This window comes from Dermacentor variabilis, chromosome 4, assembly GCF_050947875.1.
Source record: "Dermacentor variabilis isolate Ectoservices chromosome 4, ASM5094787v1, whole genome shotgun sequence".
NCBI classification, from domain to species: domain Eukaryota; kingdom Metazoa; phylum Arthropoda; class Arachnida; order Ixodida; family Ixodidae; genus Dermacentor; species Dermacentor variabilis.
The window spans coordinates 187,930,854-188,185,939 of NC_134571.1; the positions used below are offsets into that span (position 1 = coordinate 187,930,854).

General features: G+C 48.2%; 1 protein-coding gene across 1 annotated transcript; it reads right to left on the bottom strand.

Moving 5' to 3' along the window:
• Positions 1-1,282: 1,282 nt before the first annotated feature.
• LOC142578103 (uncharacterized) lies at positions 1,283-137,728 on the bottom strand. Its single transcript, XM_075687517.1, has 5 exons — positions 137,594-137,728; positions 124,437-124,548; positions 62,343-62,522; positions 48,545-48,691; positions 1,283-2,095 (listed from the first exon to the last, which is right to left on the bottom strand). Exons 1-5 carry the CDS (start codon positions 137,674-137,676, stop codon positions 1,943-1,945), a joined length of 675 nt encoding a protein of 224 aa, XP_075543632.1. The 5' UTR covers positions 137,677-137,728; the 3' UTR covers positions 1,283-1,942.
• Positions 137,729-255,086: the final 117,358 nt, after the last annotated feature.

Genomic DNA, 255,086 nt, shown 5'->3' on the forward strand with positions numbered 1-255,086 from the left:
CGAGGCCTGCAACGCCTCTAGTGGCGCTGATAACACGAGCGTTCTGAGACGCCTGGTTGCTGTCTCTTCTACCAAACAGGCGTGGTCTTGCGTGCTGCGCGGTGCCGACATGCCGCCCGCAGGTATGGTTAGAACCATGGTCAGAACACTGTCGGAGGGGCTAAGCGCAGCGGTACACGTTGCTATCACTATCAGTAGAAGTGTCAGTAAAGTTACCGCTCGGCGCAAGACGCGCCTTCGTGTATGGTTATCAAATTGTTTCGCTTGTTACGTATACAAGAACCTGTTATGGATCGTTCAGGCTGGGATATCTGGTGCCTAGAGCTGCGCAGAATCTCCTGCTTCCGAAATACCGCGTCGTCCACATTCCTCTCACGTCGCACCGCCGAAGCTGCTGCCAGCTATCGAAATACCGCGAAAACAAATACAGGGCGCCATATCTTACTGCTAGCGCGACCTGCCGAGTTGGCGCTTACTTACGCGGACCTGGCGGTGTTTCTTTCTCTCAAAATTTTGCTTCCAGTTTTCTATACTTGCGTCGAGTCCGTTCCTAATGTTCGCGCCAGCTCGTTATTCGTGAAATGAACTTGTACTCGGCGTCGTGCTTCTCGTACATGCTCATTTCACTGAACATTGCTGTCACGGCGCCGGCTGTACTCACAGCCTCTTGAGACGATTGCGGATGCCCAGTTCAAACGCAGTCGACGCCGTTTATAGGTTGCTGCAAGGTATGATTAAGTTGCTGCTTTTTTACAGTGAAGCTGTCTATCGCTAGGATCTGGGAAAACATGTTTGCGAGATGTTGACAAAAGCAAGTGCTCATGTTGGTCGATCCTGGTGATTGTGCAGAAAGGGTCCAAGCTTTCTGGCACATACCCTGTGGGCTCAGGGACCTGTAACGCGCCCTTGAACTACCCTTGTCATACGTAGGACCCAAAAAGGTCCCAGGAACAAGGGCAAGAACAGATGGTATTGAAATTTAAAAAGGAGTAATAAATAATTCTCGGCCCCAACCGTGCAAACGCGGTAGTGCCACTGCTCGCGCGTTCGCTCGTCGTCTGCTCCTTCCACAGCTGGCTTTGTTGCCGCTCATCATTCCAGCGTACAATTTCACTTCTGTCGTCGTAATGGAGAGGCCGCGTTTACGAGGGTATATGGGCCATTGATTAACGGGGTAGGAGCCATTCATCGTCTTACGTCACTGCCACATTTAATAACAGAGGTGACACGCGAATGTGCGCGCGTAGCTATATAGCCACGCTGGGGGGGGGGGGAGCACAGATTAAGAGAATAAATATGTTCGTACCTATATTCCACCAATATTGCATAACCGTGATGATGAACTAGTGGTAGAAATAGAACTAGTGATAATGAAATAGTGGAAGGGGTCTGAATCTTTACTGATTTGCTCGCGGTGAGGGATTCCGGTGCAATTGGGGTCATAAATTAGACTCTAACCGACTGGCGCAGAGGGTGCCATTTCGGTGGAATGCGCAACCGCTGAATTCGGCTCCGTGCCGCTATAGACGCTGAGTGTCCCAGTATGAACAAACCTTTACTCTTGCACGTCCGTTTAGAGTAAGCGTAGTTGTGTGTATAGTCCGCGCTGAGCTGCCGATTTGATGACGAGGCGGCTGGCGACAATGCTATAGCGAGCAAACAGTTGCGCAAAGGATGCAATAATAAACGATAGCACGTACACGGGCATGGTCGAGAACGGACATTGTTATACTGGACCAAAAAATAATTCTCAACTCATTCGTCACCAAATTCATTCTTGACGAGTTCGTGTGCAAAATGGCGATAAATAACATACTAAGGTTCATTGTCTCAAACGTGGGTGTAAAAATAGCTATACGCCCAGGAGACAAGTAGGCCAATTTGTCCCTCCAACGACGTGTCGGCTGAGCTCCTTCAAGTAATCAACGGTTACTTGCGGCCATCATGCAGCCAATTCCCGCATCTTGAGGAGCCGGTTTGCTTTGCCACCGCACTGTTCCCGAGCCAAGTTGAACGTGACGTCATGTGCCAGCCAGCCAACAATGTGTGTGCTGAGGATGCCTAGCTGCTGGAAAAACATCTTGCTCCTGGTCATCTGCGCATCAATCAACCGTATATTAAGGATTCGCTTTTGCAACAACATCACTGCAGCACTGAAACCACTAGAACTGTCAAGTTTGTTCTTTTCTCTTTTCATGAGCAAAATCGTGTAGCTTAATACAAGATGATGCGCTCAGCACGGAAGCATAATATATTTTACCCGAGCGGGCGTTGCTTCGATAACAAGTTGGAATTCAAGTTGAAACTTAATCCGGTGTCGAAGTGTTATCGTGCAATTTTCGCGCTACAATGCGACCGAATTAAATTGAGCTTCAATGTCTCGGAGGAATTTGTGAGTTCTAATTTTTCGGTGCTATACCACTTAACGCGAGAATTATTTATTTTGTCTGACGCGATTAGGCTCTATTTGAATAAGAACCGCATTCGCGGCAGACACAGAGCTGTTATAAACTAGTTCTGCATGCAGAAGGAACTACAAATATGTTCACCCTAGTCCATTGCTAAAAGAGGGAATGAAAATCTCGGTGCACAGCATTCAGGAGCTATCCTTCTCAAACGAAAAGCAGAGCTCAGAGGTATCAGCCTGTCAAAGGGTTAAGCAATTATATTTGACAAGTTTCTTCCTTGTCTAAACTAAATGAGGTGGCGATTTTCTTGTCATGCCTGTAAAAAAAATCCCATGATTTAACCCCATGTACATTTTGCAACGAACAAGACGGGAACTATACTTCTTTCGTCTAATGAAGGGAAAATTGCCAAATTAAACGCCTAAACTCGTATAAATTTCGGCGCGATGTTGAAAACACTTTTGAAGCAATTAATCATCACGTAACTGTCTAATATAAATAGTAGTAGTCGTTGAGAAATAATTTCTGAGATGAACTGACCACATAACCACTCTGATTCTCTTCAATTGAATAAGGCAGATCTAGACAAAAAAAAAAAGTCCGCAAGAAAGAAGAAGGCTTAACATTTCATAGATACGTGTGTAATTAGTTGACGTTGTCAGAGTTGTAAGATAAGGTGAGTGCGAATATTTGCTGTCGTTAAAGAGAGGGCTGAAGAGACAAGTTCCGATAAGCGAGAAGGATAGCAAAGAGAGGAAAGGCAGGTAGGTCAACCAAACGAGCGTCCGGTTTGCTCCGACAAGGTGTTCTTACCATTTCAATAGGCCTTTTTTTTTGCTGACACGTCAGTAACTGTAATAAGGTATTCTACAGCCCGAGCGCTAATTTTATAGACAGATCTTGCTCGGCTTGACTATATACTGTTTCATATTCCCCAAAAATGGAATAAAGCAAAATATATCAAAAGAAAAAGGAAAGGAACTCCACAAGTGAGAAGAACATTAGTGCGTAGCGGTAATGATTTCAGGTAGCGTAATTACCTCTTAAGGCACAATCATATCGGCGAATTGAGGAGGTCCGCGAACATTTGCAACTGGCGACCAAAACGCGGCTAAAGGCGACCGATGCTCACACCGGCGAGCCCGGCTGAGCGCATCCTTCAAGTTGCAATCCCGGAGATTATCGTTCTCAGCGATAGCTGTAGTCATCAACGCAGTTCGCGAGTTCGCGTGCATTTCCCTGTTTCGCGTTCCGGCAACAGCTATGGATTCTGATTCAAGCGAAGAGGAAGGCGTCGTCCCTGGTCTGTCATGCATGTAAGCTGTGGGAGCGCGGAAGCCCCCGAAAAAGAGCGACGACATCGGGTGCGCCCTCGCCTCCGTTCGCGATAAGTGGCACTCTACCCAAGCAGCTTCCTGCACGACCTCCGCGCGCATGAAAAACAGTATTATCGAGAGTAAGTTGTACTTTCTAGTTAGCGTTACATAGGAATCGGTGCATAATGTTAGCGCTCTCTTTTGCTGCTGTTTAGCTTCCTGAGAATAATACTGCGTACATTCGACACATTGCTGGAACTGCTGCGCCGCAGCATCACAAGGCAATACAACAATTACCGGCCTGGAGTCTGCTTTGGTGGCGTGGGGCGTGGACTTTGGCGCGAGCGAGGAGGATGCCAGATGGAAACACATAATTTACGGGATGCCGCTGAACTGTTCAGCAGTTTTGCAGCAACCGTCGCGCGACTGAAAAACCCAGCAGCCTGGTACAAAATAGTCGCTTTTCGAGGAAAGCGACCCTTTGCGATCAACTTCGTTGTCCGACCGCTGGCAGTCGGCGATATGAATGAGCCTTTACGCCATTATGCCGTTTGTCCCAGCTAACGTTAGATAAGCCATTCAAAATTAAAAAAAAATCACCGACGATTACGAATACTCCTTAATGGGGAACTTGAGCGCCGCTGTATACGTGCTTTTATTTCACGATATATTGGTGGGCGCGCACAATCTGTATCATGTGTTACGTTGCAAACGGAGCGAAGTGTGGGGCGACTGACTCGCAAATCGGGGGATGGCGAGAGACAGCGCGTTTGTTTCCGCATATGGTATCGGTAGCGTCACCAGAGAACAGACGACGCGCATTACTATGGCGCCGTCTCCTAGCTTTTGTTGCCGCAAAGCCCGTCTTGCGCGGCACTACGCTGTCACGCTTTCGCCATACCCTCCTCCTCCGCTTTCTGCCTCATCGTTCCGCTGTACGCTCCTCCTCCACGTCGCTCCTCGCGCTCTCTTCTCTATCGCCGCCTTTTATTCGCACTCCGTGGGCGCACTTTGAACCTTCGTTGTGCTCGCTCGCTCGGTTACGAGGGCACCAAGGGACGACGCAGGAACGGTCAACTAAAGCGCAGACAACACGCACGCTTGCGGACGCGCGCACACTCACGTCAGCGCGTCCACGCATGCGCAGACGGTACGGGACGGCTCGCATGCGCCGAAACGCGGCGCCATTCTGGATACACAGCTACGGCGCACTACATTCAACTCTCTGTGAAGCAGATTTCCATCATGAAAGAAAGTGCTTCTTCTTTCCTTTTCGCACTGATCTAACAGCTATAAAAATACGACAACTACGTTCATAGATACAGAAGCATTTTGAAATACTGCCAAAAACAGAGTACGAAGTGGCGTCAGCCAAGGCGTCTATGAGTGCGCCCAGTGAGTGCGCAATGTCGCGTGTCTTTGCGGATGCAAACCGCCATTTCTCGCGAGGCCTTTCAGGCGCAAGGCGCGTAGACGTGAGTTTGCGCGCGTCCACAAGCATACGTGTGGTTTGGGCTTAAGAGCTGCGCTCTATAAACACAATGCAATATACAATTAAAAAATCTATCTTTTGTTGTCAGAGGTCTGACCAGCGAACATCATAGGTCTTAAAACTGTATATTGCAACATGTTCTTGAAACCTTTTTTTTCGACGCTAATTCGGGCCCTACAAGCTCATCCGACGTATTACCCCACTAGATTATTAGGTCATGCCAGATGGCATTTCGCAATCACAGCACGTGCTGCTTACGACCTGGAGTCGTTCGCGTGGCGTGTTTTGAGCCTGTTGACGGCCGCTGACGAACTTCAGGACTTTGTTCCTTTGTTTTCTTTACTTCGCGTGCTTCGGGCACTACGGGTACGGTCTTGCGTTTGTTTGCAGCATCTAGAACATGTTTTTTAGGGGGGGGGATGCTGACACGCGTACTTATTTTTTCTCAGGGACTGCATTTGATCCGTTATATAACAACGTAATGCTATCATCACGAAAGAAGGTAAGGCGTGCGGACAGGGATACAATAAAACAGAACCAGAGAACACAAACGTGGACTATCAACTGAAGGGCGCACTATGGCGCACACGAAACTTATCCGCGCATGCTTCTATGGCTTGTGTATACCTGTACTGCTGGATGGCTTGTATCGCACGCGTCACCCTTCAGGCCCGCCTACCGAACTTGCCATGCACAAAGACCGCAGCGGTGAAAGGAGAAGACCGCTGAAATTAAGCGGTATTTAGACGAACTACAGACGTAGCAGCATGTCATCAGACAAATCAACTTATTCTGTCTTGAGCTTTTCCATTGGTTACAATGATCAGAGAACTCACATAATCTCGCATGGCTAAACGCATTCGACATGGGACATACGTCACGCACTGTCGGTTATTTGCAAGAAATTGGAAGGTGATAAAAACTAGTTATTCCTTCACGACACTGTAAGGCATGCTACAACTTCAAATGACTGCATTAAAATAGCGTGAAACGCCCAGAAAGCCCTCTACGAGAGATCTGAAGCATCGAAGAGCAGCAAGGGCAGGACTTCGAACGCGTTAACACCACAAGCCCTATCGTTAAGCGAGAGCCACCTATATGCTTGATTCACGAAATTCATAAGGTGTTAATTATGTCCATATAAAGCCAACAGACAATGAAGCCAACAAAGGCACCGACGAAATTAGCTGCAGTTGAAACTGAAATGCAGAAAATTATAAAGAAAGGCTAACGAAAGGGAACGAAAACATAACGTGTCGCTGGGGGGAGCCGAACCCATAACCTCCGCGTTAGGCGTGCGTTGCACTACCAATTGTGCCACGGCGATGGCCATTAGACCGTCCACCGTCTTATAGCCGTCTGGCAGCCTTGATGTAATTAGTTAGCATGCGAGGGTTTACTAGCCACGTGCGCCACGCTCTTACCCACGTACCCACAGTTGAAGTATCGAATATGACAGCATCACTACGCAGGAGGCAACATAGATAGATAGATAGATAGATAGATAGATAGATAGATAGATAGATAGATAGATAGATAGATAGATAGATAGATAGATAGATAGATAGATAGATAGATAGATAGATAGATAGATAGATAGATAGATAGAAAGAATTGAAACGCCTGAAGTTCGCAAGAATGCTTTGCAATAAAAACAGTCATGTTGATCGTCTTTTTTGACTGCCATGAAATTGTACCCCACGAATTTCTACCTTCAAGGGCCCCTCACCAGATTTGGCCACTTTAAACAAACAAGCGTAGTCTATACAGGACGCGCTGATGATCATGGATTCAAAGTCTTAGGGCACTACGCGAACCTCTGCATCCTTCCCCCCAAAATAAAAATAGAAACTGCTGAAATTTGAAATAAAACACCGCACGCCTTCCCTCTTGTGAAGCACGCCTGAACCAGAGCCACAGTCGGACTCACGTGTGTCGTCGGTGAGTGTATTTCGTGACTCACCATGACTCATCAAGAATTGCGTAGGGAGCAACGCGACCAAAAGGTAGGTGGGGGTCAAGACCACGGTACGTGCGATCGGCTTCGGTGGCATGGGGAAGGCAAAGAAGGAACCCTGATTCGGAAGGCGATAGAGGCACAGGGAAAAAAATGTCTTCGTTGGCAGTGACGCTCGTCACCTGGCGGAATGGTAACAATATAGTTATTTTTTAATCTACCCCGAGAGTATACAGGCTTCAAAAATTATTTCGGTGAAACGCTGCTTTGACGACCTTTATTGCTTTCAGTGCATAATGAAAGTTTGCACTGGGGCCCGGTGAGGGGCTATTTATGGTCAAACTGTCAATGCAGCAGGTCATGAAGCGTTTGAAACGCCTTGCTCACCGCGTTCGTCCAAGTTCGTAGAAGCAGGACTGTTCGATTGTGCTCGTTCATATTACTGCTGCACACTCTTCATTTACAGTGCGTTAGTTTCTGACACGCAAATTCAAAACTTTCCAAGGGCACCTTAAACTATCTGTTCGCCGGATTTAGCTACTTGCGTCGTTAATTTTTGCTCCCCAGATGTAAGCTGGTGCTCTTGAAGAAGGGGGGGGGGCAGGTGATGACATTGAAAAGGGAACCTACATCACTGCTGAAGCGCCAACAGAAGAGAACTTCCAAGGTTGCTTAGAGCTATGGACGGGTGGAACCAATGTCTGGTGTCGAATTTCAGGTACATTGATGTACCTAAAAGTTTATTATGTTTCACGTGTTGCGCGAACTTTTGGGATTCATCGCGCATGTCCCAGCGTAACGCTATCACTCGCGCAAGTTTCAAAATTCACACTACTATCCGCGTCGCGCACGCTACCTAATTATGTAAGTCTCTTTTGCGTTAAAATCTTCGACAAGGTTCTAAAATTCTGACAGGCAAAGAAAGGGCAGCTTTCTTTGCCTGTCACTCTGTGGTTTCGCCTGGATCGGTTTGTCGGTGGTCGGGTACTCGCCGAGTAGATTCCTCTTCAAGCACGCCTGGCGGTAGTATTTCAACCTCGGTCTCCTAGCACAGCAGTGCAATGCTCTAGTTGGGTCTGTTTCACACGTACACTTATATCGTGCCAAGGGAAACTATATCTATAGCTGTGTGAGATTATCGCCGCAAGTTATGATTTTACCAAGCTGTACAGCAAACTTTCCTAAAGAAAGTGTTGTGGGCGCCAGTGAACTCAGCGCCACAAGCTGCAAGCAAGCCATGCGGACCGCTGAAAAGACCACGATTTCCAGGAGAAGACGAGCAGGTACCAGACTTGTACACGTTAAGGAAAAATTCAGTGCGCTTGCGCTCTGTGAAGAAAGAAGACCAGCGAAGCTATGAACGTGGGCCCCCGTTAATGGCGAACTGCACCTCCACCCCGGGTCGGCCCCGGCATTGCACTATCTTCGGGATCGGCACACGTATGGGGAGTGCTTAACGCCCGCATCACCTCCGCCACGGGTCGGCCCAATATTGCACTGTCTTTGGGACCAGCCTACGTATGAAAAATTGTTGGTCTATGTCCACGGATATGAAATCTGCGAGAACGCAGCCATAAACTGCTTCGCTGTAAAAAACAAGTATCAGGTTAAGGCTCCTTCGCACCAGGCCGACCGGGCACCGATTTCAATCTGCAGACCCGTCCTGTCAGCGGCCCTGTCACACTGCACCGAGGCCAGGCTGATCGCGGACGCCCGTGTCGACGGTAACGGACTCGTCGAAAGAGAGTCGGGCGATTTTCTTTTCACACTGCGACGATCGGCCATACACGAAATAACATGGCGGCACCTTCGAGGTGGAAGCCGGCCGCTTCGGAGCTACGAAGTCTTCGTCCTGCGCTGTTTAGTATACTATCGCTCCTAACAAACGATTTGCGACAACTTGGCGCAGTTTCCAAGATACATTTTCGATTTCTGAGCCCATTAAGCCTAACAAAGGCATCTTTATGCTAGACATGGCCTCTGAGATTATAAGAGCTAGAATGTCGCAGCGACGATACATTATGAGTGCTTGCTTGTCTTTTGCTCGACAGAAGTCGCCGGAAGGCGCATTTGTTTACATTTTCCGCCGTTCGTGGTTTGCTCTCAAATACAGTGGAAACCAGCGTTCTCGTGGAAATCATTCCAAGCCATGGAACGCCGACGTGAAATACGGTCGAAATGCTTCAAAACCTACACATTTGACTTATAATCAGCGTCGCATCACCCAGAGACGAGCTGATATGTGGGGCCGCGCTTCGCAAATGGCTCTCTTTGATGGCATTAGTAGCAGGTTCTCCCTTCCCGTGCCATGTACGTCGCTTCCCGCTTCTTGTGTGCGGGTTGTACGAAGTCAAGAGCGGCCCATTTCATCTTGCTACGGGCATAAGTGAACTACACTGAACTCGAGAGCCAAAATAAACATCATATTGGCCTCCTGCAGACAGGTTTTTTGTTGACGGCGTCACAAACTACTGTCACACTGCGCCGACTCGCTGTCCTCAGTCGCGTCGGCGGTGTTGTCGGCTTAATGTGACGGAGTGCCTCTCAACGACACAGTCTGCTGACTAATTGGCCGATCAGCGGCGTCAGTCATGTCCTTCTTTTGCCAGGGTCGGGTAGGCCTAGTGTGAACGGGCTCAAAATTACTCAAAAGTAATCGGTTACTCTTACGCTACTTTACTGCGAACCTTTAATAAAATTGCAAGCACGCACTAAACATAATGACCCGGCCGAGTACTTTCAGTGCGTCTTCCGCAGTCCCTCACACATAGCTTATCTTCAATACAAATTGCTTTCCGTTAACGCTGTCAGCCTTCTTCCGTCGTTTTTTTATGAAGACCAGCAGCAACACTAAAAATTAGCTCGATGTGCCCGCTAGGAGTAGGGCGGTACTACAACGTACGGACATCTTGCGCACAAGGCTGTCGTTAGTGAGATCTGGGCCTTCATTAAGCACAGCACCTGATTGTTACTGGTGCATGGAGAAGACTCTGCCTGGAGGATCAATAAAAACCCTAAAAAGAATGTCCATTTAGAACTGAGGTGAAACAGCGCGAAAAAGACGAGTACACAAGGAAACAAATACCACAGACAAGCGCTGACTGCCAACTGGAAGTTTATTTGAAATTCACCGGACATTTATACCTTCTTCAGCATAGGCATGCGCACATTAGTCGCAAAAACATCTGCACATCAACATTTTAATCTTTCTTCCAAAAATGTGATTTCTTTTCCCGACAAGGCAAGAGAGGGAGTGCTTACACATTTTTCGCCTTCCTTTCTTATATGAAAGGCCTCTACTATTTCCCTTTCCTTCTTACTACTTCCTTTCCCTATTAATTTTGCCTTTTCAAATATCGGGGTGCATTGACACTTGTTACAGTGTCCAGGTAAATGACTCCCATAGCCATTCTTTAGGTTGGTGCTGTGCTGACGAGCTCTTTCATTGAAGCACTGTCCCGTTTGACCTATATAAGATTTCCCACAGCTAAGCGGTATTTGATAGATGACATTGCGCCTGCACTCAGTAAAACGAGTCTTATGATTAATGGTGCACAGGTGCCTTTCGCGCTTGTTCATGCGATTGCATATCGAGTACAACTTACACGGGGCACTGAGAACCAAATTAATATTATGTCTATTGGAAATTTTCTTCAGATTGTGAGACAACTTGTGTAGGTATGGCACCACGTGCGCTTGTCTTTTGTCTTTGTTTTCTTATTGGGAAGCATCGGAACTTCATTTTTCTTTCTGCAAAATGGCTTCGCATACTGAAGTACTCACAGAACTGGGAAAGCCTGCATTCTGTAGTCGCGATATCTGATTTAAAAAACCATGATCGCACTCATGCTCACATGACTTACTAAGTGCTCCCTTAATGCACGTTCTTGCTATGCCTCTCTTAATCAATTTAGAGTGTGCGCTGTCGTAACGCAACAAGGTTTTCTTAGATCTGGGATGATATCCCCAGCATACGTGCTTGTCCAAAGAAAAACAGAGGTTAATATCTAGAAACTGCATACGGTCGTTAATTGGCAATTCATACGTGAACTTAAGTCCTCCCGATAAGTTGATGAACAAGTTCAAAATTTCTTCGACCGCGTCATGAAAATGCGTACAGGAATCTTTCTTCATAACAATTAAGTAGTCGTCAACATATCTAAACACTCGCGTTACAGACATGTCAACCAACTTAGCAGAAATTACATTGTCAACTGAGGATAAAAAAATGTCACATAAAATAGGGGCGACGGCTGATCCTATACAGATGCCAGTGCGCTGGATGTAGAATTGGCCATCCTAATTAACAGCAGTTGAATGAAGATAAAAGTCTAAAAGCGCTAAAAAATTGTCGCTGTTGACACATACAGAATTCTGAAAATTAACTTCCCCGAAATCTTCTATCCTATCGCGCACAGCGCAGATCAAGCCATCTCGCGGCATAGAATAATATAAGTCCTCTACATCTACTGAAAATGCGGTTAGTGCGGTTCCCAGGTCTTCATTAATGGCCGAGATAACTTCTTCCGAGCTTCTTACCAGGAAAGGGTCATTTATCTGCAACATCTTGAGATGGCCTTGCAGAACTTTTCCTACATGACATTGCCATGACGTCTTCTCGGACACAATAACCCTGAAAGGGTATTCAGGCTAGTGTGTCTTGCAAGTGAAGAAAACATCAAGGAAATCCGTCTCCGCTTTGTTCACAAGCTGCCGTAACGAGTCTAGGTGCAAGTCTTTGAGTAGCTTCAGGGCGGCCTTCTTTTGCTTTTTCGGGTCGAAGGGAACAGCTTTGAAATTCTTAATAATAGCTTGAATGGATTTCTGATTCATAAGGTTTTTAGGCAGAACAACAAAACCGCCTCCTTTATCGGCCTGTAGTATTTCAAGCTCATCATTCAAGCTTCTTTACAATTTTCTCTATGGGAGGCGTACCTGATTTTCCACACGGTGCGTGTTTTAGGACGCAGTCTACGGCTTCACCGACAACTCGTTCACGGTCTTGATCCTCAGCCCTGTCTCCTATGCTTCTACCCATGGTTAGGAGCTGTGGAGCAGTAAGCTTTCGCTCAAAACTATATTTCGGGCCTTTTTCGAGGGTCCTCCTAACTTGGACTGGAATTGTAGCCTCCCCAAGCGTGGTGTCTACGTTGGCATTGGTGATCCTGGTGCGCGGCTTCGGTAAGGAAATCCTGGTGCGTTGCCACAGGAATACTGTAGACTGCCCGGCAAGTCTCTTGTAGTCGCGCAGCGTTCGGTCCTTTTTGCAGGGGTCTTTTCTTTCTTCAACGAGTACTTTCAGCCAATCATTGTATAATCGTATTTGGCGCCATTTTTCAGACTTCAGTAATTTGCACATCCTTTTTGCGTGTCCCCAAGAAGGTTCTACGAGACCAAAAAGGCCTGTGATTTCAGGTGGCGTGATGCGTCTTCTCAGGTAGTAACTAAAGGAACGTGACTGGCAAGTAGTTATGGCGATGAGGTTGACACATACGTATGCTGGATCCCGCAAGACCGGTGATGAGAGGAAGGAGCCCATTGTAGAAGAAATTTGCATTAATAAGATCTTAATGAAGGCTAGTTGGTTCATACTTAGAACTGAGGTGAAACAGCGCGAAAAAGACGAGTACACAAGGAAACAAATACCACAGAGAAGCGCTGACTGCCAACTGGAAGTTTACTTGAAATTCACCGGACATATATACCTTCTTCAGCATAGGCATGCGCACATCATTCGCAAAAACATCTGCACATCAACATTTTAATCTTTCTTCCGAAAATGTTATTTCTTTTCCCGACAAGGCAAGAGAGGGAGTGCTTACACATTTTTCGCCTTCCTTTCTTATATGAAAGGCCTCTACTATATCCTTTTCCTTCTTACTATTTCCTTTCCCTATTAATTTTGCCTTTTCAAATATGGGGGTGCATTGACACTTGTTACAGTGTCCAGCTAAATGACTCCCATAGCCATTCTTTAGGTTGGTGGTGTGCTGACGAGCTCTTTCATTGAAGGACTGTCCCGTTTGACCTATATAAGATTTCCCACAGCTGAGCGGTATTTGATAGATGACATTGCGCCTGCACTCAGTAAAACGAGTTTTATGATTAGTGGTGCACAGGTGCCTTTCGCGCTTGTTCATGCGATTGCATATCGAGGACAACTTACACGGGGCACTGAAAACCAAATTAATATTATGTCCATTGGAAACTTTCTTCAGATTGTGAGACAACTTGTGTAGGTATGGCACCACGTGCGCTTGTCTTTTGTCTTTGTTTTCTTCTTGGGAAGCATCGCCTGGTCCCAAATGCATCGCCAAATGTTCGCCAAATGCATCGCCAAATGATCGCCAAATGCATCGCCAAAAGCATCGCCAAATGTTCATAGGTGATTTTCTGGCAATACTTTCTAAGTGACCGCTGCTATCGAGGTATACCAGCGCCGGTTCGATTCGCTGGCCAACATCTGGTGCATCCGTTAAAGTGAGCAAACAAGTACTGAACTCGCAGATTTGCTGGTCTAAACATCCATATCCGCGAGGCTGCTGTGGGGCACGATCTCCAGCATGCTGCAACAGTTCCCGGCAAATTCAAGCTCTCAAAGCTGCGTCACCTGTTACAGCTTTTCCAGTCAGGAAAGTAACTGATAACGTGTAATCGATTACTGAAAAAAAGTAATTGAATTGCAGCAAGCGTTTCCGAGTAACCAGTGCAATTGTTCTATTACAAGATTATCAAAATAATGCAATCGATTGCATGTAAATTGTTACGTACAAGTCTGGCTGAGACGCACCGGCCCACGCCATTTCACCCGTAAACCAGCTCGCCAGTCTATAATATAACAATAAACAGTCTACGTTACTCGTGACTACTACATGGAAGCAGCCGTAGGATAACCAAGGCAGCAAGACGCCCACGAGGACAGCGACTTTGACCTAAGCAGCACAGCGAATCCGGCGCCATGCCGACTCTCGCGACGAACAAGAAGCACACACCAACGGCCCTCCCGCCACAATGGCGTTCAACCCGCTCAGCGCAGAATAGCCGAAAATGTTCGACTTCCGCAATCCTAAAAATTGGGCGTGATGGCATCGAAGGTCAGGACATTGCCACTTCGTCTCCGATCTCACTTGCCTGAGTGAGACGGCGCAAATGAACATCGAAATGGCAATCGAAATGGCACATCGAAATGGTATCGAAGGTCAGGACACTGCCACTTCGTCTCCGATCTCACTTGCCCGAGTGAGACGGTGCAAATGAACATTGCTCTACGTCATAAGTGTAGAAGCGGAGTACGTGCTGATCACCATGAAACTGACTAACACAAGGGTTGATTCGCATTGCGACGCGGGGAGAGCTCTTTAAAAGCATTTCCTGCCAGGCGGGGGGGGGGGGGGGGGAAGGAGGGGCTTATGGGGCTCTAGCACCGCCCCTCCCCCTCTCCCGAAATTTTTTCGTGCTGTCATGGGCCGCCGACCAAAGCTACCCCCGGCGCCGGAAATCATGTTCTATTTTGTCTAGAATGTTCTTTTCGTGCTCGAAAAGACACTTTAGCGCGAACATTGCGAAATTGGGCTGGATTTCGCGGCAACGCCCATGCACCGGGAGTCGGATATCGTAACGCTAAGAAGCTCTATCTGAGCACCAAGTTTCAAAGGCGTTTGGATGGCGAGCGGGCTCGTCGCGGCTTCTCACGGAGGCCGCGGAATCTAGGGAGCGCTTGGATTTCACTTCTGGAACGTTATGGGTATAAAGTTCTCAAACTTTTGATGCGAAATGTGCATTGACATTTCCAAAGTCGTGCTTTAGATTTTCAATTCCAGAACTACGTGGATTTAATGTTGTTATAAACATTTGATGCCAAAGGTGCATTGACTTTTCTCATGTCGTACATCGGAGCAAACAAAGAGACAAGCCAAATCAACACACTATGAGACAAGTTGACAAAGCATGCTGCGAGGTCCGATGAGACGAAGCGTTGTGGTAGTTTATTTGTGTGGTCACAGAAACCAATACCAACTTTTTTTTTCACCTGCGCCAAAGCATACATATCAAGACACTAAAGCCAGCAAAGGTAACTACGTTCTTATTTATTTTTCTACTTGGACTTTTATTCGCGAGGACACATCGTGCCTCTTCTTTTTCTTTTTTTTGTTCTCGCTATCCGCGGGCTACCGAACCAGCGAGAGCACATGCGTTTTTCTCGTGCTGCATCGACCACCGCGCGGCGCACTTCGATGCGCGTTGGTTTTTATCTGGCCGAGTGGATTTTCGCCTGACAGAGTTTTTGACGCTTTCTGGCTAGTAGACGAGAAAAAGAAACAATGCATGGTTGCTCGCCGCCATCACTACGGGGACTCGACGGATTGCTACGCGTTCACTTGAGCGCAACCTCTCCGGAAAATTTTGTCTCGCCGGTGTAAAATACCGAGCAGTATGCGTATGGTTGTATGTGGACGAAGCTTCTCACGTTTTCTTCGATGTCCCTTTGGTAGCCACACTAGGTGCCCAAAGTAGGCATTCGATTGTAGCCAACATGCTTTCCTTTGCGTTATTTCATTTTCGCTCCCCCCCCCCCCCCACCGCCCAACAGAAGAAAAAGAAAAGACATTGTTGCAGCGCAGCGAATTGTCTCATGGTGAAAGTTCGATTTCATTACTTCTTTGTAGCGGAAAGTAATGGGCCACAGGACACTTCAGTTGCGGGATACTCTTACTATATTATTGCAATAGCACTTATATGGACACTTCAGGTGCATTCCTGCCGCCGCCGGCGCCCTCATGTTCTGTATAAAGTCCAGGGGCGATAAGCTCGTGACAGCGCGCCGCATACTTTATGTGCTAGTGAAAGCGTTAGGGGGGGAGGGGGGTATGGGTGAGCCGACGATGGTGGCCCAGTCTTCTGTGCGCAAGGGAGAAAAGCGGGGAGGAAGCGCGCTACCTTCCGTCGCGCGCGATATATCGGGGGAGTGGTGGGAGTGGGGGCTGTGATCTGTGAATCTGTGGTTGCGCAACATGTTTATTTGCCTTGTTTGACGCATTATATATGTCGACTTTTCCTTAGATAAGTAGATTTATTCGAGGATTATACGCATATTCAAATAACTTGCTGCGAGGTTTTGTGTATATGTGCAGTGAAGTTTGTTTCCAGTGGAACTTTTTTGCCCTTTATCAAGCTGTATCTTCGAATTTGCACATTCTATTGTATCGTCGCATTTCTAATGTATGCGGACGAGTCAAATGAACGTGAGCCAACCCACTCTGCGCAATGATGGTTGGGTCCATTATTTGCGAGGCATGCGCGTGGCACACAGGCATCTCTCATTTACAAAAGTGACATGCAAGTATGAGAATAAACGTTCTTTAATGCTCTCGTACACTGGGTTGAACATGGCTGTGTGACATAATGGACACTCCAAAAGTTGAACAGCGTGATGCCGTGAGGGTTTTGACAAGTGGACATGTTTCCCAAAAAGAAATTAGTCGCCGCATGGCTGCCATGCATGGTGAACATTGCATTTCATTGGCTACTGTGAAGCGTTGGAGCAAAGGGTTCAAAGAAGGGCGTGAAAGTTACAAACACAATCCAAGACCGGGTCAAAGCCACCGTGCAATCACCCCCAAGACAATTCCAAAGGCTGGTTAGACAAGAAAAGAGTATAAGCATCGATGAATTGACAGGGCGTGTGAACATCAGTCACGGCTCGGGTGACACAATAATTCATCAACATATCGGTTATGGGCTCTTGTGTGTGTGCGCAATGGATGCCCAAGATTGTGAACCGCCGCCAGAAGATGGAGAGTTTCGGTGCTGCCTTGACTCGTCTAATCTGGTATCACGATGAGAGTGGACATTTTGTCTGCCATTGTGACCGGAGACGAATCATGGTGCCACTACTACTAGCCTGAAACACGATGGCAAAGCTTACAGTGGAAACATTTGAATTCACCACTCCTAAGAGAAGCAAAGGCCGTCATTTCTGCCGGATAGGTGTCATGGACTTTTTTTTCGATCGTCAGGGGCCATTATTAATCGAATTTGCTAAACCTGGAGAGACTTTCAATCGTTTCCAATATTGTGAAACATCGGATTGGCTGCGTGTCGCAATCAAGAACGAACGACGTGGAAAATTGAGGAATGGGTCATCTAGCTCCACGACAATGGCCGTCCCCACGTCGCTGATGTGGTTAATACAAAAATGACAAATTTCAAGTGGGAAGCGTTGCAACGTCGGCCATACAGCCCAGACATGTCGCCTTGCGACTTCCACATTTTGGCGCATCTGAAAAAACACCTCAACGAAACCAGATTCGTGTCGGACGATGACGTGGAAGAGTCAGTTACCGACTTTTGAAGCAGCAACCGAACGAGTTTTATGAGACAGGAATCACGCGACTCGTTAGTCTGTGGGACAAATTTCTAAATGCTCATGGAGACTACTTTTAAATAAAGTACCCCATTTGTCATATATTCGCATTGGCTCACTTTAATTGAACTCGCCCTTGTATACTTTGCAGAATACCTGCTTTTTATATGTGCTCACTAATTTCGGAGCAATTACTCACAATACACGACAGCTGCTCCTGCGCAATACATTCTAACAAAAAACAGTGTCATTGAGATTTTTCTTCGGTTGTTGTATATGCAGAAAATGTAAACAAGGTTGTTCAATGACATAGAGAGAGAGAGAAATATGCAAGTGAGAGAAAGGCCGGGAGGCTAACAAAGTTTCAACAAAATATTTGTCCTGAACTTGTTCATTTGATGGCCTTTACATTTTTCATATCAGTGGCATGCACTGCTTAGCTGGTTTCAAACTGATATAGTTCTAAAGTTCGTGTGATAATTGCTTTACTTATTAAATACACAGAAAACATGGAAGCATTGATATCAGTTATTTCGGGCACAATTTTTGAGACATACGAGTATATCCTTTTATGAAAAAATACATATTTTACTTGTCTTTACAGTGCGTAGCGTTCAAGAATTCGTTTGCAGCACCTTCCGCAATGGCAATGCAGTTATTATTAATGTTTAATGTCTTTGATCCCTCGCAATATTCCATGAGAAGGAGGCCGAGCTGCAAAGTGAACCCCTCCCCCCCGAACAATATTTCTGGCTACACCACAGTTTCCCGCCCACAAGAATGTCATGTAAAAGCGAGCGACATTTAACTCCCGGAAGCAAGAGCCGCATCAAAGAATCAATACGTTCGTTACAGTGCTTTTCAAGATAGGAAAAAGGCAATACGGAACTCTAAAGGACGAATTCATACGCGATATGACCGTGGTTGACTTGTGCGACGAAAGACTCAGTGAGAGGGTGCAGCTTGACACTGAATTCACTGTCGAGAAGTCGATTCCAAATGGCAGCAATTCAGGGGCCGTAATACTGCAACACAAAAAAATACGCTCCATCGAGCAGCCAGTTCTCGACGGACGAGAAACACGCGACCAGGAAAGTAGTACAACCAGCCGCAAAGAAATCAATGCCCCCTTCAGGTCCTCACACCCACAACGCATAACCAAGATGATAGACGAACGCTGCAAGTCGTGTGGTGGCGAGCGCGACGACGCGAAGACGCAGTGACCCGCGGCCAATAGGACACGCAAGCACTGTGGCAAGAAATGCCACTACGCTTCCGTGTGCCCGTCGACGCCAAAGGCTAAAACTTCTTGCTCCCGAGAGCGCTTTGATTGTCCTTGATGAACTACATTTAGGTAAAGTCACAGTAGGACTAACGCCACCGTGGTGGATAACTGTAGCTGCGAAATAGGTGCATTTCACTTTCAATGGCGACACTGCATAAATGTGCCAGTAATTGCACACAATGAGCACACTCAGTTTAAGGCCAACTTTGTGGGACCCATACAGGCAACAAAACAGCCGCTAATAGGCCCAGGCTAGATGGCAATCGCCATGGTAGGCTACATTACAGAAACACTCGCCTGACGCGGTAACCAAATTCATGAAGTAGTCTTTTTAATCAAAGAATTGAAAGAAGCTGTGCTTAGTCAACTAGCCATAACACCATTCGGGATCCTGCAACGTCCTCTAGAGTTGGCTTATATACGTACCAAAGTGACCGCAATTTCTGACTATGGTGGCTCATTACCCCAAGCTATCGTACGGGTTGGACTCATGAAGACAGAGTACATAATCAAAACAGAGAACGACGCCAAATCCTCCTTAGTCGACAATCTAAGCATGTGCTACTTTCATTTCTACAACATATGAAGAAGGAGCAAAAAAGATTCGTGACATGGTTGTCATCCGGAAGGTCCTCATACGGAAAGAAATGACGAGCTCCACCCCGGCATGGACGATGGTTAGCTTCATCAGCAGATCTTTTGGGAGAAAGCTTATGTCTATAGTCGACGAGTGCCTCGCAAAGCTAGCACATGGAACATCTTTCATCCGCTTGGATGCACGATCAGGCTTCTGGAACGTTCCCCTAGCCAAAGACTAACGGAGACACAACTTTTACCACACCAGTCGGAAGGCTCCAGTTCTTGAGTGTTCCGGCCTGAAACCCTACGGCACCAGAAGTCTACACAAGGGACATGCTCCGAGTGCTAAGAGGGCTAGTCATCGCGATCTTTCGGCAAGACATCATTGCCTCAGGAAAGACAACTGAAGAACACGATACCAATTTATGGCGTTTTACAGAAGCTGCAACATAGAGGTGTGAGCCTGAAAAGAGACAAGTGCTCATTTCGTCAAACAGCCCAAGAAAAGATACTCAGCCACCGTTTCAACAAGGATGGCAGCCTTCCTGCAGCCAGTCGTCTCCTCACAGTGACAGATCTATCGGGTATTCCTGTAGAAGCTCGAGTTTCATACTCCTACTCTGCCACGTACGGGAGGATACAGGACGTTCCTGTTGAGTACTCAGATGACGACCTCAAGGAGTATTTGAGCGAACAAGGAGTCATATCTGCTAAAAGGCAAGTTTTCTACGTCTCTAACGAAGATGGCGTAGTAACGGAAACCCGAAGACGCTCGGTCATGCTGGAATTCCCTCAGGACGACCCTTTAGCAAACCGAGTGTCGCTTGGATTCTGCAGTTATCCCGTGACTGAATACATGGGGTCTGCTACTCAATGTTTCAGATGTCAAAGACATGGACATATAGCGAAATATTGTAAAGGCCCCATCCGCTGCAAGATATGCGCTGGTCCACATACGCATAAGGAGTGTACGTCACGTTCCCAGCCTCGGTGTGCAAACTGTGGAGCTGAGCATGCTGCGTCATACGGAGGGTGTCCTAAAAAGAAATCAGCCACTCTTGCATGAACGATGGAGCAAATCGAAGGAAAAGTGCGGAAACGACGTGAACCACCGCGGAATCCGGATGTGATGTATACATCTACGAACCAAAAGCAACACGACACGGTGCAGCGCAGCGACACGGCTTTTAAAAAGTCCTACGCCTCAGTCGTGAAAGAAAACCAGCAAAGGCCTTCAACTGCAACGAATCCATCAAAGCCCTCAAGTGATATGACCTCAAGCCCACGACAGCAACAAGTGTCCTCAAGGTCGCAGCAGAAGAACAGGAAGAACCAAGAAAAGTTGTTAGATGGTAGCACTGCAAATGAGATATTAAGTATGCTGATTCCCATGATGTTCGCCGCAATCAAGGCTATTCTCCGTGCCAGCCCATTGTTTAGGAGCATCTCTGAAGTAGAGGCTGTCCTGGCTTTGGAACCGCTAGTGTCGTCTTCTTTCACGGCGCAAAGCCGTGATTCTTCGCAGTAGCAACAAAGGCTTCGCCAACAATCGGCTCACAAGCGGTGTCCACCAACAAACACTTCCGCACATGTACTATATTTCAGTGGAACGTTCGCGGCTTGCGCTGGAAGTTAGCAGACTTTAAGCATCTTACGCGAGTGCACCGATTCCCTCTTTTAGTCATTTCCGAGTCTCGCGTCAACGAGCACTTTAGGATAACGGGGTATTATTTTCATCGTTCAAGGCGACAAAATGGAATTAGCCGACAGCTCGTTGGATTTCGCAACGACATACCTGCCTCTGTGATTGACGTAGCACTACATGACAAGAACGAATATATTTGCGCAACCACCGTGATTGCATCCAAAGTGTTTACCCTGATCGGTGTCTACTTGGAACCAGGATCACCTTTCGACGTGAAAAGATTGGAAAACTTGTTGACAAACACTCAGTCTCCACATATTATTTGTGGTGATTTCAACGCACATAACGAGATCTGGGGCAGTTCACATACATGTGCTCGGGGTGCCAAGCTGGCGAAGCTTTTTGCAAAATACAATATAGAGCCCTTGAACGATGGCAGCATAACATACCTGAAAAATCCGACGACTGTTAGCTGCATTGACGTCACATTCGTATCAAGTCAAGTGGCCGCTACGTTCGGATGGTGTACAGACTTCGAGACTCGAGGTAGTGATCACTACCTGATCCTAATCTCTGCCCTTCATTTTCGGACGTCGCCCAGAAAAGTGAAACTGAAGTCGGTAGACTGGGAAGCTTACACAGCAGCCGTATACAAAGGAATCACAGCCTCAACTACGAATACAGAAATAATACCGACAATAGCTCATTACCTCAAACAAAGTACCCGCTCTGCCACTAAGCATTGTAATGTACCAACAAACGACGAGGAATTTGAAAGGTTATGTGCCATTCGAAGGCGTGCCAAAAGGAAGGCTCTACGTACTAAGAATATCGAAGACCTCAGAACTTGTCGACGGGCACAAAGACATATACGACGTTACCTCACCAAACTGGACCGAAAAAGGTGGAGGGACTTTTGTGGGACACTGGACATACGACAACCGCTGAGCAAAATCTGGCGAGTCGTCAGAGGCATTCGAAAAGAGCCGCAACAGCTTTACCCTTTTATCGCCCTCTCATTACATGAGCGCGCATCCCTGAAAGAAGTGGCAGAGCAGTACTGCAGGCTCCTTTCCAACGGGGCACAACCTTTGCGGCAAATTGCAAGTCGTCAGCCTAGTCCACCTCGAGCTACCCTTTCTGACTTCGAATTACCATTCACAATCGAAGAGCTCACGGCAGCAATCGGCGACGTAAACAAGCGATCATCACCTGGCCATGATGGCGTGAGTTATGAAGCGCTCGCAAATCTATGCCACACATCTCGCCTACGCCTTCTGGAGTACTACAACGCCTCATGGATAACTGGGGAGGTTCCTACGGAATGGAAGCTTGCGAAAGTCATTCCTATATCGAAACCAGCAAAGCAGCCAAAAAATTACGCCTCCTTCAGACCCATATCTCTGCTTAGCTGCGTAGGGAAGCTATTCGAAAAAATTATCTACAAACGACTCAATTGGTTCCTGCAAACTGCAAAAGTTTACCCGGAGGAAATGAATGGCTTCCGACAAAATAGATCCGCAATTGATAATGTAATTTCCTTGGTCTCATCAATTGAAGAGGAAGTGGTCTCTGGAAACATACCTACTGCATTATTTTTAGACATTAAAGCAGCATATGATTCGGTCTATCATAAAGCAATACTTGACGCTTTGGAAACCTTTGGTCTTGGAGGACGGCTCTACGCATGGATTGAAGACTATCTTCAAGGACGCCAACTTTTCATGTGTACCCCGGATGGCCCCACGGCGCTTTATGCCGTCGAGAAGGGAGTACCACAAGGAGCTGTGTTAAGCCCGGTATTATTTAATTTAGTCCTTATCCATCTGAAAAGAAACCTTCCCCCTGGCGTCAAAATCACACTGTATGCGGACGACATCTGCATTTGGAGTGCGGTGCGTTCCCGCAATACCACCCAACAATGTCTCCAGAGAGCGCTAGAAAATATATCGGCCTACCTAAATCCAAGGGGTCTGAAATTGTCCCCCGACAAAAGCGTTGCCATGGCTTTCACGCGGAGGTGTATGAAAAAATACCCACTAGTGTTGGGCGGTCGTGCCCTTCCATACGTCAAGACGCAAAGGTTTCTTGGAGTGACGATCGATAGGAACCTCACATGGTCGCCCCAAGAGAAAAAACTGAGTGAGAAGATTTCGTCGGCGTCGCACGTATTACGATTTTTAGCCGGATCACAGTGGGGCAGCAACTGTCGATCAATGATGCTCCTCCATAAGGCCTACGTCGACGGAACACTACGATATTACCTCCCGATCCTGCACAAAATATCTCCCACAAGCAAGAGAAAACTCGAGGCAGCACGAAACAACTGCCTTCGCGTATGTCTTGGCCTTCCGAAGGGGTCGTCCCGCTCAGGGACTGTAGCAGAAGCTGGATGCCTGCCTTTGGAAGTGCTATGTTCGCAGGAGACACTTCGGATACACCTCCGCCACGTCATTCATACGAAGCCTCACTTTTTAAAGGATATTTCCAGAACCCGTGCTACATCTAGCTTTGGGCAGGCCGTCGGAAGCATATCTATTTCGATTCCTGCTCAGGCATCACAAATTATGCCGCGAAACATTTCACCATGGACACGGCCCCCACTGGAAATCGTGCCATATATACCTGGAATCAGTGCGAAAAAGAAAATGCCTCAAGCAGCGACTTATCAGATAGCTTTAGAATATATGCACAAAGAATACGCAGCCGCAACGCACATTTTTACAGATGGCTCTACAACTCCACATCGTTCATCATGCGGACTTTTTGTTTCCTCTACAGGGCAACGATTCTCGTTTCGTCTTGAGCGAGTGACATTGTCTACTTCAGCGGAGCTATATGGCATTAAGGAGGCCCTTGTGCATGTACTTCGCCAGCAGCCGCCAAAGACATGGGTGGTTTTCACAGACTCAAAAGCAGCCCTACAAAGTATGTGGAACAGGCACAAGCGTTGCAATAATCAACCAGCAGCATTTGACATTGCTTATCTTCACCACAGGGCTAAGATTGCTGGGCATTGCATAAAGTTCCAGTGGATACCTGGCCGTGCCGGCATTTCGGGAAATGAAAGAGCGGACGAAGCTGCCAGAAATGGACTCCAATACTGCAAGTTCAAAAGAACATATTTTACAAAAGCCGATGCTTCAAAAATGGCAAAAAATTATGCCTATCAAGAAAAAGACCGCATCTTGAATCTGCCGCTTCACCAAGATAGCTTCCTACGTTACATTGACCCAGGAATGAGACCAAAAATTCCACGCCCACTTCCTCGACACTTAGAGACATTGTACCATCGTCTTCGACTGAACGTGGCATACACGAACAATTATCTGTACCCCATAGGACTTACCACTAACCCATACTGTGGTAACTGTTGGAACTTAGAGACAATTGAGCACATATTACTAGAGTGCCCCGCGTACCGCGACGAGAGACAATTTTTTGACCACCAAATGGACATGATTTGGCACGAACACTTAAAGTTACCGAGCATCTTAGGTCCAATGCCCGGCCCTTCAAAACAGTGACGGGTTTTGGATTTATTGTCCAAATACCTGACAGAAATAGGTCAAATAGGAAAGCTTTAAAAATTGCATCCTTCCTATACAAAAGCCTAAATATACCCGCCATGTCACCTGTAAATATTAATATTAGGTCCACTCGGACATTTCATATTTATTTTTATCCTCTTTTTCTCCCACTCTCTTCTGGAATCTTTTAATCCCATTCCCCATGCCTATACAGAGTAGCATGCCAGCGGTTATATACGCGCCGGCAAAATTCTCTGTTTTTCTAATAAAGAGCCCTCTCTCTCTCTCTCGTCGAACTGAACTCGCATTCCTGTGGCATATAGTATCCGCAGCAGGAGTTAGCCCCGACCAAGGCAAGATCAAGGCCATCGCACCCTGACCCAACACTAGATGCGTCGGAAGTGAGGTCCTTGCTGGGCTCTGCAAATCATCTGGCAAAGGTTTTCCCAGGCTCAACACACTTAACAAACCCTTTTCAAGACTTGCTGGGCCAAGTTGCTGAATGGCAACAGGCTGAAATTTTGGGGTGGGTCGACATGAAGTTTGAAGGTTGGCCAACTTGAACTTGCTGGTGGGCCAACTTGAAATTTTTGAGTGGCGCGATTTCAAATTTGGAGGTGGGAGAACTTGAACTTAGGGGTGAACTAACTTGAAATTTGGACATGTAGGTAGACCAACTGAAATTTGGGAGAAGATTGACTTAAAATGTGGTTGGGCCGTTGAAATTTGCAAGAGGGCCAAGTTAAAGTTCCAATTGTGTCAACCTGCACTTTGGGCGTGGCCGAACTTGCAATTTGACAGTGGACCAATTTAAACTGGGGATGCAGCAATCTGAAGTTTGGCGTTGGACGAACCTAAAATTTGGAGGTGGGCCCACTTCAACTTAGGGGTGGACCAAGTGAAATTTGTCCATGGACAAACTTGAATTTGGGGCTGGGCCAACTAAACTTTGGGGCGGGCTAACTTAATATTTGGGGGAGTGCCAAGTGAAATTTGTCGGTGGTCCAAGTTGAAATTTGGGAACGAGCCAACTTGAAATTTGGGGGCGGACTAACTAAAATGTAGAGGCTGGCTAACCTGACATATTGAGGTATGCTTAGGCCTACCTAGACAGCTCCAATGGAGTTACTGCATCCTTTCTTCTGTTAATGTCAACTAGAATATAGGCTATCTCCGTTTGCTCTCTGATCCCCAAGCCTCTCTTCCTGTTTTCTTACTTTACGCTTAATTTATTCATTCCATCGCCTTTTGCATGGTTCTTATCATGTTGTCAAGGTTCCTTGTCAACGTCCGAGTTTATATCCCCATATGTTAGCCTGAGTAGAATGCAATGATTGCACTTTTATTTTCAGCAACAGTGGTAAGCTCCAAGACAGGATTTGGTAACGCCGGCCACATTAAGTCAATTTTTATTCTACTGTAAGTTTTCTTGTATTGATAAGGGTCGCCTGTGAGTAATTGACCTCGACAGACGTACTCCTGTACATAGTCTAGAGGCTGACTGGCGATCATGAATTCTTGTTTCTTTGTCATGCTGTTAAAGATTGCTTTTGGCTTGTGCATAATAATTAAACTCTTTAATTACACTAATTACTCTAAGTTGCTCGGTTAAGGTCTCAATCATTATCCTTAATCATTATACTCAATCAGGAGAACGTCGTCTGCAAAATCTGCAAACTGAAGGTTGCTGAGATACTCGCCGTTGACCCTCACTTCAACGCCTGCTCAGCCTAATTGCTGAAATACTCCTAAGCGTGCAGTGAATAGCATTTAAAAGATTGCGTATCCTTGCCTGAACCCTGTCCTGATAGGTAATTTTCTGCTTTTCTTTTGGAGAACCAATGTAGCTGTGAAATCTTTGTAGATATTTCCCACGACATTCACGCATGTCTTCTGCACTCCTTCATTACACCATACCTCCATACTAATAGTATCTCAACTAAATCAAATGTTTTTTCATAATCTATCAATACCATATGGAGAGGTTGATTGTGTTCCGCAGATTTTGTAATTACCTGATTGATGAGATGGGTGCAAGTCATTGTAGCCTAAGTCCTGAAGCTAGCCTATTCTTTTTGTTGATTGAAGTCAAGCGTTGCCATAATTCTATTGGAAATTATCTTGGTGAATATTTTATACAATACTGAAAGCAAGGTAATAAGCCTCAAAGGAAGCATGACACCAAATTTTCGATCATATTCTGTACTGTGCGAAGTAATCCTTGTGCGTTCAGGAACACGCTGGGCATTTGAGCACGTAATTTGTAAATGAATTTTTTATATTACACTCGAACGGTACCCGCCGTGGTTGCTCAGTGGCTATGGTGTTGGGCTGCTGAGCACGAGGTCGCGGGATCGAATCCCGGCCATGGCGGCCGCATTTCAAAGGGGGCGAAATGCGAAAACACCCGTGTGCCTAGATTTAGGTGCACGTTAAACGTTAAAGAACCCCAGGTGGTCAAAATTTCCGGAGTCCTCCACTATGGCGTGCCTCATAATCAGAAAGTGGTTTTGGCACGTAAAACCCCAAATATTATTACACTCGAATGCCATAATCGTCTGACAACACAGACACGTTCGCAAGCCGTGACGTCTCATGCGGCATGCTAGCTGAGCGAGCATTCCACGAAGAACCCGCGTTTCAGCTGTGTGCGCATGCGGGTATCTTCTGCTTTGCTCAGCTTGCCATTGGAATTGTTCAACTTGCACCGGCTGAAAAAATTCCCCATCGGCGCCTATGTCGCTCTGTGGGGTACCAGAGCGAACGATGCAAGGAGTGTTCCGTATCGTTTTTGAATTTCTCTGAGAAACCCGTCAAGCGTAAGGCTTGGGAAATTAATTTGGCCAGGAAGGAGTAGCGCTCATCTAACGCTTTTGTTTTGTTTTCAGAACACTTCACACCAGACAGCTACAACGACGATTTGCGCCTGCTCGCCGAGATCGGGATACCGTGAAAAAGCTGAGGCTGCGGCCAGACACGATGCCAACCACGTTCGCGAACGGATCCAGCTGCCCAGCAGTACCCCGGCCAAACGCCAGCCTTAGGATTCTTTAGTGATATTGGGTGCAATAAAGCAAGTCCAATTAAAGGTTCTGCCAAAGCGCACGCGCGCAAAGTCCTTATGCCGTGGATGTATGTTCGCGGGCATTTGTTTACACATTCCGCGCGCAACTACATAGGGAAGAATACAGAAACTCCACTGGAGTTGTCTAAGAATGCGTGAGCCTTTGTCTAATTTTCAGTTAACCTGCTCACAAATTTCAAGCTGGCCACCCACTAAATTCAGTTGGCCCACCCTCAAATTTCAAATTGGCCCACCCCTAAATTTAAGTTGGTCCACGGACAAGCTTTAGTTGGCCTACCCCCAAATTACAAGTTGGGCCAGCCCGAAGTATCAAATTGGCTCACTTCCAAATGTCAAGTTAGCCTAAGCCGAAAATTGAAGTTGGCCTAAACCTAAATTTGAAGTTGGCCTACTCCCTAATTTCACTTGGGCCACCCCCAAATTTAATGTTGACCGTCCCCAAATGTTAAGTTCGCGCTTACCTAAATCGAAGTTGGCCCAACCTCAAACTTAATTTGGCCTACCCACGAATTTCAAGTTGACCCATCCCTAAACTACAGTTGGCCCAATCCCAAATTTAAAGTTTGCCTACGTCAAAATTTCAAGTTGGCCCGCTCCCGAATACAATGCTAACACATGTCTAAATTGAAGTTGGCTCATCCCCGAATTTAAATTTGCCACGCCCTCCAACTTAAGTTGTCCAGCTAGCAAATTTCAAGTTTCCCCACGTCCAAATTTCCAGTTGGCCTACCCCCTAAGTTCATATTGGCCCACCCGAAAATTTAGGTAGGCGCACCGCTTCTATAACCTTCTACATACATGTTCTAAGGCGCCCTACGCGTCCCTATGTTCATTCTTTTTATTTCATTTTTTGGTTTAAATTTGTAGCGCCTACTTCCTTTCCGTGCTATGGCTCGAAGGGAGAAGGCGACGATGAAGTCGCGCGCTTGGTTTGCCCTTGTTACCCTATCTCTATATGGTCACCAGTGCGAGTGTTACGATATGTTACTATGTAGCGTGACTGAATGCGTCACTCCATTACATAGAAATGTTGACCCGGACGCTTTCGAACTGCAGCCTTTCTTAAATCCGCAACGCGTACCTGGATTCCTCTACAACGCTCTTGATTCATAGAGGCAAGTTGTGCTGCATCCAGAAGATGCCACCGCTTCTTCCTCCGCTTATGAAGTTGCAACCGTCAAGCTTAGGAACATTTGGCCGGCAGACCCTGCCCTTTGGTTCGTCGCCATCGAGCGTCTTTTCCGCCGAAATCGTGTCACCTAACAGCAGTCAAAGTTTCACTGCGTTATCAGTGCTCTAGCAACTTCGAAAGCCTCCGTCGTTCGTGACATCCTTCTGACGCATACTGCCGAAAATCCATACGACGTATTGAAGGTTGGGCTTTTTCGCCGAACGACAGAACCTGAGCAACGTCGGATGCAACTTTTGTTCGCCACGGAAACGCTTGGCGAGCAAAAACATGTTTCATCACATGCGACACCTTCTTGACAACGGCTCAGCGTCACGGACACTATCATTTTCGGAGAGCTGCTGCTTCATCGACTGCCTCACCAGGTACGCATGATTCTAAGCGTATCGTCCACTGATTCGCTCGAAGCATTAGCTGGAAAAGCAGACAAAATTATGAAAATATGCATCCGAGGCACCGCTGTAGCATCCCATGGTGATGGAGTTGCCGCCGACGCACCAGCTCTGGATGACATGTTAAGCGCATCAATCAATACAATGGAGACCTCGCGCGACAGGTCGACAAGCTTACGACTTAGCTGGCCGGATTTCATCCACAAGCTCCTCGTTCATTACCCGAGCCACCATTTAATGGACGAACCACGGAGTTTCTCCTTCACCACCTCTGCTGTCTTCAATCTGTTGATATCACGCTCTTACAGTACCCGCTCCAGACACTGCCGCCCGCCTTGCAGTTTCGTGGGGAACTACCTGATCTTGCCCTGAGGACGGCCAGTGTTGTCGGCCCCAGCCGTCCCTTCCACGTGACTGATCGCTTGACCAAGGGTTCACTACCTCGTAGAGGCCGACGCCGAAATTTGCGTTATTCCGCCATGCGTTGTCAGACCGTCGTCGACGTGATCATTCTACGCCTTCACTCACCGCCTTCAAAAGCTGAACCATTAAAGCTTATGGTCTACAATGGATCATTCTGGACATTCAACTGAAGCATAAATTTCGCTTGTGTTTTCTTGTAGCTGACGTCCGTATTACCATCGTAAGCGCTGACTTTTTGTGGCATTTCAAGCTCCTCGTTGACGTTAGATAACACAGTCTCATCGACACAGAAACCCACTCGAGTGTCCAAGGCATCTTATCGCATGTTCAACCACTAAAGTTTCTCCACGCGCACTCCAGCACTCCATCTCCTTGGTCACCAATCCTTGCGGAATTTCCGGAAGTTTATCTTCTTCATTTCACTGACACACCTGTCGTACGTAATGTAACGGGCCACATCGTCAAGAAAGGCCCATCGGTATCCGCACGACCTCGTCGCCTAGCACCAGCCCTCCTCAGATCGTTCGCCTAGAATTTGAGCACATGCTGGAACTTGGTTTTGTGCGGCCTCATCCAGCCCGTGGTCATCAGCGCACCCCATTGTGCCCAAAAAGAGTGGTGATTGGAGACCTTGCGGTGATTATCGGGCTTTGGATAAAGTAACCATTCCCGACCGATACCCGATTCTGCATATACAAAATTTCGCTGCCAGACTCGACTGCTGTACAATGTTCAGTAAAATAGATTCAGTAAAAGCGTCTCCAGGTGACTGTCGAGCCATCCGATATACCCAAGGCTGCTATCATCACTCATTTTGGCATACTCGAGTACCTTCGTACGCCGTTCGGACTGCGCAGCGTGGCTCAGACGTTTCAGCGTTTTGTTCATGAAGTTTTTCGCGGCCTCCTGTTGTCCCGTCTATTGAGATGGTACCCTTGTCTTCAGCTGCAGTAGATCAGCTGCAAAAGTTTTCACGCGACTGTGACAGTACGGTCTCGTTGCCAACGCCACGAAAAGCGAATTCGGCATCTTAGAGTTAGATTTCCTTGGCCATCGTGTCGACCGTCGCTGTACACGACCACTTCCCAGTGGTATCATTGCCATTTTCAAATTTTCACGACCGACAACCGTGAGAAGCTTTGTGAGTATTTAGGACTCGTGAATGATAACCGCAGGTTCCTGCCAGGCTGCGCCATCATTATGAAGCCACTTCATGGCTTGTTAGGACCAAGTGTTCCGTTACCTTGGATAGAAGTGGCCACCACGAGTTTAGAAAACATAAAAGTGGAACTCACCAAGGTGACACTTCTTGCTCATCGCATACCTAACAGTCTCACCTCAATTTGTCGCTCGCACATGGCAGCCCCCCTCTCCTTTTTCTCTAAGATGACACTACAAGAGCGGCGCTGCATTACTCTTGACCGGAAGTTGCTGGCTTTATACGGTGCCGTCATACACTTCCGCCACTACATCGAAGGTCGTCAGTTCTTGATACTGACAGATTAAAAGCCTCTAACACACGTCCTGAATTCGAACAGCATCTCGTATATCCTCGTGAGCTTCGACATCTAGGCTACATATCTGAGTTTACCAGCGACATTCATCAAGTCAACAGCAAGGAAAACACAGTGGCCGATGCACTATGTGGGCTGCACGTCGACTCGACTTCCGTCAGCAGACACCACGTGGATTTCCCAGGCTTTTCAACAAGACAGGGCGATGACGGTGATCTCCGCGCCACTGGTACTGATAGTGACGTTCCTATTATCTGTGATACTTCAAGCAACTACTGTCGTCCATATGCACAACCAGCTTTTTGCCGAATCGTATTTGAAGCCCTACACTCGCAGTCACACCCGGGAACGAGAGCGACGCAACGCCTAGTAACCTCTAAATATGTGTGGTACGCGTATAAATGGAGATGGTCGGAGCTGAACGCGCGGCCGCTGGAAATGCAAGCAGGCCAACCTTTCTAGACATACAGTCGGCGCAATGGAGTTTTACACCTCCTTTTGCCCACTTCATTCATATACACATAGATATCGTTGGCCTTTTGCCTCCTGTGCAAGAGCACAGATACATGTTAACGTGCGTCGGCCGTTTTCCTCGTTGGCCCAAATCTGTGCCACTTACCAACATTACCGCAGAAACAGTCGCACAGGCTGTTGTCCCAGTGTGGATCAGCCGATATGGCGTACTCTCTACTATAACAGCTGATCGCGGTGGTCATTTTAGGTCCACACTTTTTCCGTAACATCTCGAAAACGCTTGGTGTCACACACATTAAGACAAGTGCCTACCATTCGGCGTCTAACGGAATGGGCGAACGTTTTCATCGCGAGATAAAGGATGCCAAAATGTGTTCCGACAATACCATGCCATGGAGGGAACGCCTCCCTTTTGTCCTCCTCCGCCTCCGGACTGCACTGATGAGCGACATGCAGTGCTCTACGGCAGAACTTGTTTTTGGCGCAACATTCCGCGTGCCCGGAGAGTTTTTGGTACACAGTCCTCACATGTACCCTTTGAAATAAGCAACTATGCTAGGCGACTCCGAGCAGTGATGAACACCATTGTTCAGCCAACGTTTCGCCCCACTCATCGGAACGCGTTGGTCAGCCCGTACCTGATCGACTACACACACAGAGTCTTACGCCGAGACGCAGCCCGTCCTCTGCTACAAACACTGTACGACGGCCCCTTCAAGGTACTCAATCGTACGCCCAAACAGTTTACAGTGATGATCAACAGGCACGAAGGCACCGTACCTATTTAACGTCTGAAACCAGCTTATTGAGATAAAGAATCGATAAGCAGACGGGCCACCGCAAACGCCTTCGAATCTACAAATCGCCGTCGAAATGTCCGATATGCTACAGATACGAACTTCATTTCTCACGCACCATTAGGAGCCTCGCCGCTTTGTCCCTAGGGGAGGGCCCTGTAGCGTCTACGTCGGCACGTCGGCTCGAAGAGAGAAGACGACGGTGAAGTCCTGGCACGCTTGGGGTGCCGCTTGTTCCCCGATCATCATATTGTCGCGTGGCAATGACGGTTGGGACACAGCAGCAAAACTGTGACTGGCAAAACTAACTTTTTTGGGTGAGCCTGTGCCCAGAAAGAACAGGCTACGACTCAATGCTCAATGCAAACAGGCTCAATGCTTAGCGAAAACGTCGATGATCGTCGAAAATCTGACAAGCGGGTCAAGCGCGTCGGCTTTTCATCATCAGTCGTCGAATGTTCCAGAGTAATCGCTGGGACTCGTGTACCTTCCACAGAGTTCTACATTATTTACGTGGCGCACACATGCAATCAGATTACACAAGGTTCGGTCATAGACAGTGGATGGAACCGTCGATAACATTACAGAAACTTCTGATACATGCAGGCGCGTCCTGCGCTGTGTAATAACATTTGTTAGGCGATGAAACGTGTCACCCGATAAAGACAAACAAGTATACGTGTCAATACCCCCCTCCTAAAGATCATCGACCAGATGCTGCAAACAAACGAAAGTAATAAAGAAAAACGCCCGTACTAAGGAAAACAACAAAATAAGGAAGTTCGTCAGCGTGCGTAAAAGGGTTTAAGATGCACCACGTGGACCACTTCAGATGGTGCTCGGCGCCGCTGTGAATGCGAAATGCCGTCTGACACAACCTCATAGTCCAGTGCGCCAACACATCGGATGACCTTGTAGGGTCCGAAACAGCGTCGCAGCAGTTTCTCACTCAATCCTCGTCGGCGTATCGGGGACCAAACATAAACACGGTCGCGGGGCTGGTAGTCGACACAGCGTCGTCGGAGGTTGCAGTGTCAGCTGTCCGTACGCTGCTGCTTCTTGATCCGAGACCGGGCGGGCTGTCGGGCTTCTTCAACGCGCTGGAGATAGGTAGCCACGTCAAGATTCTCTTCGTTAGTGACGTGCGGAAGCATGGCGTCGAGCGTCGTCGTCGGGTGCCTGCCGCAAAGCAGCTTAAACGGTGTGACCTGCGTTCTTACTGGCACGGCCGTGTTGTAAGCGAAGGTACATTGCTAGTATGTCGGCGAGCGTCTTATTCCGGCACTCCGTGAGACCATTCGTATGTGGGTGGTAGGCAGTTGTCCTCCTGTGCTTTGTATGACTGTGCTGCAGAATGGCTTGGGTGAGCTCCGCTGTAAAGGCCGTTCCTCTGTCGGTGATGAGGACTTCTGGGGCACCATGGTGGTGCAGGACGCGCCTGCATGTATCAGAAATTCCTGTAATGTTATCAACGGTTCCATCCACTGTCTATGACCGAACCTTGTGTAATCTGATTGCATGTGTGCGCCACGTGAATAATGTAGAACTCTGTGGAAGGTACACGGGTCCCAGTGATTAATCTGGAACATTCGATAACTGATGATGAAAAGCCGACGCGCTTGACCCGCTTGTCAGATTTTCGACGATCATCGACGTTTTCGCTCAGCATTGAGCCTGTTTACATTGAGCATTGAGTCGTAGCCTGTTCTTTCTGGGCACAGGCTCACCCAAAAAAGTTAGTTTTGCCAGTCACAGTTTTGCTCCTGTGCCCTCAACCATCATTACCACGTGACAATATGATGATCGAAGAACAAGCGGAACCCTAAGCGTGCCAGGACTTCATCGTCGTCTTCTCTCTTCAAGCCGAAGCGCCGAAATAGACGCTACAGGGCCCTCCCTTAGGGGAAAAGCGGCGAGGCTGCTAATGGTGAGTGAGAAATGAAGTTCGTATCTGTAGCATAACGGACATTACGACGGCGATTTGTAGATTTGTAGGAGGCTGCACCGTGCCAGCTATCCTGAAGGTTTCTTTAAGTTTGCTAGACAACACAAGGCGTGATGGTCGCTGACAATATTGAATGGCCGGCCATATAGAGAAGGGTGAAATGTTCTCGACAAAGAATTTCGCCACTTCGGCTGCGCTACCTTTCGGCAGAGCTTTTGTTTCAGCGAAGCGGGTGAGGTAGTCCTTCGCCACGATGGTCTACTTATTTCCGGTTGTTGACGCCGGAGAGGGTTCCAACAAGTCCATCCCGATCTGATGAAATGGTCGGCAAGGAGGCTCGATTGGCTGTAGTAATCCAGATGGCCTTGTCGGTGGTGTCTTGCATCGCTCACAGTCCCGGCATGTCCTGATATAACAAGCGACGTCGGCGGTCAGGCGCGGCCAGTAACACCTCTCCGGTATCCTCGATAGTGACCGGGAGAATCCGAGGTGTCCAGCGGTCGGATTTTCATGTAGGGCGTGGAATATTTCTGGACGCAGCCCTGAGAGAATAACAAAAAAGTAGTTGGAGCGGACTAGTGAGATGTTCTTTACTTGTAGGTTGTTTTAAAGCGAGAACGAAGGGAATCCTCGCTTAAATGCATTAGGGACAACGTCGGTGTGCCCTTCTAAATAATCTACGAGGCTTTTTAGTGCCGGGTATGCTCGTTGCTGTTCAGCGAAGTCTTCTGCGCCTTATATGCCAAGGAAGGGGTCGTCATTCTGGTCATCTTGCGGCGGCGAGTCAATGGGGGCGCGTGTTAGGCAATCGGCATCAGAGTGTTTTAGTCCGGACTTGTAGGTTACAGTAATATCATATGCTTGCAGTCTTAGGCTACACCGTGCCAGCCATGCTGAAGGATTCTTTAAGTTTGCTAGCGAACGTAAGGCGTGATGGTCGCTGACAATATTGAATGGCCGGCCATATAGGTAAGGGTGAAATTTCGCTGTAGCCCAAACGTGGGCGAGACATTCTTTTCCGGTTGTAGAATAATTGCCTTCCGTTTTGATAACGACCGCCTAGCGTAAGCTATAACGCGTCCAAGTCTGTGTTTTCTCTTGACTAGGACGGCATCGAGGTCTAGGCTACTGGCGTCAGTGTGGATTTCGGTATCGGCGTCCTCGTCGAAGTGCGCAAGTACTGGGGGCGACTGCATGTATCGTTTGAGGTCTTGAAATGCGTCGGCCTGCGGCGTTTCCAACTCGAACTCGACATCACATTTAGTTAGATATGTCAGTGACTCAGGGATGCGTGAAAAGTCCTTGACAAAGCGCCTGTAGTAGGCATAGTAGGCACACATGCCAAGGAATCGACACGCTGCCTTGTTGTCGATGGGTTGTGGGAACTTTGCTATGGCAGCAGTCTTCTGCGGCTCGGGGCGGGCTCCAGACTTCCTGATGACGTGGCCTAAGAACAGAAGCTCATCATAAGCGAAGCGGCACTTTTATGGCTTCAGAGTGAGCCCTGATGACTTGATGGCCTCTAATAATGTCGCAATCCGCCTAAGGTGATCGTCGAAGTTTCAGGCGACGACCACGACGTCATCCAAGTAAACAAGACAGGTCTGACACTTCAATCTCGCTAACACCATGTCCATGACGCGCGGGAACGTTGCAGGCGCAGAGCACAGTCCGAATGGCCTGAGCTTGAACCCGTAGAGGCCGTCTGGCATGATGGACGCGGTCTTTTCCCGATCTCTCTCGTAGAATTCTATTTGCCAGTAGCCAGACTTGAGATCCATCGACGATAAGTATTTTGCGTTGCAGAGCCGATCTAATGCGTCTTCTATTCGTGGTAGGGGATACACATCCTTCTTTGTGATCTTGTTCAGCCGACGATAATCGACGCAGAAACGTAAGGTTCCGTCCTTTTTCTTCATGAAGAGAACAGGGGATCTCCACGGCCTTTTCGAAGGCTGGATGACGTCGCGCAGCATTTTGTCGACTTGTTCTCTTATAGCTTCACTTTCTCACGTCGAAACTCGGTAAGGGCTCTCGCGGAGTGGTCGAGCGCAGCACTCTTCGGTGTTTATGCGATGCTTTGCGACTGGTCTTTGTCGAATCCTCAATGATGTCGCAAAGCAGTCTTTGTCTCATTGGAGCAGACTTCCGCGCTGTTGCTGCTTAATCATGGGAAGACTTGGATTTATGTCGAAGTCAGGTTCGAGAACTATGGTCGTCGAGTTAGATGCGGCCGAATCCGAGAGGACAAACGCATTACTGGTTTCCAGAATTTCCTCGATGTACGCGATCGTTATGCCCTTGTTGATGCGCTTGAACTCCTGGCTGAAATCTGTCAGCAACATTTTAGTTTTTCCTCCTTGCAGTCGAGCGATCTCTTGCGACGCGGATATCGCGGTCTAGCAGTAGACGTTGGTCACCCTCGATGGCGCCTTCTACGTCGGCAGGTGTTTAGGCGCCGGCGGAAATGACAATGCTGGAGCGGGGCGGGATGCTGACTTGACTTTCGAGCACGCCCAAGGCATGGTGACTATGAGAGCTCTCCAGCGGTATGGCTAGATCTTCCGACACCGTTATCGACTTAGACTTCAGGTCGATGATTGCGCCGTTTTGGTTCAGGAACTCCATGCCGAGAGTGACGTCTCGTGAACACTGTTGAAGGATAACGAAGATGGCAGGGTAAGTCCGGTCATGAACGGTAATTCTTGCCGTGCAGATTCCAGTCGGCGTGATGAGGTGTCCTTCAGCGGGCCGAATACGAGGGCCTTTCTATGCAGTCTTAACGTTCTTCAACTGGGCGGTGATGGGTCCACTCATGACGGAGTAATTGCCTCGTGTGTCTACTAAGGCGGTGAATGCGTGGAAGTCGAGAGCCATGTCAAGGTAGGTGGTTCTTTGTCTTGCGCTACAGTTAGGTCTTGGCGTCGGATCACGGCTGCGTAGCGTGGACCTGTGGCTGGTACGTGGCGCCGTGAGGCCGTCTTTCGTCGACGTATTCTTTGTTTCCAGACTTCGTCGGGACGGCGGCGTGTTCGACGAAAACCAACAGCCCCTCCACCAGTTGCTGCTTTTAGTTTTCCGTATACGGGCTCGCAGACCGGCCCCGGGCTTGGCTAGTGTATGGTCGGCGCAGCGGCCACAGGTCGTGACGGCGAACGCCTTGTGACGGCGAACGGCACGGTCGTCGAGGGCTCCACTGAGTGGCGGCAAGGTAGTCAGCGATAGCGCGAGGTCGTTCGCCAAGCTGTGGTCGCGGCACGTTAACAGCGAACCCTCGCAGCTCCCGGTATGGGCATCGGAAATGTCCGTCTTCCTCGCGTAGTTGCGCTGGGCGATGGGTGGGCCTGTTGGCGGCGGCGGCGGTGGACGACAGAATTGTTGCGTTAAAGGGCCCTGGCCCGGTGGCCCGGTCGCGCAGGGGGGCCTTGACGGTGGGCGACGGCGGCGTAGGTCATCGCTTCCGGCTGGGGTTGTGGTGATTCTGGTAGCACCTCAAGAACTCCAAGGGATCGTTGAAGCTCATCTTTGACGGTTTCGGCTACTGAGGCCACTTGAGGCTGCGACCTTCGGTACAACTTCTGAAGCTCTTTCCGTACGACGGCTCTGATAGTCTCGCGCAGATCGCCGGTGACGAGTGATTGAATTCCTGCGTAGTTTGTTTAGTTGATACGGCGGTCGAATTGCCGGTTCCGCATTTCGAGTGTCTTCTCGAGGCTGGCGATCTCGCGAAGGAACTCTTTTACGGTCTTCGGGAGGCTACGTATCATCATCATCATCATCCTGGTTACGTCCACTGCAGGGCCAAGGCCTCTCTCATACTTCTCCAACTACCCCGGTCATGTAGTAATTGTGGCCAAGTTGTCCCTGCAAGCTTCTTTATCTCGTCCGCCCACCAAACTTTCTGCCATCCCCTGCTACGCTTCCCCTCCCTTGCAATCCAGTCCGTAACCCTTAACGACCATTGGTTATCTTCCCTCCTCAGTACATGTCCTGCCCATGCTCATTTATTTTCTTGATTTCAGCTAAGATGTCATTAACTGCGTTTGTTTCCTCACCCAATCTGCTCTTATCCATTAACGTTACACCTATCATTCTTCTTTCCATAGGTTGTTGCATCGTCCTAAATTTAAGTAGAACCCTTTTCGTAAGCCTCTAGGTTTCTGCCCTGTACGTGAGTACTGGTAAGACAAAGCTGTTATACACTTTTCTCTTGAGGGATAATGACAACCTACTGTTCATGATCTGAGAACGTCTGCCAGACGCACCCCAGTCCATTCTTATTCTTCTGATTGCTTCATTCTCATGATCCGGATTCGTGGTCACTACCTGTCCTAAGTAGATGTATTCCCTTACCACTTCGAGTGCCTCGCTACCTATCCTAAACTGCTGTTCTCTTCCGAGGCTGTTAAACAGTACCGTAGTTTTCTGCACATTAATTTTTAGACCCACCCTTCTTCTCTTTCTCTCCAGGCCAGTGAGCATGCATTGCAATTGGTACCCTGAGTTACTAGCCAAGGCAATATCATCAGCGAATCGCAAGTTACTAAGGTATTCACGGTTACCTTTTATCCACAGTTGTTCCCAACGCAGGTCTCTGAATATCTCCTGTAAACAAGCTGTGAATAACATTGGAGAGATCGTATCTCCCTGCTTGACGCCTTTCCTTGTTGGTATTTTGGTGCTTTCTTTATGGAGGACTATGGTGGCTGTGGCGGCGTTATAGATATCTTTCAGTATATTTACATACGGCTCGTCTACATCCTGATTCCGTAATGCCTCCATGACTGCTAAGGTTTAGACTGAATCAAACGCTTTCTCGTAATCAATGAAAGCCGTATAAGAGGGTTGGTTATATTCCGCCCATTTTTCATTCACCTGATTGATAGTTTGAATATGGTCTATTGTTAAGTAGCGTTTATGAAATCCAGCCTGGTCCTTTGGCTGACAGAAGTCTAAGGTTTCCTGATTCTATTGGCGATTACCTTCGTAAATACTTTGTTGGCAACGGACAGTAAGCTGATCGGTCTGTAATTTTTCAAGTCCTTTGCGTCCCCTTTCTTATGCATTAGGATTATGTTAGCGTTCTTCCAAGATTCCGATAGGCTCGCAGTGATGAGGCATTGCATATAAAGGGTGGCCAGTTTTTCTAGAACAATCTGCCCACCATCCTTCAACAAATCTGGTGTTGCCGGATCCTCCCCAGCTGCCTTCCCCCTTTGTATAGCTCCCATGGCTTTCTTTGCTTCCGATGTAACTGTGGGATTTCAAATTCCTCTAGTCTATTCTCTCTTCCACTATCGTCGTGGGTGCCACTGTTACTGTACAAATCTTTATAGAACTCCTCAGTCACATCAACTATCGCATCCATATTAGTAATGATATTGCCGGCTTTGTCTCTTAACGCATACATCTCATTCTTGCCTATACCTATTTTCTTCTTCACTGCTTTTAGGCTTCCTCCGTTCCTGAGAGCATATTCAATTCTATGCATATTATACTTCCTTATGTCAGCTGTCTTACGCTTGTTGATTAACTTGAAAAGTTCTGCTAATTCTATTCTAGCTGTGGGTTTAGATGCTTTCATACATTGGCGTTTCTTGATCAGATCTTTCGTCTCTTGCGATAGCTTACTGGCATCCTGTCTAACGGAGTTACCACCGATTTCTACTGCACACTCCTTAATGATGCCCATAAGATTGTCGTTCATATCTTCAGCACTAAGGTCCTCTTCCTGAGTTAAGGCCGAATGCCTGTTCTGTAGCTTGATCCGGAATTCCTCTATTTTACCTGTTACCCTAATTCATTGATCGGGTACTTATGTGCCAGTTTTTCCGCTCCCTCCTCAAGTCTAGGCTATTTCGAAATCTTGACATCCTATGGTGACTGCAGCGCACTTTGCCGAGCACGTCCACATCTTGTATGATGCCAGGGTTAGCGCAGAGTATAAAGTCCATTTTATTTCTAGCCTCGCTATTCGGGCTCCTCCACGTCCACCTTCGGATATCCCGTTTGCGGAAGAAGGTATTCATTATCTGCTTACTGTTCTGTCCTGCAAACTCTACTAATAACTCTCCCCTGCTATTCCTAGAACCTATGCCATATTTCCCCACTGACTTGTCTCCAGCCCGCTTCTTGCCTATCCTGGCATTGAGGTCGCTCATCAGTAGAGTGTATTTTGCTTTGAATTTACCCATCGCCGATTTCACGTCTTCATAGAAGCTGTCGACTTCCTGGTCATAATGACTGGATGTAGGGGCGTAGACCTGTACGACTTTCAATTTGTACCTCTTATTAATTTTAACAAGACCTGCCACCCTCTCGTTAATGCTATAGTATTGCTGTATGTTACCAGCTATATTCTTATTAATCAGGAGTCCGTCTCCTAGTTCTCGTCTCTGCCGCTGAGTCCCGGTAGCACAGGATGTGCCCGCTTTTTAGCACTGCATATGCTTCTTTTGTCCTCCTAACTTCACTGAGCCCTATTATATCCCATTTACTGCCCTCTAATTCCTCCAATAGCAGTGCTAGACTCGCTTCACTAGATAACGTTCTAGCGTTAAATGTTGCCAGGTTCAGATATCAATGTAGGCCTGTCCGGAACCAGAGATTCTTAGCACCCTCTGCTGCGTCGCAGGTCTGATCGCCGCCGTGGTCAGTTGTTTCGCAGGTGCTGGGGCACCTAGGGTCGGGGTTTGATTGTTGTATTCATATAGGAGGTTGTGGCCAAGTACTGCACCAGGGTGCCCAAGCCTGCTCTGGTGAGGGAGTGCGCTACCGGGTCTGGTCACCGGTATCAGGCCGCACTCCAGGCCTGTTTATGCAATTTTATGAACACGTGCATTTATTTATCCGGTGGTAAATTGCGCGGCACCGGGATTCGAACCATGGTCCTCTTTGCACGCGAGGCGGATGCTCTACCTCTACGCCACCGCTGCGACCTATCTACGTATGTACGGCTACACATCATTGCGCCAAAAAGTTCTTCCTTCACACCACGCATGAGTAGGCGGACTTTCTTCTCCGGGTTGGCGTGGCGGAACATACGGCTCATTCCTTCCGTACAGATGACAACGTTCTCGTTAGGTGGCTGCACTCGGGCGTCTAGCATAGCTTCGGCCCTTTCCGTGCGCACGACGCTCGTAAAGGTGAGCAGGAAGCCGCTACGGAACAGGTCCCATGTTGACAAAGTCGACTCCCGGGTCTTAGACCACGTTCTGGTGGCGTCTTCCGAGGCGAAGTATACATGCCGCAGCTTGTCGTCGCAGTCCCAATTGTTGAAAGTCGCGATTCATTCGTAGGTCTCCAGCCAGGATTCCGGGTCTTAAGTCGCTGCTCCATGGAAGGTCGGTGGGTCCGGAGGTGGTTGCAGGATAACGGGGGACGCTGGGGCAACCATCGGGGTTGTCTTGGCCACGATGTTCTTTGTCGTCTCACGTAGAAGTCCGTGTTACGGGAGTAGCTGTTGCAGTCGGCGACTTGCTTGATGATCCGGGACGACGTAGGTTTTGTCTTTGCGGTCCGGGCTTGGATCACGGCTTTCTGGAAGCGTCCGGTACAGGATCGCCAAGCGGCTCCACCAGTTGTCGCGTTGTAGTGACGGTTGAGGACGCAGTAAAAAAACTGTAACTGGCAAAACTAACTTTATTCAGTGAACCTGTGCCCAGAAAAAACAGGTTACACTCAATGCTCAACGAAAACGGCGAACACAGTTGGCGATCGTAGAAAATCTGATCAGCGGGTCAAGCACGTCGGCTTTTATACATAAGTCGTCGAATGTTCCAGAGTAATCGCTGTGTCCCGAGTTCTTTCCTGAAAGTTCTACATTATTCGCGTCGCACACACATGCAATCAGATTACACAAGGTTCAATCACAGACAGCGGATGGAACCATCGATAACATTCGAGGAACTTAGATACATGCAGGCGCGTCCTGCGCTGTGCGATAACATTTGTTAGGCGGTGAAACGTGTCGCCCCATAAAGACAAACAAGTACACGTGTCATTATGTTCTCCAGTGGGAGTGTAAATACAGATATTACTATGTAGTGTGACTCAAAGAGTCACTCCATTACCTACAAATTGTTGCCTACCGCTTATGAAGCTACAAACGATTTACATTTGCTCTATTATAACTATTAGATGTCTTCGCAAGTTAAGCATTGTTGTGCAGATACAAGGCACTGCAGGTTTCGCATGACGGGGCTAGGGTGCTCGTCAGAGAACGCTGACACAGAAATAAGAAGACTGGTGGGAACGCGCAGCAGCTTAACAAAGCGGTAGGTTTGTTGAGTACCGATCCGGGAGACATGCATGCATGGAATTCATGCTACCAAACCATCTATCTATACGCGCATAACAATTTGCATGGTGCGAAGTAGCGCTAGACTTCATTTCCCCTGGACAGCTGGCTACAGAGCACTGCATGCATGAAATATGATGAAATAAAGGTATAGTGCTCAAATGTGCAGAGGCGCATCAGCAGCCTTTCGTACAACACTAATGTCGCTGTCTATGTAGACCAAGTTTACTACGATGTCGTCGTCGACATTTCGTAACTTAACCTGATGGCGATGGGGCCGAAGTCGAAATGCGCAACGTACACGAGGCCATCGCTTCTTCTGCTGCTCAAAGATTCGTCGCTTGCTTCACCACACGATGTTGGCGGTGTCGAAGACATAGCATGCGATATCTGGAGCAAAAAGGAAACAAACGGCAGCTGTGCTCCGACATAACGTGGTGAGGTGGCTGATTTTGTACCACACGATGGCTCGGTTCCATGCAGCACATGACATCACAGGTGACATCACAATATGGCGGCCGGCAGGGAGGGCGAGGCTTAGAGCCGGCGAGCTCTTCTTTACATTTTAGACAGAAATGTGCTCTCACTGCCCGGTTTGCGCACGCATATACCCTCAATAGAACCTCTACTACTATTAATTGCAGAAAACTGCAGATTGTTGGATGACCATGTCATGCCCCCTTTAAATTTTTCAATTCCTTATGGCGGTCCCTTGTTATGAATTACTATAATACTGGCATTCTTCCAGCGCTCTGGTACATTTGAAAGTGTCAGGAGTTGTCTAAAAAGAGCCGCGAGGTTTTCAAGCATATTATCTCCCCTATCTTTTATTAAATCCGCTGTTATTCCACAGTCTCGAACTGGTTTGCCCCCAGAGTTGTTTTGCAAGGTCATTCTAATTTTATCGTTATTTATATGAGTAATCACTATCCTGTTCACCACTACTTCGCATGACAGTAGCGTGGATTTTCTGGGTTCTGTACAGGTCAGTATAGCATTCTTCAGCTACTTTCACCATAGAAATGAAATTGCTCATGACAGTGCCTTTCTTATCTTTCACTGCATAAAGTTCGCATTGTCTTAAGCTAAGTTTTCTTCGCACTCATTTCATGCTGCGGCCATCTCCAACTCCTTCCTAAATTTTCCCCACTTTATAATTGCGAATATTCCTTACTTTCTTCTTGGTCATTAGTTTTGACAGTCCAGCGAATTCTACCGGATCTTCTGAGATAGACACTTTGATTCCCATGTTGTACAAACAGACAAAGGACCAACAAGTCGTTAGGCGAGACACTTGCGACTTGTCAACAGCGGGGGCAGCCCGACAACCTTCTGAAGCTGCTTCGTATATTTGCAGCTTGGACCACTGTTTCAACAGCTGTTTACGGCGCGCCGTGATATCAGCAAGTGCAAGGCTCACATGAAGTGACTACGTGTGACTTCCAGTGGCGTCACGCCCACCAGGTGGAACAACAAGCGACATAAAGGCCTGCATCTTCGATCTGGAACCACTTGGCAGCAGCGAGGGCAGCCCGACAACCTTCTGAAGCTGCTTTGTATATTTGCAGGTTAGAATTAGTTTCCACAATTAATACAGAAAACGCTCTTAGTTTTGCCCTAGTTGCTGCCGATACCAGTGCTTGTGCGTTCTCTTGTATTGGGCATGTTATGGCTGATTCCGCCAAATTGTGTGAGGAGCTCAGGAAGAAAATGTTCAATTTCAAGTATAAATTGGAAGGTGAAGTCAGAAAAGAACTTACAGACCTGAAGACAAGTCTTGACTTCTGTCATGCCGAACTCGAAAAGGTCAAGCATGAGAAAGATGAAATCGCGAAAGAAAACAAGGACCTCAAGGCAATTAACACAAAACTTGCAAGCCATTGCTCAACGATATCAAAACAAGTCGCTCAACTCGAGAACCATGTTACAGTGTCTCAGCATTACTCAAGAAACCGTAATCTCGTGATAAAAGGTGTACCCTTGACTGAAGGTGAAAGCCTTCCTGGTCTTGCACGAAATCGGTGTGATCTTGAGTGAACCTATCACGGAAACAGACATCGAAGTGTGCCATTGTGCGCCTACAAGGAAAGCAGGTGCAACCCCAAACATAATTGTGCAGTGTAAGAGCCGAACCAAACACGATTCTATCCTTCAAAAAGCAAAAAGTCATGCCTGTCAACTCAAGAACTGGGTTTTTCCCCTGGTTCACCATTGTATGTTAACGTGCACCTTTGTCCAACGCTGAAGCATCTTCTCGGTATAGCGCTTGCGCAAATAAGAAGAAAGAACTGGCAATTTGTTTGTTCAAGCAGCGGCAAGATTTTGAACAGAAAAGATGAAACGTCACCGATTGTGCATATTTGCAGTGAGCGTGATCAAGAAAGGATTAACTAGTTTGCGTTGACTGCACATATTATTTTTGTTACTCAGTGCTTTTGCCATGGCTGTGTCCCCAGAATACGTTAACAATGCATTTCACCTGTCTAAAAACCCTTTCACGTGTTTTCACTTGAATGTGCAGTCCCTGAGAAACAAGGAGGATGAACTGTCAGTTTTCTTAGATTAATTTGTTTTCAGCTTCGACGTGATAATGTTTAGAGACATGGTGTTCTGCGAATACTGAAATTTTCAACCGCGGATGTTATCATGGCTTCTTTTTTAATAGACAACATAATCAAGTTGGTGGTTTAGAAGTTCTCGTGAAACATGAGCTAGAATGTGAAATAGATACGAAGTATTAATTTATATCCGAGGACAATGAACGTTTGACATTATTATCCTGCGAATATATTTTCACTGTCATGTATCGGCCACCGAAGGCACAAATGCAACATTTCATTGAATACCTAGAAAAGCTTCTAAATTATGTGAATTCCAAAAACGCGAAACTAGTTATTGGCGGAGACCTAAATAATGGTATCTTAAAATCTTACCGCATTAAAGAAACACTCTTTTCAGCAGTACAGTCATCTGGTCACGCTATCATAACAGATACGGCAACGCGTGTTACCTCCCACACAGAGGCACTCATCGACCTCTCTATTACATATATACATACAGAAAGTTCGACAACTGGTGTTCTGGATTGTGATATCTGCGACCGCTTGCCGATTTATTCGTTTATCCGGGCTGAAGACAAACTTACATATGCTTAAATGAACGATGTAAAGATGGTACAAAATACCGTACCTACAACTTTAAACGCCTTCTACGCGTGCTTTGAAAGGGAAACTTGGACTGACATTTACCATTATTGCATACGCTGCATACGAGGCTTTCATTTCTGCTTTCAAACTTACTTATTTCGAACATCAGAGGACCTCGATAGTTATAAAAATATCGTAATAAGCTTAACACTTTCTAAAAAATGAAAAGCGCTCTTTTCTGCACGATCAGTTTTGTAAAGAGCAATGTAGGGACAGTGCTCAGATGTAGAATAAGCTCAACAGTTTGCTATATCATCAAGGACGTCGTATTGAGGGATTCGAGCTTGCTGAACAATTTAATACGCTTCTCAGAGATGTTGTGTCAGGTCCGCAAAGGTCAAGTAGGTCTAAACATGCCATAAGCAGCAACCCTTCTAGCATGTATCTGGAACCAACTAATGAGGCCGAAACATGTGTCATATTTAACTTATTTAAAAAACGGCAAAGCGCGTGATATCGATGGTATAGCGATAGCTCCAGTTAAACACGTGGTTGAAATAATAGCCCCAATATTGGCTTATGTATATAACTTACCAATATCTTCAGGTTGTTTTCCGAAACTGATGCAAGTAGCTGAAGTCAGTATGCTTTTTAAAAGTGGTGGCAGAAATGACATGGCTAACTATAGGACAATTTAGATTCTACCCATTTTTTCAAAGGGCTTGAAGAAGATAATTTATAAACGACTAATGAACTTTTGCGTGAAATTTAGCTTAATTACTTCGTCACAGTATGGCTTCCCACATGACAGGTCCACAGAACAGGTCTCCTGAAGCAAAAATAATTATTTCTTGAGTCCATTGAAAACAAAGAATTGTGCATCCGTGTATTCGTAGACTACTCGAAGGCGTTCGATCTGATCAACGATGAAATACTTTTGGAAAAACTGGAATTATATCGCATTCGTGCAATCGCAGCGCTGCTCCTAAAAATTTACCTACAATATCGATGCCAGCGCGTGGCGATAGGAAATCACGTGTCTACTTGCCAGAATATTACCACAGGAGTCCCTCAGGGAAGCATCCTGAGCCCATTATTGTTTTTGCTATATAATAACGAGATAACAACTATTAGCAACGATCCAAGTTATATTTTGTATGCAGATGACACAAGCCTTTTATTTAAAAGCAACGACGTGCAGCACGTGATCTTGGTTATTAACGAAACTATGAAAAAACTTAGTAAATAGGGTGCTGCAAATTGCCTGTTCATAAATTCTAAAAATAAAACTCCAATGTTGTTCCATGCGTGTCAAAGTTCGCTTATTGTAAAACCAGTGATAAAGTTCGACAACTGCAACACTGAAGCATTTGATACTGTAAGAACGCTAAGAATACTTTTCAGTAAAAACGTGAGCTGGGATCCTCACGTTAGCTCAATTAAGTCTAGCGTAAATAGGTGTGTTGGTGTTCTAGCAAAATTTCTCTCATACTTCCATGCATCCGTAAAGTTAATGTATAACACACTTTTCTTATCACATCTTATCTATTGTTTCCTGGTTTGGGGAAATACCACATCGTCTAAAATTAGCAAACTGCATGTGCTACAAAAGAAGGCGTTACGTCACATCGCTAATGCTGATTTCAATGCACACACTGCTGAACTGTTTCGTCAGTTTAAAATTGTTCCCATGCCCAAACTTTACGAGTATTTTCTATGCATAAGAGACAAAAAAATCTGTATATAGCTGCGAGTGTGCATTTCTTGGCATATCATTGCTGAAAACGAATACCATTGTATATCCATTCCGCAGTAAAGAGTATTGGCACGTGCCATTTTGTCGTACTGAGCATGGGCGGCAAATATTACGTCATGCACTTGCAGTTCTGTAGAACAGACAATTTTCCAAGACATTCATGAGGAAATTTGCAGCATACGCAACATGCGAGAGTTTTTCATGCAATGATGTCAGTACTCTTTTACCATTGCTGTTAGTATTTAGTATTTTTATGTATATATAATTACTGTCAAGCTGTTCGTATTATATTAAATTGTGTAACACTAAAGGTTCACCTGCAATGATAAACAGTTACAATGCCTTCTTAATGTATATTGCAGCCCTTTTTTGTATGCTTTGTATGTGGGGGCTCGGGCGCTTCACAAGTGAATTGAGTTTCACTTTTCGCCCGAGCATTCCCGCATTGTGGTGATGCAAATAAATTTCAACTTCAACTTCAATTTCTGCGGCACTTGAGCACCAAAAGGAGGTGACGCGTCTACAGGAGAATAGAACGCTGGGAACTGTTAAGTTCTAAGCTTGTAAGAAAGGGAGGTGTGGCGAGTGCCACCGAACACAGAACCCCAAGCGGCAAGCAAGCCAAGCGCACCGCCGAGAAGACACCGGCTTCCCTGAGGAGACGAAGAGAAACACATAATCTTGTGCGATTGCAATGACAAGCGAGAAAGTCAGCCTAGCAATGCACCAACCAATGCAATTCCTTACTCGTTACAGGACCCGGCTACTAAAGGTAACTACGTAGCTGTGATGAAACAATTAAAAAGGCTCAGCGAAACAAGTTTTTAAAATCTAAGCTTGTCAGTATGTGGCTGCCACTTCGGCTTCGACGAAATTATTGCTGATCATATACGCCAGATATAAACAGGCGATATAAATATATACGTGTGTTGCTGAGTGAGTCAATCACCTTGTCCTCAATTGAACGGGATGTCTCAAATGAAGCCACTCCTTCGAGTCTAGGACCAGAGTAGCTTGCAAAGTTGCAGTAGCCTTCTGAAAAGTACGTGAAGTAGTAGCCCGTTCGGTCGTGTTGGTACACACTTCGCCAGCATTCCTGCGAAATAAAGAAATAAATTATTTTAGGTATTTATTTATTTATTCAAAAGAACCTTACAGGCCCTTTGGCAGGGCACAAAGTAAGGGAGGGCATTATAATCAGTAAAGATATAAAAAGTACAAATTTCCAACAGGATCAGTGCTATAAAATGATTGCCCTGTTATACAATATTCAAGGCACAGGTAATACAAAGCAATATCAGAACACTTGTAACCATTAACAGAGCAAAAGGAATACTGTTTATGAAAATAAAGTGCAACATTGCAAATATGCACGACGAAATACACTAGACTTGGCATCCGAGAGCGGTATTAAATGGGTAAAGCATGAGTTAGTGCCAGCGGAACGTGTCGGAGTTAGATATGGACGCTATGTTATCAGGGAGGTCATTCCAGAGGCGAACGGGACGACGTAGTGCAGATGAATTAAATGCATTTGGGTTACCGTATTGGGCATGAAACTGAACTGATTATGTAATTTTCGTGGGCAAGAGTGGGGTATTTGCAGTTGTAACCGGGTTCGTTGATTAGTATATATATATATATATATATATATATATATATATTGGTGGAATAAGCACAGACGAGCGATGTTGCCGCCCATATCTAATGGCTGCAGTAGCAGTCTAGTTTAATTTGGGTAATGTTTGAGTTTATACTGTAGTTACGTGATATGAACCGGGCTTCGCTGTTTTGTATGCTTTCCGTCATATTGATTAGGTAATTTTGAAGAGGGGACCAAATTGAGAAGGCGCATTCCAACTGTGGCAAAATGAATGTTTGGAAAGCGAGTTTTCGAATGTTTGACGGGACATTTTGCAAGTTGCGTCCTAGATAGCCAAGAGAACGTGATGCTTTGGCACATGTAGAAGCAATGTGCGGGACCCATGAAAGATTCTCTTTAAGAAGAACACCAAGGTACTTGTATGCTGTAGTGTGGAAAAGCATACTGTTATTAAGGTGTTACGAAAATTTAAAATTGACACATTTTCGGCGGGAGCACATCACCTCGCTCTTTTAAAGTTTACTGTCTTGAGCCATTTGTTACACCGGTTACCGATAGGGTTAAAATCTTTTTGAAGTGCCAAGTGATCGTCAGTCGTGTGAATAGGACGGTACATTATGCAGTCATCGGAAAAAAGGTGCATGCTGGAAGTAATCTGGGTGGGTAACTCGTTAATGTAGATTAAGAAGAGTAAGGGGCCGAGGACGCTGCCTTGTGGCACTCAAGAGCTAACAGAAGAAGGCGGGGAATGACGACACTAGCTATGTTTCCGCTTCCTGATAAACACGCTTGCCGCCATTTTTGCTGTAAATCTATTGTTACGGTGAAGGGAAAGAAGAAGGTGACATGAAGTAGAGATGAAGACTGGCCGTTGCCTGAAGGCCAGATACACCAGTTGTAAATCTACATTATTTAACACTCGTGGGTCTGCTTTCTCCCTGCAACTGTTTTGTGGAAGCTGCGGGGTACGATTACGGAACTTCACAGCGGACATCATCTACCTGCCGCCACAATGGCAAATCGACCGACACAAGCGACAACGCCTCAGCACCGCGTGTCCATGGTCATCCTCCCTCATCCGCGGGACCCGGTGACATTATTTGGCACCGGCAACGCTAGCGTCGAGGACTGGCTTACGATGTACGAGCGAGTGTGCAACGACAACAGGTGGGATCCAACAATGATGCTAGCGAACCTGATATTTTATGTGAGAGGAACTCCGAAGCAATGGTACGATACACATGAAGCAAGCTTAACGAGCTGGGATGTCTGCAAAGAAAGAAATGCGAGACCTATTTGGCAGAGGTCTCGCGAAAGCTATGTTAAAGCGAAAGCTTTACTTGCCGCGAACTTGCGATTTCGCCGTGTCGGGGCTCCGAGGAGGCACATGATGTCACAACGCGCCTCGCCGTGGATAATAAAGCGAAAGCTTTACTGGCCGTGAACTTGCGATTTCGCCGCGGCTGTGCTCCGAGAAGGCACATGGTGTCACAACGCGTGCCTCGCCGCAGATATTACAGCGAAAGCTTTACTGGCCACAAACTTGCGATTTCGCTGTGGCGGGGCTCCGAGGAGGCACATGATGTCACAACGCGCGCCTCGCCGCGGATAATAAAGCGAAAGCTTTACTGGCCGCGAACTTGCGATTTAGCCGTGGGGGTGATCCGAGGAGGCACATGATGTCACAACGCGCACCTCGCCGCGGATATAAAGCGAAAGCTTTACTGGCCGCGAACTTGCAATTTCGACGTGGCGGTGTTCCGAGGAGGCACATGACGTCATAACGCGCACCTCGCCGCGGATATTAAAGCGAAAGGTTTACTGGCCGCGAACTTGCGATTTCGACGTGGCGGTGTTCCGAGGAGGCACATGACGTCAAAACGTGCGCCTCGCCGCGGATATTTCGCTCTCTCTCTCACTCTCTAGTCACCGCGCATGCGCGACAAGTAACACCGAACCACAGGTGTTGCACCGCTACCGCATAGAGAAAGAAATTCAACAGGAGGGGCACTGAGCGAAAACTGGCAACAGGAAAGACGTCACGCCTTGTTTCAACTCCATCCGTTATTTGACGCGAGCATCGGGAAAAAAAGGATGTGAAATGAGCTTACAAACGACGTCTTATTTTTTAAATCTTTCCCACTAAAACTAAAAAAGTTCTGCGTATAAATGAACTTATACTTTGCGACTTATTTTTCTTGCGTCACCTAGCAACAATCTAGCGGCACCACAACGGCATGCCAGACGCGCCATATGCATGCGTCATGCACCAGACATGCCACCGAAATGAGCGAAGCTGGCTGCGCATGTGAAGTTCGCCTGCTCCGCGACCTGTCTCTTTTCGATGTAGCCTGTTTTTTGAGCTCCCAGCGTTTTCTTGCGCTCTGTCTGCATTTCTAAATGGCACCGCTGCACTACTGGACTACAGCAAGGTGAGGAATGTTGTTTGACAGTCTGCTACGCACTTCAAGCACATTTAGGCTCACTGCACTAAACTTGACCTATAAAACAGCTCCGCCGTACAAGCCTAGTTAATTTGAGTTAATTGCTCGTACTGGGAGATGTTTGTGAGGCTTTATTTGAGCCCAAACATTATTATGACTTATTTCGGTAGTTTTTGGCCACGTTCGCCGCACTTGGCTTTGTGACGAAAAGCCTCGAGGCCGTGTGACGCAGTTTCGCGTGTACTGAATCTTACCGGGACAAGTCTTAGAGTTTTCTCTGACCCCAGACATTATTGTAACTAATTTCGCTACTTCTTGGGGTACTTTTCAAGCACAGTGTCCGCGCTCGACGTAGTAGCGCAGTTAGCGAAAAGCAGCTCGGCTGTGTGCCGCAGTTGGTTTCGCGTGCACTGAAACTTACTGGGAGAAGTTGGGGACGCATTCTCTGACCCCAAAAATTACTGTATTTCATAACTTTTGGGGACACTTTTGAGGCATGCTCGCCGCGCCTCGGGTTGTGACGCTGTTAGCAAAAAAGCAAGCCGGGTGCGGCGAGTTAGATTTGCTTGTCCTGAATTTTAGTTGGACAGGTTTGTGACGCATTTTATGGCCCTCTAACAACATATACCTTATTTCGGTACCCACGTTTGTCGAAGAAGCGACGATCGATTGCCGAGTGTGATAGCAGGGGAGTGTGTTGCTTGCGCCGGCAGGACGCGTAAAAGATAACGCCGAGGAGCTCAAGAACTTGACATTTCTGTCTCTGAGCTACTGAAAACAGGTTTTGTACCCACGAATCTATTTTGAGGGCGACTAGAAGGCATTCTGCGAACGTGTAGCGTGGTCTGGCTGAGAGCCTGTGTTGTAGCCACCTCTGTGTACTTGGCGTACCATCGCGTCGACTGAGGCCAAGTTTAGAAACGCGCAGTCCCCCGTGTGTTTGTGCTCTTAAAGTGCAGGAAATAATGCCCGGGAAGGGAGGGATGCTTGAAAATCTGACGTTTTCTTCAGATTTTATGGAATTGCTTGGGAGGATTCTATTTCCTTCGAAATATATCTAAAAGTGAATTTATCTGGAAGCCGCTCATTCACCACTTACGCACGGTTCGCCTCGATCTACACGCAATATTCCTGTTAGGTCAATATACCAAAATGATACATGCTTGTAATTTACTTTTTTTCAGCTGATGGCATCCGGTGGAGCTTCGTACGGCAAGGACTGCTGCTCACCTGGTGCCACAGCTTTAGATGAATGGGCAAGAAGCCCGGAACGAGCATTTATATACAGCAAAATTAACATTGCATCATTTCAGAATACGTCGTGCGTTTTTTTTTTATGAAATTGCACGTGACACAGATTCGGTGGATGCTTGTAAAGATCGTTCTCAATCATTTTTACTAAATCATAAAACGACTCCCGCCAAGGCCGCGCGTGGTTCAGCAGTAGAACCGAAAAGAAGAAATGCCGCGCCGAACAGCGGAGCCGGCGCGGCGTGTACCAACTGGCGTTGAAAACGCGCGCGCCTAAAACTGAAACCGGAAGATGTTAATACCATCCGCTTGCTGTGCTACAGTTAATTCGGCCGCTGGGCTCTATGGGCGTGTCCGCTCACGAGACGTTCATTTGAGGGATCGCCAGCAGTTTGTGCGCAGGCGTGAGAAAGAGCGAGGGTGAGAGAGAAAATCTGGGGGCTTTTGCTCCTTGCATATATGACTCTGCCTAGGCACTACAGAGGAGGTTTCTTAGCGCGTGTTGTAGCATTTGTCACGGATTGCAGACTCAAGGGTCCTTCCTTTCTTTAGATCCCTATCATCGTCATCATCCCCTAGACATGCCGGAATTATACGGTGTGCGGTCGAGTTTGTTTACGCTCCGCCGCCGTCTGCCCGCGCGTTGAGGCATTGGCCCCGGACGGACGCCCTATTTGGTGATCGCTGTGTGTGAAGGGGCAGGGTTGTAACAGGTGTTGTATACGTCTCAGGTCGCTTTTTCGTCGTGACGATAGATTGCATTGTTTACAAGCCCCGCTGCAGGAGGGCACATGTAACCGGCAAACGGAGGCCTCAGGATAGCGCCTGAGGTCATAACAAAGCAGGTAGCGCAGGATCTCCAGCGCATCCAAGGGTTAGCGGGGGGATCAAAGCTGGAAGCAAGGTGGTCCGTGTGTTGCGGCCGCGGAGGCCGAAAAGCGCAGGCTTCTGCGAGTCAACATCTACGGACCAATGCGGTTTCTAACTTTGGTATCCCCGTTGCCGCTTTGGTGTCCTCGAGGGGCCCCACTAATGCGAAATAATGACACGTTGTCACAATTCGTAAAAAAACTGGATTGAATAGATATAATTACGTCCACCCGCCAGCTTGCGACGCTAAGTTCAGCACTACCGCGCCCCGCGTCTTCTGCAACACCAGTCAAAACTTCGCCTCTGAAGGTACGTCGGACAGAATTTCTCGCGCCTGCGGCGCTGGTGCTGAGTCAGTCATCGTCACCGGCGGCCTTTCAGCCACTTGCATTCAACCGCAGTTGCTAAGGCGCTCTGCCTCGTGGATTTTCAATATATATATATATATATATATATATATATATATATATATATATATTTTCAAGATGTTTGTGCGGTCGCTACTGCTCCCACACAAACATCTGTGATGTTATTTACAAGGTACTTCGCCGTAAGGCGCGAGAAAGCTATGATCCGCCACGACTGACTTAGCACGAGCGCCACAGGTGCGAGACGTTCTGTCCGACACAGTGGTCGCCAATTCGGGCGTCAGTGCCAGCAGCTTCACCTTTATTACCGCGCCAGCAGCCAGCGTCCGAGCGTAAACAAACTCGACTCCCGACCCCAAACGCAATGCCGCAAACGCAATGCCTGCACGCCTAGGGACAAACGCCTACAACACGCACTAAGAAACCTATTCTGTAGTGCCTAGGCAGAGTCATTATTCAAGGAGCAAAAGCCCCCAGATTTTCTCTATCGCGCCCGCACTTCCCCGCGCCTGTGCACAAACGGCTGGCGATCCCTGAAATGAACGTCTCGTGTGTTAGCTCTTGTTGAAATTTTAACGCGATAGCGTTAAGGAGCTCGTCTCGCAGAAAAGCCGGTGTCGTCGGCGTCGGTGTCGGCGTCCGCGGCGTTGGCCGTGAGCGATAAATCACGGCAGGCACTTCATAAATAAAAAGCAACTTCCAAGATGTGCTGGGTGGGAATCGAACCAGGGTCTCCGGAGTGCGAGACGGAGACGTTACCACTGAGCCACAAGTTCGATGCTTCAAAGCGGTACAAAAGCGCCTCTAGTGAACGCGGTGTTGCTTAGAAACTAGCTGTTTCTAAGGCTCAGGCGTGCGTCGCTTGCTCAGGCGCACATTTCGTTGTCGCGCCGAACGCTGCGTTGCTCGACGCTCACCGCGTCCGATGCTGCGTTTTGTTGTTGTTGAAAAACTTTTATTGCTCTCAGACGAGAAGCACATGGAGGCACGCACATGGGCCGGTCCTTAGGGGCCCGGCCCTTAAAATACTGGGTGGAATCCCTAGTACGGGACCCCAGTGGCGTCGGCCGCTGCCCGGGCGCGCTCGACCAAGGCCCTTTGGGCCTGCAGGTCATAGCAGCCGAGCAGGGTCGCCTCCCAGTCCTCCCGGGTGGGGTTTGGGTGAGGGGCAATAGCTGGGTTAGATGGGCAGGCCCACACCATGTGGTAGATGTCCGAAGACGTCTCCGCACAGTGCGGACAACTGCCCGTGAAAGAACGATCAAAATGTTTGAGTGCTGCCGGGCACAGCAGAGTGTTCGTATAGAGACGGAGTAGAAGCCGCTCCTCCGTCTTAGATAGACCTTTACTCGGGCGAGGGTAAAGGCTATGGCCAGATTGATAATGCAGGACAATGTCTTTAAAAGAATACGCGGGATTGAATTCAAGATCCTGATCTAGGGGGTCGAGAAAGGAAGCCCGGAGAGAGAGCGCTCGGGCGGCGGCATCGGCTGCCTCATTCCCCTCGAGACCCATATGAGCAGGAGCCCATACTATGTTCCGGTGAGCGGGGTCCCCGGTGTAGGTGCAACTTTGAAGTAGTCGGTAGGCTAAGTATGGAGCCCAGCCTTGCTCGACGTTCCGACAGGCCCCTCGCGAGTCGGAGATAATTGTTTTGGAATCAGAGTGGGTAGCAGCCAGTGAAATGGCGACCTCCTCCGCATGAGTTATGTCGCGGGCGCGAAATGTAAGCCCGTTAACTGTTTTGGACTGGTGGACGACTGCGGCCGTGTACCATCCCCCATGGTGGGGGCCGGAGGCGTCCACGTAATAAGTGCCGGGTTTCGACCCATAGTGGCGGCCCAGGGCTTCCGCCCGCGCCAGGCGCCGACCATTATGGTCCTCACGTGTCATGTTGTTAGGAAGAGGGCGTACGTGGAGGGCGCATCTCCACTCGAAGGGGAGTCGTACTCGCTCTTCCATAAGAGTGGTGTGTTGGATGTGTAATCGGGCAAGGAGGCGGCGACCCGACAGTGTCTTAGAGAGGCGTGTGTATTGGTTAGTTAAGTGAGCCTCTCGGAGCTCCCGGAACGTGTTCACCATGCCTAGACCCAGGAGTCGCTGGTTGGAGGTGTTCACGGGGAGATCGAGGGCTCTCTTAATAATTTTGCGGAGGATGACTTCGAGTGCATCCTCGTCTTGTTTCCGAAGGTGGAGGTAAGGAGTCGAATATAAGATTCGACTGGTCACGAATGCATGCGCCAGCCGCAAGGCGTCTTTGCACCGCAACCCCCCGCGTTTGTTGGAAACCCGGCGGACCATGCGGCCCACCTGGTCCCCCACCTTACGGAGCTGGGCCAGGGTAGTGTTCGACCGTCTATGTTGATCAATGAAAAGCCCCAGTACCCGGACTTCTGTGCGTTCAGGAATTGGTCCTGTCTCCAGAAAGAGCTCAATTTTGGCTGTACACTTTGGTGAGGGGCGTATGTGTACAAATTCAGACTTTTGAGGGGAGCATTGCAAGCCACAGTGGCGAGCATAACGGTCCACTATGGTCGCCGCTTGTTGCAGGTTGGCCTCAATGTCTCCGAGTGAGCCCTGCGTGGCCCACAGGGTGATGTCGTCGGCATACAGCGCATGCTGCACACCAGCGACAGCACCCAATTGGGCCGGCAGGTGCATCATAGCCAGATTGAATAGGAGAGGAGACAGCACTGCACCCTGTGGTGTTCCTCTGGTTCCAAGTCGGAAGGGACCGTGTTCAGTGTCCTGGATTTTAATGTAGGAGTCACGATCTGTCAAAAATTGCCGAATGTATCTGAACGCGTTGCGTCCGCAGCCGGTTTGTGAAAGATGGGTGAGTATTACCTCGTGAGTAACGTTGTCGAAGGCCCCCTTCAAGTCTAAGGCGAGTACGACCTTATCGTTGTGGGGGCATTCGACCGGGTCAAGGATGTCCCGATTGAGTTGTAGCAGAACATCCTGTGCGGACCTGTGCGGGCGAAATCCGAACATGGTGTCTGCGAAGATGTGTTGATTTTCCATGAACTCGGACAACCTGTCACGCACCATCGTCTCCATTAGTTTGCCCACACACGAGGTGAGAGAGATGGGGCGAAGGTTGTCCGTGTTGATGGCCTTGCCAGGTTTGGGAATGAAAGTGACCAGAGCGGTTTTCCAATCGTTGGGGAGTGGCGCGTCCCCGAGCCAGATTGAATTGATGTAATCCAATAAGGACTGGTAGGCCGGGTCGGGTAAGTTAGCGAGTAATTTGACTGTAATTTTGTCCCGACCCGGGGCTGTGCCACGTTTCATTTTCGCCAGGGCTGCCCGCAAATCGTGGAGCTGGAACGGCTGATCCAGCTCAGCGTTCTCCGAACCTGCATAAGAGTACGCCGATCCGCAGGGGTCCTGGGTAGTGCACAAGTATTGGTCCCGTAACTTGTGCGCTAGCTGAGTTGTGTTGCCGTGAAAACTGTGTATGGCACGTTGTAGATGTTTATGAGTTTCTGTGCGTGTCTGCGTTGGGTCTATAAGGGCGCGGAAGAGCCGCCAGGTATTCCTGCTGGACATCTGCCGCGCCGCTGTGTTGCAACGATTCACCCAGTTGGCGTCTGCGAGCTGGGCCGCATACTCGGCCGCCCGCTGGGTGAGCTCGGCAATTCGAGCCTTAAGTTTGCGGTTACGCTTCTGTCGGCGCCACCGGCGGACGAGGCAATGCCGCGCTTCCCAGAGGTGGAGGAGGTGGTTATCCACGTCCGATACCGCCTCGGAAAGCTGAATTTTGGTTTCGGTGGAGCGAAGGCTAGAAACCAATTGTTGGGACCATGACTGGTAGCCTTGCTCGAGTATAGATGTCGCTGTGTTGTAATTTTGCCTAAACTTGGACCAATCTGGGAGTCGGGCCTGTGTTGTGGGTTTTGCTAATGGCTTGGTCCGAATTGTAGTGTTTAGGATGCAGTGGTCGCTACCGAGGGTTTCCTCTGTGTTGACCCAGTCTGCATACTGAATGTTGCGGGTAAAGGTCAAATCCGGACATGTATCCCGTGTCACGGAATTGCCTATACGGGTTGGGTGGACGGGGTCCGTGTGAAGAGTGAGGCCCAACGTTGACGCAAGCTCCGCCAACTTGCGTCCCCGTTTCTCTTCACGCTGGTACAACCAGACTCGACTGGGGGCGTTGAAATCGCCAACAATCAAGAGGGGGTCCCGACCCGCAACTCTTAGCGCACGGCTAAATAGGTCGGAGAATGATACATTCGGCAATTTGGGTGTGCAGTAGACATTTAGAATGTGCAATGGTGAGTCCTGTTTGCGGAGGGGGAGGAGAGTCACCATTACATGGGAAAACTCAAGGTGGAGGTCTAAGTCGACCATATTTGCAGTATAATTTTTATGAACGCATATAGAAGACGAGGGGTCCCGCTGAAACGTCGTATAGTTTGTTAAGGTGGCGCCCCTTCCTGGCTCTTGAAGGGCCACCACGGCGGGCATATGCTCAAAAGTTGAAAGGAAAAGCCGAAGGTTGGCCCGCTTAGTACGAGACCGTAGTCCTCGGCAGTTCCATTGAGTTACAGTGACAGGATATGCCAATTTAGATAAGGGGGAACGCCTACACCGAGGTTGTCCCGCCATGTTCGGATTTAGGGGTTAGAGGAGAGAAGGTAGGTGTCCCGGAGCCAGCAACCAGGGGCTGAAATTCAGCTCCTGATAGGGGGCAGCTGTCCTCATCATCTTCCAGATCAATTGCTCGACGCGACGATTTGGAGGGCCGGCCGGATACATCTTTAAGAGGACCGGCCCTGCGAGACGTGCGGGGGAGATTCGCGACATGTTGGGCAATCATGGTAGGAAGGGCCTCCATGACCTTGGCAATGATGCGTTCCATTGCCGTCCCGATAAGGGTCTCGAATTTGGCGTTAAGACGGGCTTCAAGATTGGCCACAAAGGCGTCCGACGTCACCGGCGCCGCCGCGTCGCTCTCCATGGCTTCTGCTAGGGGTGCAGATTGGGGGGGAGCAGCGGTTTTAGCTTCTAAGGCTTCAATTTTGGCAAGTAGCATCTCGTTTTGGACCCGGAGAGATGCTACCAAGTTGTGAAGCTCGGCGTCGGTCGCCGAGCTAGGGGAAGGAGAGCGTAGTTGGGAGGAGGAGGCAACCCTGCCCGAGCCACTCACCTGTTTTCCCTTTTTGACCGCAGTTGCCCAGGCACCGGTCTCGCCTTGGTAGTGGGCTTGCTTCCCCAATCCGCCGTGTGGGGGCGGTGGTGGCGCTTGGTCGCCCTTAGCGTCACGCCCGTTTGGGGGCGCTTGCTTCTTGGAGTTGGTGACGTCACCGCGGGGAGCTGAGCCACCGCCGGTGGCGCGTTGCTGCTGACCTGGCTTCTTCCTCGTCGCGCCAGGTTTTCCGCCCTTTTGGGCGGCCGACTTGGTGTCGAGGCGGTACTTGGCAGTACAGTCTCTGGAGTTTGTGGCATGGCCGCCACCACAAACAGCACATTTCGGATTGCACTCATGAGGGGCCCGCAACCCTTCCACGAAAGGAGCCTGCAGTCCACACAGGCCGCACTTGTCTTGCATTGGATTTGGACATGAGTCTGCTCTATGGCCCACGGTGCCACACACACCACAGGCAGGGATAGTGCGTAGGTAGGGCTGCACTTGGACAATCTCCGAGTTGTAGTTCACTGTCCGGGGCCTCACTTTTCCGGCAAAGGTCAGGCGAGCCTTATTGGAGGTTCCAAATTTACGAATTTCTAAGATGGTGCCATGCCTCCACTGGATACCGTCTTTCAGAGTTTCCCCTGTTTCTTGATTTGCTACAGTGATGACGCCGTAGCAAATTTCTTCGCCATTTTGCTTGAGATGGCCCCGCAGTGGCACGTCTCCCTGAGCCGGTTTGATCACGAAATCACCAAGCAGGCGGTCCGCCACGTAGGCGTTCTTGGTGCTCGCAATGAGTAGATTTTGCTCGCGGGATAAGACGAAGCTGAGTTCCGCCGCCATTTGCGGTCCGAGGTAGGCACGCAAGGCCAGGCCCAGCTCACCATATTGGAAGGCACTCCCGATGGCCACAGCGGCTCGGGGCTTGATGATCACGACGAAATCGTCGGGTTGGAACTTGGGGAGAGGTTTGGGCCTCCATGTTGATTTAAGTTGGCGGTCCTTGGCCACACGCGAGACGGGACCGTGCTGAGGTGAGGTCGACTTGCCGGTTGTCGTTGTGGCGTCTGCCGTCATTGTGGCGTTCCGGCGTTGAGAGCGGCTCTCAACGAGACGCAGGAGATTTTCGTTCCGGAGCTGGTCCGATGTTGCCGAATTGGGTTCCTTGGCTTGAGGAATCGTCGACCAGGCCATGGCCTCCGGGTCGTAGCCGCGTTGAGGTGGGGAGTTCGCCATGTTGGTGCGGAGAGCGGTTTCTTCGACGCCGGGTGCCGGTGCAGCCGTTAGGCTTAGCGGCGGCGCCGCCAAGCACGAGTGAAAGTCCGCTCTAAATTGGCGAAAAATTTGGCCCACCTGGATGAAAGTGATGTCCCTGTGTGCCGGGCAACTTGCTGCGTCCGATGGATGCAAAATTGGCAGGGTTCGACGAATTGGTCCGTGGCTCCTGTCGAAAAATGACGGAGCCGAGGTGACATGCGTCCGATCGCTTCACTCGCCGGACGCGTCCTCCTCCCGATGCTGCGCGCGTAGTCGCTGCGCCGTAGCCCAATACCCCTTGGCGGGTCGACGGGAACGCTGTCGCGTTCCACTCTTGAAGGCGAAGCTTAAGTGTCCTCCAATTTTTCTCTATGGCCACCGTTTGGTATTACGTCACAGCGCGTTCCTCGTCGTTGCGTTCGCCTCCGCTCGCTTCGCCAGCTGCGTCGCATGCCAGATAACATGTCGGAGGATTGAAAAGGAGAGCTCGCGTGCGCCGCCACTACAGTTGAGGCGACAGTCTGGACGGCGACAATTCTGGCAAGCAGGAGGAGGCCTGGAGTCGACATCGGAACGAGCTGAAGAGGAAACTAATCGCCCAGGAAACAGACAAACAGCGCGCCGAACAACTGGCTAAATGCCGCAACATAGCTAGACAGCCAGACTAACCTGGACTTGCAATCAAGATTAACCAAGGCTAACCACGGTATGCCTTAGCTTTCGCTACGTATATCCTGGCATAGCCGAGCTAAGCCACTGCCAATTTTCTCGACGCCAGAAGGCAGCGCGTGCCACCTTTGTGCTCTCCAGCGTTCGTGGGCGCGCGTCTGTATCCGAACGGAAAGCACATACAGGGTGTCCCAACTGTCATGTACCAAGATTTAGAAATATGCAAATGCCACGCAGCTGGACAGAAGCAATGAATTGTTCGTTGTCGCTTGGAGATACCGAGATTAATGTTGGCACTTCCCCTAATTACGTAATTAGGAGAATTGCTCAGATAATTAGAATTGCTTTCATATTATAACTAGATGAAAAGTGTCAATAATAAAATTATAGAGCAACATGAAAAATTCCGGATACGGACTTCGGTTGCCCAATAGGTGCTACATAAAAGTTATATTTTTTTTTTCTCCCTGCAAAGTTGGCCGCATTTCTATGGGGGCGAAATGCAAAAGCACGCCTGTACTTAGACTAAGGTGCCCGTTAAAGAACCCCAGGGTGTCCAAATTTCCTGAGTCCCCCACTATAGCGTGCCTCATAATGAGATCGTGATTTTTGGCGCCTAAAACCCTACAATATTTTAAAAAGCCTTTTCTGAGCTTGAAGCAATCCCGCGAATACACGCAAATTGCCGCGAGTGGCCAGTCGCGCAGCGATTTTGCGCGTGTTCGCGGTTTGTGTCCCGCTCGGAAAAATACTGTTATGTATCACGTATTGAGCAACAGAAGGCTCTTTAGGGAGTTTTGCTTGTTGCTCTATAAGTTTCTCATTCACACTTTTCTAATCATGATACTTGAGAAGTTGATTTATTAAGGCTAATAGGCGACAAGCTAACAAACACGACTGGGTGAAAGCCACGTTAAAGTAAAGGACGAACTGCAATTAGCAACAGTTTTTTTACAACTGTATACACTGTCGTTAGATAATAAGGCAAACAATAACTCACAGCTCCCCTCACAGCTCCCCTCCCCACGAAGGTAGCCTAACCATGATTGGGTCATGCTTGGGTCGTGCGACTTGATGTCGCAACTTGCATCAAACCAGTGCGTTCTCATCACAACTGGCCATTGTTTTTTTTTTGTTCTGCTTACCGTATCGAAATTCCTTAAAACGTGCTCATCGCTACGTGCGTTCGCTAATGTCTGATCAGGAAAAGTCTGGTAAATATTTGAAAGATCAGTCTTTCGGTAGACGTCCATTCTGAGGCTTAATGTCAGGGCGAACCGGTTCAAGGGTGCGGTCACGGCGGCGATTAGGTTCACCGCGTCCTCCTGCGAAAAATACACAAAGACAAACTGGTTGTAGCCCCTCACCAGGTAGGAAGAAGTCGAAAAGGATGCGAATATTTCACCGAATGGTCTGAAACATGTAAGAGGGCCGTCAGGAGCGCCCTGTGTAGAATTAATTCGGCACTATTCCGTCCAATGTGAGCTGTGTCGCGCGAGCCGCAGTCAGAAAACGCACTTTCGAGAAAAAAAGAAACGTGGAAGGGAGTTGCCATCACAGCAATGCTCATACCCCCTGCTTTCCGTCATCTGCTTGCCCGGCGAGCGGGCAGGGCAGCGGTGGGCCATGACGAAAAACACTCTGCGCATAGGACGCTGCTCGGCGGGCGATTGTGCTGTCACTCCGCGGAGAAAACAGATGACAAAAAGCACGGGTAGCCTATGCTTTTTAGCTGGAATGGCAAACTGCAGTCCGCTGCTCGAGAACACCGCTGCGGCCACTGCTCGAGGGTTGGTAGAACGCGACAGTAATATCCCACGGACATCCAAATGCTTAGTGACTCGAAACAGCGAAGCCAGCGCCACTCTGTGCATGCAGAGCAGCGTAGAGAAATTCTACAAGAGCGCACACTCGGCGAAATGTAGCAGTAGGAAATATGTCACGCTAGCACTCACATCAGCCGATAGCTGACACGAGCATCACAAAAAATGAGAATAATCTCAGCACTTCCACTATGTGAAGGTGGAAGACCAGTGAAGCTGTATTGCTCAATAGCTATATTAAGTTCTAGCGGGTGTCCCAGTTAACTTGAGGCACTCTTCTCGACACGCATGACAACTCCCCGGCCGCCATTAGCCGCCATGTTGATTCTCGGATTGGCGGTCGAGAGTTCACGTGTCTTGAAATTTGCGTCGGGAAACGGATGGGCTGCAAAATGTAATTTTGCGTTTTCATGAAGATGACGAAACGTGACTTGGAGCGGCAAATTTCGTGGACTAATACATTTTTCTGGCCCATGAAAGCTATATTGCGGCGTTAGTGCTTTAAAAGGAAAGTGAGTGGTAGTGGGCAGATGCACTTGGGCGCTATTCTGGACATTCCGCCATTTTCTTCGATGCGTGACGTAGACGTGACGCAAATAAAATGGCGCTGATGGCCCCATTTTGCTTTCGTAACGCGACGCCAATTTGACGCTTTGCCTAAGAAAATGCGACACGCCAGCCAAGGACATAGACGGTAAATCGGACAAGATCCTTAGTACCCTAGGTCAACTCCAATTCGATGTCGAGTCACTAAAGAAGGGGCACGACAGACTAGTAGAGGCGGTCAACGGCCTAACGAGCAGGGTAGAAGTGATGGAGAAGGGCTTCGGCGCCATGATCGAGGGTCTCGAGAGAACCGCCTGTACTCACTCCACGGCACCGGTCAACTCCCCCGCCTCCCCCATGGTAAGAAGGAACACTGCAAGAAGCGATATCATCACACCCAAAATGGCGGTAAAGTCCGCAACCAAAGTAGAAAGCAAAAATAGAGAAGGCAAATAAGCGAGAACCAGGCGAAAGGCACCAAGCGCAAACGAGCAATCTAGGTAAGCTTATAATCTGGCAATGAAAGTGTCGCGGGTTCTGCAACAAGATATCGGTCGTGCAACAACACATCAGACACACTACAGACAAGCCGAACATCATACGCATTCAAGAGACGAACACCGACACACCCACAATTCCGGGATATGAAACAATTGCCCTTCCACCCACAAAAGCCTACAGCGGCATAGCGACGTTTATCAGTAACAGGCTCGCGTGGGCCGAAATTGACAGAAGTAATCCGAAAAGCAAATGTGAGCACCTGTTCATCGAAGTCTTTCCCAAAGGCAAAAAGGCCAAGAGCATATTAGCACTCAACACGTACAACAGCCCGAACCACAGAACGCAAAGTTTCAGAAGACTATTGAAGAAGGCCAGGGACAAAGCCGGGGACAACCCGCTGATTATTGCCGGAAATTTCAACGCCCCAAACGTAGAATGGGGCTGCGGCGTCACCAGCGGGAAAGGCAGAAATCTTGCCACCGATGCGGAAAAGACGGGCCTCAACCTGATCGCGTCCGCGCTCTACCCCACCAGAATGGGCAAGTCGGTCTCGAGGGACACCACCCCAGACCTCACGTTCCTCCTCAACACCGAGGTTGCCACCTGGCATAATACCGGCGACGACCTCGGCAGCGACCATTACTTTGTGAAAACGTCAATAGCAATCGCCTTGAAACCACTACGAAAATGGGGATACACGGATTGGGATTTGTTTAGACAGGTAAGAAAGGAACGTACCGACAAGATCGCTACACTAGAACAATGGACGCAAGAACTCAAGGAGGACGCCTGCAACGCGACCAAGGAAATAGAAACAGATGTCCAGACAATCGGGATGGACGCTAAGCTCGCTCACATGCTGGAAGCGAAAAGATTCATATTGCAGAGATGGCGTACCCAGAGACTCAATAGAAGACTTAGGAAAGAGATCGCACTACTGAACAAGGACATTGAGCACCCCTGCGTGGTACTCTCCAACCAACAGTGGGCCGATGGGCTGATGGCAGCATGACATCGGGAAAAACCTGGAACCTGCTCAAACACCTTCTTAACAAAGGTCAAACCAGGAGCTCCCAGACTAAGGCGGCTGACAAGATAGCGAAACGCGAACTGCAAAACTCCAACGAGCAGGATTTTATGGCAAGACTTGCCGAGATTTACATGCCACTCTCGAGCAGCCACGAAAACGAGGCGGAGGCACCCGGTTCTTCGTACACGGGCAAGGACAACCCCGACCGCGACGAACCCTTCACCCTGGAAGAAATCAGGACAGTCCTTCAAAATCTGAATGGCACATCGGCCCCAGGTCCGGACGGTATTAGTAACAAGGCCCTTCGTAACTTGGACGAAGACACCGTCCGGTTCCTAGCGGAACGAATCAATCAGGTCTGGGCTTCGGGTAGGGTCCCGCCGGAATGGAAGAACGCCACCACGGTTCCCATCCCAAAGCCCAACAATCCCTTGGGCGTCGAGAACCTCAGACCCATATCACTCACGTCGTGCGTGGGTAAGGCTGCGGAACACGCCGTTCAGAACAGTCTCCAGATTCCTCGAAAACAAGGAACTTTTACCACACACCCTCATCGGATTTAGACCCGGTCTATCAACTAAAGACACTATGATTTTAATCAAGCACCAAATCATTGTGAACCCCATTAGAAACGCCAAGGTCATTCTCGGGTTGAATCTCGAAAAAGCGTTCGATAACCTTTCTCACCAATACATTGCGGACACCATTTCCGACCTCAACCTCGGAGCTAGATTCCACACGCACGTCAAGTCATTTTTGAATAACAGCACGGCTACGCTCCGATTTGCCGACCTCTCCACGGAGACACTCTCGCTGGGGAGCAGGGGGACCCCCCAAGGCTCGGTCATCTCCACTATGCTTTTCAACCTTACCATGGCGGCACTTGCTGAGAAACTCGGAAAGATCCACGGGCTCGAGCACAACATGTCATCAGCATGTGGGTCTCCAAAGGAACCCCGGGCATGGTGCAGGACATTTTGCAAGAAGCAGTGAATACCGTAGAAGAATTTCTAATTCCCACAGGACTCAGATGCTCGCCTATCAAGTTGGAGCTGCTCATACGCAGACCCACGCAGAAGGGCCGCAAGCCATACTCATCAGACTTCGATTATAATCAAGAAATTACCGTACGAACCAATTCGGAACACGCCATACCGTGCGTCGACAAAGTCAGAGTCCTGGCTGTGATCGTAGAGACTAAAGACGTCAATGCCTCTATGGTTCAGAAGCTCATCACCAAGACCAACAACGCTATCGGGCTCATCAGAAGAATTGCAAGTAGACACAGGGGCCTCAAGGAACATAATCTCATCAAACTCATACGCGCGTTCGTCACCTGTCACTTCGCATACGTTGCGGCAATGCTCAACTGGTCACGATCCGAAATAGACAGACTTAATGGCCAAATCAAAAAGGTCACCAAGCAAGCCCTCGGTATTCCGACGAGCACCAGCAACGAGAAGCTGGGGCGCCTGGGCATGCACAACACCCTGGAAGAAATTGCCGAAGCCCAGCAGCGCGCCGAGCTTGCTAGGCTTTCACAACGCCTCTGGGGCGCACGATCCTAAGGAAGGTAGGCTTTGCTCAAGGAAACATAGAAAACGACTTTGCAGACCTCCCACGGGACATCCGTGCCAAGATCACGTTCCGACCTGTACCCGGCAACGTACAGCCCGAAAACAACAAGGGCAGACGACAAGCGAGAGGGCAATTCCTCCTTAACCAAGCCTTGGCGAAGCGCGAACGCTATGCTTTTGTGGACGCGGCTGCATACGCGGGAAACAAAGCTTTCGCAGTGTCGGTTGTGGACGGGCGCGGATCCACAAGACATGCAGCCACGCTAATTGCAAGGAAGCCTGAACAGGCCGAACAGGTTGCTATCGCTGTTGCGCTCACCAACGACAATCTTTCCCGTATCTACAGCGACTCCATATCCGCTATCAGGGCGTTCCAAAAGAGCACGGTCTGCGCACAGGCTCTCAGCATTTTTGCAAAGAAAGATACTGGTTCCCGGCACACTTAGGACCAAAAATCGGCGACGTCCCCAACCTTAACGAGGCGGCGCACGAGGCTGCGCGCGCGCTTACAGACCGCGCGACTTCACCCGACCACTCGCAGAACAAGGACACCCCCACTACATACAATGAAATCACGAAACACTACTACCTACAACGAAGAGATTATAGCACGCCATACCGCACACTCACTCGAGCTCAAGCGGTTACACTCAGAATGCTACAAACAGACACACACCCCACGCAAAACAGACTACACCATTACATGCCTGAGCTCTACGACAAGTCTTCTTGCACCAAAATATGTCCCTCAACGTCTATCATTTACTCTGCCCGTGCTCTCAAGCTCACATAAACTGCGAACAGGACAAGCGCAAGTTTGAAGAAGCAATCCGGAGCGAAGAACTAGCTCCCCAACTCTGGGCCATCCAGCAGGTCCACGACGCCGCCAGGAAACTCAACCTCCCGGTTCCGTTGTGGGAGACGCCCACACCATGAGAGCCTAAAGATCTCGTGGCTTGCAGGACCTCGAATAAAGTTGATTTCCTACCCCATTCCTAAGAAAGTGAAATGAAGACACTGAACGTAAGCTTCTCGGTAAAGCGAAAGAGTTTTCCTCCGCAGTAAAAAGAAAGCAGCTAGCTCAAAGCGCTTGATTATTCCGTCGAAAACGCGCCTCGCTTCCGTCGTCTGCTGCGTACAAGCCGTCGTCTGGTTTAATAGCTAGGATGCGTATCCCCGGCAAATGCAATGAGTCATCGTATGTTGGCACTAACACGCTTGTTTTCTTCCTTAAGACAACATACGCGACATACCAGTGGTGATGCGCGCACGTTCTAGGCCACGTTATCGCTATCTCCTGAAACGCAAGTGACTCAGCCCGACTCGGCTGGCTGAGAAAGGCCGAATACCACCGACAGTGTTGCGAGCGTCGGAGATATCCGCTAGCGCGACGCAAGCGCCGGTGGTGCCATGTATTGTTCACTTCGCTGGTTACTCGCACCGCGGGAGGAAACTTCAAGGCGCCGCCTTCCGTACATTCCTTTTTTATAAATGAGAAAGACGCCGTTGTCATAACGTTTGATTGTACGAAAAGGCTTTAATCTTGATTACAATACAAACGAACCAGTGAAAAGTGGACAACGTTGGAGAAAGTTTGCTATAAATGAGTTCTTTTAAGAAATAATGGCCCAAAAAAGAAATCCCAACACCACCCGAGAACGATCCAAATACTATGAGCACGCGTTATGAACTACAGATTTCCATGGCGCCAAACGACGGGGAAAATGTGGCGATTCGCATTCATCTCGGCCGCCATTGCATATGGCTGCTCATTAGCATAATTCGCGCGGCTCGTCGCACAACAAATTATGGCGGAAAATCTCTGCAACGGCGGCCCAGCGCAACGTCACGCAACGTCAAATTGACGTTTACGAAACTGCCCTTCCTGTGACGCTCCCCACAGCATATTCCTTCAGCCAATCAACAAGCTGGCATGGCGCATATCTTGGATCGGCACCACATATTCGCGAAATTGCAGGTGCATTGCACTGGATTCTGTACGCTACCGCAAACGTTCTTTTTGAAGTGCTGACGTCGCAATATAGCTGCCAAGGACCAAACAAATGTATTAGTCGATGAAATTTGCAGCTCCACGTCACGTTTCGTCATTTTGAAGAAAACGCAAAATTGCATTTTGCAAAACTTCCGTTTTCCGGCACAAATTTCAAGGCACGTGAGCTCTCGACAGCCAATCAGAGAGTAAACTTGGCGGATAATGGCGGCCGTGCAGCCGCCATGCGTGTCGAGAATAGCGCCCTATGTGGTGGTGGTCCATGATAGCTGCCATGTCAGCTTTCTGATTGCCTGAAGGAATATGCCTTGAGGAGCGTCACAGGAAGGGTCGTTTCTTAAAGGTCAATTTGACGTTGCGTGACGTTGCGCCGGGCCGCCCTTGCAGATATATGCCACCATAATTTGTGGTGCGACGAGCCGCGCGAGGTATGTTAATGAGTGGCCATATGGAACAACTGCGAGGCATGCGTATCGCCGCATTTTCCCCGTTGTTTAGGGCCACGAAAATATTTTGTTCATAACGCGTGCCCATAGCATTTGTCTCGCTCTCAGGTGGTGTAGGCATTTTGTGTTTTGGGCCTTCATTTTTTAAAAGGACGCGTTTAGTTGTAATAATTATGGTCACACATTACAAACTTTGCGCGACTTCTTACACTTTTATCTGCTGCGTGTGCAGTGCAATCAACATTAATAACTTTTCACATCATCAGGAGTTACGACAACGGCAACGTTTTAATTTATCAACCAAAACATGCGCAAGGCGGCGCCTTGAAGTTTCCTCACGCGGAGCGTGTAAGTCGTTTTGGTTAAAAAGAAGGACAATACCTGGAGGTTTCGTATCGATTACCATTACCTCAATAAGATTACCAAAAAGGACATGTATCTGCTTCCCCGTATTGATGACGCGCTGGACTGCTTACACGGTGCCAGTTATTTTGCGTCGATTGATTTGCATTCTGGCTACTGGCAAATCGCTGTGGATGAACGAGATCGCGAAAAGACCGCCTTGGTCACCCCAGATGGTCTCTACCAATTTAAAGTGATGCCTTTCGGACTGTGCGATGCCCCTGCTACCGTCGAACGCATGATAGACTCTCTTCGGCGCAGATTCAAATGGACCCCATGCCTCTGCTACTTTGATGACGTCATTGTTTTTTCACCGAAGTTTCAGGCCACCTCCACCGACTCTCATCTATCCTTGCTGTTTTTCGACGAGCTTACCTACAACTCAATTCTGCAAAATTCCATTTCGGCCACCGTCAAATACAAGTACTTGGTCACTTGGTTGACGCTGCTTGTGTCCAGCCTGATCCTGGTAAAGTTCGTGCGATTGGCGAGTTTCCACTTCCGCGTTCTTACACAGATGTCCGAAGTTTCCTAGGGCTGTGTTCCTATTTTCGGCAATTTATCTAGAACTTTGCCGAAATCGCTCCTCCTCTCACAGACCTTCTAAAAAAGGACATGACTATTCGTTGGGGACGCGACCAGCTTGCAGCATTTTCAGCGCTCATCAGTCGCCTTATCAATCCACTCGTGTCGGGTCATTTTTATCCTCATGCCTACACAGAAGTTCGTACTGATTCCAGCGGTCATAGCATTGGCGCTAATTTGTCCTAACGACAGCGGGACATCAATCGCGTAATTGCGTATGCTAGCCATCTTCTTTCAGCACTAGAGCGCTACTACATAAGAGAACGTAAATCCTTGGCCCTTGTTTGGTCCATTGCTAAGTTCCGCCCTTACCTATTCGGTAGGCATTTCACAGTCATGACAGATCATCATGCCTTATGTTGGCTATCCTCACTCAGAGACCCGACAGGCCGTCTTGCCCGCTGGGCTTTACGCCTGCAAGAGTACACCTTTTCCGTGCCCTAAAAATATGGGCGGCTACATAAGGACGCCGACTGCCTCTCCCACTATCCTGTGGACCCTCGCGATGGCACCGAAGCCAATACAGATACCTGCGTTTTGTCGATCTCCGACTTCTCACTCATCGCCGACGAGCATCGTCGTGACCCATATTCGCGATCCATCATCGAACGCCTTACCTCGAAGCAACAGGACATTTCCCTCTGTATGTTTATTTTGCAGGACGGGACCTTATACCGACGCAATATGAATCCATATGGTGCTGAACTGCTTCTCGTCGGTCCCCAGCATCTGAGCTCGACAATTCTTTCGCAGTTATACGATGTGTTACCGCTGGTCATTTGGGTGTCTCCCGTACGTACGATCGTGTACGCAGGTGATTTTTCTGGCCTGGGCTATGTCGCTACGTTCGAAGTTACGTCGCTGCCTCAGAACTTTGCCAACGTCGCAAGAAGCCTTCATTGCCTCCCATTGGGCACATTCCGTCTATAGATATGCCCAGTGAGCCATTTTACCGCGTCGGCCTGGACCTCCTTTGGCCCATTTCCACACTATTCCTCGGCCAACACGTGGGTGGCCGTTGCGACGGACTATACCACGCGTTATGCCATAACGCGGGCCCGCCCTATGAGCTGCTCAACTAATGTGGCTGATTTGCACCTTCGTGAAGTGATCCTATATATACATCATGGTGCTCCAGGTCAGCTACTCACTGATCGAGGGCGCTGTTTTCCTTCTAAGGTTGTTGATGACCTTCTTCGCTCTTTCTCCGCGTCCCACAAGTTGACGACGGCTTAGCACCCACAGACAAACAGACTTACCGAGTGTCTCAACCGTACACTCACGGACATGCTCTCCATGTAGGTGTCTGGTGATCACAGGGATTGGGACCTTCATTACGTTTGCATATAATTCGTCGCGTCACGATATTACTGGTTATTCTCTTTTCTATCTACTATATGGCCGTGACCCACTCCTGGCTCCTGACTCGCTGCTCCCTTCCAATGCCACCACTACCACGTCCTATGCTCGCGACGCCGTTGTTCGCACGGCCACAGCACGTCGCATCGCCCGGGACCGCCTTCTGGCGTCTCAGACTATCCAAAAGCACCGTTACAACTGTCGTCGTCGGGATGTTTATTTCAGCCATGGGTCACTTGTCCTGCTTTGGTTTACCCTCCCGTCGCGTCGACCTTTGCGAAAAACTGCGGCCGCGATACGTCGGGCCATACCGAGTTCTTCGTCAAGTCCCTGTAGTACACTGTCAGTCGGGGTGAATGAATGCATTATTAGCACCATGCGAAATAGGTCCAAGATAAGGCGTTTTTACTCCGGAGCCGGGAATACAGGTCACTACGAAGAAAACAAACGGCGGCACCGGTATCGATGAGAGCTGACGCAGGAACACCTTCGACAGTTACAGAAAGCATGTTGGCAGGGCAAACAGGACGAATTTTTGAAGACCGATAGGAAGCAGTTTCCCCTCCAAAAACTGCAAAAGTTAGTTTTCTGAGTGCTGGTCGGCATGATGGGAAGTGGGGCGAAGTGGTGATGTAGAGCGCCGGTAAGGCGATGGAGAACGACGTCTGGCCGAACGGGAACTATGAGGCAGATTGGGAGCAGCTGGAGGAGACGGAGAACACTGTTCCGGGAACGAGTACGATCCAGGGTAGTAGGTGTCTGGTCGGCGAGTGCGGTCTCTCTCGTGGTCAGCGTAGCCTCGTCTTTCATCCTGTTGGCGACGGTGGCAGAAGTGAGATATATGGCCGCAGCAAGTTCTCTCGGTCCCATCGAAGTCAAATGGTCATAGGAAATGTCAGTAGGCACGGAGGTCATGGTAGGGGTGGGTAGCGAAGCAACATCCGCGTAGGTAGCTGTAGGGGGAGCAAGATGCGTCGTGGGTGTAGTCATCGCTGTCAACTCTTGCTTTACGACCTCGCGAAAGTCGAAGGTGGGGGTTGAGGCACAGGCAGCAGGTGGACGCCTTAGGTCTTGTATTTGAAGCTCTTCGCGGATAAGAGTGCTGAGATGTGGAGGATGGGGAACCTAAGGATCGCTGCTGCCATGTTGAAGACGAATAGACTGCAGCTCATCTTGACGTTGACACGCGGAAGTGATATCTTGAATAGAAGCCGAATTTCGCACAATTACGGCGTTGAACGCGACAGACCCAGTGCCTTTTAATATGTGGCGAACGCGTTCGGCTTCCGTCATGCTAGGGTTCGCATGGCGGCACAGAGCCAAGACATCCTCTATGCATGAGGTGTGGAAGTTGGAGGAGCGTTCCCAGCTTCTGTTTGGCGACTTCTGCACGGCCAGACGAGGTAGCGAAGATTTGCCGCAGCTTGGAGGTAAACGTGGACCAATCCGCGATGTCGGATTCGTGGTTGAAATATCACGTCTTTGCAACACCGGTCAAGTAGAATGCTACGTGCCTCAATTTCTGGGTGTCGTTCCACTTATTGCAAGAACTCACGCGGTCGTAGTGGTTGACCCAGTCGTCGGCGTCATCACCGAGGAGTCCCGCAAAGACGCAGAGATCGCGCTAGGGGCTCGTCACAGTCCAAGAGGGCGCCGCAGGCGGGGTCGTCTGTGTGGTAGGGTGTGAAGTGCCGGAAGGGCCGGGATCGGAAGTGTCCATCCTTGTAGGGGTAGCCGGGCGCAGGCGGCGACCGGAACGTAGCTCGAGGGAGGACGGGAACGCGAGAGAACGTCGGGGTCTTGACGTACCTCCACCACATTATAATACCGAGAACGACCAAGTTGTCCAGCGCTGTTTATCCCCAAAAAAGGCAACTCCCCAGCTCATGTGCGAAGTAGTAGAACAGGGAAGATAATGATGGCTACATACAAATGAAAACGACGAAGTACGTTAATAATGCCTACAATATATTTAGACTCCTCACTGGAAACATGGACGCTAGTTCACGGCGCGATTCCACGATTTAGTTATTATCGGCCTTCCCGAACACATCTCGAAGCCAAAAATAGTGATGCGAAAGCGAAGTTTTCCAACAGAAGCAGCTCGAGAGTTCACAGGCACTTCGACGGAAGCTCGCAGGGATGCACTTCATGCAGACTTCAAACCAAATGTACTTGGAATATTGTTGTGCTTGCCTTCGAAATATACGTTACACACTGAGATCAACAACCTCACGACTGTGATTTTGCCTTCTGTACTCTGAAAGCGTGTATTTATTGAAGACGACGCCACGCAGCAGCGATATCTGAATCATTTTACAGAAGCTACTCGTAGGTGAGAACTTTTGAGTTGTGGAAAGTGTTTGTGAAGAGTGTCGCACCTAATTTGCTGCATGAAAAGCTGCAACAAAATGCACAAAATTCTCTTTCGAGTGGCTGTAGTACCCTCAAATGCTTAATTGGAATCATCCTCAGAGAAGCAGACGGCTTGACAATTAAGCACGGCCGGGTGAGCATAACATCAAGCCAAAGTAAAACAGCAGCCACAAAATCATATGTGCACCACAAACAGTGTAGTGCAGTACTTGCGAAAGGTTACGAACGTTATCTCTTCTCTAGATGCAACGTTGTTCGAGTAAGCCTCCGAAAACAACCTTAAGCGACTACAGAAACATAAGTAGGGGCAACATGATGAAGGAAAATGCCTGTGGCTTCAAATGTACGTGTTTCTGTACCCCCACAAGCCTCTTTATTCGCAGAGATATGAGGTCGTTCAAAACAATCCTGGTATATTCACCGTCAATCAACGCGTAAAGAATTAAACATAAATTCATCACACTTTAGTGAATCCTACTTCCGGTGATTTATTCTGGAACACCACAGCCAGGCTGGAGAAACCATCCGCGAGTGCCTGCATTTGGACGTGAACATTTGTAGTCGTTGACATGACTAATAAAGTATTATGTGATCACGCGCATTCACTTGAGAAAAAAGAAAAGAAAAAGAAAGAATATTAAACAACCGCTTACAGATCACGTGCACGTGACCCGCCAGTAAAAAAGTGGAAGGTTACCTTGAAAAAGGTTGCTTAAAGGGACACTAAAGCGAACCAATAAATCAGTTTAGACTAATGAAGCATTGTTTGAGAACCCTGCAGGCAGTCATTTCAAAAAAGTAGTTTGATTATTAGATGAAAATATGAAGGTCCAAGTATCAGTGTTTGAATATCGCGCCGAAACCCCAGCGCTGGTACGTCAGCGTGACGTCAGGGATTCCAAAGTATGTTTTCGCATTTGGGCCGCGTTGGCTGAATAAAGGTTCCCGAAACTTGCCATGTTTAAAATTTGGTTCCTTTAGAGCACAATGTAGTCAATCTGTACCGCTATATATAATTAGTAGGCCCTAAAAGATGCCATCAAAATCCAAGACGTCACAGCCCCCAGGTGCGGGAAATTAAGTAGGCGTCGCCACACGCATTTCGTACTTGCGCTTTTTCTGGCTTACCAAACGTCTTATCGTTGCAAGAGTGGCGTTTTTGGTGTTGTAGAACGGTAATTTACTGCTGCAGAAGAAATCAATTTTCACTTTAGTGCCCCTTTAATAGTAAATAAAAGACTCCAGAGTGTTCGTTTCCAATGTTGTTCGTAGAAAATCAAATAATTTTTAGACCTATGAATGTTCACTTGTCGAATCGGTTCTTGTCACTTCCTGCCGTTCACACTAAACGCACATATTTTCGGGTCCGTGAGGCACATGTAAAAGGCATGCACAAATTAGGTTTATTAGACAAGGAACAGATGGCTGGCGGAGAACTTTACCGAACACATTCAGTTTCCAGATAGGAGTGTCGTTTGTTTATTGTTTATAGCTTATACAAATTCCAAAAGTGTGCTGTCAACATCTACACTACTTTAACGAATTAATGTACGTCTTAGCTTCAGAAATGACGCATTCGTGTGTCGATACAAGGCATTACACTTATCGCTTGACAGACAGATTTTGCAAAGGGTACTCGCCAAAGAATGCTTATGCAATAAGATAATGAGAAGCGGTTAGCTTACTGGCAGAAGAGTAGCATTTGGTGAACCTTACAATCTCGAGCTGCGCGCGATACGTTCTTAGTACTGCTGCAGATTATATGCAGGCGCTTGTCTTTATTACACATGGTATGAACACGCTGCTAGAAAAAAATGGCAGTGGCTTAGCTCGGCTATGCCAGGATATACGTAGCGAAAGCCTAGCCTTTAGCTCTCCCTTCGCTTTTTCCTTGTATTGGAAAGAAACCAATAAACAAATAAACAAATAAACAAATAAAATAAATAAAATAAAGCTGAAGTTAGCTGAAGCTGAAGCATGGTTAGCGTTGGTTAAACTTGATTGCAAGTCAAGGTTAGTCTGGTTGTCTAGCTATGTTGCGGCATTTAGCCTGTCGTTCGACGCGCTGTTCGTCTCTTTCCTGGGCGATTCGTTTCCTCTCCATCTCGTTCCGACGTCGATTCCAGGCCTCCTCCTGCTTATCAGAATTGTCGCCGTCCATACTGCCGCCTCAACTGTGGTTGCGGCGCACGCGAGCTCGTCTTTTCAATCCTCCGACTTGTTATCAGAGATGCGACGCAGCTGGCGAAGCGAACGGAGGTGAGCGCAACGAGGAGGAAGGCGGTGTGACGTCATACCAAACGGCGGTGGCGGTAAGGCGCGGCGCTGCGCAGCGGTGGAACACCTGTGGCTCGGTGCTACTAGTGGTGCATGCGCAATAGTGACAAGGGAGCGAGAGAGAGAGAGAGAGAGAGAGAGAGAAATGGAGCACCGCCACGGCGAAATGGCAAGTTCGCGGCCAGTAAAGGTTTCGCTTTAAAAAGAACTGAGCAGCCCAGTTTGGCCCTTCTTACTATAAAAAGTTGGTTGGAAAACCTAATCCTCGCACCCGGCCGCTCATTTGCCCCGTTACAGTTACAGCCTCGACGCGCCAACCAGACGTGCATATCGAGGTCAGCACAGGAAAATGTCGTTTTATGAATAAACCTTGGTATAAAAATTTGAGCGGGAAGCTTAACGACATTCACTAACGAGAAAGTGGTACTGGTTAGGTGGGGAAAACGATGCGTCGCACCATAGTAGACGAAGCACAGTGCGTGAAGAGAGACGCGACTGCAAGACACACTGACACAGATACATCGGCACAATAAAGTCACTGTTACTTAAGCACTGCAGGTTTGTCACAAAACTCAGAGTGCGTATCTAAACTACATTTACCGATGGTTAAGCGCTACAGGCCCGTTGGTGCAAACGACGCATCGCAGCAGGAGCAGACGACGCGCGGCGCGAGACGAAAGACGCGACTGCAGCGCCGGTAGTTCCGATGACAGCCGCTGCTGACACGTCGGCCAGTGGCAACATTTTTACCCATCTAAAAACGTTGGCCAGTGGCAAAGTATGGCTAAGGGCTTTGGTTTCGGAGGGCTCTAGATTACACTAGACCGCCTTCGCCAGCGGCGTTGTCTTCGGCAGGTTGAAAGAGGGTGAGCGCCTTGCGTTCCGCAGGTTCTTTTGAATCGGTTTCCTCCAACTTCGAGGCTTCTGAGGCGCTCCGAGCCCTGTCGTCGGTGCAGTCGTCTAGATTGAAGCGTTTCCCGCAACGTCATCACAACACAGCGTCGCCGCCGTTGGCGACGATGCACCTAACCTAGGCAACCTAGGCCACTGCACGCTCGCGTCTCGGCGAACGCTCGCTCCACTAGCGCGTTCGCGGCTTTTTCCGGCAGCGCCGGCAGCTTTGCGTGGGCGAAACATTGGACGTTGGCAGTAGTCACGTGGTTATGCATGTCCCATTTCCTCCTTCGAGAGCGAGGCGCAAGTTCGCCTTGCGCGCTTGTCCTCTACCTCCGAGTTCGTGGAACGCCAGATCTGCCCGGCTCTGCTTCGGGGGATGGAAGCTACCCCCACTCGCAGATATCGTTAAATAATAATCGTGGCTCTGGGGCGGCGCACAGCGACAGGAGGGAGGCAGCCAAGCTATTCCGGATGTGGCATTGGGGAGGACGCCCTAGTGCGTCAACAATACTTAGAACGTACGAAGTCCTTTGCGAGACGGGTAGCTTTTCAAGTAAACGACATAAGACTGCAACGGTAGTTCAAGAAGCGGAAACGGATGTTTTGGCATTCTTTGCTGCTAACCCGCACGGTAGTGTGCGCGACGCCGGTGCGGAGGTCGGAACCTCAAGGTGATCAGTGTGGAGGATATAAAAAAAAAAAGCCATATGCACTCGGACACTGTACACCTTCATCAAAAACTTGAAGATCGAGATTTTGAAAACAGACTTGACTTTGCAAATTGGATTTTCACGAATTGCGGAGAAGAACCGGACTTTCTCACTCGCGTGCTTTGGACGGATGAGGCTGATTTCTCCAGATACGCACAAGATCTTCACAAAGCGAACTACTGGAGTGATAGGAATCCCCTTCTGCTGGCACAAACACGACACCAATACCAGTGGTCGTTTAAATGTCGTGCGGTATTTTTGACGGCAATATCATGGGACCCATCATTTTTGACAACACAATAATGACCCAACGCTACCTCAACGGCGCACCTTCGGAACATCTAGTTTCAACACGATAGTGCTCCTGCGCATAGTAGTAGTCAGTCTCGAGCGTGGATCCAGAAGCTTATTCCCGGACAGTGGATTGGCCAGCACGATCTTATACATTCGCCTGCAAGGTCGCCCGACGTGACACCACTGAATTCTTGTGGGGCTACGTGAAAGATCGCGTGTATAGCAGCGAACCTACCGCACCGGACGCCCTAAAGCAGAGCCTGCCGCGAAATTCCAACGTCGTTAGACAAAGCTGCAACAGCACAAGTGTTGGAAAGAAGCAAGTACTGTATTGCTTCAGACGGTGACCTGTCTGAGCACCTGCTATTAGTGGCAGTAGAAAACAACCGCTCAAAACTGGAGTAAAACGTGACTGTTCACGCACCTTCATGATGCCACCCTATTCTTACATAAAAATGAAGCTTTCGACCAAAAGAGAAATAGGTAAAAAACTGCTTTGTTTTGCCTCTTTTCCGGAGTTCAAGAGACAGAAGGTTAAATTGCTGAACCAGTTGCCGTTTTGGATCTTTTTTTGTGGGCGGGTGGGACGCCTATTGTGCATTTGGTTTATTTTTTAAGAAATAAACTGCTGAGTAGCTCTTTTCTGTTCTTCGGAGAGCTGCCTTTCTTATTTTTCGCGCTCCTTTGTGCACTGTTCCTTTTTAACATTGGTTGCATTTCTTTTTAGCTTTGTTTTATGATACCCGAAGGTTAAAGTTTTTCGGAGCGCCTAATGATCATTATTGCGTCCGCAGATGCTGAAGCTTATTGTACCACGCCAGTTAGGTCGTGAAACCTCTAGAGCAATCCTACATGACGAAGCCTTATCGGATGCGTGCGGCGATAAACGAATGCAGCCGTATATCTTTCAAAGGTTGCTCGGCGGCGCTTGAGTAGCGGCGCGCGAGAGCGAATCTATTTCATATTTCGCGGGCCTTTGTTTTATTATTTGAAAAAACAAGGCACACTTCAGCACAGAATAAATACTCGATTCGGAATGTTTTAAGACGCCCTTGAACTTTGTAATTGACATGTTTGCGGTTCAAGCAATAATTTAAAAAGTTCACTAATTAAAAGGAATTAATGAATTATTCATTACTTCGTGATTAAAGCAATAGTGGCTGTAAGTAGACACGACTGCCGCTATTATGCAGTCGGTACGATTTCTCTAGAACGCTTGTTTTTTTTTTTTTTTAAATCTAGGTCCAAGGTAACTGGGACACCCGGTATCCGCTCACGTGTAAATCCAGTGGGACTGAAATTATCGTTCGAATCTTGCAAGTATGCGTTTTGTTTCTACTTTAGTATTTGCCGCGCAATGCCAACCACGGAATGAAGGCACCCCCTCGCGCTCTGCATAGTATTTGTAGGTAACGGCATCGGTTCAGCAAGCGCGTCGTAGGCTGGGAAAACGTCCCTACCTGCTTAGTTCGTGGCTTTTCGTTGTGCTTGTTTGCAGTTTAAATTATGGGGTTTAACGTGCCAAAACCACTTTCTGATTATGAGGCACGCCGTAGTGGAGGACTCCGGAAATTTCGACCACCTGCAGTTCTTTAACGTGCACCTAAATCTAAGTACACGGGTGTTTTCGCATTTTGCCCCCCGCGAAATGCGGCGGCCGAGGCCGGGATTCGATCCCGGGACCTCGTGCTCAGCAGCCCAACACCATAGCCACTGAGCAACCACGGCGGGTGATGCTTGTTTGCGATGGGCTTCGCCTTTGAATCGGGAAATGCTGCTCTAGTCCACTAGCCGTATTATTCTGGGTGTTCTCTCTTTTAATGTTAGTTCTTTTTAAATAACCTGTAGAATTCAGCACGGAACTACTTAGTGAGCAGGATTACTCGATATGCTGGACAATATTACAGTGTAAATCAAAATGCATGATTGTCTAACAAATTTCCACTATTCAACTTACTTAAGCTCACGTGTTACAATATACTAATGAAAGCCCGTTTCACTATCGTTCATATGAGCGATGAAGGAGTTAAAGTTAATTAGAGAACAAAATCTGAAATAACACTTGCCCCAATGTAATTAATGCTTGATAAGGCGGTAGCATAGCGGTTAGCGTGCCCATTTCACATGCACAATGCTGCACTTAAATCCGTTCAAATCGCTGAGGCGGCGGTTGTAAAGAAAGCTTTCTGTGCTCTGTGGTGATGGAGAAGCCCAGAATGAGGCGGTGGCCTGACGACAAGGGTCGTCGTCAGGGTGAACGAATAAGCGGGCGGGCTAGGCCAACCAAGATTTTAGCACTTCACTGCAACTACAGTAAGACACTTGAGGGACCAGTTTGCCTGATTTAGCATGGTCAACCGATGTGCTTCTGACTCCTGACTGAGGCTGTGATAGGAAAAAAAAGCTCGCGCTTGTGGGTACCTTGTCATTATCACAAATATGAAAGCATAAACGTCCATATGTGCGCGTACTTAACAATTTTCTGGCGTCTACCTCCTTTTATCCTACGTGTATAAGTGACGCAGATATAGCGGGATTGTGGAAGCTTTGGCTGAAATTGGACAGAAATTAAATCCGTTGACAGAATGGGTCTACGCTACCGATGATCTTCACCAACGAGGAAGTAAAAAAAATCGCTGCTTTTTCCAATGTAGTTTGCACTTTTGTTTTAAAGCGTACCTTATCGCATGGAAAAAACAATTAGAAACAACTTAAAAATACGAACGTAACCCTGCACAATGCAGGAAGTCCAACAAGGTTCACGGCACAATGTAGTTTGCACTAGAGATTTCATATCTACCACGTTCTCGGCAGTTTCTGCTCTGGGAATCAATGAATCCGCGAACAACTGTAATATCGCCAACATTGCACAAGAAAAACTGGAGTTAAAGTTGGGGGCACGGCGCCCTGCTATTTTGAGCATTTGATAGATGTTGGAATTCCTGCATCAAATTTGAGCACAATGATAGTTCTTTATAGGAAATTAGCTATAGCGTTATAGTCAGCGGGCTAAACTTCAAATTTTTGCCGGCCACCGACCTTATGGTTTCCAATCACATAATAATTTATTATTTTTAGGAGATTCTTATAATCGCTTACTTGTTTATTGCGTATTAGCTTTATATCATCTTGCTTAACTATACTGAAAAAGTCATTACTGCTGGGACGATAGGCTTCTGGAAGAAGGGCGCATGAGTAAAACTACCGGCACTTTATAAATACACTCCAGTGATTTACACCGGTGATAAACCAAACAAAAAATGAATAACGGACGTGTTACTGGGTCCTGTAGTATGTATCCGTTTGTGCGCTTGAAAGCTGGATGCCTGTCTATTCTTTGCAATATTTTAAAGTGTAATTGTCGGCGATAGAGAGGTGGTAAGCGACAAAAACATAAGGAAGTCATGCTCAGTACTGGTTCGATGTAGGGGTCAAGTACTTATAGTAAGTCCCCAGGCTCACAACACGGACGTAGGTGCAGAGCACAACTAGGTCCACTGGCAAGCACAACTGGTTCTGGCGATGAGCAGGCGATCTAGTGGTGGCTGCCGCATAAAAATTTTTGTGGGCACTCGCACACTCCTCCCTTCCCGCGAACGAAATAGCGCACAACCTGGCTCGAGAACTGACGGGCCGAGCAGGTGACATGCATATACTGGAAACGCAGAGAGACCGGATGTTTAGCTTTGACGAGATCACCAAACACTCTAAATTGGGCAGGGTTCATTTCCACGAAGCACACTCCTCGCTAAGTAAATGGCAAGCGACAGCATTGCACCTCTTACAAACAGATACATATTGGAACCCGGTGGCCTACACCGCTACTACCCGGACCTTTACACGAATATATGTAGACTGTGTCAAGAAAGGGCGGGCTTACAACATATAGTTTGCGCTTGTCCTCGGACACACACACAGAATAAAAAACACAAGACCACATAGCAATGGGAGACCGTGTTGCCCAGCTGTGCACTGGAAGGCCAACTTAAGGCAATCCAGCAGGCCGAAGGGGCCGCCAGGGCCCATGGGCTCGAGGCCGTCATCTAAGTAGAGAGGTCTAGTTCTCAAATCTGCTGTCCTAAAATAAATTTTATTCCTCCTCCTCCTCTTCCTTAATCGGATAAGTGGGTACGAGTGAGTTCGCTTGTGTGGGCGGTCAGGGCACATCATGCATGACGAACACCTAGTCTTCTGAAAGGTCGCATCTAGAGACAAAAGTATATTCAGAGGGAATACAGTGTGCTTCTGTCGAGAAAAAGAAAGTGATGGATAATAAGCGGTATTTTAGAGCGAGTAGTTACACACGAATGTCGCCAAAGACAGGGCCAAGTTCCTATCTCGGTGATTAGAGGAAATGTTCATGGACAACGTGTTGACTAGCATGTAATTGATCGTTCACTGATGTCATTGCGTGTTTGTGTTGTGTCTAGCACGAGCGTGTACGTGAAGACGATGGCATTGAAGAGAATAGGGTGAGCTAAGTCCGCCAAAAATACTCGGGGATCACCCTATTGAGCGGCAGCTTACCGTTGGGCGTATTTGGTAACCACAGCGATAGACACACACTTTGTGGAAATAAGCCTATAGTGGAAAGAACAACTGAGTTGAGAAATAACTTAATGACAGCACTCGTATGGTATATAATGACGGAAGAAGACAATCAGGTAATGATGAATGCCTTTTTCAAGCTCTGGCAGAGTTAATATGTGACGAAATAAAGACGCACAAAACAGTATATGCTAACCAGGCACGTACTCAGGATTTTTTCTCGGGGAGGAGGGCGGCCCAACCCAAGGTAACTTTTCTATGCATGTGAGGGGGGGGGGTACCTTTACTAGTACAAATGTTAATAACGCCGGCCATTCGCCATAAAGACGCGTAAACCCACAAAAGAGAAATGAAATAAGGTGTATCTCACAGGTAGAACTGCGAGATACACCTTTGCTTTACTAGGCAAACAAGGAACCACATCAAATGGACTCGCGCAGGAAAGAAGCACGGGACATACACTGCCAAGAACAATTAAAAAAGCTAAAGTGGAAAATAAAGATTTCTATGGTAGCATACAACTTGCAAAAAAAAGCAGTTGACAACCAAGGCACACAACCCACGCCGGGATGTTATTCCGCCAGCCAATCACAGAAGCAAATAAAATCGTCGTCATGCGATCTTTTCAAAATGGCGTCATATTTTATACCTCCGGAGGTACTGTTCTTGAAGAGTCTTTTCATCGACGGAAGCAACGACGTGTGCAACAGACATGGACAAAGTGTATGGAGTCTCAGCATTTCACTCTTCAAAAGTCTGCCTGCCATGGTTGCTTAGTGGCTATGATGTTGGGCTGCGATGCACAAGGCCGCGGGATTGAATCCCGATCCCTGCCACGGCGGCCGCATTTTCAACTGCGGTAAAATGCGAAAATGCCCATCTACTTAGATTTAGGTGTAGGTTAAAGAACCCCAGGTGGTCCCAATTTCCGGAATCCTCCACTACGACATGGCTCATGGTTTCTGTACGTATAACTTCAGTATTAATTAATTAAAGCTTAAAAAGTCTGCGATGCAATTCATTTCACTGCTGAGCCCGTTTTACTCATGAAACTTGACTGCCAAATCAAGTGCAACTTCACAATATACTGCATAGTTGCAGCGGAGCAAGCATTTTATTTCAATTGAATAAAGAATTAGGTATTCGCCATACCACTGTTATTCAGGAGGGAGAACATAAATTTACGCGCTAATAATTTTACTTTTGTGGTTACCGCCTGATTTGGGTAACATGAAAGTTTGAAGTACGAATTTGCAGCCTCACGGATGAACAGCGGCTGGCGGTTATGAGGGCGTGTGCGGTGCTTGACTGCAGAGTTGAGTTGTATCCGACTTTAGCAGCGTTCTTTAAATTAGCTCTGGAATAATTATAGAGGAATATACACTTGCGGAACAATCACAGTTCTTTTGTTCCCCTAGTTTACTACTCTACCTAGTGCCACAACCGACTCGTATTGCTATTTAGAAAGTTGCGTAACGATGCGTGGCCGCCTGTCCCTACAACCGTGCAGAGCGCAGGACGCTGCGGTTCTAGACATACTACGCCCACCGCGGAAGGTTAGAAAAACACCTATACATAAGCACAGGAGAGAAGTGGCTACGTCAGGCGGCTCAAATGAGAACTGTAGAAGCGTCATTCAAAACACACGGAATTGTTCACCACATTCGGTGACGTTTTCTCTACTTCCTTTTTAAATAAAAATATTTTTATCCATAAGTATGTTCATAAACAACGATTAAATTTGTTAATATTCGTTTTTTCTTCCTGTTTGGCTGCTGCCTTGGCTCTCTCCCTTAGTAGATCACTTAATTTCTCAACTCCTTGCGACTCTTGTTTCCAGTAGCCAATTTCGCACGAACAGTGCTGTACATTAGGGAAAAACCAGACGAGGTAACGGGGACAGTGACATTGCTTATGGGTTTAAGAGGAAGCTTTAGCTCGGGTGCTCCTGTCTAAACACTTGTAAAAGGATAATTCGTTTTTCTCGGCAACCACTGCACCAAATTTGACGAGGTTCGTTGCATTTAAAAGAAAAACTTAAAATCTAGTGACTCTTTGTTTCCAATTTTTGATTTAGATTGTCAATTTTCTATTGAAATATTGGCAAGAAATAAAAAAAATTTCAGGGAGCGAAATTATTAAGTTTACAACGCTCTAACTGAGCAAGGAAATATATCACAATTCTGTGAATTGCATCTGATGTTATATCTAAAGGGGTCAACAGCGATATGCTACACACGAATTTTTAAAAATTCAGCATAAATGATATACAGCTTTTGCAGAACCCTTGTACACAGCGTCAAAAATTCACGTAAGATATAAATTGACGTATCGAATTTGTCCGCTTTGAAAGCTCTAGTGGGTGTCATTTACACAACCGTCGTATCTTTTTTGATGCAGAACTAAAGATTTATAAACTTGGTGCGTCTATATTTTGCTTTCAAACTTCCAAATTTTGGGAAAAATTTTTTCACAGAATTCAGGCCATAAATTGAAATCCCGCTTCGAACAGTCACTAGAATTTAACTTTTTCTCTCTATTGCAACAGATTTCATTAAAATCGGTCCAGGGGTTATATCAGAAAATAATTTTTGCGTTTTACATGTATCTGAATAGGCCGCGTCGGAGTTCGGTCCGAGATAAAGCTTCCTCTTAAGGGTTATTGTCGGGCTTGATGATGGACGCTGTTTAGCATTATTTCATTTTCCACCTTATATAATCCATATCGCAGGTATATGGTCCCGAGGATCTGCCACCGTAGCGGCGAGCCTTCACTCGAGGAAATAATGAAGCAAAAGGACAAGTTAGAAGCAACTCGTTTCTCGTGCATACAGACAGAACAGCCGACTACGAACTGAATCCCTTTTTTGGTCCCTAGATCAGTCTGAACAAAGAAGGTTGAACTAATGAAGCAACAGCAATGCGCGTGACCGTTGAATAAGTGGTGCAACTGAACGCATCTCGAGTTAATCGCGCGGCCACCGAATCTATGCGAAAACTGGCCTTCAGACCCCAGGAGATGCCGATAACTACCGCCATCCAAAAGGAGTGAAAAAGGCAGCAAAATGCTGACCGCCAGATAGCTGTCAATTCTCAAGATTGATTTGGCGGCGCTTTAGGAATGTATTTGAGGAGTGGTGGCGTGTTCGGGGAGGGGGAGGGGCCCGGCCCCCCCTTCCCTTCTCTGGGTACGTGCCTGATGCTAACCCAAATTGAATAAACGTCGTCATACTCGCGTGACACACCATAGTGGCCTGCGGCCAGGACATAATGGCGTTTCATGGTGAGAGTTTAGACTAGGTGCTCGAGTATAAAAACGAGCACATCAGAGACCTCTCGGGGACGTTTCTACGGCACAAGGCCATACCCTGAAAAATATAAGCTTTGAAATAGAGGTTGTAGAAGATTGAGTACTACGGTCTATGTTGATCTTGTTCAGGATGGCGTCAGCCTTTCATTCCGCGTTTAGTTCGGTGAACATCAGTAAGTTATGTTTATTTGCAACACAATGGCTGGCGTGCTTAGGCAAAAAAACGAGAGCATTTCATTTGAGGGCACCTGAGTACTTTCTGTAGATTACGTACAATAATCATAAAAAGAATACAAAATTATTAGACGAATAAAATTCGAAAACAAGTTCACTTATTAGAACAGTGTAGTAGCAAGGAAGCACGTCCACAGTCTGTAGCTGCGGAGGACGCAAATAATGAACAGGCTAGAAAAGACACAGCCTTGTAGTTGTGTAGTAAAATGAATAGACCATTGACAAATTGGCAAACGGGCAAGGTTACTCCTGAAGGCAGAAATTCCAGTGGACAAGTCGGCCAGTTGGCTTTCGCAGTGACAAAATCCCCCCAAAGGACCCGATGTCATTAAGACGATACGTGACTGTGCGCCAACAAATAGAGACAATTTTTGAAAGCGAAAGTTTCTTTGCGACCTCCTTCGATTTTTCCACTGCTGCTGCTGTCTTGCATGCCGCGTCGGGTGTTGGGTCAGAGCCGGCATATACATAGAAGGAGCGTGGCAGAAAGGAAAGGCAATGCGATAAACTAATTTGGACCATTCGATTACGTCGCATGTGCACAATGCCCTCTGGAGCTCCCTGGGCGTCGTTACATTAAGCTCTTGACAGCTGTAATTAACTGTGACGCACCGTACAAGCGTTGCAGAAACTACAGCGTTTGCCCTTCTGCTAACGTGCAAGCCCCGAGGAGATCTTCATATAATGGTAGAGATGGGCCAGGGAAAAGAGGCAGGGAATAGAACTGCAGAGTTGCTAAACGAGCAAATAACAGCCTTGCCACTCTTTGCTCGCAGTTTCCAAACAGGGAACAAGGTTGGTATACGCAAAATGCGATGTGAGAAATCAAGGAAAGGCTCTGTGATGACCCTAATATGCGGGCAAAGGTTCGTGCACTGTTTTAATGTGCACTGTGCAATGTTTTAACGGTTCTCTTAGGCGGAGCCTCCGAGAACCCAACTGAGGACAAAGCCGTTGGTTTGAACACACACACAAACTTTTAATGGAACAAAAAAAGCTTAGAATAAGCAGAAGAAAATAGAAAACATAAAAGAAACACTCAAATAGACATAATCGCAGAAAGAAACACACTTGGGGCTAGTATGGAGCTATCTAGTGCGCGAGTCCGGGCTTGCCACGACGGCAGTGACACATAACAGTCTAGACGCAGCGACGCGGCGACAAGCTGACGAAAGGAGTGGCGCCGGTCTCACCAAAGGTCGTGGTGTAAGTTGGTTGACCGGGCGACCGGAGCTGGCCAGCTCCGGTCGCCCGGAACTATGGCCCGAAACTAGGAACTATGGCTGCTAGCACACGAGACTTGTTAGTCTTAGCCGAACGTATGGGGCTAGAAGGTGTGGAGTTGAGGGCATGGTTGAACGAGCAGGAAGCGCGTGCGCGAGAAGAGAGGGCAGCGGAGCGCAATGCTAGGAGGGAGGAACTTGCATTGGAGGAGAAGAATTTACAATTGTGGCTAAAGGTCGCAGAGGCTGAGGGCGCATATTTCGGCAAGAAACAGCCAGAAACTAGTTTGTTTGACTTAGTCACCGTGGCCCAGCGATTGTGTTTGCATGGGGAAGACTTGCACAGGTGGGTGCAAGACAGATGGTTGTTAATATGCGGGAAAGCTCGGAGGGAGCGCGACAGGCGAGTGGCAGAACAGGCAGCTGAGAGGGAACACCTGGAGGAAGAGCTTCGCAGGGTGCGCGGTCGCATTAAGGCACTCGCGGATGCTTGCCCCGAAGGGACAAGATCCGCGGTTGAGGATGCAGCACAGCAGTGCAGTGGCGACCCGAGGGTTCCCTCCGACATGGCCTCAGGCCTCGGCGAGCAAAAAGTGTCTCAAGGAGAGGCAACTTGTGATCATGCCATTGTAGGCAAAGGTACTGATGTTAGGTTGCAAGACAAGAAGCAGATTGCTTCCGTACCTCAACCCTTGCTGCGTGGGCCCGGCGCAGGCGATGACTGGTTTGTACAAGGTTCAGAGCTACCATGCATAAGCATGCTTGAGAAAACTAAAGTTAGAACTGAGAACCTCCCACAGGCTAAATATAATACGTCGGAGTGTTTGCGCCATGGTCAAGATGAACCTGAAGCTATTAGGGCTCCTGTGGAACCGTGTTTGGTTTCCACAAAAAGTATTGAGGGGTCTTTACACCGTCCCTCGAATCAGACAAAAACTATTTGTGACACTATGAGCACTTGGGAGGGCTCAGGCCTGGGTACCACATCAACTCATGGCTTTAAGGATTCAGTGCATTCTTTGTCTTCTCATGCACTCGTGAGTGGTTCGACCATTGGCACTGATGCTGCAACCACACATTACAATGTTGACTACCTTAGGACGCAGACAGTGACTTGGTCGACACCATGCAGAGACATTATTGCCTGGAGCAATACAATCGCGGACTGGCCAGGGTTCTCTGACCGAGAAGATAAATGTCTAGTTAGGCTGATATGGGAAATGGTTACCTAAAGGAGCCGATGCCTCGCTTATGGCTCTTCACGGACTTTTGACCTCGGACTTGGTGACTTCAACTTGATGGTTCATAGAGTGTGTTGTGATAGCCTTTGATGCTACAGGTTTTATTCTTTAGAGTTGTTGTGGTCTTTTTGAATTAGCGTCTTCCGTTAATGTCTTTGATCTGTATGCTCAGCGAACTGTGCAACTGTGTGCACTGTGCATGAATCCTTACAGCGCAATCTCGTGGACAGACCATGACTGTAGTGTTGTGAACTGTGTCGCGCACTGAGCGGCAGTTTTTCCTCAGAAAAACTTGTTAAAAAAAAGGGCTTATGTGATGTGTGGTGCGCGGCATGGTGCGGTGGCAGGGACGGTCAGGAGCAGACGACAAGGAGTGCGCGCGCCGAGGCAAGTTCCGTGCTGGAAGGAGAAAAACGACAACGCCGAAGAGCGTCCGGCACGTGAACGCGCGGCGCTAGAAAAACAAAAAAGAAGAAAAGGAAACCAATTAGAAAAGACCACGGGGCGTCAGGCAGCCAATCCGAGAACGCCTAATCAGCCAGAGAGAAGAAAAAGCGTGGTGCGCTGACAGAAGGAGAGGAGACGCAGAGGAGATGCCGGGGAGACGCCAGGAGAGTTCCAGGAAGCGACGGCAGGAGGAGGTCAACCACCGGAGCGGGCGTTGAAGACGGGCCGTCAGGTTCCGGACCCGAGCCACCAGGACTTCACCCGACCGGGGCCTCCTGCCAACTTGTTCCTGTGCCTCGCCCGTCTACCTGAGCGGGCCGCCAGCTCTACAAGGCCGGTGAGCTTCTGTGCTCGTGGGTACGACGAGAACATTCGGGCTACGGGTCCGAGTTCTACGCCAGCTGCCCAGCCAGAACGCCGCCCCCGTCTGTCGTGCCGCCGGCTGCCCGAGGCCGGCATCGGAGCTTCTGTGCCCGTGGGCAGGACAAGAGCAGTCGGGCTACGGGTCCGAGCTCTACACCCAGCTGCCCGGCCAGAACGCCGCCGCCATCTGCTCGTGCCTCCAAGCCGCCTGGTTTACTTCTCCGAGAAAGAGCTGGCCAGCTCCGGTCGCCCGGTCAACCAACTTAGACCACTACCTTTGGTGAGACCGGCGCCACTCCTTTCACCAGCTTGTCGCAGCATCACAGCTTCGAGACTTATGTATCCCTGCCGTCGTGGCAAGCCCGGACTCGCGCACTACTTAGCTCCATACTAGCCCCAAATGTGTGTCTTGATGTGTATTTGAGTGTTTCTTTTATGTTTGCTATTTTCTTCTATTTATTTTTTAGCCTTCTTTAGTTCCATTAAACGTTTGTGTGTGTGTTCGAAACGAACGGCTTTGTCCTCAATTGGGTTCTCGGAGGCTCCGCCTAAGAGAACCATCAGAACCTTTTGAGTACACGAACCTTTGCCCCCATATTAGGGTCATCAGACGCTCCTACTCTTGACATGACAGCGGTTGCGAGCAAACTGAAGGTGCAGCACTGTAGGTTTCTGCGATTTCTCGAAAATAAACACCATGCAAAGTGGTCAAGCTGATAGCTGCCTCAGGGCGTGCAGATGCAAGAAGGTATTAAATCATTGTAGGGTCTAGGCGACACACAGAAGCGACCGCACGTCAGAACAACACTTTTTTGCCCGCCGCGGGCGCTGTGGTTCTATAGCGTTGCTCGACTTTGCGGATTATATCCCAGCCGCGACTGCCCGATTTCGACGGGAGCGAAATACAAAAGCGGTGGTGCACTTAGGTTTAGGTGCACATTAAAGAACACCAGGGGACCAAAATTAATCCGGAGTCCGCCACTACGGCGTGCCTTATAATCCAATTGTGGTTTTGGCAGGTACAGCCCCATTATCTTTCAAACATCTCTGCCGCAATGCAATGTACCATGTTACGCAATGATAATGTTCAACATTCTCATAGGTTATAAACAATGGCGCACAACATCGCCTCATGCAAACACGTCTCCCAGTAGGTTCTGTGTACTGCGCAGACAAACAGCAGTAGTACACGCAGTTAACATATACCATCAACTCAGTACTCTCGTATTCCACCAAACGCCGAAGAAATGAAACATCTGCAGGCACCGCAACGCTAAATACCGCCAATCGAAGCAAACAGCACAGAAAGCTTCACTTACATCGATTCCCTAAGTGCGTGGGATCCGCAAAATTTCCTAGACTGTAAAGTCATATGCTTAAAGATCCCACTCGTTATTCGACTAATCATAATCGAGGTAGAAAAAGCGGCTGTCGTGTCCACGGTAAAATTTGATTGCAACGGCTTGAATCCAATGGCCGTTGAGCGACTGCCGACTTCCGTGGCAATGTAGTCCTCAAAACAGGCTACAATTGAAATTGCATTCAGGAAGTTGATGAATGGTAAGAAGGCAGAAGCTTGTAGATTGCCTCAGGCAAATAAAATGACTTTTTGAGCAGCATGGTCAGGGGGCCGTGCTCTGATATCAACGACAATAAAAAATATGAACAGAGGCCAACAAAGATGCGGGCATCTTCGGAAAGGTGAAACCGATCAAAATCTGAGGATAGCACTAAGTTAAATATAAAGATAACATGAATATAAAAAGCCATAACGTACATTGGCAGGGTGGCCAAAGTTCGGGATAAATAAACTGTCTGTTGAAAGAATTCACCTAGAACTCGATGGTGCCAAATAAGGCGATAATATCGTCAAATGTTGACAGGTCCAGTAGGTCTTGTGGCCAACGCCAGCTCCCGGCAACTATCGGATGTTTCCACATATAAACGAGGTGCTTAGTTGTCAGTCTTACAGGGTGAGGCATGGGTTCAAAATTTTGGATGCGGGCTCCGTAGCGCTAAATACAATTCACTCCACGGTGTCATTCTTCAAAGGCTGATACCGATTTTCGCGCAATCAGGATGCGAACAGATTGTCTAATGTGCCGACTGTCGCCATCGTCGAACTGCCAACATTCTTTAATTATGTTCTCGACAGTCGCTCAACTCTTGAATGGAAGTAAGTGTGAGGTGTTGTGCGCGAGGCCTTTGAGTTCGTGGGCAGCCTTTTGGGTGTTCCATAACTGCTAGTCTCCATTGCTGCTATATTACAAAGGCAGAACGGCTACATGGTAGACAACATGGAGAACAGAGAAATCTCACATGTATTACTGCACAATAATCCTAAATAGTGGTCATCTTTCACCCACATGAATATCTGTGATAGGGTAGCTCTTTGACAACTAAAGACAAGTACTGTATATGTTATGACCAAAGGTGTACCTGGCCCGGTGATTAGTAAGTGTGACGTGATATTGTGAGCACCTTCAGCCATAGCATGGTAAAAGACGGCGACAAATAAAAACAGTTCGCAAAATAACATACAACGCGTTTTGTCCCAAGGTGCAAAACTAAATAGTTCATGCGTCTATCTTAATACCTAAGTACATCTTCCTTGATTTGCAGCTGCTGCGGTAGCCCATCGGTGTGGAAAGCAAAACTGCTACGGAAATAATACAGCGTATCTTACCGAAACCGGTAGGTCAAAATCAAAGCCGTCCACGACGGCGTCTCCTGTAGACGCTGCGCGACGTTGAGAAAGACAGCTCGGGCCTCCTACCCAAATACATGAAAATTGAGAAATTGCTTTTCTCGGCAACCTCAGTGCTCAATTTAATACCACTAATTTCAGAGTTGAACTTTTTAAAAATCCTTGTAAACAACGTAAAAAAATGACATAATATATAAATCGACACATCAAATTTGTCCGCTTTGGATGGTTTCATGGCTGCAGTTTACCGAACAGCGATATCTGTTCTAGGTGCAGAGCTGAGAATTTGTAAGCTGCGTGCTTGTATTTTTTTAAGCCCACCAATTTTTGGGCAGTTCTTTTAAAAGATCCCCAATCAACTTTGATTTCCTCTTCAAACATTTACTAGAATTTAACAACCTCTTTCAAATAGAAAAAAATTGATTGAAATAGGCCCAGTGGTTATCTCAGAAAAGCGTTTCTGCGTTTTACATGTATTTTAATAGGCGACATAGGAGTTGGGCCTTAGTCAAAGCTGCCGCAAAATTCGTCCGACGATTACCCTAGCCCGTGGACTCCGCAGCATTAAAAACAACAAAAAAGAAAAGAAACGAAACCATGGCTGCTTTTTCGGAAGCCTCGTCCCGACTAAACGTTCTTAGGATGACAAATAATTTCCAGCCGACGAGCGGCCACTCTTTATGAGGAAAACTGTCAATGCCGGCAGGACAGGCTTTGTGGTGAACTTCAATGCGCAGGGATAGCTTTTAATTGTTTTATTTTTTTTTCGTTGACATGATCACCACGTCACCATGGGTAGTTTGAGACGTTTATGGTCACTGCACCACGTGGTGGCACTCCCGCGAACTAAATCCTGATGCCGAGAAAAGCTGGGTACGATATTGCTACAATTGCTCAAACGAAGTCTTACGTTCTTGACCAAATTATTCCTGAGAACTTTGAGAATGGCAGCATCTATGACTACTGCATCTCATGATGGAGTCAAACATACTCTGTTGACCTCTCCGTATCGGATAAATGCTAGGAACAAACAGCTTGCATTATTAAATTCGCTCAACGGTTTCCACCCTCCCTTTCCATTTTTGTTGATCTTAAATGTTTCGCCTTTGTCTAGCCTTGATATTGCTACGGAATAGTATTTCAAATGACGAAGAGGCGAGCAGTAAGAAGACGACGACGACGATTGGAGGCTAGCGCAGGCTGTTGCCTCTTGGCCAAGTGCGGTGTATTACGTTCTACATATACTTGTATATAGGTTTTCATCTGTGTCTTCTTACGTAACATATTTGGTGGAAGTGGACGTTCCCTGTACCTCGTCACTGAGCTTCGCGGTGGACGGTACGTCGAGCCTTCCTTCATGGCTCCCGGCGATGACAACTTGACTCAGCCTACTCCGACACCTGCTGCCCCTTCGACGACCTACATCACTCTCCCGGCTCCTCGTGATCCTGGCGTATTCTCGGGCAAAGATGGGGAAGACGCCGAGTACTAGATCAGCCTGTACGAACACGTCAGCCGCAATAACCGGTGGGACCCTACTATCATGCTCGGCAACGTAGTCTTTTGCCTCGATGACACACCTCGAGTTTGGTTTCGGACGCACGAAGATGAGCTCACCAGTTGGGATTCGCTTACGCAAAAGCTCCGAGACTTGTTCGGCAACCCCTACGGTCACCAACTTTCCGCGCAGAAGGCGCTTTCCGGCCGTGTGCAGACGTCAACAGAGCCCTATGACGTTACCCACTCATCTGAACCTTCTTGCCGTGCAAGTCGACGGTTTTTCTGTATCTGCTCTTATAGACACTGGGGCGCATTTGTCTGTAATGAGCGCTGACCTTCGTAACCGCCCGTAGAAAATAATCACGCCCGCCACGACGCCTGTTGTCTGTGTCGCCGATGGCGGAACAGCCTCCTTAATCGGTGTGTGTGCCGCACGAGTCTCCTTCGCCGATCGCTCAACAATCGTGCACAGTCATCGCCCACTGTCCCTACGACATCATCCTCGGCTTAGACTTCCTCTCCGCACATTCTGCTCTCATCGAATGTTCCGCCAGTACTCTCCGGCTTGACCTGCCTGTTCTGGATCCCGCTGAACCACACCCCAGTAGCCTCAGTTCCGTCGACTTCGTTCGCTTGCCACCTTCGGCACTGACGTACGTTGACTTCGTGTCATCCCCACCAGTGCCCGACGGTCACTACATCGCGGTTCTTATGCAAGACGTCCTACTTACACACGGGATCACAGTACCTCATACCGTTTTATCTATTACGGAAAATTGCGTCTGCCAGCCAGTGGTCAATTTTGGCTTGACTACACAAGTGCTGCCACGCGGGATGTCTCTGGCCCAGCTTTGCTCATTCGAGGATCACTCAGTAGCATCTATTGCAGTAGACGAGTATTCAGCCGATCCTTTTCTACCATCACAGTTGGCAACTTGTACCACCGCCGACTTAGAGAAAATGATTTCGCCCGATATGCCGTCCAAGCACGCTCGTGAGCTCGACCACGTTATGTTTTCCTATCACGATATTTTTAACTTTCACGATCGTCCTTTGGCCGAAACTACAGCTGTTAAACATCGCATTAATACCGGCGATGCCCCGCCTATTCATCGCCGCTCGTATCGAGTGTCACCGGCTGAGCCTCAAGTTATTTACGCAGAAGTTCGCAAAATGCTTGTCGAGGACATTATAGAACCGTCATGTAGTCCATGGGTGTCACCTGTTGTACTGGTAAAAAAGATGGATGGCTCATGGCGCTTTTGCATGCATTATCGGCACCTTAACCGGGTTACCAAAAAGGACGTGTATCCCCTACCTCGGATTGATGACGCCCTTGACTGCCTCCACGGTGCTCGCTACTTCTCCTCTATTGACCTTCACTCCGGCTACTGGCGGATTGCCGTGGACGATCTCGACGGCGAGAAGACTGCTTTTGCAACACCCGACGGTCTTTATCAATTAAAAGCGATGCCGTTCGGTCTACGTAACGCTCCTGCCAATTTTGAACCAATGTTGGACTCCCTTCTTCACGGTTTCAAATGGTTCACGTGCCTGTGCTACTTGAACGACGTTATAGTATTCTCCCAAACGTTCGCTACGCACCTCGAGCGCCTCTCGGCAGTCCTGGACGTTTTTTGTCGAGCCGGTCTTTAACTGAATGCATCGAAGTGCCAATTCAGCCGTTGCCAGATTACCGTCCTTGGACATCTCGTTGACGTGAACGGAGTGCAACCGGACCCAGGCAAGATCCATGCTGTTACGCACTTCCCTGTTCCGAAGTGTGCCAAGGAGGTGCGCAGCTTCATAGGCCTTTGTTCGTACTTCCGCCGTTTCGTGAAAAATTTCGCGGCCATAGCACGACCACTAACCGAGCCTTTGCATAAAGACGCCCCTTTCCAGTGGGGCGATAACGAGGCCTCTGCATTCTCGCATCTAACCGACCTTCTCACAACGCCTCCCGTTCAGGCCTATTTCGATCCTTCTGCGCCTACCGAAGTCCGTACTGATGCCAGCAGTCACGGAATTGACGCACTACTGGCACAACGCCAGCGCGGCAACGACCGTGTTATCGCTTACGCCAGCAGGCTCGTCTCACCCTCCGAGCGCAACTATTCCATCACTGAGCGTGAGTGTCTGGCCTTAGTTTGGGCGGTTACGAAGTTCCGCCCATACTTATATTGCCGACCCTTTTCCGTTGTCACAAACCATCACGCGCTTTGCTGGTAATGCTCATTGAAAGATCCTACGGGAAGACCGTCGCTGGGCCTTACACCTCCAAGAATATTCGTATACTGTCACCTACAAATCTGGCCGACTACACAAGGACGCTGACTGCCTGTCTCGTTCCTCGGTAGACGAGCCTGCCGACGTCGACGGTAGTACCACCAATGGCATTTTTTCTATGTCTGCCTTCGCTAACATCGCCGATGAGCAGTACCGATACCTATCGCTGCGAGCACTCATCCAGCGTCTGCGCTTACCACTACCGACGCATCCGTCCGCCGATATGCCCTCCAGGGCGGCATTCTGTACCGAAGGAACTTCTTCCCTGACAGATCTGATCTTCTTCTTGTCGTGTCAAAACATCTACGACAGACTGTGCTCTTTGAGATGCATGAAGCCCCCAATGGAGGACATCTTGGGATAACCCGCACGTACGACCACGTTCGCCGCCGCTTCTATTGGCCTGGTCTCGGTCGCTCCGTCCGACGCTATGTTGCTGCCTGTGATCCCTGCCAGCGTCGGAAAACACCTAAGGTGCTACCTGCCGGTCATCTCCAGCCGATCACCGTCCCTGTGGAACCGTTCTTTCGTGTTCGATTAGACCTCCTCGGTCCCTTTCCCATGTCATACTCTGGGGACAAATGGGTAGCCGTCGCAACTGACTGCACCACCCGATTCGCTATCACTCGGGCTCTCCCTACCAGTTGCGCCACTGACGTCGCGGACTTTCTCTTGCGTGACATTATCTTACTTCATGGCGCCCCGCGACAGCTGCTTACTGACCGTGGTGGTAACTTCCTCTCGAAAGTTATCGCCGACATTTTGCGTTCTTGCTCCACTCAACACAAGCTTACTACCTCATACCATCCTCATACCAATGGCCTGACAGAGCGGTTAAACCGTACTCATACCGATATGCTGTCCAAGTACGTTTCCAAGGACCACAACGACTGGGACATTGCCCGTCCTTACGTCACATTTGTTGATGATTCTTCCCAGCACGACACCGCCGGATTTTCTCTATTTTATCTGCTCTACGGTCGTGAACCAACCTTGCCCCTTGACACGGCACTTCCTCCTGCTGCGACCTCAACAAGCGAGTATGCGCGCGATGCCATCGCCCTCGCCGACCATGCACGCCAGCTTGCCCGTGCTCGACTGACGGACTCGCAAACCACTCAGCAGCGTCACTACAGCGCCCGCCACCATGACGTACAGTTTTCGCCTGGTGCGCTCGTGCTCTTGTGGTCGCCCTCTCGTCACGTCTAACTTTCAGAAAAGCTCCTTTCGTGATACACAAGGCCCTACCGCGTGCTGCGCCAGGTGACGCCTGTGACGTACGAAATTGCTCCTGTGAGCTCAGCCTCGTCATCTACTCTGCCATCTAGTGATGTCGTGCACGTCAGTAGGCTCAAGGCCTACTACACTGCTTCCGAGTCCGGCCTTTAGTCGCTCCGGGACGGCGCTTTTGCCGCCGGGGGTAGTGCTACGGAATAGTATTTCCAATGACGAAGAGGCAAGCAGTAAGAAGGCGACGACGACGATTGGAGGCTAGCGCAGGCTGTTGCCTCCAGGCCAAGTGCGGCGTATTACGTTGTAAATATACTTGTATATAGCTTTTCATCTGCGTCTTCTTACGTAGCAATATTGATACATACATATTGAGTGATTCCTGTGGCCGATGCACGCGGGCGCCCCGACGAAGACGACAAACGCTCTCTGGCTCTCGAGCTGTCGGCTGAACTGGCTAGCGCTGCATTATCCTTTGTAAATACACTTTGTAAATAGTCTCCAGTTCTTATTTCTTCGTTCGCCTAATATTCTGGCGGAGGGTACCGTTCCCCGTCATGGCCATGGAGCTCCGCAGCGGCAGCACCGTCCTGCTTTCCGCAATGGCTCACGGTGGCGACACCTCGTCGGCTTCTACTCCTGCGACCCCACCAACCACGTACGTTACTGTTACCAACCCCCGCGCTCCTCGCATATTTTTCGGCAAAGATAATGTCGAAGTTGAGGACTGGCTGACCCTGTGTGAGCGTGTTAGCCAAAACAATCGCTGGGACCCTACCATTATGCTAGCGAATGCTCTATTCTAGTTGGACGGAACTCGTCGTGTCTGGATCCGGACACACAAGGATGAGATCACTAGCTGGGATGCATTCAAGGAGAAGCTGAGCGACCTCTTTGGAAATCCTACCCGTCGGCAGCGGGCTTCCAGAAAAGAGCTTGCTACCCGGGTTTAGCCTTCTTCTGAATCGTAGGCCTCGTACATACAAGACGTGCTCGCTCTATGCGGGAAAGTCGATGACAAAATGACCGAGGTTGGCAAAGTCGGCCACGTACTTAAGGGGATTGCGGACGACGCTTCAACTTGTTGGACTTCCACAATGTTTCCACCATCGACGTCATTGTCAAGGAATGCTGCCGCTCTGAGCTCGCCAAAAGCCGCCGCAACATTCCACAGTTCTCCCGGCTCCTTAACACGGCTGCTACGTCGTCTTGCATCGACCTTACCGCTTCACGACCCTTAAGTGAGTGCGTCACCCGTATTGTTCGCAGCGAGCTCGAGGCTACAAGTCCTGCGCCGTTCCATCCACGCCCACTTGGCCCCACCATTGACCAACCAGCCCCAGAGATCTCTCTCATTCAGACAGTTGTGCGACAAGAATTTGCCAACCTTGGTTTTCCTGGTGCCTGCTCCATGTCCCGACCTGACGCCTACCGGTGCCGACACCTACGCCTCACAGCGATCGGCATTCCCCTCCCAGATACCGCAACCCTACCGAGTGGAGAACTCCGGACGACAAGCCCATTTGCTTCCGTTGCCTCCGGATTGGCCACGCCCCTCGCCACTGCCGCGCCTCCTGGACGTCGCCGTATTCGAGCTTCTTCTCCCTGTCTCCTCGCGCTCATATGTCGACCCGTGCCGTTACTCGCCTCGCCGTATGCCTCCTACCTCAGGCCTATCCGTCGATGACAGTCGTCGTGCTCGCTCGCCGTCACCTCAGCGCGGTCGTTCCCCATCCACGCCGCTATTCGTCGCCGACCAATTATGGACCCTCCCGCACGGAAAGCTAGACCATGCAGCTCCTGGAGGTAGTGCTGCATTATCTTCGTCGTGCAGAAATCCTCCATTACCGCTCCCAATGAACTAGAATTTAATGTTCACGTCGACGGTGTCACTTTGACGGCGTTAATAGATACTGGAGCCCAGGTGGCCACAATGCGTTGTAACCTCCGTCGTAGACTCAGGAAGGTTCCCACGCTTCCTATTACTCGAGCCGTACATGGTCGATGGTAGCGCTGTTGGCTTCACTGGAAGCGTACTTCCGATATCAGTATCGCCCACTGCCACGTCGCTGTTCTTATTACTGTGCTGACCAATTGGCCCCATGACCTAATCTTAGGAATCGACTTTCTTACGGCACATTCAGCTTTGATCGACTGTTCTGCCGGTAACGTTTGCCTCGAACTTCCTCTACTCGCGCAGGCTCGTGCCGAATTGCCGAACAACTTTAGTATGACCGCCTTCATCCGCCTGCCGCCTAAAGCCTAGACTTTTGTCAATTTGCTATCATCTTTTCCTGTGCCTGATGGGGATTACGTCGCCACACTTGTTCCTGATGCCCTTTTAATGCGCAATATCACGGTGCCCTATTCCCTCGTCTGCGTCGCCAATAAACCGACATGCCTCACCGTCGTCAATTTTGTCCTGACAAAGGAAGTTCTACCCCAAGGCACACCGGTTGCAACGCTGCGTGCTATAGGAGTTGACCACGTCACGACGTTTTCGGTTGACGTCTGCTCAGGTTCTTTACCATTTCCACAGGATGCTATTTGCCCTGACGCAACATTTCGTACCATGATTGCTGCGGACCTATTGCCTGAACAAGCAGCAGCTCTGGGGCGCCTTTTGGCTTCCTACCACGATATCTTCGACCTCAACAATTGCCAATTGGGCCAGACTTCAATTGTTAAGCATCACATAAATACTGGTGATGCCAGTCCTATTCATCGCCGGGCAATACGAGTTTCTGCTTCAGAGCGTAAGTTTATTCAAGATGCTTGCCAAAGGTATTGTTGGACCTTCGTCGAGCCCTTGGGCGTCACCTGTCGTACATGTTAAAAAGAAAGACGCCACATGGTGTTTCTGTGTAGATCATTGTCATCTAAACAGTATTACCAAGAAAAACGTATACCCCTTGACTTGCATTGACGACGCCCTCAATTGCCCCCATGGTGCCAAATACTTTTCATCAATGGGCCTTCGGTCTGGTTATCGGCAAATTTCTGTGGATGAAAAGGACCAAGAGAAGACCTAGTTCGTCATCCCTGATGGCCTATACCAACTCAAAGTAATGTCATTCGGTCTATGCAACGCCCCAACAACGTTCGAACGTCTGATGGACTCTTTACTTCAAGGGTTCAAATGGTCAACATGCCTCTGCTACCTAGACGAAGTTGTCGTATTTTCACTTACATTTGAGACACCTGGAGCGCATATCAGCTGTTCTTCAATCTTTCGCCAGGCTGGGCTGCAACTAAATTCATCGAAGTGTCACTTCGGTCATCGGCAGATTACAGTGCTGGGCCACCTCGTCGACGCTTCCGGTATTCAACCAGACCCGGATAAAATTCGCGCTGTCACGTCTTTTCCTGTACCCCAGTCTGTCAAAGACGTCTGAAGTTTTGTAGGACTCTGCTCGTACTTCCGACGCTTCGTTAAAGACTTCGCAGCGATTGCCCGACTGCTTACTGATCTTCTGAAGAAGGATGTACCGCTTACGTGGGGCCCCGCTCAAACTGCCGCGTTTGCCCAGCTCACCAACGTTCTCACCACGTCACCTATACTGGCCCACTTTGACCCGTCCTCCTCTACAGAGGTATGTACCGATGCCAGTGGTCACAGTATCGGAGAACCCAGCACCCAAAACCAACAGGGTCAAGATCGTGTTATCGCCTACGCTAGCCGCATCCTCACAGCAGCGGAGCGCAACTATTCGATTACAGAGCGTCAATGCCTGGCTCTCATCGGGGCGGTTTCCAAATTCCGCCAGCACTTGTATGGCATGCACTTCTCTGTAATCACGGACCGCGACGCGCTCTGCTGGCTTTCCTCACCCAAGGATCCTACCGGCGGACTTGGTCGCTGGGCTCTGCGGCTGCAAGAATATTCCTATGTAGTAGTGTACAAGTCAGGCCGATTACATCAAGACGCAGACTGTTTATCACGCTATCCAGTGGACGAACGACCCGACAACCCTGACCCCGATACCGACGTTTGCGTTTTCTCCGTTTCTCAGCTACTACACGTTGCCGACAAGCAACGCCGTGATGCCACTTTGCGCGCCATCATTGATGGTTTGGAATCTTCGTCTTGCGATTCGTGCCTTCACCTGTTTGTTCTCCGGGATGGTGCATTATTTCGCCATATTGTACGCCCTGACGGTCCTGCCCTACTCCTTGTCATTCCTAAGCACCTCCAGTTAGCTGTTCTCCAAGAACTTCATGATTTGCCAACGGCAGGTAACTTTTGCATCTCTCGCACCTACGACCAGATTCGCCGACCCTTCCCTTGACCAGGGCTTGCCCGCTCCATCCGGAAATACGGTGAGGCGTGTGAGAAATGCCAGCGCCGAAAAACACCATCGACGCTCCCTGCTGGGTGCCTTCAACCACTCGACATTCCTTCGGAGCCGTTCTTTCGCATTGGCCTGGACTTACCTGGCCCTTTCCCTTTATCCACATCTGGCAACAAGTGGGTTGCTGTGGCGACAGATTACGCCACGCGCTACGCCATCACCCGAGCGCTTCCAACAAGCTGCGCCACAGATGTCGCCGATTTTCTTTGACGCGACGTCATTCTAAAGCACGGCGCTCCACACCAATCGCTCAGTGACCATGGTCGGACATTTCTTTCTAAAGTCATCGCCGACATCCTGCAGTCCTGCTCAACCAAGCACAAGCTGACTACGTCTTACCATCCACAGACTAAGGTTCTCACGGAGCGTCTGAATCGTACCCTAACAGACATGCTTGCAAAGTATGTCTCGCCCGACCATACCGATTGGGGCATTGCCCTACCCTATGTCACTTTTGCGTAGATCTCTTCGCGTCACGACACTGCCGGTTATTCCCCGTTCTTTCTGTTGTTCGGCCAAGAACCTACATTGCCACTGGACGCAACCCTCCCATCCGCGGGAGCAGAGGCCAGCGAGTATGAACTTGACGCTATCACCAGGGCAGCCCAAGCACGCGAAATTGCCCGCGCTTGCCTCCTGACCTCGCTAGAGAAGCAACGGCGTTCGTACGATCGCCAACACAGAGACGTCTTATTTTAGCCTGGATTTCTGGTACTCCTGTGGTCCCCGACTTGTCACGTTGGCCTGTCAGAAAAACTCCTTTGTTTGTACACAGGCTCATGTCGAGTGCTGCGTGCCGTGACTCCAGTTGCGTACGGGATCGCCCCAGTCAGTACCAGTGCCTCATCTGCCTCGAATTCCGCTGACGTTGTGCTTGTCGCACGCCTCAAAGCATATTACTCTCCTCTTATCAGCGAAATTTAGACGCACCGGGATGGTGCTTCCGCCACCGCGGATAATGATCCATGCACACTGCGCGTTTCTTGTGGCCGATGCACGCGGGCGCTCCGACGAAGACGACGAACGCTCTCTGGCTCTCGAGCTGTCAGCTGAACTGGCTAGCGCTGCATTAACCTTTGTAAATGCACTTTGTAAATAGTCTCCAGTTCTTATTCCTTCGCTCGCCTAGCAATATTTATAATATAGGGATTGTACTCGTTAAAATTTAGAACCGTGACCTCACTTGACACATTTTCCCATATGTGCTCTCTAATCCTACTTATACTTGTGTCCTTACCCAGCGTTGCTCTCGCCTAGTATCCGTACTAATTATTGTAGGTCTACTTTGCTTTTTGCTACAGTAATATATTGAAATATTTTACACACTCATATAAATTCATTATGTTCCTTGCAACTGTAGTAGAAAAAGATGAACAAATTTTGGTTTTGAACTATATATAATCCCATCTGCCAGTAAACCTTAGTGATGAACTTGTGTATTTTTCTTGTGTAATATATATGCTCTTTTCTTTCCTTTGATTTTTACTTTGTAGTTTTACTCCTTTTACTTCCACAGGTTGTCCCTCAAACAGCGATTAAACCTTGGGATCTTCTTCTGTATATTCACAACTCTGTATCATTTTGAATCTACATAATAAAGTTTAATTTAAGAACAAGTATAATTAAATATAACATGCACAGCGCATCGCTTTTATTGTAAATCTTCTCAGACTAGTAAATATTAAAATTGCAATAGAAAATCAGTGTTGAAACCTGAAAGTGGTGTCTTTTATTGGCGCTGCCCTTTACGGACAGCGTATTGGCGCCGGCACTATATAAAAAGTTTATGACCTTTGGGGCTTATCTTGTCCCGAAACGATAATCGTCATCTGCCTTGCTTGCGTTTCGTTTCTTGAAAACGCTGCGCTCGCTACTTTCCTGTCAAGATTACTATGTAACGCTAACAATGCACATGCTGTTCGTGACTTGGAAGCACCGGGCTCGCAGCATTAAAGAAAGAAATGCGGGCAAGACAGATGACGATTATCGTTGTGGGACAAGATAGGACCTAAAGGGTGTAAACCTTTTTAAAAGTATACAAGGCGTTTTAAAGCTTTTAAAGGTGCCAGAAGTTTTGACGCATCCGCATATGTCACCTCTGCGTGAGTCGGACCCACATGTAGTTAGAGAACAGTCCGAGAAGTTCAAGCGAAACGCTAGACCGTGCTATCTCAGTCAATCTGCAATCTCTTCGCCCTTCGGGAGAAACTACAAACTTTTCCTCAGGCTGTGGCAGGATGCATTCTAGATGAAGTTAGAGTTAGTGGCAAAAAATTACCAGTACCGGAAACGTGCGAGGCATGCTCCAACTTATGGTGGCGGCTACCATATCCCTTCCAGATCGCCGACGCACTGCTGGCGTAGGTAGGGTCAGAGACTGAGCTTTTTGCGCATGGCTCTTGTATTTCGTTCGGTGGAGCTGTAATATTTTCAGAGTGCCGCCCTTACGCACCCGTTTCTGCGGGGAGCGTCGGAGGCGTCGCTCAGCGTCCTCGTAATCGAGCGAACTGGTACAGCGAAGGATCAGTGAGCGAACGCGTAGGGCGGATGAAAGACGGTGATAGCGAAGAGAGCGTGAGGAGAGAAGCAGAGGAGGAAGGTATGACGAAGGCATGAGCAGAAATGTGTAATGCCGCGCAAGACGAGCTTTGCAGTGATGATGGGCGCGAGATGGCGACACAGTAGCGCGCCTCATCCATTCACTGATGATGCCACCATTACCATACATGGAAACAAAGCGCTGCATGAGCGGAGGTCTGTCTGCGGCGGCTGCTGTGCATCGCCCCCACGCGTCATCCACTCGCTGCATCTCGCGATGTGACTTGTGAGTCGACGGCATGAGCGAAACGTCCACAAGGTTATCGGTCACGCCAGGAGAATTGACGGCACAAATTGGAACGGATGCGCTATCACTAAATGAGGTAGCCGGAAAAACGCAGCCGAAAGATTGGGAGCTCTCCAGGCACTTGCGTTGAAGCAGGGATGATTGGCAAGCGGAGGGATCGCACACTAAAGGGCAGCATAAACGTCGGAAAAAGTGGCGACCGCAAACGGCAGCAGAAAGTTTCGACGGCGTGCAGAAGTGGCCGACAGTGTAAACAGAACAGATGAGTTTGCTGCAGAGTCACACGAAACAGGGACCAGAGCAGCTGAGAAAGGCGTGATGTGGATATCAGAGGCGTCAACAGCTTCATTGGAATGGCGGTCGTCGAGTGCACCACAGAGCAACAACTAATTTCTGTATCTTCTGCAGCTTTCGGCGCATGCCCACCTACCGTGCCAGGCATTCCTTCGTCGTTGGTTCGGTGCTATCAGCGGCCGTCAGCGGATAACTGCAAGCATTACAAGCTTCGAGTGGCGGAACAGCGCATTCGCAAGGACACCCCCGGTGGACGAATCTGCCTATTTTAGGGCGACGCTTCAGCTGAGTCTTCAGTTCGGCAGCGGTGCACCACAGAGCAACAAGTAATTTCTGTATCTTCTGCAGGTGACCAATATTCTTTTCTATTGTATAAAGCCCAAAATCTTGACTGTGCACTGCTGCCGGACACAGCAAACATTGTATTTGACACTGTCATTGCTTTTGTTGGGGGCGTCTGTAAGGCACTTGCGATAGTTAAACTTAAATGAGTAAGGACGGGAAGAATATTGCCAAGGCGCTGGAGGACCTGAGGCGAGAACTAAGGACAGATCTCAGGTCATTGAAAGAAAGTGTGAAAAAGCGCAACGATACCTGTGATGGTGTCAATGAAATCATAAGTGAAATGAAAGAACTTAGAAAGAAAGTTCAAAGTCTTTCAAAGAAAAACAAAGAGCTGGAAGCTAAAAAATGCAGATTGAGTGAAAGGATAGATCAATTAGAACAGTATCTAAGGGTGAACAACTTGGAAATAAAAGGAGTGCCCGAGGAAGGTGACGTCGTCGATGTTGTGAGGAGGATCGGGAGTACTCTGAATGAGCCGATTGCTGATTTGGACATTGACATCTGCCATCGTGTGCCCACATCAAACTACTCCGAAAAAAACGTTGTCCGTTTTGTAGAACGCACAAAATGGGACAAAATTCTGCAAAAAGCGAGAATGCAGAGGATGGCTACAAAAGATCTTGATTATGGTGGAGACGGCACACCCATCTATGTTAACGAGCATCTGACCCACTCAAACAAGATTATTCTGGGTGCTGCGATCGCTCAGAAAAAAGTAGCAGGATGGAAGTTTGTGTGGGTGACTGGCGGGAAAACTTCTGCCCGCAAGGACGAGCGAACCACAAGCCACAGAATTGGCAGCGTTGCTGACATCGAGCAGATAATTGTATAGAAAAACTGTACAAGCTGTGCAGTGCAAAACAGCTCTAATGGAAGGCACACCACAGGAATGTCACTATTATGAATGTGATCATTTCAATGAAAAATACAAAAAAGGCGAAGGAAAGTTTTCAGCAATTCAACTTAATATGAGAAGCCTTAAAAGTAAGGTTCAAAATCTTGAAAAGTTTCTGCACTCATTTAGCATAAAATTTACCATTATAGTACTTACGGAAAGTTAGCTGTCAGATGAAAACGAACCTCTTTGCCTTCATTGTAACAAATGGGAAAGCATAAGTAGAAAATACAGAAGAGGTGGTGGCATAGTCATTTACTTAAAAGATAATTTACCGCATAAAGTATTAGGCAGCATATGCAGAATGGATGAAAATGTCGAGAGCTTGTCGGTGAAAGTACTTAAGAGGAAGCTTTAGCTCGGGCGCAACTCCGACGCGGCCTATTCAAATACATGTAAAAGGCAAAAACGTTTTCCTGAGACAACCCCTTGACCGATTTTAACGAAATTTATTGCATTTGCGAGAGAAATTTAAATTCTAGTGACTGTTGGGAGCGGAATTTCGATCTAGGGCCTGAATTTTCTTAGAAGAATTTCCCAAAATTCGGAAACTTGAAAAAAATAGACGCACGATTTTTAAAAATTTGTAGCTCTGCATCAAGAACAGGTATCGCGGTTCTGTGAACGGCATTCATTAGATCATGGAAAGCGGACAAATTCGATATGTTATTTTACATCATACGTGAATTTATTACGTTGTTTACAAGGGTTCTACAAAAGCTGTATTTCCATATTAATACATTTTTTGACATTCATGTGTAATGTATAAATTTTGTACGCTTTGGGTGTACTATTAGATGTATTTCACAGAATTGTATTATCGTTTTTAGTTTATGAGTTACGGAGTTGTAAACTTGATAGTTCTGTTTTTTGAAAATTTTGGATTTTTGCCAATATTTATTAAAAAAATGGACAACCTAACCCAAGCATTCCAAACGAACAGTTGCTAGATTTTACGTTTTCTTTTAAATGCAACAAATCTCGTCAAATTTGGTGCAGTGGTTGCCGAGAAAAACGAATTCTCTTTTTACATGTGTTTAGAGAGGAGCACCCGAGCTAAAGCTTCCTTTAACACCACTGTCTGCGCCGTGTACAGGCCACCTTCTGGCTGCGTATCTGAATTCATGTCGTTTCTTGAAAATTCACTTTGCTCTTTTGGCTCGGCGAATGCGCCGTTTATGATCCTTGGAGATATAAATACTAACACAATATCCGGTAACTTACATGCTAACACTTTTCAAGACGTTGTTCACTAGTACGTGTGCAACAATGTGATAACACTGCCCACTAGGGTGACCGTTGACACGGCCACATCCCTTGACATCTGCGTCTCAAACATAGATAGCGATGGTCTTTCTGCTGGTGTAATCTTGAATGACATCAGCATCACCTGCCCGTGTTTCGCCTAGCAAACGCATCCTACGAGGAACAACATAACGATGAAGGAAACCTCTGGCTCCACAAGGTAAACGAAACTGCGCTAAACATGTTCAGCTGCCTTATCAACCAAGAAAGCTGGCAGGCCGTCTATGATGAGCATAACCCCGGAACTACGCACAAGATCTTCTTGGACAAATTCAAACAGGGATACCCAGAACAGCCTTCCCTCTGCGAAAGCAGAAAAAAAGAAATATAAAAGTTAGGAAACCATGGATAAATTCGGACTTATACAAAAGAATACGTGAAAAGAATAAATTGTACCACAATTTCATTAGCTCTCATAATTGTAACTTATTGACTGAGTTCAAATGATTCAGAAATAAATTAAACTTCGATTTGAAAAGGCAAGGGATGATTATAACGAAAGAAAATTTTACAAAATTCAAAACGATCAACGTAGACAGTGGAATACTGTGAACTATTTAACTGGACGAGGGCGAAAAACGCATATCATGAATGAAATTGTAATCGATAATGCCAGTGTAGTTTGGAAAGAGCTTGATGAAATGAATCGACACTTTGTTAGCACAGGGGTATATAGTGGACAATACTCAGAAAAAGATAGCTTTATGACTACAGGGCAGGTTGATTCCATTATGCTTACACCAGCGACCCCTACTGAAATTGAAACAGTTATCATGGCCCTAGCACACAAAGCTGCAGGGAGAAGACGAAATAAAGGCCTTACCTGTCAAGTATGTCGCTCACCTTATGAGTCCTCTATTAACCCATATAATAAACGAGATGCTTACACGTGGTGAGTTTTCAGATGAATTAAAAATAGCTAAGGTCACCCCTGTTTACAAGGGTGGCGATGAGAAGAAGCTTACCCACTACAAGCCGATATCTGTTTTGCCGGTGTTTTCCAAGATATTTGAGCGTGTTATTAATGATTGGCTTATGTCATTTTTTCATAAACACGAAATAATTACGAAGTCGCAGTATGGCTATCAAAAGGATAAGTCTGCAGAACTAGCTTTAATAAACATAAAGGAAAAAATATTTGAAGATATTGATAACAAACTGCTGCTCACTCTGGGGATTTTCTTGGATTTGAAAAAAGGCATTCGACACTGTGCAACACGATATTCTTCCTAAGAAGCTTGCTGCCTATGGTGTTCGAGGAGTAGCACAGAATTTAATAACATCATATCTCACAAATCGGTATCAGTATGTACCGTCGACAATCTGGTATCGCAAAAATTGAAAGTCGAATATGGCGTTCCTCAAAGATCAATCTTAGGACCTCTCTTATTTCTTGTGTACATTAATGATATAACGTCAATACCAAACTCCCCCGAAATAATACTGTATGCTGACGACACTAATATCTTCTTCACTGGCTCTACAAAAGAGGTCATAGAATCATCAGCTAACAGTTACCTTTTACACCTCTCCAGGTGGTATAAAAGCAACCGGCTGGAACCGGCTGGAACGTTACTCGAACAAGTTACGGAGCAAAAGTTCTTGGGCGTATTCTTTACAGAGGACTTTACATAGAATACTCACGTTAACAAATTAAAACGTGAGCTATCTAGAGAGACTGGCTGCATGTATAAAATACAAAATATACTACCCACCTAGTTGAAATGAACATTATACTACTCAGGTTTTTATTCAAAACTCAGTTACGTCATTTTAGCAAGGGGAAATATGACAGCTTCAAACTACAACAATCTAATCATTGTACAAAAGAAAATATTGAGAATGTGTGAAAACTATGTGGGTGACAAATGGGGACACCGAACAAAACCGCTCTTCATTAAATATAGCATGCTTAAAGCAGATAAAATATATTATTTCAAACTACTTCAGTGGATTTTTAAAAATAGGCTGCACACAGTACCAGTCGACAGTTGCACCTCATACCCAATACGTAGACCACACCATCTAAAGCCCGCCACAAGAACTAATTACGGAAGGCAAATATTGAATTATGAAACGATTAATATTCTCACAATCGGTAATGTGGCAAAAGGAAGACAAAGATTGTGGCCTTGGAGACGACGAAGAAGAATGTAGCATTATTGCTGCTCTACGCTTGCTGGCTCAGCCATTAAAAGCCAACTGTAAATAGACGCCCGCTTCTTCCTTGCCGTAACATCTTTGTTGGACGTGCGGGGTTATCACTTGCGCAAGATGGAGCTCCGCAGCGGACGTAACCTGGCCGCCATGTCATCCGAAGGAGAGAGTTCAAACACGGCCCCGTCGTCGCCAGCGACGGTCATCCTGGCCCAGCCTCGCGACCCTGGCATGTCTTCCGGGATCGACAACGTTGACGTCGGTGACTGGTTGCACAATTACGAACGGGTCAGCGCACACAGCACGTGGGATAACACGCTTATGCTGGCCAATATAATATTCTACGTCGAAACACACGAAGAAGAGATTACGAGTTGGAACCAGTGCAAGTAGGAGCTTAGAGATTTGTTCGGCAAGCCCGTCGGCAGCCAACGTGCTGTGAAGAAGGACCTTGGGACCCGTGTACAGACGTCCACTGAATCTTACGTGGCGTATATCCAGGACGTCCTCTCCCTTTGCCGCAAAGTGGATAACAATATGGCAGAGGCAGACAAGGTCAGCCAAGTTTTAAAAGGCATCGCGGACGACGCGTTTAACCTGATTGTTTACAAGAACGTAACAACGGTCAATGAAATCATTAAGGAATGTCGTCGCTTTGAAGACGCGAAGAGTCGCCGCATAGTTCTACAGTTTACGCGTTTACCTATTACCGCCGCTTCATCGACGTGCGAAGACGTTTGTCCACCGCGTGAGCCCACCTCCTGCGAGAACGTCGTACGTATCGTTCGGCGAGAAATCCAAGTAGCGTCTCCTGCCACGCCAGTGACGCAGTACTTTGACGATTCGTGGCCGCTTGTGTCTCTCATTCAGTCGGTAATTCGCCAAGAACTTGCCAATGTGGGCCTTCCGTCCATCTGCTCCGCCAGCCATCCTGACTTTGCTTCGTCTGCTGCCTCTGCCCCTGTTCACCGGAGCCAATACAGTCCATATCCGAGCTGTCGCAACCAAGCCGAATGGCGCACACATGACGATAGACCCATCTGCTTTTACTGTGGACGTGTGGGTCACATCTCGCGCCACTGTCGAAGTTCCTGGCCATCCCACTCTCGACGAAGCTTTCCCGCCTACCGCCGCTCCCCACTGAATCCTCGCCCGCCATCACTCTCCACCGAGGTTGAAGACGCTTCTGACAACGCTCGAGCCACCGCGACCAGCCGCTCGCCATCACCACATAGTCGCCGCTCCCGTTGCGTCGCTGCGTCGCTCTCCATTCCCAGCTTACCGTCGGCGCTCTCCAACGGGAAACTGACTGGGGCAGCTCCTGGAGGTGACGCTGCTCTAGAACCCCGGCCTGAAATTGCTCTGCTGACCCTGCCTACTATTCGGAACCTTCTGGACGTAGACGTGGATGGTTTGTCCGTTACAACACTCATCGACACTGGAGCCCAAATTTACATCATGAGTGTGGAGCTTCGAACGCGCTTGGAGTACTGACTCCTGCTCCGACTCGACTGCTCCAGGTCGCCGACGGTGGAACTCCGGCTGTGCTTGGAATGTGTACTGCTCGTGTCAGTGTCGCCGATCGCCACACGTCCGTTTTGTTTAATGTGCTCGAACGTTGCCCTCACAATTTTATCCTCGGACTCGACTTTTTGGCCGCCCATTCTGCTTTGATTGACTGTTCCGCCGGCGTTGTACAACTTGACCTACCACTACCTGTCCGCGTTGACCTTCCTGCTCAAGCTCCAACTCAGCTTTGTTCCGTAGATTTTATACGCATGCCATCTCTTGCAGCAACCTGCATCCCTGTTTCAGCCTGCCCACCTGTACCTGATGGAGACTATGTCCTTACTCCCGCAACTTCAGTCCTGCTTTCTCACAATGTCTCCTTCCCGCATACCATCGTTTCTGTTGTGGACAATCAGAGATGTCTTCCCATCCTAAATTTCGGACAGTGCCCACAAGTACTTCCTCGAGGCATGTTTCTAGCCACGTTGTCGCCGACGCACGAGTGCCATATTTCCGCTCTATCTGTTGCGCCGTCTTCGCCCAATGCTCATTCTGCGCCTTCTGCATCAGCCCCGACCGACGACATTCCAAAGATGATTGCACCGGACCTCTCAGCCCAACAAGCCGCAGAACTTCGCGGCCTCCTCGAGTCCTACTCCGACATTTTCGACCTGAACGATCGCCCTTTGTGTCAAACTACGGTCGTGAAGCATCGTATAAATACCGACGATCCAGCACATGTTCGCCGACGCCCATACCGGGTGTCGCCTTCTGAGCGACAAGTTATCCAGAGCGAGGTTGACAAGATTCTTGCCAAAGGGATTACTGAAAACTCTTGCAGCCCATAGGCGTCCCCTGCTGTTCTCGTCAAAAAGAAGGATAACAGCTGGCGATTCTGCATTGACTATCGTTATCTAAAGACGATCACCAAGAAATATGTATATCCACTTCCCCGCATTGACGATGCTCTGGATTGTCTCCACGGTGCCACTTATTTGTCATCTATAGACCTTCGCTCTGGATATTGGCAAATTGCCGTGGATGAAATGGACCGTGAAAAGACCGTATTCGTCACACCAGACGGCCTACATCAGTTCCGGGTAATGCCTTTTGGCTTGTGCAATGCCCCGGCGACCTTTGAATGAATGATGGACATGCTCTTACGTGGTTTGAAATGTCCATCTGTTTGTGCTACTTGGATGACGTCATCTTATTCTCTTCAACTTTTTCGACGCATCTTGAAAGACTATCATCTGTTCTTTCTGTTTTTCGCACCGGTGGCTTACAGCCCAACTCGTCCAATTGCCACTTCCGTCACCGCCAAATAACCATGCTCGGACACCTCGTCGATTCGTCAGGCATTCACCCCGACCCCGCTAAAGTTCATGCTGTACAGAATTTCCCCGTGCCAACTTGTGCCAAAGATGTTCGCAGCTTTACTGGCCTTTGCTCGTACTTCCGCAGGTTTGTGGAAAATTTCGCCTATGTTGCCCGTCCCCTGACTGACCTCCTGAAGAAAGACGTTCCTTTCTGTTGGGGCTCTGAACAGGCGTCTGCTTTCTTGCAGCTCATCACGCTGCTCACCACACCTCCTGTTCTCACCCATTTTGACGCCTCCGCTCAGACAGAAATCCGCACGGACGCCAGTGGCTACGGCATCGGCGCAGTTTTAGCTCAACGCCAATGTGGGCACGACCGCGTCATCGCCTACGCCAGCCACCTCCTCTCTCCCGCAGAGCGCAATTACTCGATTACCGAGCGCGAGTGTCTCGCCCTCATTTGGGCGGTGGGCAAGTTCCGTCCCTACATACATGGTCGACCATTTACAGTTACAGCCGACCACCACGCCCTTTGTTGGCTTTCCTCCCTCAAGGATCTCACCGGACGCATCGGTCGCTGGGCCCTACGGCTACAGGAATACGCACACACTGTGGTCTACAAGTCGGGTCGTCTACATCAGGACACCGACTGCCTGTCTCGTCATACCGTCGATGTATCGGACGGTTTAGTGGATGTCGCACCGATCTGCGTTCTTTCGCTCTCTGCCTTGCAAGACACTGGCGCTGAACAACGACGCGATGAGTCGTTACGCCCCATTATGAACGCCTGCTCTCTGATCCGTCTGACCCATCCCTTCACATGTTCGTACTACAAAATGGCATCCTGTATCGACGCAACACGCACCCCGACGGGCCCGAGCTCCTAACCGTCATTCCGTCTCATCTGCGACAGATTCTACTGCAGAAACTGCACGACGTTCCCACAGCTGGACACCTTGGCGTCACGCGGACCGATGACCGAATTCGGCGACGGTTTTTCTGGCCCCGTCTCAACCGCTCCGTCCGGCGCTATGCTGCCGCGTGTGAGTCGTGTCAACGCCGGAAAAGACCAGCTGTGCCTCCCACCGGACTGCTGCAGCCTTTGGATATACCGGCCGACCCTTTTTTTTTCGCGTTGGCGTTGATCTTCTCGGACCATTCCCTATATCAAATGACGGAAATAGGCGGATTGCCGTCGCTATGGACTATACACCTCGCTGTGCCATTACTAGAGCTCTACAGACCAGCCGTGCCACAGACGTCGCTGATTTCTTGCTTCACGACGTTATCTTGCACCACGGTGCACCTCGTCAACTTCTCATCGATCGCGGCAGATACTTTCTTGCCAAAGTCATAGACTACCTACTTCGATCATGTGCTACTAAACACAAACTTACTACCGCTTACCATCCTCAAACTAACGGTCTTACCGAACGCCTGAACCGCCATTAAATGACATGTTAGCAATGTATGTTTCCTCCGATCATCGCGACTGGGACATTGCTCTACCATTTGTCACGTTCGCCTACAATTCCTCGCGCCACGACACAGCTGGATATACACCCTTCTATCTCCTCTTCGGCCGTGAGCCGACTTTGCCTTTCGAAACCACCTTTCGACCACAGTCGACTCGCCGACAGAGTACGCTCGGCATGTCAGCCACAGCGACCCAAGCACGCCAGATTGCCCACATTCGTCTTTCTGCTTCACACACACGCCAGAAGTGCCGTTACGACCAGCGCCATCACGACGTGCACTACGAACCAGGTGCTCTTGTACTAGTTTGGTATCCAACTCGGCGTGTTGGTCTTTCGGAGAAATTCCTCTCGCGGTACTATGGCCCTTACCGCATCCTTCGCCAGGTGACCCCTGTCACATATGAAGTGTCTCCGGTGGATGCCACGGCGCCTTCACCTCTCTCTGACATCATCCACGTCCAGCCGCCTCAAACCCTACCTTTCTCAGACCGATGAGCCGCACCAATAAGGTGCTTTTTCCGACGGGTGTGATGTCACAGTCGGTAATGTGGGAAAAGGAGGACGATGATTGTGGCCTTGGAGACGACGAAGAAGAGTGTAGCATTATCGCTGCTCTACGCTTGCTGGCTCAACCATTAAAAGCCATCTGTAAATAGACACACGCTTCTTCCTTCTCGTAACAATATACTAAACAGTGATCCCTTTAACGTACAATACACTGTCCTTTCACAACTGCAAAAATGACTGTAAAAACCTATTAGTGGGCAGTGACATTGGATTTTCATTTTGAGCAACTTGTGCTCATCCCTGATAACACATGTAACTTCAGTTGGGATACAGATTTTTCTCAGCGCCTGTAAATTATAGTGGCCATTGTTTCGGCATTTACATTGTACATCAGTCTAAACCTTCGTTCTTTTCTGAAATGTTTTTATGTACTGATCTATTTACTGTATTTGCTATTTATTTTCGGGCCAATGATTGTATGGTTCTCTTTTCTTTGTTGACTTCTGATGTAAGCCAACTTTATTGTTATATAATACTTATTGCTTATGTATTTTCTGTCTTTTTAAAAATCTATCACGTTGAAGCGAAAGTAATGCTTTGGAGACATGCGTTCTGAATAATTGAATTTTTCGTTGCTGTGTGCTGTGTGTTAAAGTTTTTTTGGCAAATTTGTATGTGAATGATATGTCATGCTGTCTTGAACTGCATGGCCGCAGAGGCTCTGTCAGGCATTCTGCCTTTATTTCTGCCTCCTACATGGAGAGAATCCGTGAAACAATGAAATAGGTTGGTCGGCAAAAAAAAAGCAAAAACAAGCACGGCACTGATAAGGTAAGTTCGGCACGGGCGCAGTCGACAAAAACTTGATCTCCAATAATGACGTCGTGCGAGGAACGAGACAGTACGAGAAATTTAATAACACACAGTTTTGAATGACGAGCCGAGCTGTGCATGATGCTGAACTCTAAATACGATACGGTGCGAGGTTGCCATTCGTTAGATGACAAATTGGCATGGTCACGTTGTGCAACTTACTGCAAAGCTTTTCTCTGATAATCGAAATGAGGGCTACGACGTCGACAAGTGCGTGTACGGTAGGGCAATCTACGGACAGTTCAGTTTCGTTCGCAGGGGAAAAATGAGGTCTTAAATGTTTGATGAAAACGCAGTACTTGCTTCTGGAACTGTGAATGTTAGTTCTTCTCTCGGGATGGGATGGGTCAGTGAACCATTGATGAAATAGGCCGGTGACTTAGGGAAGGCGACCGGCGTGAATCGAAGGATAGGCAACTGGAAGACGAATCTGGAGGAAGAGTAGACAAGGCATGACGCGGGAGTCGGAAGAGGCTTGCAGCTTGAGGCTCCTTCTATGTGAGGAAGACGGAAGCTCCGACGGCGGCAGAATCGCGCTGCGCGGCCCGGGAAGCCACATGAAAAGTATATAGGATGGTTATCAGGTGTTCGCCACGGGTTGATGAAAGGAGCTCCAGTAGCCGAGTAAGGGACGAGAACCGTACGTGAAAGCAGCGGTGGCACATGGAAGGTGCCATTTGTCCGCTAGGCATTAGGAGGTGGAGGTGCATGTGGCCGGGCGACAGCGTTAGCGTAAGTCAGCGGTTCAACAACGGGCTGCTGAGTAGGGGCCGGTGGCAACGCCTTTGCAACTTGCGTTTGAACTACTTGACGAAAAGAAGGAGCCATAGATGCCACTTTCTAAGGTGTGCTAGTCGCCAGAGTTGACGCGCGACTTCCTGTAGGATGAACTGCTTTATCTGCGGCAATAAACACGAAATCCAAGGGAGAAATCTCTCGACTGAAATCCAAGGCAAAGAGATCCGTGGTGTCCTGCTGAGGAGCACAATGTGTTAAGGCATGCTGCTTGCGCAGCTCGTCGTACGGCTGGCCGAGATGAATGATCTCGGCAGCCATCTGGGGACTGTGGACGGCGACCATCTGGAATGTATCGTCATCAATGTATTTCATGGCGTGCTTTATCTTGTCTGTTTCATCTATAGATGAGTTGACGTGTTTGCAGAGCGAGATCACGTCTTCAATGTAATTCGTAATGTAAGACCACGCAAGCTCTTCTCAGTACAAAGCTGGCGAATGGCGGAACGGCCGAAGACCTCTGTCAAAGTTGCCGTGACAGGAGGCCAGGTGTTCAGATCAGACTGATGATTTCGAAACCATAGGTTCGCCACGTCCGTCAGGCAATGATCATTAGCGACCTTGATGCAGTCGTCCTACTTTTTATAGGCGCTTACACGGTCATATTAGGCGAGGCACTCCTCCATGACGTGGTCGTCTGCTCCACTGAATATAGCTGGATCGCGCTGCCAGATGACGTAACCATGCTCAATGGGTCTGGGTAGGGAAGCACTAGCCTGGGACGGTCCCGGATTATTTATTGCACGAGCTGGTGGAGCCAGGCTGCGGAGTTCCAGGATGTTGAAGAGAAACTAGTGCCTCCATTAAATGCAATGTGTGTGTTTGCCTAGCAGCACTTGATGCAACTTTGCAGCGGTAGGTCTAGGTAGGTCTAAACAAGTCAGTCAGAGCTATCGTGAAGCTCCAGAGCAAGCGCTTCTTGTCCTCTTCTTGTACTTGCACAAGCACCGTGGCCAGTGCCCTCAGTAGAGTAGATACATTTTTCTGGGCTTACGGGAGGCAACGAAATAAGTAACTGGGTCTTGTACATTAACTCAATCTTACGCTTTTTAGGTGCAGTTTAACACCAAATTTTGGATTTGTGTTCTTTATGATGTGTCACAATAAATTATTCCACTTACAACAAAAATCTTTATTTCAGGCGTTTTCGGTGCTCCTTGTATTTCACTTTCAGTTTGCATTTCTTATGTCTGTGCTTGAGCAGTCGTGTAACAGAACTTTGGCTAAGCGCAAGTCAGCGAAAAAGATGTCTCTGCAGTGGTCACCTCCTCCTCTCGAGGCATACCTTGTACTGCACCGCTAAGCTTCGAAGATATGTTTGCTTTTTGCTCTGCAACTGAGGCATGGTCCCACTAGATTCGCAAGTCATTTCAATGAAGGCCACCCACTTCGCCAAACATAAGTTTGTTAAACCTTGGACTAAAGCTTTTGACTTCTGCTTCGGTTAAATGCTTGTGTTTCGACTTTTTCTCGGTGGCTACTCCGTGTCCAAAGGTGCAGCTGTTAGCGTTCTTCGCGGATATACGCGCATGCACAAAATGTGGCAGGATAAGTGAGCGCTTAGCCGCGCAGTGAAGCAGGCCTGTGCACGTGGGGTGACGGCTAGATGCCGTCACAACTCGTTCAGAAATATCCTATCAATATATTTTCTAGTCGTCTTTCAAAGTGGCAACGTTGAAAATATTTCTTCCCAATCGCTTACCCCGATGTTACAAAGAAGTGGCGCTGAGAGAGGCCTACACCGATCCAGTTACGTCAACAATCCTTATTCACGCGTGGACTCTCAACGCTGCCACACAACCTCGATCGCAATTATTATGGGCACACTCATATTTACTATGAGCAGAGTCGAAACCAGATATTAGAGCGACAAAACTACGCGGTTGCTTCGTACAGGTCTTTATTATATTTAGAAAACCTTTCGCGTATTCACTCCATAAATTCAGAACAAGCACGAAAAGTGTCGCTAGTAAAATGTGCCGACGAAGCGACGCGTTTTTGAGAGTAGTAAATTAGAGCTAAGCCAACGAACTGAAGACTAGTGAAGGAAACATTTCTACTTGGCTTTTCAGACGTCATGATCACAGTGGTATTATAGTTGTTGTTGAATTTATTTACAAATATATTGACACGTGTACTTATCTTTATCGGGCGACCACGTTTCGCCGCCTAACGAATGTTATCGCACAGCGCGGGACGCGCCTGCATATATCCGAAGTTTCTGGAAAGTTATCGATGCTTCTATCCGCTGTCTGTTGTCGCCGTACCTTGTGTTATCTGATTTCATCGCCTGACGCGAATGGTGTAGAACTTTGTGGAAGGCACGCGGGTCCTAACGCTTAGTCTGGAACATTCGACGACTGCTGTATAAAAGCCGACGCGCTTGACCCGCTGATCAGATTTTCGACGATCGCCGACTGTGTTCGCCGTTGTCGCCATTCTTTGAGTGTAGCCTGTTTTTGAGGGTACAATTTGCCCAATCAAACGCTAGTCTCGTCTTTCGAAGTTGGGCTGCTTTCTTCACCGTCAATACCACGTGACATCTGGTGGAGGTTCTATAGTGCGTTCATGTACCGAACGCCCACGCAACGCCGCGATCCGAGCCCGAAGCCCGCGGACGAAAGCAACATCGCCCAAGACCAGCGTGCTAGCCGCAGACTGCAAGGACTGCCCCCAGAGCACGGGCTTCTACCTGAGACGACCAAGAAGATCGTGGTCAAGACAACTCCAATGGCTGCCCCAGCGTCCCCCGTTGTCCTACAACAACCTCAGGACCCACCAACCTTCCATGGAGCAGTGAATGAAGACCCGGAATCCTGGCTGCAGACCTACGAACGAATCGGAACTTGCAACAACTGGGACTCTGACGACAAGCTGCGGCATGTATACTTCGCCTTAGAAGACGCCGCCAGAACGTGTTTTGAGAATAGGGAGTCGACTTTGACAACATGGGACCTGTTCCGTAGCGGCTTCCTGTGCACCTTTACAAGCGTAGTGCGAAAGGAAAGGGCCGAAGCTATGCTGGACGCCCGGGTGCAGCTACCCAACGAGAACGTTGCCATCTTTACGGAAGAAATGAGCCGTCTGTGCCGCCACGCCGACCCAGATATGCCCGAGGAGAAGAAAGTCCGTCTACTTATGCGTGGTGTGAAGGAAGAAATTTTCGGCGCAATGATACGAAGCCCACCGACGACCGTAGAAGAGTTCCTTCGCGAGGCCACCAGCATCGAGAAGACACTCGAAATGCGGAACCGGCAATTCAACCACCGCACGGTCTCTACCAACTACACAGGACTGCAATCTCTGGCCACCGACGATCTGCGCGAGACTATCAGAGCGGTCGTGCGGGAGGAGCTACAGAAGCTGTTCCCGTCATCACAGCCTCAAGTGGTTTCGATTGCCGACGCCGTACGTGAGGAGCTCCAACAACAACTCGGAGTAGCCCCTGAATCGCCGCCTGGGCCGCAAGCGATGACATATGCCGCTGTAGCCCGCCATCACGTTCCTCCTCCGCGCCCACGGCAGGGCCCAGTGACTACACAGTTCCGTCGTCCACCACCACCCCCGCCGCCAGCACGCCGAACTGTCGCCCCACGTAGCATTCCAAGGAAGACTATTGTTTGGCGCGCCACCGACCACCGTCTGCTTTGCTATGACTGCGGAGAAGCCGGGCACCTCTAACGTCGATGCCCATACCGGGAGATGGGACTCCGAGCGTTCGCCGTAAACGCGCCACGACCACAGATTGGCGAACGACCTCGCGATATCGCCGACTACCTCGCCGCCACTCTGTGGAGCCCTAGACGACCGTCCCGTTCGCCGTCACCAGGCCGCTACCTGTCGCCGCAGCACCGACCATACACCGGCCCAGCCCGGGGCCGCTCTAGGAGCCCATATCCGGAAAACTAAAAGCAGCAACCGATGGAGGTGCGGTTGCTGTTCGTCGAACTGACGAAGATCCTCCGCCGCCGACGAAGACGCCAAAGAGACCATCTCGACGACATAATAACGACACGCCGCCGTCCCGACGAAGTTAGGAAGCCAAGACTACACCGACAAAAGACGACTTGACGACGCGACGTTCCAGCTTCAATTCAACATGACGCAGCCGTGATCCGACGCCAAGACCTAACTGTAACGCAAGACAAAGAACCCCCGACCTCGACGTGCTTCTCGACGGCCACGCAGTCACCGTTTTGTGGACACAGGAGCCGATTACTCCGTCATGAGTGGACCCATCACTGCGCAGTTGAAGAAAGTTAAAACTGCATGGGAAGGCCCTCAAATTCGTACCGCTGGAGGACACCTCATCACGCCGACTGGAATCTGCACGGCAAGAATTACCGTTCATTACCGGACTTACCCTGCCACCTTCGTTATCCTCCAACACTGTTCACGAGACGTCACTCTCACCATGGAGTTCCTGAACCAACACGGCGCAATCATAGACCTGAAGTCAAAATCGATAACCCTGTCGGAAGATCAAGCGATACCGCCGGAGAGCTCTCGTAGTCACCACGCCTTGAGTGTGCTGGAAGATCAAGTAAGCATCCCACCTCGCTCGAGCATTGTTATTTCGGTCGGCACCGAAATATCCTCTGACGTAGAAGGCGTCATCGAAGGCGACCAACGTCTACTGCTAGACCGAGAAATTTGCGTCGCTAGAGCAATCGCTCGACTGCACGGAGGAAACACGAAAGTGTTGCTGACAGACTTCAGCCAGGAGTTCAAGCACATCAACAAGGGCACGACAATCGCATACATCGAGGAAATTCTGAAAACCAGCAATGCGTTTGTCCTCTCGGATTCTGCCGCAGGTACCCCGACGTTCGTAGTTCCCGAACCAGACTTTGACATAAATCCAAGTCTCCATATGATTAAGCAACAATAGCTGAGAAGCTTATTTCGACGGTACAAAGGCTGCTTTTCGGCGTCATCGAGGATTCGACAAACACCAGTCGCCAAGCATGGCATAATCACCGAGGAGTGCGCTCGACCGCTCCGCCAGAGCCCTTACCTAGTTTCGGACGCGAGAACGTGAAGCTATAAGGCACCAAGTCGACGAAATGCTGCGCGACGACATCATGCAGCCGTCAAAAAGCCCGTGGGCATCCCATGTTGTCCTGGTGAAGAAAAAGGACGGAACCTTATGTTTCTGCGTCGATTATCCTCGACTGAACAAGATCACAAAGAAGGATGTATACCCCTTACCACGGATAGACGACGCACTAGATCGGCTATGCAACGCAAAATACTTATCGTCGATGGATCTCCAATCTGGCTACTGGCAAATAGAAGTCGACGAGAGAGATCGCGAAAAGACCACCTTCATCACGCCAGGCGGCCTCTACGAGTTCAAGGTCATGCCATTCGGACTGTGCTCGGCGCCTGCAACGTTCCAGCGCGTCATGGATACGGTGTTAGCAGTATTGAAGTGCCAGACCTGTCTTGTTTACTTGGATGACGTCGTCGTCGTCGCCGGAAATTTCGACGATCACCTTAGGCGGCTTGCGACAGTACTAGAGGCCATCAAGTCATCAGGGCTCACTCTGAAGCCAGAAAAGTGCTGCTTCGCTTACAATGAGCTTCTGTTCCTGGGCCATGTCATCAGCAAGTCTGGAGTCCGCCCCGACCTGCAGAAGACAGCTGCAATCACAAAGTTCCCGCAGCCCATCGACAAGAAGGCAGTGCGTAGATTTCTTGGCATGTGTACCTACTACAGGCGATTTGTCAAAGACTTTTCACGCATCGCTGAGCCGGTGACACAACTAACTAAATGTGACGTCGAGTTCAAGTGGGAAACGCCACAGGCCGATGCATTTCAAGAACTCAAACGACGCATGCAGTCACCGCCCGTACATGCGCACTTCGACGAGCACGCCGATACCGAAATACACACTGACGCAAGTAGCCTAGGCCTCGGTGCCGTCCTAGTCCAGAGAAAAGATGGACATGAACACGTGATAGCTTGCGCTAGCCGGTCGTTGTCAAAAGCGGAAGACAATTATTCTACAACCGAAAGGAATGCCTCGCCATCGTTTGGGCTACAGCAATATTCCGCCCTTACCTATATGGCAGGCCATTCAAAGTGGTCAGCGACCATCACGCGTTGTGTTGGCTGGCTAACTTAAAGGACCCTTCAGGACGGCTGGCGCGGTGGAGCCGCAGACTACAAGAATACGACATCACTGTAACCTACAAGTCCGGACGAAAACACTCAGATGCCGATTGCCTATCACGCGCCCCCATTTACCCGCCTCCGCAAGATGACAATATTAACGACGCCTTCTTAGGAGTATTAAGCGCGGAAGACTTCGCTCAACAGCAACGAGAAGACCCGGAGCTAAAAGGCCTCGTCGATTATTTGGAAGGGCACACCGACGTTGTCCCTACGGCATTTAAGCGCGGATTTTCTCCGTTCACGCTTCAAAACAACGTACTCGTGAAGACGAACTTGTCACCAGTTCGCGCCAACTACCTTCTCGTTGTGCCGTTGGTAGCTGCGTCCAGAAGTACTGCACGCCCTACATGACGATCCGACCGTTGGGCACCTTGGTTTCTCCCGGACCCTATCGAGGATACAAGGTAGGTATTACTGGCCGCGCCTAACCGCCGATGTCGCCCGTTACGTCAAGACATGTCGAGACTGTCAGCGACGCAAGACACCACCGACAAAGCCAAGGGGATTACTACAGCCGATCAAGCCTCCTTACCGACCTTTTCAGCAGATATGGATGGACTTGCTGGGACCGTTTCCGACATCAACGTCCGGAAATAAATGGATCGCCGTGGCGACGGACTATCTTACCCGCTTCGCTGAAACTGAAGCTCTACCGCAAGGCAGCGCAGCCGCAGTGGCGAAATTTTTCGTCGAGAACATTTTGCTGCGACATGGTGCCCCAGAAGTCCTCATCACCGACAGAGGAACAGCGTTTACAGCAGAGCTCACCCAAGCCATTCTGCAGTACAGCAATACAAGCCACAGGAGGACAACGGCCTACCACCCACAGACGAATGGTCTTGCGGAGCGGCTGAATAAGACCCTCGTCGACATGTTAGCAATGTACGTCTACGTCGAACACAAGGCCTGGGATGCCGTCCTGCTGTACGTAACATTCGCTTACAACACGGCGGTGCAAGAAACAACACAGATCACGCCGTTCAAGCTAGTATACGGCAGGAACCCGACGACGACGCTAGACGCCATGCTGCCGCACGTAACTGACGAGGAGAATGTTCACGTCGCTACATATCTCCAGCGCGCCGAAGAAGCCCGACAGCTCGCCCGCCAGCGGATCAAGAACCAGCAGAGGACCGACAGCCGACACTACAACCTCCGACGACGCTTCGCCGAGTACCAGCCCGGCGACCGTGTTTGGGTATGAACCCCGATACGCCGACGAGGACTGAGTGAGAAACTATGCGACGCTATTTCGGACACTACAAGGTCATCCGACGTATTGGTGCACTGGACTATGAAGTCGTGCCAGACGGCATTTCACATTCACAGCGGCGCCGCGCACGATCTGAAGTGGTCCACGTAGTGCGCCTTAAACCATTTTACGGACGCTGACGAACTTACTTATTTTGTTGTTTTCATTGCTGCGAGTGCTTTTCTTTATTACTTTCGTTTGTTTGCAGCATCCGGTCGACGCTATTAAGAGGGGGGTAATGACACGTGTACTTATCTTTATCAGGCGACCACGTTTTGCCGCCTGAAAAATGTTATCGCACAGCGTGGGACGCGCTTGCATGTATTCGAAGTTTCTTGAAAGTTATCGATGCTTTTATCTGCTGTCTGTTTCGCCGTACCTTGTGTTATCTGATTTCATCGCCTCACGCGAATGGTGTAGAACTTTGTGGAAGGCACGTGGGTCCTAACGATGAGTCTGGAACATTCGACGACTGCTGCATAAAAGCCTACGCACTTGACCCGCCGATCAGATTTTCGACGATCGCCGACTGTGTTTGCCGTTGTCGCCATTCTTTGAGTGTAGCATGTTTTTGAGGGCACAATTCGCCCAATCAAACGCTAGTCTCGTCTTTCCCAGTTGGGCTGCTTTCTTCGCCGTCACTACCACGTGACAATATTTTCGTTGAAAACTCTAATATGAGAACAGTTACTTCGCATAACACAAATGCTGAAGTTCCGCCTTATCTTAGCATAAAATTCGGGGTTTATCAACCACAGCATTAGAAAATGACTGGGGAATTATTCTGTAGCTTGCGTTTGCAGACAATCGTTTGAAAAAGCCAGTGGAGATACCTAAAATTTAGACTTGGATATTGGGGATCATGATACTATTAGAGGCCTGTGTACGCAGTCACCAAGGCACGCGACGGCCGAGTGGCTTTATTTATTAGGCAAGGAACAGTTGGCCAGGTTCCACCACCTGTTCGGCACCGGGCGAGGTGTCTCAAATTTGGTTGTCTTTACTAGAAAATAAGCTCCTGCCTTCAAGTTTTTACTGATGATAATTTTGAATTCTGTCGTCTTAACTTAGTGGCGCACTACATCGCCGTCTGCCTTATTCACACCTGCTAGTACCAGGGGCAGTGAAGTCGTGGGGTAGTTAAAGCGAAATATAAATCTTCACACCCGGCCAAATACATACGGACGTGCTGGTGGTGGAAACACTTACCAATGTAGGCTCGGTGTAGTAGTAAAGACAGTGAACGTTCCAAGCAGTCGACGGTTGCGGTTGAAGCGATTTAACATCTGTTGTGCTCATAATGATGACGATACTTGCAATCCTGCACGATGAAAAGTAAATCAAGGCAATCAGCAATGCAATACTAGTGAGCTCCATTCGTATAGTAAGCAAGTGCCAGTCACTCTTTATCTGGGTATACGGGCCCATCGTATATTGAGTGATTCGGATTGACTGACTGTAATTCGGACCGACTACTTCATTGTCAACATCTAGATGTTTTGCTTTCCCTGGAAACCAAAAGAAATGAAATTATGGGATCTTTCACGCCATACCCACGACCTGATTTTGAGGTACGAAATATATTTATTATTATTTATTAATATTTAAACATACGGCAGGCTTTGCCGCCCCTTGTAGATGTGGTTCATCATCCTCATCATCATCAGCCTGGTTACGCCCACTGCAGTGCAAAGGCCTCTCCCATACTTCTCCAACAACCCCGGTCGTGTACTAATTGTGGCCATGCCGTCCCTGCAAACTTCTTAATCTCATCCGCCCACCTAACTTTCTGCCGCCCCCTGCTACGCTTCCCTTCCCTTGGGATCCAGTCCGTAACCATTAATGACCATCGGTTATCTTCCCTCCTCATTACATGTCCTGCCCATGCCCATTTCTTTTTTTTGATTTCAACTAAGATGTCATTAACTCGCGTTTGTTCCCTCACCCAATCTGCTCTTTTCTTATCCCTTAACGTTACACCTATCATTCTTCTTTCCATAGCTCGTTGTGTCGTCCTCAATTTGAGTAGAACCCTTTTAGTAAGCCTCCAGGTTTCTGCCCCGTAGGTGAGTACTGGTAAGTCTCAGCTATTATATACTTTTCTCTTGAGGGATAATGGCAACCTGCTGTTCATGATTTGGGAATGCCTGCCAAACGCACCCCAGCCCATTCTTATTCTTCTGATTATTTCCGTCTCATGATCCGGATCCGCCGTCACTACCTGCCCTAAGTAGATGTATTCCCTTACGACTTCCAGTGCCTCGCTGCCTATTGTAAATTGCTGTTCTCTCCCGAGACTGTTAAGCATTACTTTAGTTTTCTGCAGATTAATTTTTAGACCCACTCTTCTGCTTTGCCTCTCCAGGTCAGTGAGCATGCATTGCAATTGGTCCCCTGAGTTACTAAGCAAGGCAATATCATCAGCGAATCGCAAGTTACTAAGGTATTCTCCATTAACTTTTATCCCCAATTCTTCCCAATCCAGGTCTCTGAATATGGAGATGTGGTTACAAAGGTAAAATAACAGCAATCATGAACATAAATGAATGGTTCTACCTTGGGTTACAAAAGATTGTACAGTATTACCACATACAGCAGTGTTAGGTAAGTCGTTCCAGTAAGAGATAGCGGAGGAAAACAGTGAATATTTATGTACATTTATGAACAATATTTATCCCCGTAACAATATTAGAGAGGTTTAGAATAGGGGCCCCAAACGTTTTGGGGCCCCAATGAAATAGCGTCGAAGCCACTGAGCCTGCGCGAGATGCAAACTGTGTTTGGATTTTGCGTTGGGAACGCTATTTCAGAGATTTAGCGAGAGGCCAAAGAGCGGCCCCAAAAGCTTTGCGTCAGCAAACATGGTGGCACCCATCGAAACGACGGCTCCATAGAGTTTCTCACTACATTTCCTAGAGGGAAATCTGGCGCTGCTGCGCTGTGGTATGCATGGGAATGCCGGTATATTGTGGATTCGGATTGGCATCGTTCTCGTAGAGGCAGGACACTTTGAAGATGCGCTTGGCAAGTACCGTTCCGTCTGTCACAATGATTCATTTTCTACTAGAACAGCACGTGAAAAGCTGTTTTAGCTTTATTATGACGCGAAAACATGTTTTGTTTAACTATGAGAACTTGTTATTGTGCGTACGACTACATGTTACGTAAAAAGTATCAGCGGGCCGCTAAAGTTGGAGAACAGACGACAAGGTTCGCGCTCGCTTTGAAACAGTTGGTCGTCTGTTCTTGCTTTTCTTCGCTTGGTCATGCATTGTGGGTGAGTAAAGATGTAATATGCGTGAATGGAAACATTTTATGAAGATTTTACTTTTAGAACTCGTTATTTGCGTAGCCATATCCACGTTTTAGACGAAGCCTCTTACAACACCAGCCAACACGAGCCTCGCAGACACATATACCGTCATTCCCATGACGGCACGGTGCCCCTTTAAGAAACTCCCATAGACGGTGGCGCCAGATTACCCTCTAGGTGTTATAGTGAGAAACTCTATGGACGGCTCTAACCTAGCACCAAACTGGGTTCGATTCGTGGTAACGCGTGAAGTTCGCAAGTTAGGAGAAGTGACTGCGGTTATGGTTTTCTCTCAACCAGCGTGTGTTATGAAGATTGATTCATTAGACACCGCTGATTCCGAATTCGATTATGGATTTTATGGCTCGTAGGCCTAACACGTGGTTGGCTGGTCAAGGCACGCAAAGTTGGTTCACTCAAAACTAAGCGCAATTGATTGTTTCCTGCTTACAGAACAGCTTCTAAATTGTAATTAAACGCGAATACACGCGTATCAAAATTACTATTCCTATGATGAAATGGTATGTTTTATTTTATTATTTCTAATACCTTTTCTTTGACGCCGTAGTTCCGCTGTCAGTGCAAGACGCTATCCCCAAACGCAACGCCCTATTCTAAAACTGTTCACTCCTGCGTACCCCAATGCTGACACCCGCAAACCTCTTTGGGGCGCCAAACTATTGGGGCCCCTATTCTAAAACTCTCTATTAACGTGGCTTGGAGGTTGGCGAACTACCTTAGTGGGGTTGGTTCTTGATGAGTGTAAAAACGAATCAAGCAAGCAACGTGACCGTGGAATTTAGCAGTGGCCAAGGTACAAAACGCAAATGAATTTACCAACCATAAGCAGTATTTCTAAGTATTTTTCTCGTTTTTTATGTGAAATTTCCTGTATTTTGCTATGTTTAGTGCCCGATTGCTGTTTGGCACGGCGTTTTTCATCCACAAATAAATTCAAATGTGCGGTTCTTTTTCTTCTAGCTACTGTGCTAAGACAAGTATTTCGATTTTTTTAACGTGGCTATGGGCTGCACCTTTTCATGCACTCTTTGTATATACATACACATATATATATATATATATATATATATATATATATATATATATATATATATATATATATATATATATATATAATCTTTCTTGAATCGCCATTACCTTGTCAAATTTATTGCCCCTCCTGCATGGGCCAATATATGTTGGCCTGCAGTATGAATAAATAAAATAAAATAAGCATTGAGATTATTCTTCGTTGTGCCAGTGGTTCTAAATGTGCTTTCGATAAGAGTTCAGAGACACTGAACTGCTCTGAATAAACCGAACATATGAATCTGATTGCCAATTTTTGTATAGGCTCTACTTTATCAATTAGGTGTTTTTGATAAGGGCTCCAGATTAAATCAGCTTATTCTAATGATGGTTTTATAAGTGTTTTGAATACATTTACTTTGACGTGTGGCGGAGTGTGGAGCAGTTTTATTCTTAGAAGGACAATTTACCTTCAGCGGTGTGACATATGGAGGAGATAAGAGTTTCCAGTTAAGGTTCAACGCGATATTAAGACCCAAGTATTTTATTCGATTGCATTTGACGAGTGCGGTGTTTCCTAGAGTATACATGAAATGAAGTGGATTTTTCTTGTCTCATGCCTCATGTCTCATGCCTCATGTCTCATGCCCCATGTTTCGCACAATGAACGGATGGATTGAAGTGAATTGTTTAGTTCGATTTGGTGTCCTATATTACGTGCAACTGTGTATACTACACTATCATAAGCGAATAGCCGCATGTGGACCATTCCATGAGCATTCAACTGGATATCATTGACGTATATAAGAAATAAGATAGGAGCAAGAACGGACCCTTGCGGTACTCCTGAGTAAATCTGTAGTTGATGCGAGACATTATCTATGGCCACACTTTGTGTTCGATTCAATAGAAAGCTGCAAATCCATGAAATTATTTTGCTATGAATACCGAAGGCTGAGAGTTTTGTAATTAAACCTTGATGCGCGACAACGTAAACCGCCTTGGAAAAATCTAAGAATATTGCGTCTATTTGGTATGCATCGCTTATTGCATTATATATTTCGTACGTTAACACAGCGAGTTTGGTTATGGTTGACAGACCTAACCTAAATATTTGTCGGCTGTAAAGCAGATTGTTACTTTTAAATGGCATATTATAGCGAAAATTATGTGTACCAATAGTCTGAAACAAGCGCTTGTTAACGATACAAGGCAGTAGTTATTTAATTCTAATTTCGAACCGATTTGGAAATTGAAGTGCTCTTAGCATTGCACGAATCGTGTGGTAACGTCGCTGTTTCAAGGGAGGTGGTAAATATTTAGCGCAGGTATTTGGATACCCATTTGGCATAACGATTTAGAAAATAATTAGTAATGTTGTCGGGGCTGGGGGACTTCTTCAAATCCAATTTTCCTAAAAGAGAAATGATGCCTACTTCGCTTACAGTTAATTCTGACATGGACACTATGAGCGGATGGGGTTCTAGTTGGGCGTTAGAGGCATGTTTCGTGAAAACAGATCGGAAAAAAGTGCTAAATTCCTTCGCAATACCTTTCGGTTCGGAATTGATGGTATCTGAAATTTTTATTTGTGAAATGGTTTCGTGTTTATCAGCTAAGTGTCGCCAGAATTTCTGCGGGTTCTGCGCAATGAACGACGGTAATGTTGTGAAGGCGCGATTTGGCTTCTGCGATTTTATGTTGTAAAGTGATAACAAGGTTATGGACCCGCCGTGGTTGCTCAGTGGCTATGGTGTTGGGCTGCTGAGCACGAGGTCGCGGGATCGAATCCCGGCCACGGCGGCCGCATTTCGATGGGGGCGAAAACACCCGTGTGCTTAGATTTAGGTGCACGTTAAAGAACCCCAGGTGGTCAAAATTTCCGGAGTCCTCCACTACGGCGTGCCTCATAATCACAAAGTGGTTTTGGCACGCAAAACTCCAAATATTATTAACAAGGTTATGGGGGTCGCCGTTCTTTCCTTTTTTTCCGTCGGCGTTTTATCTTTATTTTCAGCTGTATCATTTCTTGCGTTATTTATGGTTAGTCCCTGTTGATACGTTTTTTCGTTTGCAGACTAAAAGTGGCTTCGCAAAAAGAAACGATGTCTTTAAAACATGACCACAGCTCGTTCACGTATGTCATTCTATTGAACTGCGACAACTTTGACTCCAGGAAGCTGAACACGGCAGAATCGTCAGCGCGCGTGTAATCGTTTACATATGTGGGGACTGGTTTTTTGTGTGTCCGAGTCGTTGACACGAGGCAGGATAAGATAATCGTCTTGTGATATAAAATACCGCTTTCAGTGGACGCAGTAGACCCCTGCAGCCTATTGCGCACGAATATTTAGTCTAGAAGCGACGATGAGAATGAATTGTGGGGTCTCCGGAATATTTTCGCGGATGATGATGATGGTTGGGATTTGTTTGGCGCAAGGGCCAAATGTGGCCAAGAGCGCCAAGGCAATGATAATAGACTGCCATAGTTAAGTGGATAATGATTTATGACATGTGCATGAAACACGGCTGTAAAGAGGCCTTACAATATTTGTTGAAAAGTACGTAAATATATTCGTAATTAAACTAGACAAAGATACATCAGATGTGCTATGGTAAACAGTGTACTACGAAGAGGCGATGCAATAAAATATGTCACTACAAGTAGCACTACTGCCTATACAAGGCCCGCCCCCAATACAAGGGCCCAGAGATATGCGCCCCAAAGATCGCTACTATCACAGCATCAGTCACTCTTGAGAGGGTGTGCTACGACTATCATGGGCTGATACAGCGCAGTGAATGGACAGCTTGCGAAAAATTGCTAACAAACATACTAAGACATGTTGGTCAGATGCATAGATAGTACACAAACACGAATAAAGGTAATTGACTACTGCATTCTTGTGTTTCGTTACAGACACTATAGCTCTTACTACACTTAGGTAGTCGGTAAATATGATACCTTTTTGTAATTATGAAGCCTTTATGTGTTTTCCAGCCGACAGCAATGCATAAGCCTCTGTCGTAAAGATGCTCGTTCTTGCGTGCAGAATATTGCATTCCGAGAAGCAGGATCGGACATCCGCGTAAGGTACGCCATTAGGTGATTTTGACGCACCGGTATAAAATTATGGATAGGACTACTTTGAGTGCAGTTCCAGAAAGTGCTTGCGCATGTGCATCTCTGGAGTGTGCTTTGTAACTTCTGAAAGGACGTATCGCATTGTATCAGTTGCCACAGCCATGATTACAACAGCCTCGTTGGGGCCATCAATCGATGTACTTGTAGTGGGACGTTCATTTCTTCGCTCAGCTTCCTCAGGTGTAGTGAGAAAGACTTGCTCATTGAAGGTCGGTTTCGAGATAGCGTGGCAGACGTCAAGTCATTAACACGTTTAAAACAAGGGTGTTCAGGATTAGATGGCACTTTGAGGAAGTATGCGAAGCATTTATACGTTTTTTTTGCACGTGGGGCCTGTGGCCAGGCGAATCGGTAAATGGAGCACGAGATCCAAATTCTTTAATGTGCTTGGAGCGGCAGTTTTATATAAGACGGAATCATAGTTCCGACGCGACTGCATCAGGCTCCTGTACAGGTTCATTAGGCAGCCCCTGTCACTTCCCCGTGTGGTGCACGCCAGAATTTTCAAAATATTAATTGTTTGCAAACATTTCGCTTTCAGATACTTTATTATCGGTGTTAATGTAAGTTTAAAGTCAAGTACAACACGAAGAAATGTGTGCTGTGTGTTCAAAGGTAAGCGCTGACCATGGAGAGCTAGCTAGTAGGCTCCGGAACGAGGCCTCTCTTTCTTGTACAGAGGGCACAGGAGCTTTTCTGCAGATTCACCTTGAAGCCGCTACGATGTGCCCATGCTGAGACTTTCTTCAGCCCAAACTGAACGTGGTGCTAGCCTACTGCGATGTTACACGAGTTAAATTCAATCTGCACTTCATCGACATATGCTGAATAAAATTTACTTTGTGGAATATACGACCGTAAAGAGTTCATTTTAACAATAAGAAGGGTACAACCAATTACGCCACCCTGCGGTACCCCAGTTTCCTGAGTAAATGATGTAGACACAGCATTAGGAATTCTAACATGGAAAGTATGGTGTGAAAGATAGCTTTCTATTATGCTAAGCGTGTTCCCACGGATACGCATCTCCGATAGCTATCTGATGATTCCGTCGCGCCTTGTGGCAGTCGACCTCTGTCATAGGCCTTTTCCATATCTAAAAAATCTTACAAGAAATATTCTTTATGGGCAAATGCCTCGCGGAAGTTTGTCTCAATGCACACATGATGGTCGGTTGTGTACTGACCTTCTCGAAAATGACAATGATAGGGATCAAACATGTTTGATTCAAAGAAGTGTAAGACGCGGTTATTTATCATTTTTTGGAAAAGCTTACATAGGCAGCTTGAAAGGGCTACGAGACGGTAGCTTGTTACCAAGGATGGGTCGTCGTCCTGTATCAAAACTGGGACAACGATAGCTTGTTTCCATGCCACTGGAAGGTGTTCGGCTGCGCAAATGTTATTAAGGAGAGCGAGCAATGTAATTTGTGTATCCGTGTGCATGTTCTTGATCATGTCATACGTGGTTCCGCCTGCGCTCGGCGCAGAGCTTTTGCAGGTACTGAATGCTGCTCTAAGCTGAGCAATGTGGAAAGGAGGGCTATATAAATCGTTTCCTACGCATCTGCAGTCCAGAGTCTGGCATTCTTCTATTTCTTTGCGTTTAAGGAATGTCTGTCTATAGTGGGCGGAACTAGACACGTAATAGCGCTTTCCACACTTTTATTTCTTGTGTATCAGAATTTATTCCCAACAGAAACGTTTCTCTCCCAGCTTGTTCTCCTAGCCTGCCGTCGCGTGCGCCTTCCCTGTGATTTAGTCTGTAGGAATTCAATAATGTTTTCTATACTTGGGTATCGGCGCAGAATGCCCCATGCTTCGTTTTGCTTTCTTACGTGCCTGTCTACATTCATCATTCCACCAAGGGACTCGTCTTTCACGTGAATGGCTTCTTGTTTGAGGGATGAACCTTCCTGCTGCGTCAATGATAAAACCGGCAAAATATGATGCTTTATCATCTATACTAAAATTATGAAATCTCGTGATGTGCATGTGGATTCCTTCAAGCATTCGTAATTACTCTCGGCTAGTTTGTAGTGAGAGACATGCGGAGGGGAGTTTTGTTGTATTACTAGGTTTAGATTTACAAGGAAGTGATCACCTCCTAAGAAATATTTAATTACATGCCATTGTATATTAGGGAAGATAGAAGAGGGCCGATTGGCAGGTCTACTGATGAGTATGAATTATGATGAGGATTGTTGGTTCCTTCTTATTGAAGAAGTGTGCACCGGAGTTTAAAAGGAAGTTTTTAATGAGTCGATCTCGGGCGTCGCACCGTGAGTGTCCTCACATCGTGTTGTGAACGTTGAAATGTCGCGTGTTTGTGTAAATCTCTGGAACCTGATCAATGAGGTTATAAACGCCTGTTTTTTCGTGATGATGATTTGCGGGTATATAAATGGAACAACAATAGCCAATTTATTAAAAAGAATGGCCCGAACTGGCACTCCCTTAAGGGGCATCTAAAGGGTGACGTGTCGGCAAGCGACAGACTTGTCGGCTACTATTGCTACAACTCCGGAGGCTTTAGCGTCGTCGTGGTCTTTTTGGAAAATCGGGTAATTTAGAAGAATATTAGTGTTCGTAGGTTTCAGATGTGAGATCACCAACTTTGGATTGTATTCGTGTACTAGTACTGTGATGTCGTCGAGGTTATGAAGAAAGCCTTTGACATTCCATAGAAGTATTTGTATCTCCATGGTGACAAACGTGTTTGTGCTGTGTGTTCAAGAGACGAAGATTAGCTCACGGCCTCTGTACAGGCGGCGTGACGCGAGGTTTGTCTTTTTAGGAGTGATCACGAAAATCTGCCTGCTCCTTAGGCGCTTGCGGCGCCATTTGTCTAGATATGTCCATCACCTCTTGTGGGGCGTTGTACTCTTGTGAGCGCTTTGTTGAGACGCACCAACCCAGAGGTTGGTAGGTCGCTCTCGGGTGGCGCAGCAGCGTTAACTGCAATCGCGGAGGAGCCGGTCGGCGTTGCCAACGGTTCGCTTCGAGCGGGCCAGACAGCCGCTGGAAGCCGTTGTGATGGTGCCCAATGACGCGCTACATGGGCAAAGGTATGATTTGGCAGGTAGGACATCCACCTGCGTGCCTCTCCTTTCAGTACAACGATTTCTTTTTCTTTTTTTCAAGGTGAGGCACGACCGCGAGTGTGCAGCGTGCTCACCATCACAGTACACACAGTGTGTATCATTCTCGCAATTTTCCGAAAAGTGTTCATGTGTGCCACCTATAGCACAGGTAATTGGACTTCTACATTTCAGCGAGCTATGGCTAAATGTCGCATTTAAAACATTTCAGGGGGTTTGGTACGTATGACCTAACACGGGTGTTATGGCATGCTTCCTTAGTTTTGGGACGCATACTTGAGCCAACGATAAGAAGGTGCTTTGTTGGGATTTCTTCGCAATCTCGTCTAAACTTGATTCACTTCATTTTTATTGCGTTCTGGTCACTCTAGTCCACTAGAAGTTCCATCTCGGTGCGTTCCAGGACCAGCAAGTCATCGTACGAAATGACACCATGGGGTATGTTCAGTGTGCGGTGTGGGATAATAGTCAATGGATTCTCCCCAAAGGATACTATATTTGGCAGCTTTTCGTGTTGCTTCTTGTCGCGAAGTTCCAAGATGAGGTCACCGCTGGTCAATTTCGTAACTTTGTAACCTGGGCCTATAGCATATGTCATAAATTTTGCCAAGAGGAACGGTGAGATGGCTCTCACTGTTCTTTCCTGTTTTTCACTGTGAATCACACGATAGCGGAGGGAAATCGCTGTTCTGTGACCAAAAAATAGAAAAACTTCTTCGGTGCGCTCCCTTTTCTAGGCCCATCGGGTAACGTGGGCAAAGCACAAGCCATGAAACGTTCGGCAGGAACGCCAGCTATCCACCACACAGCCCTATAAGGGGCTGTAGGACTTGGGAAGTAAGGCCCTACAAACGCCAGCTGTACGTTTCCACTATAACTAAATACCGATAATCAATGATGGCTATGACTCACAAGGCTAACCCTTGCCGCCAGGAATGTTGGAAGTAAATGAAAGAGAATAAAAGACAGGAAAGATTAATAGTGAGAGAGAAAACGAAGATTCAATAGAAGGCCAGGAAAAGGCGACTGCCGATTTCCTCCAGGTGGGTCAGTCTGGAGAGGTCTAGGAAGTGTGTTGCCTCCGCCGGGAGGCCTTGAATGTCCGAGCCACCGGTAGCGGCTCAACCCCCAGGATCCCCCTTCCGCAGACACGGCTAAGCCGCGCACGGCTGCACATAGGAGGCTCCAAAATTCATGGGCTCGGGTATGTGGTGACGCAACACGCCAAACGCCTGCTCACACAGACACCCCTACGGGGTCCAGAATAATTTTGGCAGCCTGGGTTTGTTTACAGCGCACCCAAAACTGGGCGCGGGCGTTGTTCGTACTTAGTTCCCATGGAAATGCGGCTGCTGCGGCCGGGATTTGATCCCATGACCTCGTGCTCAACAGAATAACGCCAAATGCATTAAGCAACCACGGCGGGTTTCTTGCTAAACGAACGGCTGCGTTAAGTTGACCTTCCGCCACGAAAATTTGCAGCGTATTGTCGAACCGAAGAGCGCGCCAGCGACTGTTCTGGGACGAGCAGTTATGATCCTTGAAATGTCACAAGCGACTCTAGCGCTTTCAGTGGGTGTAACTGCCTGCGATTCTACTCGGCGCTGTCACCGTTACTGCGCCGTTCTTTTATTCTCTTAGCAAAAGTTCGCCTCATGAAAGGTTTAACTCTTCTTGCTTATAGTGCTGCCAGTCTTTGACATCTAGTGGAGATCCTGGTGATCTAACATCCGAGGTGAAAACGGACAAATGGGCAGGTAGCATTACTTTCAGTGCATTCGAGCTAGACGAAGCATGAGCGACTCGAGGAAGAGCCAAGCGGAATCGTACGCCTCCCTAACGCTACAAAGAGCGGCGTGAGAAAGCACTTGGTAACGAACATGAGCAACAACGCCACATTGCACCCGATCCCATTAGAGACATAGCAATACCACTCTTACGCCATGGAATGCAAATAAGGCACGCGTTTTCAGAGTCCCTACAGTCGCGAAGTCACCTATGGGGGTTCACGCTATTATACATGACGCGAAAACAATAAGCACCGATGATGTGCGAGACAGAAAACTGTACAAATGTTCGAGCGGTGTTACGCAACGCTCGACCATGCTATACAGACACGGTTTGTACGCTGAGTTCACCGACTCAATATCTGTAGGCCATGTCACACCGGCGCCTGATGTCGTGAACTTAAGCGAGAGACTGAAGTGGCGCTCGATTGCAAACTTTAATGCAAAAACCTTACATGCCCCATGAAGCGGAAAATCCGGCGTTCGGAATTGTGATCCGACAGTATGGAAACTCGCGTGACTAAGTGATGATGTCACGTTCGCGGCGCTGGATTTCCGGTGGCACGCAGAAAATCAAGCGCCACTGTGAAGAGCCACAGCGTCGGACGGACGCTATGGACCACACAAATAACGAAACAACCAGGCACACTCCCAAAATTGGATTAAAGGGGACTAATTAGGGTAGATAAAGATGGAGTAAATTTGACACAAATTAGAACATGGTTGATTAAGGTTGTATTTTATTTTAAGGCGGTAACTTTGACAAGTCCTCGTGTTTTCGCATTTCAGTCACGTAAGGATATTGCAGTGACCGACAATTTTTTTACTGAATACATTGAAGCAATGCCTACGGTTTAAAAAAGATAAAAATACAGTCAAGCTAAAGATAACTAATGGCATCGAAATAGCGATCCTAATATTAGCCTGTGTCCATGCAAAAGGAGCGAATATATCGTCAATAGGAAAGCGTATTATACAGAGTGGCGAGGGCTTCGCCAACAAGTGAAAATTCACTGTACATTACCGCAACTTTTTGTAAGCTAGTTGCACACAGTGGTTCAGCATCTTCTTCGGCGATGCAATGGCTTGCACTGAATGGACAAGCACAAATCTCACGGAGCGTGATTACATGTAAAGAAATCTTTGTTGTGAAAAATAACCAAATCCGGGAGAAAAAATCGCCATATTGTGCCCGTTAAACAAGCACGGAATTCCGTTTCAGATTTAGAAATGCAATGAGGTCAAGGCTGTGTTATAGTGTTACCTAACTAGAGATAGTTACGAAAGTGCTGCGTAGCTTTTTTCACTGGCCCGCCAATAGAATTTGTTGCTCTGTCGAATTGGTGTCAACACTGGTGACTTCTAACGCTGACAAGAGAGATAAAGTGTATACTGAAAATTACTTCCAGAAGCTTCGCCCCAAGGCCATGCAGCAGAACAATATTAGATACACTTTCCTGGCTTAAAGAGACGCGAAGCTAAATAGGTCGTGGCAGGTTGGAATAACAGGCTTTTATAATAACGAATTCGTAATTTGTAGTGATAACACGCTTTCGCAGGCGAGAGAACGGCGGGATGGAAAATAAGAGTGGCACCACCCATGTTTAACTATGGTACTTTTAATGTGACGTCAACACTGTAGGAGTCATAGAGAGCGGCAGAGAGGAAGTTCACGGGAGGATTACATCAACTCGTGCGTTCTGGCATGGGTGATTCGAATTATGTAGCACCGCGAGACCTCTGTTGACAGTTTTCTTCGCTACCAAATCATAAATTGAGACAGAAAACGATTATAGATTCTCGAATTTATGATCTGTCGATCGAACTCGGTGTAATAAGTTTCCTTTTTTTGCTTTCAAATGGAACCATATCTTTTCATCAAGGCATGCAAATTTCTTTATCGCTGCATTTTCTTAAGATACTAAGCCAGCATAAATGGAATGAAGAAACGATAAATAAATGGAACCTAAAGTGGATGAAAAAACAACTTACCGCAGGTGGGAACCGAACCCACAACCTTCGCATTTCGCGTGTGATGCTCTACCAATTGAGCTACCGCGGCGCTGTTTCCCCATCCACTTTCTTGGCTATTTATGTGTACTAGTAAACTCTGGGAGTGTTAGCCAACGTCACCACTCACAGACCTTGGCGGCGGACGTGGAACGTCCTTGTTGCCGTAGGCGTCACAAGAACTCGTGACGCCTCACGAGAACTCCGTCACGCCGTCACGAGGACTCGTGACTCGAGTGTAAATTTTGTTATACTTCTCTTTCGAGGAAACTTTTGACATTAACCTTTTTGTCTGGTATCAAAGTGGGAATTTTTATTGTCAAGTTTTACAACCTATAAGTTTGCCTCAAAACGGCCTAAATCAGCCATTTTTTTTCGCTTATGAAAACATTTCAACATTAATAACCTCTCCCGCGTGCTGTACTTTGCCTTGAAAGTGGCTGCTTAATAGGTAATTAGATTTCGAAGAAGAAATATCCTGTTTTGAACATGATAAAAATTTCTTATCCTAAGAAAAAAATATTTGCATTTTTGAAATCAGCTGGTACAATTAAATTACCTGAACAAAGCTTATCCATACTTAATAAGATATTTTAGCGCGCACACAACGAACGGGGACAGAAGACAAAGGCAACTCACAAGCGCTTACTCGAAACACGAGTTGATTTTTCGAGAGGAAATTGCACACATATTAAGAGACCGAGACCAACCAAGCTGCCAAGTGCTTTTCATTGAAAAAAAAAACGGAAACGCGCCAGCTCAACAGCGAAGAAACAGAAGATGAGGTATGATGATGCCTAGGCACGTACGAAAACGATCAAGTACATTAATAGGGCTGACACTAACTTCCCCACGGCGAGGATGCGGCCAGCCTGGCCGTCGCTGAGAGAACATCTAAACGGGGAGTGAGGGGCTTCATCCGCGAGACGTGAACGATTTCTGCAATCCAGCGACGGCGGTCAGTGACGGGGTGTACTGGGACTACGAGAAAGCTCACTGCAGAAGTTGGCTGCACAGTGGGGAGGCCTGGAATTCGGAGTGGAGTGCAAAGCAGGACTTCGTTACCAGAGTGAAAACTGACGTCATGAAGTTTGTCAGCGCAGCGACGTTTCCTCTCTGCCTGTGTAGCTTCCGTGTATCGCCGAGCGATTGGATGGCATTGTGCAACTCGGGCAGCGACGTCTTCTGGAAGGCACTCGTTAGGCGAGGAAGGCGCAAAAACCTATCCGTCGAATACGGAGGAAGGATGTCGTGCATACACTATAAGAAATGGGCTGTAAGTGGTAGCCCGTTGAAAGCAGCCTTATATGCAAATGTCAGGAAAGGCAGAATTTTATCTCGGTCAGTGTGGTCAGGACGGACGTATGTACATAAACATCATGCCAGACAGCGTGCGGTGGAAGCGCTCAGTAAGGCCTTTGGTTTGCAGGTGATACGTAGAAGTAGATGTGTGCGCGGTATGAGCGGTCCGATGAACTTCCTCAAGAATCTGGGAAATAAAGGCCTTCCCAAGGACACTCAGACGAACGCGTGGAGCCCCGTGGCGTAAGGCAACTGAGAACAAGAAAAAGTCAGTGACCTCAGAAGCGGTACCAGATTGAAGAGGTGCGGTCTCGGCATATCTTGTTAAATGGTCAACCTAAGTGACAATCCAACGGAGACGGAAGAATGTCAAAGGCAAGGACCCATATAAATCAATGAGAACAAATTGAAAAGGTGCGTCCGTGCAAGGGAGAGATTGTAGTAAACTGCCAGGAGGGGCTGTCGAGCGTTTGCGGTGTTGATGTGGCGCACAATAGGCAACGTATTTGGCCACCGCTGTGGATAGGCCAGGCCAGAAGAAGGGGGTCTTGATGCGGTTGTAGGTATTATGAAAGCCTGTGGCCAGCAAGTACGTCGTCGTGAACTATCTGTAATACTCGAAGGCGGAGGCAGCAAGGTCGGACTGGAAACCACCAGTTACGTATCGGGTGGTAAACGTAGCCGTGTAGCACAAGATTTTGAAGGCCAAATTGTCTAAGCAGACGATTCAAGCGGCTGTTGGGTGGCTCTGTGAACCCGCGAAAGTGATCCATGAGAGTTAGGTAGTATGGGTCTGCCCGCTGAAGCCTCTCCACCACTTATGAGACTGAGACCGACCAAGCTGCCAAGCGCTTTTTATTCCAAAAAGGAAACGTGCCAGCTCAAGAGCGAAGAAGCAGAAGGTCAGGGATAATGACATTATGATCATCGTCCATTATCATCACATCGTCATATTATGAAGTTATCGTTACAGTGCGTCAAAGGTAGTGGAGCATCAGCAGCAACAACAACATGAAGAAAGCAGCGAGGAAGAGAAAGACTATGTGCGGTACCGACAACCACTTGCGCTACGGCTCCCTCAAATAAACACCTTCTGCACACCCCGTAACAATATGATGATGATGAGGATGGTATGAAAGTATCACTGTCCGAGCCTGACCGCTGACGTCGCCCGTCACGTCAAGACATGCCGAGACTGTCGGCGGTGGAAGATGCCACCGACAAGGACAGCGGGATTACTACAGCCTATCGAGCCTCCTTGCCGACCATTTCAGCAGAGTGGGACGAATTTGTTGGGAACCTTTCCAACATCAACAACCGGAAATAAATGAATGGTATTGGCGGCGGGCTACTTCACTGCTTCGCTGAAAGAAAGCTCTGCCGAAAGGTAGCGCAGCTGAAGTGGCGAAATTCTTCGTCGAGAACAACCTGCTGCGACGTGGAACCCCAGAAGTCCTCATCACCGAAAGAGGAACGACCTTTACAGCGGAGCTCAACAAGCAATTCTTCAATAGAGCCAGACAAGCCACAGGTGGACAACTGCCTACCACCGGCAGACGAAGGGTCTTACGGAGTGCCGGCATAAGACCCTCGCGGACATGCTAGCAATGTACGTCGACGTCGAGCACAAGATCTAGGATGCTGTCCCGCCGTACGTAACCTTCGCTTAAACACGGCAGTGCAAGAAACAACACAGATACCGCCAGTCAAGCGGGTTTACGGCAGGAACCCAGCGACGACTCTCGACGCCATGCTGCCGCATGTCACCGACAAACAGAATCTTGACGTTGCCACCTATGTCCACTCCAGCGCGCCGAAGAAGCCCGACAGCTCGCCCACCTGCGCATCAAAAAGCAGCAGAAAACTGACAGCGGACACTACAACATTTGACGACGCTACCTCGAGTACCAGACCAGCGACCGTGTTTGGGTTTGGATCCAAGTACGCCGTGCCCGCTGTGGTTGCTCAGTGGCTATGGTGTTGGACGGCTGAGCACGCGGTCGCAGGATCGAATCCCGGCCACGGCCGCATTTCGATGGGGCGAAATGCGAAAATACCCGTGTGCTTAGATTTAGTTGCACGTTAAAGAAACCCAGGTGGTCGAAATTTCCGGAGTCCTCCACTACGGTGTGCCTTCTAATCAGAAAGTGGTTTGGCATGTAAAACCCTATAAGTTAATACGCCGACGAGGACTAAGCGAGAACCTTTTACGCCACAATTTCGAGCCCTACAAGATAATCCGACGCACTGGCACACTCGATTATGAGGTCGTGCCAGACAGCATTTCGCTATCACAGCGGCGCCGCTCACGACCGGAAATAGTCCATGTTGCGCGACTTAAGCTGCTCTACCAGCGCTAACGAAGTTTCGGTCTTTGAATAGCTAATCTTTGGGCTTTCTTTTTTTTTTGGACTGTTGCTGTGGACTTGGTTTCCTTGATGTTTTGTTACTTTTGTTTAATAAGTGTCATTCCTAGTTTCGATCTGCAGTTATATTTGTAGCATCGGGATGATGCTTTTGGGAGGGGAGCATGGACACGTGGACTTGTTTATCTTTTTCGGGTGAGCACTTTTCACCGTGTAGCAAATGTCATCGATCAGCGTGGGACGCCCCCACATGCATCGGAAGTTTCTCGAATGTTATCGGTGGTTCTGTTGTCACTGAAGCTTCTGTAGTCCGACTGCATGTGCGACGCGAATTGTGTAGAACTTTCTGGAAGACACGGGCACCATCGATTACTCTGGTACCTTTGATGACTCGTTTATAAAAGTCGACGTGCTTTGATGCGCACATAAAGTTTTCGATGATCGCCGACTGCATTTGCCGCTATCGTTGTTCTTTGAGTGTAGCCTGTTTATGAGGGCACAGGTTTGTCCAATAAAACTCTAGTTTCGTCAATGAAACTTTCGCTGCTTCTTCACTGTCACTACTACGTGACATGACAACTATTGTGTCGTAGTGATCCGTAGACAAGCGTAAAACTATAGTGAAAAGATTTCAGCAAGAGGGGACACTCGGCAAAAACTGGCAGCAGGAAATACGTCACGCTAGTAGTAACACCGACCGTTTGGTGCCGCGAGCACTGAAAAAAAAAGATAATGTGAAATGAAATTAACAGACATTGTTTCATTTGTTGTTGTTTCCCAGCAAAAGTAAAAATATCTGCATATAAATGAAATTATACTTTGCGGCTTATTTTTTTCCGTTGCTTAGCGACTGGCGAATGACGCGCCAGATGCATGCGTCATTCGTTAGACACGCCACAGAAGCGAGCGAGACCGGCTGCGCTTGTGAGCGTTGGGCTGTTCGTCGACCCGTCTGCCTGTTTTTCTATTTTTGGATTTGGCCTGGTTTGTTGGACTCCTGGCGAATTCTTGCGTTCCTTCTGCACTTCGACACGGCACCACTGCACTATTGCACTACGGCAAGGCGAGAAATTTTGTTCGACAGTCAGCGACGCGTTTTAAGCGATTAGGCTTACAGTACGGAACCCATAGACTTAAGTTGAAATAATAACTCGTACTGGACGATGTTTTCGACGCTTTCTATGGGGAGCCCCTACATTATTTTAACTTATTTCGGTAGTTTTTTGGGCATGCTGGTCGCACAGGGTGCTCTGACGCTGTTTCGCGTGCACTGAATCTCACTGGGACAAATTTTGGCGCTTTCTCTAACGCCAACATTATTGTAACTATTTTTTTTTTACTTTTTGGCATACTTTTCAAGCGCAGTAGGTGCGCTTGGCGTTGTGACGCGGTTAGCGAAAAGCAACTCGGCCGTGGTACCTAGTTAAGTTTCGCGCTTTAATGCACTAACAAGTTTGTGGCGCCTTCTCTGACGTCTAACACTGCTGAAAACTAATTTCGGTACATTTTTTTACTTCTGAGGCATGCTAGCCGTGCCTGGCCTTGTGAAGCAGTTAGCCAAAAAGCAGCTCGGCTGTGTGGCACAGTTCTTTCGCATGTACTCAATCATACTGCGACAAGTTCGCGACGCGTTCCCTGACCACGAACATGATTGTAACTAATTTCTCTGCATTTTGGGATAATTTTCCGGCACCCTAGCCGCGCCTGCTGTGATGCAGCGAAAAGCAGCTCGGCCATGGTGACAAAGTTAGTTTAGCATGTACTGACTCTTACTGCGACACGTTTCTGACAATTTTCATGGCCCCGCAATAACCTAAACCTTCTTTCTGCACCCATGCTTGTCGAAAACGCGACGAGCAATTGCCAGGAGCGATAACATGGGAGTTTGTTGCTTGCGCCGGCAGAACATGCAACAGATAACGCCAAGGAGCTCAAGCACCAGGAACTTGTAACTCGAAAATTCTGTCTTCTGAACGACTCAAGACGGGCTTTGCACTCACGCATTTGTCTTGAGTGCGAGTAGAATGCATTCTGCCAGCGTACAGCATAGTGTGGTTGAGGAAGGCCTGTGTTGTGGTCACTTCTGTGTATTCGTAGCGTACTATCGCGTCGATTATAGTCAAGTTCTTTTGGAAACGCGCGGTAGGCGGTGGATTTGTGCTCTTAATATGCAGTAAATAGGTCCGGGAAGCGGGGATTGCTTGGAAATAGAATGTTTTCGTGGTATGTATAGTATTCTTTGGGACGAGTCGGGTATTTTCTACGCTATGGGTGTAAAAGCGAACTGCTTTTGTTAGCTGTGCCGCCCATTCACCACTTTCGCACGTTTCTCTTTTACACGCATTATTCGTATGTTTTATTACCTTTCGTAGGACGTTCTTGAGGCCTAGTTGGCTATACTTGAAGGTAGGTTAAAACTGTGCGAAAAACGAGGACAGTGAAAGAAACACTCTGCGCAGGTCAGCACAGTGCTCATGATGTGTTGTGTGTTTCTTTCGCTGCCCTCGTTTTTCGAGCAGTTTTAACCTACCTTCGTGTAAATACCAAAGCGACACATGTGTGTAATTTCATTTTTTCAGCTGACGTTGTCCGGTGGAGTTTCGTACGGGAACTGCGGCTGCTTACCTGGTGCTACCACGTTGCATCAATGCACAAAAAGCCCGCAACGAGCATTTATATAGAACAAAATAAAGATTTCCTCATTTCACAAGGCGTCTTGTGTCTTTATGAAATTACATGTGGCACATATTTCATAGAGGCTTATAAAGATCGTCCGCAATCAATTTTACTGAATAACACGCGCACGAGGAGTGATTTCGGCGCGTTTCCGGAATTCTTTCGGCGTTATAGCGCCGCGTTCTTTCCTTTTACTTCTACAGCTCTACTGCGCACGAAGCCCACGCGGTTGAGCTTTAGAAGCAAAAACAAAAAAGGAACGCGCCGATCAGCTCAGCAGGCATAGCGCGTACCAGCTAGCGTTCAAAACGCACGCGCCCGGAACCGAAACCGGAAGTGTGGTTCAGGAAATAATGCCGATATATATATATATATATATATATATATATATATATATATATATATATATATATATATATATATATATATATATAATATATATGTGCATGCGTGCGTGTGTGTGTGTGTGTGTGTGTGTGTGTGTGACTGCATCCTGCAGTAGCAACGATAGCGCAAATGAGTGTCCAGAAGAGAAAGGCGCCAGCCTTACAAGACATCGCGGTCGGATCATGTGACTACCTGGAAGGTTGACTTGCTGACGTTATTGGCAGCACGTGGCCCTATTATATATGTGACTTTTACCCCCGCTGAATCTGTGGGAGCTACCATTATACAAAATTAAGATGACGTGCAGCGATATAGCGGTCGTCGATTGCGTGCGGGATTTCATCGTAGAGGTGGCGCATTCTCCGAGGCTACGTGCGCCGCTGTAGTGGTCACCGCCGTTGCGTTGGAGAACTGTTAGAACGTGTCTTTGTACTCTTTGCCCTTGCAGACGTCAGCTGAGCCCAGCAGAGGGTGATCTTGGTGACGATCTCACACACTACGAAGTCCCCTGGCGTGCTTGCCTTGATGGCATAAGAAACAGGTACCACACTACACGGAAACCATCTCGGTGGTCCCCTGTAATTTCGAACAATAACATAGTCTCCCACAGAAAAGTGTCGCACCGTGGAGTTGCGTTGGCTGGACTGAAAAGATTGCTGGTGCGGAACTAATTCTACCACCGATTTGAGAATGTCCGGTTTGTAACGAAGTCGGCGAATGAACATTAAATTGGCCGGCGCTTCCTTTGTAGTAGCACGAGGTGTGTTACGGTAAGCTAACAAGAAATACTGAAGGTTGGCTGGCAGGTTTACCATGTTTGGGTATTTCTGTAGTGCCGTCTTTAGAGACTGGACGAAATGTTCTTTCAAGTCATTCGAACTTGGGTGATAAGGCGCCGTTGTGACGTGACGTGCGCCAATCTCTTGAACAAAAGCCTTGAACTCTGTTGACGTTAATTGCGACCCGTTGTCAGATACGATTGCTGTCGGGTAACCGAAACGGCAGAGCCATTCGTGAATACGATCGATAGCTGCCTTGCTAGTTGTGTTTTTCATAACGCAGACTTCTGGCTATTCAGATCGAGCTTCAACAGGGACTAAGAACATGTTCCGCCAAAAAGGCCTCGCAAAATCGATGTGCAGTCGCTTTCAAGGAGCTGTTGCCACCTCCACGGGTGGAAAGGTGCACTGTTAGGGGCACTACGCTGTTCTTGGCATGTTTTGCGTTCTTTCACGTGGGATTCGAGATCAGAGTCAATAGAAGGTCACCAAAGATAGCTGCGGGCCAATTCCTGGCATCGCACTGTACCTGGATGACTGTCATGAAGTTATTGTAGAACCGGGGACCTCAGGTTTGAAAGCGCCGCTTCTAGGCATCCCCCAAAGAAGGCAGCCTTGATGCATGGTCAGCTGTGTCCGCCTGTCGAAGAACGGTTTGAGCTCCACGTCGTCCACAACGTTTGGCTGACTTGTACTTGTTCGCTCGAGTACTCTGCAATGAAGTTGGTCAAGTGAGGTTGCGCGTGCAATGTCTTTGCTGTTGGCCTTTATCGCTTGGAAACGTAGCGATTAGAATGTTTCTTATGCTTCATCGGTGGGCGCCTGACGAACTGGCAAGCGCGAGAACCGATCGACCACTACACTTTCTCTTGCTTGTGGAAACTTCAAGGAGTACATTTCGGCAAACAGCGTAATGGTCCAACGGTGAAGGCGTGCTGCTGCCCAAGATGGTATCCCGTACTTTGACCCCCAAATAGTATGCAGCGGTTTATGATTTGTTATCAGTGCGAAAGAGCGTCCGCAAAGATGGCAGTGAAACTTCGTAACTCCGAAAATGATTGATAGAGCTGCTTTGTCGATCTGGCTATACTGCTGCTCTGCATCGGACGTCTTATGAGCGTAAGCAACAGGATGACTGCTGCCATCAGCGAAAATGTGCGAAAGCACGCCACCTACCCAGTAATAGGATGCGTCGTAAGCCATTTGAAGTGGTCTATATGGGTCATAGTGGTCCAGGACATCCGCTAACGCCAACGCAGTATTGATGTCATCAAAGGACGTTTGGCACGCATTCGTCCACGCCCATGCCTCGTCGTCACGCAGTGGCTTCTACAGGAGATGAACCAGCATCGTTAGTCGAGGCAGGAATGGCCGTAGTTGTTTATAGCTCCAAGAACGAAACTGCTACTTGTTCTCTGGTGCAGGCGCGGCTACAATGGCGTTCGTTTTTTCGTTGTGGGATGTATACCGCCTGCACTCAGTTCGTGCCCCAAGCAGGACAACTCCTGTGGGAAGAAAGCGCATTTGTCAGTCTTGATTCGCACACCTCTGCTTCCCAGACGACTTAGAACTGCTTCGAAGTTCTGAAAGTGTGCCGCCCTAGTCTTTCCTGTCACTAGGGTATCTTCCAAATAACATGCAACTCCTTTGAGATCCTTGACTATTCTGGTCATAATTCGCTGGAAAATACCAGGACCTGACCAGACGGCGAAAGGCAGCTGGTTTACTTCGAATAGGCCTTTCTGCGTATGATGGCCAGAAGACGATGCGCCAATTCTGCAAGCACGACCTGTTGATAGGCGCTGTCCAAGTGAACTTTAGAGACTTCTTGGCCTCCACTGTGTGCTGCGAAAATTTCTTCCACACGCAGCGAAGGATACCGATCGGTGTCTAGCATAAGGTTCACAGTAGTCTGGTAGTCGCCACAAAGGCGGATGTTTCCATCCTTTTTTACAACCGCTACCACCGGGGTTGCGTATTCGTACGTGGTGTAATGACACCCCTTGACAACATTTTTCAAATTCTTGAACAGCAGAAACAAGTGCAAAAGGCACACTTCATGCCTTCAAGAACTTTGTACAAGCATCATTTTTGAGAAAGAGGTCTACCTTATTTCCCTTAATACATCCAAATTCTTCTTTGAAAAGGTTATTGTTCAGAAAAAGCTTGCTCATCTCCACTTATGCTTCAGTATCAGTCCGCTGCCGTCCCGAGGAGAGCTTGTCGCAAGAGAACACAACATTCCATTCGAGCCCCACCTGTTGCAGTCACTGTTGGCCCAGAAGTGGCAGTCCTTCCTGCTCAACCACGTGCAAGGGTAACGTAAGACTTTGCCCATTGTGCTCGACGACAGGTTCAGTCACTCCTGCTTGTTCGACTAGCGCACCTGTGTAGGTGCGGAGGCGCAAATCTGTCGCGCGCAACTTCGAAGAAGGAAATAACTGTTGCTGTTGCTTTAGAGAAATCACGGATGCTGCTGCTCCCGTATCTAATTCTATTTGAAGCAACGTCTTGTTTATCCAGAGACGTACGGTTATGGCATCTTTTTCAGAGCACGCGATACTGTTTAACGTCACTTGTGCTCCACTCGCAAGAACTGCCATGTTCCGCGGTCGTGTGCAGGCCTTGCTTTCTCATCAGCGTGACACATGCCTTAAATATGCCCTTCCTTATCGCTGCCAAAATGCGTGGCTGACGCACGCCTGTAGTTCTTGCTCATGTGATTTTAAAAAAAGATCCGCACTGCGAACACATTTCTGACGCTTTATTTTCGCTGCAGTGTTTACCTGCAACTGATTTCTGCCATCGCGTTTGCGCAGATACAGGATGTACGTCAGAGAAGTCCGTTGAACAATGCACGCACTTCTGCAGCACTTTCAGTTGCGGCGTCCATCGCTAAGGCTTTCTTCAATCGCTTTCTGAAAGGTAACTTTTTATCTTTCGCAAACTAATCTGTTTCTCAGTGCTTCATATAAAAAATTTGCGAAGTGGCACGAAGCCGAGAAAGAACGCAGTTCTGCTATAAATTCAGCTATTGATTCACTTGGTTCTCTCACGAAAAACTGAAGGCTTCAGTGCCAAATGGTTGCCGCGCAGTTTATTCAGGTAGTCGTAAGACTTGCTTGATGGAAGATGTGAAGCGGTAAGTTTACTTGAAGAGGGCGTACGTCTTCGGTCCTACTAGACTCAGGAAGGCAGGAAGCGTGTCCACCTCCGGTACTTTGTTGAAGTGGATAAACGATATCAACCGCTCGTCGTAGGATGTCCAGTCACTTGATGAGTCGTCAAAAGGCTCCATGTGGCCAAATCGTCCCACCACTTGCGTCATTGGATCAGCCATCCCTGTTAATCGGGCAGCTCGCACTCTTGCAACGACAGCACGAGGAACACGAACCAGGCTAGAACCTTTCTTCCGTCATACTAGAGTACTAGAATACGGATGAGTGGGACGAGCTGCTGGGGCGGCGAATGTTCTGCATCTCGGCGCGCGACGACGAAAAATACTGTGACGGCGCTACAATAGAAAGGGACTTAAAGCCCCTTAAACTTCGTAAAGTAGTACCACGCTTTGAAGAATGCCTCCTCCTCCTCGCGCTCTCTAGCCGAGGCCGCCGCCGCATCGCTATTGGCCTAATAGCATCACGTGGGCCCTCGCGCCTTGCTTCGGTGTCATTTTTGGTCGAGAAGAGTCTACGGAGTGGCAAGGAGTGCATGTTGGCGCCATTGCTACGCTTGAGCAATGTAGGTGGCGCCACGGTCGAGGAGGGAGCGCGAAAGAGAGGAGAAACGGGGAGGTGTGAAGGCGGAGGAGGAGACTGTCACTACTCTACGAAGTTAAGGGGTTTTAAGTGGACTGGGTCGCATCAAGGTCGCGCCGTTGGATACTGGATACTGGATACTGCTGCGTTGGATACTGCTGGCGATACTTCTCACAAGAGTCATTCGTACTAATTCGCGCGCGGGTGTATGCGTTAAGACCGCTCAAACTGAGTTTATGATTGCATATGACCTGTATTTATGCCTTAGAAATAGGTGCCTTTGTTTCTCTTCTTTCTTTATTTTTTTGTAATGGCGCTAGGTGATCGTGCATGCATTGTGGTAGCAGTGTCAGCTTTCATTGTACTACGTTATTGTAGAGTTCCTTCGGAGAACAAATATTTTTCTTGTTCTCCAAGCAACATGTATCTCTAGCGCACATTTTTGAGCATATAGTTTTCCGATAGTTGGTCTTGCGAAACGCAAACGGAAAAACACGTAAACTTGCTGCTTGCCGCCTCAAGAAATGAAATATATGTGCCCCATCAGGCGCCCTGTACTCAGATTTACGGGAAGTATTCTTATAGAAAAAGAAACAAAAAAACTGCATTGCAACATCGAATTCATGTTCGTCTTCCTCGTGTAATAGAACGCGGAGTAACCGGTACGGGTTCTTTCATTGCGGTAGGACCTCGGACACCGAAAACAGTTTTAGGTAGCCATTAATATGGTTATCTTCCGTGCGAATTTTTTGACCAGTCCATGCTTAACAGCAAAACAAACAAAAAAGAAAGCGGCGTCGTGGCCTAATTAGTGGCTATGTAGTGGATATGGCGTTGCGCTGCTAAACTGGAGCTCATAGGTTCAAACCACGTCGCGGGATTCGATGGGAACGAAATGGAAAAACACTCATGTATTTTCGCTTAGGTGCACGTTAAAGAACCGCAGATGGTGAGAACTTAGGAGGGCGCTTGATAATCATATCGCCAACCGTAAAATGCCAAAATTTGTTTAATTAAAAAAGCAACAAAAGAAGGTAGCTGCCTCCTTCGGCTTTCTTATAGGGGTGCAAACGAAAAAAATCATTCTTGAGTCTGATTTCTGAGAAAAATATCTTACGCTAATCTTGCATTTCATACCTAAATGTAATGCCGTTTCCAACTGCACGTCCGCTCAACTGAGCAGCTTCTGCATTATAAACAGCTGCTTTCAATTATTTAGTATTATTTTTCAGTTATTTCAGTATTAAAGACGGCTGCTTTCTTTGGTTCAGCTGTGGATGGTGCAGCATTTAAAAGAAACACGTTGGTTCTGGTCGCGAGTTTTCGCTTTTTCAGTCAGTGCATTAGAATATTTGATAATTTTTCTCTGATATATATGTCGTGCAAATATGTCTATCTACCATTAAATTTACCTAGAAGTACATTGGTCATCTGCATCTCTTAGTGCCACGGAGTTAATAAACCTGGTTTATTTCGCTATATTATTGTTATCTTTCATCACTGTCCCTGATCAATATTCCATCAAGAAGAAGCGCGCGTAATATGACATGATATCAATGAAACAAAGCAAGTGAAACATTAACAACATGTACTGCACAGACTTTTTTTGAGAGAAAAAGTGAGCGTCCGCTAGCGTTCGCGAAACGAACGCGTGCTCGCTAGCAGACGATGCACTTGACAACCACACGAAAATTGTCGACGTCATGTTGTATAACTGATGCTTCAAATATATAACGTAGCAAAAGGATGTCAATATAATCAATGTAAATTTGCAGTTGAAATAAAGCACCATTATAAGAGCGCATGTGCGCAATTGGTCTTTGGCGCCCGCAGCGAAGTTGCGTTGAATACGCCGGGAAGCGCGTCTCCGCCCCAATCCAGTTTGCTCGCGGCGCCCTTGGCCAACTTTTCCACACATGCGGCGCCTCAGCGGGAGAGCGCCGTTCGGCGCACTCGACCATTGTATAGTACGCTCTTGTTATACCAGTGCCGCTGTAGGTTCGAATCATCCTCGTCGACAGTTGCGTCGTAGGGATTCGTAGGCGAACGCAGAACAGTAGCAAAACAATTCCTTGCGGCGTCGTGCAGCAGGAACGGCAGTACAAATGAGAGCGGCCAAAAGATAAACGTTCCAGCCTTACAAGCGATCGCGATCAGGTCATGTGATTACCTGTAAGCGTGACTTGGGCCGACGTTATCGACTGCACGTGGCACCGTCACATGACAAAAACGATGATGTACACCAATAGCCCCTACAATATATATGTCCAGGCTAACTAAAGAGAACATGTGCAAGAGCATCCAGAATAAAAACATAACAAAGATCACGTGGCGCTCAAAAAGGCTAGCTCCTTGTCCGTATTACAGACGGTTCAGTTGCGCACATATCTGCATAATTTTGATATGGAAGAAAATCCATTTGAATGTGGCGCTTTCACTATCAATGCAGAAGATTTATTCTACTCGTTTTGCCACGCCGAACAAACGAAAAGCTTCATGTTGCGTATTTGTGACGACAGCGATTAAGTTAGGGTAAGAAAGTATACTGAAATATCCAGTGAAAAATTTTTTGGAACTCCTCTTTTTTTATCTCGAATCTATATTTATTGGATTGAAAGGTGCTGCATATGTGCAGAATTTATTGGCTCGAACGTTGCCCCAGTATTCAGCCATATTTTTCTGGCCAGAGTGGACAGGATCGTTCACAGTGGTTTATTCGGTATAGTTATCCGATTAATCAATGAATAGTTACTTATTTATTATAAGGCAGAACGTGGTTGCGGCTGTTAACGTTTTAAATGTGTTCAGTGATGTGGATTGGGCCTCAAATTCACACTCGAGGCTGCACAACACAATGAATTGTAATTACTCGATACAACGCTGCAACTACGGTCTGAACTCATTTTCTGGATATATATATATATATATATATATATATATATATATATATATATATATATATATATATATATATATATATATATATATATATATATATATATATATATATATATATATATATATATATATATATATATATGTATACAACCTCAGGTCAGTATTTGTAGAGCACAATATATGTGGAGCGGCAGAAAAAATTACCGAGATAGTTCAGTCTCTTGGACCATGAACATCTATAAGCAGAGATGACACTCACCGAAAACGCATCGTTGTCGTGCCTTATGTCCATCGCTTCTCTAACGGACTAAAGAACGTCGTCAGCCGCTTTCGTGTTGACGTTGTTTTCAGCACTTATCACAAGCAGCAATGAACCTTCCAAGCGGTGGCCACTGTTTCTCACAATATACGAACAAGAAGAACTATGCCTACGCTTTAAAGAAGGAAGCCTGGTTTGTAAGATGTAAAATAGGTGTAGTGTGCATGTTACCACTAATCTGCGGCCCTCTTTGCATAGGCCAGACTGGCCGCTGCGTTAACAACAGATAGTACCGACAATTCACAAAAATAACCACTCGCACTTAGCCAACCGCTACAAAAGCTCTCATTATGAACCTGTGTCTTGTGATACTATGAATTTGTTTGCGCATAAAAAGAAACAAGCGAAGTAACCGAGAACTTTCTTATAAAAAAAACGAGCTCTCCACCTATAATGCTAACTTGGAAGAAATTAGCCTTTTTGAGTGCCATGTGACTTTTCTAAGTTTTAATTCTGAATGCCTTTGCACATGCTCAATTTAGTTAGTCTGAACACACATATGTGTGCAATTTCCTTTCGAAAACTAAATTGCCTTGAGTCATCGTTTATTGTGTGTGCATTACAGTATCATAATGAATAGCTACCCACCCGCCCAACTTTCATCATTTAAACAAATTTTTCAAATTGTTTAAAAATAATGTCGATATTTTAAGTGCCTCCGCTCCTTAAACTACCAACGTACCCGTTGATGCTCTGTAGGAATGCCGCGTAATCGGCTATGGTCTTCCTTGGATTCCGCAGATTGAAGGCAATAAAGTTCGAAGGAGTCAACACGTCTAGCTTGTTGAGCATTTGATTCAGATGCTGTGGGAAAGAAAAAAAAAGAAGGCATTGGTTTGCATCATGCAAAAATACGCGCTAAAACCTCTAATTGTAATCTGCCTCGGCAGCGGGCGTAATGTAAACCGAGAGCGTCAGTAAGCCATGAGACACAATCATGCTCAGCTTACACAGCACGTGCTTCCAAGCTCTTTCATTCAAGAGTGATGGTGAGGCAGTGGTGGTAAAAATTATCACTTGTGAAAATTTCTTATTATCTGATTTTTAATTATAATTTCTCTATTTATCTTTTGTGTCCACAGCATGGCTTATTAGAGTCATTGTCACACCTGTATCACATACATTTCACGCACATATACGGCGACAGATGTAGTCATGTTTACAGTCATCTTATCAATAACATATTGTCACTTATGCCTCAATTAACAGCTTGTCACTTTGTGTTTGACACTCTGGTCATATCTGGCGCTTGCAGCCACAACACATCACATCATCGCCAATAATTTGGAGTACTATTACTTTTGTATGCATTTCGTAGCTGTTTGTCATCGCCATTAAGGTCATTTTATTTGGTCTTTGACTTCATTTTATCAACGGGCTGCATTAAATGGCACAAAGCATCACTATAAGGTTGAAGAAAGCCTAAAGTCATAATTAAATAGTTGATAAGATCTGGGACGGTCCCACGTGAATGCGCGGGCTGGCCTTGTGCTGTTCGAAATTGATAGGCTGGGAAGTTGGGTTAAATAATCTGTCGGGATGTTTTGCTAGTTATCTTTCCTAGTGGACATAGTACACTTAATGAAAGCTAACGCGAGAGCTGCTAGCTCCCAAAGTCCAAAACGGAAGCTTCATGTTTACATTAACAACCATTTCCCGATTTAAGGGGGGATCCTAGGCTGAAGGGTCAACTTTTGAAGCGCTGAACTCATTTTTGGGAGATTTTCAGGAGTAGTTGATCTTGTTGCCATTAGAATATCTTCCAAATATCAGCACCGTAGCGCAACGAGAAAGACAGTTATAGCTGTGAAATTGAGCAATCTTGTGTGTCAACTTAGGAAAACTATCGTTTACAAAATATTGAAAATATATACAAATTATTTGTGATTAGATCCGTTCTAGATGGTTTGTAGTGCAGGATAAGGTCAGTTGCACATTTTTATGTCATTTCTGTAAAAATGCCGTCACTCTGAAAATTAACTTTATTTTTTTTTCGCTGTCATTACATGTCAAAGATCTGATAAATATTATATGTTGGAAAAAACTTAGGCATCTGAAAAGTAATTTATCTTGTTCCTCACAAAATTCCAGTCTAGAAAAAACGTTGGAAGCAGCATTTGGTGAAGCAGTTTGGAAATGATACTTTTCCTAAAGCTCCTTCTTTTTTGAAGAAAGTGCCAACTAAGAAAAATCAATTCAAAGATTTCAGAGCATGGCATTTATTCTTATGATCAGAAAAAAATAATCAAAGCACCCTGCTGCATATGTCGAGCCCTCCTCTTCGACGCGACGCTGCTCTACGGCGATAGCTTTAAGGCATCGGCTCTTTTTTTCAACTTTAGAGCTATCCATCGCTCTTGCCTGCGCTCGTGAAAAGGCTTGCTTCGTTGCTTCCTGAAGGTGCTTATTCGTCTGGACTCCATGTTCAAGTTCCAGCTTGCCGAGAACTCTCTTGATGCCACGTGCTCCTTCATTGAATTCTAGCACAGCCAGGACTACTGCAGTCTCCACTGCTCTCAGTGATGCAAATTCTGTCTTTGGGCACCTTTTCCATAGAAGAGCATTCAAGGACTCGTTTGCATTCTGTGTCTGCATCCTTGAACATCGCGCAAGAAGCTTAGGCTTACTAAGCCTGTTGTAGACAGGCACCAGCTCTTTGGCAACGTCTCTGCTGAAAGCTGGACGATGGGATCTTGGCACTGATGGCTTGTCCGCTGCTACTAGGACTCTGTGCCGATTGTAGTGACACCAAGAGTCCTCACCAACTGGGCAAGCGTCATGTCGTGGGACTTCATCTCTTGAGTTGGAGTGAAAAAGCGTCGCAAATACTCCTCGTTGCATTTTTTTTCACATCTGGAGCATTGTCTTCCAGGGCAGATGCATAGTAAGCAGTGAGTTTCTTTACAAGACATTGTGTCAGCTTCTTCTTGCCTCCTAGACCTTTCGTGGTTTTCTTTAGTTCCTCAGGTTCTCTAAAAAGGGTGAAAAACAATCTTCCTAACGCGGGCATTCACTTTGCGTTTCGTTTCTTGCCCACAATGCAGCCGCGTCTGGAAAAACAGCATTCGGAGTCACGTTCGACGGGAAATGCGCCCCACCAACTTGTGAAAAAAGTTCATTTTCTTTCTTTCTACTCCTCAGATAACTGCCAAACTTGGTGAGAAGATTCTTTATTAAACAAGCAATTCAGAACAACTCGGAATAAAAAACCCATTTTTTTCATGGAAATCGGTACTTTAGCCCCGCATCGCCCCTTAAAAACATTCGAAAAGCATAAATATTCATATTAGAAACTGCTCAACCAATTCCAGTAGAAATTCTTGTATTTGAGAAAGCGAGCAAACTGATAAAATGTAAGCAGGTTTTTATCTTCCTACGCCAAATACGCACTTGTCATTCAACTTGAGCCCTGCTTCCTTAATGCCCCGCACTAAAGCTGTCAGGTTGACCAAGTGTTCCTGTTCGCTCTTCCCAAAAACAATCAATGATGTCGTCGAAATAGAACGGAACACCAGAGCTTCCTTGAAGGATTTTCGAGATTATTTGTTGAAATGCTGCAGGGGCGGATGCCAACACGAAGCACACGCGTTTGAAGGGGAAGAGGCCATTGTGAGTTATGAAAGTGGTCAAGTCACGTCGTTCAGGTTCGAGCAAAACCTAGTAGTAGTCGCATGCAAGATCTAGCTTCGAAAAATGTCTTGCCCCAAGAAGACTGCGGGAGAATTATTCGTTGTATGGAAAAGAAAAGCTATCCGTCACGATAGCTTTGTTAGGCTCTCGTAAGTCGACACAAACACGAATGCCTTCATCGTTCTTTTGTATAAGAACAATTGGAGACAAATTCTGAAGCGTTAATGCGCTCTGTCGCGCCCACGTACTCTAGCCGACGAAGTTCCTCAGGTACCTGAGCTCGGAGCGAAAGAGGAAGGTGGCGAAGTATTGCTACAACGGGCGGGATCGAGAGCCGCACTTTGACACGATGTACAAACCCCTTGGCTAGGCCGAGGGTGGGGTCGAAAAGATATGTAAATATATTGCGCTACTGTGCTGGAAGACGTGTAGATAAAACTGGTTCCTGAACTGTAACTTGTACGTTCGTAGCACTGTTAGTTGTAGTTCATTCAAGGCAGCGGAAGGACGAGCCATCCATCTGGAAGTCAAGAGCCACAATGACGTCGACACCCAGAGCGATGTGCCCTGCGGGACAACGCAGAACAGAATGGACGCTCCGCGTTCTTTGTATGCGACTTTTGAAAGAAAACATCCTCGCACTGGTACCATCATCGTCATCAGCCTGGTTAAGCCCACTGCAGGGCAAAGGCCTCTCCCATATTTCTCCAACTACCCCGATCATGTACTAATTGTGGCCATGTTGTCCCTGCACAATTCTTAATCTCATCCGCCCACCTAACTTTCTGCCGCCCCCTGCTACGCTTCCCTTCCCTTGGAATCCAGTCCGTAACCCTTAATGACCATCGGTTATCTTCCCTCTTCATTACATGTCCTGCCCATGCCCATTTCTTTTTCTTGATTTCAACTAAGAAGTCATTACCTCGCGTTTGTTCCCTCACCCGATCTGCTCTTTTCTTATCCCTTAACGTTACACTCAACATTCCTCTTTTCATAGCTCGTTGCGTCGTCCTCAATTCCAGTAGAACCCTTTCTCCAGGTTTGTGCTCCTTACGTGAGTACTGGTAAGACACAGCTGTCATACACTTTTCTCTTGAGGGATAACGGCAAACTGCTGTTCATAATTTGAGAATGCCTGCCAAACGCACCCCAGCCCATACTTATTCTTCTGATTATTTCAGTCTCATGATCCGGATCTGCAGTCACTACCTGTCCAAGTAGATGTATGCCCTTACCACTTCCAGAGCCTCGCTACCTATCGTAAACTGCTGTTCTCTTTCTGGACTGTTAAATATTACTTTAGTTTTCTGCAGATTAATTTTTAGGCGCACCCTTCTGCTTTGCCTATCCAGGTCACTGAGCATGCATTGCAACTGGTCCCCTGAGTTACTAAGCAAGGCAATATCATCAGCGAATGGCAAGTTACTAAGGTATTCTCTCTTAACTCTTATCCCCAATTCTTCCCAATCCAGGTGTCCGAATACCTCCTGTAGACACGCTGGGAATAGCATTGGAAAGATCGTATCTCCCTGCATTACGCCTTTCTTTATTGGGATTTCGTTGCTTTCATTGTGGAGGACTACGGTGGCTGTGTAGCCGCTTAAATATCATTCAGTAGTTTTACATACGGCTCGTCTGCACCCTGCTGCCGTAATGCCTCCATGACTGCTGAGGTTTCGACTGAATCAAACGCTTTCTCGCAATCAATGAAAGCTACATATAAAGGTTGGTTATATTCCGCACATTTCTCTGTCACCTGATTGATAGCGTGAATATGGTCTATTGTTGAGTAGCCTTTACGGAATTCCGCCTGGTCCTTTAGTTGACGGAAGTCTATGGTGTTCCTGATTCTATTTGCAATTACCTTAGTAAATACTTTGTAGGCAACGGACAGTAAGCTGACCGGTCTATAATTTTTGAAGTCTTTGGCGTCCCCTTTCTTATGGATTAGGATTGCGTTAGCGTTCTTCCAAGATTCCGGCACGCTCAAGTCATGAGGCATTGCGTATACAGGGTGGCCAGTTTTTCTAGAACAATCTGCGCACCATCCTACAAGAAATCTGCTGTTACCTGATCCTGCCCAGTTGCCTTCCCCCTTTGCATATCTCCCAAGGCTTTCTTTACTTTTTCCGGCGGGACTTGTGGGATTTCAAATTACTCTAGACTATTCTCTCTTCCATTATCATCGTGGGTACCACTGGTACTGTATAAATCTCTATAGAACTCCTTAGCCACTTGAACGATCTCATGCATATTAGTAATGATATTGCCGGCTTTGTCTCTTAACGCATACATATGATTCTTGCCAATTCCGAGTTTCTTCACTGCTTTTAGGCTTCCTCCGTTCTTGAGAGTATGTCCAATTCTATCCATATTATACTTCCTTATGCCAGCTGTCTTGCGCTTGTTGGTTAACTTGGAAAGTTCGGCCAGTTCTATTCTAACTGTAGGGTTAGAGGCTTTCTTACATTGGCGTTTCTTGATCAGATCTTTCGTCTCCTGCGATAGCTTAATGGCGTCCTGTCTAACGGAGTTACCATCGACTTCTATTGCACATTCCTTAATGAGGCCCATAAGCCTGTCGTTCATATCTTCAACACTGAGGTCCTCTTCCTGAGTGAACGCCGAATATCTGTTCTGTAGCTTGATCAGGAATTCCTCTATTTTCCCTCTTACCGCTAACTCATTGATCGGCTTATTATTTACCAGTATTGTCTGTTCCCTCCTCAAGTCTAAGCTAATTCGAGTTCTTACCATCCGCTAAGCCCCGGTAGCACAGAACGTACCCGCTTTTCAGCACTGTATATGCTTCTTTCGTACTCCTAACTTCACTGAGCCCTATTATATCCCAATTACTGCCCTCTAATTCCTCCAATAGCATTGCTAGACTCGCCTCACTAGATAGTGTTCTAGCGTTAAATATTGCCAGGTTCAGATTCCAATGGCGGCCTGTCCAGAGCCAGCCATTCTTAGCACCTTCTGCTGCGTCGCAGGTCTCATTGCCACCGTGGTCAGTTGTTTCGCAGCTGCTGGGGACTGAAGGATCGGGTTTGACTGTTGTGTTTATATAGGAGGTGGTGGCCAAGTACTGCACCAGGGTGGCCAATCCTGCTTTGGTAAGGGAGTGCGTTACCGCTTCTGGCCACCGAGATCAGGCCGCACTCCAGGCCTGTTTATGCAATTGTATCAATACGCGGATTTTTTTAATCCGGTAGAAAATTGCGCGGCACCGGGATTCGAACCACGGTCCTCTTGCACACGAGGCGGATGTTTTACTTCCACGCCACCGCTGCAATGACTGCACTGGCTCTTTCAAATAATCTAACAGCTTCACACGGGGGGCGGACAGCATCACCTGTCCGGTAAAATGTTTATCAAAAAGATCATCCGCTAGAACGGAGACTGAAGAACCCGAGTCAATTAGGAATGTTAAAGTCGCGTGACCAACTGCTACCTAGACTAGAATTCCGGCACTGCCTGACGCGGTCCCACATAGAATGCTCACAGCTTCATTGTCAGTTTCATTGTCGGGCAATGTTTCGTTGTCGCGCAATGTCTGATCGCTAAGCTCAGGAACAGCAGTGGCCCGTCGGTTCGTGTTGCCTACCGTGCTGAAGTGACCAATGAGACCACAGTGATAGCAACGTTGACCTTGGACTGGGAAGCGGGGTGAAACGGCACAGTGCTGGCGCGAACCACAACGATAGCAGTGAGTAGATGAGTTGTACGGGCGCAGATACGAAGCAGGTTGGCGGCTGTCATACTACAGGCTCACCTCTATACGAGGTGCACGCAAGGGCGTGTCGTTACCCGAAGGAGGGTGGCGGGTTCCAGTGGCTCTCTGGTGGCATAGCGCCAAGCGAGAGTGCCCTGATATGCGCTAACGTTTCCGGAAGCAAATTCTCGAATGTCCTCATTGGCCTGTTCGACTTGTGAAGCTAATACCACTGCTCGGGGGAACGGGTGGATCGAGCCCTCAAGAAGCAGGCGTTCGGGAAGGTGCTGGCACGAGACCCCTTCCACGAAGTGGTCATGAAGCGAGCCTTCCAGACACACAAAAGCTCAAGCTACGGCGAGAGCACGTAGTGCAGCAACATACTCCTGTACAGACTCCCCCGTTTGCTGAATATGACGGCGAAACCGGTGCCTTTCTGCGACGACATTCCTTGTGCTTGAGAAATATTGCTTTAAGGTTTTGATAGCTTCGTCGTAAACTGAAGGCTGAGTGGCGTCTTCGCTATCCTCACAACGTTTACCGCCGGCAGCTGACTCACCGCTCTGGGCGGCATCCGATGTAATCTGTAGGCTGGAGAAGACACGCTGACGCTCCACGCCTAGGCAATCTATCAGCACTGCCTTGCGACGTTCGGGCTTGAACTCGGATGCTCCTGATGCGAGCAGGAAGTTCTCGAACATGCGGTGCCATTGCGGCCAGGGAACAGGAGGGCGGCCGGGTACAGGCAGGAATGGGGGTGGCGGAGCGAGCCCGATTTAGCTCTTGGCATAGAAAAGTTCCGGATCCGGATTATGAGACGGAAGTAATCAGAAGAATAAGAATGGGCTGGGGTGCGTTTGGCAGGCATTCTCAGATTATGAACAGCAGGTTGCCATTATCCCTCAAGAGAAAAGTGTATAATAGCTGTGTCTTACCAGTACTCACCTACGGGGCAGAAACCTGGAGGCTTACGAAAAGGGTTCTACTCAAATTGAGGACGAGGCAAAGAGCTATGGAAAGAAGAATGATAGGTGTAACGTTAAGGGATAAGAAAAGAGCAGATTGAGTGAGGGAACAAACGCAAGTTAATGACATCTTAGTTGAAATCAAGAAAAAGAAATGGGCATGGGCAGGACATGTAATGAGGAGGGAAGATAACCGATGGTCATTAATGGTTACGGACTGGATCCCAAGGGAAGGGAAGCGTAGCAGGGGGCGGCAGAAAGTTAGGTGGGCGGATGAGATTAAGAAGTTTGCAGGGACGGCATGGCCACAATTAGTACATGACCGGAGTCGTTGGAGAAGTAAGGGAGAGGCCTTTGCCCTGCAGTGGGCGTAACCAGACTGATGATGATGATGATGATGATAGGAAAGTTGCAGGCACGGTTACGCCCCTCGAAAGGTCATCGCCGCCATTGTACTTCGGCGGAAGCCGCAGAGGAACCACGGAGACCGTCACAGCCGCAACGGAACAAGACCCTTGAGAGGCATGTATATCTACAGGTGTACACTGGCTCCACTGACGGCTTGTAAGGGCAAACAGAAACTGAAACTGATATACTACAGATGGTATGTTGAAATGAAGTATTTGTAAATCGTAGTTAGTTCGGAAACGAGGTACGAATCATGAAGCGGTTTGCCGCGTACGCGTATTAGTGTTGTTAGTTTTTAGGCATGCCATCGTCGCAAGGAATTATTTACAAGTGTCTGAAAAGTAAAAAGATTGTAAAATCCAAAATTTGTGCGAGTGCTGAATTTGTATGATATTGTGATCTTGAAAGAACGTTTTAGTTGAAGCCAGGTAAGGAATGGTTGCTGCATGTCGAAGAATCTTCTTTTGCAAAAGCAATATTTTATTTAGGTTCTGTTTATTTGTAGTAGTCCATACCATGCTGCAGTAAATAAGATGCGACGCAAATAGCGCGTAATACACCTGGAGGTTTACATTCGAGGGGAGTAAGTGTTGACATCGTGATAACGCATCAGCAGATGATGAAAGTCTTTTGCACAACTGTTCTACATATGAATTCGAATATAGGTCAACGAAAAATGTAATACCAAGTACCTTGTGGTCGCTTGCTATAGTAATGTTGTGACCTTCATATAAAATACGGTTTAGCAGTTCGGGTGCTTCATTTCTTGTACGGAATATATTTGTTTTTTAGTGGATTAATACTTATTTCGTTAAAGCTGGACCAAGTGGATAGCTTTGAAAGTGCGTTATTACATTTAACTGCCAAACCATTGACGTTGGGGCCAGAAAATAGTACGGTGCTGTCGTCGGCGCATGTAATAAATTCTGTTTTATCAATATTTACGAGATCATTTATGTGTACGATAAATAGAAGGAGACCAGATTGCTCTCTTTGGGTACACCTCTTAGAACAGGAAGAAATGACGATAGCCAACCTTGCAAGCATACGTACTGCTGGTGGTTGTGTAAGTACGATTTGATCAAATCCAAAGGATTCCAACGAACATCGCACATGAATAACTTGTCTGCGAGAATGTCGTGGCTGAGGGAGTCGACTGCTTTTGCGAAGTGAATGAACAGGCCTAGTGTGTAAAGTTCGTTGTATATATTATGTACTAGGTTATCTTTCAAAGATAGTAAGATTGTTTCTGTCGACGTTCTCTTTCGAAAGCCGAATTGTGCATCTGATATGTTTCCTAGAAAAAATAAACTTGAAAGGCGAGCGAAATTTATTTTTTTGTAAGCCTTTTGAAAAGACCGGGAGAACAAAAATAGGTCTGTAGTTTTTTTCATGATCTGCTCATCAACTCCTTTATGTATGAGAAAAAGCTTTGATTTCTTCATTTCTTCAGGGAAAGTGGAAGTTTCTAGTCAAGATTGAATGTATGCTATAGCACAGAAGTTAGGGATTTAATACTTCCCAATACGATATACAAGAGCCTGTATTTTTCTTTGCTTTAGATTTCAGAGTACAACTTTGCAGAACTGATCTAATTGCTTTTTTTTTGTTGCTAAGATGCGAAGTTGTGTAAAGGTAACGCTTCAGCTCTGTTTTTATAAATATATTGTCATGTGGTGGTGACGTTGAAGAACACAGTAGCAATACTGTGAACGACAAAACTAACTTTTATTGGGCGTACCTGTGCCCACAAAACAGGCTACACTTATAGCACAACGATAGCGGCGAACATGGTCGGCGATCGTCCAAAATCTGATCAGCGGGTCAAGCGTGTCGGCTTTTATACAGCAGTCGTCGAATGTTCCAGACTAATCGTTGGGACCCGCGTGCCTTCCACGAAGTTCCACACCATACGCATCACGCGATGAAATCAGATAACACAAGGTTCGGCGACAACAGACAGCGGATAGAAACATCGATAACTTTCCAGAAACTTCGGATACATGCAGGCACGTCCCGCGCCGTGCGATAACATTTGTTAGGCGGCGAAACGTGGTCGCCCGATAAAGATAAGTACACGTGTCAATATGAGCAAATACAGCAATAAGATGGCCTAAATTACGAATAATTTCTTTCGCCGAATAAGAGGTGATTTTCGTTGTATTTATACATGCAGCACACCAGCGGAAAAATTCACGTTCAGGCAAAGACAGGAAGAAAATAGAAGAGACGAGCGGTGGACATGAACTGGGTTTAATTAGGATAAAGAGTTTGGCTGGGTGCCATTTCGTGTCTGGAGAGCTCGAGTCCAGCAACGACGAGTTTTTGTCATCTTGGTCGTGCCTCGTTGTCCCTGCGCTACAACTTTCCAATAACGTATTCGCTTTCATTTCATATACACAAACAGATGCCTGCAGGCGTGAACATATGGTCGTCCCTTCTACACGTCCCACGAACACAGTGCATATCTTTCTTGCTTCTTTGTGGGGGGGTTAAATTTGCGCTGCTATGGTATTACCAGCTACCAACTAGCTACCAACTAAACCAGCTTAAAACTTTGATAGTTTCAAAGCGAGTAGCTTTCTTTGGCTCTTTGGGTCGTTTTCGTGGTAGGCCGGTGGTCTGCCTCGGTGGAGGGAAGGCGAGGAAATGCGCGAGGGAAAGGGTGCGTGCTCTCAGCGAACCGAGTTGCGAAAATGTGCGGAGTGAAATCGGGAGGGGCGAGACGTCTTTTGTGAGCACTAGCGTAACCAAGTGGCCGTGAAAAAAAAAGAGGAAGGCAGCAGCGTCACTAGCTTGGCTCGCTCGTTTGATGCGGGAAGGCGTAGGAAAAGTCGCGTGCTTTCGGTTGAGCGAATGACGGGGAGGAACCGGAGGGAGCATCAGGGGAGGCTTGCCAGCCCATCGTGAACGATGCCGCGGAAGACAGTCACGAGACACACACTGCAAGCACAGGCGAATGCTCCGACGGGTGGCGTTGACGCCGACGCACCACGTAGGGCAAGAAGTGCACTGCTACCACGACGGAATTCATGAAAGGCACAAAGGGTAGTAGCGATGGGGGGCTTGTGGGTGGATCATCAGGAACACTCTCGATGCAGGGCGAAACGTAACATGGGCACAAGAAGGCACATTCAAAAAGACAACACAGAGAGCTATACAGAGCGCTGTGTGTCGTCTTTTTATATGTGCCTTCTAGCGTCTGTGTTAAGTTTCGTTGCGCATCAAGTCTTCCTGATGGAAGGCGCCGAGAGTAAGGGCGTGTGTTATGGCCAAGCGAACTGCGGGGATTGGCGGCAAAAAAAGAAGTGGTGGGGGGGGGAGGGGCGAAGGAACTGTCGCTTGCTTGCTCATTCATTGGGGCTGTTCGCTAACATAGACAATACTCGTCGATGGTGTCTGCATTTTTTTTCCTTAAGAGCTGCTTGTTAATGACTGTCGTCCTTAATAATACTGCGATCAGCATTACGATTGGCTACAATCTGTTCTTACGAACAATTCTAGCCAACGAATTTTGTCAGTGCGAATACGAACCCTGGTTTCTACATTCGGTAGATTCTAACAATGTTAAATTTCAGCAAATCGCATAATTCATTGCAGAAGTGTTTTGTCCTCATGCGTTGTGGTAGTAGCTCTCTCAACGTGACGCTTTCCTTTTACGTCAAGGTCATGGCTATGTGCTTATTGAATCGTGGTTATTAAAGGAACTCTTACACATTTCCTTAAAAAAAGACAGATTGGAGTTAGTACAGTGCCTTCGAGTAAATGATGAATACACGCGTAATCCGAAGTTCACTCAAACAAACTTTATCGGTAGAAGTAAATATACATGTGACAGGAAGGTAACAGAAACTTGTTATTTCAAGCGCAAGGGCGAAGTTCGTGTCAGCATTGCCTCCACATCTCTTCTAGAGAAGACTCTGGGCAAGTCCTTTTTCTAACAGGCGTTTATAATTTCGGACGCGTGACTTGTTACTGTTTATGTGGTATGTTGAACGTTATCACACATTGTTGTTGGATGTAAATAAAATCGGATTCTTGTTTTGAATAAGCCCGTGGAAATTGACAACGAGTGTCCTCCGCAGCTTTTTTTTAACGGTTGAACATATGAAGGGCGAAGATGTCTTGGTGAAATTGATGTCTTGGTAGCAATGACCTGACTAAAGTTCCTTCCTCAATTTTTTTGGTTTCCGCGTTGTGCTTGTGTTAAACTTTCGTGGATAGTGCCCGACAAAAGTGCTGGAAAGTGAAAGAGGCGCAGACACAAGGCGGTCGATATGCTTTAATGTTGAATTCCAATGGCGGAGTCGGAACAGCCGATGGACTCCGCGAGCGCTCCAGCAACGCCTCCAGATCCGCGAGTGAAACACAACCTGCGCCGCCGGAGCAAGGCGGAAGCGGAAGTTCTATCACCGAGTTACCCAGGATATCTTTCGTGTTGTCATTTCCTTCCGCTGTTTGCTCCCAGCACCGCCGCACCGGTCACTCGTCTTTTCAGCTCCGTTCACCTGTGTTTTTAAAAGTGCGGAATAGATATCTCGCCAAGCGTGCAACAGTTTTTTCTTCCTCGCGAGTCGTGACCGGTGGCGCCTCCTAGCAGACAAACGTGGTAAAGGAAATACGTCACGCAGAGTTCCGGTCCGCTCCGCCGATTTTGGCGGAGCATCTTTTTCTGCTCCACGGAGTGTCTCCCGCTCTGAATCCCCTCCGACCCTGTCATTGGAACACTTTACTCCCGCCCTCACTCTGTCATAGGAACAAACTTGCTCCGAAACGAGCAGAAAAACTTGCTCCCACTCCGCCATTGGAATTCAACATAAGTCTACTGCACATCGAAGCGGTTGCGATAAGCGTTTACGCAGCTTTAATTCACGTGCGTCGACTTCGCGTGACTTCCGCCCTTAGCCGTGAGTGTCGCTTGTGGAGATCTCGCGTGAGCATTGGGTTTCCGCGGCTTGCAAAAAGCGTAACTGGAGCTTCACTCAACCATGTTTCAACGCGTGCAAGGTGCACATATTGTTGTTCTCCAAAAACGGCGTTAATTCTTTGCTCTTTTATGTAAAAGTACACTGTGGCACTTCATGTTTACTTAGGTATTAGTGCCTGTTTTGAAGCGTCCCGAGTTTATGGGCCTCTAGTACTGCAGCCGAAGTAGATAATACTATCGAAATTTGGCATGGAACGGGTCTGTCAATGGCCCTCGTTCTGGATACCACCAGGGATTCCGCGAGCCACGTAGATATCAAACACCTGCATGGTGAGACAGTGTGAGCCGCATAAGTATTAGCTGTCATCCCCCTTTTCCCTCAAGGCGACTCGAAAAGCAGAGTAGCGGCCTCTTGAGTCTAGAAGAGCTGGGTTGACTTTTGACTGGCGAAGCACAAAACTAAACTACGAGCATGCTCGCCCACAGAAAAAACAAACAAACAAGGGAAGAAAAAAAAACACCGATGATCACGATACTGCTTAATGCGAAATTTGAGCACAGCTCTGCAGGTATTTTTATTTCGCGATATATTGGCAGGCATGGAGAATCTGTCCCGTATGGCGCGCTGAACATGGAGCGAAGCGCGGCGCGACTGCCTCACTAATCGGCACGTCGCGAGAGGCAGCGCGTGGTTGACGTGTGGGAGCAATTTAGAGTAGCCGCCGCAGACAGACCTCCGCTCATACAGCGCTTTGTTTCCATATGCTGTAGTGGTGGCGTCATCGGTGAACCGACGACGCGCCCTACTGTGGGGCCACCTCGTAGCCATCTTCACCGCAAATCCAGTCTTGCGCGGCACTATTTTTCCCTCACGCTTTTGTCATACCCTCCTCCTCCACTTTCCGTCTCACGGTTCCGCCGCAACATCACCCTCCGCTTTCCTCCTCGCGCTTGCTTCGCTATTGCAGTCTTTCATCTCCCACTGCGCTCCCCGTTCACTTTTTCATGCTTCTCCTGTGCTCGTTTGCTCGGTTACAAGTCATGCCGACGCTTACCGCAGTAAGGTGTAAGTATCAAACAGCCCTGCACGTTGGCGCAACTATAGTAATAGCCTTAAACCTTACCGCGCCGCTATCAGAGAGGCTAGACAGGTTTTCCTTAATTATACACTCCCCTGCCTCTTGACCACCAACCCATCAAGGTTTTCCAATAACGTTAAGCCCAGGAAAAAGAACCTGATATATCTTACAAATCTTGTTGACGAAGCCGTACGCAGAGAAGACTGTTGCCATGTTTTGAATGAAGTATTTGCGAAATCATTTTCAGAGCGCCGTGCTGTCGCACTACCATAACTTCACGTTTACGAATTTGTTCCCATGAATCGTGTAATCATTCATTTTTCAGGCATTGCCAAGTTACTTCGGGGATTCAAATTGTCATCCTGCTGTGGAGTTGATAACACCAACTTAAAGATTCTTAAAAATACTGTAGCGCACCCCTCCATCTTTCTGTCGCAAGTTTTCACAGTCCCTACAGTGCTCTGAAATTTCAGACGATCGGAGAGCGGGGAATGGGGTTCCTGTTTTAAATGCGGTAACGCCCAGACGCATTTCTTTAAAAAGCATCCCTTGTAATCTTTTCGAACACGTCGTTATTCTAAACTTGTGTCATTTTTGGAAAATAACCAATTTTTTGCTAATTTCGGCACAGCTTTCGTAAGTACTATTCCTGCGATAGGCAGCTGTTATTGTTTACCAGTTGCATAGCATCAGTTTTAGGCACAGGCTCAGTTGTTGACAGCGTCTTTCTAGACTTTGCCAAAGTGTGTAGTGAAGTAACCCACCAATTACTTCTTTGCAAATTTACCATTATAAATATTGACCCTAATATTTTAAAATGGATAGACTGTTTATTGACTAATCGCTCACAATACGTAACTACCAACGACTGTGAATCAAATTTTTGTAAAGTACATGCGTTCGGCAAGGGTTCTGGGCCTTCTGCTTTTTCTAATACATATAAATGACCTTCCTGACACAGTTACATTCGATAATAAATTGTTTGCTGACGACTGTGTTGTTTACCGTGAAATATCTAACGAAACTTAGAATACGCATGCGCTGTTTGTGGCCCTCATCAATCTAACCTATCTAATATTCTCGAATCAGTCAAAAATCGTGCAGCTGGTTTTATTTACTCTGTTTATACTTACTATGCCAGCGTTTTCGAGCTTAAGGTTCGTGGTCTCCTTACCAACCTTAAATTGCAACGTCACATATCTAGACTATGCCTTTACCACAAATTTTATAATGCTACCTTCCAAGTTCCAGCTATCTTGCCAGTTAATCGCTTGTCCAGCCGCACAAACCATCCCAGAGCAGTTTACCCTCCCCCTGCTCAAACTGCCACTCATCTTCACTCTTTCTTTGTGAGCACCGCACGGGGTAGGAACCATCTACCTGCAGGTTCCATGTACCACTCCTATCCACGTCAATTCAAGGCGGCACCGGAATCACACTTTCACTGTAATTAAAAACCATCCCTCATGTAATACCGCAACTGGTGCCATTGAGGTGCAATGAAATGAACGAAAAATGAATCTGACTACTCTGTTCTCCAGCCTCACTTAGACAGTATTTATAACTTATGTAGCAAATGGTTCATGGCTCTCAATACTTACACGTGTACTTATCTTTATCGGGCGACCACGTTTCGCCGCCTAACAAAGGTTATTGTACAGCGCGGGATGCGCCCGCATTTATCCGAAGTTTCTGGAAAGTTATCGATGCTTCTATCTGCTGTCTGTTATCGCCGAACCTTGTGTTATCTGATTTCATCGCGTGACTCGAATGGTGTAGAACTTTGCAGAAGGCATGCGGCTCCCAACGATTAGTCTGGAACATTCGTCGACTGCTGTATAAAAGCCGACGCGCTTGACCCGCTGATCAGAATTTCGACGATCGTCGACCGTGTTCGCCGCAATCGTTGTGCACTAAGTGTAGCCTGTTTTTGTGGGCACAGGTTCGCCCAATAAAAGTTAGTTTTGTCTTTCACAGTATTGCTACTGTGTTCTTCAACGTCACCACCACGTGACAATAGCAGTAAATGTAAGAGTATGACATTGTGTCACCATTCAAGCCCCGCTGAATTTGTTGCTTATAAAATTGATGGCACCTTACTAGAGCACGTAGCCACATACAACTACTATGGTGCGCACATGACGCGTGACCTCTCATGGCATACTCACGTTCATTATATTGTCGCGGTACAACGCGGACAGAAGACAGGGGGACGTTCAAGAACAACAGGACAACCTGTTCAAAAACAAACGGAACAGAGGCACGTCTTCTTCGTCCTTCCCCAATCTCAGCCACCCACTAGGCGGAGTCCGTTAATGCCCTCATCGTCGTTGTCTTCTAAGTAGAACACGCGCGTCATTTGTCCCTCTCTAATAGAGCATCGCCCCGATGCTAAACCAGAAATGTCACTCGCGGAAGTAAGAGTCTCTCGCGTATTTATTCGCTCACATACGGCTTCACGCGGACAACGTGCCCAAGTTCAGAACAATGCGTGCGGCGCCGCGTACAAATGGAACTATCGGGGATGACCTCGTACGTAACATCACTGAGTCGGCGCAATACTCGATACGGTCCGAAGTATCGTCTTAACAGCTTCTCGGAGAGGCCTCGTTTCCGTATGGGTATCGAAACCCACTCTCTGTCGCCAACGTCATAGATTACCATTCGAAGGTTAAGATCATAGCGCCCTGCGTCGTAGTCTTGCTGCTGGCAGACCCGCAGGCGTGCGAGCTGCCGAGCTTCTGCGCTTTGCGTAAACACAGCGGCGTCCGTATCAGTGGCATCAAAGTCATGTGGAAGCATTGCATCCAACATCGTTCGTACATCCCGTCCGTGAACAAGGCTGAACGGAGTCATGCGCATTGCCTCTTGTTTCGCCGTGTTATATGCAAAGGTGATATAAAGTAGGATGTCGTCCCAATTTTTCTGTTCAACATCCACGTACATGGAGAGCATGTCTTCAATTGCTATGTTTAGGCGTTCCGTTAATCCGTTGGTTTGAGGATGGTAGGCGGTTGACTTCCGATGAGACGTTCCACTTAGCAGCAAGATGTGATCTAAAAGTGCAGCCGTGAATGTGGTTCCCCGGTCTGTTATTACGACGGTTGGTGCGCCGTGTCACAACACAACATGCTCAATGAAAAAACGCGCCACCTCAGCTGCTGTGCTTCTCTTGATTCCCTTTGTTTCAGTGTAACGTGTGAGATAGTCGGTTGCGACAATAACAAAGCGATCGCCTGCAGTAGAAGTAGGAAGTGGGCCCAATATATCCATTCCGATTTGGTCAAATGGTCTTCGAGGAACCTGGATGGGTTGGAGACCGGCTTGTTTCGACGGAGGCGACTTGCGGCTCTGGCAGTCGAGGCAAGTGCGAACGTGATGTTTCACAGTGGTGGTAAGTCTCGGCAAGTAGTACCTCTGCTGCACTCTGGCTAGCATTCTCGTGTAGCCTAAGCGACCAGAAGTCAGCTCGTTGTGACAGGCTTCCAGTACTTCCGTACGAAGAGCTGAGGGAATGACGAGCAGATAGGGGGACCCGGTCGAAGAAAAGTTTTGTTTGTAAAGTATCTCCGCCCACAAACAAGACGACAACAGTCCTCTTGCGAAAACTCTAGGTGGTTTCGTAGATCTGCCCTCTAAGTAATTTATCAGTTCAAGCAACTCAGGGTCGTCCCGTTGTCGTTGTGCGATGGTGGATGCGTCCAGAACACAAAGAAATGCCGAGTCTTCTTCGGGTGGCGCAGACGACTCTATCCGCGATCGAGACAGGCAGTCAGCATCCGTATGTCGTTTCCGCGACTTGTAATTGACAGTCATGTCAAATTCTTGCAACCGTAGGCTCCAACGCACCAGTCGTCCTGAAGGATTTTAAGGTTTGTCAACAAACACAGTGAGTGGCGGTCGCTGATAACTGTGAAGTGGCGGCCATACAAATATGGGCGAAATTTCATAACCGCCCATACTACGGAGAGACATTCTTTCTCAGTCGTAGAGTAATTAGTCTCTGTGCGTGAGAGTTCTACTTACACAGACAAGCACTCTTTCTGTTCCCCCCTGCTGCTGTACAAGAACAGACCCCAAGCCAGCATTGCTTGCATCAGTGTGGAGCAACATAGGAGTGGTCTCATCAAAGTGAGCTAGCACTGGAGGTGTTTGGGCACGTTCGCGCAAGTCGTTGAATGCACTTTGCTCTTCGTCGCCCCATACAAAAGCAACGTCATCTCTCGTCAGGCGAGCTAACGGCGACGCAATACGAGCAAAGTCTGCAATAAACCGCCGGTAATAGGCACAGAGGCCGAGGAAGCGCCTGACAGCCTTTTTATCGGATGGTATGGGAAACTGTGCGACGGCGGCAATTTTTTCGGGATCGGGGCGGACACCTGCGTGGCTGACGACGTGACGAAGAAATTGTAGTTCCACAAAGCCAAAGTGGCACTTCTCCGGTTTCAGGGTAAGGCCGGTGGACCGGATGGACTGCAGAACCGCTTCAAGCCGTTCGAGATGTTCTTCACATGTTGCGGAGAACACGATGACGTCGTCGAGGTACACTAAGCAGGTTTTCTACTTCAAGCCTGAAAGCACGGTGTTCATGAGGCGTTGGAACGTAGCAGGGGCAGAGCACAAGCCGAAAGGCAAGACCTTAAATTCGTATAGGCCGTCTGGTGTCACAAAATCAGTTTTTGCACGGTCTCTCGGGTCTGCCTCGACTTGCCAATATCCTCTTTTTAAATCCATTGAAGAGAAGTAACGCGCGTGTCGAAGCCTGTCGAGGGAATCGTCTATACGGGGAAGCGGGTGCACGTCTTTCTTTGTCACCTGATTCAGTTTTCGGTAGACCACACAGAAACGCAAGCTGCCGTCCTCTTTCTTGACGAGAACTACAGGATATGCCCAGGGACTCGTTGATGGTTGGATCACGACGTCTTTAAGCATTTTTGTCACTTGTTGTTGTACGGCTTCCCGTTCTCTGGGAGCAGCACGATAAGGATTTTGGTGAATTGGTCTTGCCGTATCCTCTGTAATTATTCGGTGCTTTGTTAGAGGTGTCCGACCGACGCTGGACGTCGACGCAAAGCAGTCTCTAAATTTCGCCAGTAGCGTAAGAAGCCGTTCTCGTTCGTGTGGCGAAAAAGCAGTGCTGACGTCAAGTACAAGAGCTGGGTCTTTCGTAGGCGCTTCTTCGAGTAGTGAACAGCAGCCGCGGACATCCGCAACACCGTCAAAATAAGCCACAGCCGTACCCTTTGGGAGGCGCCGTCACTCTGTGATAAAATTTGTTAGCAACAGGTTCGTGCGCCAGTCGGTGACATTTACGATTCCTCATGCGACCGAGATAGCATGAGTGAACAACAACGTGGTTACTTGGTCGGCAACGCCTTCGCAATGAAACGGTGCGTCACATGCTACCGAAACAAGGGTGCAGGATCAAGATGGGATGAAAACATCGTCTTCTGTGAGACGAAAGGAGTGGTGTTGCGGCGATAAGCAATATACTAAACCAGGACTCTTATAAAACGTCACCATGCGATCCGGGATGTTAATTACGGCGCCATATTCCTTCAGAAAATCCATTCGAATATTCAAATCTTTACAGCACACATGCAGAACGATGAAAGCGGCCACGAAAGAAGAATCCCCTATATTAATTCTAGAAATACATCTTCCAGTAGGCATCACTAATTAGCCGCCTGCCGTCCTTATGTGAGGTCCCGTCCATGGCGTCTTTACTTTCTTCAGGCGGAGGACGAGTTCCTGTTCCATAATAGAGAAGTCGGCACCAATGTCGACTAACGCTGTCACTGGCTGTCCGTCCACCAAAACATCAATATCGGCGCTGACAATTTCTTCGGTGTTTATAGGCGCCACAGCATTCTGCAGCGGGAGTGTTGGGGGCTTTTTATTGTCTTGCGGCGGACCTGCAACCTTACCCCCAGAGGTCGCCGCCTTCAGTTTCGCCGGCGTGGGCTGGGCGGCCTTCGTCCTCGGAGGTCAGCAAAAGTACGTCCAGTAGATGAAGCCATCTGACGTGGAGAAGTTGGAGAGCGCGACCGACGGCCGAAATCGGACCTATCATTCGGCACGGATTCGTCATTCGGGTGCGCTGTTTGAGGTTCCCGAAAAGTAGTGTCGTCGTGGCGTAGCATGGGATAGTCATTTGCACGTCGACCATAGGACCACTGACGATGAGGTTGAAATGACGTGTCGCGATGCCAGTAATTACGTGAAATATGGCCGGTGCCTCCGCAGTGAAAACAAAGTGGTCGCCTATCGACGGTGCGCCATACGTCGGTTCTCCGAAATTGCGGCAGTCCCGTAGAGTCGTTTTGCGGCGTTGACCAACGGGCGGCGACCGACGGCTGCTGGTGTGAGTGCAGCGGCATAAGGGGGGCGAGCCTCGAAGCATCCTCTTGCGGCGGCGACCAAGGAGCGGCTGTGGGAGGCTGGTGGTACGGCGGTGTGGTTGTGACGGATGGTGGACATCGGACAGCGGCGGCGTAAGTCATGGGACACTGGTGGCCTTGAAGATCGGCTACCGGTAACGCCTGCCTTATTTCTTCGCGCACCACTTCGGCGATTGATGCTATGGGTATATCCAATGTCGCCATCAGATTCTTTTGCACTTCCTCTCTGACAAGCTCTCTAATCAATTCACGCAAGGAATTCTGACACTCGCAGTCCCGGCGGCGGCATTGATTGAAGTGCTGGTGGACAGTCAATCGTACTGCCTGCACCGTTGATGAAGGGCCCGCCCAATAGCCGTCGCCTCTTTGATAAAGTCAGCGACGGTGACTGGTGGATTCCGCACAAGCCCCGCGGACAACTGGTCTTTGACACCTCGCATGAGGTAGAGAAACTTCCTATCTTCGGTCATGTTCGGGTCGGCTCTACGAAAGAGGCGGGCCATGTCCTCGGCGAACATTGTGACCGACTCATTAGGTTGTTGCACCCGTAGCTCCATCATCTGCTGGGCGCGGTCGCGTCAGTCGGCACTTGGAAAAGTATCCGTGATCTTCTGCTGAAAGTCGTTCCATGTCGTCAGGCTAGCTTCACGGTTCTCGTACCAAGTACTGCCACTGTCGTCAAGGGCGAAAGAGATGTGGGAAAGCTTTTGCTGTTCAGTCCACTGGTTAATCTGTGAGACGCGTTCATACTTGTCAAGCCACTCTTCAATATCTTCGAAGACTGGACCGCGATAGCGATCGGGAACCAGTGGATGCAGAACGGTTACCTGTTGTGGACTGGGAAACCGGCTGCTTTGGGGTGCTTGCGGTGAGCTCGTTTGGGCCATTGCGGGATGTGTGCAGCTCCCGGAGAGAGATGGTTAAAGAGCGCAGAACTCCGGGGCAAGGCCTAGCAGTCGGCGACTAAAGCGATGCACGGGTGTCGTAACTGGTGACAATGCCTCCGGGCTAGATGAACGACTCCCAGAAGGACTCCGGTGCATCAAGCGAACTCAGTACCCCGCACCTCCATCAGTGTAGCGGTACAACGCGGACAGAAGACAGGGAGACGTTCAAGAACAACAGGACAACCTGTTCAAAAACTGGAAGACGCTTAAGCTTCGCCTTCAAGAGTGGAACGCGATAGCGTTATCGGACCCCGTTTACACCGCCTACTCAAACGATGTACGCGAGCCAAACGTCGCGATCTACGCGAGCCAAACAGCCAGGCCGCGACGCGCCATGAAGGCGGACGCGATCATGGGGTGAGTGGCGCGCCACGTGTCGAGGCAGCGCCGTACATTGCGAGGAGGGGGTCTTCTGTGCTTGCCGCAAGATGGCTCTGCGTGTGCACATAGCGCAGAAGAAATTTAGCGCAAACGTACTTCGCTACTAGTGAAACTGCGACTTCTGTAATTTACATGGTCATAATTACCGATATACACCGCAGTATATCTTTCTACGGCGCGTTTCTAAGGCAACACCACATTCACTAGAGGCGATTTTGTCCCGCCCAAACCGAAATTGCCACCGGAACGCAGTACTGCGTCTGCTCTCCCTCCGCCTTAGCGGAGGCTTCTTTTGCCACAACGGTTGAAGCCCGGTCTTTGATCGGGTCAGTACTAAGCTCAAACGCCTTAATAGATATGGATTCACCCTGTTTGATGTGTGAGTAGACTGATCGGCGTCTCCCTTTTCCTTAGATGGCTACCAACCTCACGCCCAGCCTAGGTGTTGCTACGCTTAATGCAAGGGGCCTGTCGGCGCGTGGAAGGCAACTGCAACTGAGCCGCCTTCTGCTAGAAAACGAAATAGATTTGCTCACGGTTCAGGAAACTAAAATTGAAGACGAAGAACAAACAGACAGAATGGTAGCGGTCTATCGTAGCGGATACAGCGTTTGCGTATGTCATGCTGTTGGAAGAGAGGGTGGTTGCGTTATTTTTTTAAGAAATGGTATTGGGGCTGTTGATAATGTGTTCTCGTGTGAAATTGGGCGTCTAGTAATGTGTGATTTTGAATCGGATGGAGTGGCTTGGAGAGCTGTGTGTGTATACGCTCCGAATGCAATTGCTGAAAGGGAGAGTTTCTTCTGACAGGTAAAGCTAAGCACGGGAAGTACAACGGGGCAGTCTACGTAGATGTCGCCGAGTATAAGAACAAGGACGCATTTGCAGTTGCGGTGGTGGACGGGCGGGGACGCTTAGTCACCTCTGGATCAGTCAAAACCCGCTCCTCAGAAACTGCAGAGGAGGCGGCGATAGCGCTAGCTATAGGTAATACTGGAGCTGACCTGATTTTCAGCGACTCTAAAACAGCCATCCGAAATTTGGCGAGGGGCAGAATCTCTGTCACAGCGGCAGGATTACTAAATCGGGCCGCGGGGCGAGGGACTACGGAGGTGGAAATTGTCTGGGTACCGGCCCACTCTGGGAACCCTGGGAACGAGGCGGCTCGCATGAATGCTCGAGGTTTCCTCAGCCGAGCAGGTGAACCGGACGTTCCAGGGAGGTCCACGAGAGATGGGCTGGTGTCCTTTCACGACATTACTAACCATTACAAACTTGAGCGGAGAATTACCGGACAAGCAATTGGTGAAGGCGCAGGAAAGCGTCTGGCGAAGATTGCAGACGAGATCTTTCTATAACCCATACGTGTTAAACAAAATCTACCCGGACGTTCAGCCGGAATGCAAATGGTGCCATGAACTGGCCACCTATGACCACATATAATGGAGCTGTAGCATAGCGCCGCCACCGGCGGATATTATGCGTGATCCTTCCCTCGAGCAGTGGGAGGCCGTGTTGGCCAGCTCAGACCCGGTCTTCCAGACCAGGGCCGTGGAGTGGGCCACGCAGGTCGCCGTCAGCCATGAGCTGATGGCCATCTAGCACGGAATCGTCCGCACATGCTTTCTGACGAAAATAAAGTTTTTCCATCCATCTGACAGGTAAAGCCTGTCCTGCTTACTGAAAGGCGGGTGATCTTGCTTGGTGATTTCAATTGCGTCTGTAGACCAGAGGATAGGACAACAAACCGTTCCTTTCGAGATCGGAGCGCCGAGTTACTTTCTGAAATTGTAGGTGAGCACGACCTTGAATATGTAGGCTTGATATCGACGCATGAAGGCCAGGCAATGTACACTCACTGTCAGGGAGGCAGTCATGCTAGATTGGACCATATATATGTTCCTGTCGAATGTTCGCTGTTATGTTCTGACTGCTGCCAGACGATCTATGTCTCTTTTAGTGATCACTGCCTAGTCAGGGTTACAATCGGTACGAAGAGAATAGCTGCGAAATTTAATTGGGACTTGTGGAAGTTTAATGATAAATTACTGGAAGATGAAGAGTACGTGACTAAAGTCAAGGATTACATAGCGAACATGCTGCGAAGTAACTCCGGAAGTTTTATGCAAGTATGGGAGGAGTTCAAATGTGATATTAAAATAGCCGCTATTGATAGATCATGTGCGCTTCGGCGAAAAGAAAAACAACGAGTTAAAGAGCTGCAGAGTGCCCTAGATTTTATGCTAAGTACGGAGTGCTACGAGCCGGGATTGTTCACAAAAGAAATTAAAGAGACTAAAACTAAGCTCGAGGCTATAGACGAAGAAATGTACCGTGGCGCAGTGATAAGGGCGCGTAACGAGAAAATGTGGTCCGGAGAGACGCCTACCAAATGCGCGCTCAGTGATGAAAAAAGGCACGCTCTGTCGAAAGAGATAACGGAAATATGCTATCAAAACGAAATCACAAATCGAAGAGAACTAATCAAGCAGGCATTCGTCGAACATTACACAGATATATTCACCCTTAATACTCCGAACACTGCCTACTTCAGAACAGAATTCCTATCGCTGATGCCGAGATTAGAGGATGACCTTGTGCACGCTCTAGAAGCCAGTATTACGGCTGAGGAAATTGAATCAGCGACTCTGGAGCTTAGTTCAAACAAGTCGCCTGGGTCAGACTGTCTCGGTGCATCTCTATATAAAGCCTTTAGAACAGAAATGGCATTCGCACTTGAAAGGCTGATTAGCGAATTCTATGAAATGAAAGCAAGTCCTCCATCCTTCCGAGCGTCCCACGTAGTACTAATTCCTAAAACGAATGATCTGATTAAGTACAGTCTGTTGAATCATATCGTCCCATCAGTCTAACAAACGTGGACTATAAGATATTCATGAAGATTTTAGCTCGACGCCTTCAAAGTGTTATTAAGTCACTTATAGCGCCACATCAGACATGCGGCATAAAAGGCAGGTCAATCTTTACCAATGTTCACACAGCTAGAACTGTCCTTGAATGCTGTGACGGAATGTATAGGCGCGTGGCCATGTTGCAATTAGATCTGCACAAGGCGTTCGATAAAGTCGTATACGAAGTTCTGTTCTCGATCCTAGACCATATCAATGTTGGAACTGTTATTACAGAAGGTGTTAAAATGATGTACAATGGTTGTATAGCGAAGCTGATAATTAATAGGCAGTTAAGTGATGGTATTGCTGTGCTGTCGTCTGTGAGACAAGGCTGCCCTTTATCCCCCCTGCTTTTCGCCCTCTATCTCGAGCCCTTTTGTTTGCGGCTGCTGAAGAGCCCAAACATTCGGGGTCACACTTTTCATAAAACTAAAGTTCGAGATTTAGCATATGCTGATGATGTAGCAGTGTTTTGTACGGACCATGACAGTGTTAAAGCAGTTGTACAAGAGGCTGTAAAATTTTGTACTGCAAGTGGAAGCGCTATTAACTGGAACAAGTGTCTTGGTTTTTGGCATGGGAATTGGCAATACAAGCCTGATACTTTTTGTAACATGCAATGGGCGGTAACTGCACGCACCTACCTGGGTGTCCCCCTCGAACATTATCGAGATAGCAAAGAATATTGGGACAATGAAGTAGTGCGAATGAAAACCCAGACCGGCAAATGGGGAGGGCATAAATTTTCGATGTTTGCAAGAGCCACATTGTGTAATTTGTTTTTAGTCGCGAAAATCTTTTATGTGATGCAAGCGTTATGTCTGACGAGGATGTCTGTGCAAAAGCTACATAGAGTATTTGCGGTGTTTATTTGGTACTCAACATGGCAACCTACAAGTCGTAGTAATCTGTTCCAAAGAGTGTTGAATGGGGGGCTGGGGTTGTCACATTTGTTCCTCAAACAGATTGTAAGCAGGTTTCTTTTTTTGCGTGATCAAAAGGTTGCTTTTCTGAGAACAATGATTCAAGCTAGACTGCGCGATTCATTGCCTGATTATGTGGTGTCGTCCATGTATACGGGGCCAATGCCTTTAAGTGCTTTTTTGCGTGAAGTGGCCGCGTCTTTCCGAATACTAAAAGCAAGATTTTCTAGTGAATATCTGGCCGCTGTTACTAGTAAGAAGTTGTACAAAGATCTTGTTGGTGTATTCTTGCGTGTGCCGTTGTATCGTACAGTATTTGTTTTAGGTTCAGAACGAGATGTTCTTAAGAGAGTTAAACGAATGCCGGTAAGAGCTTCTGTTAAATCTTTCTGTTTTCAACATCATACAGGCACTCTGCCAATGAAACCGTGGCTGCAAAGCAAAGGCATTTTTGTACCTTGGTCTGTGAATTGCTTTCTATGTAGAAAAGCGGAGACGATTGAGCATATCTTTTTGGACTGTCATGACGCAGTGTTTTTGTGGGATATTCTAAAACGTTGCCTTAAAGAGGAATTGCCGTTAAGTGCTTTCGGAATACGCTTCCTGCCATGCGCGGAACCAGAGGGAGTGCCTGTCGATCTGTTAATGCTTCTGTGCATGCACAGTGTGTGGCGAACGCGTATGGATATTAGACATGAGCGCATTGTTCAGGCCCCAGCACATGAATACTTCATTGAAAGTGTGTTATATATACGCGAATTTTTCTGTGCACAGAGTGATCCTCCTGATTGGCTAAGTGCTTTGGACAAAGTGACTAGCCTACATCGTTCTTATCACACCATACTGATCCGCCATTGACTATTTTTTTATGGCCATCTAATACTCACATTGTATTTTCTTTTGCCAAGCCGGTAATAATAAAAAAACTCGTGGCTGAGTGGTAGCGTGTCCGTCTCACACTCCGGAGGCCCTGGTTCAATTCCCACGAGCCGATCTTGCCAGATGTTTTTTTTTTTATTTATGAAGTGCCTTCTGAGATTTATCGCTCACGGCCAACGCCGCCGACGCCGACGACGCCGGATTTTATGCGACACGATCTCCTTAACACTGTCGCGTTAAAAACAAACGAAACAGAAGCACGTCTTCTTCGTCCTTCCCCAATCTCAGCCACCCACTAGGCGGAGTCCGTTAATGCCCCAATCGTCGTTGTCTTCTAAGTAAAATACGCGCGTCAATATCATTAACAATGCTTATCGTGCACTAGGATACCTACGGCGCAATTTTTCTGAAGCACCACGCCATTTAACATTATTGCTATATCAAACGCAGATTAACGCAAATTAAACTTGAGTATGCGTCAGCTGTCTGGGATTCGGGCTTACGTAACCTTGCAGACGCAGTAGAATGTGTTCTGAATCGTTCAGATCACTGTATTTTATCAAAATATTCCGGTACTGCCAGTGTTTCACTGATGAAATCTAATTCTGGGCATCCTAACTTGCTTTTTGGAAGAAAAATATCACGTCTTTGCCTCTTCCATAAAATTTTTTTCGTGAACCAGTCGGTGAAAAGCGAACATTTATCGCAACCATGGTATCTATCATCACGCACTGATCACAAGTATAAAGTCGCCATTCCTTTTTGTCATACCAACATGTTTCTGGATTCTTTTATACCCAAGGCTAGTTCAGAATTGAACGACCTTCCCACCACCATCGCCAACATTGAAGATGCACAGTCACTCAAGGCCGCCGTCGTTGAACACTTCGCAGAATAACCTGTGCTGATATTTGTTAATTCCGTTTCCTGTTATACAGGTACAATATTGTTGCTTACGGTATCGTCATTGAAAGCCCCTTTTATTGACCTCTGTTAGAATAACTTGCTCAGTTAATTATTAGTTTTATGTCTTATTTCATATATAAGAATGTTGTTTTGTTGTTACAATTGTATAAACACAGTTTACCCAGCCCCTCTGCAATGCATTTTGGTCCCTGAGGGTATTGTGATAAATAAATAAATAAATAAATAAATAAATAAATTGTACTGAAGGCACTGGGCAGCGGGCATGGTGCTAGTGGATGAGAAGAAGACGACAAGGTGTGCTTGCTTCCCCGTTTCGAGATAGCACCGACCTGTTTTAAGCCTACCGCTGCAACCTAGAGCTAGTGCTGCTAGGCGAACACCCCCCGTTGCATTTGGTGGAGCTGCTGGGTTTCTCTTCAACATCCTGGAACTCCGCAGTCGGACGCTACTACCAGCTGTTACAATGGATGAACCGGGACCGTCCCAAGCTGCTGCTCCCGCGCCCCCGGCCATCGTCTGCTCTGGTGTTATCCGCCAGCGCGATCCGGCTATATTTAGCGGCACAGACGACCACGACGTGGAAGACTGGCTCGCCGAATATGATATAATAAGTGGGACGACCGCGCCAAGCTCACAAATGTCATATTTTACTTGACTGACGTGGCCAACCTACGGTTCCGCAATCACGAAGCCGATTTTACCACCTGGTCGGCTTTCACGGCGACTTTGGCTGAGGTCTTCGGCCGTCCCGCAGTTCGCCGGCTTCGCGCTGAGCAGCGCTTGCGTGGTCGAGCTCAACGCCAGGACGAGACCTTCACCAGTTACACTGAAGACGTGCTCTCGCTCTGCAAGCGCGTCAACTCATCCATGGATGAAGCAGACAAGATCAAGCACGTCATGAAAGGCATCGATGAGCATGCCTTTCAAATGCTCGTCGCGAAGAGTCCCCGGTAGATTGCCGAGCTCATACAGCTTTGCCAGCAGTACGACGAGCTGCGCAAGCAACGTGCATCAACACGCGCTGCTCAGCAGGACACTGCGGATCTATCCCCGTTGGACTTCGGTCGCGACGCTGCCGACATCTCTGCTTTAATGCCGGAGATAAAGCAGTTCATCCGCCAGGAAGTCGCACGCCAACTCTCTCTGGCGAATAGCGCACCCGAGCCGTCGACAACCCTGGCTCCTTCGCTTCGTCACGTCATTCAGACGCAAGTTGCCGCGGCGCTGCCATCTGCCCCTCCTCCGCAGCCTGCAGCTGGACCGCTAACATACGCTGACGTTGTCGCGCGGCCTTACACTCCTCCGGCTCCTGATTCCTACCGGGCCACCGGCACCTTCCATGTACCGCCGCCACCTTCGCGTCCGATAGTCGTTCCTTACTCGGCTGCTGGAGCCCCTGTCGTCAACCCGTGGCGAACACCTGATAACCGGCCAATATGTTATTCATGCCATTTTCCGGGCCACGTAGCACGATTCTGCCGCCGTCGCAGCCCCCGTTTACCTGACAGTGGGGGTGCCTCAAGCTACAGGCCTGCTCGACTTCCGCGTCAGGACCAATCTAACCTTCCTCCGGACACCTCTTACAGTCGCCTCCCCTTCGATTCACGCCGGTCGCCTTCCCCACGTCGCCGATCCATTTCCCCGATGGTTCGCCGACCCAGCCCAGCCCGAGAGGAAAACTAGCAGTCGCAGTTCCAGAGGCAAGAACTGCGTTTCCGTCGAACATTTCAAGGCCTCATTCTGCGCCGGCGAACGAAATTGAACTGTCCGTAGACGGCGTCACCGTACACGCACTTATCGACACCGGAGCCGCCGTTTCTATTATTAGTGAGAAGCTGTGCCGCAGTTTGAACAAAGTGACCATTCCCCTTACCTCTCTTTCTCTGCGTACGGCAACCTCGCATCGCGTTCAGCCTTCAGCGTCGTGCACAGCCCGGGTTGTCATTCAAAGCGTTATGCATGTTATCGAATTTGTCGTCCTGCCTCGTTCCTCGCACGACGTTATTCTTGGTTGGAATTTCCTATCTGTAAATCAAGCTCTTATCGACTGCGCTCGTTGCGAACTTACGTTATCAGTGCCGTGTTTTGACCCTGACGACCATTATTCTCCTAAAGTTGTTGCCGCCTCTGACATCGATATTGCACCTTTCTCCGCCGCTCTGGTTCCTGTGTTATGTAGCTCTGCTGCGAACTCATCTGTCCTTTTTACGCCGTCGACCACTTGTGCGCGCCGCCGGAACTTTCTTCTTCCGTTTGCTGTCGTCACTTTTTGCGAAGGTTCTGCTGCCCTTTACGTGTGCAATCCGTCCACCTGCCCATCATCCCTACTCCGTGACGAGTGCCTGGGTACCGCTGAAGCTTTCGATAGCATTCTTCCGGCCACCATGTTTGGTGATACGGCATCACTTCCGATTTGTGCCGTAACTCCTCCCGCCGCGACCGATGCCCCTGTAGACGTCTTCGCTCGTGCCGTCGACGCAGAACTCACACCTGCGCAGCACACCGAAATCATCAAGCTCCTCCAGCGTTTTCGTGCCTCATTTGACATTGGCCAACCATCCTTGGGCCGGGCGTCCGCAGTCGTTCACCGTATCGACACCGGCCAACAAACACCATTGCGCCAGCGTCCGTATCGTGTGTCGGCCGCTGAACGCCGTGTCATCGACCAGCACGTTGACGACATGCTGGAGCGTGGCATCATCCAGCCCTCTAACAGTCCCTGGGCATCTCCGGTTGTCCTTGTTAAAAAAAAAGACGGCTCCATTCGGTTCTGCGTCGACTATCGCCGCCTTAATCGAATAACGCGCAAAGATGTCTATCCTCTGCCACGCATCGACGATGCCTTGGACAGTCTGCAGGGAGCGGAATTCTTTTCCTCGCTGGATCTACGCTCCGGGTATTGGCAAGTGCCAATGGCAGAGGCCGATCGCCAAAAGACAGCCTTTGTAACTCCTTATGGGCTATATGAATTCACCGTCATGCAGTTCGGCCTCTGCAACGCGCCTGCCACTTTCGAGCGAATGATGGATAGCATTCTTCGAGGGCTGAAGTGGAAAACGTGCCTCTGTTATTTGGATGACATTGTGGTTTTTTCCACCGACTTTGCGACGCACCTCAGCCGCCTCGAGCAAGTCCTTGCGTGCCTCTCCACTGCAGGACTGCAACTCAATCTGAAGAAATGCCACTTCGGCGCTCGCACACTTACTATTCTCGGTCATGTAGTTTCCAAAGACGGTATCCTCCCGGACCCCACGAAACTTAGCGCCGTAACCGAGTTCCCCAAACCAACCACCATGAAAGAGCTTCGCAGTTTCATCGGCTTGTGCTCATATTTCCGGCGCTTCATCCGTAACTTCGCCTCTATCATCGCCCTCTTGACGCAGCTTCTCACCGGCAGTTCTGACCTATCAGCCTGGTCCCCGGCATGCGACGACGCATTCCAAGAACTGCGACGCGTTCTCACCTCTCCTCCAGTACTTCGACACTTCGATCCATCTGCACCAACTGAGATCCATACGGACGCTAGCGGTGTCGGGCTCGGCGCTGTTCTTGCACAACGCAAGGATGGCTTCGAAGAGTACGTCGTTGCGTATGCCAGCCGCACCCTTACCAAAGCCGAGGCGAACTACTCGGTTACTGAAAAGGAATGTCTGGCCATCATTTGGGCAATCGGAAAATTTCGTCCTTATGTGTACGGGCGTCCATTTGACATCGTGACCGACCATCATGCCCTATGCTGGTTATCTTCATTAAAAGATCCAGCTGGCCGGCTCGCCCGTTGGGCATTGCGCCTACAAGAGTACGACATCCACGTTGTTTATCGCTCCGACCGAAAACATTCAGACGCAGACGCTCTATCCCGGTCACCTCTGCCCTCCGGTCCTGTCCACTCGTCTATTTCCACACATGGAGCCTTCGCCCTCAACATTACCGACATGCCATCAGAGCAGCGCAAGGACCCATGGATCTCTTCGCTTATTGACTTCCTGTCTAGCCAGTCACCAGCGCCAATTTCTCGGACGCTCCGTCGTCAAGCCGCGCACTTCATCATTCGGGATAACCTGCTGTACCGCCGCAACTACAATTCGAGCGGTCGCAAGTGGTTGCTTGTTATACCCCGACACCTGCGCCCTGACATCTGCGCCACGTTCCACGACGATCCCCAATGCGGCCACGCTGGTGTCTTAATGACATACTCTCGCATCCAGCTTCGGTACTACTGGCGCGGTATGTACCGCTTCGTTCGCCAGTACGTCCGGTCCTGCCTCATATGCCAACGACGCAAGACGCCACCTCAACATGCCACCGGTCCCTTGCAACCTTTACCATGCCCCGCGCGCGCGTTCGACCGCGTCGGCATTGACCTATACGGTCCGCTTCCCAACACTCCAAGTGGCAACCGCTGGGTTATTGTCGCTATCGACCACCTCACGCGGTACGCTGAAACTTCAGCCCTAGCATCTACCACAGCAAAAGACGTCGCCAGTTTTATCCTTCGAAACCTGATTTTACGCCATGGAGCACCTAGAGAATTACTGAGCGACCGCGGTCGCGTTTTTCTCTCCGACGTCATTGCAGCATTGATAAAGGAGTGTCGCATCATTCACCGTACCACCACGGCATATCATCCTCAAACTAATGGGATGACAGAGCGTTTCAACCGCACCCTTTGTGACATGTTGGCCATGTATGCTTCATCTGACCACTCGAATTGGGATCGCATTCTGCCTTTCGTCACCTACGCTTACAATACCGCCACGCAAAGCACCACTGGGTTCTCCCCTTTCTTTCTCCTTTACGGACACGAACCTTCATGCACTATGGACACGATTCTGCCTTACCGACCAGATGCTTCGGAGTGCACGACTGTTTCTAGAGCGGCTGCTTACGCCGAAGAATGTCGCCAGCTCGCTCGTTCGTTGACATCCCAGGACCAGTGGCGCCAAAAGCATCGCCATGATTCATCTACTGCGGCTACGTGCTTTGCTCCTGGCTCGCTGGTCTGGTTGTGGGTGCCCTCTACTCCTCCAGGCCTTTCCTCTAAGCTCCTCTCCAAGTACCACGGTCCTTATCGGGTACTGAAGAAAACATCCGCGGTCAACTACCTCATCGAGCCAACGGAAGCGCCTTCCGACCAGCGTCGTCGCGGCCAGGAAATTGTGCACGTCTCCCGGCTCAAGCAGTGCCATGACCCTTCTGTGTTTTCGTGCCCTTAGGTCGCCAGGTTGGCTACTCTTTCGGTGCGGAGTGATTGTACTGAAGGCACTGGGCAGCGGGCATGGTGCTAGTGGATGAGAAGAAGACGACAAGGTGTGCTTGCTTCCCCGTTTCGAGATAGCACCGACCTGTTTTAAGCCTACCGCTGCAACCTAGAGCTAGTGCTGCTAGGCGAACACCCCCCGTTGCAAAATAAATAAATAAATAAATAAATAAATAAATAAATAAATAAATAAATAACGAGCGCCTAACAGCTGCTCCCTAAAGAAGCAGCTGCAAGGGTCGTGAACGGAAAACATTCAATGCTGTTCCGTTTCCTACCTCTCGACCCCCATTGGCGCCAACACCCAAAAGTATGCAGTAGTAAGAAAAGGAGTGCTACGCACACATTATTTCGCGCCGTGCAAATTTAAGCTTGCATAAGTTCGTTAGTCACTGGCTGTCATCTGCTGGAAAAGCATCGCAGTCACCAGTTCCAGGGCGCGTAAGCTCCTTTGCGCTACGGTAGCAGCGCCACAGAGCCAACGCTGTGGGTCACGGTGACCGCTGTTGCGACTTGGGAGACGAAGAGACGGGAAACTTACAGCAAGCGAAGAAACGAATACTTTATACATTATTTACAGGATATAGTCTTCATAGCAGAATATATAGCTGGTAACAGCGATAAACAGCCTAGCCGAACAGAGTAACTATGACAATCAGCCGGTTCGGCCTTAAATGCCGTTGGCAACGCAGGCTTGCCGGTCCACCGTCACACAGAATGACACGGGGCGGGTGTGACGTCACTCGCGTCGCATTGCTACACGTTAGGAAAGAATGTCTTTGAAGGTTGATGATCTGTCACAGTTTCATGTCAAGCTAGGCATCTTCGAGTCATTAGTACAGGGTCTTGCTTAGAGCACAGGACACCTAGGCGAAAGTCCGGGAAGCTCAAGTCACTGCGATTAGGGATCGAAGACGTCTGGCAGAACACCACTCATGCGGATGTGATGAGCCAGTAAAAGAAGTGTCGGCAGTATTCTCTCGCCAAACGCAATTACGGCTTCCTTGAATTTTATTCTGTATTCGGCTTTCCATAGCTAGAGAAATGGTGCCCCGCATAAGATGATCTTTCCGCCATTGTCTTTAGTCCTTTGAGCTTCCAGCTGGATTCATGTAATGAAGGTGGATCAAAAAAGAGCACTCTGCTGCCCTACGAGTTGCTCACAAACGGCCCGTGGAACAGGCTAACGCGGCTATAGATTTACCCGTAAAGTACGATTTTTTGCATGCGTTGTAAAAAAAGCTCAGAATTTCCGACCGATATACCAGTGACATGGTCGCTTGGCCGAGCGAATTCGCATCAAGAGTGGAATTCGTAATAGGATAATCGCCAAATATAGTCAGTACACCAGGCTATAGCTTGGAACTCTGCCTTGTTTTCGGCACATAGTACTAAACCAGATGCCATATGTGGCAAAATTGGGCGTTTCTCTGGCTTATGTAGACATATAAAAATTATTTGAGGAGAAGATGTCGCAGATTCGTTGCAATGACAGTAATCACCATACTGAATACGTTCTGAGAACACAAATAGGTTTCGGTCTCGTTTCCTGATATCTATGTGCTTAGCAGCGAAAGGTTTGAAGTTGAGATATTATAATGAGGGGCAAGTTTGGCGCTCTAAACTAGATGTACATCAGTGGGCGGTAAATTATTTCGGAGGCTTTAGCATATGTGTAAGAGTATAAATATTTATTAATTATAAACATAGCGTTAGGAGCCAGGATTCAGAGATAACATAATTCGGGTGTTAATCACGATATCGGTGCGTCCCTTCAGGTCACGTTCTCATAGAGCTCGCATTCCAAACTATTGCCAAGTGCTGAGATGTTGGGCATCGGACGCAACTGCTGACTTCCGCCTTACTACTGGCTAAATAGGCAAGACTTGTGGAATTGAAGGCGCGGGGGAAGAAAAACTAGACAGACGGCCTGGTGTTCACAAAATATATATTTAGCCTAGCCCGCTCAATCAGGCTGAAGCCGGATTCTACCGATTACACTGCTCGCGCACTGTCAGCGTGCTGGCCATGGCCTCGTCGTCTTTCGTGACCGGACCATTGTGGCATGTGGTAGGGCGCTACAGGGTCCCCCTTCTAGCGAGGAAGCCGTGAGATGGACGAATGGCGAAGCGCGGATGGCGGCGGTGCCAAACGCACGTGGCTACTAGGACTGGCCTGGTCGAGATGAATGTGGCAGCAGAAGCTGCTCAAACATTAGAGCCCATGTAGGCAAGCTTCAGACGGTCGACGGAGGCAGTATCTTCCCTGCCACTGATGAGCAATAGAAAGTGTTTAGGTGCACGCTTGAGTATTTGAAGGGACCATCTTACCAGGGTCGTAACGGAGGACGCCCAGCGTCGTGGTGCACCGAGACGTGCGTGATGTTCTCAAGGCCAGGGTTGATGTATAAACGCGGGGAAGAACGTCGTTGTTGGGAGGGAACCACAGGACGCCTGGCGCTACGTAGATGGTAGACGTAGTTAGAAACGTCGTCAGGTACGCTGGGCGAGTCATCCAAGAACATGCCAGGGAGTCGTAGAGCATTACAAACGTAAGTTAGGTGGCGCTGGTGGAAGAGTCACTGCCAAGACCGGTGCGTATGCCAAGCATAACGAAAGGAAGCCACTCCATTTATGATAAATGAAAAGTCGAAGCCATGAGTGAAACACTCAGTTGGCGGTGAAAATGTTGGGTGATCCCACTGGTTATTCGGTGGCAAGAGGTAGTGTTGATGTGAGTGACGCCGAGTAGGCAAGATATATTGGGGAACAATGTTGAGTCAAATTTGCTACCGCAGTCAGACGTAAGGACTACCGTAGCGGCTAACCCAGAGTGTGGTGAGTGCTCCAGCTATTGTCTCCTCCGTTATGCTCGGAAGAGGCACCGCCTTGGCCATCCGGTGAACCTGTCAATGTAGGTCAACAGGTAGCGATGATTCCCGCAGGGAGGAAGGGGGCCGACAATATCGATGTGAAGATGGCTGAAGCAGGGATCTGGGGGCGGGAAGTGCCAAGAGGTGTCGCAGTGTGGCGATGGACTTTAAGACTGTTGGCAGCTGAGGCACACGCCTGGCCAGGGACGAACGTCTACGTTGATACTCCGCCACACAGTAAGAGAATGACGAGTCGCTGTATTGCGTGAATGCCAGGATGAGCCAAAGAATGGAGAGCATCAAAGACGGTGGAGGGCGGTATAGGCGAGGCACGTAAGGACGAGGATGTCCGGTCGACCTATCACAAACGAGGGGGACGTCGCAGTGAGGAAGCAAGATATCTTCAAACACCAGAGAGGTACCACTCGTGCGAAGCAGATTGAGCCAGTCGTCGGCACTTTGTGCGGTAGCCATGGCCATGGAGTCGACGACCAGTCGGCCGTGGTCCGTCGAATGGATGGCGGCGCGAGAAAGTGCGTCGGCGACGGCGTTGCATTTTCCGCTGACGTAAAGAATGTCGCTGGTGCACTCAGAAATGTAGCGAGCTGTCTAAGTTGGCGTGGCGCGCAGGCGGTGTTGCGGACGCTTAGGCGGAAGTCACTAGATTATAGTCGGTAGGGCGGGCCATTGAAGGGGCATCCGACGAGAAAATGTCGAAAGTCATGCACAGCCAAATAGATGGCGAGCAGCTCTCGGCCTAACGTGCTGTAGTGGCGCTCAGGGGGCGCAAGCTTCTTGGAAAAGAACGCGATGGGCTACCAAGCACCAGCAATGAACTGCTACAAGACTGCGCCCACAGCACTGTCCGATGAGTCAGCTATGACAGATGTTGGGGCGTCGCATTTGCGTTGGACGAGGAGCGTCGAGCTGGCAATTGCTGCTTTGATGCCTCCGAACGCGCGGTCAACGGTGTCGTTGGAGGCCATGGGAGTAGTCGGTGTCTTGAAGCCCGATAGAAAGTCGTGGAGAGGTTGGAGTGTATTGATGCAGCGAGAGATGAAGGGGCGGTAATAATTGGTGAGGCCAAGAAATTCACACAGTTGCCTGGTCGGGGTTGGCTGAGGAAACTCACGGATGGCTGTGACGTGGGTCGGGAATGGACGAATGCCATGTGCGTTGACACGGTGGCCCAGGAAATTCAACTCCGTATCACCAAACTTGCTTTTTGGAGTGCTAACGACTAACCACACTCGCTCAGTCTTGCGAGAACATGACGTACATGGAGCTTATGAGCTTCGGCGGTGGCGCTGTAGGCGTGGATGCCGTCAAGATATGCGAAGCAACGCATAAAGCTATGTCATACCTGGCCAACGAAACGCTGAAAGGTCTGGGCCGCATTACAAAGACCGAAAGGCACGCGCAGATATTTGAGCAGGACGAAGGGTCTTCTAATGGGTTCTTCCGAATATCTGAGGGTTCCACAGGAATGTGGTGGTAGGCTTTCATCAGGACGACCTGGCTAAAAATGCTACAGTCATGCAGTGGCGATATAAAGTCGGTAATGTGAGGTATTGGGTACCGGTCTGTGACTGGCCTTGTTCAGTTCACGGTAATCACCACTGGGGCGTCAGTCACCGGTCTTCTTGGGCGCCATATCAAGTGAGAAGGCTCAAGCACTGGAGGAGGGACAAATGAAGCCAAGGTCAAGCATGTGTTCAAACGCCTTTTTGGCCACAGCTAGACAATACGGCGCGAGGCGGCGAGCCCGAGCAATCACGGAAGGGCCAGTGGTGCCGATATGATGTGTGACGCTGTGACCGACCAAGGACTGAATGGAGAGGGGTCGAAACACGTCCGGAAGCTCTGCAAGGATGGCTGACCAAGGGTCGGCGACGGCCAAGGGCGCCTGAAGAAGCCAGAGCGGTGTAGCGTGACAGGAAACGCCTTGGATAGTTATGCTGGTCTGGGATTTCAAGATACGGCAGTGCCGCTGGTCGACGACGAGCTTGTAGTGCAAAATAAAGTCGGCTCCGATTATTGGGTGGCGCGCTGCCGCGATGACAAAGACAGCGAAAGGTACGTCTGAGGCCACTGTCAAGAGTCACCGACAATTCGCCGTAGGTCCGGATGGACGATTCGTTGACCGCGTGGGAGTAGGCGAGTCGGGAGGATGGCAGCACTCAGCCAACGTAGGAGAATGCGGGCGCCAGTGTCGACAAGATAGCGAACTTTCGTGACACGGTCGGGGGGGGGGACGCGCAGAAGGCGAATGGATCGGCGGCAGGGAACGGCGGTCGCCGTCAGTGTTCGGCGCAACCATTTCCCGCGTAATAGCAGGACTGGCGGCACTGCTGGTTTGCGCGAGAGCCATGGCGATGGTGGTACCAGCAAAGCCTAAAGCGAGGAGAACAGTGTCCAGAGTAACCGGGGCTGGGGCGGCGAGGTTGGGACGAAGAACGCGGCCGGTGTGTTCGAATGGCAGCGATCTCAGCTGTCAGCCGCACTACTTACCGTGTAAGCTCCTCGTTAGCTTCGAGGAGACGCGCATAGCTATCGCCAACGGCTGCGCCGTGGGACGGAGAGTCAGGAGGGCGATGAACTGTGGCCACGGAGGCAAAACCGACATCTATATACTTTTCGGCCAAGTGAGCCAGAAATTCCAACGTCGAGGATGAAGCCGCGGTCTGGAACATCCGTACCTGTGGTGGAAGGCGCTGCAGCAAAAGTTCCAGGTGAAGCGTACTGTCGGTTGAAGGAGCCAGGTCTCTAGCCAAGGCTTGCATGCAAAGCAATCAGTAAGTAGGTTTGCGGTCGCTGAGCTGCTGAAATGTTAGAAGTTGCTGTAATATATGCCGCTCCGTTTCAGTGGTGCGCTAGATGAGTGTCGCCTTAAGGTGTTCATAGGGGCGGTCAACAGACGGGGAGCGTAGAACATCCCGAACAATCGCAGCAGTAGCAGGCGGAAGCGCTCCAGCGACGTGGTCGAACATGGTCAACTGCGAAATGATGCGGTGGCGATGGAATAAGGATTCGGTGGTGAAAAATCAAAGTTCCCATTCCGACGACCAGAATTCCGGGAGCTTGAGAGCGGAGGCCTCGGGATCACGGGGTAGTGGTGTTGTTGACAGTACTTGATCGAGAGAATCCGAGGACATGAGAGACAGGACAGAAGGGGGACTGCGAAGACAGCGGTATTCGAGCTCTGTGCGGCGGTAGGCTCAGCGAATCAGCTGAGGCACCCGGAACTGAAAGCCATGAGGCGAAGTCCGGAGTCTCCAATTTATGGGTCAATTTACGGTGGTGCCTGATGTTCATTAAATTATATCTATAGCCGAGCGCGCTCAATCAGGCGGAAGCCTGATTCCGCCGATTCCACAGCACGCGCGCTGTCAGCGTGCTGGGCTTTTCCTCGTCGTCTTTTGGGACTGGCCCATTGTGTCACGTAGTAGTGCGCTACAAAGGCATAGAGTCAGATACGTTTATATTCGGCGTACCACAAAGTTTATATACAAAATTACGCATTCATTGCCTACAACATTTTATGATGTTGACTATTGTCGTAAGGTACTAATGCATCTGTATGTAAATATTAAACGTTATTTCTGCTGTATATATAGGGAGCTCCATGAAAGATGACACGTAGGAGTAATTTTTTCGGTTTGCTCAATATTTTTATGGAGCGTTTTAATATTTACACACATTTTGTCACTACGAATATTTACCGCATGCAATTTATGCAATGTGTTTAATAACAAACAATAGCCTTTCTTGCTACCAAAGTAATATGTGTAGCAGAAGAGAAATTCTGCTTCTCGGAAAGGAAACCAACAATCCTTCCAGTTGTTAAGCTGCGCAGAAATCGTTACCTTATATTTGATAATACAGAATAAATTACAAGTGTGGTAAAGGCAAGTGACCAACTTGAAGTCCGCAGCTGCGCACCGTTCGGAATGCCCAAGTGCATCGTCGGTGTCTAGCACCGGGACGACTTATGATTACTTCAGCTATACTTCTGGAAATTTGAAAGACGGCATATTGCGCCTACTTTTCTAAGTAGCATATACAAAGATGACATAGTTTAGAGACAAAAGAGACGAATCCTTCTAATGAATAGGAAGCTGTGAGCTATATTGCCAAGGAGGAGTTTAGCAAAAAAATTCCCTTAGCACAATAATAAATAAATGTACTGCAGAAGAAACATTGCCAAGCGTACTTGTTTGCCAAGTAGCCGTGTTTCGCCGTCTAACGAATGGTATCGCTCAGCGCAGGGCGCGCCTGCATATATCGGAACCCAATTAAAAAGACAACAGACATTTTTGACGTAACGACAGAAATTCTGACGTCGCAACAGAAGCATTCTGTCGCGAAGACCAACAGTTCCGAATTCGGAACAGAAAGGTTCTGTCGCGACAAGAGCTCTTAAGCCGCAACAACTGCTTTCTATCGTAAAAGCGATTCTGACGTTACGACAAAAATTCTCACGTCGCAACAGAAACATTCTGTCGCGAGCACCAAGAGCAGGTGCAACGATGACAACAGAGTCGCAAGCAACGATAGTGGTTCAACAACCCAGTGAGCCACCTACATTCCGCGGAGCTTCATCAGGAGAACCAAGGGACCTAGTTCGAGATATTCGACGAGGTGTCTGCCTAGAACAAGTGGAACCATGCAGACAAGTTGCGCCACGTCTAGTTCTCATTGGAGGACTCCGCCAGGACATGGTTCGAAAATTGAGTCTTCCTTAACGACAAGAAACCTGTTCTGCAGCGAGTTCCTGAAGACTTTCACAAGCATGGTCGGTAGAGAAAGGACGAAACTTCTGCTACAAGTCCAATCACAGCTCCCTAACGAGAACATCGCAGTATTGCCGGAAGACGTCACTCGTCTTTTCCCTCACGTTGACCCACAATTGTCTGAGGACAAGCAAGTGCGTCTTCTCATACATGGCGTAAAACAAGAACTCCTGGCAGGACCGATAAGCAACCCGCCCACGACTGTAGTAGGACTTCTGTCAGAAGCAACGAAGATTGAAAATACGCTGGAATTCAGGAGAAGACAATTCAATCCATGCTCTATCCAGATGATTTATGCCAGATTATGCTCAGTGCCGCAGCTCCGTCTGCTGGCGATCAGACAAGTTGTGCGCGAAGAACTCCGCAAGTTGTTTTCAGCGTCGCAGTCTCAAGTTAATTCGATTGCTGACATAGTTGTAGATGAAATCTAGTGGTCATTACGGCTTCCCCAAGTACAGCCGGAATCGCCACAGCCTCAGCCTTTAGCAATTACCTACGCCGCATTCCCATCCGCTTCCCCCCTTCCGCGCCCGCGCCAGGGCCCGGTAACGCCGCCATTGTGTCGTCCACCACTGTCGCGGCGAGCACGCTCACCCGTCACCCCGCGCAGGATGCCAAGGAAGTGGGACGTTTGGCACACCCCCGACCACCTCTCTCCCTGCTACCGCTGCGAACAAGCGGGACACGTATAGCGCCAGTGCTCATACCGCGAAATGGGACTACATTGATTCACAGTAAACGCTCCGCGCCCTAAGTAAGGTAAACGCCCTCGCTGTATCGCCGACCACCTCGCCGCCACTCAGTAGAGCCCTCGACGACCGGAACGCGTTTGTCGCCACCAGGCCGCTACTTATTGCCGCAGCGCCGGCCATACACTGGCACAGACCTCGGCCGGTCTGTCAGTCCATATCCGGAAAACTAAAAGCAGTAACCGGTGGAGGTGCGGTTGCTGTTCGTCGAACTTACGAGGATCCTCCTCCACCGCCGAAGACACCGAAGAGACTATCTCGACGCCATAACAACGACACACCGCCATCCTGACGCAGCCTGGAAGCAAAAATGCACTGACCAAAGACTTAACGACGTGACGTACTAGCGACACGTCAACGCGATGAATCCGGGATCCGACACCAAGACCTAACCTCAATGCAAAAAAAATGACCCCCCGACCTCGACGTGCATCTCGACGGCCATGCAGTCACCGCCTTAGTGGGTACAGGTGCCGACTACTCCATCAGTGGATTCTTCGCCAGCAAGTTGAAGGAAGTCAAGGCTACATGGGACGGCCCTCATATACGGACGGCTGGCGTACAGTTTATCACACAGACTGGAATTGCAGTTCATGACTGGATTTACCTTGCGACGTTCATTGCAAACCAACAGTGCTGGCAAGAGGTAATTTTTGGCATCGACTTCCTGAACTAATACGGCGCAATTTTTGACCTGATGTCGAACTCGATAACGCCGTCCACAAACCAAGCGACACGGATGGAGAAGGTTACCCGATAACGAGCCTTGAGTGCACTTGAGGACCAAGTCAGCATGCTGCCTCACTCCCGCAGTGTCATTTCCATCGGGAGCGAAACACCCGCAGTCGATGAAGGCGTCATCTAGGGCGAACAACGTCTACTGCTGCACAATAACTTCGCATCGCAAGAGGGATCCGTCGACTGCACGGAGGGAAAGCTTAAGTAACTCTGACAAACCTCAGCCAGGAGTTCAAGGACATCAGAAAGGGCATGATGATCGCATACATCCAGGGAATTGCGAAAATCAGCAATACATTTGTCCTATCGGATTCTTGCGCATCCATACCGACCACCATATTTCCCGATCCAGAATTCGACATAAGTCCATGCCTCCCGATGAGTAAGCAGCAACAGCTCAGAAGACTTCTCCGACAATACAAAGTCTACTTCTTTATGTCATCGAGGATTCAACAAACATTGGTTGCAAAACATCGCATAACAACCGAAGAGTGCACTCAACCACTCCACCAGAGCCGTTACCTAGTTCCGTCGGGAGAATGCGAAGCTACTAGACAATAAATCGACCAAATGCTGCGTAAACGAAATCATCCAGCAGTCTAAAAGGCCGTGGGCATCTCTTGCAGTGTTAATGAAGAAAAAGGACGCAGCGCTGCATTTCTGCGTCGATTACTGTTGACTGAACAAGATCACGAAGAAGGATGTATACCCCCTCCCACGGATAGACGACGCATTGGATCGGCACTGCAACCCAAAATAGTTCCCGTCCATGGATTTTAAGACTGGCTACTGGCAAATAGAAGTCGACGAGAGGGATCGCGAAGGGGCTGCCTTCATCACGCAAGACGACCTCACGCAAGACGCAAGACGGAGTGCGAGGTCATGCTATGCGGACAGTGCTCGGCACCTGAAACGTTCCTGCGCGTGATGGACACAGTGTTAACAGGATTGAAGTGGCACACCTGTTTTGTTTACTTTGGTGACATTGTTGTCTTCGCCGGAAATTTCGACGATCATCTTAGGCGGCTTTCGACAGTACTTGCGGCCATGAAGTGATCAGGGCTCACTCTGAAGGCGGAAACGTTCCGCTTTGCTTACAAGATTCTGTTCCTGGGCCACGTCATCAACAGATCTGGAGTTCGGCCCGACCGGCAGCAGACAACTGCTGTTGGAAAGTTTCAGCCGCCCACCTACAAGAAGGCAGTGCTTAGATTCCTTGGCTTGTGTGGCAAATGCAGGCGCTTTACCAAGGACTTTTCCCGAATCGCTGAACCCGAGGCCCATCTAACTTTATATCTTCTAGATGTGTAAATGCGGAAAACCGTATGCGACGATCCAACCTGCTCATCTCTGGAATAGCAGATGAGGCTAAGGAAAACTGGGCTGCTTCAGGAAAATAAGTGATACAATTTTGCTCCGAAAAATTGGACACGGAATTCACGGCTGCGCAGTTTGAGAGGGTGCACCGATTAGGGAGCTTACAGAACGCAGGGTAAGGCCTATTATTGCGAAAATGACATTTTTCAAAGACAAAGGCCGTATCTTGTCTTCTGCAAGCAAACTAAAAGGGTCTGGTATTTCAATTCGCGAGGATTTTTCACCAGCTACCCGGCTGGCAAGAAAGCAGCTAATTGCTTTTGCGAAAACAGAAGCTAAACCGTTTACGTTGTCAACCAATCGACTACGCATTGGGGACGACATTTATATTTTTGATAGCGCTCGGAATACAGTTGTTCTTTGTGTTAAATAGCAGAAAACCACACTGCATGATTTGAATCGCAGAAAGTCAAAGCCACCTGTCATCGCACCATCATTATCAATATCTTTCACAAATATCCGAAGTCTGTTGCCTAAACGCGACGATATTCTTGTTCTTTCTGAAACATGGCTACACCCTCAAATAACAGATAATCAAATATTTCCACATGATAGCACATTTAACATATTAAGGTGTGATCGCACCGAAACGAGAGGTGGTGGCGTACTCCTTGGTATAAAAAGAACAGTTACCTCACAAGTTATTAATGTAGATTCCAGTATTGAGATAGCATGGGCTGGATGTCAAACCCACAGAAACCAGCTGCTGATAGGATGTTGGTATCGTCAGGCATATACAAACCAGTACTTTCTTGTCGAACTGCGCAATAGTATTTCTAAAGCCCTTGAGCTCTGTCAAGCTATGTCGTCGTCAAGCTCTGTCTCGTCGATAGCTCTGTCAAGCTATCGTCTATGTTTTTGGTAACTTCAATTTTCCTTTGATCGACTGGAATAACCTATCATCCTCTTGTCATACGTCAATGGAGTTCATTTCTTTAATGTTAGATTTCAATTTATTCCAAATAATTACCCAGCCCACCCGTGGCAATAACATTTTAGATTTAGTTTTCACTAATGCCCCTGAAACAGTTGGTGAAGTTGTTTGCTTAGACGGTTTCAGCAATCACAAGCTACTACAACTTACTCTTAACATCCCCTTGAAATTTACAGGCGTCTCAAACAAAACCATCTGTGATTACAACAGAGGAGACTATAGCAATATTAACAAATAAATTGAGACATTTCTTCCTGACACCATTTTAGCTTCGTTTTCTGCTCGGTCCGTCAACAAAAACTGGCTTCTGTTTAAAGAAAAGCTGTGTGCTTTTGTGGAAACGTATATCCCCCAAATCAGAATAACAGACGATAGACAGAACCCTTTTTCCTCGACTTCTTCAAAGCCTTCGACTGTGTGGCTTACGGCAGTTTAACTTCGAAGTTATCCGTTCTCAAATTAGACTGCTTAACGCTCTCCTTGATTCGTAACTTCCTAACAAATCGTCAGCAATTTACAATCGTTAATAATTTTATGTCACGCCTCGCATATGTCAGTTCCGGCGTACCACAGAGTAGTAGCGTACTAGGACCATTGCTTTTTCTTATTTACATCAATGATCTGCCCAAACATCTTATCCTGCATGCGTGTTTTCTCCGATGATTGTATATTATATCGACCAATTCGCAGCCTTGATGACCATCGCATACTTCAAGAGGACCTTCATCTCGTTACCAAATGGTGTGAAGACTGGAAAATGGAACTTAACTCATCTAAATGCCAACTAATGACATTCACGCGAAAAACATGAATTCATAGCTTTTCCTATTATATAAACACAAATATAGTATCTCAGGCATCGGCATATAAATATCTAGGCGTAAATCTTACACCGAGCCTTTCCTGGGACTTTCACATTGCAACCATATGCGCAAACGCTTCCAAATTTCTTGGGTATATTCGTCGCAACTTGCGCAATTGCCCGTCTAACATTCGCAAATTAGCATTCGTATCATTTGCACGTCCTCAGCTTGAGTTCGCGTCCCCTATATGGTCTTCCTACCATTAATACTTAATCCCCATGTTAGAAGCTATCCGAAACCGAGCTAGTAGATTTAGTTTCCGAAATCACAGCTACTAGTCAACCATTACTCAAATAAAGCTCGACCTTTCCCTTCAATCACTGAGTAGGCGACGTGACATAGCACTCCTGTCCTTGGCCCATAGATGTGTTCACCAAATGAAGCCATCAAACTTGCCACTGGAATGCACGTCTTGCACATCACAACCTTATAATAATTTAAGCCTCACTCGCATTCATGGCAACACAAACGCGTTTAACTTCTCGTCTCTACCACGAGCGATTCGGTTATGGAATTCGCTTCCTAACAGCACTGTCGCTCAAATGAGCAATGATAAATTCAGACAACTGCTGAACCTACAGTCTTCATCATAACAAATGTATTCATCTGTACATATGTAATGTCATATAATATGTGTCGCATATGGGCCATGACTTTCTTTTTGTTGTTGTTATTGTTTAAATTTTGTTTGCTTTATGTGCTCACGCTATGTACACTATATTGCGCGAGTGTTACATCGCTTTTTATGTTACCGTGAATTGCACTTTTCATTTCTTTCCAGACAACTCTTTGTATCGATTTACCGTTTTTATTTAGCACATTGTTTTGCAAGCACGTGATCATTATCAACATTTCTAGCTCTCACATATCTGTTGTTTCTTGTCATTTGTACAATGACGCCCCCCTTACTCAATGCTCCCCTTGGAGCCTGTAAGGTACTTCGAAATAAATAAATAAATAAATAAATAAATAAATAAATAAATAAATAAATAAATAAATAAATAAATAAATAAATGTGACATCGAGTTCAAGTAGGAAACGCCGCAGGCTGACGCATTTCAAGAACTTAAACGACGCATGCAGGCACCACCTGTACTTGCGCACTTCGACGAGGACGCCGATACAGAAATACACATTGACGCCAGTAGCCTAGGCCTCGGTGCTGTCCTAGTCCAGATAAAAGACGGACTTGAACGGGTGATAGCTTACGCTAGTCGGTCGCTGTCAAAAGCGGAAGGCAATTATTCTACGGCCGAAAAGGAATGCCTTGCCACCATTTGGGCTACAGTGAAATTCCGCCCTTGCTTGTTGGGCAGGCAGTTCAAAGTCGTAAGCGACTATCACACATTGTGCTGGCTGACGAATGCAAAGGACCCTTCAGGACGCCTGGCGCGGTGCAGCGTCAGAGTGCAAGAACATGACATCTATTAATGTACAAGTCCGGACGGAAACACTTTGATTCCGACTGCCTGTCTCGCGCTCCAAGATGAACAAGACGAGGACGCCTTTTTAGGAACAATAAGTGCAGAGGAATTTGACTAACAGCAGCGAGCTGACCCTGAGCTCAGAAGTCCTTCTGAGTACTTGCAAGAGATGAACGACTTCGTCCTGAGGGTATTTAGGAGCGGATTGTTTTCGTTTTCTTAATAAACGACGTCCTAACGAATAACCTTTCGCCAGCCTGCGCGAACTACCTTCTCCTTGTGCCCAGAACACAATGGTCAGAAGCCCCGCACGTCCTGCAGGATGACAAGACAGACGGGCACCTCGGAGTCTCCCGTAAGCTCGCAAGAATACAAGTGTTACTGGCCATGCCTGACTGCCAATGCCACCTATTACGTCCAGACATGCCTAGACTGCCAGAGACGCAAGACACCACCGACAAGGCCAGCAGAATTACTAAAGCTGATCGAGCTTCCTTGCCTACCGTTTCAGCAAATCGTGATGTATTTGTTGGGGGTCTTTCCAACGTCAACACCTGGAAACAATGGATCGTTGAGGGTACTGACTACCCTACCTGCTACGCCGAAACAAAAGCTCTGCCTAAAGGTAATGCGGCGGAAGTGGCGAAATTCTTCGCCCAAAATATATTGCTACGGCATGCTGCCCTTGATATGCTCACCGCCCAACGAATGGTTTTTACAGCGGAGCTCATGCAAGGTATTCTGCAATGCAGCCAGACAAGTCACCGGAGGAGCACTGCCTATCACGCGCAAACGAATGGCCTAGCAGAACAACTGCACCAGACGCTCGCCAACATGTTTGCGATGTACGTCGACGTGGAACACAAGACGTTGGGTGCCACGGTCAAGTTTGGGACATTTGCTTACAATACCGCAGTGCAAGACACAACATGTATCACGCCACTCAAGCTGGTTTACGGAAGGAAGTCGATGTCGACTCTCGACGCCATGCTGCCGCACGTAACCTACGAAAAGAATCTTGACGTCGTCGCCTATCTCCAGCGCGCCGAAGAAGCGAGACGGCTCGCCCACCTGCGCATCTGAAACCAGCAGATGACCGACAGCCGACACTAGAATCTCCGATGACATGACGTCGAGTACCAGGCCGGCGGCCGCGTTTAGGTCTCGACTCCGATACGCCGACGAGGACATAGCGGGAAACTGTTACACTGCGATTTTGGACCCTACAAGATCATCCGATGCATTGACGCACTGGACTATGAGGTCATGCCAGGCAGCATACCGCAATCACAGCGGCGCCGAGCACGACCTGAAGTCATGCACCTGGTGCTTCTTAAGACTTTATGCGACCGCTGACGAACTTGGGGACTTAATTTATTTGCTATTTTGTCATTGTATTTTTCTTTAGTATGATTGGTTTTGTTTTCGCTTTTGTGTTTGTAGAATCGGGTCGTTGTTTCTTTAGGAGAGTGTTATCGACACGTGTGCTTGTTCACCCAGTCACCGCGTTTCACCATCTAACAAATGTTCGCACAGCACAGGATGCACCTGCATGTATCGGAAGTTTTTCGATAGGTATCAATGGTTCTATCTGCTGTCTGTTGTCTCTCAACCGTGTGCAATCTGATTGCAAGCGCGAGGCAAATTGTGTAGTATTTTCTGCAAGTCACGCCGGCACCAGCGTTTACTCTGCAACCGTTGATGATTCATGCATAAAAACCGAAACATTTGACTGGCTGATCAGGTTTTTTGACGATCGCCGACTGTGTTCGCCGCTATCGTTGTACTTGAGTATTGTCTCTTTAAGGGTTACGGACTGGATTCCAAGGGAAGGGAAGCGTAGCAGGGGGCGGCAGAAAGTTAGGTGGGCGGAAGACATTACGACGTTTGCAGGGACAACATGGCCACAATTAGTACATGACCGGGGTAGTTGGAGAAGTATGGGAGAGGCCTTTGCCCTGCAGTGGGCGTAACCAGGCTGATGATGATGATGATGTTTTTGAGGGCACAGATTTGCCCCAATAAAACGCGAGTTTCGTAACACACAGTCCTGCCATAGAGATAAAAATTCAAAAAGAGGAGATGCTCGCCGAAAACTGGCAACAGGAAACACGTCATGGCTAGTGTTAATCTCATCCGTTAGTTGGCACGAGTATCGAAAAACACAATAATATGAAATGAACTTGCAACGTTCTAACTTTTTTATTGTTTCCTGCTAAAACTAAAACGTTTTGCGTATAAATGAACTTTACTTTGTGACATATTTTTCTTGCGTTACCCAGCAACAAGCTAACGGCACGCCAGGCCCGACAGATGCATGCGTCATGCGCCAGACACCACCGAAGCCAGCGAGGCCTGCTGCGCATGTGAGATTCGCCAGTTCGGCGACTGGTCTCTTTTGGATAGAGCGTATTTGTTGGGCTCACGACGTATCCTTGCGTTCTTTCTGCACTTCGACATGGCACCACTGCACCACTAGACTACGACAAGGTGAGAAATTTTGAGTCTACGACGCATTTCCAGCAATTTTGGCTTTTACGGCACGAAGCGACACTTGCGACGTAGCGAAAAACAACTCGGCTGTCAAGGCGTAGATAATGTGAGGAAATGACTCGTACTGGGAGCTGTTTGCGACGCTATGAGCCCCAACATTCATCATCATCATAAACATCATCATCAATATCATCATCATCATCTTATCATCATCAGCCTGTATTATGTCCACTGCAGGACGAAGGCCTCTCCCTGCGATCTCCAATTACCCCTGTCCTGCGCCAACCGATTCCAACTAGACTCCTCGAATTTCTTAATTTCATCGCTCCACCTAGTCTTCTGTCGTCCTCGATTGCGTTTTCCTTCTCTTAGTACCCATTCTGTAACCCTGATGATCCAACGGTTATTTAACCGGCGCATTACATGACCTGCCAGCTCCATTTTTCTCTCCTGATGTCAATTAGAATATCGTTACACCCGTTTGATCTTTGATCCAAACCGCTCTCTTTCTGTCTCTTAACGTTATGCCTAGCAATCTTCGTTCCATCGCTCTTTGCGCGGTCTCTAACTTGTTCAAGTAAAACTCTTGCTTGGGCTAGTTGGTTCATGCTTGAAGTAGTAAAGGCAAGGCGCAGAAGACCAGGACTCAGGTCCTGTCGTTTGTGTTCTTCCTAACTCCTGGTCTTCTGCGCCTTGCCTTCACTACCTCTAACTTGTTCTCAAGCTTCTTTGTCAGTCTCCAAGTCTCTGCCCCATATGTAAGCACCATTAGAATGCACTGATTGTATACCTTTTTTTTCAATGATATTGGTAATGTCTGCCATATGCGATCCAACCCATTATTATTATTCTGTGAATTTCCTTCTCATGATCAGGGATCCCTGTGACTATTTGACCTAGGTTTACGTACTGTTTCACAGACTCTAAAGGCCGACTTTGGATCCTAATTCTTGCTCCTTGGCCCGGTTATTAATCATTACTTTTGTCTTCTGCATATTAATATTCTTACACTCTCTCCGTTCAGGCCCTCAATAACTCGTCTACATTGTTGCTGAATAGAAGAATGTCGTCGGCAAACCGACGTTTGCTGAGGTATTCGCCGTCGATCTTTACTCCTAAGCCTTCCCAGTTTAATAGCTTGAATACTTCTAAGCACGCAGTGAATAGCATTGGAGAGATTGTGTCTCCCTATTTGACCCCTTTCTGTATAGGTATATTCCTGCTTCTCTTGTGTAGAATTAAGGTAGCTGTAGAACCTCTGTAGATATTTTCCAAGGTATTTACGTAAGCGTTCTGTACTCCTTGATTACGTTATGTCGCTGTGACTGCTGGTATCCCTGCTGAATCAAATGCCTTGTCGTAATCTATGAAACCCATATAGACAGGCTTATTGTACTCTGCGGATTTCTCGATAACCTGACTAATGACATGGATGTGATCCATTGTAGAGTATCCCTTCCTGAAGCCTACATGTTCTCTTGGTTGAGTAAAGTCCAGGGTTGCCCTTATTCTATTGGAGATTATTTTGGTAAATATTTTATATAATAATGGGAGTAAGCTAATGGGCCTATTATTTTTCAATTCTTTAACTTCACCCTTTTTGTGCATTACTATTATGTTTGCATTCTTCCAGTTTTCTGGGACCGTTGCAGTCGATAGACAATTCGTGTAAAGAGCCGCCAGTTTTCCAAGGATTATGTCTCCTACATTTTTGATTAAATCGACTGTTATTCCAACTTCTCCTGCCGCTCTTCCTCGTTTCATATCTTGCAAGGCCCTTCTGACCTCATCGCTAGCTATAAGAAGAGTTGCTGTATCCTATTCATTACTGTTTCTAATCTAGATATCCTGACTCCTATGGGTTCTGTACAAGTGAGTATAGAATTCTTCCGCTGCTTTCACTATATCTTCGAGATTGCTGATGATATTTCCCTGCTGATCTTTCAGTGCATACATGTTGGTATGTCTTATGCCAAGTTTCTTTCCCACTGATGTCAGGCTGCGTCCATTTTTTACAGCTTCTTCAGTCTTTCTTGCGGTATAGTTTCGAATATCTCTTATTTTCGCCTTTTTGATCAGTTTTGACAGTTCCGCGATATTTATCCTATTTCTTGAGTTGGACACTTTCATTTTTTGTCGTTTTTTTATTACGTCCTTTATTACTTGGGAGAGTTTGCCTACTGGTTGCCTTGGTACGTTGCCTCCCACTTCAATTGCTGCCTCTGAAGGCAACCTAGTTACGATTTCATTCATGAGTTCATTCAACGCGGGAAGCCCTAATATTATTATAACTTATTTAGGTGTCTTTGGGCACGCCCGCCGCACCCAGCTTTGTGACGCAGTTAGGGAAAAGCACCTCGGCCGTGTGAGGCAGTTTCATGTGTACTGAATCCTATTGGGACAAGGTTTGGCACTTTTTCTGACCCGAAGATTATTGTAACTAATTTCGTTACTTTTCCTGGTACTTTTCAAGCACAGTGCCTGTGCTCGGCGTTGTGACGCATTCAGCGAGAAACAGCTCAGCCGTGTGTGGCAGTTAGTTTCGCGCGTACTGAATCTTACTGGGACAAGTTCTTGGCGCATTCTATGACCCCAAAAATCATTTTATTTATTACGTAACTTTTTGGGATTCTCTTGAGGCACGCTCGCCGCGGCTGGGCTTCTGAAGCAGTTAGCAAAAATCAAGCCGGTCGTAGTGACAGTTAGTTTGGCGTGTACTGAATCTTAGTGAGATACTTTTGTGACGCCTTTCTACGGTCCCACAACGTGTACCTTTTTTCTGTGCTCATGCTTGTCGAAGACGCGACGAGCTATTACCAAGAGTGATAACACTGGAGTGTGCTGCTTGTGCCGGCAGACCGCGCAAAAGATAACTCCGACGTGCCCAAGAACTCGGAAATTCGGTCTTCTGAACGACTGAAAAGAGGCTTTGCACCCACGCATTTCCCTAGAGCACGAATAGAAGGCATTCTGCTAGCGTTTAGCATAGTCTGGCATAGAGCATGTGTTGTGGCCACCTTTGCTTATGTAGCGTACGGTCGCGTCGGCAGAGGCCAAGTCGTTTTGGAAACGTGCATTCGCCCGTGCATTTGTGCTCCTAAAGTGCAGGAAATAATGTCCGGGAATCGGGGGAATGCTTGGAAATCAGATATTTTCTTCATAACTTATAGTACGGCTTGGAATACGTCCGGCATTTCCGACACCATGTATGTGAAAGCGAATTGCTTTTGTTTGTATTGGCTCGTGCGTTTCCCCTGCACATTAACTATTCATGCAAGGGTTAAATACCAAAATGACGCATGCTTGTAATTTATATTTTATCAGCTGAAGCCGGTCCCGTGGGGCTTCATACGGGAACTACTGGTGCTTGCCTGGTACCACTGCGTTGAGCGCACAAGAAGCCCAGAACAAGCATTTGTATGGAGCAAAAGGAACATTTCCTCATTCAAAAGGCGTTTTGCGTCTGCTTTATGAAATTACACGTGACACAGATCCGGTAGAGGCTTGTGAAGATCGTTCGCAATCATTTTAATTAAATAAACGATTCCGAACTAAGACCGCACGTGATTGAGCAGCAGCAGCCGCAGAAGGGGGAAAAACACGTCGAATAGCGCAGCCGACGAACCACGTGCCAGGTGGCGTTCAAAACGCGCGTGCTCAAAACCGAAACCGGAAGGAGTTAATCCAATCCGCTTGGTACGCTACAGTCAATTCGGCCGCTGGGCCTTGTGGGAGTGTCCGCTCTTGTTGAATATCTTACTGCCTTCTTCACCGTCACTACTACGTGAAAATATTCTGGCTTGCAAGGCTGGCGCACTATGGGTTGCATTTAAAACACAATATGAGCACTGCATATTTAGCCGCATAGCTGCGTAATAATTTATGAAAAAATGCTCAGTAAATGTTTTTGAGCAACTGATCTATGTCGTGCAAAAATTTTTGAGCTTTATTTGCAGTGTCAGTCTACGTATTTCATGATCTTGTCTTTAGGTGAATGGCAACCCAGTTTCTCAGTGCCATTATTAAAACGCAGTTTTCCTGAGCTATTTCTCCGGCAAAAGTCCACCCACCTGGAAGATACGACTGAGAAAGTCGATGTCTGTCGTAGTGTAGGTCAATGCTGTGAAGGTATCCAGCGTGAAGAAGCCGAAGCCGTGCAGGTCCAGAATCTGACGAATCATATTGACACTGGTCATGAACGGCTGTTCTAATAATTGGTCTTTCATTTTACGGAGAGTAACGGAATTGTCCAGCGTGAAGAGGTACCTATTGGTGTGAGCTCGAAGGAACATGTACGATTTATCTGGAAGGCAGAAAACGGGCACCCATGAGCATGACCGTAACAGCAAAATAGACAAAGAATAATAAACAGGCCGGAGATTCGAATGCTTTTCCGTTTCGGCTCATCAGGTACCTCCCCGCCCATGCAGTAACCGCGATCGGCCGACCTTCCAGGGTGGATGATAAGGAATTATTAAAACAAACCTCAAGGAACCCTTGCATCCTTATCATCCTTAATCCTTATCAGCACAATGCTTGCGCTACAGTAGCGCCAACTTTTGTACATCCCAGACAAGACATTGACCTAATATGCGTTTTCATATGGAATGCATGCTCAAACTCGCAGCTGATTTTACCACTCCTCCACCTGTTGGATAAATTGGCAAGTCATTTGAAAGCACAAACATGATTATTTTCCGTTCGCGTAACTAATAAACTGGGGAAGCTTAGGAGTGAGGATCAACGGCGAATATCTCAGCAACCTTCGGTTTGCAGATGGCATTGTCCTGTTCAGCGACACTGTGGACAAGCTACAACAAATGATTGAGGATCTTAACAAAGCGTACGAGAGGGGTTGAAGATTAACATGCAAAAGACCAAGAGGTACCAAGAGTTCAAGGATCGCCATTGAGCCTCTCTAGTATGCGAAAGAGTTTGTTTACTAAGGTCAATTACTCACAGGGAACCCTGATGATGAGAACGAAATTTACAGAAGAATACAAATGGGTTGGAGTGAAAACGGCAGACATTGTCATTCCCTGACTGGAAGCTTACCATTCTCATTTAAAAGGAAGATGTAAGCCTCGTCCACTCTTAGGGCGAACACGGCTCACCGTGGCCGCGCTCCGCGGGGCACCAGTGCGTCCGTCGCGGCGACGCATCGAAGTGTAGTGGCGCAGGCGCACACGGACCCAGGGGAGGTGCTTCACGTCGTCTGCTACAGCGCTGCAGCGCGCCACCTCTTGCTTTGCTGTAAAGTACACTTCGCTACACCCAGGTGACTGAGTGCCCCAGGCACTCAGTGGTGCCTGGGGTGGTGCCGACGTTTTTTTTGTTTTTTTTTTCTCCTTGGAGTCGATGCATACTTAAAGAAGGGTATTGCGCTAAAAAAAGACACGGACGAGTAAGGACATGGACGGGCGCACGCGGCCAAGATATTTAAACCGGCGGTCATGATGCGCCCGTCCATGTCCTTACTCGTCCGTGTCTTTTTTTTAGCGCAATTCCCTTCTTTAAGTATGTACGACCGACTCGCCCAACAACGTGCTCTCCTGAGTCAATGCATGCTGCATGCGAATGCTGTTTCCGTCGGTTTTGAATAGGTAATTGGGGTAGAAAATCTATAATCTACATGTCTGTTTTCTAGCTTAAATTACGTCTTGCCGGGTAATTAGGTCGTTATTCGCTTCTATTTTATTTCAGTACTTCCTCGGAATGGAACATATGCGTATTCTCACTAGCTTATAATAATTTGTTAATTGTGCGGTATACGTCCCGAAGCGCCATATGACATCTGAGTTACGCCATAGAGGTGGGCATCGGATAAATTTGAGATTAGGAGGAATTTATTTCTTTTTTTTTTAGGGGGTAGGCGGGGGTGGACTGGGCTGAGTGGGTGCAACCCAAATATGAATACGGCACAGGAACCCTTGCCGCGAACAAGCGATGCTGTTGTCGTCGTGGGGAAGTGGCCGGTCCGTGTGTTGGACGAACGCGGCCAAGATATTTAAACCGGCGGTCATGATGCCGGCCCGGTGTCGTCTGCCCACCACATGCCGGTGGTCTGCAAACGGGATCGCCATTTGTAAAAGCTAAGCCCGGCCCAAGCCAGATTGCTGTGGTGGAGCCAGTCTACTTTTTAACTGACCATGGGCGTCAGCCCGATCAACCGCCGAGCCCCCCCCCCCTCTTTTTTTTTTGCTTAGGTCATGCTACCCCATCTTAGCTTAATATGGTGATGCGGTGCAGACAACGACTGCGCAAGTGAGTGACTGGCCGCTCACGAGTTAAAGATTCTGGGATGACTCGTCAAATCGAAAGACACCAGACGTGTTATTAAACGCATTTCCGTCGACTTGCATGATGAATTGCACGTTGTTCGGTTGCTGGTTGCCATGGCACTTCGGCGTTAAGAAAGCTGTAACAGTGCAGGATAATTTCATTACCCCGGTGCGCTTCGGGAACTAGCCATGTCGCGGGTACTGGAAAAAGAAAGACGCCGCATCGTAGATCTATGCCTACAAAACTATGCTCAACGCGTTATATCGGAGATGACAAAAAAGGCCACTGAAAACTGTAAATAGAATCGTCCAGGCTTACAAGAAGGATGGAGCAATTGCGGATGCTCCCGTAAAGCCCGGCAAAGAGTGACCATTGTTGCGGCGGCTGCTGTAAACCCGACCTCCACCGAGAAATTAAGAACAGCCACAGGCTGGGTGACGTCCCTGACACGACTATCAAGCGTCTCCTCTACGCCCCAGCCTAATAAAGAGCGCGAAAGAAATGACTATTTTTACCCTCATCACTTATAAAAAAACATGCTAAGTGATTTATGTGGTGAGAAGCTTGTTTCTGTTTATGTATATTGATTATGTAGGCTGTTCACAAGCTGTAGACGGAACCAGCTGGAAAATGCTCCAGTTAGTGAAGTGCGGCTTCCCGCAATGCCGCCTCGGGCACTCAGTCACCTGGGTGTAGCGAAGTGTACTTTACAGCAAAGCAAGAGGCGACGCGCTCCAGCGCTGTAGCAGACGACGCAAAGCACCTCCTCTGGGTCCGTGTGCGCCTGCGCCGCTTCACTTCGATGCCCCGCCGCGCCGGACGCACTGGCGCCCCGCGGAGCGCGGCCACGGTGAGCCGTGTTCGCCCTAAGAGTGGACGAGGCTGTACAAGTGGTGCATTTTACCAGTGCTAACATGTGGGGCAGAAACTTGGAGACTGAGAAAGAAGCTTGAGAACAAGTTAAGCACCGTACAAAGAGCGATGGAATGAATAATGTTAGGCGTAACGTTAAGAGACAGAGAGCGGTGTGGACCAGAGAGCAAACAGGGATAGCCGATATCTTAACTGACATTGGAAGAAAAAAAAAATGGAGCTGGCAAGGTCATGTAATGCGTAGGTTAGATAACCGGTCGACAATTAGGGTTAAAGATAAGGTGCCAAGAGAAGGGAAGCGCTGTTGAGGACGGCATAAGACTAGGTGGAGCGATAAAATGAGGAAATTCGCGGGCGCTAGTTGGAATCACTTGGCGCAGGACGGGGGCAATTGGAGATTGCAGGGAGGGGCGTTCGTGCTGCAGTGGACTGATGATGATGCTGTAGGCTGATAATGATGATGGAAATATATCCTTGCGCTTCCTAAGTAAAGAGAACTTGGTAAATATCATTGGTTCAAGTCCCATTGACTGCTGAAGCTCCGAATCAATACGTACACTAAAGCGCCTTCGACTGGCTGGTTTAGGCGCCCTTCGTCGCCTCTGAGTGACGTCACGCAAGATCCACGAATTATAAAGTGCACCGTGGCACATTAAGCAACGGTTCGTATTTATGCGTGGAGAGGGTGACGCAGCACGGAGAACAGAAGTCAGCCAAAGAAGATAGACTGAACATGTCAGTGTTACGTCATGCTGCACAACGACATGAATCGTATAAACATCGTGCTGCATGTATCCGCACCAACTTGCCCACTTTTCTGTTATTATTCAGCCCAAATGCTGACGAAGATCATCTTACATTCTGATGAGCTATCCTCATCTACAGCAATGCACCACCAAAAAAAAAAAAAAGGTACGGACAGGAGTGACAGAAGCAACGACACGTGGGCTGTGCTGTTGCTTCTGTGGTTCTTGGCATGTATGTGTGTTCTTGTTGTTGTTGCACTATGTTTCTTAAAGTGAAAGTATGCCAACTCGTCCAGATGTCTGTTAAGGCAGTTTTATCGCTTATAGGCCGCGCCTGCAACATGCACCGCGAAGAGGAAGCATGTGGAACTTTTACGCGTAAAGGACGAGGGTTTCACCAGCTTCAGCGTCAGTAGTTCATTGTCTATGACGTTGTGCCGGTAGGTCGCCTGCTGTTTTATCTGTCGTCGCCCGTCCAACCGAATGAACAGGGCTGTCCCCTCAAAAGATGAAATATAAGCTTATCATATATAGGGACTTCGTAATCAAAAGTCGGCCCACGTTGTCCAGACCCTAACTCCCGTGCACAATACGATGTGTCCTTGAACGGTTCGTAATGCGCGACCATGCAGGAGACAGAGCAACGCGTGTGCCTATCCTCATAATGCTATCGCATTATCAGTCGTCCAAACCTAGTTGTGGACCTAGCTTCTTTGCCTGTTTCTCGGCGTTTCGTTTGAGTGTCTGACTGAGTAGACCTAGTGGGGCTCTTTCACACACGGTATACACGGAAAGCATGAAGAATAACTTTCATGTCAGCGTGGAAGTGTATCGTTCCGTAGTAGCTCTACTGTATACGTCGGAATTTGTGCTCGTGACGTTCAGTGTGATCCCAAGGACATTGATCAGCGTCTCCATTAGCATTTGATCGCGTCTTTGTAAGAGGCGCAGATGCGTTAAACGTCAAGCGTTAAAAACTTAGGCTTTGCACTTTAGGTACGTAAGCCACATCTGCAATTCCGCATGAGTTTCGACATTGACAGTTTGAGTAAAGCAGTCGACTGGTATGGCTATGATCACATGTGAAGGAGTAGCCATAATTACTTAGAGATTGCACAAACCATCCGGCCCGTATTTGTTTTTTTGGCGCGTTAAATAAAAAAGAACCAAATGCCAAGTAAAAAAGCTTACCATTATAGCTGCCGTCCGGCGACTGTTTAATATCTAGTATGATGTAGTCACAAATTGTGTTGTTTGGCACATACTGGGAGCTCAAAGAATGGATAAAGGGACCGTCGCCTGGGTTAGGAGCTGTTATGGTGCACATCAGGGGCGGTATACCTGAAACGCGTTAGGCACAAAGGCATATTTTAACAGAATTCAATAAGACTTTGCAGCAAATATGCGCATTACAGGAGCACTGCCTATGCTATCTCCCAAGTAACGTGCAGCATCGTCGAAGGCGCAAGCTCTTTCTAGCCAATATTCTTGCGCTGCGGAATATACTTCAGGTAGCAATTGCATGATTGTTGGCGGCATTAGAGAGTTTTATATGTAGTGGTACAGGATACGTTACAGTGATACGTGACATGTTAGGCCATTTGTGCATGGCTGTAGTGTACCGCTAATTATTATGGCGATCACCACCGGGAAGCATAATAGCTGCCCTAACACTGATTACGAACCAGCAAGGTAGCGTCTATAAAGCCCACACGGCCCGCTTTGATCTGAATTCGCACTTATTACCGGCTGTCCACACTGACAGCAAAAAAATAAATGGTCAAACCCGTCATTGCTTAGTCGCATCTGAGGCTGAGGGCAATGCATCAGGTATGTTTTGTCGTTACGGTTAAAGTTACCTGTTTCTTTTCACCGTGCTATGACTATAGAGGCGCCGCTAAGAATAAATGTGGCTTGATTCCTCGTTAGCAAATGACGCCTCAGCACTAGCACTGGGGATGTGTTCAGAAACGCCACAAAAGCCTAATTGTTTACCGCATCAATAATTACTACCCCACTATAGTATTGTACATGACAATGGCTAGCAAACGCCAAATTGACGGCGAGAAGAAGATGCGGGGCCTTCGCCCTTGCTACTAGTTTTGGAGGCTGAATATATGTGGAAAGAAAACGTATATGTGAAGGGAGGGCCCACTGTCGCATTCATGTCACCGCAGCCTATGCTTCTGCCGCGACACTTACCGCGCCAATCCGCCAAACGGGAACCATGTATCGACAAGATCGCAACCAGAGGCTAAAAAGCAGACGACGCGGCACGGATGAACAAAATTTGAAAGGTACTCGGTCTTTCTATTAGCTAAGCAGTCCTGCAACTTCAAATTGTTCAGTAAAATTAAAAGTTGGGCGACTGACTATAATCATCATAGTGTCTGGCTGAAAGAGCGCACAGAACAGGTCAACGCGGAGAGAACACAAGGAAGGACGATAGTCGCCGCAACACAATCTACAGTGTTGCATGGAACTTCTGAGCCAGAAGATATTTTACGCACTATACTTAAAACTAAGGAAGTTATTTGATAAACACGAGTTGGCGTGCGAGGTACCGCAAAAGCACAGAGGCTCACATCACTGAGATATTTACGTGTAGCATAATGCACCTTTTGGTATATGCAGTTGGCTTAGAAATTTTCGAAATTTTCGAATATGTCAATAAAAATTTTTGTACTATTTTAAAAGGATTATGAGAAAAACAGTTCTTCACTTCAATAATTTGTTTTGCATTGCCTTATTTGAAGAGCATCTGTCTCTGCATCCACGTTAACAACTCAAAGCATAGTTACTATGAAAGTAGAGAATGTATCCATCTTTCGCGCAATTTTTGCGGAGTAAGCTAAATTACCTAGTATACGAATGCTGTTCAGTATAATATCACGAAATCAAAAAAAAGGAAAAGCAGGACGAAGGGAGAGGATACGAGAAACAAAAACCAGCTTTGTATTCGGAGCCGACCACAAAAGCCGAGCGCCAACTTCGTCTTCTTTCAAAAGGAGCGTGCTCGCTGCTCGTGTCCTTCAATTCGTGTTCTCTTGCGAGCCTTTAGTCGTTACATTAGCCTCTCTTCCTACAAAGCATCGTCCCGATGCTTTATCGTCACGGCTACGTGACCGGGACGCACTTGTGGTGCAGTGAATTCCCTCGGACAAATAGGGCTTCACTCGGACCACGTGCACAACATCGGTACATGCCGTCGACGCCTTGAGCAATGCGGACCGCTGGGAGCAGCCTCATAGTTAACATCAGTGAGCCGCCGAAGAACTATATATAGCCCGAGGCAGCGCCTTAACAATTTTTCCGAAAGGCCACGACGGCAAATGGGACTGCAAACATAAACTTTCTCCGGGCTCGTAGGAGGCTGGTCGATGAGGAAAATTTTAGCGTATCGAGTCGTAGTCCTGCTGCCTATGAATGCGCATGCGAGCAAGTTTCGATACCATCGCATTCATGTGGCAGCATCGCATCTAGCATAGCTGTGACTTCACGACCATGTAGGAGACGGAACGGTGTCATTCGTGTTGCCTGTTGCGGAGCCGTGTTGTATGCGAAGATGATGTACGGCAAGATTTCGTCCCAGCTCTTGTGCTCCGCATCCACGTACATGGAGAGCATATCCGGGGACGTCTTATTAAGGCCTTCGGTCAGTCCGTTAGTTGGCGGATGGTACGCCTTTGTTCGGTGGTGAGCTATTCCACTAAGTCTTAATACTGCGTCCAATAGCTCGGCTGTAAATGCACTTCCCCTGTCAGTTAGTACCACTGTTGGGGTGCCGTGCCTGAGTACAACAGTCTCTATAAAAATCGGACGGCTCCACTTGCCGTGCTACGTTCCAGAGAATTCGTTCTGGCGTAGTGAGTGAGGTAGTCTATGGCTACGATAATCCATCTGCGACCCGCAGCGGAAGCTGGGAATGGGCCTAGAAAATCCCTTTTGACTTGAGCAAACGGAGTTTCGGGCACTTCAACAGGATGGAGGAAGCCTGCAGGTTTGACTGCTGGCACTTTTCGCCACTGGCATTCCAGGCATGTGCGGACGTATTGTTGAACGCTCACCGTGAGTTTTGGCCAATAGTATTTTTGCCTCACCCTACACAGCGTTCCTGTGTAGCCCAAATGATCGGAAGCTGCTTCATGATGGCATGCTTGTAATACTTCACTCCTGAGAGGTGTTGGGACGACGACTAAGTAGGTATTTCCGCTCGGAGAGAAGTTTGCCTTATACAGGACCTCAGTACGCAAGCAAAATGATGGTAGTCCTCTTGCAGAAAGCCTTGGGAAAACGAGAGTGCAACCCTCCAAGAAACTAATAAAGTGTTGCAGTTCCTGGTCGTAGCGTTGCTGTTGTGCAATTGTAGCTGTGTTGACAACTCCGACAAAGGCTGCATTGTCGTCATTTTCGGCATTGGCAGATTCCAATGGGGTGCGAGAAAGGCGGTCGGCATCCGTATGCCGCTTTCCCGATTTATAGACAATAACCATGTCGAATTCTTGAAGCTTAAGGCTCCAGCACGCCAGTCGCCATGATGCATCCTTTAAGTTCATGAGCCAACAAAGGCAGCGGTGTTCAGTGTAATGGAGAGGCCGTACAAATACGGCCGAAATTTCATAAAGGCCCCAGCCCCGCGATGCACGGTTTCTCCGTGGTGGAATAATTCGCTTCCGTACATGAATGGGTTCTACTTGCATAAGCTATTACTCGTTTAGCGCACTCTTGCCACTGCATGAGTACTGCTCCTAAGCGGATATTGCTGGCGTCAGTGTGAACCGCTGTCAGGGCGTGTCCGTCTAACTGTCCGAGGACTGGGGGCTTTTGGAGGCGTTCCCACAGGTCATCGAACGCTTGTTGCTCTTCATCCCATACACATGTGATGTCTTGCCTGGTGAGACGTGTCAACGGTGACGCAATGCGTGAAAAGTTCCGAATGAAGCGTCGGTAATAGGCGCACAGTCCTAAATCTTGTCGTTGTCAGATGGCTCTGGAAAATTTGCAACGGCAGCTATCTTGTTGGGATCAGGCCGTACACCTTCACTGCTAACCACATGACCGAGGATGAGAAGCCATAGCGGTATTTTCGCGGCTTCAGCGCGAGACCGGCAGATCAGATGGCTTGAAAAATTGTATGTAGTCGCCTCAGGTGCCCGTCAAAAGTTGCAATAAGTACAATCACATAGTCCATGTATACTAAACACGTTTGCCACTTGAGGCCTGTGAGTACTGCATTCATTAGCCGCTGTAATGTTGCCGGCGTGAAGCACAAGCCGAAAGAAAGTACCTTAAATTTATAGATGCTGTCAGATGTCACAAATGAACTTTTTCTCGGTCTCTCTTGTCAGCTTCTACTGGCCAGTACCTGCTCAATAAATCCATAAACGAAAAATAACGTGCATGTCGCAGTCTATAGAGAGAATCGTCTAGACAAGATAGCGGGTAAACGTCTTTCTTGGTGATCTGATTGAGCTTGCAGTAAGAACGCAGAAGCGTAAGCTGCCATCCTTTTTTTTTACCAACACCACTGGCGACGCTCAAGGACTTTTCGACGGCTGAATAACGTCGTCTTCAAGCATTCTTTTTAACTGACTTTCTATGACTTCGCGTTCCCGTGGGGCCGCCCGATATGAGTTTTGCCGCATAGGCTGGGCTGTATCATCAGTGATAATTCGATCTCTGGTCAACGGCGTTTGACCAACTCTTGACGTCGACGAGAACCAGTCCTGAAAGTGATGCAGAAGCTCCAGGCGGCTTTGTTTCTGCGCAGGCAGCAAGCTTAGGCCAACATCGATGGATAGATCTCGAGGCACGGGAGGCAGGCTGGTGGAACCACCTTGCACTACAGTGAAGCAGTCTGTGACCTGAGTGAACTCTTCGATGTACGTGACTGTCATACCTCTTGTAAGATGCCGGCGCTCATAGCTAAAGTTTGTTACGAGAACTTCTGTGTTTCCAGAGTTAATGTTGACGATGCCTCTTGCAATGACTATGCTACGGCTGAACAGCCGCGTTTGAATATGTTCGGCGACAGCGTCGGAGTTGTTCGGTATGTCGCATGTCATCGACAGAAGGTTGCATGAGCGTGGTAGGATGGTCACGTCATCATCGGTGTCGCATAAAGGTCTACGTCGCTGCTCTGTGCAGAACACAAATGAACCTGGGCCCATGCTAAACGTAACGGACCTGTCCGGAATGTTTATAACGGCGCCGTATTCACGGAAAGAATCCATTCCCAAGACCAGGTTTTTGCAGCACTGTGGCAAAACGAGAAATGTAGCAACGAAGGCCGAAGCACCGATATTATTTCTAGCGGTAAATTTGCCTGTATGCGTCATCAGCTCGCGTCCTGCAGTTCTCCTTTGGGGACCAATCCATGAAGTCATGACCTTCTTAAGGCAATCGGCGAGTTTTTAGCTTATAAAGAAGTCCGTGCGAGTATCGACTAGCGCTGTCACTGGGCGCCCATTTATGTAAACGGCGAGGTCGGCGCTGACAATTTCCATTGGAGTCGGCGACGTCGCACCTTCCGGTCGTACTGATGGCGTAGGGGCGTTGTAGCGTCTCGACTGGCGGCAGGTTTCCCCCCAGAGGTCGCTGCTTTTACTTTGCCCGACGTGGACTAGGGGGCCTGCCCCGTACTACATCGGCGTAACTGCGACGGTGTGGTGAAGTGCTCGACGCAGGTGACGAAGAGCAGGGTTGACCATGTGGTGGAACGAATGGTTGGCGTGGATACGCTGGTGTGGCGTCGGTTGACCCAACCACCGCGAGGGAAAGTGGATACAAAGGTCTGGTACGCATAGTGACGAGATAGGCAAAAACCGTAAATATGGCCCGCTTCCGCGCAATAGAAGCAAAGTGGACGTCGGTCGTCGGAGCGCCACAAATTCCTCTTGCGAACAGGTGGTCGACTGATGGGCGTTGGAGTAGTCAGCACAGGTTAGTAGGACGGCGTCTGCACGGGCGCGTTAAGCTGCGGGTCGGCGACGGCGGCGGGTGGTAAGGATTTGTAAGGACGAGGCAGGGGCCGCGAGGTTTGCGGCGCTGAGGTTGAATGACGGACGGCCGACGCTTAGGTTATAGACCACTGGTCTGGTAGCGATTCGGGCTAATTAAAGAAACGATTGCCTGACTTCCTGCCGTACAACCTCTGCGACAGAAGCGACCACAGGTTTTCGCGGAGTCACCACAAGGTAGCGAAGCTCCTCCCGAACGACTTCGCGGATGAGCTCATGCAGGAAAGACTAACTGCCGGCATTCAGTGCACAGGCGCTGACCGAGGCGTTGCTCGGTCGGTCGTTCGGTCGGCACCGTTGTTGAAGTGCTCGCTCGATCGTAGTAGCCTCGTTAACGAACTCCACGACCGTTGTGGACAGGTTGGGAAGAAGACCGGCTCGTTGACGCCTCGCGTCAAATGTCGGATTTTTCTTTGTTTCAGGAATCGCTGGGTCACCACGACGAAAAAGGTGGATCATGTTCTCCACAAACATGGCGACGCTCTCATTTGTTTTTTTTTATGCAGGATTCGATGAGTTCTGAGCAGAACCGCGATGATCGTTGTTGACGAAGGTATCCAAAAGTTGCTGCCGAAATTCCTCCCAGGAAGACAGCGTGGCTTCCCGGTTCCCGCACCTTGTGTGAGCGCTGTCCGCTAGGACGAAGTAGGCGTGCGAGAGCTTCTGTTGCGAGGACCAACAATTCGCCTTGGGAACTCTCATATTGTTTGAGCCAATCCTCGACGTCTTCAAAAACATCACCGTGGAAGGTCTCGGGAATCTGAGGGTGCTGAACAGTTACCTCTGGGGTGTCTGCCGTCGCCGTTTCTTCAGACGGAGGACTCCTTGTCAAGGGGAGCTCCAAGGGAATGACCTAGGGACTAAGACCCCGCTGTCAGCGACTGCAGCGGTGGACAGGAGTACCCCCCGGCTGGAACTGGTTGTGGGTTCCGGCTGGAAGTGCTGTCCCGCAGAGGAGTCCCTAGCATCAGGTGTTGATACCCAGCACTTACACGACTGTCACGATGTCAAGAATGCAGGACGCAAGACCAGGATACGAGAAACAAAACCCAGCTCTGTATTCAGAGACAAGAGCCGACGCGCCGATTTTGTCTTCTTTGAAAGGGAGCATGGTCGCTGCTCGTGTCCCTCAATTCGTTTAGCCGTGACAATATAACTGAGAATGTCTAGAACCTTTGGTAGAAAGGGAAAATTTTGCCTCGTGAAGATGTCTGGGGGAAAGAAAGTACTCGCCGTCTGCACTAATACGAAAGGTCAACCGTTCCTGCGGTTTATCCGGGTTGTGAATTACACTGGAGTGAGGAAGCAAATGTGGTGACACATTCGGTGTTTATACAAGCTTTGAAGCGACGATTCCTAGGCTCCCTTCTAGCTGACAATGTTACATTAATGCAATTTCAGCAACCACAATCAAAATTACCACAGAAATTCCTTTGAGTGTTGCCTAAGTAGGCGTAAGCACTGCGCCACTTGCTCATCTCAACATTGTTATGAAACTTGTTCCGACCAGTACAAACGACAGCGCTGTGGCGATGCAAACTGCGATGCAAACGATGCGAACGGCGCCGCAAGGTGAATTCATGACGCAAGCGAACTACTGCACGTGGCGGCGCCAGGTGCGCTTGACATTCCGACGTCATCAAAAAGGGCCATGGACCCAAAAAGACCATGGAGATTCACAAAAATGAGAAGAAAAATTAGAAGGAAAAATATGTGGCATAATACAAAGAGCAGTGCCTTGCTATTTGACGCTCGAGCCGGTTGGTTGCCTAAGGGGAAAAACATATTGGACCAAATATTTGGAACTAGATGAGGCATGTGTATGCTGCAGCAAAAACCAGGAACGAACTCAGCACGTCCTAATGTAATGCGAAGGGATTCACCCAGTGAGCACCGTAGGTAACCTAAACCTTTCAAAGCTCTTGGGTTTGAAGTAGACGGAAGGGTCAACTGGCCTGCAGTCGAGGTAAGCAAGATACGCTTAGGGTATTGGTGGCAAAAAAAAAGAGCAGAGAAGAGGTTGATATGACCGGACCTCTTGCAGACATTATGAATTAACCATTATGAACCGTGCTCAAACGTACCCTGGCGGCGGCTGCGTATGACACGGCCGCGCGGGTCCTTTCTTCCAACCGATCTGCAATGGGGACAGAGGGCGCCAACTGCTGATAGCGTCGTGTGCGCTGTGTTCTCGCCGCTTAGTTACGCTGAAGCGAGAGGTAGCATGAAGTTCAATTCGCTTGCTGCTGCGGGCCCTATATTGAAAGCAATTGTCTTACGTGACGAACAGACCGACGGGCGGACGAATTTCCTCGTTGGATAGCCATAGGGATGCCTACGCATTTAATAAAGAACAATATTTTTTATTTATTGATTTGGAAGCCTGATAGGCTGGAGCAAAACTATTACATGACGGCGGTGGGCGAGGCGGAGTGAATAAGATGTAGTTGGAAATATTCCCGGTATATATGTGTTCACAAAAGCCTGCCCAAGTAAAAACAAAATACTTTATACATCTGCCACGCAGTGACAACTGCATGGTAAACAGATGAGTATAAATATAACAATGAAAACAAACGCTCACGAGAATTAAGTCGTTACTTTAGTCGAAATGGTCAGTCACGAATGTGAAAATGAACCCAAAAGGCTACTCAGCAATTCAAATGTGTGTTATAGCGCTGATGCACTGAAAGCACTGGTACGTCTTCAAGTGTGTTTTAAGCTACGATGACGCTACGATAAATAGGCCCAGTTTCAAAAGACATATCATCCCTTTCCGTCTCTCCGCGACATTTATCGAAATGGTGAAATGAAACTGTGTATGAGAAACTTTGTGCGCGAACGACGCGAAATTCGTAGCAGTTGGGATAGCTGCTATGAAACAAGTAGTTATGAGCCGCATCTTTTAAATAGTATCTGCCTGGTAAACCATTTGCCGAAGAGCATGCGGAAGTCTTCTTTTGGGATTGTAGTTCTGGTAGTCGAGCAGTGCCCCGGAGATCACTCGCGCTTGCGTGTTGGAGGAATAGGTGGTGTCCAGAACACGACGTCTACGACGTCTTTCCGGCTCCACCAATCACTTCCGCACCACGAAATAAGTAAAGGTATGGCCTTTGAGACCTGCATGTGTTGTCCAGAGAGAACCGTCGTTCAGGCGGGGATTTGGACAGCAGCTATTGATCGCACGCACGTGGGAGACCCGCGCATCTGTTGGGTGCCCGATTAACAGGCGCGCAGCTGAAGCACTCGAGCAAGAAAGCACGAGGACTACGCGGTTTCTCGGGTCGCCATTGGCTCAGCAAGAAAAGAAACCGAAAAAAAAAACACTGGCGGAATAGAGTGATATCTCGATTCGCACAATTTATAAGGCGTTTTAAATGCTCCCTGCCCTATGCAATTATTTCTGAGCTGCTGCACCATTGTCTGCCCCCTTCCGACCAGATTTAAACAAAATGCGAATAGCGTCCTTCTTAGAACGCTATTTCTTAGAATGCAGACCAGTTTTGTTTCCGACTATATAGCTGTGTAGTTATTGCTCTAAAACTGTGGGCAGATGCCGAAGGCAATGAAGTGAGAAATGAGGACCATTCGTATGGGTATGTGTCAACAGTTATGTGCCACTGGGTGTATCCTTCCCTTAAAAATAATTTGAGGTTTTACGTACGAACACCACCACATAATTATGAAGCTCGCCGTAGCGAGGGACTCCGGGTAATTGTTGTTCACCAGAACTACTTTAACGTGCACACAATGTACGGCATACGGGGGTTTTACATCCCCCCCCCCTCAGTGAAATGCTGCCTCCATGAATGGGATTCAATCGATCGAGCTTAGTAGCGCAATGCCATAGCCGCTAAGCCACTGCGAGCTAGGAGTGCCGCCTTTCAATGAAGCGCTTTGGCGCTTGCTTAAGTGGGTGCCACTGGTTATGCGGCCCTGTAGTCACATGGCATGTGCCACTGCTTGGTTGAAGAAGACAACAGAAATTTCGGCCCAAAGTACCGCAATTTCTGTCGTACGACATAAATTCCTTGTGTATAGCATCAGTTTCTGTAGTTGCGACAGTAATTGCTGATGTTATGACGCAGGGCTTGGCATCGCAACACAAACATTCTGTTGCGAAGACCAACAGTTTTGAAGTCGCAACAGGAGCTCTCTCTGTCGTGACGAGAGCGGCCCAAGAGAACAATTTCCCACCGGGAAGCTCGTTGCCCCTTGAAATTTTTATGCCGCTTTCACATCGGCGGTGCAGGTTTCATGTTTCTCTTGCATCATGTGATATTCAAATTCCCGAATCCGGCTATATTGATAGTACCGACACAAGTATTGACGTCGACATTGCGAATGGCTATGAGTTGTCGTATATGCGCCGTGACGGCTCGACACAATCACCCTATCCGACTGTTCAAAATTGACCGCTTTTTGAAATCATCGCATCTGCGGCCATAGCTGCGTATCAGTTTTGTTAGATGTGGCACAAGGACCAGTCTAATTGCACGGACTGTTGCGCTGACACATTAGGTATTTTGCTAGACGTATTGCATATGCTTTTCTCAAGCGGACAAGAAGCATTGGGCTATTCAACAAAGCTACATCAAAATCTGTCTCGCTCGGGTGTCAGTATTCTTGCGAAAAATGTCTACCGCGAAAAATCGGCGCACTATCTAAGTGAGCCTTTACCCGCGAATATCCATATAGCTATTTTGCACTGAACACTCAAATTATATACCTACTAAAAAGTGCTAAGTGCTAGAGAAAGCTGTCTAAATTAGCAGTGACGCTCACAGTTCATTTTACCTGAACCTATGTATCGAATGCCGTATTTGTCTCTTGTGGTCAATTAGTTTTTTGCCATATACGTAAAATGTGTATAACACCAGCAGCGAAGACATTTTCCTTTGAAGAAGAGGCAATCGCTCTCGCCACCACCACATGCACAGATGCAGCGGTTATATTCACCGACTCTCAGGCCGCCTGTAGAAAGTTCTCGAGGGGCCGCATCTCGGCCGATGCACTCAAGATGCTAAAAAGACGAAGCACTCTGCTCTCGTACACCTCCGTAACGTGGTTATCCGGACACGAGGGACTAGAGGGGAACGAAGCGGCCCACGCCGCTGCCCGTGAGCACGTCAGCCGGGCTCCCCTTTCCCCACGCGCTCTCCGACCCGCGACAGAAGAGGCGGAGGCCTTACCCACCATCTATTCGGCCATATTGCAACACTACAGGCTCGAGCGTCGATTGTGCCCTCCACTGCACCCTAAACTCGGCAGAGAAGAAAGCATGATCCTTAGACGCCTGCAAATTACCACGTACACTCACGGAACGATAATGCATCGCCTCTACCCGACGCTCCAAGGCGACCTCTGCCCACTCTGCAACGACAATCTGGCACACTTGCTGCTGGAATGCCCGTGGTACGAAGGCAGCGAAATACAACCAGAAACGGACGCGAAACGAGCGCAAGAAGCAAACCACCTATGCGAAACGAGGGAGGCCAAGCTCACCCTGGGGGACCTGCAAGACCAACCACAACTCGTCGCCAGGGCCAAGAGGGCAGTCGAGGGCCAAGTGGGCTAAAGAGCCTTCCCACCTTAGGGGGATACCGGGCCTCACTCGGGACACTGTTTTGTATAATAAACATTTCTCTCTCTCTCTCTTAAGCTGCATGCTTCCTCCTTGCCAGTTAAATCATGGCTTCAAGAAGAAGGAGCGTTTGTGCCCAGGAATGAAAATTGTGGGCTTTGCAACCAACGCGAGGCAATAGAACACTTCTTTATTCTTTATCGGGATGCATTTCATTTTTGGGACATCTGACAAAGAACTACCAAAGAAGAAGCTTCTCTCGCATCTTGTGGTATCCGGTTCTTTTCTTTCGAAACGACAATCAGTAATAGACCATGTGATTTGTTTATGTTTTTAGGACTCTATTCGTTATTGAAAAGTCTCATCATCAGCAGATATCTCGAGCTAGCTCGCTCGACAAGATCTGCTTTTCAAGAAGAGACTGCCCAAGTGCACAGTGTGCTGGAAAATCTTGATCCTGTTCCCGAGTCGATTTATCATCTGGCCGCTTGTCTTTGCCAGATTTAAGAAAAAAAATTCATTGGGATGCATGCACGTGTCTGTTTGCTTTGTGTGCGTGTATCTAAATGTAACGTAGTTTTGCCATGGCATTATTCATATTTCTATACATTAAAATAAACAATTCCGCGAGGCGCAGTGCTAACATTCTGGATTCGGAAGCGTTAGGTCGTAAGGTGGACACCAACGTAAAAACGATTTCATTCTTTGCCTTTCCTACACAAACAAGTATATCTCGTCTTCAAGGGCTGTGACCAATCCCCTTGATTAACGAATGATCAGAGTCTAGAAGGTGTCAGATCACAGACGTCACGCAAAAGGACGTCAAACTACGCGACGTGAGACAGCACAACGTCCCAAAATACGACAGACTGACATTTTCTGTTTTGCATTACGACTGGGTGGCTACGTGTAAATGGGTATGTGCCACTCTTCAATGAACCTCTTTGACCCCAACTTTGCTCCATGTGCACGTGCCACTGTCTGTGCGCGCTCTTGGCGGCGGCGTCCGGAGGCGCTGCGTGTCTATAAGGAAACGCGATAGAGACGCCTGCAAAGAAAGTCCAGGGAGGAACAGGAACAAAAAATGAAATATATTTACAGCATCACTATCAATTCTGTCAAGCCAGCGAAGCAAAAAATAAACTCACTTCTCCTTTTTTTATATGTGCTGTCGTGAGCTAGCCTCTAGCTTAGTTAGTTTTTTTTCAAAAAAAAAGCTGAAGCTTATTGTCGTCGATGCTGACACATTATTCGCAACCACCTCGCCCCCCGAAGAGACGGCTTTCACGTTGAAGCGGGCTTTAATAGATAAAGAAGCTGTGACGGCCTTCGCGGTACAGATTCGTTAGACAACTTAAAAACGGAGACCCTAGTGTTACCGTCCCGTTAACCTAGCGTCCTTGTTATTTTCTTTAAATAACTTTTTTTCGTGGATGGGGAACATGTCGTCGACTGATAACGTCCGTCTGGGAGCACTGCTGGAAGTGTACGCTAGACCCAGACCCGACAAATATTCATTTCTCGATCGTTTCCAGAAGTCGCTAGACAGTTGTTGACTTTGCAGCCACCTTCTAGTTATCTCCTTCTGAGTAGACGATGCTTTCTTATATTGACGGGGAGTTGAAAGAGCAGTATACGTGTTCTCAATTAGGACATGTGAAGGCGCGCGCACTTGTAAGTCAGCGGTCGAAAGCAGACCGCTGCTTCTGCTTCGCAAAGTGTTGTACTAAGCACATCGAAAATAAGCCTAACTCTCCCGAAAACCTTCCCGAAGCGACGACTTCACCGTGCGAACTGACCTATCCCAGGAGCCGCTCCACTAGGCTGCTCTTTCGATTACAAATGTCCCCTTCATACATTTCTCCCAGCTGTGGCTTTCCCTTTGTGAGCTAAATAACACCGTAGCTACTAAAGATAGGTACCCTGCTGAAGTTTTCCTAAAGGTACGCTAAATATACCGGTGATATAAATGGAGCTGTAAATGCGGGAAACGAGCAAAATATACTGCGAGGATAACTATGACACCAACACTAAATGAAAGGCTCCCGTCAGCGCGCATGTGAAAATTGGCAGGTATGATTTTGAAGTGGTTGACTTCGAAGTGGTTGAGTAGTGCTTAGTCTAAAAAAGTCATTTAAAATGTAGCCCAACACACTTAAAAGGCTCGGAGTGGCTGGCACACTCGCTAGGTAGTGGAACCATAGATGCAGGTTATGGTATTGCTCTTGTTTCCGCGTGAGTATTGCACTGTCCAATCACATTCTTTACAACATGTATACCTCTGGGAATCTAGATTTTTCCAGTATCTCTACAAGTGTGTCTTGGATGACACCGTGAAGTCTCCGTTGATGAACGTCTCGAACAATCTGCTCTGTGAGCGAACTTCGAGGGGCACCAACATCAGATGATTGACTTGTTCCGTCACTGCAGCGAACTGAAGACGTCTCCTAATGCGCCATATCTCGCGATTAGTCCATGTATAGGTTGAACATCTTGGTTTATGAATTGCTTTCCAATGAGCGATTTCCACACATTCTCATTATTTCTCTGCCATAAGTATCTTCCTGCACAAAGATCAACTGGTATTTCTGAGCAGCCTACATTTCTTCTGCTGTAGGCGCCGAATTTGGTCTTGTGGCCGAAATTACACAGTTGCTTTTAAACGAAGGGATCATGCGGTGATGCGCTAAACGTGCGCAAGGCTGCTGCATCTTTGAAGATTAAATACCACTTTGAAAGCACTTATATACATAGCTTGCACGTCTTATGGCGCCTCTGAACCTACACTCCGTTCAAGCCAGTGCTTTCGAAGTCTTCGCCTCGTACTTTCTGAAGAAGAAGAAGCTCGAAGCGTGCAGACGTGCTTTGCATCGGCTCCGTGATTTCAAATTTTCCAAGCGTCCAAAATCTCCTGCTACCACTGGGATCAGCGGAATATATTTCTAAACATTAAGGGGATTCTACGGAACCGAGCCGTAGTTATAAAACCAACGAGAGCCCTATTTGTTCGGCCATGCCGACGGTAGGGTTAGCCCTAACGCCGAACGCTGGCGCGCGGGAGCTCGGAGACCCGCAAGCAGCCACCGTGTCTACGGTGAGCTGTGGGGGCGACCCAGCCCGGAACGGTACGATCGCGGGAAACCCAGGCACCATTGCCCACCAACCCACTGACACTGAAACCATGGAAGTCGTATCCGAGAGTCACCCGAGACCCCTGCCTGAGGAGGCCTTGCCTGGGCCGTCTCCCGTCCTCTCGGAGCAGTTCCACAATCAAGAATCTCAGTGGCAAACGGTCGTTTCTCGTCATCGGAAACGCCATCTTCAAAAACAACAATCCACTGGTGAGTAAGACCCAGTCGGGCAAACCCCGCCATCGAAAGCCACACCGTTAGCGCTAGCTCTAACCCGGGCGCCAGCCGCCGCCGCGAAAGCCGCGTCGCAAGCTACCTGCGAAGAGCGCGGAGCCGGAACATCTATTTCTGAAGACGCGGCTGCAAGGAGCAGGCCTCGCCGACGCGCGCCTCCCCTCCCGCGCACTGACATGAAAATCATTATCCGCCCGACCCCGGACCTCATAGTTCGAAAACTACAGACCCACCAGGTGGCCAAGGCGATCGTCCAAGCCCCCAGAGGTGAGCCGACCTGCAAGGGGGATGATTTCATCGTCCGCCTGCGACACGGCTCGAACATCTTCATCGTGAGCGCCCCTCACGAGGCCACGGCGGCCACCCTCATGAAAATTATAAGCCTCACCTTTCACGGATGATCACACCCTGTGAAGGTGTATCTATCAACATCCGAGGGCATGCTTAAAGGTGTCGTACACGGCATCGACGTAGGCACCGGCGAAGAAGAGCTTATGGCGAATCTTCGGGTCCGCACACATGGAGTCCGCATCGTGCGGGCCCGTATGCTCGGACAATACCAGACAGCCCTACTCCACTTCGAGGGACCCCAGGTGCCTAGATTTGTGTGTTACTACGGAGGGGAGATGCCTTGCCGAGACTACCAGCCGACAAGGCAATTCTGCTCCATCTGAAGAATCACCGGACACCGCCGACCAGACGTCTGCCCCAACCCAACGGTTCGTGCGTGCAACGTTTAACCGCATTAACCCAGACGCCGGACACACTTGTGTTCCGAAGTGCACCATGTGCGGAGGGGCCCATCTCACGGCCGCAACAGAGTGTAACAACAAGCTCAAGCGCATTCCACCCAGATGCAAGCCTGCCTCCACCACCACACCCAAAACCCAACGACAGCCCCGCCCGGTCACTCAGTCGACCAAGGCGGCGGACCTTCCCCCGCGATGGTTCAGCTCCGAGCGGGAAGACTCCGACTACTCGGAGCCTCCGAGCATCTACGGATCCCGGTCCGGTTCCAACCCAAGCTCCAGGTCCCGCTCCTGCTCTCGCCCCCGGTCTCACTTTCGGTCGCCCAGACGGCAATCTCGGTCGACGCCCAAACAAGGACAGTAGGCGGCACCAGCCACTGCGGCACTCAAAGACAAGGGGCCCCAGCAGCACCACCAAAAGACCAAGGAAGCCTCACTCAATAGGACTACCACCAAAGAACACGAGGTAAGCTGGGCAGCAGTAGCCTCCCCCTCGTATAAAAAACCACAGACGCCACCATCTGTTAAATTGGAACAGGAACTCGGCACCATGCGCGCCCAGATACAAACGCTCACACAAGAAAACAGACAACTCCAACAAGTGATACAGCTCACACAAATACCACAACAGATGGCTCCGCACAAGGACATCATTGACCTACAAACCCATGTCGATGCCATCCGCACCCAGATGCAAGCCTTCATGGACGCTACACGCGCCAAGTTGGAACAAATAACACAGACAGCAATACAACGCACAGATTCAGCTATAAAACACATGGAAGCCACTGTAGATAGCAAGCTTAGGAACCAGCTTAACTCCATAAATTTACGAAAGACGCTACTACAGAACCTTTACAAGGCCACACCTGTAGCAGCACCGAACCAAATCGTAACATCACCGACCGCAACGTCCAACAATGCCAAGACGATACAGGCAAGTCCAAGAAAACTTAGAAATTTTGCAATAGAACTGCCGTGGGTAACGGAGGAAGAAAGGGCTGCTTACACAATGATCGCCCATTCCTCAAAGCCACCGGGGGTGATAGCCCTACAAGAGCCCGGTACCCGACCAACACTACATGGCTACGAAGAATACCACACAAGTCAAGACGACAAGTGGAAGGTAGCCACACTAGTAGACAGAAACATCACAACCATACAACACAAACCCATAGACGACGTGGACATACTACATGTACTTCTCGAAATAATATACAAAGGCAACCAGAAACAGAGCGCCTTCATCCTCAACATTCATTGCCCTCCCACTCAAAGGCGGGCAAACATAGGAAAACTCTTTGGGGACACCCTCCGCCTCGCTAAAGACAATGCCCTGGTAATCATAGGCGACTTCAAAGCTCAGAGCACGCTATGGGGGTACCAGAGGCAGGATTGGAAGGATCTCCAGCTACAAACGCTAATTGAACAATGTCACCTCACACTCATCACAGACTCGAACATACCGATGAGGGAAGGGAACAGCGTAACACGCGACACCACTCCCGACCTCGTCTTCATCACTCAAACCACGCGAGCCGAATGGCTTAACACATTCGAAAACCTAGGCAGCGATCACTACATACTAAACATAACACTACAGACTGGACGCCTACGCAGGCAGATCGGCACAGCTAAACTCACTGACTGGCGAAAAATCAGGGAAGCCCAAGAACAGGACGCCGACACAATCACGAACCTGGAAGACTGGTGCGACAATCTCCGTCGACATAAACAACGCCACACAAAGGAAATCGCCAGAACAGAAGAGATCCCAGAGGTGGATCCCCACTTACTACACTTGTGGGATGCCAAAAGGGGCCTTACCCGCCGCTGGAAAAAACAGAAATATAACAGGAAACTGAGGACGCGCATAGCACAAATAACAGCGGAAGCAGAAGAATATGCCATGCAACTCACCTCAGTGAACTGGTATAGATTCTGTGACTCCTTCGGTGGCACGCTGGACACGGCCAAGACGTGGCACATTCTCAAGGCCATCCTGGACCCCACCAAAACCAAAGGAGAAGGACACAGGACTCTGCAACGGTTACCACACACCTACCCAGGCAGTCAACAAGACCTCATCGATGCCATCAAGACCAAGTGCTATGGAGATTCCACTCCCACACAACAATGTAGAACACCCTACACAGGACAACCCAGCCCACTAATGGACGAACCTATCACCAAAAACGAATTGAGAGCAGTCATCGCAGCCACCACCCGTAACACAGCGGCGGGCACAGAACAAACCACGAATTCGATGATCAGGAACCTGAGCGACAAGTCTATCTCCGCGCTCACGGCCTTTCTCAACCAACACTGGGAACAAGGTACGGTAACGGCGATGTGGAAACACGCACGAATAATCATGATCCCTAAATCGGGCAAGATATTAGCAATTTAAAACCTCAGACCCATATCGCTCACGTCCTGCCTCGGCAAGGTGTACGAAAAAATTATAAACACGAGACTACAGAGACACTTGGAAGATAACAAACACCTGCCGGACACCATGTTCGGTTTCCGCGCAGGCCTGTCCACACAAGATGTGCTACTTCAAATCAAGGAAGAAGTCCTCAGTAACGTTTCGCGCAGTGGCAAACACGTCATCCTAGCAATCGACATCAAAGGGGCTTTCGACAACGTCAGCCACCAAGGAATCCTAGAAGGGCTGGCCAACACCAACTGCGGCGAGCGAACGTACAAGTATGTTCAGAGCTTCCTGATCCACCGCACGGCGGAGCTGAAGATGGGAGAGATCCAGACTCCAGTGTACCACCCTCCCCACAAGGGCATACCACAAGGTGCTGTCATCTCTCCCACGCTGTTCAACGTCGCCATGATCGGTCTCGCAAGCGAATTGCAGGACGTAGCAGGTCTTCAGAACGCAATCTACGCAGACGATATAACGCTCTGGACCACAACAGTGTCCCTTGTTGAAAAAGAAGAACGGCTGCAAACTGCAGCAAATCTCATCCAAGATTACGTCAGCCAACGGGGTCTACAATGCTCCCCCGAGAAATCTGAGCTCCTACGAGTCTGGCGAGGACGGGGTAACCACACAGTCCCCACAGACCCAATAAGAAGACTCGAGGTACGCCTCAACGGGGGCGTCATACCAGAGAAGACATTGCTGAGGGTGCTGGGCATGTGGCTGCAGTCCAACCAGCGGGCCACACACACCCTTACACTCCTTAAAACCAGTGTCAAGGCAATATTACGCATGATCTCCCACGTAACATCCAAGAACAGAGGCATGACGGAAAGGGACACCCTCCAACTGGTCAGTAGCCTGATGGTGAGCAGGATCACATACAGCCTGCCTTACTACCACCTCACACAGTCCGAGACAAAGCAGGCCGACACACTTTTGAGGATGGCTTTGACGGCCGCTCTCCGCCTGCCGATGAGTACATCGCCTGAAAAATTATTCGCACTAGGGTTGCACAACATCCTCAGCGAACTGACAGAAGCCCATTACGTCTCGCAGCAACAGAGACTAGCGCGGACTCGCACGGGCCGGCAGATCCTACAAACCTTGGTGTTCCCAGCAATAACAACACGAACCCAAGAAACCTGCTTGATACCTCGTCACGTCCAGGACAATTTCACGTTGCCCCGATACCACGCAACATGGACCCTAACCTACACTCCGGCAGGAGGAGAGCAAGGGCCCAGTACATGGAGAAAGCGTTCAGGTTCAGTACAACGGCCCGTTTTACGGACGCCGCCATGTATGGGACGAACAACAAGGGCGCAGTTGCAGTGGCATACGACCACCGAGGCCACGTTACCTCCGCGGCATCGACCCGCCCCTGCACGATTACGGAAGCCGAAGAGCTGGCCATCGTGTTAGCCATCCGCGAGGGCCTACACGCAAACCAACCATTGACGATCCTCACGGATTCCCAGCATGCCTGCCGCAACTTCCTACAGGGTAGAATTGGAAGACCTGCTGCACAAGTCCTAGCCCGGATACTCAAGGAGGGCTCTGAGGACTTTACCACCCAAACCATCATCTGGATACCGGGCCACACTGGCATCATGGGCAACCTGCAAGCCGACAGAGCAGCTCGAGGATTCGTACATAACCGAGCACTCATCACGCCGGCTGCAGAAGACCTGGACCCTGTCGACCTCGAGTATTCAGCCATCGTGAACTACCACAGAGGGCGTCGCTTGCGATATCCACCACCCCATCGAAACCTAAAGACAGAAGATACCGCTGCCTGGCGAAGGCTCCAGACAGGCACTTACACGAACCTGCACATATTACATCGGATACACCCCACAGCCTACAGGGACGAATGCCCATGGTGTGAGGCCTCACCAACCCTATACCACATTACATGGGAGTGCACACTACGCAACATAGAACACCCAGACACGAACACAACGAGGGAGCATTGGGAGGCACTGCGGTCCAGCTCGGCCCTCGACGACCAGCTCAAGCTGATTAAAGGGAAGCTGAAACACTTTTGGAAAAAAATGAGTTCTCTGCGGCATTCTACAGTTTTGAGTCCCCTGAACACGAATAACTCGTTTAAAAAGGGCGGAAACAAGCGCAAGCGGCTGTTTTTTCATGAAAACGCGCACCAGCGCCTCAGGGTATCGCGCGGACGCCGCAGTTGTCCGTAATTGGTAGGAGCCGCTGTGACGTCAATGGCGGCGGTCGCCGGTCGGCGCCGCCGTTAGCACGCTGTTCTGTTCTGGCGTCATAGCTGAGTTGTAAGCCTTATGGAACGTTCTCGCTGTCTCGGACAGCTTGTATTTTCGCCGTACATGTTCGAACCGACAGCCGATACGGAAAACGATGGCGGCAACTGCGGCAACGACGATGTTGAGTGTGCCAAAAGCGAGAGTGATGTGTGCACCTTCTCGCGCGTTGGAAATCTTAGCTGTTACGTATGTTTTTTTTTTCGTGTAGCTGCACGTTCCAATGACGGGAGAAAAAATGCGCTAAAGTGTCACTGGGAACTTGCTGCTGGAAGAATGCCGAAGCACTAACTTCTTATTAGATTGTAAACACGGGTACAATTCCGCGATGTCAAGCACCTTGCCGCTGCTTGTCTAACGTCCCGTGGTTTTCTGAGCATTGATACACGATCGCGAACATAAGTGCCGCGTTTCAAAGCGCGCACATGCAGTGCTGCGAGGTACAGTCATGGAAGTTGCTTATCATACACATCCAGATCGAGATGGTCAGGGGGATTATATGTGCAATATTCAGAATATGGTTCGACGACTTTGCGATTGTGGCTCGATCAAGAATCGGTATGCGCGCTCCATGCTAGTGTTGACATAAAGATATTAGGCAGTTTTAGCACCGCCGTGTGGTAAACATGATAACTGCAACCGTACGTCGAATGTCACTAGGCAAGCCTATACTCCATTTCATACCTCACGTGCAACGCTGTGGAAGCTACGCACGAAGTCCGGTTACCAAAATTTATTAGTGCGCGCGTTTCCGTCTATGGTTCGCACCGTGCCAGCGGCATTTGCTCGCGCGAGCATGCACGTGAAGCTGCCGCGACGGACTGCAATTAAACAATGCCGAAAAGAAAATTGATTTAAAAGAACGTGTTAGCAGCCGTATAAGTACACGGATTGTTTCTATGGGTAAATTCTTTTTTTTTTCATTCAGAACTGAGCTTATATATGAAAAGTTTTCTCAAAAATCGGGTCAAGAAACACCGAACTTTTTCTAAGTGCAAACGCAGCCACTGCAAGAAGTATCTCAAGCCTCCACAGCATTGCACTTGATGTATGAAACGGAGTATAGCAACGCTAGCAACAACGCGTTTCCGCATTTGTCGTAAGGCTATCCGGCTATCGCGGAAATGGTCCGAGCACAGCACAGTTGATTTCGTCGGCACGAACTTATCTCTCCTCACCGCACTGCGCTGCAAGCTTCTTGTCCTTCGGGAACCTGTGAAACACCACATCGTCTCACCCGCGTGTGTTCGCGCAGCCGAATGCTGCACAGAACGAGGGCATGTTGGGCGCCCTTGGCTGTAGGCACTCACGCAGCACAGAAGGAAAGAACAGTTAACGAAAATCTCAAAACAAACGTGAGCGGCAGCGGCGGCGGCAAATATCTGGTAGCGTCGTTGAGTAAAGCGCAGGACGGAAAGAGGCATGCCAGCGCATGCCAGCACGCCGGTCCGGCAGCTCGGTCCCCGCCAGTGACGTCACTCTCGCCGGTTCTCTCCTCTGGCAACCACCTCACCCGGCGCTCCGGGAAGCGATGGGGGCGTGTCCGCGGGGGTGATTTAGAAAGCGATTTCCGCCCCTTATATTAACAAAACGAAGAAAAAAATATCGGAACCATAAATTATTAGGTCTGTTCTTCCCAATCCCAGCAATTCATGGAAATTGAAAACCGTTTCAGCTTCCCTTTAAGAGAGCTAAGAAGATGGCAAGAGCCAGCGGAGCCCTGGACTAAGGGCCCCGACCATTAGCGGTTTTTCTGATTATTCTTTTAATAAAGTTTATCTATCTACCTATCTATCTATCTCGTACTTTCTTCCTTCTGAAGCGAAGAAGGTCCACGCCACCACAATTCGTGTGCCTTTAAAAATCCGCAACTGCATTTCACGCCTGAGAAATTCAGTTGCTTTTCTTGTGCTGGGCAGTTTCACCAGAACCAATTAACACAATGTTGCTGAAAGGACCTTTTATTCATTACAAAGCTGTGGTGCAATTTCTACAAAAAGTGATGTCCGGGCCGCAGAAAAATATCCCGGCTCATTTCTTTTCAGGAATTTTCCCTACCCTACTTCGAGAAAAGCACCTAAATGGCTTTAGTAGTGTCATAGTGTTAAGTGGCGCAACATTTGACTTGGCTAACGTAAGCTCCTTATATACTGCGTGTTTGCTTTTCACTCCCTTGTAGATGAAAGCTCCGTATGCTCTTTGACATCACAAAATATTTGTACCTTCTATTCGCGTGCATCTGACTGCAATATAACGGCATAATTGTCTCAAGGTGCAAAGTGCAGGAATATCAGCGCATTTGCATTTTGTTTCAACGCAGGGAATGCCGCAGCTCAGGCTACAATAAGATATCGTAGCTCTTGAAAACTTAGGCTAGGCGGTACTGTAAATGGTGCTATAAAGTCAAGTGGGCCAAATATCCTGGGCACGGCCTGTAACACCACGCCTTTTTAATTTGCATCTTTTTGGAGCGATCGCAGTAAGGAATTCATAGCCATGGTCATGTGTCCTAGTTCGAGTACCACACAAGTCCAAGAACCTGAACTGCAGATCCCGTATCAGCCATTTATTCTCAACGAAGAAAACGTTGCCTCAAACACTGTGAATTCGGAGCTCATTTTCTGAGAACACCTACAGCATCTATAATTTCATTTGAATGGTGGAAAATGACTTTGGAATCTTTCACCACGTACGCTCCAACAGGTATTCGACGTAGAGCGAGCGCACCACAAGCTTCGCACTGTCTTGCAAGGATACTTTTATCGACGGGAAACGGCGCTTTAAATGAGCAATTAGCAAAAAAAAGCAGAACCCATCTGACGAAGACTGTGAACGGTGATGAGGTTAGCATTGAACCTGCATACCGGAACGACGTATTTCCACCGTCGAAAAGAGTCATGTATGATGCGTGTACCGCAGCGGCACTCCTTTTTCGCGCTTCCCTAATAGCACTCGACGCCATCTAGCGGAGCGGCCTCGAATCCTGTGCGTGCAAATGCTCAGAAACACGTCATGGGGGCAACCGGTATCCACTCTCGAGCTTCTCTCCGGACACGCTGCGCCATCTAGCCGCATTGCCGAGAAGTGCGCGCATGACCTTCGAAAGGAGAAGCCGGGCGCGGCGGTGAGTGCCAACGCCGAGTATTGTTCCATCACTTGCCACACACGCAGTGGCACTTACTCAGTTACTCAATTCATTCAGAGGTTTATTGAAGAGCGGCACATACCCAGGTGATTTGTGGCATGGCCCGCTTAAGCGTGGGGTTTGTCCTTGAGGAACCCACGTAACGTCGGTTCGGTTCCGTTGAGCATGGGAGAAATTTAAGGGATCTTTTTCGTCACTGTAGAGAGGCACATTACACGTGGCTCATACCTAGTTACTCAAGTTCGCATCAAAGTGGTTCATTGACGACCAGCACCGACCGACTGGCCCTTGCCCAGTCCTCCAAGTCCGCGTCAGAGTTTCTTGAAATAACGGTGCCTTTCCAGTCCTCCATGTACGGTGGCTAATGTCGGTGTGAAAGAAGTTCGTTGAAGAGCGGTGCACACCGCCACATAATCAGTAACACAAGTGGTGCAATCCCTGGCTTAAAACTCTGTTCCCTCGTAGCAGCAACCCACTGCCCTACCCATTCGACTACCCACTACCCAGGTGAGCGGAAAAACGGTTACAAAAAAGCGTAGTTACAAACAGTCTCGGAAAAGTGCGTGAACGTTGACAAGTCAAAATAATATTGGAAACGTGATTAGTGGCCGCTCTTCTTGCGAGACGTACTAAAGCGGCCACATACACATGACAACGTCTGTGTGCCAAACGTACTGCTGGGAAAAGGAATGGAGGGTACAGTCACAGCTGGCGTCGTAGGCGTCGTCGTAGGCGTCGTCGTAGGCGTCGTCTTAGGCGTCGTCTTCGTTGTAGTCGAAACGCTGCTTTTCTCTGGGGATACGAAATGCAGGAAAAAAGAAATTTGAAACAATTTTAGTAGCAGCAATACTTACGCAAAACAGCTCGACATCTCAACGCCTAAGAATGTATTCGGGAAAGCAAGGTTATTTTAAACGCTAGATTTTCAGACGAAGGCATTCGATCTCTCTGTTTCAAGGTCGCATTGTGAGGTACACAAAACCGGAGCACGTCGGGAAAGGAAAACAGAAGCGCCGGAGGAGGGTTCTGAGCAAGGGCGACGGAGGAGGAAGGAAATGTCAGCGGCGGCGCCTGTAAAACGTTGTGGAAACGGCAGCAGCACGCTTGCAGCGCACTTGCGCGCCTTGTAAACGTCGCCACGTGGGCACGGAGCTCCATCATTACACATCGCCATGGGGAACACGCACCAGGCTTCAGTCGCGCGCGGGCACGTGCGCGAGGGGAAGACCGAGAAACCACTCCATGGCGGAAGAGGCTAGAGCAGCCCTAAACGCCACTCGTGTTAACCGCCATCGGGAGGAAGCGGCTATCCATGAATCTGCGGCAGCGGCTCGACGAGAGCAATATGCGGCCCTAATGTGACTCGGGCGTTCTGGAAATGCAGAACTGGTGGAGAGGGGTCGCTGCCACACGTGCAAGACGAGCCTTTACGTTCTTAGAACGTTCTAAGCATCCACCGTAATTGTAATGCAATTGCGGTTATTACTTTCACTATGTACACCTTTCATGACTTCTGCTTCTAGAACCAGACAGCCTGAGGCCCCAGGGACGTGAGATTTATCACTTCCTGAGCTAAGAGAACATAAAGTAACTAAAAAGTTGTCGCAGGAGCTTTAGCTTTTGCTCTGTGCAATACAGCACGAGAGAAAAAAAGAAGTCCTTTCGAATATTAGCTTTTATTGGTGCAGCAGTTTAGGGTTAAGCCTCTCTGAACGGAATGAAATCGCTCCTTACAATATACATCTTTACGCAATTCGCAGAACATGATATTTTTTTTCTTTGAGCTTGCAAAGTGAAAGATACTCTGAATACAAGAAAAAAAAACGGCAATATGAGAAGGAGTGCGAAAAAGAAAGCAAGAGAGTGATGGAATACTGCCGGTTACCGCATTAAAATAGATAACCAACCGGAAATACCAGCTCGCACGCATCAGTTGACAGCGTTATTCCATACAAATAACATATGTAGCGATATTGAACGGTGAAAACACTGTACCATAATAGTAATAAAATATGAACCGACCTACAGAAAGAACGCAGAGTGGAGCGTTACAAATCGCCTAAACATTATATTTCTGAATTCAGTAGAAGCAGTCATTCGTTAGGAATTCCAGAAATTAATACTAAGCCTTAATCGCGACATTTGCTGTCATACCTGAGATGTGATGCAGAAAATATCAAATACTTACTGCGAGTCGTAGTCTCTGATATTATTGCAAAACATAATTGGGAGGTAAACTTCAATCAATATTTGAAAATTATATTCTAAAGCAATTGCTGTTAGATAAAACTGCGCTTATGCATCAGTGAGATATATCCTGGTGCATTACACCCGTGATACCGAGTTATTATGCCAGGATATCAGAAAAAGAGCATGCAACATCCGCTCTTGCTTGCGTTCCCGACACTTCGCATCTGCAATTAAGCAAGATGCGACGGTGTTGGCGGACGCACAGCGCCGTATGTAAAGAAAAAATCTACCTACGTGCAGGAATTTTGTCACGAGAACATATCATGTGGAGATGTGTGATGTCGATGATCTATGATCACGCGTAGAGCTGTGAGCGTCTTTGTGAGCGCGAGCGTTGCAAGCGAAAACGCCCTGTGTTCTCATAATAGAAAACGTGTGGGAAGTATAAAACTTGGTATGCATAATAAATGCCATGGCTGTGAATACGGCTGCACACGGGAGAGAATGTATCTAGTGGAATTTAGTGAAGGACGGAAACATCGCATAGTGTGACCTGCACACGTGATATGCACGGGTTCTTTCTCTGTTTTAAATTTTAGGGCCTACAGCGTCGTAATTGTACGATCCAGCGGTGTATAACGCGTATTCACTCTCCATCGTTTGCACAAACAAACCACACAGTTAGTTACTCAATAGTGTAGTTAGGACCTGCGTCGAGCTCTTGGCGGTGTCTTACGGTATATTCGGTTGCTAGCTTTTGAGCACTCTGGACCACTCTGTCGGAGTGCGTTAGATTCAGCTGACAAAAATCCAGCGCTCGGAATAAATTCGGTTCAGCCCCAGCGGCGTAGTCCTCCTCGAAGCACTCGGATGCTCTCATCTTCGTCCCGGCAGTGGAACCAAAGTCGTGTGGAATTCGATCACCTGGCTGCTGGAACTTCCGTCGTTTATGCGCCCTCAGCAGCGGTAAGGGATGCACGGCTTTTCTCGACCACGTTCGTTTGCTATCGAAACAGCGCCGATATGAATTCTCCTCCAGGCTCCGATAGCTCTGGCGAGCTGCGATGTTGTGATCTGAAACCTTGAGAAGAAACCAGTGTAATTTTTACATGTTCCACATTGGGGGCGCGAGCATATTTGCATTTTACTAACGAGTGAGAGAACGGCGTCCCAAATAGGGGCCCATTTTTGGCCAGAGATGTGCTACATTTGTGTTCGTCATTACCGTTTTAAAATATATTATCTTATTCGGTCCTTGTCAATGAAATCACCACAAAGTTACTGAGAGTAACGGGGTTTGATTGCGAATCTACTAATGCTAACAAAAGAATTAAAATATATTTTACCGTATATCAGTGACTATTCAATTCCTATGAATATTTTTCCAAACACTTAAGCGCCGGCGAAAATTGGGAACAATTGAGAAACGAATAAAAGCTGATACGTAGCCAGAATCTAGTTGATCGAGATTGTATGCTCACGTCGGATCAAGTCATGCTTGGACTCACTGCTGTGTCGCATCATGGCAACACATGGTGTAAGATGGACGCCGTAGCTGTACATTGTCCAGTCCCTCCTGCAACAGACGGTTGAAAACTTCGTCAGGCAACTAGGCGACGATAGGAGTAACTTTGTTTAGATATCTTGATCTTTTTTATTCAAAGGACCCTTCAATGGGTAAAAGAGAAAGCATAGGACTTCGGACCTGGAAGACGTGCCTAATATTTGGCGATTAACATTACACACGTGTGCCGTTTGGCGCTTCGCTCAAAAAAGTTAACGCCGCGGAATTTTGAATCGCTGTGCCTTCCAAAAAGAACGTGGTGGACAAGCCATGTGCCGCTGTGCCCATGCGCGATGAGTTCACCATTAAGCCCAATGAAATTATAGTGCCATGTGAGACGGATGTAGCCTATCGTATTTCTCTCTCACGCTGGGAATGCTACATTTGGCCGGCCGGGCGCTGCTTAAACGTATTCACGAATCATAAAGCGTCCGTTAAGAGCCAGTCGTCGTCGAACAAATGGGTCTGTGCTATTATGAATGCGATTGCGCACGAGTATCTTCAGACGCTGTAGATCTGTCTAGGTGCGAAGACAGAATGCTACTTGAAAGGAAGGCAATTGTTTTCTTAAAAGGCAAGACATACCTTTCCTGTTTACTCAGGTTTGGGGCGACCGCCTTGCGGTTTCATGCTGTAGGATCGACGGATATCTTGGCGGAATATCTATGGATACAGGAACAATGATTATACGCTGCCTAAATGAAAACACCAGAGAACGGGCTGGTATTGCCCTCACTGCTGACGAAGTGAGCGCACCTCTGTGCTGCACAAAAAATGTCATATACAAAACCTGAGCATATAATGTCGGCTCACAGGCATCTGCAAATCACACTGATCATTTATTGGAATGGGAGTCTTATGTTTAAACGAATTATTTCGATTTGCTTTATTTTATTGGAATTGGCCGCTGAGCAGGTGTCAATGAGTTTGTGGCAGTTCTTGGCCAGTTCTTCAGGATGGATACCGTTCCACCATGATTCCTACATAAAACCTGAACTTACAATGTTGGTGCACAGATATCTCTGAAGCACGCCGATGTTTATTGGAACAGTGATTAATAATTGGTTGATCCTTTAATTTTTTCAGACATTGGGTGTTTGCCGCTAGGTGCTTATGGGTTTGTCCCAAAGGGACGCAAGAGGCACAGAATCCCTAAATGCTGCTATAAATGTACCGTAGGTCTCTACGCATACCCCTGCCATCGACCTTCTCTCAACAAGCGTCATGCATTACCTTCATTTCTGACATCGCTGCGTCTACGTCTACCACTGTGCGTCCATATGATTTGGTGTCTGCTTTCGGAATAGCATGTGTGCGATGTAATGTTTTAGCATAAAACCGAGAATAGTATACATCTTTCTCCTTTATCTACAGAGATGTATGCCCCTTTGTTTATTGAAGGCGCATTGAACTGCACTTTCGCCATTGTTCACATTGTCACGTGGTAGTGGTTGGGAAGAACACAGCAGCAAAACTGTACATGGCGAAACTGAATCTTCATTGGGCCGCCTTGTTCCCTCAAAAGCAAGTTACACTTAGGTAAAGCACAGCGAGAGCGGTGAGCAGAGTCGGCGATCTTCAAAATCTGAACAAAGGGTCAAGCGCGTCGGCTTTCATACCGCAGTCGTGAAATGTTCCAGAGTGATTAATCGCTGGGACCCGCGTGTCTCCCACAAAATTCTACACTATTCGCGTCGCGCATACATGCAATCAGATTACACAAGGTTCGGTGACAGACAGCGGATGGAACCGTCGATAACATTCCAGAAACTTCCTATACATGCAGGCGCGTCTTGCGCTGTGCGACAAGATTTGTTCGGCGGTGAAACGTGTCGCCCCATAAAGATGAACAAGTACACGTGTCAATATCTCCCTCTGAAAAAGCATCCACCCGACGCTCCAAATAATCGAAAGCAATGAACAAAACACCCGTAACAAAGAAACAACAAAATAAGGAAGCTCGTCAGCGTGCGTAAAGGGCTTCAGATCGGGCCCAAGATGACCGTTTCAGATCGTGCTCAGCGCCGATGCGAATGCCAAATGCCGTCTGGCACGACCCCATAGTCTAGCTAGCCAATACGGCAGATGATCCTGTAGAGTCCGAAATAGCATCGCAATAGGTTCTCACAGAGTCCTCGTCGGCGTGTCGGGGTCCAAACCCAAACACGGTCGCCGGGCTGGTAGTCGACGAAGCGATGTCGGAGGTTGTAGTGTCGGCTTTCGGTACGCCGCCAGTTCTTGATTCGTAGGCGGGCGAGCTGTCGGACTTTTTCGGCGCACTGGAGATAGAGGGCGACGTCAAGACTGTCTTCGTCGGTGACGTGCGGCAGCATGGTGTCGAGAGTCGTCGCCGGTTTCCTGCCGTAAGCTAGCTTGAACGGGGTGATCTGTGTTTGTCCTTGCACAGCCGTGTTGTAAGCGAAGGTTACGTACGGCCGGACGGCATCCCAGGTCCTGTGTTCGACGTCGACGTGCATTGCTAGCATGTCGGCGAGGGTCTTGTTCAGGCGCTGCGCAAGATCATTCATCTGTGGGTGGTAGGCCGTTGTCCTCCAGTGCTTTGTCACTGTTCTGCAGAATGGCTGGGGTGGTCCCCGCTGCAAAGGCCGTTCTTCGGTCGGTGATGAGGACTTCTGGGGCGCCATGTCGCAGCAGGATGTTCTCGACGAAGAATTTTGCCACTTCAGTTGCGCTACCTTTCGGCAGAGCTTTCGTTTCAGCGAAGTGCGTGACGTAGTCCGTCGCCACGATGATCCACTTATTTCCGGTTGTTGACGTCGGAAAGGATCCCAACAAGTCCATCGCGATCGGCTGCAGTTATACCGCTGGCCTTGTCGGTGGTGTCTTGCGTCGCTGACAGCCTCGAAACGTCTTGACGTAAATGGCGACGTCGGCGATCAGGCGCGGCCGGTAATACCTTTCCTGTATCCTCGACAGCGTCCGGGAGAATACGCGGTGCCTAGCGGTCGCATCGTCATGCAGGGCGTGCAGTACTTCTGGACGCAGCTCTAAGGGAATAAGAAGAAGGTAGTTGGCGCGGACTGGTGATAAGTTCTCCGTTCTCGCTTCAAAACTACCTACTAGTAAAGAAGACAATCACCGCTTCACTGCCCTAGAGACAACGTCGGTGTGACCTAACAAATACTCGACGAGGCTTTTTAGCTCCGGGTCTGCTCGTTGCTTTTCAGCGAAGTCTTCCGCGCTTATTGTTGCAAGAAAGGCGTCGTGCTCCTCGTCATCTTGAGGCGGCAGGTCAATAGCGGCGTGTGATAGGCACTCGACATCAGTGTTTTTCGTGCGGACTTGTAGGTTGCAGTGATGTGGTATGCTTGTAGTCTGAGGCTCCACCACGCCAGCCGTCCTGAAGGATCCTTTAAATTCGCTAGCCGACGCAACGCATGATGGTCGCTCACGACTTTGTATGGCCTGCCATATAGGTAAGGGCGAAATTTTGATGTAGCCCAAACAATGGGGAAGCATTCCTTCTCGGTCGCAGAATAAATTGCCTTCTGTTTTTGACAGCGAACGGCTAGCGTAAGGTATCACCCATTTAAATCTGTTTTTCCTCTTGACAAGAACGGTACCGATACGTAGGCTACTGGCGTGAGTATGAATTTGTGTATCGGCGTACTCGTCGAAGTGCGCAAATACCGGAGGCGACTACATGCGTCATTTGAGTCCTTCAAATGTGTCGGCCTGCGGCGTTTCCCACTTGAACTCGACATCACATTTAGTTAGATGTGTGAACGCCTCACCGATGCGTGAAAAGACCTTGACAAAGCGCCTGTAGTAGGCACACATGCCAAGGAATTGATGAACTGCCTTCATATCGATGGGCTGCTGGAACTTTGCGATGGGCGCTGTATTCTGTGGGTAGGGGCAGACTCCAGATTTGCTGATGACGTGGTCCAGAAACAGAAGCTCATTGTAAGCGAAGCGGCACTTTTGCGGCTTCAGAGGGAGCCCTGATGACTTCATGGCCTCTAGTACTGTCGCAAGCCGCCTAAGGTGAGCGTTCAAATTTCTGGCTAAGATGGGGACATCATCCACGTAAACAAGACAGGTCTGCCACTTCAACCCTGCTAACACCATGTCCATGACGTGCTGGAACATTGCAGGCGCTGAGCACAGTCCGAATGGCATAATCTTGAACTCGCAGAGGCCGTCTGGCGAGACGAAGGCAGTCTTTTCGCGCTCTCTCTCGTCGACTTCTATTTGGCAGTAGCCAGACTTGAGATCCATCAGGGAGAAATATTTAGCGTTGCAGAGCCCGTCCAATGCGCCATCTATCCGAGGGAGGGGGTAAACGTCCTTCTCAGTGATCTTGTTCAGTCAACGACAATCGACGCAAAAACGTAGGCTTCCGTCTTTTGTCTTCTCTAAGACAAGAGGAGATGCCCGCGGGCTTTTATACGGCTGGTTTTAGATGTTGTCGCGCAGCATTTCGTCGACTTGATGTTTTATAGCTGCACGTTCTCGCGTCAAAACTCAGTGAGGGCTCAGGGGGAGTGCTCGAGCGCTATCTTTGGTTATTATGCGATGCTTTGCAACTGTTGTTCGTCGAATCCTCGATGACGTGGAGTCTGTGTCGTCGAAGCAGACTTCTGAGCGGCTCCAGCTTGATCATGGGGAGACTTAGATTTATGACGAAGTGCGGTTCGGGAACCACGGTCGTCGGGGAAGATGCGGCAAAGTCTGAGAGGACAAACGCATTGCTGGTTTCTAGAATTTCCGTGATATATGCGATCGTCATGCCCTTGTTGATGTCCTTGAACTGCTGGTTGACGTTCGTTAGCAACACTTTCGTTTTTTCTTCGTGAAGTCGAGCGATCCCTCTTGCGGCACAAATTTTGCGGTCGAATAGTAGGCGTTGGTCACCCTCGATGACACCGACGGAAATAACAATTCTTGAGCGGGACGGGATGCTGACTTGATCTTCGAGCACATTCAAGGCGTGGTGACAACGACAGCTCCCCGGCAGCATCGCTTGGTCTTCCGCCAGCGTTATCGACTTCGACTTCAGTTCGATGATTGTACCGTGTTGGTTCAGGAAATCCATGGCGAGAATGACGTCTCGTGAACACTGTTGGAAGATAACGAATGTGGCAGGGTAGGTCTGGTCTTGAACTGTAATTTTTGCTGTGCAGATTCTAGTAGGCGTTATTAGGTGTCCTCAAGCGGTCCGAATTTTAGGGCCTTCCCATGCAGTCTTAACGTTCTTCAAATGGGTGGCAATGGGTGCATTTATGGCGGAGTAGTCGGCTCCTGTGCCTGCTAAGGTGATGACTGCGTGGCCGCCGAGAAGCACGTCGAGATCAGTGGCTCTTTGTTTTGCGTTGTAGTTAAGTGTTTGCTTCGGATTACGGCTGCGTCGCGTTGGCGTTGGCGCCTCCATCTGTTTCTGCTTTTAGTTTTCCAAATATGGGCTGATGGAGCAGGCCCGGGCTGGGCCAGTGTATGGTCGTCGTTGCGGCGACAGGTAGCGGCTTGGTGACGGTGAACTGGACGGTCGTCGAGGGCTCCACTTAGTAGCGGCGTTCTGATGGTGAAAAGCAATAGGGTGGGGTCTGGCGGGCGGCGAGCGTAGGCCCAACATCTCGTCGAGCTAGATAATGGCCTTCAACCTCAATACCTCGGTTGTAGAAGGCACGGAAATCAATCCGGAGGAAGCGGAGTGCTCATATGAATTGAAGTCGCGAGCACGAAGAAACATGCCGAGGGGTCCGATTCTAACGCGCTCACTTAACGAAAAGCAAGGGATAAATGCTCGTGCCCGCGCTGCCGCCCCACACAAAGTATTGAGACGAGTCGTGGAAGCTTCCAGTATCCCGAACTGTCCTAGAGATTACTTTGAGCCCATTATACGGCCTCCTGGAGGGTTGAATGTTAAAAAGAGAGACCTTATCATATTCAAGAGTGCGCTCGCCAAGACGTCTTCCCTAACAGCGGAGCACGTGCTCGACGACGTATTGTGCACGAACTCCTCCCAGAACATTCTCGTTGTTGCAACGCCGTCCGAGGCGAACGCGCGCATACGTCAGGGTCCCACGGTTCTGTAGGGACAATATCGTCATAGAAGTGGCGGCCTACGTGGTTGCATCGGATGACACCTGTAAAGGAGTTCATATGTAAGAGGCATGCGGCGCAGAAAGGCAGAAGAGGACGATGTGCACGTATCGGTCCGAACGGCACGAGTCCTCGAAGCGCGTGATCTGGGGCTGTGAGCTGTGATCGGGATGAAGCGGCGTTTAGCTGGGATTATCGACGTGGCGCTGGGCCAAGAAGGTCGTAGCGTCAGCATCGCCCTGGCGACGGGAGCCAAGGAGGTTCGGTCAAATCCGTGAAGCTGGAGGGCTAGGGTGTGGCCGTCAGCCTCGGCTACGTTCGAGCGAGGCTCCTTGGACCTGCGGCAGCCTCTCACGGCAGTGCCGGGTACTCCATGAAGGATCCCCCTTAAGAGGCAAACCAGCACGTACGATAGTCCCCGGGGCGTCTCGTCGGCACTCGAAGTAGCGGCGGAACCCGGAGTTAGGCCTAATCAGTGAGGCCGGAGTGCATCGTCATCGGCGTAGTTCGGGACACCGGCATGCGGGACTAGGGATTGTACTTGACCTAATGAAAAATTACCTAACAGGCAGGGTATTGTATGCAACCTTCAAAAATGATGTGTCGCAAAAATTGAAAATATTTAGAGAGGTACAGCGAGAATGAGTGCTTGGGCCCCATTATTTGATTTATACATAAATGACCCAGTTGAAGTGCCAAATTACAAGAGTTTAATTTTGTATGCTAATTATGCTAACGTCTTTTTCGTCGCCGAAGCACTTTCGCATATACAGCAGTTAGCCAATGAGTACAAATGCATTATCCATTTGGCTATGTAAGAACAAACAATTAAATGTGAATATAACTAGATATATTACTTTCGGGCCAGAAATGAGCCTTTTAACGAACACATAATAACGCTATTTAGTGACAGTAAAGTAGAGGAGGGAGAGGCTCAGAAAATTTTAGGTGTCTGGCTTCAGAAAGACCTATGTTTTAACACACATGTTGAAACGCTAACGGCAGAACTTTGTAAAGCTGTTGGTTGCCTCTTTAACCTTAGTGAGTTGCTGCCATTGTGGCTAATGAAGGTGCTCTATTACAGGCTATTTCATTCAAGATTATTATACTGTTTATTATGGAGTACCGCAAGAAACCAGAATTTATCTAAAATTACTGTATTACAGAAACGGGTACTGCGAAATTTTGAAAACTATAATGGAAAGCCGCAGGGCTTACGTACTCAATTGCTTCTTAAGCCTGAAATACTAACGATTACCCAGGTATATACATATAAAATAATAGAGCATATAAAAATCAATTATAGGAAATTGCTTCAATTAAACCTACACCACAGTATTGCATGAGAAGAAACATCATAAGGACACCGAAAGTTAGAACTGATTATGTAGACAACATAAAAACTGTCAAATTCCCGTTTTGTTAAATCGAATAGGGCAAGAAATTACCTTTAATGAACAAATCAATGAAAAAATATTAGAAGGTGACTGTTAGAATATGATAGTATGTAAATTGGAGGTTTTCTTCTGTGTTTTCATGAAAATTTTACTTCTCTTTCATTTTTGTGCGTTTTGACTGCATTAAGTTTATGCATGAATGCACTATATGTGAAAGAAAAGCTGTGTAAATAATTGGAGTTATCTTGAGCGAAAATTATGGTTTTCGGTATTTTTATGTACCAGAGTGCATTTACGCCGTACACGTGCATATTGCTTTACATTTGTAAATTTCCGCTATAATATTTACTCTTTATTAACATTGCTAGCTTGTAGGTAATTGTACAATTTGTGTCTATATGTACAATCGAATTCCATCACATTTCATTTCTTCTATATACGCTTTCTCCACTTGAAATGCTCATCTGGAGCAAGAGCCCTTGTCAGGGTATATGCCTTGAGCTCTGGCTTCACTTTCTTTTGCATATTGAAGGAATGAATAAACTTCCTCTAAATGTGTGCCTAGTGCTTGCGTCATTTTACAGATCAGGTCGTAGCCATCTGGCTGAATAAACATGTGGCGTAGTGCATGCGTCTCTGGGCACGTGACGGCGCAGCCAGTAGGGAGGAGGTGGCGCCCCTCATGAGTATTTAAAATGAGCGCATAAGGTAAAAAAGCAATATTCTCCAATGGCAAGTCGCTGAGCGCTCCCTCGAGTTATAAATTCCTCGCGCGCAAGCGAGCGCATTGCAACGCTTGTCGCGCTATCATTTGGTCTTACCGAGGCACCATTAGAACGCAGGCGAAAGCTTGTGTGGACAAGGAAGGAGCTGAAATATACATTTCGCTAAAGCGACTCCAATGCTTTCGCCTTCCCACACGTAAGCAGTCCTAAGAGTCTGCCGAATTTCGATTACATCCATAATTTGCGAAGAGTGTAACAGAAGGTCCCTGGCTAATGTATGCATACTGCTACTAGCGTACGACGCAAGAAATTTGCAGAGACTTTCGAATATGTGTTGTAGTTTAGTGACAAATAGTGCTCTAATTCAGCACCCAGAAATCGGTACTTCTGATGTTTATTCAAGGGACGAGCTAGGACGTGATATCAATTCAACAGCAAGACATACGCATAATCAAGCAATGTAGATTGGCGCGTACCTTGATGTATACATAAACGCAGCAAACTCAAGCGTCCACTAAGACAATCAGACAGAGGAATGAAGCGGAAGCGGGAGGATGCAATAATGAAAAAAAAAACAGCACTTTGGACTGCAATATATATGAGGTAGTGCGAGAAATCTGGAAGGGGGCAATGGTGGCAGGGCCAACTTTCGCAAACGACATTCGGTACTTAAAAAAATCAGACGTGTCGGAGTGGGAGGCTTATCAGTGGTCGATAGGCCAGTTGGCCTCGGGGCCTGTAGGAGAACTGCAAATTAGGTAGTGCGCGGAGACATTGGTTGGGCCTCCTTGATGTCAGAGATCCACACAGCGAAAGCAGTTTCGAAGGAAGACTCAGGAACATATGACAATGAACGGGTGGCTAAAGCGCATAAATATGTTTGCCTCAAAGACGTGGACGCAAAATGGACGAAGAGCTCAAGAAAGTTGGCAACCAGGTACAGGGTGATTGAAAGCAAAATTGACGACCAGGAATAATAAAAAAAAGGTGTAGGAAAAACAAAGACAGTAAATCAGGCGCAGAGGACGGAAACAAAGATAACCTGGTGATTTACTAGAATTGCAAGAAAGGAACGAGAAAGGAAAATTTATGATATAACACAAAGGCCGTATCATGCTATTTGAGGCCCGAGCTGGTTGTCAAAGAATAAAAACATACCGGAGCAAATATTTGGAACAAGATGAGGCTCGAGTATGCTGCAGCACTCATCACCAAGCACATCCAGCACATGCAAGCACGACCAAGCGCATCCTGCTGGAATGCAAATGTAAACCCATATGAAACGTCTACCTTCCAAAAGCACTGCGGTTTAAAGCGGATGGAAGTATTCACTGGTCAGGATTAGAGATAAACAGGCGACGCGGGGAGTATTGGTGAAAAATGCAGGGAATAAATTAATAGGACCGGATCTTTTACAGGCATGACGAACTATGCAAGGTATAGATAAAAGATTTAGGGAAACGAGAAAATGTTAAAGGCCAAGAAAAAATGCTTGGCTGATAAATCTCTACAGGTTACTTGATTAGCGCTAGTAGGCTAGGTGACCATTTGTCACCGCCCCGTTTCGAAGAGGATCCGAATACATCATAATAACTTTCATTATTATCGTCGTCATCACCAGTGACATGGTTCGTCTCTGCAATGTACCACGTTATTTTGTGCCGTCTGAATTTAGAGTTTATCGATGGGAGGCTGGAGAACGGGCTGACGTGCGATTAATACGCCTCAGACAACTAGAATGTAGGGAGGGGCGTCCTTTAGAATCAAAGTGGCGTGTGAACTACAGCGCTGGTATTATTTATGAAACATGCACAAACAAAACGCGCACAAAAACACATACGCAGGCCGTGCACACATACACACACACGGCCGCTTGCTCACACCAGCCTATTAATGTTGTGAAAAACACCAGAAGCGATCAAAAATGCTATGCGCGTGTTTTGGTGCTCTGGGAGAATGAGATAATTCTATAAAATGCAGGGCGTAGTAAGTGAGGTGAGATTCTTTCAATTAATGAATCGTTGCAGAGGCGCACTCTCAGCGCATGAAGTGACGAAGTCGTTCGTTACCGCACTGCAACCCATTATTTAAGGAACATCCAGCACAAAGTGAAACAAAGTCTACTAACTAATCAACCACGCACACATAAAATAATTAAATCTCCAAAGAAAGTGTCACAGTGAAAAAGGGCCTACCGTTTCATGTTCTGCAGTGGAGCTCTGAGATGAACTCAAGGTGGCGACGGAGGCAGCCCTCGAAGCGTAGAAGCGGTGCTGAAGGCAGGCACTGTTGAAGAAAAATCCTGGTCTCCCGCAGGCGAACAACTGGGATCCAGTGATGCAGGAGTAAGTCCGGTTGCGACGTTGCGAACACGGGTGGGTGGCCTTGGCACGGTAGAGTTCTCGACGCCGGACATCAAGTCCAATTGCTCCACCTCTGCTCCCGGTGCGTCGGCTTCAATTTCCCGACGTCGCTAGGCATCTTCCTGCGTACAATTATGAGAACGCGGTTCATGAGAACGCTGTAAAACACGTCTAGAAGGTCGCCCTGGTCCAGTAGAAGGCACGAAGCATGCGCCTGACGACTTCACTCCTGCCCCTGGAGCACTGGCGAACTCCTTCCTCCGCACAGGCTTTTTTCCACGCATCCCCGGCTTCTTCTTTTCTCTCTACTCGCTTGTTGTTGTTGCTGTTCGAATTATTTCTACGCGCAATCATGCAATCGCTGCAGCATCTCGTCGTCTTCGCATGGCTGATCCACTCCGATAACGGCACTCGCGCACTTGACACATAAGGAGCATGCGTAGGAAATTCTGTAAGTCTGCGGGTTAATCAGAGTTTTAAAGAACTGCATAATGTGTTAAACCCTATTAGCGCACAATTACCGAATGCCCTTGTTTTTATAAGGGGTGACTTTAATTTTGCTAACACATCTTGGTCTTCAGCGCCTGCGGCCTCTAATCCGACATCCTCTGAAACTGGGAACGTTTAGAACTTATGTTTGTTGTTTTCTTTTGTATATTTGGTATTAGAGCCGACAAGAACTTTGAAAGAGACGGATAAGACTCTGGAGGTAGTGATACCGACATGCCTTCATCTCGTGCAACATATTTTGAACTGTCATACACCCTTGCAACATGGGAAGCCGACTGCATGCCCAAAACCTTGCCTCGGCTACATTGAATCTAATGGTGTCATTGTTAACCGTGAGTTGTGAGATGTTCTTGACCTCGGCATTAATGGTTTTGCTGAGCATTTTGTTTGTTATAAGCGGAAACTTTTTAAGGCTATCATGTGGAATTTAACGAACAGCTAGATTCCCCTGAGCAATCTCCCATAACCTAAAAACGCTTTATGACACAGCTTGTGCAATGCTTATAGCTACAATAAAAGAAAGGAACATGCATTTGTACCGCAAAGTGTCCCCGATTAGAAGTTCTTGGGAACATCTACAACACTACTAATTGCGCTTACTAGCTCAGTATTGACTTTGAAAAAAAAAACTTCCTTTGCCATCCGTGTAAACGAATTATATGGAAAGTGCGGCGCATTTAAGGCACGTTCACACAGAAGGCGGAGCGGACAAGCGGACAAGCGGATCCGGCCAAGCGGCCGCGGATTTTCGCTTTGCGGAAAATGCGCGGCCGCTTGGCCGGATCGCACCCGGACCAATTTTTTCCGCGCGAATAAGTTGGCCGCTTTGGCCGCAGCCAATAAGGACCCGACACTGCGCAAGCGCTGGAGAACGAATGTAAACGAATGTCTTTCTCTGGGCTTTTCGCTTCTGTTATTCAAAAGTGTCAAAACGGCAAGTTGGGCCAGTTGGTTGGGATTCATAGTAAGGTTTGTTACAGCGCAACACGAGACAAGGACAAAAGAAGGTAAAAAACGACGACACGCCGCCGTGTCGTCGCTTTATACCATCTTTTGTCCTTGTCTTGTGTTGGGCTGTAAGAAATCTTGAAAATCGACTAGACAAGTGGTGAGTAAAATGCCAGCAATCTCGTCTTCTTCGTCCGAGCTCATCATTTTGCCGAAGTGGATAGCGGACGGGAGCGCGCCGTCCCACGAAGAAAAAAATATCGAAAGTGCGCGTACAAACTCAAAGTGCCGTGAGATGGCGGCACATCCCTGAAATTGCTAATGAAATTGCGAGATGCCCGGCCTTCCCGGCGGCGCGGATAGCCAGACAACGCGGCTGGTCTGAACAGGCGCGGGCGCTCGCCGCCTCGCCGCTTCGAAAATCCGCTGGTCCGCTTAGACGCTCCGCTTTCGGTGTGAATGTGCCCTTAATCCTTCTAGTGCAACAACACTAGCTTATTTAATTTTGCTAAGCTTCTAATATTGAATGAAACTCTTAATTCGAAACAACACATATTACGAAAATTTCGTTACTGTTTATCACCGGCAACTTGCGATCATTGCATCACAAGACTGCATTGTTCTGTAACCACGTGATGTACGGATGTGCATGGGTAGAGTGCTCGCTCTACAGGAAGCAGATCGCCATATGTCAGGTTTGCGGCAAACTAGGGCACCGAGCAGACGTATGCCCCACACCGGAGAAGCAGACTTGCAGGGATTGCGGCATTCCAGACCCCGGAGAAGATCACGCTTGTGAAGAAGTCTCTTGCGCGCTTTGCGGCGAGAAACACCCCACGGCCAGCAAGGAATGCAAGAGCAGATACCAGGTCCCGTACGTGGTACACAAACGAAGAATCCAGAACAAGCAGGCAGCCATTGCGTCCAAGAAACTTCGAGAAAAAGCGACGAGTCTCTTAAGGCAGAACGGCGCGGGTGCGCCGCAGCATCCAGACGGACAGTGCGAGCCCAGAGGGCGCTCCAGATCCAGAGGGAGCTCGGGATCCCGATCGGCCAGCAGAGGTCGCAGGAGCCGCTCCCGCACACCCGGGAGCCGGGGCCGCTCCACCTCGGGCGTGCGCTTCGCACCCGCGGCCGGAGCTAACAGCTGGGCCCAGCGAGTCAAGGCGACAACGGGATGCCAGGCCTCGGCAACGGCAGGGACGCTGGCCACTAACTCCGGGCCACTGAGGGACCAATCTCAGGTGAGCTTGCAAGCGCGGCCAGAGAATACTGTACACAAAGACATCTTAGAGAGAATCAAAGCACTCGAGCACGAAAACGCTCAACTCAGACGCACAATGACAGAACTGGCTAACGAGAATAGATTGCTTAAAACGCAAATTAGCTCACCAACTGCACATACACAGGACATGCACATGGACACTTCACCCAGTCGGAATCCCTCCAGCGTAGCGGAATCAGAAACGACTAGTCAAAGCCCACCCGCGGGCATACCAGTTACCAAGAAACGCAAGGCCAAGACCACGGAATGCGACACGCCTGCCAAGGACATAGACGGTAAATTGGACAAGATCCTTAGTACCCTAGGTCAACTACAATTCGATGTCGAGTCACTAAAGAAGGGGCACGACAGACTAGTAGAGGCGGTCGATGGCCTAACGAGCAGGGTAGAAGTGATGGAGAAGGGCTTCGGTGCCAGGATCGAGGGCCTCGAGAGGACCGTCTTCACTCACTCCACGGCACCGGTCAACTCCCCTGCCTCCCCCATGGTCAGAAGGAACACTGCAACAAGCGATATCGTCACAACCAAAATGGCGGTAAAGTCCGCAACCATAGTAGAAATCAAAAATGGAGAAGGCAAATAAGCGAGAACCAGCCGAAAGGCACCAAGCGCAAACGAACAATCAAGGCAAGCTTATAATCTGGCAATGGAATTGTCGCGGGTTCCGAAACAAGAAATCGGTCTTGCAACAGCACATCAGACACACTACAGACAAGCCGGACATCATACTCATTCAAGAGACCAACACCGACACACCCACACTTCCGGGATATGAAACAATTGCCGTTCCACCAACAAAAGCCTGCAGCGGCGTAGCGACGTTTGTCAGTAACAGGCTCGCGTGGGCCGAAATTGACAGAAGTAATCCGGACGGCAAATGCGAGCACTTGTTCATCGAAGTCTTTCCCAAAGGCAAGAAGGCTAAGAGCATACTAGCACTGAACACGTACAGCAGCCCGAACCACAGAACGCAAAGTTTCAGAAGACTGTTGAAGAAGGCCAGGGACAAAGCCGGGGACAACCCACTGATTATTGCCGGAGATTTCAACTCCCCAAACGTAGAATGGGGCTACGGCATCACCAGCGCCAAAGGCAGAAATCTGGCCAGCGATGCGGAAGAGATGGGCCTCAACCTTATCACGTCCGCGCTCTACCCTACCAGGATGGGCAACTCGGTCTCGAGGGACACCACCCCAGACCTCACGTTCGTTCTCAACACCGAGGGGCCACCTGGCATAATACCGGCGAAGACCTCGGCAGCGACCATTACATTGTGGAAACGTCAATAGCAATCGCCTTGAAACCACTACGAAAGTGGAGATACACGGATTGGGATGCGTTTAGACAGATAAGAAAGGAACGTACCGACAAGCCCGCTACACTAGAACAGTGGACGCAAGAACTAAAGGACGACGCCCGCAACGCGACCAAGGAAATAGAAACAGATGCCCAGACAATCGGGATGGACGCTAAGCTCGCTCACATGCTGGAAGCGAAAAGATCCATACTGCAGAGATGGCGTACCCAGCGACTCAATAGAAGACTTAGGAAAAAGATTGCACTACTGAAACAAGGACATTGAGCACCACTGTGTAGTTCTCTCCAACCAACAATGGGACGAAGTATGTGCAAGGGCCGATGGCAGCGTGACATATGGAAAAACTTGGAACCTACTGAAACACCTTCTTAACAAAGGTCAAACCAGGAGCTCCCAGACCAAGGCGGCTGACAAGATAGCGAAACGTGAACTCAAAAACTCCAACGAGCAGGAATTTATGGCAAGACTTGCCGAAAGATACATGCCACTCTCGAGCAGCGAGGAAAACGAGGCCGAGGCACCCGGTTCCCCGTACACGGGAGCGGACAACCCCGACCTCGATGAACCCTTCACCCTGGAAGAAATCAGGACCGTCCTTCAAAACTTGAATGGCACATCGGCCCCAGGTCCGGACGGTATTAGTAACAAGGCCCTTCGTAACTTGGACGAAGACTCCGTCCAGTTCCTAGCGGATCAAATCAATCAGGTCTGGGCTTCCGGCAGGGTCCCACCGGAATGGAAGAACGCCACCACGGTTCTCATTCCAAAGCCCAACAAGCCCTCGGGCGTCGAGAACCTCAGACCCATATCACTGACGTCGTGCGTGAGTAAGGCGGCGGAACACGCCATTCAAAACAGAATCTCCAGATTCCTCGAAACCAAGGGGCTGTTACCACACACCCTCATCGGATTTAGACCCGGTCTATCAACTCAAGACACCATGATTTTAATCAAGCCCCAAATCATTGATGACCCCATTAGAAACGCCAAGGCCATTCTTGGGTTGGATCTAGAGAAAGCGTTCGATAACCTCTCTCACCAATACATTGTGGACACCATTTCCGAACTCAACCTCGGAGCTAGGTTCCACTCGTACGTCAAGTCATTCTTGGATAACAGGACGGCCACGCTCCGATTTGCCGACCTCTCCACGGAGACACTCTCGCTGGGGAGCAGGGGCACCCCCCAAGGCTCGGTCATCTCCCCTATGCTTTTCAACCTTGCCATGGCGGGACTTGCTGAGAAACTAGGGCAGATCCACGGGCTCGAGCATACCATATACGCAGATGACATCACCATGTGGGTGTCCAAAGGAACCCCGGGCATGGTGCAGGACATCTTGCAAGAAGCAGTGAACGCCATAGAAGAATTTCTAATTCCCACAGGACTCAGATGCTCGCCTACCAAGTCGGAGCTGCTCGTACGCAGACCCACGCAGAAGGGCCGCAGGCCATACTCGTCAGACTTCGATTATAATCAAGAAATTACCGTACGAACCACTTCGGGACACGCCATACCGTGCGTCGACAAAATCAGAGTCCTGGGTATGATCGTAGAGACTAAAGACGTCAATGCCTCTACGGTTCAGAAGCTCATCACCAAAACCAACAACGCTATTGGACTCATCAGAAGAATTGCCAATAGACACAGGGGCCTCAAGGAACATAACCTCATCAAACTCATACACGCGTTCGTCACCTGTCACTTCGCATACGTTGCGGCAATGCTCAATTGGACACGATCCGAAAGAGACAGACTGAATGCCCAAATCAGAAAGGTCACCAAGCAAGCCCTCGGCATTCCAACCAGCACCAGCAACGAGAAGCTGGGGCACCTGGGCATGCACAACACCCTGGAAGAAATTGCCGAAGCCCAGCAGCGCGCCCAGCTTGCTAGGCTTTCGACGACGCCTCCGGGGCGCACGATCCTAGAGAAGCTAGGCTTTGCACAAGGACACATAGAAAAAGACTTTGCGGACCTCCCACGGGACATACGCGCCAGGATCACGGTCCGCCCTATACCCAGAAACGTACACCCCGAAAACAACAGGGGCAGACGACAAGCGAGAGGACAATTCCTTCTTAACCAAGCCTTGGCGAACCGTGAACGCTCAGCTTTTGTGGACGCGGCGGCATACACGGGAAACAAAGCTTTCGCAGTGGCGGTTGTGGACGGCCGCGGATCCACAAGATATGCAGCCACGGTAATTGCAAGGAAGCCTGAACAGGCCGAACAGGTTGCGATCGCTGTTGCGCTCACCGACGACAATCTTTCCCATATCTACAGCGACTCCATAGCCGCTATCAGAGCTTTCCAGAAGGGCACGGTCTGCGCACAGGCTCTCAAAATTGTTTCAAAGAAAGAGATTAAGAAACACTTCATATACTGGTTCCCGGCACACTTAGGACCAAAGCTCGGCGACGTCCCCAACCTTAACGAGGCGGCACACGAGGCTGCGCGCGCGCTTACAGACCGCGCGGCTTCATCCGACCAATCGGAGAATAAGGACGCGCCCACTACATACAACGAAGTCACTAAACAC

Excerpts from the sequence above, each read along its gene's own strand:
- LOC142578103 (XM_075687517.1), bottom strand. The coding sequence starts at position 137,676 with ATGGGGAAACAGCGCCGCGGTAGCTCAATTGGTAGAGCATCACACGCG. Across the intron at positions 124,549-137,593 it reads GGGTTCGGTTCCCACCTGCG|GATTGCAAGTATCGTCATCA; the intron begins GTAAGTTGTTTT and ends TTCATCGTGCAG. Across the intron at positions 2,096-48,544 it reads CCCGTTCAATTGAGGACAAG|ATGACCAGGAGCAAGATGTT; the intron begins GTGATTGACTCA and ends ATTGATGCGCAG.